Source organism: Callorhinchus milii, unplaced genomic scaffold (assembly GCF_018977255.1).
Source record: "Callorhinchus milii isolate IMCB2004 unplaced genomic scaffold, IMCB_Cmil_1.0 Scaffold1, whole genome shotgun sequence".
Classification (NCBI taxonomy): domain Eukaryota; kingdom Metazoa; phylum Chordata; class Chondrichthyes; order Chimaeriformes; family Callorhinchidae; genus Callorhinchus; species Callorhinchus milii.
The window spans coordinates 18,820,558-19,033,885 of record NW_024704742.1 but is presented as its reverse complement, the minus strand read 5'-3'; the positions used below and the strand labels follow the sequence as shown (position 1 = coordinate 19,033,885).

Genomic DNA, 213,328 nt, shown 5'->3' with positions numbered 1-213,328 from the left:
GGTGATATCAAATGAACCAAAGGGGCTTCTTAATCTGAATTTCTCTTGAGTTGTTTCCAATTTGAGAGGGAGTGCAAAGGTAAAATTCATGCAATCTTCCTCATGGCTGACTTGCCCACAGATATTAGAGTAGAGTAGATATTAATCGACATCAATTGCACATGCATTAGTGTGGGTGCATCATTAAAACTTTACATTAGCTGAAGATTTACTTTTTATATACAGCATTTTACCTTTTACCAAAGTTTTTCCATGTTTTTGAAAACTCGGTGTGATATTTTGTTGCATCCTCAGAGTGGCACACTGCACACCCTCTGAGGGTAAATCTATGTGCTGTCCACAATTAGGATTACAGAGCAAATTGCATCATCAGCCTGCCACGGTATTGAAAGCATTTTGAGACATCTTCCCAAGGTGAAACACACTTGATAAATATAAATTATTTTTATGTTCGATTCACAACATCATTTATGCCAGCAAAGTTAAGAACAGAGACAAAGCTTGTGCACCAAAGGATCAAGACTTCTCATGGCCTTAGCCTTAAGACCATTGTTCTGTATTAATGTATAAGATTGTCCAGAATTTTGGAAATGTCATAACTTAGAAACTGTTATCTAGAACATTTCAAATTAAGACTGAATTTAAGATTTTTACAAAATTGTAAATTTTAAGAGAAGTCTCTTAAGGCTAAGATGAAGACCACAAGGAATGTTAGATCTCTGATGTTTTATGCAGGGTGATTTTCACTGGAGAAATTCAAATTGCAGCAGTCGTACCCAGATGCTAAGATATTAGTGTAGCATGAGGCAGAAATAGGTCCAGCAGTGCATTGACGTAAGGCAGATATACTTCACAATTGCAAGCTACACAGACTCGCCAACTTAAATCAATAAAAACACACTAATTCTGTTTCAGAATCTTTCTTGATATGTAATACATCTTACAAGTGATTCATGTGGTTTAATTTGTTGGGTTGATACTGCACACCAAGTCAATGCTTCCTTTCCTCTGAAATTTCTCGAATCTCTTGCAGTTTGCTGCTTCTGGTGTGGATCTGCATGCTTTAGCTCTCCCGCCTGGCCTTTCTCCTATGCTGCTGAATTTGTACCTTGCCCATTTCAACTCCTCTTTCGCAGTACCTGCAACATGCACATGTTGTGCCATCCTACACTAATGAGAACTGGAGTCTACCCAGAATGTTCAAGGAACAGACAACTTCTACCTCTCACCCTCCTATCCACCAGGTATGATTTATCTTGTTTTATCTTACATTCTTCATTAAAGAGTCTCTGTTGAGAATTGGAACTGCCACAGAAGTTTAAGAATCTAAGAGCTATCACATGTCCCAGGCTTCCATTAACTAACCATCAGGAATCCAGTATATGTGTGTGTGTGTGTATGAGAAAGGAGGGAGGAGGGATGAGACTTGAAAAAATCCAGAACACTTGATCCATGAGGATAAAAGAAATGTGTAGATCCAGCATACATATATATACTAGATATAAATCATTTGAACAATTAAGGGACGTGAATCGTTTGTCAAGGTTTACCTAGGATCGTGTCCTTATTTGACACAACTGCTGCTTAAACTCTGCATCACCAACTCTGCAATGGCGGACCCATCGCTCAATGGAAAGGGATGTATGCCTGAGCTGTGGACAGGAAAATGGTGGCAATGGTCTCAAGCATTTCATGTTGAGCTGTGTTGCCCACTAGGAAGGTCGTAGGGAATTCCTGGTACCTACTATCCACATGGTGAGGGCTCAAACCCACACTTGTTGGATGTTGAATGGCCAACTAGTGACTATCCTCCTTGGGGAGGATGGGGCTTGGCAATGGAATGTCGGAATCGAGCGAGCCCTCTGTGGAGGGCTTAATAGACCGGTTCCTGAGCCACCCGGATTTGCAGTGCACCAAGGCACCGCTGATAACAGCACAGCCACCCTAGCTCATCGGCAGGACCTGGAAGGGCAAACTAGTCTCTGAGGGCAGGGAATCCTTACACTCAGTTCCGATTAACCCTGCAAGCCAAAGCCTTGATGGTGCTCCTAGCTGAACAAGCAGCAGGAAAACTTGCCAGACAGTGATATCAATGGCAATCTATGCGGTTTTAGCTGGTTAGATCCAGCAGTACCCCAACACACACTCTGGAATCCCCAAGCCTTGGGTCTTGCCAACCTACTCCTAATACCGGAATTAGATAATCAGGATGTGTCGCTCCAGAGAGAGAGTGTGCATTCCATTCCAACAATCTCTCTCTGGGATTTCCATGTGTAGGTGGGATGCATGGAAATTTCAGCTTGGTTTGAACAAGCATGGTGATGGGTGTCCCCATTTGTCAGACCAAAAACAAATTGCCACTTGTTACAGTTCATTCCACTTGAGCTATGCCCCTTTATGATAGAATTCTGTTGCCTTTCAAGCTGTCTTTGTTGTCTCTTCTATTTTTAATAGAGACATATTGGTACCTTGTTTTCATTATAAGGTAATAATCTAAGTGAGAGGCTAACTGGGTGAATCACAAGATTGAAGATCAATCTTTGGTCCTTCACTGTTCTGTAAACCTCAGAATGGAATTCTGCATTAAACAGCATTAAGTCATTCAGTGGATTTATTTATGCTATTACAATACTGCCATAATAATAATAATCTTTGCATTTGATACAGTGCTTTTCACGTTTTCTAGACATCTCAAAGCGCTTCACAGAATATACTGTAAAGTGAATTGACTGTATATTTGTGGGCGAAACCTGGCAGCCAATTGTGCTTGGCAGTGTCCCACAGATGTGTATTGAGTGACCACATTTTTTTGAGGGATTATTATCCCTGGAAAAGCGATCTGCCACTCGACTAACAACCAGGTTCCTATTTACTGCTAGGTAAACAGAGGTGTGTGGAGTAAGGAATCTTGCCTAACATTTCATTTTGCCCTGCCGGGAATAGAACCCACGTCTGTCACTTGCGAATCAAGTACTCTAACCACTGAGCTACAGGACTCCACGATTGTCTTGGAGAGTTGCTTTTTCAGATTTTATTTTACCAGCAGCAGGTCCAGTCTAGATGCTGATGACCAAAGGATCCAAAATATTATTGATGCATGACTACTTATGCACTGAAAATGTAACAATTACAAAGTAATCACTGTAAGTTTATTCATTAGATAGAGAGGAGCTGTTGATCCTATCACTTTGGGTTAGATTTAGTCCTGATTCTAAATAGGCTACACAACAATGGGCAAGAAATTCCACATGTCATTAAACAATAAGCGCAGAGCTGGTACAACATTACGGGAGCAGAATCTGTTCAAACAAACAGGAATTCAAGTTGATATTTAGCTAAAAATATCTTTTTTCACAGTATATTTAGAAATTTGGATTTATGATTGCAGGATTTTGAAATCACCCTGGAATTAAATGAACATTCACTAGGTGGCAACACATCTCTGCTGTGAAGGAATTCTCCCTTTACAAAACCAGTTCTTGCCATCTTGGATTTCATTTTGAAGCAAGGTGATCATTATCGTAAATTGTAGTTCCCTGGACTGACTACTAAATTATTTTTTGTCTTTGTTATTTGCTTTCTTGGGTTGATATTGCTAAGAAGACTTGATTAGAGTGTGTGTGTGTGTGATTGGGAGCATGAAATCCACACTCTTTCCAGCGAAATTAATTAATAACTGGCTGGATGAAGTCTGAGGTGTACAGGCCAAGTGATAAAATATTTATTGTTAACTAGGGAGAGAAGTTATAGCCCTCTCTGGGGACTCACCTCAAAATGAAATCAAAGGAGGGGGCTGGATCTCAAAAGGAGAAACCAGTGTGTGTTGCCACCTAGTGGACATTATACATTACATAAATGCTGGACAGTACAGTACAGAAATAGGCCATTCATCCCAACCAGTCTGTGGCAGGGTTTACACCTCATATCAGCTTTCACCCCTCTTAATCCACTCTCTCATATCCCTCTAATCCATTGAACTTCATCATGCCAGAGATCATTTCAAAATGACTGAAACATTACCCCAAACTTTATTCAAGACCTACATTTTTCACCGCTCATTTGGTTGTCTTTCCCCTCCCCACCCTCTCGGCTCCCACCCACAGCTCAGTGCCCAGCAGGTACTGTTAAACACTTTGGGATGTCCTCCAGAAGTGAAAGGTGCTATATAAATGTCAATTTGTATTATATTGTATTTCTTGTGTGTTTTTTTAAATAAAGTATGATCACTTAGAACAGCCACGTGTAAAGACATTGGTGTTATTCTATGTCCTTCCTGGAGATGTTCAGTCAAGCAGACTTATTGGTAGTAGTAAAGTTGTTGCAGAAAGCACATAAATGTATTAAGGAATATGTTGAGGAAAGACCATCTGTCAATTATAAACATCAACCATTATAAATTGGCTCATGATTATGGAATACAATTTAAAAAAGGACCAAAGTTATTGGAATCAAATGGGAAAAAAATGAGCAAATTTACATAGATCACAACCATGTGCATAAGGTACACAGTTTATTGATTTCCAATGTAGTATTTTGATTGAAAAGCCCAGCTGTCTTTGCTCTTGGTGCTCTGGTGATGGGACAGTCTCTCCATAATCCCAACAAGGCATTAAACAAACCAAATTGCGAGTGTTTTAGATGATTGCAGCACATGGTCATTTAAATTATTTTGTACATAAAATGCTAAAGCAGATGTTAGATAAAAGAGAGAAAGGAACGTTCCAATGAACTGATTGAAAGAGATACATGCAAGTAATTGTCATTTTCCGGTGTAATTTCAATATCAATAATAATGTGAATATTAATGAATCGACACAGGTTGCTGAATCAGTTTTAATTAAACACAATTACCACTAAAATAGAAACCCAGTAAATACAATTCAGTTACAATTTGGCAATCCTCACTCATTGGGTGCTGCAATTTTTCTGATTTGCTCTGCTTTCAACTTTCATTTATAAAGTGCCTTTCACATTGGGAGGACGCCTTAAAAAGTTTCACAGAATTGACTGGGAGCCTGATCTGGGGAACAGGGGTGGGGGTAGTGGGGTCAAAAAGATACGTTTTAAGGCAGAAGGGAGGGGACAAGACAGAGGGGCTTCAGTTTCCCAGACAGCAGGGACAAAATGCCTGAAATCATCCACTGATTTCACAAAGTGATACCGTAACATCTTTCTATTACTTCCCAAACTTACAATTAGTGAGTAAGCAATTGAAGTCATTTGCACAATTGAATAACCATTTTGAAGCAGATAATTTCCACAGGCAATTCAATGCCTTTGGATCCTTTTTATATAAATGTACAGATAATTTGTCGAACTAAGGGGGAAAAAATGACGGCGCGATAAATGACAAGTGTGCACATTTTGTACTAGGTTTTTAACATGCCATGTTTGTAGAGAACATATTTTTGGACAGGGCATCAGAATTAGCAGTGGTTGGAAAGTGAGTGTGTGCAGGTTGAATGAGCACACATTCTGATCAGCTTGTCTGGTGAGTAAAATTGGTGCTTCATCATGCAGTACATGTTCAGGAAGCAATCCAGGTGCTTTGGGAATTCTAGCTCCCTCGTACAGGCAGACAGATATTATCGAGTGTTGACAGGTCATATCTATGAAACAACAACAACAACTGAATTACATTTGTAGAGCACCTTTCACGTCGGAGGACGTGAATCATAAACATAGCAATCCCCCTTAGTTCGACAAATTATCTGTACATTTATATAAAAAGGACCCAAAGGCATTGGATGAAACCTATTGAAGGATAGAACCTATAGAAAACAATCTGTATCTTATGTAGCAAAGTAGCATGTCAATATAGGTCCCTGTTTATGGTTAAGAGCAAATTCCCGAAGAAAACCGTGGAAGGAATACTTTAGAGGAAGAGAGGTTAGTATTCTGGCTTGTATAGGTTAGCCCCTCATGACACCCTCACCTCCCCTGCCAGCAGCTAATCTTTCTCACCAGTGGCTAAGTGCCCTGTGTTTCATCTTTGACATTAGTAACTCCCAAGGTAGATGGACCTCTCAAAACCTCCCAAGATGCCACACCATCCAGTGACCAAGGATTTGTAAACAGTAAATCCTGTGAAGTTGGGTACTGCCTTGCCCTCACACGATTGGAGATTTCTCATTAAAATATGTATTTAATTCACTCGTGCACAAGGAATTTGTAAAGACACATTCTCATTCCTTATAGTACAAATTATACAACTGAGTAGTACAGAACTTACCAATGATACTTCCCTCTTCTTCAATGTCCTCCACACCAATGACTTCAAATTCTCCATTCCACCAAATGCACCACTGTGTATTCATCCGTGGCATCAACTGTTGTTTGAGGTTTGGAGATCCACCATCTATTCCGCCTTGATACATCCTCCTGACATGAAAGATGCTATTTTAATATCAATTTTTATTGTATTGTTTCCCCCCTTGCACTCCTTTGGTTTTGTGTACATTTGATTTTGAACATAGAAGCAGAGGTATTGAGACATAGCAATTGACCTTGTGGAAATTACTTCTTGTAGTACATTCAATCTCTTGAGCCATTCCCCGAACACGCAATGAGGATCCATGCAGTGGCAGGTTCAGAAGCACTGGCGGCTGCTTTAATGGTTCCAGTGACCAAGGATTTGTAAATAGTAAATCCTGTGTAAGTCGGAGTTGATCTGGTTGATCCTTTGGAACACTACCTTTACAGAAGTTGGATCTGAGGTCGGTGTTTGAGAGGAGTTCCAGATGGCTGAATGTGATACATCGGGACTTGCTTTTTACAGACTTGCAAATTTGCAATTTCACTTATCTCTGTTATTTCCTGTGCGCTACCAATATTCCTGCTTGTTATTTTTATACAGGTTTTGAGATGTTGGATAAAATTTGTCCGATCATGACATAGGATTTTGCGAGAGTCCAGAAGAGGGTGATGGTGCATCTTTGAATAGATATGGCCTGCCTATTGTCATACGTAGGGATGAACTTTCTCAATAATTTTCTCTTCTACCAGTTTTTTGAGCCAGTTCACCATTTATTTACCTCAGGGTTTACTTCAAGTATGATTATCAAACCTGTAGCTGATGGCAACTTGTACCATTTCCATAGGAGAGGTGTGAACAAAGTGCTCAAACCGTCACGTCAGTTACCAAATAACACACTGAAGGCTGGCCCAACGTATAATTCTATCAACGCCAGCCTGAAGCAATGCAGTCATGTTTGTCTTCGACACAAAGGAGGGGCCACTGATATTACTGTTGATGAGGACCAGCATGATGAAGAGTGTTTTCTATAAGAAATTTCAAAAGTAGCTTTCAAAAGTAACAAATCTCCTATGTTATGAAACTCACATAACATAGACAAAGGCCAATATATTTTATTGTTTAAAATAAAAGCACTCTTAGGACAAAGTCTTTGCTTTGGGGAAGAATGATGTTTCACAGCTATTGATGTTGTATAGGTTTGCTTTGAAAATGGATTTGGTGGATTTCTATGTAACTGGAAAATGACAATTTATTCATTTTATGTATTATTGAGCTCAACGTTTTTTGGAGTCTATTGTGACATTTGAACTATTCAATAATACATCACTTTTGTTCATTATTTGGGGAATTTTAAACTTTATTATTTCACAAGTTTACATTGACAGAAATAGTTGAATCTGTTTTCTGTCGTTTGAAAAATGTCAGCTGTATGAATTACAGGTTACATTTGATTAATAAAATATTGAGGAACTCAGTTTTGAGACACACATTTTAAGTTAAAACAAAACTATCAAAGTGCCTAACCTTTACTATTTGGAAGATATAGATTTGTCTTCTTACTAACACACATATATATGCATATTTAACTGTTTTCCAGTGACACTAAACGTGCATCTATAAGTTTCAGTATCAGAAAGATTGTAGCACATTTTATATTACCCATCACAACCCTATAAATATAGTATTCTTAACTGTCACAGCAACTTAGTTTTATCCTTCAAGAACCCCAAAGCAGCTTGAATGCTGTACAGCTATACATTGCTGTTTGGCTATAGTATACACATTGCAATTTCATGCTGTCATTTAAATTTTACATGAATGCATCTGGTTACCAATCAAGTTGTAGTCGCAGAGCATTTACAGTGCAACATTATGCGTAACACATGTGGGAGTGGGGGAGGAGAGTCTTTTCTTATACAATGCAATCCAGTGGTAGAATTATCATAGGTAAGCAGACCAATATATCACATTAAAGAAGAAGAAACAAAAAGGGAACAAAGCTCTTGCATAGAGGTCAATCCTCTTGGCTGCAGCTGGGATGACAGGTTTAGCAGGAGGGGGCTTCTTATTATTTTTTGACTGGAGTTTCCCAAGGCCATTGTTAACTTCTATAGGTTTTCCATAGCAGTCGTAGTTGGACAGCTCAAAGTCCCGTGGCAAACTTCCAACGATGCTGAAGTCATTCGATCTCAGGTCAGATTTCGAAGTGCAAACTTTTTTGCACCTGTTTTCTCCAACCTAGCAAAACACAACGCACCATTGATCAATCTCACTGTCAAATACTACAGAGCGGCAAGACAATTTACAATACAAAACTGAGTGTATTCTGTTTAGGCTGTATGAAAGCAAAATAAGAAGGCAGGACATGCTGCAGCAAATTTGATGTAACATGAATAAACAATTTTAGCTAAGGTGTCAGAAGGAGATGTTGGGAGGAAGGAGAATAATAATCCTTGCATTTGATATTGCGTCTTTTCATGTTGTTGAGGTGTCTCAAAGCGCTTCACAGAATATATTGTAAAAAGGATTGACTGTGCATTTTGTGGGCGAAATGCGGCAGCCAATTGTGCACAGCAGTGTCCCACAAACAGTAGTGGATTGAGTGACCAATTTTTTTTATGAGGGATTATTCCCCCTGGAAAGAGATCCGCCAATCGACTAATAACCAGGAAATATCAAAGGGAATGCAGTCTTATATACGTATATATACATATATTGCATCATGGCAATGGACTGCAAGCAAGTCAGCTTGTCTGATTGGGGGATAGTTCCATAGAGTAAGCAGACCTAAAATAATGGGGATTGAAAGAAATACAAGTGTTGTTGTGGGAAGGGCTGTCGGTTTTGAATTACATTAAAAAAACTTCAAAAACACAAATAAACAAATTAATGGTGTCAGTCTGGGACAAATTGGTATCACTCTTGCCTCTGTCAGAAGCTTTTGGGTTCAGGCCCCAAGCCAGGGTTTGAACTAATATTCCAGACTGACACTCCACTGCAATGCTTTGGATGAGATTTTAAACCGTGGTCTGCTGGTTTCCTGTCCGCCTTTTCAAATGGATCCTAAAGCCCCATGTTGAAAAGAGAAGGGAATTCACTTGATGGCTGTGTGTGGAACCTTGTTGTGCACAACGTGTTTGTCTATAAATTACACAGTCACTACACCAGCAAAGCAGGATTTCAAAACAGCCTCCCAAAGTGTAAGGTACTGTATGCAACGATTAGTATTATATGCAACAATTACTGACAGTGTTTCTTAGTAAGGAAACTCCTTTCCAAACGTAGATGATGTTAGAGCGGAGTTACTCCATGATGTATGTTCGTTTTCCTTATTAAGCAAATCGCTTGCAGGATTGTATATGAGGAAATGTACTGCATTTTGGGGGGTTGGCATGAACATGGTTGTGACCCAGAATCAGAAATTTTCTGCACAGAAGGGGGCGGCATTTGACCTATTCTGAATGTAATCACCGTTTTTATTAAATCAATTCCACGCTTCAGTTCTCTACCATATTCTTCAATGGCTTTACTGTTCAGGTGCTTATCCTGCTCCCTTTTAAATGATTCTATTAATCAGACCTTGATAGCCACTTGTGGTAATGAATTCCATATCTTAACAACCCACTGAGTGAGGAAATTCCTTTTAGCCTCTCCCCTACCTTTTCTGCTAACAATTCTTCTGAGACTGTGGCCACCCCACCCAGCACTAATTTCTAAACTAAAGGAAATAGTTTGTTGCTACCTATCCCGTAGTAAAGTTCAGTAGCTACGTCTCTTCTTTTGTGCTGGTCCCAGTCTCTTGTAGAGTGTGGGTATTATTTATCAGACTACCACATGGTACACAAAACGATGACTCAGTTGAAGCATCGAAAAGATTTCTGATTGAACAGTAAATATGATATGGAAGATTTTGGAATAGTGCAGGTTCTGAAGGAGGGGCTAAATGTCAAGTCTAGGTAGATGGCCTTTTTTTTTACTCCTCAAGCCTTGTGCCTTTGTGTTCATATGTAATCACTTACCATCCATAGTTTTCCCTTTCATTTTCAGCATTTTCATACTTGCATCCTATTACCTCTGTTATTTCTTTTTTCCTTTCCCACAGCAAAGAGTGCAATAGCTTGTGCTTTCTTGAAATAACAGTGAGAAGGAAAGTGAACACTGCACCAACCAAAGACTTTCATTAAGAAACCTGGGAACTAATCTCAAAGTCTGAGTTGGAATCTATTCATCTGCCGGGGCTGATAGCATCTTCAGTTAGAATATAATAATACTTGCATTTGATATTGCGCCTTATCACGTCTTCAAGATGTCTCAAAGTGCTTCACAGAATATACTGTGACTGTATATTTTGTGGTAAAAAAGCAGCAACCAATTGCGCATAGCAGTGTCCCACAAACAGTCATGGACTGAGTCACCCACATATTTTTATGAGATTATTACCCCTGGAAAAGCGATCCGGGTTCCTACTTATTGCTAGGTAAACAGAAGCATGTGGAGTCAGGAAACCTGCCCAACATTTTGGTCTGCTCAGGAATTAAACCCAGGACCCCTCTCTTGTGAGGCGAGAGCTCTAACCACTAAACTATAGGATTCCACATCGGTTCTGATAATAATAATCCTTGCATTTGATAGAGCACCTTATCAAGTCTTCGAGATGTCTCAAGCAGCTTCACAGAATATACTGTGAGTGATCAGCAGCCAAGAGGTGTGGCTGCTTTTGGGATACCAGCAAATGAATACATTCAGTATTAGTGAGATGGCTGTCATGGTTACCTGCAAAGAAACCATTTTCTTAAGATGAATCTAATTTGGAACGTTGCAAAAGAAAGCATTGAAAAATCACTGGAGACACTTTGTGCATACAGCAGCCGGATCTGAGATGATGTGAGTGGGCTTTCTTCAATATTACTAGGGCAGAAAGTAAACTCTTATTTAGGAGCCACTCTTCGCTTGTTGTAAATTTACTGACCTTGGTGATCTTATGATGAATCCCATTATATCCCTCTAAGGTTGGTGTAAATGTATCGATAAGTGTACAACAACTCCGGAGATATGGTACTAATTGATGATTATACAAAGCGCAGAGCACAGTGTAAAATGTCCCTGTGGGAGTAATGTTCTCAATAGGAAGAGTATCATGAAATGATTCAAAGAATTGAATTGCAATCCAGGTTGGTCTTCTCCACAGTGACCATTTCCTGACAATGATAATGTTCACTCAGTGGTACTCAGATGGTTCAAAATGCTAGAAAACAAATGTTACTGTTTGAATAATATCTACATGAAATCTTTATTGTCCGCACTTTTGACTCCAGTCCAAGTATTCATCTGCCAACATTCAATGTTATCATTTTTGTCTATTGTTGTGATATCTGCCTTATAATGCTGATTTACAACAAAACTCTGCCAATCACATCTGTGAAAAATTAAAGCTTACTGTCATTTTTTGAGTCATTTGTAATTTAAATGAAGATGTGCATAGATAGTATGTAGATGTTTAGATACCTTTTACAATAATTTCAACTGATTTCTTTAATAACAGGGAACATTAATCATGAAAATAATGAAGCTAAAAATGGAATCTAACTAAGGCGAGCATGTTCAGTAAATTGTGGGGCACAATATATTCCACCCTTAATATGCTGAAGAGATGTCTCTCAGATTCTGTAGATTGTGAGTACATTTGTTCATCAGAGACAAAATAAGGAAGATCTCCTTTGTCTCCTCTGTCACTGCTCCTCTAACACAAGTGTAAGCTGCTGTGAGTTTAACCTAGTTATTTGTTGACAGTTGATCCCAACTCAACATCACACAATGCATTATGTGCAGTTGTTTTCACATTTTCAAGAGTTTCTTATTAACATGGAATGAAGGACTGTCTAGCTTCATTCATATGCAGGAGTGAGGTTAAAATATATTCAAAGGCAAGCTTCTATCCACAACTACAGGCTTACATTTAAGATATTCAGTGTCAAATTGACAGCAAAAATAAGTGATCAGATAGTTCAGATTTACTTATTTTACATGCAGAGCAACATGCTGACTACATGTGGTCAGCCACATGCAGAAACCCATCACTATGCTTAAGAGTATTCAAACCAAGTTGAGATTTCCATGCATCCCACGTACACATAGAAATCACCGAGATAGATTGTTGGAATAGAATGCACATTCCCTCCCTGCTTACCTATTTCCAGAGAGTATAAGGTGTAGGTTGGCAAGAGCCAAGGCTTGGGGAGCCCAGAATATGCATTGGGGGTACTACTGAAGTCTAACCAACTAAAACCACATAGTTTACCATTGATATTGCTGTTCGGTAACCTGGAAAACCCAATGAGGCAGTGGAGGTAGTTTGTGTCAGCAAACTCAAGAGGGAATTAAATAGCTGTTTGTTGATAAATTGATTGAGTAAATAGGAGGGATAGAGTAGTGTAGAATTCCTTTATTTACATTGGGACTGGATGAATGGACCGCAATAGTCTTTCCTGGTCCCGTGGTTTCCTATGTGCCTATGTTAGAGAACAGTGTGTCGAAACAAAAGCAACAGAATACAATGGAAAACCAAGAAAGAGAAGTAAAAATTGAAACAAAAATGAATCACATCATGAAAATAGCTTGAAATAAAATAAGAAAGCAAAACTGAGCTGATAAAAAATAGAAAAGTACAGGAAATTGGGAAAGGTAACCAACAGCAACTTGCACTTATGCAATGTCTAACATAGGAGAACGTCTTTATAAAGTCAGAGTGGAAGCCCACATTTGATTGGTGATTTGGGGGTTGGAGGGAAGTGGTTGAAGGTGCAATCAAAGAGATAGATTTTTAGCTGAAAGCTGAGAAAAAGGGAGTGAGATGGGAGAATTTAGGGAAAGATTTACAGAAAGTGGGCAAAGTGGCTGAGAGTTCACCCAATGATGGTTTGATGACTGACAGGCAGTTTATCAGACCAGCAATGGTCTAGATCGATGTGGGACTGGAATAATGAAACTAGAGCAGGAGCCAAGGTTAATTGCTTAAATTTTGTTGATATTTTGTTTGAAGACCTGAAGGCTTGGGGTCTGATAAGCAGTCTATCAGAACAGCAGTGGTCTTAAGAGTCAAGGGTGAAAGCAGAAAGATAGAGTTTGTTGTCATCCACACACATATGGAAGTGGATATCTGTATATGGAAATGGGTGATATGACCAAGGGCAGCATGTAGATCAGGCAAAGATGGCGACAAAGGATGGAGCTCTAAGGAACACCGCAAATGACTGTATGTGGCCAGAAGGTAAAGGCATTAGAGAAGATGCAGATAAGATCCTGGGACAGATAGAAGTAGAGCCAGGAAAGTGCAGAGCTGCCGAGATGATGGTGGAGAGGTGATGGAGTAAGATGGGATAGGCAATAGCTGTGAAAAAGTCCAGGAGAAAATGGAGGCACAAGGTATAAAACAATCAAGAATAGAATCTTATATTCTAAAGAAAATTATTCTAGAAAAAAGAGTAGTTTTTTTTAAATCGGTTGCCAAAAACAGGTTCTTATTGTTAGGGGAATTGAAAGGCTGACATCTATGCAAAAAATACAGAATCTTTTCCAAGGAGTGAATTTTATAGCAATCGCTCCTATCAATTTTACATTCCAATTGATAATGCCACAACTCATTTAAATTAGAATACCTGTATACTGTTTCTCTGAATTGAATTCAATGTGTAGAATACAACTCATCTGAATTAAAACACATCACTAGGTATACAACAACTTCTCTCAGTTAGAATACACTATAGTGTACACTGCAGCCTCTCTGATTTAAAATACACCATGTACGCTAAAATTTCTCTGAAGCATAGTTATTCTGAATAACAATGCCCTGAATAAATGACAGTTTATCTGAGTTAAAATGCATCAGGAAAATTGTTGAACAACAGTATATTCTCCATCTGTTCTGCACCAGGCAGGAGATTGGATTTTGGCACAAATATGGGATTTGACAAACACTCTTCTGATCCAATTGTCCATCACATGGCAAAACAAACAGCAGATATTTTTGGTAGTGACTGAAAACTGATCATTTGGCCAATCTGAATAGGAATTTCTACAAACTATCTGCCACAATAAGTGCTGTTGGCCATTGGCATGCAGAATTCAAAGCTACTCATGAGTATTTGAGGAACTGCACATCGAGCAAAACTGAACAGAAACAGACCTTTGCCTCATAATACAATGCATTGTGCAACATTTTTTATTGCAAATAAATATTGTGGTATAATAAGGAACTTGATATATGTCGCAGAACCTAAAGTTTATCGGCAATATTGGTTTGAGTCATTGCATAACAATAAAAGAACATAAAAAAGCATCTAACTAAAACAAGCTTGTAAAGATTCATGGTGAATTGGGCAGATCAATGGTAGATGAAATTCAACGTAGAGAAATGGAAAGTGCTTCACATGGGGACGAAGAATCCAGGATGGGACTATTATTTAAATGGAAAGAAAATAATCTGTATGGAAAATTCAAAGGACCTAAGGGTCCTGATTGACAATAAATTAAAAATATCACAACAGTGCTCGGTAGCAGTGAATAAGGCAAACCAGATGCTGGGTTCTATTAAATGGGTAATATTGAGCCAAAATAGTGGAATAATCCTGCCACTTTATAAATCACTGGTGAGACTGCACTTGGATTACTGTGTGGAGTTCTGGTCACTGCAATATGAAAAGAATACTGCAGCGATTGAGAGGATACAGAGGAGGGCAACCAAAATGATTGAGGGTTTGAAGGGATGGACTATGAGGAGCAATTAGGTAAACTGGGCATGTTCACACTGGAGAAGAGAAGCTTGAGGAGCGATATGATTACAGTTTTTTAAAATTCCAAAGGGATGATATAATGTTGACTAGACCATGATAAGCTGTTTTATCTTATACTTAACAGTAGAACCAGAAGACACGGCCTGCAATTGAAGAGGGTAAATTCTGAACATATCTGCGGAACCACTACTTCAATGAGCAAGTAGTGAACTTATGGATCAGGCTACGGAGACTATGGAAACAGAAAGAGATGATTCTATCAAGAACAAATTAGATAGATTTCTGTTATGAAATAATATCTCAAAATAATATATATAGTTTGGGACACAACATGTCATGTGCGACTGCCAGGATGCTGGAAGGTAAACTGGATGGACCTTGGTTTTCTTTCTGGCCATTCAGTGCACGTGGTTGAGATTATTTTGGAACGTTTTGATAGCTTTATGAACGCAGCCACCTTTGATTACAATGTACGACTATATTGACGACTATCAGCTCTTTTCGTTTGGGGTTTTCTGTCAAGAAATAAATCTTTACATTTTGTAACCAGCGCCACAAATATTTTCATTGTTGCACTTGAAGATATATATTTCTGCCTGATGTTCCACTCGTTCCCACCGGTGTAATTGTAAGTTGATAGCAGAGTTCAACTCGCTCACACACTTGGGAGTTGAGATGCTGACTGTCACTATTAGCAAGTGAACTCTGAATATCCTACTATTCCACTGACAGATTTTTTTATTATTGTCAGGCTAGATAGAAATTTAAAGCATGAAATAAGGTGATGACCACATTATGCTGCTCAATGCAGAAGCAGTGAATACAGTTTTTACCACACATGTACACGCTGGTTTCGGTAGAAGCGGTGAAGACATGTTGAGATAAACGGAGAAGAAATAAGAGCACAGAAACACAAAAACACAAATGCTGAGCAAAATGGATGAGTGAACAACCTAGCAAACAAATTGGTGAAAAGGTAACTGGGCCAAAAGATTCAAGCTGACAGTTCCACTCAGTTAGAATAAATGAAACAACTCATGGCTGCATTATTCAAGAATGATGGAAGTTCAAAAGCAATTCATGGAGGTTTCTAAATGTAACCAAAGCATTTCACCAGGACTAATATGAGGGTTTTTTTAAATGAAAAAGTATATTTAATTGCGTAACTAATTTTGCATGTGACATTTTGACATATTGATGGAAGTATTTAGTAGGATGATGCAGAGGCCCTCCGTAACAGCAGAATGTGCTGCAAACATTTCTAGTCAGCCTTATAGATGTGCGGATTATTATTTGCTTCACCTCTGCAGCTTGGTGGGACAGGGGGGGGGGGGGGGGGGGAGTCCATATTCTACACAACATTTCATTTCACCCACAAATACAAAATGGCAACTTGTCAATGAAACAATATTTTGTCCTAGGCCCGCTGTTAGTTTGATAATTCTCACACTGATTTCCCTTCTTGCAAATGTCAGTTGGGTGTTCTCCCACAGATGATGAGAGAACATCAACCCAGGAAGCTGGATTGCTCTCTGAACCACCTGCCAGCAAGCTTTAAAATGCATTCATGATGATCTAGTTCAGGAAAGGGTATTGTGAGAGAATTAGAAAACACCAACAACTACCAAACTGGATAAGATAATGGGTAAAGTCTGAGGCAATTCATAACATGCTCCTTGTGTGGACTAACCATCAACTGTGAACTATTAATTTATTGTTACTTAATGGTAAGAATTTTGTGATATTTCCTATTAGATTCTTTGAGGTAACATAAGGAAACCATTACAAAACATGGAAAACTTTACCCCAGTGAAATCAAACAGAAGTTGACTTTGGATTGCGTGTACCTTCTATTTAGCTGGCTCAGTTGTTAGCACTCTTGTCTCTGAATCAGAAGGTTTATGGATCCAAGCCCATTTCAAGACTTCAAATTCATAGTCTAAACTGACCCTCCAAGCAGTGCTGGAGGAGCGCTATATTGCTGGAGGTGCCATCCTTCGCATGAGACGTTAACCTGAGGGCCTGTCTGCCTGATCAGGTAGACATTAAATATCTCACGCACAATTCAAAAAGAGAAGGGAGTTCTTCTGTTCTGGTCAACGATCCCTCAAACAAAAATGGTCATTCACCTTATTATCGCTGTTATATTGTGAGATATTGCTGTGCACAAAATTGTCTGCCGCATTCATCTACAAATACACAGTCACTGCACTTCACAATAAATATGCAGTGCACTCAGCACCTTGGGAAGGCCTCCTGACGTGAAAGACACTATACAAATTTAACTTGTGTTTATTGTTGCTGTAAAACCCTGTGAAGCACTTTGAGATGTCTCAATGATAGGGCACTACAACAAATGCAAGGATTATTATTATTTTGTCAGATCCCATTCACAAATGCAGTCATCTTTTCAAGCTCCTCTAACGTATCTGTGTTTTAAACAAACCTGGTGTTACTTGATCATACTGTCAGGGGAATACTTTAAAAGAAAGTAGTTTAAGTGATTCACTACTGAACACTATATCATTCTATTGGGGCACATGGTAAGTAATAGACACGCCTGAAAACCTGTGCAGCAAGGACGCTTTGGGAGCATCAATTCATTTTCTATAGATTCTGCAGAATTTGTTTCAAGGAGAATATTTTTTTCTCAGTGTTGTTGAAGTTGGACATTCTGTTAAGCGAAGCAGAGTGTGGTGATTCTCCCATTACCAGGAAATTTACCAACATTGGTGTGATGTGACCTCAGAAAAAGAACATACGGTATATTTTAAACTCACACGATAAACGTCAGTAAATTTACCAATCAGGGGATAATAAAGTGTGTTTGTCTGTCAAGTTCAGGAATGACCCTTCTGCTATGCATTGGTAGATTTCTCTTTTTAGAAATTGATATCTGTGAAAAAACGTTTTTACAGATCTGTTTCCAATCCACTGAATGCAATAAAGTAACGTAAAGGAAAGAAACGATCATAAAGTTGTCACATTGAAATGTCTCAAAGCACGTTACAGTACTAACTGTCACATGTCACGGTTGTTTGTTTGCGCCTAGATTGCCTGTTGCCTTCACGCACAAAATACACACAGTCACAACACTTTACAGTATGTCCTGTGAAGCGCCTTAAGACACCTCAGCAATGTGATTGGGCGCCATATCAATTGCAAGGATTATTATGCAGTATTATTTATGGGAGCTTGTGAGGGTAAATACTCCACCCATTGCACATAGGAAAGTTTCAGTCACAAATGCCCAGTCATTATACTTCACAGAACTTGTTGAAGCTCTTTGAGATGATCTCAACATTATAAGTGCTATACCAAATGCAACGATTACTATAGGCTCCCCCCTCTTTTTGACTAGTGTTATGGTATTGTTAAAAAAACCTAAAGAAACAGCCCAATGGAATGTCAACCTCTGAACTCCTGTAGCTTAGTCCTGTAGCTCAGTGGTTAGAGCACTTGCCTCCCAAGCGAGAGACCTGGGTTCGATTCCCAGCAGGGCAAAACCTTGGGCAAGTTTCCTTACTCCACACACCTGATAATAATCCCTCAAGAAAAAAATACAATGATAAAATTGGTCACTTCAATCCACGACTGTTTGTGGGACACTACTGGGCGCAATGGGCTGCTGCGTTTCGCCTACAAAATATACAATTAATTTCCTTCACAGTATATTCGGTGAAGCGCTTTAAGACGTCTAGAAGACGTGAAAAGCGCTATATCAAATGCAAGGATTATTATAACTCAGGTCAAGTCTTGACCACGGGTCGGAACCCGTAAGTTTCTAACTCAGAGGAGAGAGTGACACCAACTGAACCACCTGACACCTGATGCAAAATGCTCATGCATTTTGCTATTACAAAGCGATATTAAAATAGAAAATAACATGCATTATCCCACATACATTTCCAGATGACACATTAATTTGCTAAATAGGAGGGGCAATCTCATCAGATGCCCCTTCTAATAATGATGGAAATCAGCAACAAAAATTAAAAACAAAACCTTATCTATTTCAAGAAATTGTTAATGGTGATGGGAGACAAACTGCAGCATGTGGAGTAATAATTATCACATCACCACCCACTCCTCCTTCTATGAGTGAAGAAGTGAATTAGGGGTCAAATGGATATGTTTGGGCAATTGAAGGAAGACATGTGGTTGATTTTGCTGAAGTAAATGCTAGCCTCACACTTGAAAGCTAAGCAGTTCCATGCATCATATTATTGCAGATTTCCATGGGAAAGTTTAACAATGTATATATATACCATATGCATCTGTGTGCCTGTAAGTACTCAAAGCACATGATAAAGCAAAGCAAGACAAGTGTTTCATACTATGTTTGTTTAGTTGTCAAAATCACTTATGCTGCAGATTGTTATATTGTTGTGGTCCTGCTTTGTACTTCTACACCATGAATTATAGCAAAAATCTAGCAACATGTTGTAAAACTGTACTCCATTCCTCTGTAAAAGAAACCCTGGGAACTGTCTGGAATTTACCTTCACGGGCTGCAGTGACTGAAATAAAATTTCAAATGACTATATATAATGAAATAGCATGATTTTCCACAGCACTTATTTTCTGATCATGTCACAAAGTCATACTGCATTTAAATTAAACAATGTTGAGAAAATATAGGAATGTGAAAATGATGCCAGATTAAAACACAAAACTCCATGTGAAGTCAACTATAGTCAGGAACTGTAATAAATTAGCCACAATCAGCACTTTTCCTGGAGAAAGTTTCTGTGGTGAAAAAGCACTTTCAACCCTTCAGGTATTTTGCAAAGTGAGTAATATTTAGATCACTCACATCGGTCTAATTAGGCAAATACTTAAATGCATGTGTCCAATTTCTGTCGTATTTATTATGCTTTTAGTTATACATATAATAAACAGAAGTGAGAGAGAGAGTGTGGTGCCAGGTTGCAAAGTACTGAAAAATAGTTTGTCATAAACTATGAGGCCAATTCCTGAGCAGGTCTGAGCTGCTTTAACTTGTAAATGAGTGTCAACCTGTCACAATGAAGCAATTTTATTTTATCCATTGTGTATTCTGTGTTGTATTTACATTTTTACAATGTGCTTAGCTGTTTGTTTTGGTCAGCTGGCTGTCTGACATATACAGAAATCTATCACCATTGCTTGAGTATCCAACGCAGATTGAGAGTTCCACATCTATACACCAACTACACATTGAAATTTCCCACTGGTTGGAATGAATGTGCATTCTCTCCCTGGAGGAATGCATCCTTAATTCTGGAGAATACTCTGTGCAGGTTGGCAAGAGATATGACTTGGGGATTGTGCACTGTGGTACTGCAGGAGGTTAAACACATAGCTTGCTATTGAGAGAACAAGTCTTCTACTACTTTTCCAGCTAGAACAGCCCTATCCATTGAAACTTTGACTTGCAGGGTTAACAGGAGCTGGGTGTGAAGATTCCCTGCTCTCAGTGACTGGTCCAAGTCCTTCTGATGAGCCAGGCTAGCTGATCTGTCAGCAGTGTCATGGTGTATTGCAGACCTGCATTGACTCAAAACATTTCATTGCCATTCACATCACCTTGAAACCAGTGCACCTTCAAGGAAACCTCACCTCTCCCTCACCCGAGGAGCAGAGTCTACCTGGCTATGGCTTGTACACAAACTCCCTGCTTGTCGGCCTCCCCAACTCCTCCCTCCGTAGACTGCAGATCATCCAGAACTTTGCAGCCTGTGTCCTCTCCCACACCAGGCTCCGTTACCCTATCAGCCCCATCCTCACCCGACTCCATTGGCTTCCCATCACACAGGGGATACAATTCAAGATCCTGGTCCTGACCTTGAAAGCCCTCCATGGCCTTGCTGCCCCCTACCTCTGCGACCTTCTAAAACCCTACCAACCTGCTGCTCCATCCGCTCAGGGGCCTCCGGCCTGCTTCACGTCCCCCACTTCGCCCGCCCCACCATTAGCGGGTGGGCCTTCTGCCACTCTGTCCCAACCCTCTGTAAATCCATCCCACAGTCCCTCAGCCTTGCCTCCTTTAAGACCTATCTCAAGAACCTCCTCTTTGATCGTGCCTTCAGTCATCTTCCTTCCACCTTGCCCTTCACCCTCCCCAATCTCGACCCCCACCTTGGGTCTGAAACACTAATTGTCCAGCGCCTTGGAGTGTCCTCCCAACATGAAAGGCGCTATACAAATGTAATTTTGTTGTTGTTCTTGTAATAATAATAATCCTTACATTCGGTATAGCATCTTTCATGTTGGGAGAATGTCCCAAACCTCTTTACAGGATATACTGTAAAGTGCAGTCACTGTATTTTTTTTGTAGCCAAATGCAGCCCATTTGTGCATTGCAATGTCCCACAAACAACCATGAAGTGAATGACCAATTTTATTGTTAACCAGGACACTAGAAAGTGCCATCGGATCTTTAAATCCACCTGAACAGGCAAAACAGACAGGGCTCATCCGAAGGATGTCACTTCCAACAATACAGCATACTGCCCGCACTGCACTGGAGTGTCAGCCTAAACTATATGATTTCTATTTCTTCCATTATCTTATGGGCATAAGAGCATTAATAAAGCCACCATTACTTGGCCGCTGATTAAGTTTTGTAGTTGGTGTGGGACTGCAGAGTGATATTCCATACTGTCATGGCAAAGCTACTCTTCATAATAAGAATAAAATTCTGCCAGTGTCTAGATTTACCCCATTTATATAGTATTTTTGGGAATCCAAAACTTGGCAAATCGTTGAATTCAGGTTTAACTGTGAAGTCGTTTTTTCTGTGATTCTCAAAAGAATTTACATAAAACTTGAAAATTTGGCTGTATTTAAGAATTTACCAAATTTTGGACACTGAAATGCTACATAGAATAAATATAGAGCTGCAGTACAATATTACAGTACAATATTGTAGATTGATTCTTTGTTGGCACTGCACAAGCTGCCCATACAGTATAACATTCCATTTGGGTCAGTGTTTAAAATTAGTTATGTGAATGCAGCACACAGAATGACACAGGTGAAGAAGGACTTGGTATTTATCTAGTCCTGACATCCTTACTTTTGCCAAACATTAGTTTAAAATATATGAATTGGGGACAAAACATGTCTGGAGGAACTAGGTGATATGCCAACAAAAATAGTCACTACACCATTCACCAGTCACGCGATTGATGATGTAGCGATGCAGAATGCTGAGTGGCAATCACGCCCCATGAGAAAACTGGTTGGGATTTTATGGACCCCAACTATTACTTTGTAACAGAGACTGGAGCAACTGGGTCTTTTTCCACTGGAACAGAAAAGGTTGAGCGGTGACCTCACAGAGATCTTTAAAATTATGAGTGGCTTTGATTGAGTCAATAAGGGGAAATTATTTATCATTCAGACAAAATGCACAAAGCTACATACTGTTTTAAAATATACAGTAACTAGACTGTGATTCAGCACATGGGGATGTCAGGGAGTTCTGAATGAAAAACTCCACTAACCTTCAGATGTTTTTGTCTGAATAAAATGTAGTTGGAGATGAATTACCAGTCTCTTATTACTGAATAAGTGGACCATCATGTTTAATAGAGACCATGTATGATCACATATTATTTTAATATCAAATCTATATTTTAATTAAGTGTGGTACAGTATTATGGTAGATGGCACCACAGTCGCCTTAAAGTACCATTTGTAACATAGTTACATCAAAGTAACACAATAACATTATAAAGCTGTTGGCTAAAAACTAGTTTTGCTTTGTCCTTCAGCGTTCCAACTAATTGTAGCCTTGAGTTCCATTATTCCAGGTGGCCAATTCAGTGACTGATGTGTGTAATTATCTACATGGTGGAGGTTTTTCCCTTGTGCTCTATTTTACTCGATTCACATGCCACCAATGTTTGATGGGTTCATGTGATACTTCTGCAATTGTGACTAAGTCTTTATCCCAGCCTGATGTAGTCAGCCTGATGAGTTGCGTTTAGCAAAGGGGTATAAATTGTGATGTATCTCAATGCATTTGATATGCTAATTTGTGCTCTCTTGTTGCTAACATTCCAGCACAGCGTTTTTAGTGATCCTTCAAACCAGTGTCCTTGAAACGCCACTGAAATGTTGTGCTCTGCGGTCGGCAATAATTCCAGCTGACTGTAACAACAGAAACGGCAATGCAAAAATATTTTAATCCCAAATATTGCATGGAAGTTGGGGAGGAGGGGGGACTGTGACCAGTTTTAGTGATAAGAAATATTATCGATATCATAATTAGATATATACTAGTAATATTCAAATAATAATCCTTGCATTTGACATAGCTCCTTTCACATTCGGAGGACTCTGTATTTTGTAGGTGAATATTGATTTGCAATGAATAGCACTCCACTGAAGCTTTGAAGCTTCTTTTGTCAATATTTCCGCTCTTATTGATATAGTTTTACTGTGGTGATGAATTCAATGATTTGGGAAAATTTTGCACAGGAAGTGAAACTTTATGCATTTGCTTCTAATCCCAGATGTGAACAGAAGGTATTCCTATTGGATGAAATGAACACTCATTTTAAAGGGTTTTGATCCTAGAATCTTTTCCTGAATAATCTGTGATAAGTTGCTGAGATCTCATCCAATGGATTAACTTTGTAAAAATGAACTGAATTTTTACACTCTGCTTTCAGTTTAGCATCTCTCCTCTCCCTGGCCAGCAATTCTCTGCTCCCGGCTGACTTCACACACCTTCTATTCCAGATTCTCTAAGTACTCTGCTCTTAGAACTGTTTAATCACACATTCAGAATAGTAAAGGAAGACTTTTGTAATTTAATTTACAGCTAAATATTAAAAATAGCACAGTTCACAAGCATTAATAATCAGACTTGTGTCAGGTTAATAGCTTCCAGCAAATATAAGACAATATAGAGACTTGTTTAAAAGTGTATCAGCACTAAAAAACACCAACCAGTCTCTCACAAAGCCACAATAAGTAGAAGGTCAAAGGTTTGATTATTAATCCGTCCCGTGTTAAATCATCTAGGTTGAACTTCCATAGTACATGAGGGGAGTTTTCCAGGTTTTGTCACTATCTTGGAGAGAGTTTAACAAGCAAGAGGAACAGCATATGGAGCTACAAGCACTGCCAGCATAGAATGTGCTGTGGTGGCTCTTGGGCTCATTAAACCAAGTTTAATATAGCAATATATGCTCATGCTTTTCACTACTACTGTGCTGGATTGCTACAAAATTATGGAATTGTAAGACATACTATAAAATTTTCCGCCTTTTAGGAATGTTAGTAACCTGTAGGTCCAGAAAGGTTATCCAAGTAATGTTGCATCCTGTCCTATACTAGATCAGCCTTGTGACTGATTCTTTCCTTAAGGATTTGAAATATTCAATCACATGGATGACTATTGCTTTATTTCACTCTACGTTCAAATGAAAGGGAAAACATTTTAGAGAGAAATTTCATATGTTACCAGTATACCTTAGGCAGCTAAGTGTAAAGGTCTCTTTCACTAATTTAACCTTAAAATATTATTGCCCATCTCCAGCTTTCCACTGAATCACTAACAAAAACGCAATCAATTTTAAATTCCATGTCAGCAAAGTAAAACCAGGAGGATATGGTGATTCTAAGATCTTTGCTTTAGAGTCTGAAACTTTCCAGGAAAAATTCCACCTGCTCCAGAGATTCTCTATTTATGCAGCATTTTGTGCTCTTTCCTTCCTCTGTATTTTGCTAACCCCACATCAACTTGTGCTCCGCTCAGCAGGCTGCGGCCTGATCCACATTCCCTGCCCGGCCCTCCCCACCATTGGCGGTTGGTCCTTCAGCTTCTCTGCCTCCAGCCTTTGGAGCTCCATCCCACAGTCCCTTTGCTTTGCTCCCTCCCTCGCCTCCTCCAAAGCACGTCTCAAGACCCTCCTCTTCGACTGGGCCTTCGTCCACCCTCCTACCACTACCTCCCTGCTCCATCTCTCCTGATCCCAAGCCCCTGCTCGGGTCCAAATTCCTGACTGTCCAGCACCTTGGGTCGTCTTCCCACCATGAAAGGCGCTATACAAATGTAATTTGTTGTTATTTCAGAGCATCCAAAATCAGACAAATTGTTGAGTTCAGTCTTAACCTTGAAGTTGGTTTCCTGTAGTTCTCAAAAATAAAATTATAGAAAACTGGTTTTAAAGCAATGACTGCAGTTTAATAATTTACCAAATTCTGAAGTTCAGAAATGCTGCATAAATGAAATAAACACAGACTCAGGTAGAATTTCTGTTCAATAATTGTTTGTCTATATTATTTGAAATAATGAAGTATGATTGCTTTGGCACTGCAAATTAGCCAAATACAGAATAGAGAACATAGTTCTCGGAATGTGTTTATGACCTTAAAGAGTGAGTAATATGCATGGTCTGATTCACAATGTGGTTGATATTATTGAATATTCAATAAACTGCTAATAACTAATTATGTTATTCTAATTATAAATATGTCAGACAAGCTCAGTTGGCAGCACTCCCACCTCTGAGTCAGAAGGATATGGGTTCAAGCCCCACTTCAGGATTTTGAGCTTTTAGTCTAGCCTGACACTCTAGACTGGGGAGACCTGAAATGTTGGAGGTTCCGTCATTCAGATGGATATTAAAGATTCATTGGAACTAAGCAAAAAAAATTGTTTCTCCAGGTGTCCTGGTCAAAAATCCTCCAGATAAAATTAGCCATTTACTTCATGGCTGTTAAGTGGGAGAATTGTGTACAAATTTGCTGCTGCATTCACCCACAAATATATACAAGTACACAATAATATTTTATAGATTCACTACTGGTGAAAAATTAGCTGTCGTGGTTGCCTTAATAATAACACTTTCTTCTTAATTATATCATCCTGCAAAGCATTTGAGACATTCTTTAACATGAAAGGTGGTATAAAAATCTAAGATGTGGCTCATTCCATCATTGAAAAAAAACACTTTGGAAGAAAAATATATCCGGGAAATAGAAGCCTTTTGTTATTGCATTAATCTCACCCTTCCACAATATTCTGGATCCTATCTTCCCATCACTGCATCAAGCCATTTTCAAATAAGACCAGTGTCCTGGCCTCAACCACCCTTCCCAAATACATAATGCTTGTTTGCAAAGTTGGGTCAGAGGTCAGACAATAGCTTGCCATACACTCGAGGAAGCCTGAGTAATCGCCATGAAAACCAATGAAGTGCATTATGGTCTGGTGAGGAACTATGGAGAGAATGTGCAACCGCAGTGGGCAACTCACGCCAGAGGAAATAAACAAATACCAATGGAGAGACGCAACACTGGAAATAAAACAGTCCTCCTGAAGCCCAATGATCCAGAGTCCAGCAACTGTTACATCTCAATACAATTAAAGGTGGAATTGTATAAGACTCACATGGAAGGATTTACTTTGAAACAATCCCATTGCACACTTAGCTGAAGATGTTACCGAGTACTGAGGATCCAGATCAGATAAGAACCCGTTTGTTCAATGTAGTTACCAGAAGCTATCTTCATCAAAATGCACTTTAATTGCCGTCTGCTGAAGACTGACTTTAAAAGGTCTTACTGTACAGTCACTTTATGATATCATCAAAACATCAAAGCAAAAAGCTTCTATTGGTTACAGATGCTTGAATGTTAATGATAACAGATGGCTATATAAAACCTCTTTCCAAAAGAACTGCAGGGTGCTACAGGCTCTCTTTCCAATACGGCGGTTGCCACTTTGTATCAGATTCAAACCACTTTTAACAGGATCACAAGTCAGACTGCACTGCCAAACAGAGACAGAATAAAAAAACGTGCCAAGTATGCAACCTACAGGTAACATAAAAAAAGACTGAATATAGCAGAGCAGCGTGTGTAACTTCTGCTTGAGAAAGCAAATGAAAGAAGTAAAACAGTCTCATTTCAGTGCGAATGGGCATGAATCCAACAGTGGAGGTAAGGGCCTTGAGCAAACAATGAGCTCATACTTACCATACCGTATTGTTATGCGATTTCTCACCACGATGTTAATGGAGATTACTGTGATACTTTATAACACATAGGATAGAATGGCAAGGAAGGAAAACAAATGGCAAAACCCCCCCATAATCCCAAAGGTATTCTATTGAACCATTTAACTGTTACGATAATATCTTCCCTGAAAGTGAGCCAGTCGCTGACACCCATTAACGCAAGCAACAAAATTGTTATGTCAAAGAAAGGGGCCTTACACAAACGCAGGGGAGAGTTTTACATCAAACTCCCTGCACTGTATTGCACTCTCGTCTTGCTTTCCTCTGTCGCTGACTTGAACATGGGTGCTGAAGTAAACTCTTTTATTATGTTGACATATATTGACAGGATCAGCCTCTGAGGTGAGGTTCTCTACAGTCAAATAGCACGCGGCTATGCGTGGTCATCAAGGCTGGCAACTGGCAAGGTGTTGGAAGGTAGATAGCATGCATGGAACTGTACCCCAGTAAAAAGTGAGGCGAGTGAGCTAAGAAGAAGCAAAGCAAAAATTACATTGAGTGGGCTGGAGAGATCTCTACCACAAATCTCAATGGTGAACACTGAGAAGCCACATCCTTGACGGCACTCCTAGCTCCTGGATGTAGTTAGTGAGAAGCCATAATTTTGAGCTTTCATCACTAAATGTCAGCGTTCAGCAAATGAGCAGTTGAAGACTATGACCTGCATGAAAAATCCTAGCTTCGCAGAGAACAGAGTTGTTGGGAGGGGGAAGGAAACTGTCTGCAAATCATTCAGTGAGATAAATATCAAACATGGACCATAAATTTGACCCCAGGCAGTGATGTTATTCAAATTTGACCTCAGGCATTTTATCTTAAGAGATAAAAACAGAATATCCTAATTTTAGTCAAATGAGATTGTAAAATTATGACAAGACACTTTGTTAACTTTGTAGAAATGATTGCACTTTGAGCCACTATTCTTCGTCAATGTTAGATAAAATTCAAGTAAAAACAACATTTGTTTATGATAAATGTTCAGTGGTTTGGTTACAATGGATGTAGTATATCTGAGGCTGGTCTGCATTAGATTTACTAATAGTTCCAAGATGTATTGACTTCAATGAATATGAAAACCTCATTTCAGAGCTGGTGGCACAATGGACAATATAGTTACGTCTGTTGTTAAGTAAACAGTCCATTCGTTTCTAAAGGGAAATGTAGGGGTGAAAATCACAATGTTATTTAATAGATTTGGAGCAAAAAATATCACCTGGGTCTAGATTTACTTTATGTAGTGTTTCAGAGTATCCAAATTTGGTAATTAAAAACTTTTTTTAATTATTAAAATTAATTTTGAATTTGAAAATTTTAATTTTGAAGTCGGTTTTCGGCAAATGTCCTTTAAGAATTACAGAAAGACAACTTCAAAGTTAAGACTGAGTTCAACAATTTATGAAATTCTGGATGCTCTAAAATGTTATACAAATATGAAGAATCTAGACCCAGGTGGAATTTCTTCCTTCATGTGTTAATTAACAAACTGGAAGCCCAAACTTCTGCCCAGCAATAGCCTGTAAGGCTATTTGATCTTAAAATGTTAAATTCACACAGAATTGTCGAACAGACAATCTCATTTGGAAACCATTTTGCCACAGTTCTTAAAAAGAACCAGCTTCCAAATTAAGACAGCCTTAAAGAATTTTTTACAATTCCGCACAATTTTAAATATTAAAACAAATGATCTCGCAGACTAAAACAATGTGGAATTTCGGGCTTCAAATCTGTTGTACAGCTTCACAAAAGTCACCTCTGTTGTGTTGGCAAGACTTGGCAGAGCAGAGAAACATGTTTGCCTCAACGATATATTGTTGATGGAGAGGCACTCACTCTCAGCACTGAGTAGAAAATAAAAATTCAGTCCTCTAAAATTAATGGGTATTATGCAACAGTGATGAAGAGCAAGAGTTTCGTGCCACATACAGTTGTACGTGTTGATTCCAACACAAGTGTGCACCCAAAACTGGTCCGACATCAAACTTCACCAAACAAAACCAGTGGAATAACATTTTTGACTTGGAATATATATTGGAAAGTCTCACCATTACTGACACAATGGGTCAGATTGTCTCCTAAGGTTTCTATGCATTGAGTCTTGTGCGTCTCATAAAAAAAGGTTTATAAGGAAATCTGAGAGCAATGATCATTCAACTGTTGCATATTGTGTAAAGTTTTGTCTTCAGTGGATTTAACATTAACATGCTGTCATTGAAATACATGTTGGAGAACAGAATCTTCCCTTGCTAAAAAGTAGACAAATACTTTGGTAAAACTTATATTTTATGGCTAACAATTCGTTCCTCGATGGTAAATTTGCAAAATTTGCAGGTGTTATGGTTTAAAATCTTATAGTTGGTAAATGTAATGACCTCAGTGATGTGAGTTTATTGTGACATTCTCTCATTTTAAACTCACTCAGGCATGTTTTAATATCTATAGATTTACAGCACTAAGGTCAATACAATGGAGAACAAGAATCAGTTCTAAATCTGAACATGGTTGAAATTAGTAAAAGGTTTCGGGGGCGGGGATGGAGGGCGGGGAGGTAAGTGGAGACAGATCATTATTTTATAAATGTTAAAAGTGATTTCTTACCTGTAGAGTGCTGATATGAACCGGTGTCCCTGTTCCATTAACAGTATTCTTGGAAGAAGGTTTGACCCAGTTCCCAGATGCTTTGGCCTCTGCTGCAATAGCTTGCTCCTTAGCCTTCTGGCGGTTTTGAATTCGGATTCTTTCAGCTTCGATTCTCTTTGGGCTGTTGAGCATAACCTGCACAACAGCATATTCTACAAGGGACGCAAACCCAAAGAGGAGGCAAGCAATGAGCCAGACATCTAAGGCTTTCACATAGGAAACTTTGGGCAGCTCTGCAGCAAGAGATGTGCATTCGGATGACAAGCTGAGCACTGAGAAGATACCTGGGTGAAACAAATGGGCAAATTAACACCCAAGTAATTTGATGACGGGTTTTACTTTGGTAAATTTGAAATGAGAAACAAATATCTTAAGCATTTCATTCCAGTTAACTTACTACAGTGAAGTTTATTCGTGATCAACACAGAACATTTTTTCAACCCTACATCTTTCATTTTATTTTGGTCAACCAAGAGTCTTGACACATGTGGAAACCCATAAACATGGTTACAAGTAGCCATACCAAGCGGCTGAGTGTTCCACATGTGCGTGGAAACATCTGGTTGTCGGGAATGGAGTGTGCAACTTCTGATAGTGTTCTGGGAAATTCCATTATATTTGGACTTTCTGACAATAGAGGCACGGTTATAACAATTAAGATACAAATCCCAAATGTAATTCGGCAATGCCTCTCTTGATGTGGTAACCACTTTCAAAGCAATAATCATAGAGCCTCAAATGTGGCATTACCAGTGCTGCCATTTTTGAGTAAAACAGCAAGTTCCTGTAATATCAGCAAATCTGCTGTTGTGCTGACAGCATGCTCAGACACATTTAACTCAGCTTGATTTCCACTGAGGGAAAGAGACTCCTAACATGCCAATGACAATGTTTTGCTCACTAACTGGAAGTTCACAACACAAACTGCGGTTTACAAATTTCTATCCTTCAAAATGAAGTGAATATGGTCTTTCTCCATCCCAGCCAGCATACATCATTTGCACTTTACAATTTTATATTTTATTTTAGCAGAATTGGAAAAGAATGCTTCTTTGAGGACTGGCAAGGCCAGGTAAATAAACAGGTTGTTGCAATTCTGGGCACTGTCTACCCTGTCCAGGCAATAGTGAATGAGATTTGGAAAATTCTACCAGAAAATGTGTCATGGTGTGAACTCTAACTGAGCCAGACTGACACAGATAGTGAGGTGGAGGAAGGAATTAATGACTATTAGATCAAACTACAAATAGATATGCATGGATTTTAGATGAGGATAGCTTGCGTTCATTGGCTCATCATAGTCAAATTGTTGTGGAATGTATATTCCCACTCAAGAGACCTCAGCTCAGAAGTTTGGAGACAAGTTTTCAGAGAAGGAATGATGTATAGAAACATAGATCATGTTGCAGGTACTTTTTCTGGTGCTTATGGTGTTTGGCTTCTGTTTAACCCCAATGTTTAGTTCAAACTTTACATTAGATAGGTGCTCTGCAAAACCCCATCAATATTGGAGCTTCGTAGAGCTGACTTGCCAAAAGATGGTTATTTTCTGAGTTAGTAGATGAGAAGGTCTTATTCCCACTGGTCCAACAAATCACATAACTCGGTGACGCAGATTATAATTTACCAGCAGCAGTGAAGAAGCTGGTCTGATCTGTAATTTTACCAATCTTCAGACAACTGTTCCTAGTGTGTAAGTATCCTCAATAGCACCAGACTACCTTCAATTGCTTAAATGGAGAGAACAGGGACAATAAGATCACTGTGCTATTGAGGGCTGTGGTTGAGCAACAGGTTAAATAAAAGCCAGGCACCAGCATACGAGCCAAACTAGTTGTGATACGCATTAGTCTCTCTCTTTTACACTATTGTTTCTTGACTGTCCTAAACATAATTTATTGAACCATAAGAATCAATGCCCATCAGAGACGCACAATTTCAGAACGCGCTGCGATTGCATTCTGTAACAGCGCTTGACGTTTCAACCATCAATGCTATTTCCCATTACCTAGAGGTACTCTTGCAGCACTTGCATCAGGGTTAATCCAAAAGGACAGCCACGAAAGAACAACTATCAGCAGCGTTGGAGCATAAACGCCCATCAAGTAAAATCCAACTAGTCTTCTCAGGGTAAATATCACTTCCACGCAGGTGTAATATCCTTTTCAAGAAAAAAAATGAAAATATAATTTCCTACACAAACGAATGGGAGTGCAATGCATTTTCTAAAAGATGAATAGACCGAGTAAGTCAGAAATATTGACCAACAAGAAAAAAAGCTTGGCATTCACCTGTGCGCGAAATGCACCAGTTTATTCTCCCACTAAAACTTATTTATGGAATAAGAGGTCTAAATTAAACTCAAACTATTAAATACCTAATCTGGAAGAGGCTGTGCACAGATCTGGTCTTGTAACTGCATTAGATGTGAACCATGTGTCTGAATGAGGGCTAATCCTTGCATTTTACATAGTCCTTTTCATATCAAGGGAACATCTCAAGGAGCTTCACGTGATATGTTGTAAAATGCAGAGACTGTGTATTCTACATGTTTCCTGACTCCTCCCCAGCTGAACCAAACCCAGGAGGAATTTTTGATCAGGTATCAACTTGGAGGATGGTGAGGCACTACAATTGGCCTCTACTCTTTGAGAATGGAAGGGATGGGGGGAATCAGCTATTGTTCCTAGAACTATTCACAATCAAGTGCCCTGCTGGAAAGTCCATATGTGGGTACAATAGGTGAGCATAGGATAAGATTTGGCTATAATTCCCTCCATGATTAAGCAGTCTAACCAATATTCACTGTCTGGTTTACACAGTGGAGAATGATCAAATGGGTGAGGCCTGTGTACATGTATGGAAGTGCACACCAGCTTCAGTCACCGTCTTCATTAGAGGAGTGGAGAAAAACAAAGGAAAAGGTACATCAGTGAAGGGAATGGTAGGACATACATTATTCCACTTTGTTTGCTAATGTTAGTGAACAGCTAGATTGGAATAAATGGATGCACAAAATACAGCATCTCCTGGAACAAATTAGTTATGGGAACAACCCATTCCGCTAAGCCTTTAAAACAGGTGTAAAAGAGGTTTATGAACTTATTTTAAAAATAGACACTTGAGCTTGCTTGAGGCCCCAATAAAAGTGATTGAATAATCTTTGGACTTCTGCTCATGTGGGAAGAATTTTGAATGGTGGGTTAGTGCTTACAGATTTAACTTGCAATTGCTCACTAATGATATAGATACTCTACTGTTGCCTCACACACATTGTGCTTGATAGCTATGTAGTATTGTTCATCTATAATAGCCATCTCTGAGAGTTCAATTTTGCCACAAATATTGTGCATATTCCTGGGAGATTAAAAAAATGCAGACACTATAAAACTGAACATGCATGCAATTTGCTTGATATTGTTATTCTTTTAAAATATTCTTTAATTGCAGTAGGTTATTGTTTAATTTGGGGAAATATCCATGTTTTACCTGGTGAACGAACATGGATCCTCAAAACTAGACTCATTTTGCCCATTCCTGCACTGTTGTCTACGACCCAAATCTTTGCCAACAAAACAACATGTAAGCCTTTTAGAATACATTAGAATACATTAGAATATACAGAACAGAAGCAGACTATTTTGGCCCAACTGGTCTATGCCGGTGTTTATGCTCCACATGAGCCTCCTCCTGCCCTTCCTCAACTAAGCCTTCAAGCATAACCTTCTATTCCTTTCTCCCTCATGTACCTATCTAGCTTTCCCTTAAATACATCCATGCTCTTAAAAGCATAGATGTATTTAGTGCTTTTACATAGGAAAATACAATACAATCTATATTTATATTAATGTTGGGAGGATATCTCAAAGCCTTTATTTCTTGGAACATTTTAGAGACTTTGAAGTATTTTACAGAGACAGTGCTAACAGGGCAGAGAGAGTGAGGGAGGGGTGAAGGGAGCTGACCGTATGCACAGTCGAAGAGGTATGTTTTTAGGAGGTTTTTAAAAACAGATGTGTGGGGTGAGGCAAAGATCTTTAGAGAGGGGGATCCAGAGGTTAGGGGTATAATAGTTGAGGGCTTAGCCTATAAAAAGTTGTGACAAAGGAAATACCATTAATTTTAAAACTTCTTACCTGTGCCTTTATAATATTTTGTACAATTCCCATACTCGATATCCTCCTGTTTGATATCAAACTGTGGTAACGCAATCTCCTCCATTTGAACAGGGTCTTTAGCCTGCCAGATGAACCGAAGATCATCTGTGGTATAACCAACTACAACAGGAAAAGGATGGTAGCACACAAGATAAGTAATGCATCTATGAAGCTGCCCATTCATTGAACAATAGTCAGCGATCTAAGGCAGAAAGTCATAATGATCTTAGCATTAAGACCATGATTTCAAAGTCATATAGATTCTTGGAAAATTGTTGAATTCAGTCTTAATTTGGAAGCCAGTTTTCCCTCAGTCCTTTTGGGGAACTTAACAAAACTGACATCCAAATTAAGTGTGAATTTAAGAATTTTCCCAAATTCTGCATAACTTTAATTTTTACACAAGTCTTCAGGCTAAGACTGTGAAATGTTTCAGCCTCAGGTCTCTGCAGTACTTTTTGATAATCATTCACAATGTTGTACACATATACGTCGACATACTGTACCTTATTTATATTTTCTATCAATAAAATATTATTACCTATATTTAAAATTAACTCTACCAGATATATTTATACTCAGTTCAGAACTGCTAAATGTGCCTGACCATCTTCATGCTGTATTTGGTCCCAGTATGATAGTGTCTAACATCAAAAGCCACATCATACACAAACCATTGTAGGCTGTTTAATATGTTAATTGGGCAGACATCCCTTACTCAGTTTTTTTTAGTACAGCCCAGGAAAATTATATTATTTATAACTCAAAAAATGAATATGTTTATTTTATGCCAGCTGCAGCTGCAGTTGTTTGTAAATCAACTCTTGCATCTATCTCGGACAACCTAAATTTGGCTATTTGTCTGCTTATCAGTCTATCAGTGTATGTCCTTAGGAAACGTACAGCTTTCCAATTGCATCTTGCAGCGCTGTGTGTCCATGGGAAATAGAGTCAAATCGAGTGGGCACGAAAGAGTTACAGACAGCCTGAAATGTGAAACAGAAGGAAAAATCAAACAATTTTTTTTTAACATTTATAAACGTTGAAGAGCTTTGAGCAAATACTTTCGTTGTCTTAAAAAAGAGGCATTCCCCTTTTTGTGGTCCAGAGTTTATCTCACCTCATGCTGACCAGCACGTCACCAGAACGGAAGATGAAAAGCAAGATGTTCTCTTGTGTGACATCGTGAAAGTTGGCATTCTTTTCATTTGCAAAAAACAAATCTGGTTTCCACAAGCATTTGAACATTTTTGGATCCACAGTCAGTGTGTCTGATCCTTTGAAGTCAGTCGGCAGCTTGAGTCTGGGGTCATTCCACTTCTGTCTGAGGAAGATATTAATCCTGTAATCCTATCAACACAACAGTTGAAGACAGGTAAATATTTCATGATTAAAGCACAGGGAATTTAACACAATTCCATTTCCATGATTAATTATTTCTGTTCCTTGATGAGAATTTATAATTTATCATAAAGAATCCTTACAATTGATATAGCATCTCCAAACTTTTCAAGGGAATTACTGTAAAGTGAATTCTTTTAGTAGGCACATTTGACAGCTAACAGACAGAAAGTGAATAACCATTTTTTTCGGGGGGTGAGGAGAGGCTAGTTGGTTGGCCAGGATACCAGGAGAAACTCCCTTCTCTTTTTAAATAATGCCGTGCGATCTTTAATATCTACCTGGCCAGGTTGATGAATCTCAATTTGATGTTTCATCCGAAGCACAGCATCTCCAACAATGCAGCATCCCCACAGCACCGCATTGGAGTGTCAGCTACATTTAGTATATTTGTAAGCAAAAAAAGAATTCCAGGAACTAATAATATTTTGTATTTTTGACTCTTTTGGACCCCATTCCTTTCTCATAGTAATCGTGGATTTTATTATTATTGCATTTGATATATGAAAGTTGATATAGTGAAAGTGACTTGCTCTGTCAAAGAGCCGGCACAGACTCGATGGGCTGAATGGCCTCCTTCTGTGCCGTAACATTCTATGAATCTATGAATCTATGAATATATGGCTGGAAAGCCTTAAAATGCCTCACAGGGGATTTATTTTCAAGAGCAGTAATTGAGTATTTGTAGGTAAAGGTGGCAGTCAATTTGAGCAAACCAGGGTCCCACAATGCGCCATGAAGTCAAATGGAAGATGGTTGGCCAAAACACCAGGAGAAACACCTTTTTTGAATAGTTTCATGAGATGATACTAATATTGACCTGAAAAGTCATAAAGGAACTTGGTTTAGTATCTCAACCGAAGGAAGGTACTCCCGAAAATGTGGCATGTACTTGGCACTGAACTGGCGATTTATTTAGGGTTAACTAGGTGTTTGGAATACAAATGTAGACTAGGGCTTGAACTCACCACCTTCTGACTAATAGAAGAGATTGCTTACAGCTGAGACAACTTGCTACTTTTGCATGAGACACTGGTTTAACCAGTGTCTGCATGTTTCACCCACAAAAAATATACAGTCAATTCACTTTACAGTATATTCTGTGAAGCGCTTTGAGATGTCTCGAAGAGATGCTAAGGTGCTAATTTCAAATGCAAGGATTATTATATTATTATATTTACAGCCTGTAAAGCAGCACTGAAGGCTGGCTTCGGGGTCAGGGAAAAAAAATTAGAGCCATAATATGGGAAAATAAAATGGTGAGGCCAATTTTGAAAATGGACCTTGGTCTCAACCATTGTGCAGAGTGACAAGGGCATGCTCACACATACGTGCAAAAATGCAATGTTTAATAATTGATCCCATAACTAAATTTTCCAATCATTAAATCTCTTACAAAGCATCACAGTGAAAAATTGCATTCAGTGCTACATTTTGACGATGGAGAATGTAATGGAAGATACCATTACGCACTGACATTGACAAAGAGGAGACATGTAAAACTGAACCAGAATATTACATCCAGGTTTTTCGTCCCAAGATTTCTGAACTTTTTGTTATTTTGTCACAAACCTTCATTTTTGAAAAATGACGTGTTAATCTGAGTAAGATGTTTGGTTCCTTACTGAATCCAAACATACTTAATCCATCAGCACTAGCTTTCCATATGACTACCCATGCAACGTTCCTGGCTACTCCATTCATAAGTGGTCATAATTTGTAAAACTACAGCATCCAATCACGTCTTTGATCTTTTACAACAAAGACCACTCTGTATGAGATGGTTTCTCAAGAATTTCTGACTCGTCACACCACGTTATATGTGAAGCAAAAATCTGACGGCAGAGATATGGATAGCATTAATAAAAGTTAACATTTTAAACAGCTGTCACTGAGACGTGAGCTGTGTTAGATCTCCCCTTCCCCCCAGCCCACAACATCAAAGAATATTGTTTATAAAAGCAAAACCTACAAAACATTTAAGCATGCTCAAAAACAAGTAAAATACTACTACAATGATGAACTTGTAATTTTCGTGAAATAATTGAAGGAAGGCACTTTAACCAAGCTCACAGCCTGGGTTCAGTCTACCTGACTGTCCTTAATTATGATCCATCGTACACTCTCAAGTGATCAGGGCCTAATAGCAGAATGAGATGACTGAAAACTTCTCTTATTAATTTTGACTTCATGATTTAAATGTTTATTAAATGACCGTTTGCTACCAAATAGGCCGAAAATTCAAGTAAATATCTTGCAGAGTTACTTTATCATCACAGTGATTCATCTGATATTGGGGAGGGGGATGGGGGTGGGGTCTGATTTTTCAATCGCACCGTGAATAATGTCACGAGAAGTTCTATTCTGACAATGAAATACTGGCATAGGGACATAGGAAAACAGGGGAAAATGGGGCCAATTCTGCCCAAATTATTAGAGTTGAACTGATTTTTTTAATTCAACATCGAGCCCTATTGTCACACCCCTTAATATCTCTACTGTCGACGTATCTGCCTACCTCTTGTTTAGACATGTCTAGTGATTAAAAATGGGGTTAAACTCCTTTTTTTTCTTATAATGAATTTTTATTTTCTGTTGCAGATGAATCAAGTGTAACAATGTCTGATGCGAGTAACTTCCTCCTCACTTCATCCGTGTTACAGAAGTTGTCACAACCAACATGACAACGGTTCATTACCTGCCATGAAAATGATGCCGCTCACACCTATCTTCTGAATATCTAAATACAGTTAAACACTTGTACTGATTACAATTAAGTACTTCTAAATACAATTATTATCATTCTTCCACGTTTCAGTTGTTGGTAAGTGCATTGTGGAAAAAAAAAGATGGGGGTAACGGGACTTTGTGAATACTCTGTACAGCTTTCTGGGAGAGAGCTCCCACATCAGCACAACCCTCTGTGTGAATAAGTGCTTTGTGACCTCAGTTCTAAATGTCGATTTGCAACCAGCAAAATCGTGCACAGAACTGTCAAAAGTGACCCACTGGAGCTCTGCTCTGTTGCTGCATCTCCTGCCTCGGCAGTGGAACATTCCTTTGTCTGTAACTGTATGGGTGAATGATAAGACCCTGTCCCCATTGACAACAGAAAAATTCTCCATGATTCACGATGACAATAAAATTATTATTATTATTAATTTTGAATGTGGGAACTGAGATCAATGTCTGAACCGACTTCCATTAGGTTGTCCTTTTGATTATCCAGGTACCTACAGGATTCGCTTGTCACAAATAAATGTATTACTTACAGAAATTGGACCTTCTGAAAGTATGCTCTGTTTGCTGGTAATATTACTGTTCTTGGTGTGTGTTTATTACTTTCCACTTATCAGTAAATTTACTTACTTTAGCCATCAGCACTGCAATTCAAAAATCGCATTAGAATCTCATAGCTCCTCAGGCTGGTGAATGAATAGCGAGTAATAAGATTTACTGCCAAGATTGATAACTTTACTAACAAGAGAGAAATCAACCCAGTATGATTAACACTATTTAGCAGTGCACTAATAAAGACTTACAATTTGATTTGCAGAGACTCAGAAAATCTGGGAATTGGGAAAATCCAGGATTGGGAAAATCTTGATTTGAGGCGCAGAAAACACATAATTTGCGCAATTTCACCAAATTGTAGATAAACATAATTTTAAAAGTAACAAAATATTCACTTGTAGCAACACAGAAAGCAAAATTCTCTTCCTATATTAAAATCAAACACAGCTTAAATCAGTTGTACAAAGACCTGGAGGGAGAAGTCACTTTACAGGCATTAGGGAGGAATGTTAAATCCTAAACATGTTGCTTAAGGGACATATTTTTTAGGACTTTTCTGAACTTGTGACATCACCAGTATCATATCATACGTTGTTTTCCGGCCCCCACACCCCCACCACCCCTCCTCCCCGAGCATTTTATTTTCACTGCGGTGTTCCCTCATCACGTTGGACTTACCATTGTGGTTTCTTGTATTGAGCCGAAACTGGCAATGAAAATATTTACATGGACGTCAACTGGAATACCTACAAAATAAGCAGAAGATTTCCTGATATTCAAGGAATATACAATATTATATTTACAGTCAATGACCACATAGGTCAGGGCTCTCCTCTCCTCCATAGATTCCTTTTAAGATAGGTTTTAAATCAAGGCATGGCTTAGTTCCACGCAACAGAAATCAAGGACAAGTATTCACTGCTTGAATCATTGTTGAGTCCTTTCTCCTGACTCAAAGCATCCTGAAATATTCATGATCACCATTTTGATCAATGCATGTAGAATCTATGGTAGCAATACAAGAACTCTCTCTGTGTACTTTTGAGCTGTTGAACTTGTTTTAAGAACACAAGCTTCATTGTTGATTAATTCATAAGGCCATCGGATTTCTTTATTATAATAATCGTTTATGGCACGAGATTTAAGAGGACCTGCAGTTTTTACAATAAGTGTTGAGTTTACTGAACTCAGATCTCACTCATCATTATATCCTAAAAATAAATGGTTACCCTTTGTTCTAATACTCCCTGATATAGTAAGCCTTTGATACATCGTGCTTGGCTTGATGGTCCTGATTAATAAAGACATTTACGTACTTCCAGATCATCCTCACTGACCTGTTAATAGTAATTTCAAATCATGTTTCATAAAATATTAATAATCCTTGGCTTTTGATACAGTGCCTGTAACATTGCAACATCGCAAAGCGTTGCACAGATAAATGCTGTACAGAGTAGCAACTTCTAACTCAGGGTTAAACCCCACCACCTTGGCACATGTTATTACATGATATAATAATAATAATCCTTGCATTTGATATAGCGCTTTTCATGTCGGAAGGACGTCCCAAAGCGCTTCACAGAACACACTGTAAAGTGAATTGACTTTGACTTGTGGGTGAACGCGGCAGCCAATTGCGCACAGCAATGTCCCACAAACAGTCATGGATTGAAAATGACCAATTTATTATTGTTTTTGGTTTTGGAGGGATTATTATTAGGCTCTGTGTGGAGTAAGGAACCTTGCCCAAGGTTTCGCCCTGACCTGCCTGGAATTCAACCCAAGTGTCTCGCTTGCAAGGCAAGTGCTCTAACCACTGAGCTACAGGACTCCACAATAAAGCTAAGTTGTGGAGGTTGTTGTTGTTTTAACTATATTTATTAGCAAATGATGCAGCCAATTTACATGAAGCAATGTCCCACAAACAGCTACAGTTTTTTAAATTGTATTTTGCATACATCTTTTTATTACTTGTCCATGTCTGTCTGCATGCATTGTATATGTGTGTATTGTTTCTCCCCATATTTCATTGCCCAGTCAGATTAACTCCGACCCCTCACACTAAGCCAGTGGTACCCATTAACCAGCAGCTTGGGATGTCCTCCCGATGTGAAAGGGGCTATACAAATGTCATTTGATGTTGTTTTGAACAGTGACTGTCATAAATTATAATTTATCATTTCATCGGCACCAGTCATATTGATGCAGTCAGGGAAACTGATTGTTACAGTCCATTGAAAATAAAAATGAGGATTATCATTAATTTACCATTACATACTAGTTTGTACTGCACAGTGTGTTTAAAGAGTTAAAATTAAAACTGAGCCTACAGAATAAATCACACCCCTCTCGCATCCGAGTACATAATGAGAGTTCTGCCTTTCATGAGAAGAGAATTACCTCAAATCCAATTACCTCATATTTTTATAAAAAATGTCTTACTTTTAATATTACCATATTTGTGCATAGTTTCTGAAAGACCATTCCCTGAAATCATTCTACTGTAGTTTCCTTATTTGGAAAGGTAGAACAATGGCAAGATCTCTACAAATCCTGTGGGAATCACTCCTTATTAACCGGTTGGGAAATGCTCACTGAGCTGTCCAGGAAGGAATCCCTTCCAGATATTCCTCTCTCGTACTAGCTTCCTCAGGGAAACCTGATGTCCAGCTGCCAGCTGAGTTTACAGTTCATATATAGGTCTTCATCTGAAGAGTCGAAAACCTCTGCAGTGTAGCTGATGGGCTGCCTGGGAACAACAGCCCAAGCTCACTGTGGTATCAGTGCATTCTTAGAACCAACATCCTACAATGCATGTTAAAAAAGAGAATAAAATAGATGTGTGATATTCCAAGTTATTTTGCCAGGAGCATTTTGTTACATGTCAAACATGCACCACATTTTATATCTAACGTGCATTTTCAAAGACAGGACTGAAACAATTGCAAAGGATTGTGATTTTTTTTCTCATAAGCCTGTAGAGACAAGTAATAATAATTACATTTGAATCACTGCTTTATAGTGTCCAAAAGTGTCAAAGACTTTCTTCACACAACGAATTGTTGTCAAATGCTGTGACCGTTGTCATACAATGACTAACCTGCAGTAGAAATGTCCCACAAACAGCAATGAGGTGAATGAACTCATTTTAAAACTATTTGTGTTTTGGTGAAATCAGGCATGAGAAGAATATTGGCCAGGACACCTGAAAAATGGTCTGCTCTTCTGCTAAATGATGACATGGGACCTAAAACTGTACATGAGTTAACAGAACAGATGTGACCTTGGTTTTATGTTTCATCTGAAGGGCAAGCTCCAATCACCGCTGTTTTCTTCTGAAAAGCCATTTTTGGATCAAAACACTTTGCAACAAATCTCTTACTTCACCTGCAAATACAGAGTCACCTCACTTAACACAACTGAAGTGCTTTGAGATGTTCTGGAATGATAAGACTCTATATCAAATGCAATGATACAGCAATAAATGCAATGCTTTGAAGGATTTTGGAAAAGTATTATTTTGGATTGTATCCTTGTCTGATCAATTGACTTAAATAATTCAGTCTAACTCTGAAGTAGTCCCAAAATTCGGAAAATAAATTAATCTTTCACACAAAGCATTGAAGTCAAACAATTTACTTTACTTTCCCAGTCTAACAAGTAGCATCTAGAATTTGTAAACCTATTGAATTGAATTTATCCCCAGGATTTCTTTTTGTTAAAAAAAGACAAAAGGCAGGTAACAAGTGTTAGAAACAGAACAATAAATGATTGAGCACAAGGAATGTATTTTTTAAAAAAAAAATGTTTTAAGCCCGTCAGAAATGCCTTATGACATTGGCTTCTGTGAGTTCCATATGGAAGGTGTTACTCATGTAAATAAAGATTGACAACATGGAATTCCAGTCAGGATCCATGTCTTATGTGCATGTGAGCCATTTACTGATTCTAAGATCCACCTCCCATATTCTAGAATGATTTATGAACCATACTAACAGACCAAGAAGAAATTTGTATTGTGGATCATGCAGTACATATTCACTAGATTTGCTCCATGAATGTAGCATTTCAGAACATGTAGAATTTGGCAAATTGTTGAATTCAGTATTCATTTTGAAATCGGTTTCTCTGCATTTGTTAAAAAAANCTTAAGAAAAACGTCTTCAACTAGTCGTATTTAAGAATTAGCCAAATTCTGTAAGGTCTAAAAGGCTACATAAATAAGAGTACATCCAGACCAAGGTAACATTTTTCTTTTCTCTGTCCTTGGTGCCCTCCTCTTCAACATCTATATGTTCCCACTTGGTGACATCATCCACAGACATGGGTTCAACTTCCACATGTATGCAGATGTCACCCAACTCTACCTCTCTGCCTTCACCCTTGACTCCAGGACCACTGCTCTACTGACAGAATGTCTGACAGACATCAAGTCCTGGATAAGGGCTAACGTTCTTCAGTTGAATGTCAACAAGACCGAGGCTCTCCTGCTCATCTGTTCTTCCATGGTTGCACACTCCATCTTGCTAAGCCAGTCCCAGCCTTGGGGTCATGTTTGACCTTCAACTATCCTTTCTACCCCACATCTGCACCATGACCCTCTCTGCCTTCCCCCAGCTCCGCAACGTCACCCAGCTCCGACACTGTCTCACACCCAGGCCGCCGAAACCCTCATACACGCCTTCATGACATCGAGGCTCGACTATCCAAACTCACTGCTTGTTGGCCTCCCCAACTCCTCCCTCAATAGGCTGCAGATCATCCAGAACTCTGCAGCCCATGTCCTCTCCTGCACTAGGCTCCATGACTCTATCACCCCCATCCTTGCCCAACTCCACTGGCTTCCCATCACACAGAGGATACAGTTCAAGATCCTGGGCCTCACCTTCAAAACCCTCCACTGTCTTGCTTCCCCCCGACCTCTCCGACCTCCTAAGCCCCTACCACCCTGCTCGCTCCCTCCGCTCAGCGGGCTCCGGCCTGTTTTATGCCCCCCGCCTTGCTCACCCCACTATCGGTGGGCGGGCCTTCTGCCACTCTGCACCCACCCTCTGAAACACCATCCCGCAGACCCTCCGTCTCGCCCCCTTCCTCGCCACCTTCAAGACCCATCTCAAGACCCACCTCTTTGACGGTGTCTTCGGTCTCCCTGTTTCCCACCCTGCCCTTCCCTCTCCCCCACTCCAACCCTCAGCTTGGGTCCGTAACTCTTGTCTGTCCAGTGCCTTGGGGCGTCCTCCCAACGTGAAAGGCACTATACAAATGTAATTTTGTTGTTGTTGTTTTCTTTTCCTCCCAAACGCACTTACAACCATAGAGTACTGTCTCCAGATTTCTTCTCAAGCAAATACTGTCAGAAATACCAGGACCCTTCTATGCCATTACCTACTCACAAATAAAGAAGCCATGTAAAACATCCTCTCATAAACATGCTTCTCTCAAGACAGTTTGCCTGAGGTGGCTTAGGATGTCTATTATTGTTGCTCTTGTAACACAAACCTTTGAAATTTGGCCGTATTCTTGGGTCATACGAGATGAGTAACCTGTTGATGAGGTTGCTGGTGGAATTCGCTGGTATGAGTGCACGATCTTCAGCTGACTGTTGTCTGCAAAGAAAAACAGATACGAAAAATCTTTTTTAAACCGTTGATAACAATAATCCTTGCATTTGCTTTAACGCCTTATTACATTGCTTTGATGTTTCGAAGCGCTTCACTTTGATTTACTGTGAAATATAGTGAATGTATTTTATAGATCAACATGGCAATCAGTTCACACTCAGCAAAGTCCCAACAAATAGCTATGAAAAGAATGGCCATTTTTTATCTAGGGGATTGTCTGCTGGAAAATCCCTTCTCTTTTCGAATACTGTAGCTCAGTCCTGTAGCTCAGTGGTTAGAGCACTCGCTTTGCAAGCGAGAGACCTGGGTTCGATTCCCGGCAGGGCGAAACCTTGGGCAAGTTTCCTTACTCCACACGCCTAATAATAATCCCTCCCCCAAAAAAAACAATAATAAATTAGTCATTTTTAATCCACGACTGTTTAAACGTGGGACATTGCTGTGCGCAATTGGCTGCTGCGTTCGCCCACAAATATACAGTCAATTCACATTACAGTGTGTTCTGTGAAGCGCTTTGGGATGTCCTCCCGACGTGAAAAGCGCTATATCAAATGCAAGGATTATTATTATTATTATTATTACTGGCATGGGTTCATTACTGCCACCTGAACAGACAGATAGGCCCTCAGTTTAATGTTTGCAGGGTCGTGGGGAGAGAGCAGAGGAGTGGAATTGATTTGGATAGCTCTTTTTAAAGAGCCGGTACCGACACAATAGGCCGAATGGCCTCCTTCCGTGGTGTATAATTCTATGATTCTATGAACGTTGCATCTGAAGAACAGCATCTACAGTGCAGTGCTCTCCCCATCACTGCATTGGAGTGTTAAGCTTGACTATGAGTTCAAAGTCCCAACATGGGATTTGAACCCATTACCTTATTATTATTATCTAAGAGTGCTACCAACTGAGTCAAGCTGACATCTAATGACCCGGACCATGAATTTATCTGTTACAGGAGGAGACTGCCCTTGGAAATATTTGAACATTTTGTTGTCAAATTTGTAAATCGTTATGCTATAATATGCATTTCAAATTCCAAATAGTTTTGTTTCCCAAAGGATCACTGCCTGATATCTGACCAGTCAGATTTAATTTGTTACAAACTTGGATTTCTTCAATTGGTTCAGCTTTCCAAAGACAAAGTACAGGCCATCCAACGTCTAAAATATGCTGACTTCGAAAATTCTCAAATCCAATATTAAAAATAAAAACAGAGGCCTAAAATGTCTCATGCTGTTAGACTTCAGTCCAATGTGCTAAAATATAACATGTTCTTTAATTCAGTCTTAATTTTGGAGTTGGTTCCAAATTAATACAGATTATAAGAATATTCTACATTTTTGTTTAATCCTATATTTTAAAAGAATGGTTTTAAGGCTAAAATAATTAGAAATTTTGGGCATCAGGGTGTATTAGCCTCATATAGGTTCAAGAAAACTAGAGGAAGTACATTTAGTTAGGTCAGGCTCAATTGTGTGAAAGCCAGTGGGAGGCCTTGTTCGCTGGGCTGGTGGTAAAGGCACAGCCTAAGTCAGGGTGGTCCAACCTTTTGCCTGCCGTGGGCCAGATTCCCTATTTAAGTTCCTGGACTTAAACAGCTAAATCACATAGCTTGCCATTGATATCACTGTCTGCCAAGCTTTCCTGCTGCTTGTTGAGCGAGGGCCACCCTACCCATTAGGGCTTTGGCTTGCAGGGTTAACAGGAGCTAAGTGGGATGATTCCCTGCCCCAGTGTTTGGTCTGCCCTTCCAAGTCCTGCCAGTGAGCCAGGTTGGCTGTACTGTCATCAGCAGTGCCCTGGAATACTGCGGACCCAAGGCCTCAGAATCCAGATTACCTAGACTGCCACAGAGGGCTGGCACAAAATTTGTCTGAAAAATTAAGGCTGCACACAAAATTGTTAAATTCTATCTTGATTTGGAGGCTGGTTCTTTATTTTACAGCCATTCAAATTAAAAAATTTCCACATTTTTGCATAATCTTACATTTTAAGACAAAATGATCTTTCGTGTTAAGGCTAAATAGAATTTCAGTACCGAATCACTTCTGTGGAGGTAGTTGACAGGATTGAATGGTGGAGGGAAAAAACAAAGATGAATTCAGGGAAGTTAATCCCATTCCCAAAAACAGAAGAGTGAGAGGGGAAATGTGATTCATTGTTTTTAAATAACGAAGGCTATTGCAAAGTCAGCTAGTGGAAAAGATTACAAACTGAATAGACACAAGTGAAACTTTATCTAAGGAATAACTTTTCCACACTTGGAGCTGTCAAGTAGAATAGATTGCCTTGGCTGGAACAGTCACAATGAAATCTGATTAAATCCAGATTCAGCAAGGTGTATGGAGATACGACTGAGGCAGGAACAAGATTGGAAAAGTCACACTGGGTTCTGACTCAGGATCCACATGACAAAGTGAATTGAATTGAATGAATGACCGTTTTCATATTCGATATTCTTACCTTGAAATAAAGTAGAGTAAGGAGAACTGAAGGAAAAATGTTAAATGATACAAAGTGAAAAGCAGTGCAGATGTACTGATGATCAAAACTACAGAGCTCTTCTAACATAAATTTTGGGTCAATTCTTTCCCCCACATTCAGCCTTACAATACAGTTTCAAGCCTCACACGAAGACATGAGCTCATTGCCCATGCTGACACTGAAGTATTGGGAAATGCTGTATTGTCAGAGGTGCTATTTTTTTGAAAAAAGCTATTAATCTGAAATCCTGTCCATTTGTTTTCAGGTGAAGATTAAATCCCTCGCCACCTTTAGCAAATGACTGCTAACAGGGTTCCACTGTATTTGACGGTGAAAGTTCTGGAGGTGGAATATATAATCACTTGGAGGAGGAGGATGTGATTCTTGTCATGTACACACAAAGTTAAGGTTTGCCACTACTGCCTTGCTAGTCAGTCTTGGAAGATCCTCTCTGTATGCAAAGGATGACACAACAATGGGATTGGCAACTCACTGATGTCGTAACACTACCATTTATTTATGTCAATGTACTCTGTATGTGGAGTCCCATAGCTCAATAGTTAGAGCATTTGCCTCGCAAACGTGAGGACCTGGGTTCGATTCCAGGGAAGATAAAGCATTGGGTAAGTTTCCTTACTCATCTACAACAACTTGGATTTACATAGCACCCTTTACGCGAGAGTGTGTATTCCATACGCCTCTGTTTACCTAGCAGGAAGTAGGAACCCTGTTGATAGTTGAGTGGCGGATCGCTTTTCCAGAGGTAATAATCCCTTTAAAATAATCTCAGTGCCTTGGGACGTCCTCCCGACGTAAAAGGCACTGTGTAAATGTAATCTTGTTGTTGCTAAAACAACAATAAAAATAAAATATTAAATTTGGTCACTCAATTCACGACTGTTTGTAGGACACTGCTGTGTGTAATTCACTGTGGTGTTTCACCCACAAAATATACAGTCAATTCATTTTACAGTATATTCTGTGAAGTGCTTTCAGACGTCTCGAAGACGTGATAAGGTGCTATATCAAATGCAAGGAATATTGTTATTATTATTTAAACTAAGGGAGGCATGGGAAACCTGAATTCCAGAGGTTTGTAATGCAATGCAGGGGTGTCACCACCTGATGAAGCACTATGATTCCAAAGAGGTCAATATGACAGTGATTCGGACTAGGTGTCAGCCGGGCTCAATTGGCAGCACTGTCAACTCTCAATCAGAAGGTTGTGGGTGATTGGTTCACGGAGCCTGGTGCGGGAGAGGACACGAGCTACAGAGTTCTGAATAATCTGCAGCTTGTGGAGGGAAGAGTTAGGAAGTCCAGCGAGTTGGGGAGTTGGTATAGTCAAGCTGGGATGTGATGAAAGTGTGGATAAGGGCCTCGGTGACCTGCGGTGAGAGGCAGTGGTGGAGGCGGGCAATGTTGCGGAGGTGGGAAAAGGTGGAAAGGGTCACGGCATGAATGTGGAGTTTGAAGGGTAGCTGAGAGTCAAACAGGACACCCAGGTTCCATATTGGCTTAGTGAGGTGTAGAGTGCTACTGTGAATAGCGATACTGTCAGTGAGGAGGCGCTGATAGGAGCCAAGCTGGAGGAAGTTGGCTCTCGTCCTGGACTTGACGTCTGACAGACAACTAGCCAGGGATCCTGGAGTTGAGTGTGGAGGCGGCGAGATAGAGTTGGGTTTCATCCGCATACATGTGGAAATTGGCCCCATACCTGCAAATGACATCACCGAGCAGGAGTGTGTATATATTGAAGAGGAGGGGACCAAGGCCAGAGCTCTGAGGGACGCCACACGTGACAGTGTGAGGGCTAGAGGAGAAATCATTAGTGCACAGCTATGACCACCCTACCTATTAGGGCTTTGGCTTGCAAGAACTGAGTGGGAAGAATCCCTGCCTACAGATGAGTCAGAAGGATCTGGGTAGAGTTCCTGAGCGCAGGGCTAAGATTGCTTGGAGCTGAATGCTTGTCTTCTGTTTCGCCCACAAGATATACAATCAATTCACTTTACAGTATATTCTGTGAAGCACTTTGAGATGTCTCGAAGATGTGACAAGGCGCTATATCAAATCCAAAGATTATATAATATTATTATTATTACTGTTGGTGGAATGAATGGAACAACAGATGAGGAGCAGACCTGAACTGGCAGGATAGAGAGGCAATAAATAGAATAGAGTACAAACATACTTTAGGAGATTTAAGATTGAAATATCATAGCCTCCAGGACAGTGTGTCCACCATTGTAAATACAAATTACATGAGTTGCTGATAGTATACAAAATGAGCGACCACAGAATATGAATGGAAACAGTTAAAGCTCTGAGGCTTTAACATAATTGTATGTTTTCGCTTCTAAATGTCAATGCTTCCTATTTTTATTTTCGCTGCAAACATAGTTAGTCCTTCTAAACCAGTGCAGAACAAGGGTCTAAAATATGCAGCATTTAAACAACAAAAATCATCTCACAAATACATGTGGAATATTGTGCAGTAGAGGAACAACAATAAGACTAGTAATACTTCTATTTGATATAGCACATTTTACAATAGGAGAGTGTCTCACGGCACGCTACAGGATTTCCTGTAAAATGCAATGACTTTGTAGGAAAACAAGGCACCATTTGCATCAGGAAGGCAGAGAAGGTTTATGAGTATCTAAGAAGCTCAGCCATAATTATGCTTCAGGCATCTGTATATCACCGGCCTGAGAATACAACCCAAGAAGATCAAGCAAACAGGATAAACTCTGTCTCACCCAGGATAATTAGATAAGGGAAGCCTATGAGATCTAAATGAAAAACTTGTCCAAGCAGAGTTGGGTTCAGGATAAATGGCACATTAATTATGATAGTAATCTCTACGAATGATGGGAAATTATCAAATCTGCTTCAAACACTTGCAGACTGATACCAATAACAGATTTACAGAAATTCAGCAAGAGAAAACTGAAATAATATCAGCAAGTAGAAAATCTAATTATGTGGCTTGAATGCGTGAAGAATATATTTAAAAGCGGAGCAAGTGAAACAGGATTCAAAAATATTAGATACGGAACAAGGCAAAAAGAAGTCAGTAATCAAAACTGAACTCAATCCTATTGTTGTCCAAAGTCCACACAAGAGCACTGTCTAGTGGGGATTACTGGATAGCAATCAGGAGTGGGAAACCTTGGCTGGTTTTTCCCATTGGATTTTTCCCATTCAGGAGCTCTGAAGCTATTAAAGATATTTTATTGCCATGTCTGATATAAGAAAGCATGGAATGAAAAAAGGCTAGTCAACTCATCAAACTCCATTCCACAGACCACGGAAAACCCACTCAATCATAGACTTTACCAATCAGACTTGCAGATGAAAGTCCGAAACAGATACTCCTTTATTCACAAGCCAGTCAAATATAAATTTGAAAATATTAATCTATCCCCATAGAGTTATCTCTTGTCAGGCAGTGACAAGTGAAGAATTGTCCTTAGGGAAAAGTGTGAAGTCTCATTTTTTCATCCTGCATATAAATACTCTGGTACAAAAACAGAGGGGACTATTTCTATCTTTGCAGGTGACAGTAACATAGAAGGTATAAATTGTGAAAAGGACAGGTGAGAAATGCCAAAGAATAGACAGATTAAGCAAGTGGAGTATTACTATGACAGTTTGAGGTAGTACAACAACAAATGACATTTGTATAGTGCCTTTCGCGTCAGGAGGATGTCTCAAGGCGCTGGACAGTCAGGGATCAGCGCCACACTCCGAACAGAGAAATATACGTTGGAGGTATGTTCTAGGTAGGAAGCACTAAGTCTGGCAGATAAATAGAGAGATCTAGAGATCATTAAAATCATTAAAATCTAGTTCACAGGTGCAGAAAGCAATACATAAAACAAATGGAATGCTGCTGTGTATTACTAGAAGTTTAGAATATAAAAAGTAAGGAGGTACTTCTCCAGTTACCTAGAGTGCTGGTCCAACCTCATGTGGAGTATTGTATTCATTTACTGACATCCAATCTAGGAAGGATGCAAGGAAGACTTGGAGGGTGTCCATTGATTGTTCACTGAATTAATCCCTGAATGGGTTTTAGTTATGATGAAAGACTGGGTGTATTGAGATTATATTCCTTAGAGCAGAGGAGGCTAAGGGGTGATTGATGGAAGTATTTATAATAATGAAAGGAATTTACAGGACAGTAGACAAGTATTCCCTGTGGTAAAGGGATCCATTACAAAGGGGCATATCTTTAAAATCAGAGCTATAACAGTGAGAACTGAGATCAGGAACCATTTCTTCATACAGAGTAATGAAGTTGTGGAATGCTCTGACCCAGAAAACTGCAACGGTGAAATCAATAGAGTTGTTTAAGAGAGAGATAAAGAAATATTTGTGCAGCAAAGGTATTAAGGAGTGAATATGGTGAAAAGGTGGGGTATTGTGATTAAGAGATCTGTCAAAATCTAATAAACAGGTAGAACAACCTCAGTGGCCTGAATGGCCTCCTCCTGTCCCAGTTTCCCTATGCTCCTATTTTTAGGCAAATCTGACTTGTTTCCTTCCACAGAAAACATTCTTCTCTCCTCTCAGTTGCACATTAATGTATAACTGGTATATTAGTGGATGTAGCAACATCTACCAACATACTGTACTTTTTAATTGGATGTTTTCATTACTCTCAAAGTGATTACAGGTAACACAATGCAAGCAAATCCATAATTGGTGCTGGGCCATATATCCCAAGGATATTCATTTTTAAAATCAACACACCAGAACAATGAGAATATAAGAAACCTTAACCCAAGACAAGGTGAATTGGTCCACTGAGTCCATTCTTTCCATAGACTATACACAGTTGTCTCTATTCACTACATGTCGGGGGAAAACTACTGACCTTGATGGGCAACTACTAACCTTGATTCTCCATAAGTCAGTAAAGGCACCAGCCTTTGCAATGTGAACACCACCACAACTTGCCTGTCAAGGTCATTTATCACAGATTGGAAAATTGCTTTCAATTATGAGGAGTTGCGCTTCCCAAACCACCCCACTCCATCCTCCAATGCAAACCAGGAAAAATTCCAGAATAAATGAAGCATTGTATATTACTCATCTATAACCAATTGTGGTGTTTGGACTGACTTCTATTTTCCAAGGGTAAGAGAGAGGTTTACAGCCAGAAGGTACATTGGCTCATTTGATCTCATCCTCCTTTCCATTGCAGAATCATGCTGCTTATGCATTTCACCCACAAAATACACAGTCACTCCACTTTACAATATATTCTGTGAAGCGCTTTAAAAACTCTCAATGACATGATCAGGTGCTATATCAAATGCAAGGATTATTATAACAAATTAGTTTGTCCAGCTAGCCACCACCACCCTTCCTGGTTACCCATTCTAGCTGTTACTCTTCCGATCTATAAAGCTTCAGAAACATCATGCATCATGTTCCATGGAGTATTTGATGATTTCTGTCTGTTTATCCTTATTACCTCCAGGCCTATTCCTAAATAGATATTTATCCAGTTCTCTTTTTCAAGGATTGAATTGAGAGTATCAACTGCTTTAGCTGGGAGTTTATTCCACATGTTAGTTGATGTTTGTGGGGAAAAAACAATTGTCGGTATCTTGTGCCACCACTTACAATTTAAGTCTGTATGGGTACTTTCATGGGGTTTTATTCTGTAAATCTTGCCAAGTGAGCATTTTAAATATTCCAGACATTTTTCTCCATTGTCTAAAACAGCAAAGATCCTACTGTGCATTCAACTGTACCTTGCCAAATATTCTGTGTCTGAGTAGTGTTAATTCATAGTCAAATTATATTTTTATTATTTAAATATTTAATGTAAATTCATGTATTATATACTGAAATCATACTTTTTTTGTTAAGTTATTTCCAATTTCTTGTTGTTTTGTGTGGTTCCAAGTGAGAGGTGTTGGTGCTAGTAAATGGAACATAACATCCAGTTAGTTTCAAGCACTCCAAGATTAGGTGTAATACAGATCAGGTCCACTTGCTGCACAAATACTGGGATCTAAATTACAGAAATTTCTGGCAAATTCCAGATGTGTTGTGGCTAAACCACTGGAACTCTGCTAGGATATCGATCTCAGTTCCGACTGATGTTCCAAACAGTTGGCTGCGGCACATCTGGAATTTGCTGGTTACAAATCGTTTTGTGGCATTTCGAGCTCAGACCCCACTGTATCACTTTGATCATCTCAGCCTGGCTGTGGTAGGACGCAAAGGGCATTAATTTGAAGGAAACAAGATCAGCTAGGGTTCTCACGCCTAATTGTTGGCAGTTATACAAATACTGTATCTAGTGATAATTATCCTTGCGTTTGATATAGTATAGATAACTTAAAAATGACAAAGTGCTTCACAAGTAATTGCTATCACAAGTCAGGATTGTTCACGTGTAGGCAAATACTGCTGGCAATTTATCACAAACAGCTTTGTAATGAATAACAAACTCGTCAGGAGTCTTGCTGGTCAGGACACTGGGAGAAACTCTCTTCTGTTTTCAAAATACATCACAAGATGCTTAATGTTCACCTGAACAAAAAGAGGGGACCTCAGATTAACAACTCATCCAATGAGTCAACGGCACTTCCAACTTTGCAGAACTACTCTGGTACTGCACTGAGAAGTTAGCCTTGACTATGAAATCAGATCCTAGGTGGGCTTGGGAGTCATAACGTTCTGATCCAGAGGCGAGAGAGAGCTACTAATTATGTCAATCTGATACTATGCTTCGGTGAATCTAGAATCAGACTTGGCTGTGATAGTCTGCATTTCTTGCTGCATTTTTAGCTGGTGTCTGATCCAAGCAGAAACACAGTAACAACAACAATAAAATTACATTTGTAAAGAGCCTTTCATGTCGGGAGGGCATCCCAAGGCTCTGAACAGTCAGGGATCAGGACAAGCAACATCCATGGTTGGAGAGCCTGTCGACACTCCTCTGAGCTCATACCTGATGAGACACCCAGCTGGTTTCTGATACCTGTGGAAATGTATCCCAGCTGGTATCAATGCCTTAGACCCATAGAAATTCACAGGACAGAAGGAGGCCACGAGGCCCATCAAGTCTGCACCAGCTCTCAGAGCAAGGTGTTCATTCCTGTAATACTGTCCTGCCTTATCCCCATACTCCTTCTATGGGGATAAGGCAGGGCAGTATACCCCTTATTCTAAAGCATAGCATAACAACAACAACAACTTGGATTTATATAGCGCCCTCCACGCTGGACGGCGTCTCAGAACGCTTCAGAGTAGCGGATCCTGGGGCCGAGCCAGGAGGAGGGGGAAGAAGGTGACCAAACGCACGGTCAAAAAGAAAGGTCTTCAGCCAAGACCTGAAAATAGGAAGAGAAGGGACGAGGAGAAGGGAGTGAGGAAGGGAGATCCAGAGCCTGGGGCCTTTGGCCTTTGGTCACCTTCTTCCCCCTCCCCCTGGCTCGGCCCCAGGATCCGTTACTCTGAAGCTCTCTGAGACCCTGTCTGGCATGGAGGGCACTATATGAATCCAAGTTGTTATTGTTGTTATGCTATGCTTCAGAATAAGGGTTATACTGCCCTGCCTTATCCCCATAGAAGGGGTATGGGGATAAGGCAGGACATACCCCTTATTCTGAGAATTGAACACATTACTAGGGATAAAAATACACTTAGGGATTTCCAAGGGATAAAAATAGACTTAGATTTATCATTGCATTTAGCTCATGGTAATGGACTGGAATCATGGACAAATTTGCCAATGTTTTATTTCTAGCATTTGATATATAGCCTTATCATGTCAAAACAACTCAAAACACTTCAGAGTTTTCTGGAAACTGTAGTGAGTGTCTAGGGTAGCACAGCTGTCAATTTGTGCACAGCAACATCCCACGAACGGCCATGAAGTAAATGACCATTTTTTAAAGAAATTTTAAGATGGAGCACAATCAGTTTCAATAATGGGGGATTGGTGGGTTCTACTTGCAGCAGGAAGGGATGGTGGTGGAGCAGAAGGTAGCACCACTAGTTCCCACCTTAGAGGAAGAGAAGGAGATGGAGTTTTTTGGAGTGATATACGATCAGGTACTCTGTTTCTGATGGTCGTTTAGCTTTACCTTGTGGAATACATGCTATGGGTTATCTGTGGAATGATGTTCAATAGAGAATATCTGCTTTGTTAAAGAACCTTGCAGATGTGCTTCTCACTTGTTTTTTTCAGGCTCCTGGTGGGATCGCTGCTGGTGGGATCGCTGCCTATCCTTTACCTCAGCATTCAGCTCGAGGAAGGACAAGAACAAGGCAAAGATGAGAAGACAGAGGAAGAATGACAGTCCGAACTCCCAACTCTGTGTAACACTCTAACATTGAATCAAGCTGCAACATGCAGGTGAAGACACCTCAGAGTGTTCCAATAGATGAGAATTTCCATGTGTAGGTGGGATGCATGGAATTCTCAGTTTGGTTGGAATACTCTTAAGCATGGTGATGGGTTTCCACATGTGTCAGACTAATACATTTTTAAAAGGCAAAACTTATCCTAAATGATTCTGTCTTCCTTCTTCCATTATATGGAATTCTAATAATAATGATATTAATCCTTGCATTTGATATAGCGCTTTTCACGTCTTCTCGACGTCTCAAAGCGCTTCACAGAATAGGCTGTAAAGTGAATTGACCGTATATTTGTGGGTGAAATTGGCACTGCATTTGGGAAAAGGCAAAACAATCTGAGACTTCGGAGTTTATCTAAAGTTAAATACACATTTTAACAATAAATATAATGAAAGGAAAACCTACGATGGGCATAGGTATTGCTTCTTTTTCGCCTTGGCTTTCTTTGAATCTTTGGATGAGCCTTCTTCAATCCAAAAGCAGAAGATGACAAAGAGGAAAGACGCTTTGATCAATTTCATCCTGAAATTGATTAATCCACCGCAAAATTAATCTGGAACCAAAAACAAAAACACATTGGTTAGCTGCAAAGGATAAATCCTTATGTAAGGTTCATTCAGCAAATGACAAAACAAAGAAACACTAAACCGATCCCATCATCTGTGGGAGTCAGTGCAAGTCAGGGTGTTAATGTGGGGATACCGAGCATGGGTATGAGAATGGAATTCCCAAAGCACAAGGTTTGTTTGCTGCCCCCTCCTCCTAATCCAACAAACATCATCACCGAGGTACAATGCTGCTCACCGGACATACAGGCTGATCCACTTTACAATATGTTCTGTCGAGCGCTTTGAGATGTCTCAACGATGTGCTAAGGCGCTATATCAAATGCAAGGATTATTACTAAAAGGTGCACAGGATTTTCCTGTGGCACATCCACCTTTAAATCACTCCTCATTGTAATAATGTGATTGAGATTGCGATTGAGTTAATTATTGCATCAATCGAGTCCTCTCAATTGCAATCTCTGCTGCAGGATTTACAGTTTTCCGACCCCAATTGTTAAGAAATTAAGATTCACAAAACACTTTGGATTAAATATCTCGTGTATTTATTCTTTTTAAAAAAAACACAAAATCAGTAACAAGTCGAAAAGATGCACGTTTAAACATTGAGGATTTATGTTGGGGGGGGGGGGGGAAGGCACGCACAGTGAGTGTCACAATAAAAGGAAGATCAAAAGAGATCAGGGGGTGCAATGCAGTTGAAACCGATTGCAGCATTATTTTTCTTCGCAGAGGTACGAACATTTTGCAGGTTTGGTTCGGATAAACAGCCGCATCCTCCGAGGATGCTGCAGGAATTGATGCTCTGGCCTCAGCACCACAACCCAGCAAAAAAGGCTCAGAGAGAGTGGGGGGGGGGGGGGGGTAGCGCCTTGGCCATAACTCTCTCTCTGGTTCCAAATCCCATACAGCATCACTTAGCATCCAGGGCGTTATTTTTATATATGTGCATATATATAAATATGCATATATGTAAAAATAAATATATGCACATATATGGTTCCTACTCACCGCGGTCCTCAATGCGAAAGGTTCTGAAGGCGATCCGGTTTGAACGGTTCCAGCGTGTGCTGCGCCGTGTGTTTGACACCCATCACCCAGTCGGTGCAGTTCAGTGTCGGTGCAGTCAGTGCTTCACACCATCAGCAGCTCACCCTCACTGCAGCGGCTGCGAGATGCGGCTTCAGTCAGTGATGGTCTGATTGCATTGCTGACCCGCTGTCACCAGGCACAGATAGGATCCTTTTTTTTTTAGCATAGATCCACAGATACATACAATATATATATATATATCTGTGTGTGTGTGTGGGGGGGGGGGGGGGGGGTCAATAACACTGTTTCTCAAGATGGAGGGATGCTCTGTGCAATGCACTCTCTACATGCGCAGTTGCACAGACCCACTTCTGGGAAAGGAATGAATAAATCACTGGAGAAGTCAAAGTTGCTGATCGCCTCCACCTCTCTGATGGCCAGCCATTCCTGCCAGCCTGGCAATGTATGCATATATATATATATATATTGAAATAAATCAATGCATTTTTTTAAAAAAAAGACCAAAGAGCGTCAACACCTCCTGATGAAAAGGGTTGCACTGTTTTGCTTGTTACACCGTTGCCCACCGGCTGCTCCCCAATTCAACAGCAAAGCGCTGTCTGTATCTTTCACACCAGTTACAGGCCGGTATTCCCGACCCAACGTGCACACGTTAAGGAGATCCCATTGCACAAGTTGTTCTGGTGGCTGTGCATTGGACTCCTGAGCATCAACAGTCACTTCTTGAATATGGGGCTGCACTCAGTCAGCGACTGCACCTGCAACTTGCAGGGTCTGCAGGTCTGAAGTCTGGAGAGAGTCCCTATCGTTGCTTTGTACCCACAATCACATCACTTTACACGCAATTACACCACTGTACACACAATCACACCACTGTACACACAATTACACCACTTTATTCACATCCACACCACTGTACACACAATCACACCATTGTACACACAGTCACACCATTTTAAACACAAATAAGTCATTTTATACATATTCACATCACTGTACACACAATCACAGCACTGTAAATACAATCACACCATTGTACACACAATCACACCACTATACACATTCACACCACTGTACACACAATCACAGCACTGTAAATACAATCACACCACTGTACACACAATCACACCACTGTACACACAATCACACCACTGTACACACAATCACACCACTGCACACACAATCACAGCACTGCACACACAATCACACCACTGCACACACAATCACACCACTGTACACACAATCACACCACTGCACACACAATCACACCACTGTACACACAATCACACCACTGTACACACAATCACACCACTGTACACACAATCACACCACTGTACACACAATCACAGCACTGCACACACAATCACACCACTGTACACATAATCACACCAATCACTATAAATAATCACACCATTGCATACACAATCACACCACTTCATACACAATCTCACCACTTTATACAGTCACAGCACTCTACAGAGTCACAGCACTCTAAATCAATATTTTCCAAGGCAGAAGGAATGGCTCTCATAGTCACAAAGTCACACCACTTTATACACAATCCTACCACTTTACGCATAGTCATACCACTTTACACAATCAAACCCCTTTACACATAGTCACGACACTTTACACAGTCACACTGCTCAACAGCATATCCTATGAAACTCTGAGACATCTCAATTTTGTGATAAGGCACTATTTCATAATGCAAAGCTTATTATTATTACAACAACAAACAACTAGAAGGCAGAGAGAGCTCTGGTCACATTCAGAGAGGACGCCATTTGTGACATTGATGAGCGCTGTGATGGAGGGTCTGGGTTTGGGATTTAAGGGAGCGGAAATGGCTCTTATTTAAGGGCGCTGAAGTGGATTTGGAGATGGTCCTGGATTTCAGGGGGGCAAGATAATTGAAAGACGATCATTTAGCAGTTTGGTGGTTGTCTCAGTATTGTTGAAGGTGGAAGACCAGAGGAAGAGAAGATCCAAGGATGATAGGGCATTTGTGAGGGACTCTTGGGGGGCTTGGAGGAGGGGAGAGGGAATCGAGAGGATCTGTCATGGACAGACTACCGATATCAAGGTCTGCATAATCAATATTATTTCCATGCACATAGCCAATGATAAATTGTTCGCCATCAGATGTAAGAGGGAATAAGCATTTAAAACATTGTTTTAAATTTGGAATAACACCCTGCAGCAACATATGAAAACTGGAAGACTTTAGCTGACGACAGAAAAAAGCTTACAAAGAAATGTGTCCCCCCTCCCCTTCCCTCCGCCAGTGAGACTGGTTATATCGTACATAATCCAGTGCAGACAGTGATGACCTCCATAGAGAGAATAAGCAACAATGGGCTTAGTTTTCTCCTCAGTGCAGCTGTTTACAACAGAACAAAGCTCTTTTTCACCTTTCAATATCAGACACACTTGTGACAAGATTAAAACTCAAACAGTAAAGTAGAAAATCAAGCCTAATGTTATGACAATGGGTCTTCTTATTTAGTCAAATAAAAAAGCAACATTTTGCATGTTTATCTTTTCAGAATACCGTAAGATAAACTTGAGGTTATCTTAGAAAATTGCAACACCAGTTTTATTTTGAATAACGCAAATATTTTTGCCTTTATTACATTCACTAGTAGACCATTTCAACTATTTATTTCTTTTTGAACAGATGTTTTTCTTTGTTATCAGTTTCAAATGTACTTCTCATAGACATATATTTGTGTCTTCTGATTTTACTTCCTTGGCTTACTTTAAAGTAACACAACCTTTTCTGTAACAAAAACAGAAGTCGCTTGGAACAGGCAGCAGGTCAGGTGGCATTTATGGGAAAAGGAAAGTGAGTCAATGATTCGGGTCCACAATTCTTCATCAGAACTGGAACTTTGAGTTCTGACAAAGGGTTATGGACTTGAAACGTTGAGTCACTTTCCTTTCTCCATAGATGCCGCCTGATCTGCTGATTGTTCCCAGCGACTTCCGTTTAGTTTCAGATTTCCAGCATCTTGCAGTATTTTGTGTTTTGTTTACAGCCTTATCTGTGCTATTCCAAATTTTATACACTGAATGTACGCATGAGTGTTCACAAACTCAGATACCAAGTAATGCTTTCCAGCAGTTGTCACCTCAAGGTTCAGAGTTTCCTCATCAGAAGGTTGTGGAATCAAGTCCCACATCGGGATTTTAAACTCAATTTCTTGGCTGACACTCCAATACAGTATTGGGGGAGCACTGTATTGTCTGTCGCTTAATAATAAATATAATAATGCTTGCATTTGATATAGCACCTTATCTGGAATTCAAGATGTCTCAAAAGCACTTCACAGAATATATTGTAAAGTGAATTGATTGTATACTTTGTATGGGCGAAACGTGGCACCTAATTGCGCACAACAGTGTCCCATGAATAGTCGTGGATTAAGTGACCAAATTATTATTATTATTATGTTTTGAAGGAATTATTCTCCCAGAAAAGCGATCTGCCAATTGACTAACAATCGGGTTCCCACTGACTGCTAGGTAAACAGATGCGTGTGGAGGTAAGGAAACTTGCCCAATGTTTCGCCCTGCCCAGGAATTCACGCCAGGTCTCTCGCTTGCGAGGTGATCTAACCACTGAGCTACAAGACTCTACAGGACTCAAATAAGATTTTAAACCAAGGTTTAATGCTGTGGGGAAGCATTTAAACTGATTTTGAGGGGCGATGGGGATCAGAATGTAGCATCAGGGAGGGGAAACGAGTTATATATTGGACGAGGAGAGACAAATAGAAATGAAACAAGTAATAGTCCAGCGAAAAGTGGAAAGAGACACAGGAAAAATATAGAGGTGTTTAGGTGTTTACCATAGACCTCCAAATAGTGGGAAGGAAATAGGTGAGCAAATTTATAAGCAGATTTCAGAGAGATGCAAAACCAATATAGTGATAATGGGGGATTTCAATTATCCTAACATATTCTGGGAAACAAACAGTGTAAAGGGCAAGGAAGGGGAGGAGTTCCTGAAATGTGTGCAGGAGAACTTTCTGGATCAGCATGTTTCCAGCCCAATGAGGAAGGAAGCAGTGCTGGATTTAGTTCTGGGAAATGAAGTGGGGCAAGTGGAGCAGGTTTCAGTAGGAGAGCATCTGGTTAACAGTAATCACAATATTACTAGGTTTAGAATAGTTATGGAAAAGGACAACAATCAATCAAAGGTAAAGACCCTCAACTGGAAGCAGGCTAATTTCAGTGAGCTAAAAAGGGACCTGGCCAAGATAGATTGGAAAGAAAGGTTGGCAGGTAAAACAGCAAACGAACAATGGAAGAGATAGTTCGGGGACAGAGCAAACACAGACCCACAAAAGAGAAAGGTAGGACAGTCAAATCTACAGGGATGACTAAGGAAATTGGGATTAAAATAAAACAGGAAAAGGAGGCTTCTGACAAATGTCAGATCCAAAACACACAGGATAATCAAATAGAATATAGGAAGTACAGAGGAGAAGTGAAAGGGGAAATAAGAGGGGTGAAGAGATTGTACGAGAAACGATTAGCAGGAAACATAAAAGGAAACCCTAAGGTATTTTATAAGCATATCAAGAGTAAAAGGTTAGACAAAGGTAGAGTGGGTCCAATTAGGGACCCAAGTGGAAATCTTCTTGTTGAGGTAGAGGGCATGGCTGATGTACTAAATAAGCACTTCGCAACTGTCTTCACAAAAGAAGACGATGCAACCAATGCCACAATATTGCAGACGTGTGAACAGAAATTGGATATAATAAAAATCAACGGAGAGGAGGTACCAAAAAGGCTGTCGGTGCTCAACATAGATAAGTCACCTGGTCCGGACAGGTTACTGAGGGAAGCGAGGGTGGAAATAGCCAAGGCTCTGACCACAATCTTTCAATCCTCTTTGGACACTGGAGTGGTGCCAAAGGACTGGAAGGTTGCAAATGTTACTCCCCTGTACAAAAAGAGGCAGAAGGATAAACCTGAGAACTAAAGGCTAATCAGCCTAACATCAGTAGCAGGAAAACTTCTGGAGACTATAATCCGGGACAATATAAATTCCTCACTTAGAAAAATACGGTTTAATAAAGGACAGTCGACACGGATTTGTTAAAGGCAGATTGTGTCTGACAAATCTAATAGAATTTTTTGATGAAGTGACTGAGAGGGTGGATGAAGGTAATCCAACTGATGTAGTTTATCTAGATTTTCAAAAGGCATTTGACAAAGTGCCACATAAGAGATTTATAAACAAAATAGAAGCCCACGCTATTAAAGGCAACATGGATCCAGAACTGGCTAGGAGACAGAAAGCAGAGAGTGGTAGTAAACGGTTGCTTTTCTGACTGGAGGGAGGTGTGTAGTGGTATCCCTCAGGGGTTGGTATTGGGACCACTGCTCTTTCTGATCTATATTAAGGATCTGGACCTGGACATAGGGAGCACAATTTCCAATTTGCAGACGATACTAAGCGAGGAAAAGTAGTTAATGGTGAGGAGGATAGCACCAGACTCCAAGAGGACTTAGACAGATTGGTAAAATGGGCAGAAACATTGCAGATGAGGTTTAATGTGGAGAAATGCGAAGTGTTGCATTTTGGTAGAAAGAATGAGGAGAGGCAGTATAAGATAGATGGTACAATTTTTAAAGGGGGCAAATGAACAGAGAGACCTGGGGATCCACATAAGCAAATCTCTGAAGGTGGCAGGACAGGTAGATAAAGGTGTTTGAAAAGCATACGGGATACTAGGCTTTATAAATAGGGGCATAGAATTCAAAAGTCAGGAGGCTATGTTGAATATTTATAAAATGCTGATTAGGCCTCAGTTGGAGTACCGCATTCAGTTCTGGGCACCGCACTTTAGGAAAGATGTTAGGCCATTGGAGAGGGTGCGAAGGAGGTTTACCAGGATGGTACCAGGAATAAAGGACCTTAGTTATGAGGAGAGTTTAGCGAAACTAGGATTATCCTCCCTAGAGCAGAGAAGATTAAGAGGGAATTTAATAGAGGCTTTCAAGATCATGAGATGATTTAATAGGTTGACCCGGGAAAAACTGTTACCATTGGCATGTGGGTCAATAACCCGAGGACACTGATTTAAGTTAGTTGTTAAAAGAAACAAGGGGACGTTAGGAAAAAAAATTTCACCCAGCAAGTTGTTCGGATCTGGAATGCATTACCTGAAAGGGTAGTGAAAGCCGAGTCAATAACAACTTTTAAGAGAGAAGTATATGGGCATTTGGGGAGGAAAAGATTGCAGGGCTATGGAGAAAAAGCGGGCCAATGGGATTGAGTTGGATTGCTCTTTTCGGAGCCGGCGCAGACACGATGGGCCGAGTGGCCTCTTTCTGTGCTCTATGATTCTATGATTCTAATGTCCAATTGATCTGTTTCGTTGGATGTTAATGATTCTCTGATACTATTCAGAAGGAGAAGGGAATTTCTGCTGATGTCTTGAGAGAAGACAACTCAGAGGAGACTCACAGAGGTGTGCAAGTAATAATAATAATAATAATAATAATAATCCTTGCATTTGATATAGCGCTTTTCACGTCGGGAGGACGTCCCAAAGCGCTTCACAGAACACACTGTAAAGTGAATTGACTGTATATTTGTGGGCGAACGCAGCAGCCAATTGCGCACAGCAATGTCCCACAAACAGTCATATGGATTGAAAATGACCAATTTATTATTGTTTTTTTTTGGAGGGATTATTATTAGGCGTGTGGAGTAAGGAAACTTGCCCAAGGTTTCGCCCTCTGCCTGGAATTGAACTCAGGTCTCTCACTTGCAAAGTGAGTGCTCTAACCACTGAGCCACAGGACTCCAAGTAAACCCAAATCAATGCGTTATGATGTTTCATAACAGTGGTACAAGACGACATAGAATTAGAGTTGTAAAGGGCAATTTCAGGACAAATACCAGGAAGTTTTTCTTTAAGCAGAAGGTAATGAATGACTGGAACAGGTTGCCAGGAAAGGTAGAAGACTCCAGGACACTCATTTAAAAAGCAGCTTGATGTTGTGGTGGGGTGAAAGATGTGGGTATTTTGGAGGAATAAGAATGGATCGGCCAAAGGTCCTTCATACTAAACCAATCTTGTGGTCTTGTATAATAGTGGCCCTCAGGTAATCAACAAGACAGTCACTGTGGATCTTCACATGATTAATATGGGTTTCAAATGTTTTTATGGTCTGCTGTTTAGTTTATAATGCAAAAGTTTGAGACCTGAAATTTCTCATTATCTTTATCTTAAGCTTTAAAATTGGATTAAAATTTAAGATCTTTCAGAATTATTGGAAATCTATTAAATTCGGTCATCATTTGGAAGCAGGTCCTTCGCACTTGTAAAAAACTTGCTTTCAAATTAAGACTGAATTTAAAACGTTTCCAGAATTCTGCACAATTTTAATCTTTAAAACAAAGGATTTAAGACGAAGACCATGAGAAATGTCAAGCCTTTGGTTTCTCTAACCCTGAGGATAAAATGCCAGACTGAATGCATTCACCAATGAACTCCAGGAAATCGGGTCCATTTCTGCAGTTCATTCCTGGAATCAGAGCTCTCTATCACTATAATTGTCAAAGAAGGAAAAAAAACTCTTAAACTGCACTGACTACCACATTCATCTCTGATATTTTGATTTGCTGAACCACATAAAGCAGTTCTTTTTTCTCTTACTTTATAGTGATCTTATGTCTGTTTGTGTAGTCATTCGTACATCTCTACAAACCTTAAAACCTGTCTCAATAGGAGGCACTGCTGTTTCATCAACATGCTTTTTGTATGTAGCTACCTTCAGGATTACTGTACCCTTTGAAAAAGTTCCTACCTCATAGAGACATCTCATAGGGACTACACTACAAGGGTTAAAAGTTCTGAGAATTTCTGAGAGGGTGTCACTAATTCCAATGACTTGTGCAAACCACAAAGGATTAGTACTGGCATGCTTCTGAGCTAAAAATCAGCACCTGCCTGATCAGCATTGCTGACATGTTGAAGAACACTTTAGTGTCCTTGAAATTGGCCTTTAGTTTGGTTTTTAAGCCACAATAGTCTCAAGTATCTGAACAGCACATTGGGATTACTGCAAATGTTGTTTCTTAGAGGGGTCAAGAAACAATTCCTTGCTTGTGATGGTGCTAAACTGTGAGCTTGGCTTGATGTTGGCTGAACTCCCATCTTGCAGTTTAAATTTCCGTTTTGCCAGTTACTACGTTGGATGAAAACAGAAGTTGCTGGGAACACTCAAAAGGCAGCAGCTACGGGAAAGAAAAGCGAGTCAACATTTTGGGTCTCTATTCCTGAGAGTAAAATACCAGACTGAATGCATTCACCAATGGCCTCCAGGAAATCTGGTCCATTTCTGCAGTTTGTTCCTGGAATCAGAGGTTTGACTTCTGTTTTTGTTTCAGATTTCCAGCATCTGCAGTATTTTGTATTTTGCACTATGTTGAATTGCTTGTTAAGAATCCCAAAGAATGAACTCCGGAAAAATAACCCGCTACTTTCTTCTCCTGGCAGCAGACATTGCAGATAATTGACTTTGTTAAAAAGACCCAAGTAGCACTCTTCGAAAAAAGAATAGAGTTTTGCTTAGTCTCCCGGTCAACAATCCTGCATTGAAATTGATTATTCACTTCATGGCTGTTTTTGAGACATTGTGCATGCAAAACTGGCTTCCACATTAGCCCGCAAAACACAGTCACTCCATTGTACATTAAAAAACTACTACTAATAATAATAATCCTTGCATTTGATATAACACCTGATCGTGACATCAAGATGGCTCAGAGCACTTCACAGGTTATACTGTAAAGTGATGTAAAATTATTTTGTGGGTAAACATGGCAGCCAATTTGCACACAGCAATGTCCCACAGACAGCAATGGAATGTGTGACCAAATTTATTTAGGGGATTGTGGGCCAGGGCACTGGAAGAAACGCCCTTCTGTTTTCGAATAGTCCCACAAATCTTTAACTTCCACTTAGACAGGCAGACAGGACCTCAGTTTAATGTCTCATCTGAAGGTTGACATCTCCGTCAATGCAGCAGCCCACCAGTATTGCATTCGAGTGTCAGCATAGAATATATGGGTTCCAAATCCCAACATGAGGCTCGAACTCGCAACCTTATGACTCAGAGTGCTGGCAACTGAGCCAGACTCACACACAACCCAGTGAAGCATTTTGAGACATTCTCTTGACATGACAGGCTCTGTACCAAATGTAATAATAATATTCCTTGCATATAGCGCCTTATCATGCCTTTGAGATGTCTCAAAGTGCTTTGCAGAATATACTGTAAAGTGTAGTGATTGTATATTTTGTGGACGAAACGCGGCAGCCAATTGCGCACAGAGTTGTCTCACAAACAGTCATGGATTGAGTGACCGATTTATTATTTTTTTTTTAAAGGAATTATTACGCCTGGAAAAACAATCCGCCAATTGACTAACAACTGGGTTCCTACTTACTGCTAGGTAAACAGAGGCCTATGGAGTAAGGAAACTTGCCCAACGTTTCGGCCTGCCAGGAATCAAACCACCCAGGTCTTTCGCGGGCGAGGCGAGTGCTCTAACCATTGAGCTACAGAACTCTAACTGTAAGTATTAATAATATAATAATAATAATGTTAGGATTATGACTATTTTAATTGTCATGTAAATGTCAGACGTACTTGTACAATTGCTCTGCACATGAATGAGTTATTACTCTTGGCCACTCTGCAGATCTTAGAATCCTAGCGAGTTTACAGCACAGAAGGAGTCCACTCTGCTATTGTGTGGGAGATGCAGCTAATACATGAACTTTGAAGAATATTGAAATAGAAAATCAATTTGGCCATTGTCAGATATTCATTTTAATTTTTAAATGTGGTTTAGCCCATAAGGGCTTTTAGACGATTTAAGACAAGTCTGGCATTGATTTGAATTTAGAGAATTGCGGTTATGGGGGATTACTTGAGAGAAAAAAAACAAGTTGAGACATCACCATAGAAGCTGGTATCAGATTCAGGAGGATTGATAAATCACCTATTGGGAGAAGATGAAGTAAGGTAACAACCACATTACTATTTGGCTGCTGAAACCCACCAAGTCACAGTATCCCACTCAGTTGTGCCAGGCACCTCAGGTTTGAAAGGATGTATCTGTGGAGATTAGGCTTCCATAGAAAGTCATATTTCTGTTTATTTTAGCAAAGTGTATCGGTGTTAAACCAAAAATACAACTGTCATTTGAGCACAATCTACACAGCAAGGTGAATTTGAGTAAGGGTACTTAAGCAGGTGCTTCTTCACGTTTCCAAACATCCCAGTTAGTGAAACACTCCCAGATGGACTAGCCGATTTGAAGCCTGAAATCCAGCATTTCCTATCATGCTGCATGATCTTAAATAATAAATAATAATCCTTGCATTTGACATAGCGCCTTATCATGTTGTTCAGATGTCTCAAAGCGCTTCACAGAATATATTGTAAAGTGAATTGACTGTGCCCAGGCTACAATATTATTATAATAGTAGTGTTTTATGACCATGTGTCCCAGTCAGCATTCCTTTTCCTTAAGCATCAACCACTTCTTCTCATGGTTTTCAGGTAAATAGAAATAACACAAGAGTGTGGGCAATCTTGTGCCTCTATATGAATGAAAAGGGGAGGAAATGAAACAGCTTGTAAAATCTGCAGCATAACACTCTCATGAGATCTGAAACTTATATTTTGTGGGTCGGCTATCCAATAGAAGTGTTGCCATTCTGTGGGCAAAGTAATCTGCAACACAAAAAAACACTAAGACTGGATAATGCACCAACATGTGAATGAGAAGAAAGAACTGTATACTGAGAAAGATCTTACCTTGTACCTTGCCCAAGTGGCATTGAAACCCTGTTCACTTGAGCAATGTTCCCCCCGGTGCTGTTGTTATGTCTTTAATCTGTGATAATCCTCTCAGTTTCCGGATATTTTAGCATACATTTTGTAACTCTTTTTGGACAATAACGGCCAAAATTTTGAACAAACGATCTCCAAAAGGCTCAGCGGTCATCATATTGTTTCTGTCAGAATGATAGAACATATGCCCCAGGTGTTGAGTAACCAATACAATTGCATCTCACAAAAGAGCAAGGAAGTAGTGTCCTAGGTATCACTTAGCATGCGGTTCTTGTGGCACATCCAGTTTTCAGCACATGAGGGTGATGCTTGGAATGCGAGTTGATAATTTAGCCCCACAAAACGAATCAGAGCTAAGACTGTATTCTGCAAACCAGCAGTGAAATGTTGTGTGATTGGCTTTTGGGCATTATCAATGTGAAGGGTTTTTTTTGGTCAGCCGGGTGTCTGACACGTGCAGGAACCCATCACCATGCTTAAAGGTATCCAAACTAAGAGTTCCATGCATCCCACCTATCCATGGAAATCCCAGAGATAGATTGTTGGAATGAATGCCCACTCCCTCCCTGGAGTGATGCATCCTGCTTACCTGATTCTGGAGAATATTAGTTGCAGGTTGGCAAGAGCCAAGTATTGGGAACTCCAAAGTATGTATTGGGATACTCCTGGAGTCTGACCAGCTAAAAATGCACATCTTACATTGATATCACTGTCTAGCAAGCTTTCCCACTGCTTGTCCAGCTAGGACCCACTACCAATTATGTCTTTGGCTCATACGGTTAACAGGAGCTGAGTGTGATGATTCCCTGCCCCCAGTGACTGGTCTGCCCTTCCAGGTGCTACCATCAGCTGTACCCTGTAATATTTCGGACCCGCCTGGCTCAGGAACCAGACTACTGAGATCACCATAGCGCTAGCTCAATTTCAACATTCTGTTGCCAAGCCTGTCAACTTGAAGCCAGTTCAGCTCCAATGAGACTCCATCAGTTCCTCTGTACCCACTCCTCCATCTTCTCCCTTGTACACACCTCTTCATCCCCACACCCTGCCATCCTCTCCTTCAATTCTGTTGTCTACACCACTAACAGAAACATAGTTTATGGCCTACCAAGGGCCATATATATATATTGTGCTTTTGTTGAGCTCAAAATGACACCATTTCCTGCATTAAGAAAATTATCCCAGAACAGGTGAAAATGTGAGACTCTTTCTGTTGATAGGGTGGCATAGCGTATCTCCCCAAAACACGTGCAAACAGCCCTCAGCAACTTTGCATTTGAACATACCCATCCTCAACTTAATACCCTCCCCAAGTAATGTGACATTCAAAAAACACTATGGTGATGCATGGAATTGCTATCCATTTATTTGTGCCAAAGGTGCGAAAAGTTATAGTTTGGGACATGACATGCGCATTTGACTGCACATTGCACCAAAGGCACTACATGTTATACAAGTTATGTAAGGACAGTATTGCTCTCAGTTATGATGCATCACTGTTGCCAATCAACAATCATTGTTTTGGAACTCACATGAAGAAAAATTAGTTGCATGAGGTTCTGGAGGGTTGACATTGAGCCATATCCCAAGTGTGAGTCAGCACCTTGGAGGGAAAGATGAAAGAGGAAAACACTGGCAATAAAACAAAATATTCAGATGTAATTATCCTGTGTCAAAAAATTTAATTGATAAGTGTCTCTGTCTTCAGGTATCCCGGAAGAAGTAAAATCTGGGATCCCAGAATTTGAAGCAATACAATCCTAAAATCCCGGTATTCTGAAAGAGCACTGGGATTGCAACCCCCAACCACATCTCATTGCTGCAAGCATTTTTGAATTCTGGATTAATCTCATTGCCAATCAAGGTGTTACAATGAATTAAGGTTACCATCAACAATAGTAACTTACCTTTATACAGTGCCTTTCATGTAAGATACCTCAGAATGCTTCACAAGAACATTGTTAGATGCCAAGCATGAGCGCATTCAAACAGGTAGACTTTTATGTGAGATTTAAAGGCAGATAGAGAAGGAGCAAGAGAGTGAATATGATGTGGAGGGAGAGGAACATACAGCATCTCCTAGCCGAGCATATGGGGTAAACAGAAGAGTGAAGTAGAAGTAGATCATAGAGATGGGGAGGTGCTGGGAAGTGATGGGATTTATAGGTAGGATGAGGACCCTAAAGTTGATCCATTGGGAAACAGGGTACCAGTGAAAAATAGTGAGGACTGGGTTCGTGGGCATGGGTGAGGATGCGGACGTCAGATTTTGTATCACTGGAGATAAATCGATGCTGGAAGTAGGGAAGAAATGGTCAGGGACTGAATGTGAAGAAGAGAGATGAACTGAGGATTGAACTGAACACGATGTTGCACACTGGTTCAGTGAGCTTGAGCAAGAGTCATGTAGCTCAGTGGTTAGGGCACTCGCTTTGCAAGCGAGAGACCTGGGTTTGATTCCCGGCAGGGTGAAACCTTGGGCAAGTTTCCTTACTCCACACGCCTGATAATAATCCCTAAAAAAAAAGCAATAATAAATTGGTCATTTCAATCCACGACTGTTTGTGGAACACTGCTGTGTGCCATTGGCTGCTGCATTTTGCCCACAAATATACAGTCAATTCACTTTGCAGTCTATGCTGTGAAGTGCTTTGAGATGTCTAGAAGACGTGAAATGCGCTATATGAAATGCAAGGATTATTATTATTATTAAGAGAGAGGACCAGGGAGGCTGAGAAGGTTAAAGCCCGAAGTGAAAAGACACTGGCAGAGCCAAGGAATGGCTTCTCTCTTTTCTATGTTGAGGTGGAAGAAATTAAGTCTCACCCAGGCCTTAATGTTTGTCCCAGATTAAGGTATGTACAAAATTTGCATGAGCAGACTGCTACTCTTGTGAACTAGAATTGCACACTTTTTGACTAACTCAAGTCTTTTTAATATCAACAACTTTCATTTGTATAGCGCCATTCATGCAGGGGAGTGTCTCAGAGCGCTTAACAGGAAGCATGCTTTTTAAGTGGCATGCTTTTACTTAAATCTACACAGCACATGAAAATTCATATGTTATTACATAGTCTTCAGCTACACTCAAATTACTATTCAGAAGTCAGAATCCCTAATTTGGCACTTGATTTAGCCAAATTAAACCAAAAATCAGTTGTATAATAATGAGAAATTAATCAAATTTTAGAAGATAGAAGATTGCACAAAATCAGAAATAATATGAATAAGATAAATAATATGAAATTGAAAAAAGTCTTAGAGTAAAACTTTCAGAGGTAAAACAGCTGGAAGAGGAATGAGGACTTTATAGAATGCATTTTTTTGGGGTGGGAGGTAAACAGGGTTTCTTGGGACTGAGATGGCTCCAAGATAAAGTACTTGGAATTCAGAAGAAGAAGAAAAATGTGTGACAGCTGGAGATCTGAAACACAAACAGATAATGCTGGAAATGACAGAAAGTCACTTAGCATCAGAAAGTGACACAGATAATTGTTCTGTGAAACTGTCTGATTGGATATATAATCACAAGAAAACAAGGGAGGTTCAGATGAAGAAGGTAGAATACCCACCTAACCATCCTCCCATTACAGCATCAAACTAGTGGAACCTGGCAGGGCTGGAGATATTGAATGTACAGAGTTTGTATGGAGAGAATGCTTGATGCATAATATTGGATGAACTGGAGCAGATGGAGGTGGAAACTAGGGAGGCCAGTGAGAAAAACATTGGATACTTTGCATGGCTTCACTGGAATTCTTTTAAACAGTAACTACATTAATGGATAGTGCCTGTCAAGTAAATATTGTTTACTTTGTTTGGCTCCTCTCAATATTTCAGTGAGTTTAACCGATGAGTGGCTGAATTACAGAAATACAGGGTAGAGACTGCCCTCTGCACCTGAATCTTGATTGACTGAATTTGCTCCACATTTCAAAGCATCCATAATTTGCCAATTTTTTAAATACAATTTAAAATTTTGAAATGATTTGCTGTAAGTTGTTTTAAGAATGACAGAACGGCTGTCAACATGTTGGGCCATTGAAGAAATAAGATAATGATGAATGAGCAGCTCCGTGTAGAGTCCCAGTGATGGTGTCATTCCTCAGCAGAATATGAGTGTCTACATAAGAATGGTAAGGGAATGTGGTAGCAATCTAAGATGAGTGACAGATAGAATTGGATCCTCTTCATTGTAATTCAGTATTATGCACATTTGAACAAGAAAAGCATAATTTCTATTGACGATGGATGTTCAATGTCAAAGATGGAATAGGTTTCGAGTGCGATTGTTGACATTCATTGAAATAAGCTTTGAATGTTTCATGGACCAAAGACATCCAATCACTTATATTACTCATTTTTTCACCATTTGAGCCTTTACTGCCAGTGCAATCAATGGGATCGATCATATGCACTTTATCAAGGATCATTGGAATTCATAGGGACATTGTAAGCATTAATAATGGTCAAAGTTAAAGCATTTCAGCAAGGTGGAGATGGCCCAAAACATTTGCACATAATATTTAGAAGTGTGCATAACATTTAAGAACATAAGAACATAAGAATTAGGAGCAGGAGTAGGCCATTCAGCCCCTCGAGCCTGCCCAGCCATTCGATAAGATCATGGCTGATCTTCTGACCTAACTCTAATTACCTGCCCATATCCCCTAATCCCTCTATTTTTTAAAAGTCTATCAGTCTCAGCCTTGAAAATGTTCAAGGACTGAGCATCTACAGCCTTCTGAGGTAGTGAATTCCATAAATTCACTACCCTCTGAGTGAAGAAATGTTTCCTCAACTCTGTTCTTTTAGAAGAGTGCATATTACTATGTTATTGTGCTGTAGATGACAAACATCTTGGGCATTGCCAATGGGAATGATCTACATGTCTTCATTGGTAGGGTCATCAGAAATGTTGCCCATTATCTCCTGTGCTTCCCATATGTCCTCCTGTTATTCTGAGGGTAAGTTATAAGATCACCAGATTAGTTCCAATGAAGAAGGCCCTGTTGGCCCATCTGATCTCATCCCTCCAGAACACCCACCCTTCCATTCTTCTCATTTCAGCATTAAGCTGATCTTAAAATAAGTCCAGTGTCCTTGCACAATCATTTTCCTTGGCAACCTGCTCCAGTTGTTAATCACCCTCTGGGTAAAGAAAAAACTTTGTGGTATCTGTAGTGAAATTGCCCTTTGCAAATATAAACCTATGTCCTCTTGCTCTTTTGTCTTGGTGCATCCTAAAGTATTGTTCTCGGTTTACTTTTTCAATCCGATTTAAAATTTTAGACACCTCTATAGGGTCCCCTCTGAGTCATCTTCTCTCAAGATTAAAATGCTCTAGCTTATCTACTCATTGCTCAGAGCTCATTCCTCTAATTCTGGGGAATCATCCTCTTTGCTCTTTGTGACAGTCTGCAGATAAAAAATAGGAACTATCCTCTTGTATTACCATGCTTTGGAAGAGGAGAAGGTTGATGTAATAGAACCTCCTAGCTGCCTGGGTACCCTGCAGAAAGTGTTTGATGCAGCATGGTTTCATACTCCACAGGCACGTGGCGCTATTACGGGTGGACCTTAGGCACTATTCTTCAGTGACTGTCTGACATTTGAGTTTCAATGTAATGTGGAATCTGAATTCCACTGCATGGAATAATCAGATTCCTGTACCAGAATCGTGCACTAATCAAAGTCTCTAAATGTTGGCTCAAGCTTTGAAGCCACCTGTTATAGCATTTGCAATCCCGATCTCCACCACAGCAGCTGCTGCTACATTTGTACTTTGGAAAGTACCCACCACCACACATAGCTCTCTGCTTATTGCCAACTGGCATACTGATTCCACTGAGGATGTCTGCTGCTCAGTGACTTCAATAGCTGATGGTGTCTCAGACACTAAAAGTCAGAAAAGACACCCTTCATCTGATCTGTGAACCTGATCGCACTGCCAGATCGGGTTCGATTCCCAGGCGGGGCAAAACTTTAAGCAAGTTTCCTTACTCCACTGTTTACCTAGCATTAAGTAGGAACCCAGTTGTTCGTTGATTGGCAGATCGCTTTCTGGGGGTAATAATCCCTTCCAAAAAAAACATCGGTCACTCAGTCACGACTGCTTGTGGGATATTGCTGTGTGCAATTGGCTGCCATGTTTTGCCCACAAAATACACAGTCACTTCACTTTACAATATATCATGTGAAGTGCTTTGAGATGTTTCAAAGAAGTAATAAGGTCTTACATCAAACACAACAAATTATTATTGTGAATAAATCCTGAGGCAATGCAAATTGCTGGAGCCTGCTTCTGATGTCATCTGGAGCCAGAGGTTTCATGAACGTTTGTGTAGTATATCCATGGCAGTGACAAATTGCCTGGGCTCACTCTCCTGCATTCTGCCCAAAGCTCTCAGGCCATTCAAGGACTGTTGAAATCGAATGTTTTTTTTCACGAAACTGTGCAATGTGCAACTGTATAAAATTGGGCTTCCTGTTCCACACCACTATATTGCCAAGTGACAAACATTTTCGCTCTCAGCAATACTAACACGACAGTAGTTTACCAATGGTGATATTCTTGATAATATGAAAGTGGAATATATTAATAACATTCCTTACTGCCAAATGCATAATCTAGCCTGGGTCGTGCTGTTTATGGCAACGTGCAGAAACATGCTGATAATTGAAAGTTGCTCTTTTACTTTGACAAGACTCTTTATGAATCCACTGAATTTCTGGGCCCTCCAGCAAGCAACTTGTTTGACATCTGGAAGGTAAGCTTTGTTGGAACAAAATCTATCCTGAAAAGAAAATGTTCTTGGCATCAATGGTTAAGACAGACAGAACAACATTACGTTGCTGCAAGCAGTTTAGAATTATGACTTAAGCTCAATGTCAATAAAGCTGTTACAATGAGTAAAGGCTTTTGATAGGTTTTCGCAAGATCACAAGAGAGATTTGGACGAAGGCCTTTCGACTTATTTGATCTCAACCTTCCAAAATATACACTTTACCATCTTCCTATCAGAGCATCAGCTGCTTTTGAAATCAATCCAGTGTTTTGACCTCATGCAACCTTCTTGGCAACCTGTTCCAACTATTATTTGCTCTCTGAGTTAAAAATTATTGTTATTATAATATAAAACAAACTTCCTGATGTCTGCCTTGAAATTATCTTTGCAACCCTAAATCCATGACCTCTTGCCCTATTGTCTCATTGTATGAGAAAGTATTGTTCTGGGTTTACTTTGTCAACTCATTTAAAATGTTATATACTTTTATAAGGTCCCCTCTGAGATGTTCTTGTTAAGACTGAAGAGCATAGCTTGACTAATTCTTGCTTGTAACTCATTCCTCTGACAATGGGGATCATCCTCGTTGCTCTACTCTGCACTTTCTCTAGAGCTTGGGCTACCCGCTTCGTGCCAAGATGATCAGAACTGTATGCAGTACTCGAGGTGTGCCTGACCAGAGCATGATACAGCTTGAGTTTGACTTCTGGGAAACTGAACTGCTTAGCAATATAGTCTAGCAACCTCTTTGCCTTGTTTATTGCCATCCCACACTGTTTGACTTGATGGGTGATGGTCAACTGACTAGCCTAGATCTCTTTCAGCTTTCCCCTTCTCATGTAAAAGCACATATACAATTTGCATAAGCAGGCTACCTCTTTTGTGAACTAGAACTGCTGTCTTTTTAACTAACCAATTTTTTTAAGTGGAGTGATTTTAACTGAATATAACAATATTACCTATGATAATTCATTGTTATCACACAATCTCCAGCTACACTTGAATCACCATTCAGAAATCAGAAGTTTCCAATCTGACAATTGCTTTAGCCAAATTAAATCATATTAAGTCTATTAATGAAAGACTGGTTAAATAACACAGCAATAGAACACAACTGCACATAAGCACAAATAATATGAAATAGATGATTTTAAAAAAGAGTCTTAGAGTAAATCTTTCAGATGCTAAACAACTTGTAGAGTAATGAAGACTTGTACAACATATATAATCACTTTAAGAAATATTATAACTTTAATATTACTTATTGTAACCAAGCTTTTGCATTTGACCTGGAAGCTGCTGCCATTTGTAATTAAAAGTCACAAGTCAACTAAAGCTTAAGGGAAATATAATTCCTAATATCGACAAAGTGCCCCTTAATCTCAAAATAGGTATTGTATTCATTAGTATTTGATCCACAATCCAGCTGTAATACCACATTTTATTACGAGTTGTCTACTGAGAAAAGACAGCCTCCAGAGGCAGCTCATTTCAAAATAACCATCATTTACAGCATTTAATATTGGTAACACTCACCTTGGAGTCAGACCACCAGGTGCCTCTGCAGTTTAGAGATCCAGCTCCATAAGAAAAAGTGTCAGTGCCAGAGTGATTGGTCAAGCGATGTTTCACATGTGTGCAAAAGCCTGATATAATTGCATACACAAATCATTGTAAATTTATTTCCATGATTTCTTCAATCCAAATAATAGTAGAGAAAACATAAAATTTCCCAAGAGCAAAGTCACCTGATATTCGGGTCCATTTCCTGGCGTCCACTACTGACAATCATGTTAATACATTTTTAATAACATTTTTGCAAGTGAGAATATCCATTGTTATCATACAGAGATGGAACAGTATTTTCCCACGAGCACCTCTTGACATCAGGAGGTAACAGCGTCTCCAGTTTGGTACTGCATTTCCATCCTCAACAAAGGTAATAATCCCTCCAAAAAATCAAGTCAGTTTGGGACATATGTGAATGCGAATGCCAGGATGGTGGAAGGCAAACTAGATGGACTTTGGTCTATTTTTCACCTAGCCTTTCTTATGTACTTATGTTCTTAATCCACGACTATTTGTGGGACACTGCTGTGGCAATTGGCAGGCGCATTTCGCCCACAAAATACAGTCAATCGAATTTACAATATTCTGTGAAGTGCTTTAAAGTGATAAGCACTATATCAAATTAAAGTATTATTATTATTATTATAACCACAGTGTAAAGAAAATTTCTCTGTGAGAAAAATGTACATTCAATGCAAAACGAATGTGGAAGTGAACATGGAGATGATCCCCAGGGTTAGAGGGATGAGTAATAAGCAACAATTAGACAAGGTAGCAAAAAGAGATATCTCACAAAGGACCTTTTATAGAGCCATATATGATTTTTAACAGAATTGAGAAAGTTAAACTCTGAATAATACTTAACCCTTTCCTCCTCCCAATATTTGAACTGTGACAAAAGCATTCGGTGCAAGGAGTTATAAAATACTATCAGATGAAAGTCAGAATATTAGCCCAGAATTTAGAAACTATATAAATACAAGCAAAAACTAGCAACAGCAAGAATAAGAAATGATTTACAAATTGCAAACTTGGGCGTGGAATTGTATCTTCAGTTGTCGCGTTCATAAAATACTTTACTCGCTTATTTAACCTTCTAAGCAATAGATTAGTGATATAGGCTTTACAAGTAAATTAAAAACAAATGTTTTCCCAGACAGTACACTTACTGTATCCAAGCAGTTTGTAACTAATCTTTCAAGTGTAGTGACTGTGTGTATTGTGGGGAAAACGCTGCAGCCAATTGCGCATAGCAGTGTCCCACAAACAGTCATGGATTGAGTGACCAAGTTATGAAGTAATTAATAAATAATCACTTACTTATAAATATTTACAATATAGATTCTGCAGTGTTTATACATAGGTTGAAATTACATTAAATTGCAGTATACTGTAGTTTTTAATATTTCAGTTCAATTCCACGTTTTGCATGGTTTCCAAATGGAATTGACACAATGAGAACACTTATAGAAATTGACTGCGCTACCATAATATAAATTGCATTTGTACAGCAGTTTACTTTTTTTTAAAAATGTAAAAAGAATTAAGTTTATAAGTTCTTAAACGATCCACAGAATTCTTAATTGTTTCAATTGTAGTGAATAGAAGATTAGTTCTCTATACAAATGTAATCTTGTTGTTCTTGTTGTTTATTGCCCTTAAAACAAACCACCCAATGTTCACATGTGCACAGTTTTCCTCAGCCTCCACCCAGGGTACATAACCTATAAAACATCTTTGCGACTTCAAATCATTCTGCCACTGCAAGTGATGACAAGCTAGCCCAACAATATAAAGGATGCATTAACAATACAGGATAGCTATTTCCTCCATCTTGGTGAGCACCAAAGCAAGTTTTTTTTTGTGTTCTGTGAGGTCACTTGACAATTTCACTTCTGTTATCTGCGAATCTCCCTAATGGAGTTTGGCTCGGCTGAATTAGAAAGCAATTTAGGACTGTGCCACTGCAATGAAGGACTCCTATTGTTCAATTTTATTGAAGTATGTTAGTTATCAGCTGATACAAATTAAATTTGCTTCAGAACTTTCCATGAAGATTTCTTGCTTGCAATTGTCCAAGTGCAACTAAACTTTTGAGTCTAGTTACAATATAGCCTCTACTGTTAGGTCCACCGACAAAATACAGTCACTCCACCTTATAGTAATAAAAAACATCCTTGCAGTTGATATTACACCTTATCACGTTGTTGAGACATCTCAAAGAGCTTCACAGAATATACTGTAAAGTAAATTGACTGTATATTTGTGGGTGAAACTCGGCAGCCAATTGCGCACAGTACATGCTATAAATCACTTTGAGACATCTTCCTGACATGAAAGGCGCTTTATTATTTACATTATTATTGCCTTTATCTTTTGCCACAACACTCTAAAATAGGTGAAAATTGTGACCTGTGAAATTGTAAAATTGTGAACCAATTGTGTGTTAATGATCTCATTGTTGATAAATGTGGTCATTCAAGAACAAAAGACTGGCTGAAGTGCAATGGTTGGACCCAAGGCCAGTCATGTTGTGGCCTGTGGTTTTGAAATGCCAGCTTTAATTACCATTTAAACTTATCTGCAAGCTGTCAGTCTTATTCTACAAACCATGGGCCAGAAATGCAATGCCACATTGGGTAAGCTTTGGGCCCAAGGAATAGAGTGGAGAGAAGGCATTCACACTGGTTTATGTTTCTGGCAACTACTGAGTCTTGATGTGTATGTAGCCTCTGCTTATTTGATGTCTATTCAGAATTGGAAGGGAAGTATTAGAGAATGGTACAGCACAGAAAAACAGTCCATTTGGGCAATCATTTCAGCCATGCTTCCTCTATCTAAATCCCTTCTTTCCTGATTGCTCCTCATACTCTTTTGACAATAATAAACCTATAATAAACCAGTGCCTTGGGACGTCCTCCCGACACGAAAGGTGCTATACAAATGTAATTTGTTGTTGTTTTGATCCAATTTCCTTCAATTGCTTTCTAACAGAACCCACAGACTCTACCTCAACTGCACTTTGTGACCCATTCTCCCCACCTTCTGCTTAAAGAATTGTTTCCCATCTTCTCCTTAAACTTTTTCTTGATTTTCTTAAATTTGTGTCTCCTAGTTACTGTCTCATCCACTAGGGGAAACAATCAATTACTATTTATCCTATAATAATCCTTCACAATCTCAAAGACCTCTGTCAGCTCTCCCCCTTAACCTTCTCAGCTGCAGTGAAAACTAAGTTTTTAAGTCCCCCTCTTCATAACCGAATCCCATCTGAACTGAATTCCCCCCATCCCGAGCAACATCCTAGCAAATCTACTTTAATTTTTTTTGCATTTCCTGTATTACCACTAACAGGGCAACATGTTTTGGACATTAGGTGTAAATTCAATCCCAAAGCATAGCATTTAACCTTTCATGCTTAAAAACATGGTGAGAGACGTGAGCTTTACCTGCTGATGATGTGTCGTTGCAATAGTAATCTCACCTGCAAAATAGTCACTATACCTTACAGTATATGCTGTGAAGCGCTTCCAGATGTCCTAACGGTTCGAAAGGTGCTACATCAGTTGCAAGGATTGTCACTTTTTACCATTTTACTGTTAACTTTTACGATAAATAATGCTCAGTACATGCACTTTATGCTCATCCAGACAGAAACCACTCTCTCGTGGGTGGAAGTCCCTGCAATAAAATGGCCATCCTTTAACATTGGTAAAGTACATTCACTCCGGGCTGGTGTGGTGTGGGCAGGAAGATGTTACACTGCTCCAGTAGGGGATGCTCTTCTTTGGCTCGGGTTAAAACGCATTGTTGGAGCAGAGAAGAGGGAGCTTTAACCCCACATTAAACCCAGTCTGGGGAGCATTGCTCAATTGCTCATTGCTCCTGACACTGAACGCTTGTAACAGAGAGGGTTCAACACGTTTCGTTTTCCTCGGGAGGTTTTGCCCGACCAATTTAATAAGAGGGATCTGATTTTGGAAGGTTAAGAACTGATGGTGGCAAACTGTTCTCAGATTGATGTGACATTGTGGAGTTGCATGTCGAGGCACCAGCACACACTAACACACACACACACACACACACACCACCTGGCAGGATCAGTGGTTTCTTTCTCCAGAACTTCTTCAATGTGGAAATCACTGCATGACATATGCAGACACACTGTGCAAGTCGCAACCGTCTGCAACGCCAAGATTTTGCCAGCTCAAAGGGAACTCAGATCTTTCTTTTGATCTCCGAAATCATAATTATGAAAGAATAATTACAGGGTGACGCTCAGACAGCCTCAATGGATGATTTGCAAACGCCACCTCTTAGCAGAATCCCACTTTAACAGGCGTTTTTGTCTTTACTATTTACAGTAAGTAAGAAGACAAGTGCACATTGTTTACACACACGTTAAATAATAGGCTGCTGTGGTTGTCGAGGCACCGATTGTCCAGTGAGCTTTGTTAACTTATTTAAAAATACACCATTTCATTGCAAGTGGTTTTGACTCATACTGTTTTGCAGCATAATTGAGGGGAGGACTCTTCGCCTTTGTCTTAGACTTTGCCACATAACTTACTCATTTGAGTCGCTTTTCTGTCCTTTCTGATACCTGCTTTCGGGTGATTTCAGGTCTATTTTCTGCTCGAAAATTGCATGACATTTTTTTTAATGGCAATTATTACCCTCTCCCGGGGCGGGGGTGGGGACAGGCAGTAAAAGCCTTATCCTCATACTTTCTGGGAAGTCGGTGCAGAGTCTCTGCAAGAGCCAAAGGAATAAAATGCCATCGATTTATGGATTCGGTGGATGAAGTAAGTGCAGGTACATTGCAGTACATAAACCTGCACTGAATAAACCCGAGCAAAGTTCACTGATCTTCACACTGATCTGAAACTCAGCGCAGATCCTTCACACTCGCGCTCCTCTCGCCCTGTATTGTACTCCGGTGTAGTGTCAGACTGACTGAAGTCCAAGTTTATGAGCGATTGGTACCATTTTACTGGACAGATCTGGAGATTTTTTTTAAAAAAAAGTTTCCTAGATGCCCTGCACAGCTTAGCAAACACTCCGAAGGGTGGGGGGTGGTGTGTGTGTGTGTGTGGGGGGGGGGGGGGGGAGGCTTTGACCTGCAAACCAACCGAACGTGAGGATTAAGCTTTCTCTGTGGAGATTGATGTCTGAAGTTTTTTTTTGCCTCCGGAGGGGTTTGCAACCAGCAATATTATACCACCTGTTGTGTCGCCAGTTGGCAGTCTGTGTTCACCCTGAACTCAGAGCACAACCCACACAGCAGTGTCTGAGCAGATCAGGGACTGACTGGGTAGGGGGGGGGGGTTTGGGGGGTTTGGGGTGGAGGGGGGTGGGGGGGAGAGACCCTGCAGTGAGCCAGAACCCTGTAACAGGCAGTCAGCACTTTAAACCATCTCTCTTTTTGGGTTGGAGTTTGAAAGTCGACCGAGAGAGAAAGAGATAGAGAGTGAGAGAGAGGGAGAAAGAGAGAGAGAGAGAGAGAGAGAGAGGGGCAGAACAGAAAAAAAACACTCAAATCAACTTCTTTTTACTTCTTTTTTTTTCGAAACATGTAACAAAAAGTAACTTGAAAGTGTTATGGGAGGAATAATGCAATCCAGCTGTTCTCTCCCGAGCCACCTCCTTCTCAAAGGAAACTTTTTCACTACTTTTTAACTGAACATAAAAGTTTATTTAGAAGGAGAGAGAAAAAGACACACAAGTGTGTGTGTGTGTGCGTGGAGAGAGAGAGAGAGAGAGAGGGACAACTTTGCCATCTGATGTTTTAAAGGGAAGGAGCAAAAAGCAACAAAACGATCGTCGATTTAAGGAGAAGATTTGGGAGGAGGTGGTGGAGGTGGTGGTGGTGGTGGTGGGGGTTGTTTTTTTTTGCGGGGGGGGGGTGGGGGTGGGGGGGATAGAGAAAAAAAAAGTTATCCAGAAGTTTATAAAAGTTGACAGGTGTGGGGAGAGAGCGCTGGGGCTGCGCCTGTTTTCTTTTTGCAGCAGAGACTTGGCGTCCGGCACTTACACAGCGCGAAAGTCGGGGTCACTTCAACTCACCCTCGTAGCAAAGCCGTCGAGAGAGAGAGAGAGAGAGAGAGAGAAGGAGAGAGAGGGAGAGAGAGAGAGAGAGGTGCGGGGGAGGTCGGCACCGTCGCTGGATTCGGTTTAACGTTGACAAGAGAAGGAGGGAGTGGGGGAGAGAGAGAGAGAGGGAGGGAGGGAGAGAGAGAGAGAGAGAGAGAGGAGAGAGAGAGAGGGAGAGAGAGGAAAAAAAGAAAGGAAAGGAAAGGAAGAAAGGAAGGAAGGAGTTGCTTTGGATCGGAATGTGGAAGCCACTATGTGATAATCTGCTGGAAATGCTGGTACCCCGGGCCCCCCGCACCCGCCAGGCTGCCCGGTAGAGAGCGGCCGGTGTGAGAAAGCCACTGACTGATCGGAAGAAGCGCTCCCCTCCCTCACCTCACCCTCTCCCCCCCTCCCTCCCTCCCTCCCTCTCTCCCCCTCACTCACTCACCCACTCAGTGTGTGTGTGTGTGTGTGTCTCTCCCTCTCTCTCTCCCTCTCTCGCCCCCACAGCGCACGCCTTGTTTTTTTTTCTCTCTCTCTCTCCCCCCCCCCACCCCCCCACAAATGTCCCTATCATTAATATTGCTGCTAATATCCTCTCTGAACTTCCGCCATCATGGGTCGGAAGCCCAAATCAACAAGTTCCAGCCTTCCAACAGCCAGGAGCAAAACGGTAAGAACTTTTTTTTTTTTTTTTTTGGGGGGGGTGGGGGGGGGGGGGGTGGGGAGGGAAGGGGGGGTTGTAAATTTTCTGTACCGCAAGTCCGGCGGGAGGGGCGCTTTCGGTTTGAATTTGGTGAGAAAGTGGCTGTTTTGTGACTTGGTTGTGTTGTTGTTGTTGTTGTGGTGGGGGGGGGGGGGGGGGGGGTCGGGTCGGCAGCTCAGTCATTGCAATGGGGATAGTACAGTGCAGCACAGTGTCTCTCCTGATCCCTTACAGGTATGGATTGCAAGGCAACCCCCCCCCCCCTCCTGATCCCTTACAGGTATGGATTGCAAGGCAACCCCCCCCCCTCCCCCCTCCTGATCCCTTACAGGTATGGATTGCAAGGCAACCCCCCCCTCCCCTCTCCTCCTCCAGAGCACTGCAACACCACTTGGTGGGGTGGGGGGGGGGGGACCTGGAGTCCCATGGGGATGGGGAGGTTAAGTTTGTGTAACTTTTTCGAGCAGATGCATGTGTATAGCATTTCTGCTCAAGGTCCAAGCGCTTTGCTTTCACTTCCCAAGACAGCTGCTGTGTGGTTGGTGTGACCTCCTCCTATGGCGATGGGAACATCTACGTGTATCTGTTTAGGTTGTGTATTTCCGATCGGGTGGCTGTTCCAAGTCGGTTTGTTGTATTTTACGCACAGCACACACTCACAGCACACACTCACAGCACACTGCACACACTCACAGCACACTGCACACACACTCACAGCACACTGCACACACACTCACAGCACACACTCACTGCACACTGCACACACTCACAGCACACTGCACACACTCACAGCACACTGCACACACTCACAGCACACTGCACACACTCACAGCACACTGCACACACTCACAGCACACTGCACACACACACTCACTGCACACACACACTCACTGCACACACACACTCACTGCACACACACACTCACTGCACACACTGCACAGACTCATTCACAACACACACTCATTCACAACACACACTCACAGCACACTGCACACACTCACAACACACGCAGCACACACCCTGCACACTCATTCACAAACACACACTCATTCACAAACACACACTCATTCACAAACACACACTCATTCACAGCACACACACTCATTCACAGCACACACTCATTCACAGCACACACTCATTCACAGCACACACTCATTCACAGCACACACTCATTCACAGCACACACTCATTCACAGCACACACTCATTCACAGCACACACTCATTCACAGCACACACTCATTCACAGCACACACTCATTCACAGCACACACTCATTCACAGCACACACACACCGCTGTAGCTGCTTGTAAACGCGATGACATCTGGCACCTGCAAAAAAAAAAGCAGCGATCAAAGCGGAGCAGCAACAAAGCTGCCTTCACAGTCACAGCAGCTTGGACGAGCCGAAGGGGGGGGGAAGCGATCAAAAGAGCCGGAAAAACAAGCTGTAACTGTGCCTCCAAAGTCACTACCAACTCACCACATCTCAAAGCTCCCTCTCCCCCCCCACACACACACACACAACCACAGAGATATTACACTACTGCGCTGCACTTTGATTTGCTCGGTGTTAAGGTCACTTTTCTCCACTGCAAAACTCCTGTCTGTTTCACAAACCGGGACTCTACCCCCACCCTCTACTTTTCTTGGTTAAAACAAGACTCCCATCTGTTATAAAGTTTAAGGTCGGCTGCATTTTATTTAGGGCGAGCAATGCCTAACATAAACGAGACTCGCGAATTTCTCGCTCAGATTCGGTTTTGATGTCATCGAAACTCACACACACGCTGGAAAGCAACGTCTGAACGTTATGCTTCGAATGTCGCTGCACTTTTGTGCATTCGCTGTGTTACACGAATGCCATTTATGCAAGGAAAGGTCGCAATTGGCCGAGACGCACAACACGCCAAAAAAACACCACGATTAAAGCAGATTGGGTTTAGCCCCAGAATTGATTTGTTTTTAAAAAAAAGCAAAAAAAAGCAAAAAAAAGACAGTCCGGGCTGCAAAGGTGTGTCTTCGCCAAAGACCGCCTTCAAGTCCAAACAGACGTACGATAAACACACGCTTCCTATTCATTACTGCCTAATTATATATCCCAGGGACTTAACAGGTTTAGATTGCAACCCAGACTGTCTAATAAAACAGGAGAACATTCCTGCATGTGAAAAAAAAAGGCAGTTTCCCCCACCCCTCCCTCCTCGCCTCTCAACCCTCGGAACACTTAGAAGAATGCAGTGCGGGTCAGGCACACAATAAACCCTAAATTAGCTTAATAGGTGCATAAATGTGTCCTGGCAGAGCCAGATTTATAAACTTCACAAAATCTCTTGAGATCCGTATAACAATTTGCAGCTGAGATCATAGGATTACATCAAGAAGATTTCATGCTTTTGTTTGACAAGTGAAACCGTGGATGTTGTTTTCCCCCCTTTCCCCCCCAACCCCCCCCCCCCCCCCCCACACACACACACACTCATTAATTGTATGGAGAGTTTGGACGAGCCGAAAAGAAGATATTTCTTTTCTCTGTCTCTTCACTCGGGATAATCCTCAGAGCTCCTGAAAGGTCAGGTGTGGTTCAGCTGTGTATTGCTGGTCAATATACAGTGATGGTCCAAACAGACAGACTTGTTTCTAGAGGGTGAACTGTGCTGAACCAGAGAACAGCAGTGAAGTCCTGTACTATTGTAAACTGGAAAAGATGACTTCTTAAAGACTTGCTGAATAAATCGTTTGCAAAATAATATGTTGCCACAAATACCTTCAATCTTAAACTATTGCGAGATTAATATGCTGTGTGCTATTGATAGGTGATATTTTGCTGTGTTTTTTTTGGGGGGGGGTGAATAAATGTATTGAACCAGAACTAATCTGTACTTGATGAACTGAACCAGGTGATAGTTAGAGAAACCTTTCCGCCGCATAGGAAAGTTAAACTATGATTGGATGTGTGTTTCCCATTGTCTTCTCTTTATTTGCACTCCTTGGCTTCCCGTCAACATCTTTTCATCCGTGGCTCCATTAACCTCAACATCCCCAGCCTTTCAGTTAGACTTACTGAAGCTGTGTGTAACCCAGGAGTCAGGTTTGATCCCCAGTTGTCATTCCTTCCCCACATCCAGTCCCTGACCAGGACCGCTTTCCTCCAGCTCTGTCACATTGCCCACCTCTGAACATACCTCACGTCCAATGCAGTCAAAACCCTTCTCCACACATTTGTCACCTCCTGCCTCAATTATTTCCAATGCCTTCCTCACTGGTCTCCCCAGCTCCACCATCCACAAATTCCAACTAATTCAAAACTCTGTTGCCCATATCCTCACCAACAACAAATTCCGTTCTCCCATCACCCAGTCCTTGCCAGACTCCACTCATTTCCTATCACAGAACAGATTGGTTTCAAGATCCTTACACTTGTTTACAAATCACTTCATGTCCTGGCACCACCCTACCTCTCCGACTTGCTAACACCCCACTCCATCACCCACCCCTCCCCTAACCCTCCTGAACATCCCACATCCTCTCCACTCCACCATCCGTGATCGTGCCTACAGCCACAACACCCTGAATCTATGGAACTCTCTTCCTCAATCCTTCCGACTTGCCTCTTCCTTCAGATCACATCTGAAGGCTTTCTTCTTCGAATGTGCCTAAGGTCACCTCCCCCTGGCTTGGCATCAGGCTCTGCCACTGTTAAGCGCTCCAAGAAGCTATCCTGCTTCACAGTAGTGTTATGTACAAGGTCTGCTCTAAAGACCAGTGGCAGTATTTGAGACCTCAATGAGTTTACTGCTGCCTGTAAAGGCTATTGTTTTTTACTGCATCTAGTTTGTAACTAGACTGTACTGTAATACACCCATAATATTAACAGACTAGTTGTTAGGATTTCTAACCACTTACCTGTGAAATATAGTGAGCTAAGGTTTGGCTGTGAAGGATCTATGACATGCTTACACTTTGAAGCAAATGAGACTTACATGCCATAGTCTGTCATGTCATTTTTGTCTTCTGGATGAACTTGAGAGCCTCTTTTCAGAAAGGGTATGGGGCTGCTACACAGATTCTTAACAGTTCCTTAACAGAGACTTTTTGGAGTGGTAAGCACACTAAGACTGCTGATCTACTGCAGAAAAATAGAGTGCACTTGAAAGCACCTTAGGGGAACTGGTTCTCATAGACAAGCTCACAAGCTAACAGGCATCAAGGTCGATATAAACTGTTGAGGATTTTAGGTATTTTTCTGCACCAACCTATTTTTTATTCTGAAAATGTTGCGTGTTTATATGAATAGCCATTATTCTGCACATTTCTCAAATGTGGTTTTTATTTGTAAGATACACTTTAACGTCTTCATTGAGAAAATCTTTCCAAGACCAAGAGGGCAAGATTGTAACTTGCAGGTGTCATATTGTGACCAATTGCAAGTTGGTGAGTAACCAAGGCTGACTATACCGCAGATGCTGCGTCTCTCCTTCCCTCTCTCTGGGCAAGTCTTGGGCCTCCACTCAATGCTTCGTCACAATATCAGAGCTGAGATTAAGAAACATACTGTATTACCCACATGAGGTATCACAGTTTCAGACCTATATCATAGTACTTGACAGAGTAGCATGTTGGGTATGTAATGTATTGTGTCACCTACTTGGACTTTGAACTGTCACGAAATCCATGGTTTGAGATTTACCCCTTCTCCAGAAATTTTTGCTCATGCTATGGTACATGATAGAAAACATGTGCATATGAAAGCTAGCGAAGGGCATTCTCCATTCAAAAGGGAGAACTGGTTTGGTTCAGAATCTACTAAAATGTGTTTTGCTACACATTCTCCACACTGCTGTCCATGTTACATCAGTTTGAATTAGTTTCCTTGTGCAGACTGGAACTAATCTTCCTGTAATTGGTTCTGCTGTGTACATGGGCGTCTAATTTGAAACTGATCGTTTTAAACCACCTCAAGGAAAATGTACGGACACAAAATGAAAAACAAGTGAAACTCATGCAGAAAAAACCCCTCCAAATTACAGAGTCTAGTAGAAAGAGCAGAAAATAAAATATTCTCAAATCCTCTATTGCCTTTTGTACAGATGTACTCATTTGTGGAAGGAAGCATTTAGGAATCAAATACACATTTAAACTCATCGTAATTCAGTGCAATTGCCTAATAAAGAGAGGTTACAGATGAAAATAAACGTTCACTAATATACACAGCTTTAAGAAATGTAGTGCTTTAAATGAGTTAAAGCCAGCCAGTGATGGTCCAACAAATGTGAATTTTCATGGTGATCGAATGGGGATACAGATCAATTTCCCTGCTGTGATGATGGAGTATCCATCTAAGTATCTTTCTTTGGCGATCTAGTAGATCCAAACCAGATGGACGACAATGTTTTTTTCCGGTCATGTACATTCCTGTACTTCGAAGAGTCAGAGGCCCTGCTTCCCTGATTGTCTAGAGGGGAGGTATCTGTCTTATGTACCTATTGAGGAGGTCCAGAGAAATTTGTGGCGTCCATCACTTCCATTGTGATTTTTCTTTTTTCCTTTTCATTGAACTAATGCAATCTGATCTCAAGGTAGTGAGTCATGCAAGCAGCGGCCCTCCAGCACCTTGCCGCAAGTGACTACTCTTCTTGTTTTGCCTAGTCAGGGAGTATTAGAGTATCTGACCTCAGATCGATCACATTCTTATCTGACTTCTACAAGCATACACCGCCAATGAGGGTTACTGGATAGGTGACCAAAGTGGGAACTATTCTCTCATCCAGAAATGCTGAAGACAACTATGCTCCCTCACCATTATCAATACGAGAGTGAATAATTAATGAATAAAAGCTTGTACTTGACATAGCATTTTGTGATTACAATGTCTCAAAGAACAACACAATGATTTGTACTGACTATTGTCATAGGCAACTATAACAATAGGTGTCAGTTTGGCTCAGTCGGTAATACTTTCACCTCTGGGTCAGAAAGTTGTAGGTTTTAGTTCCATTTCAGAACTTTTAACTCATGTTCTAGGCTGACATTCCAGTTCATGAAGAAATACATTCATACTGGAGAAGCTCTGTGTTGTCAGTGTGCCTTGTTTTAGATGAGACATCAAACGGTGGTCTGGTTTGCTTGTTCCTGTGGACATCAAAGATCCCTTTTGGATACTATTTGGAAAGAGAAGGAAACCGGTTACTTCAGGCCTCAAATTAATTTCTTGGCCGCTTGTAGACAATTGCTGAACACAAATTGGCTGCCACATTTTTTCCACAAATGCACTACTCTTTATAGCAACTGTGTATGAAGTGCTTTCAGATATTTTACATTATAGGTGCTATATCAAATGCAAGAATTATTTATAAACAGGGTAGCTAATCAATACTAGCAACATCCCACAATCAATAACATGTTGATTGAGCAATTAATCCTTGCATTGGGGTGAATTTGGAAAAGCAGAAATATTGGCTGGGACTTCAGAACTCCCTGTTCTTCAAATTAATGCCAGGGCATCTTTAACATCCACTTGAATCACCACAACAGGGATGTGGAACCTCGGCAAAAAATGTCTCATTAAAAGGACCTCTAATAATGCAGTGCTGAACTGGATTGTCAGCTTAGATCATTTACTTAAGCCCTTAAACCACGGTGTGTGTCTTGAACCCATAACTTTCTGACACCTTCACACAACTAAGCCAAACTGGGGAATTTGACCAGAGAGAAACATTTGGGGGGGAATAAAAACTAGAGAACCATAGACTTAAATCCAAGTTCGAAGCTTGAAGACACAGTTCACTTGAACCCTACTGTGTTGTGGTTCTTTTTGTTTAAGTTTCCATTTGGAGTGGAACACCACAGGTCCACACGCCACATATGTGGTACAAATTGAACATTGGCAGTCTCAAAGCCAGCACTCATGATCATATTTGCAAATTAAACTTGCATCGATTCGCCAAATAAGTCCTGGCAAGTAGCAATTTATCCAGTGATTATAAGTAACTGTTTACAAATGTCTATTAACTTTAAGAGTCCTACATAACAGGATCTATTGCAGGTTTTAAGGTGCCTTTGATCCCAGCTGCTGCCTTATGACCGGAGGTTGCAACCCAGGATTTCAGGAGCACCATTACCATATTGAATCCTGGAATCCCAGGATCCTTGCAATCCCTTTTTGTGATAAAATCAGTAACACCAGTGAGTCCATGAAGTGGACGTTAGGGTAGAGTCCTGACATAAACAGTCAGACTGACATACAATTTCACTCCTGAAACAATGCACCCAGATTAGTCAGACAATCTAAATCAACGAATAACACCAAATCATCAACCTCACTGCTTGGAGCTTTTCTAAATCACAGGCCAAACCTAGGTGAATCTAGTTCACAGGCTAAACCATTTGTGGATCCAGAACACAAATTGGGACACTCATTAATGATGAAGATATTTCAAGAGCTGAGTAGAATCCGTCTATTCTATAATAAGGAAAGCACGGGTGAGAAGTTGGAAGACCTCCTTGTCTCATCTTTCAGTGTCCTGCTGAAAAATTATTGAAACAACAACAACAAAATTACATTTGTATAGCGCCTTTCACATCGGGAGGACATCCCAAGGGGCTGGACAGACAGAGTTATGGATCCGAGCTTAGGTTCAGGGTGAGGGAGGGTGGAGGGCTTGGGGGGAAGCAAGTAGATCGAAAGCACAGTCAAAGAGGAGGGTCTTGAGGTGGGTCTTGAAATTGGCGAGGGAGGGGTCGAGATGGAAGGACTGCGGGATGGAGTTCCAGAGGATGGGTGTAGAGTGGCGGAAGGACCGCCCGCCGATAACATGGTGGGCGATGTGAAGCAGGCTGGAGCGAACTGAGTGGTAGGGGGTTAGGAAGTCGGAGAGGTAGCAGGGGCAAGACCGTGGCGGGCTTTGAAGGTGAGGACCAGGATCTTGAACTGTATTCTCTGTGTGATGGGAAGCCAGTGGAGTTGGGCAAGGATGGGGGTGCGGAGCCTAGTGCGGGAGAGGACACGAGCTGCAGAGTTCTGGATGATCTGCAGCCTGTGGAGGGAGGAGTTGGGGAGGCCGACAAGCAGTGAGTTTGCATAGTCGAGCCTTGATGTAATTGACGTTGGGAAAAAGAACATCAAATGCCTTTTAAGATCTAAGTTAAAAGAAGCAGCTCATCAGAAAGCTCTTGGAACCTGTTGAAATAATGATGAAATAACAACTTCACATATTATGAAAATTCTCACTCACATCAGTCACCACTCAGAGGGCAGTGACAAGATAGAGGCTCTGGGTTTAAATTGCATATGGTTGTTTAATCTGGGGGGGGTGACCAGGAGAAAAGTGTAAGTCATTCAGTTATTGAAAAAAAAAGGTCCATTGTGTAACGTATTGGTGTTGGAATTCTCTCCAAATTTCTCTCTTTGTGCAGTGAAACAAGAGGTCAACCCATCTGTGTAATAAGGCCATCTCCTTATGATGACACTGCGGTGATCAGTCATCGATATTAACTCAATGTTGAACATGTATATTAAAATGCCTATTCCTGTATTATTGTCTATCGTTTTCAAATTCTTTCGTGCCCTTCCAACTCCTTACCTTTCCGACTTGCTCACCCCTGACTCCACCACCAGCTGCCTCTGCTCGGCCGGGTCTGGCCTCCTGTTTGTCCCTCGTCCCCTCAGCTCCTTCATCGGCGACCGTGTTTTCAGTCACTATACCCCGAAGATCTAAAACTCTCTCCCCCAATCCCTCCCCACTTTCAAATCCCGCCTAAATACCTTCCTTTTCAATTGTGCTTACGGTCAACTTCTTGCTCTCTCTCCCCCTGGCTCGGAGTCAGACTCCACCACTGTTAAGCGCCCCGGGACGCTACCTGGTGTGAAGAGCACTATATAAATGCAAGTTGTTGTTGCTGTAGTATTACCTTTCAGTCTCATCATCAGATAAGATAGATGGGATGAGAACACCCTGACAGATTCAAAGGGTCAGGATAACTCCAGTAAAAATAAAACTGTTCTAATGCGGGCTATATTCCATGTTCATCAGTCATAGATCAAGTAGTCTGCAAATAGTGGTACATGTAACAAATAGATTTGAAACAAACACCACATCAAAGAATGTATTCCTGATCAAAGCAAATGCAAAAATAGAGTTGGAAGAGTTCAAACAACTGCAGACAAATCTCTTACAATCTACAGAACACACAAGAGTTATCAGTATTACCCTCATATTACCAATGATGATAAGATCAAGGTTTAAAAACACCTTTCGTGGTGGATAACTCAAATTATTTCACGGTGGAAGACATGCTCCCACCAGCCTAGCCACATGGAAGGTGAAAGAAGGAAATGGATATTTCCTCAGCAGCACCTTCTTAAAGGAGTCATTTGATAACATAAAAGCTGCTTTTTCTATAAAGCGGGAGGGAATCATTCGTCCCTTTGTGGTTGCACCTTCCACACACTTGCCCTATTGTGAAAAATGCCCCCAAGCCCTATATATTGAGACGTCCTCCTGATGCAAAAGGCACTATACCAAATGTAAGGATTATTATTGCAATTCTTATATTTCCTGTGAGAATATTATTCATATTAAGAACAGCAGGAAGCATAAGGTAAAAGAACACATGTCATAAACATTCTGAAACTAGAACTGTTGGGAAAAATCCTGAATTCTTGGTTCTCACAGAAGCCTCCAGGTAGTATAGCTGTCAGTAACAATTCAGAATATGAAGAATGGGAAGACTGATTTCATAGGCGCTAGACAGCAACTAATATATTATTTAAGTGTCTATTCTTGAAAAATGCATCATCAGCCTATAACGGAGTATGTTTACGTGCATGCTGGACATTGTTTCATTTCTTATTAGTTGCTTTGTTGGAGTTGAGGGCACACAAGTAACTTTCTCTCATGTTAAATGTGTAATTGAGATTGGAGCAAGAAAGACTTTGCATTTTTATGGCAGCTGTTCATGTGCAATTACACAGTAATTACTCTCAAATGCTGTGACTTTTTTCTTAATAGGCAAACAACTTCCTATTCTTTGCAATTCCAAAAAGAGTTTTTTTTTGATCAACTGGATGTCTGACACATGCAGAAACCTATCACCATCCTTAAGAGTATCCAACTCACACTGAGAGTTCCATGCATCCCACCTACACATGTAAATTCCTTTCCATTGGAATGAAATGTGCGCCCTCTCTCCCTGGCAAAAGCCAAGACTTGGGGATCCCAGAATGTACTGCTGCAATTTAACCAGATAAAACCACAGTGCTTGCCATTGAGAGCACTATCTGGCAAGACCATCTTACTCATTACGGCTTTCGCATGGTTAACAGGAGCAGAGTGGGATGAGTCCCTACATCCAGTGACTGGTCTGTTTTTCCAAGTCCTGCGTGCCAATGGACCATTGGGCTGGGCTGTCATCATCGGTATCCTTGAGTGCACTGGTGGACCTGCCTGAAACAGAAACCAGTCTACTGAGACCACCACAGAGACTCTGCTTGATGACATCTTGATGACATGTCCCCTTGGTGATATCATCTGCAGATATGGGGTCAACTTCCACATGTATGTGGATGACACCCAACTCTATCTTTCTGCCTCCACCCTCAACTCCAGGACCACTGCTGTCCTGACCGACTGTCTGTCAGACATCAAGTCCTGGATGAGGGCAAATTTCCTACAGTTAAATGTGAACAAGACTGAGGCCCTCCTGATTGGCTCGCACCAGCGCCTCTGCACCTCAGGCTCTGGCAGCTTCAACCTCCGTAGTTGCACACTTCAACTCACCAAGGAACCTACTGTCTTGTTTGACCCTCAATTGTTTTTTCTTCCCCACATCCAAGCCATGACCCGCTCTGCCTTCCTTCACTTCCATAACATCGCCCGACTCCGCCACTAACTTACCCCTCAGGCCGCTGAAATTCTTGTTCATGCCTTCATCACCTCCAGGCTCGACTATGCAAACGTTCTGCTTGTCGGCCTTCCCAACTCCTCCCTCCACAGACTGCAGATAATCCAGAACACTGCAGCCCGTGTCCTCTCCTGCACAAAACTCCGTGACTCCATCTCCCCCATTCTCGCCTGAGCTCCATTGGCTCCCTGTCCTTCAGAGGATCCAGTTCAAGATCCTGGTCCTCACCAACAAAGCTCTCCATGGCCTCATCCCACCCTACCTCTGCGACTTCCTAATACCTTACCAATCCGCTCGCTCCTTCCACTCAGCCGGCTTTGGCCTGCTTCAGGTCCCTCGACCCACGCGCCCCACCATTGGCGGGAGAGCCGTCAGCCACTCGGCCCCCAACCTCTGGAATTCCATTCCCCCCAATCACTCCGCCTCGCCCCCTCCTTAGCCTCCTTCATGTTGATTCTGACCATTCTGTTGCCAAAACATTCTGACATTCAAGAGCCAGTTCAGCTCCAAGGAGACCCTATTTACCTGCCAAGGAGGATAGTCAGAGATGAGTAGAAACAACCCCAGTGACCAAGTTCGACCAATGAACCTGGCCAGATGGCGTATCATCAGTTGTGTCACCCGCACAAAACTCTGCTCCCCGATCACCCCAGTCCTTGCCAGACTGCACTGGCTGCTTATCCCAGAGAGGATCGACTTCAAGATCTTCACCTTCGTATTCAAATCCCTGCACTCCTCTGCACCCCCTACCTCTCTGATCTCCTCTCTACTCAAACCAGCACCCGTTGCCTTCGTCCCTCCGGATCTGGCCTCCTCCTTGTCCCCCGAGTCCTCCGCTCCACCCTCGGTGGCCATGCCTTCGGCCACTATGCCCTGAGGCTCTGGAACTGCCTTCCTCACTCCCTTCATCTCGCTCCCTCACTTTCCATTTTCAGGTCTCTGCTGAAGACCTTTCTTTTTGACCGCGCCTTTGGTCACCTTCCTCCCCCTCCCCCTGGCTCGGTCCCAGGTTCCGAAACTGTAAAGCGCTCTGAGACGCCGTCCGCTGTGGAGGGCGCTATATAAATCCAAGTTGTTGTTGTTCTTGTTGTAATGTCCTGGAATCTGAGGACCTGCCTGGCTCAGAAAACGAAGGTTGTACCAGTTGGAGATGCGGAGCTTGAGCAACAGCTGCTTACCTCTTACCTTGTATAGCTCCTTGGGATGTCCTCCCGACGTGAAAGCGCTATACAAATATAATTTTTGTTTGTTTGCATACCAGACAAGGTGTATTCCAAACCCTGGCTATATGAATGCGTGATTTCAAACTCAGATATAGTATATAATAAATATATAGCACTTTTCACGTCTTCTTGACATCTCAAAGCGCTTCACAGAATAGACTGTAAAGTGAATTGACCGTATATTTGTGGGCGAAACGCGGCAGCCAATTGTGCACAGCAGTGTCCCACAAACAGTCGTGGATTGAAAATGACCAATTTATTATTGTTTTTTATTTTGGAGGGATTAGATCCAGGTATCACCTTCCAGCAGTTATCATCCGAAGCCTCAGACTTTCATCTTCAGCATCTATCTGATGCAAATCTGCCTTCAGTGTGGTAGGAGTACTTTTACAGGCTAGCTTTTGATGTGCCAGCCACCTTGATGATGTTGTACAATGCCGCTTACCAGGCAGCAGCTGCTTAAATGGTGATATTTGCAGCGTATCATAACGAGTTCTAATTATTACAAGACGAAAGCATAAGGAAATGGCACAATCTCCACCGCTTAGTTCTTGAAGCAGTAATCTTACAGCATAGAGTTACTGCTCACTTAATTGTTGCAATGGATTAAATTAATTAGACATAGATTTAAGATAATTGGCAAAAGAACTAGAGGAGAGATGAGGAGAATTTTCTTTACGTAGAAAGTTGTTACAGTCTGGAATGCACTGCATGAAAGGATAGTGGAAACAGATTCAATAACAACTTTCAAAAGAGAATTGGAGAGGGACTTATGAAGGAAACATTTGCAAGGATATGGGGAAAGTGTGCAAGAGTGTGACTGATTGGGTAGCTCTTCCAGAGAGCTGGCACAGGAAAGATGGGCCAAATGGCCTCCTTCTGTGCTGTAATATTCTATGATTCTATGAATGCGATGGTGTTGGCTGACATCCAAGTGACAAAAAAAAACTTTTTCCCGGAAGATGGAAAGAAGTCCTATCAGCTGACAATATCCAGGTTAACTTTAATTTCCACAGCCAATAATGGGGTGGGAGAAACTATTTCTCTTCAGTCTAGAAGTGGAGAAATTACTGTAAAAATTGTGGCAAATCTGATTCGCAGATTCAGATCGTGGTCTCCTGAGTTTCCTGTTCTCAGCAGCAGCAGCAGTTTAGGGCTAAAATTGGTCTCAGAACTTTAGGGATAGCCAGGGTTCCTGCTTCTGACCACTATGCAGAGACATTACTGGAACTGTGTGCGTGTGTGTGAACATTTGTTGATACAGTGTTACAAAATACAGTGTTTTTGCGGTGTCCCGCGGTCCTCCACGCATATTGAATGAGCTGCTTTGTGTGAAGGCTCATGTGAAGAATGACCACTTTGGTGAGATATCAGAGGCACCTGTCGCCTGTGAAACCGTACACCAGTAAAATTAAGCAATTAAAAGATTTGGAATAATAACATCAACTTGCACATATACAGCGCCCTTCATATGGGATAGCATCTTGGAGTGCATAACAATGGCATTGTTCTCAGCGACTTCTGTTTTAGTTAAATAATAATAATAATCCTTGCATTTGATGTAGCGTTTTTCACATCTTCTAGACTTCTAGATGTCTCAAAGGACTTCAGAATATACTGTAAAGTGAATTGACTGTATATTTGTGGGTGAAATGCAGTTTGAGATTTCAAATTTCCAGCATCTGCAGTATTTTGAGTTTTGTTTTAAAGCACAATAACATATTATCAAGCACTTCTAGGTGTGTATTGTTAGAGGATGACAATAATTAACTTCCTGAAAAACACTGCTGGTAGAAAAGCGCCCAGAAAGCGGGAAAGACAGCATACAAAAACTGTACAGTAATAATCATAACCCTTGCATTGATATAGTGCCTTATCACTTTGTAGATAAGTATCAAAAGTCTTCAGAATTACTGTGAAGTATAGTGGCTGTATTTGTAGGCTAGTGTCGCAGATAAATTACCCACAGGAATGTTCCACAAACAGCTCTTAAGTGAAATGACCATTATTTTAATCTGAGGGGATTGTTAGCCAGGACATGGAGAAACTCCCTTCTCTTTTTGAATAGTTCCATCTGAAATTTATGTCCACATGAACAGGCAGATGGACCCTCGATTGAACGTCTCAATCGAAGGCCAGAAATAAGGAAGCAAGTACCATTAGGCAAGTCATTTTGCAATTGCAACCCAAAAGTTGGATAAAATCTTTGTGAGACAATGCCAGAGATCTGGAAAAAAAAGTCATTTCTAGCCGGTTTAATCAGACCTTGGATATATGTGTTCCATGTCATTGAAGTACTACGAACTGATGAACTGTACTCCATACTATAGACCAAAAACAAAGTCTCAGCCATGCTCATGTGTTGACGGTCATGCAGTTTGGCAACTTGAAGGACTGTCTTTTCTCTTTAAAATTCTGGAAAACTCGAATTAATTGTGCAAAAAAACCAAAAAGCTTTTCATTAATAAAAGGAATGACTGTGAGAATATTTACTAAATCATTAAAGCACTTAGACATGAGCATTGTGTGGTGCACCTGTTGAAATCGATCTGGCAGTCACCATAAAACCAGAGTGGAAGAGATCTGTTTACACAGAGAGTGAAGAGGGTGAAGCAATGCTACTGTACAGAGCAGAGAGTACTGTATATGTCTTGGTGCAACCATAGGGATAGATTAAACACTGTACCTGAAACACTGCTTTTGTTCTCTCTCAGAGAGGGCATTAGGGGCCACTGGACCGTTTCAGCAATTTGAAAGCATTAATCAAACATGACACACAAAACGCTGCCACCACCCCCAGCCCACCCACTGCAAGCAAAGGAGTGCTACTGCTGTTGGGGACTGGGTAAAACAGCTTCAGCTTCAATGTTAATGTTTCCTTTTATTTCTGGCCGGTTGAAAAAAAAATTTCAGATCACACATATTTATTAGTATTTTGTGAAGCTGGTTGAATGGAATGAAGGGATTCTGTCGCCGAGATCCTTTCTATAGCAAACACAAACCCTAAATGTCTTTGTTTAAAACATTGTCTGTGAGGCTCAAGAGTCAAGACTGCACATTGCACCGTCGCGTATAGATTTTAAGACAAGAAGCAGATTTTTTTTCCAGTGGTAACATGATCACTCCATACTGTTGCTTTAGGGCGCTCAAAACAATCTTCTCATTGTTGGCGGCTGACACTTATCTTTCTTTCCCTTAAAGCAATGGATTTAAATCAGATGTTTCCAGTGTGTGTGTTGGGGGGGAGAGCAGGCGTTGTGATGTGAAAGTGAGTTATGAAAATCTGAGTGCAGGGGGGAGAGATGTTCAGTGTATCAGTGGAAAGTGTACATTCACTTGTGACAATTCAAATGGACTTTCCATTTCTTCTGCAATGCTCCTGCTTTGTGTGACCAACTATCTTTGTTTCTATTTTTATTTACATTTCCTGGACATTTTTGTTTGTTTGTATTTTGATATTGGTGGGTGCAATTTGCTGGCACTTGGCAGAACTGTATATGTATTGGGTCAGTGGAGATACCAGCAACGGTTAGTGGACTAACTGTTTCTGGTGTCCACAGAAACCAGTAACAAAAGTTACTGGAGGTAAACAAAGGTTTGAAGCAGCTCTTTCTGCCGGTACAGTGCAGTCTTACACAAGCCTTAGCTCTGGGATTGTAAGGTGGTTTACTTGTCCAACTAACAGAATGGAATGGGAGAGACAACCAGTAGCTGGGACAGAAGAAGACTTAACTCACACACATGAAGACTAAACTCACACACAGCCTTTGGCACCCCACCATCCACTCCGCCCCACATCACTGTCAGCGAGTCAGAACTAATCATTCTGTACAACCTGTAATCCACGTGGACCCAAGAAAATGTTGCAGTTTATGTAACTACACGTTACCTTGTGTTTCAAGTCCATATCTCTGCAAGACATGAGGTTCAATGGGTTGGCGCTGTTCACTATGTGGACGCATGGGTGAGCAGTGGGCGGAAAAGAAAGGAGGAAGGTTCTTGGAAAAAAATGCATTTGTTGCTTTAATTACAACTTAGCGCTCCTCTCAGTGAGGCTTAAGGTCAATTCCTTCCTACAGAAGCCCTGTGCAATCTACAGGGTAAAGCTCCACCCACACAATTTATACCATCCCGATCACTTGGCAGTCATTCACTACCCCAACCCCCTACCTCTACCCCAACCCCCCACCTCTACCCCACCGATCTGGCACTAATCCATTTTTGTATCAGTTTTAAGTTTGGTCTTACCTTATGCACCTAAACATCAGTACATTTACTAAGGTGACTGAACCTCATGTGAACAGCAGGGTTAGGGTATTTGAAAGGGAGTTCCTTTGAAATTTGAATTAACCTGTCTGTCTTTTTCGCTTGTTTGACTCTCTGGACACAATGGCCCATGGAAAGATTATATCCCGGCAATCTGCCCCCGTCAGCACACAAGGTCTAAAATGCAGCATTCGTAATCTTCTGGGCTAAGTGTGTCCTCAGGTTTGTGATTGTGACTGACGTTTGGGCCATTTCTTGTTCAAGAAGCAGCTCACAAAGTACGATCCGAAGGTGGGAAACTAAATCACTGGCTGCAAAATGCTTATTGCTGGTTTACAACTTTAGTTTGCAAATTTGTCAAGTGAATTTGTTAGCAATTCGTGCAATTTCAGATGTGAACCAGAAATCACAATTAAGGCAGTAACTGGGAGTTTGTGGATGTGACACTTTAGACCCCATTGATGGGGACATTGAGGCGCTTCTCGCCCTTTCATGGACAGTCAGTAGTAGTCTTCATTGTGCGTAAAAGCAGCCCTTTTCCCTGATTTTTCCCTCTTTCTTGTGGATAAATGAGATGAAGAATGTGGGTGATTCTCAAGTCACAAGCCTGAGTCTCTTTCTATAATGCAGCTCTGGAATGCAAGGTCTGGTATGTTTTGCTATTATACCATTGCTTTGTAAGCTTTAAGGACAGGTATATCCCTGGAAATATATCCAAAGGATGAATGTGAATGATCCACCTTGTCAAGGACTGGCAATTTGGTGGATTTACTTAATGCAGCCCTAAAATCTTATGTGCCTCTGTTGCACCTTATCTCCATGTAAAACCATACTCTGTGGGCCCTAATCGTGGTTTGCAGGCACAAGTGATGCATTACTATGGAAAGGTACTGACGTTGTGATCCATTGGCAATATGTATCATATATGACTACAAAGTCAGAATTGTGGCATGCAATACTACACATTGGGCAAAATAAAATATGGTCAAAAGCAGTCAATAGTTATCACTGGCCTCAGGCGACATGTCATTTTGGGCCTTTATATGGTGAAATATGTGACATTTCACAACCGGATGATTATCACATTAATTCTTTTGGAAATGTCACATTTTTAACCCAAATGTGAGGTGTAGGCTTATTAAATATGGTGAGTAGACAGTGAAGTGAGATTAGAGAAGGAGCAGTAATAATGAGGAGTGTCAATGGAATAGGCTGGGGAGCAGTGAGCTCAATGGACTGAATTACATTCTCTTGTTTCTGAATTCCTTTGTATTCATTTGTTAACAGCCAGGACTTTCCCAGCAGTTCAAGAAGGTACAATTCCTCCTTGTTCCTCACAGACACAGGTATAAGACCACTTACTGCTATTGTTACAGTTCAAAGAGTACTTTCACGTTCCATTTAATTTGCTCTGATATGAAATGTTGAAGTGGGAGGCCACTCTCTGAGCTTGCATAAACACTGAAGGCTTTATTCAGGAGCAAAATTGATATTTGTCGGCAGTGTGTTTATACATAATGGGGCATGCAGTGAATTCTGTAAGTAAAGCGTAGTCAGTGGTAGCACACAGAGTGAGAATTAATTGTTTTGAGTGTTTCCCTTTCGTAGCTAACAAATGGCTAGTGAAGTTCACCTCACAGAACTCTGCCACTCTGTTGTGGAGCGAAGATGCGAAGGGGGCATGGATGGTGTCATATTTTATAATAATAATCCTTATATTTGATACAGTTATGTCGGGAGGAAGTCTCAAAGCAAACCCTGTCCAATTCCTCCACTCAGCGGACTCTGGTTTGCTCCATGTCCCCTGCCCTGCTCGCCCAATCATCGACAGTCAAGCCTTCAGCCTCTCGGCCCCCACCCTTTGAAACTCCATCCCACAGTCGCTTTCGGTCACTCTCATACCCCTAATCTCCCCGCCCTCCACCCCTCCTGATCCCAACCTCCAGCTCAGGTACAAATCCCTGACTGTCCAATGCCTTGGGACGTCCTCCTAACGTGAAAGGCACTATATAAATGTAATTTATTGTTGTTGTTTTAAAGCATATACTGTAACGTGCAGTGACTGTGCATTTGGTAAGCAACCACGGCAACTAATTTTCACACAGCAATGTCCTACAAACAGCCATTAAGTGAATTAGCAATTTTATTTGGGGGATTGTAGGCCACGTTACCCGGAGAAACTCCCTTCTCTTTTCAAATAGTGCCATGTGATCTTTATCATCCACTTGAACAGGCAGACAGGACCTTGGTTTAATGTCTCCTCCAAAGGAAGGTACCTCTTAACCACTCAGCACTGCATTGTGCACCATAGCAATGCCAGTCGAGACTCTATGACTATTTATAAATTTTAAGGTAAGATATCATGAATGCTTCTGCATATTGCCTGCCATCTAGTCACAGAACGCTTCCCCGCCTTACTAGCTGGTGACTGATGAACATTGCGGAAGAATACCAATTAATTAGAAATAAAATTAATCTTGTGGCTGAGTGTGGATGTTATGCAATACATTACGCAATGTTTTCCTTTCTGAAACAGGTCACTTGTCTTGTGAAAGTATAAAGAATTTCCATGATATGCGAATACTGATCTTGATAGCTCTGTTAAGGAATTTGGGACGGGCAGACTGTGGAGTTTTTCACGCAGCACAGAAAGGGTACAATTTGACAGCATGGACCTCCCACTCCATTCCCTCCCTCAAATCCAAGAAACACATAGAACATGTTGAACTGAGAAAACCAGGCAAATAAAAAAGAGAGCAAAGTTCTGAAATTCAACCTAAACTTATGAGATCATTTTGCCTTCGGATTTAAGATCTCACAGAATTGTGAAAAATGCAATCTTAATTTGGAAGTCGGTTCCTTTCAAGAACTTTGAAAAATCATGATTCCCGAATATGACTAAATCTAAGGAGTTTCAATAATTCATACAAATTAGGATTTTAGGACAGAATGGTCTTTCAGGTTAAGACTAGGTGGCATTTTTCAGCATTTCTCTGTAGACATATCTCACTTTACATCCTGTAGTTTTTTTCCTCTTTTAGCCACAATAACAAAAACACATCATCAAAGTGATGGAAGCAAGGAAATTGTTGTGATATTTTACTCATTAGTAAAGAAATTGGATAGCTGCTCCAGGCTGTCTGGTGGAGCTTATCCCATGGGTGTCACTTCTACAATCAAATCCCTTCTTTGAAAAGCTGGTGATGAAGTCTAGTCGGATCCCTGGGGACCTTGCACAGCTTGTGTCTCGCATGTTTCAGAAACCCTGTAACATACCAGCTGCTAAATTCACATCAGACTCATTGCATATCTATCTTTCACTGCAGCTCACTAGCCTTTGCTACTTTCTTTTCTGAAGCAAGTTACTTGTCCTGTAAAAGTACAAATAATTTCCATGATGTGGGAACGCTGATCTCGATAGCACTGTTTAGGAGTTAGGTACGGGACAGACTGTTGAGCTGTGAAATTGGGAAGTCCAGAGGTTAAGGATTAGGTGTGGTGAAGGAGCAAGGTCAAGACCTCATCTTGGGTGGGAATGAAGTAAGTTCAGAGGTCAGGATTAGGTAATGATGAAGTCAAGGGCATGAGGCAGTTGCAAGTAATGGCTAGGATTTGATGCTTTGTGCAATAGTGGTGAAATAGTTGCTCGGAGAATATATCATTCTGCAAATCTCACTGAATACTAAATAAAAAAATTATATCATATCTGGGTATGATAGTAGTGTTATATAAGTACAGTCATGAAATAATGTTATACAAAATAATTACAAACGATCAGTTCTTAAGATCAACTCTGCCGTAATTAGAAAGGCAGGATATCAGCGGTCTCAAAGAGTTTGGGAGTTAGGTCAGGTGCAGGGAGAAGAGATTGGGAGTTTTTTCAGTAAAGCTACAATAGTGTCAGAATTAACTTGTTAAATCTTCAATCACCGCCAAAGGGAATTTGACTATTTTTCTAGTCTTGCCTAAAGAAGAAAAGGGATATTAATAGAAGGTCATGAATTGAACAGACTGTGATTCGAGGGGTTGATAAGTTATCAGTTGGCTTTCTCGCTTGTGTATTACTTTCATTAAGCAGTGACAGCAGGAAACCTCATAAAATTCAAGGTAGCATAAGGTACAGTCATGCAAGACTGAAGCTGGGATATGAGGCTCTCATTTCAAGGAGAGAGTGTGCTGCTGGGAATTTGCAAAACAGAATGGCACATCAATATGACTGACAACCCAGAGTGACCTAAAAGTGAAGCACTCAAAGATATTTGAGTATAATAGGTCAGCAAATCCAGCCACAGACAATATTGAGCCACAGACTCCTGAGTGGATCCAGGAGTCAGATATAAATTATTACAGCATAGGTTCGGAAAATATCAAGGAGTTGGAAGTTTCTCAAAGTAAACATGAAACAGTCCCATTTGCAATTTAAATCAGTTTCTAAACAAGGAATAACGTGATTAAGTCTATTGACCCTGATCTTACCCACAATATATATTGTTACATGCCTTTAGAAATGACCAGAGCAGTTTGGTATTTTGGAGCTAATGCCTAGTGCTGCTCCGTGGAATTTCAGTTAACATATTTATCTCACTCATTTGGAGCCAAAACAGGTATTATTGTCAAAGTGTATTTCAGTAGCTAATAGGCATCACTCCTGATTGATTTCATTCTTATAAATTGCAGCTCTGGTTTTCATTCAGATAATAAGATGACAGATTAGAATGAATGGGCCTTATATGTGAAAACTTTTTGTGATCAACACAAGACAGTCTAAGTAAGTTATATAAATGAGGTGGGAATGATGCATTTGGAGAGCCTGGTACACTGTAACTATGGGGTACTTCTGATGTATTTGGAGAAGAGAGTATTTTTTTTCTCAGGGAGTCTGAGAAGATAAAGTAAAATCAAGGCTTAATGTAGTCCTTGAAAGCCATATTCAAATGTAAGTGATCATCATGCTATAAATCAGAAAATAATGATCCTTGCATTTGTTACAGCACCTTTCACTTTGGGAGGACACCTCAAAGCTGTCTTTTGGAACTGAGGCCCCTTTTGCCTATTTAGATGACATTAAAGTTCCCACAGCACTATTCAAAAAGAGAAGAGTTTTTCTACCAGTGTCATGGCCAACAATTCCACAAATAAAATTGGTCACTCATTCTATGGTTGTTTGTGGAACATCGCTGTGTTCAATTTGGCTGTCATATTGGCCAACAAAGGGCACATTCCCTACACTTTACAATATACCATGTGAAGCATTTTGAGACACCCTCCTGCCGTGAAAGGCACTATTCCAAATGTAAGGATTATTATAATTAAAGTGCTTCACGATTTTATTGTAAAGTGTAATGACTAGGTATTTTATAGGCTACAACCAGCAAAGGTTGTTTTATGGTATTTAATATTAGTGAAGAATCAATAAACAATCCTTCTTTCTCCCCCCATTTAGTGAGAACCTATAAACAATCCTTCATTCTGCCTTCACTCCCCTGTGATAGAGGTTGTGGTGCATTAAACAGCTTCATACACTGGATATTTCCTCATCGTTGCTTTTTCATTTTCATGAGATTGCTGATAGCAAGTATTCTTTAAGTCTGCATTGCTTTGATAATGCTTCTGTGGGTTCGCTGTGGTGTACCTCCAGTTACCACGAGGAGTCCCCGTTAAGAAATCGAGTTAGAATGCTGCATTTTAGACCCTAAATAAGTAGGAAACATATGTGTCAAATGAAGGGGGTTCCTTAAGCACTACTGAAGTCATTTTTATATACAAAATAAAAAATTAGATATTTTGAATGAAAAAATATGCTTTTAAATTAAGGGGACAAATTTAATGAAAAAGTATGGACAACTTCAGTGAAAATTTGAAGTTTATTTTGAAATTTATTTTGGAAAATCAAACAGCATCAACATTTTCAGTCCATTTTAAAGATAGTCAGAGAACAAAATTATGAGAAGTTTTGACAGGGTGAATAAGGAGAATTTATTTCCACTGGTAAGGGAGTCAGTGACTGAAGGACATAGGTATAAAATAATCACAGGAAGAATGAAAGGGAGCTAGGAGACTTTGTTTCATACAGAGTTGTTGGGATGTGGAATGCTCTGCCAAAGTAAGGTGGTGGAGGTAGAGTCCATTGTGAGTTTGAAGAGGAAAGTAGATGGAGATATGAAGGTTACAGTTTTGACGCAGAATAGAGATAGGACAAGGCAGTAGGATTGAAAGAACAGTTTGCACTGAGAGCTGGTGCAGACTCAATGGACTGAATGGGTTTCTTCTGCAATGTTAATTCTATGATTCTAACAGCACAACATGTCTCACAAACATGTCATGGAGTGAATGACCCATTTTATCTGGAGGATAAAACTGTTGGCCAGAATACTGGTGGCATTTATGGCTAAAATTGGAAAATTGGAAAAAAATCTATTATCACACAAGAGTGAAACCTTAAATGCCCACACTGACATTACTGCATGATGTTTGTCTGGCACACTAACAAAATCCTTGAAGTTCTTAAGCCTCTTATTCTAATTTCAACAATTATCAGTATATTTGTAGGCACTGATATCAGCTAAAACTATCCTGTGCATTCCAAAGTTACTTTAGTTACTCAAAGTAGAAATAGTGTGGTCCAAATTGTGCCTATTTGACTCCTAAAACAAAAATAATAATTCTTGCATTTAATATAGTGCCTTATTATGTTGTTGAAACTTCTCCAAGTGCTTCACAAGATTCATTGTAAAGGATAGCGATTGCGTATTTGTAGGCAAACATACTATAATGTTCAAAGCACCATATATTGAAGGTAATTTAGTTAATTAAGGGATTTGACCTTTGATGCGCTGTTAGAAAGCATTCCCATGATTAGAAGGATCTCAAGACAGTTTATAGGATTTACTCTGACCTGTAATGACTGTGTATCTGTAAGTGAATGCAGCAGCCAATCTGCGCACAGCTATGTCTTACAAACAGCAACAACAGCAATAACTTGCACTTATGTAGCACCCTCCACGCAGGATAGCGTCTCAGAGGGCATAACAGTGGTGGAGCCTGACTCTGAGCCAGGGGGTGGGGAGGTGACCATAAGCATGGTCGAAAAGGAAGGTTTTGAGGTGAGACTTGAAAAGAGAGAGAGAGGTGGCAAGGCGGAGGGATTGAGGGAGAGTGTTCCAGAGTTTCGGGAAGCAGTGGCTGAATGCGCGACCTCCAATGGTGCAGCGGAGAGCGCGAGGAACAAATAGGAGGTGGGTGCCGGTTGAGTGGAGATGCCGGGTGGTAGATTGGGGAGTGAGGAGGTCATAGAGGTAGGGAAGTGCTAAGGAGTGAAGGGATTTGAACACAACAGTGAGGATCTCGAAGTCGATCCGTTGGATCCATGAGGTGAAAAGAGCATTATGCACTACCATTGTTATGCTCTGATGTGTGGTTCTGCATCACCTACTCTTCAAGGGAGCTATGTCTACATTGCTTATCAAATGCAGCAGTCCAGGGAAAAATATCTTTGAAGCAGATTAGTTGCAGATGCTCAACTGAAAAAGTTTTTATAACTTTTTCTTTTTGATAACCAATCTGGTATTTTCTAACTTGCTTTGACAAGATATGAGTGAGCTGGCAGACTGGCGGCCATAAATCAGCTGCAAAATTACCCTCATCAGACCTTTTTTCCTGAAATGTGACAGAATAGTGAAAGGAAGGACAATGATCATCTTGAATGGTGTGAGCTATGATTAAAAAAAACTTGTCATCTTTTCACACTAGCTGCCAATAGGTGACACATAAGTCTGGAAAGATGGTGGAAGGAGCTGTTGTTGGAGCCTACCGCTGTGAGGAAAATTACTTTGCAATTTCTGAAAATCTGCAGTGTGTCTGTCAGCTATTGGAGAGCAGCCAGACCGAGAGTGCACTCATTTTGCATCAACTTTTCAATGGACTTTGCTTAGCTTTCTCAACAGCATGTATCACAGTATCAGGGCATATTGCAATAAAGGAGTTCAGAAGTTCACGGTTATGAAAATGCAGTATTCTAGGGAGAGAAAGTGCTTGCATTTGGAAGCAATGAGCATGATGTGACTTAGTTTGGGGTCTGATTTACAGTCCATTTCAGACTGATGGATAGAGCACTTTAGTTTCCTAGAATTGTGTCTTTAGCAGACTCCCTTTGATGGTAATAGCTTCAGCAAGAATGAGGTGTACCCACACATGCTTCACTGGGCAATGTTGAACTGTTTGGATTGAATAAGCCCAATTTGCTCTTGACGTCTTATTGCCTTAGCTATCTTCTGTGCCAGACATGATAAATTTATTTTAAAAATAAGGAGAATGCCAGCAGACGGTTTTAATGTTAATTTAAAAATGACGCTCTATGCTTTTAACATTTCAAATAAAGAAGGTTTGATCCCCTCCACCTCCACTGCACAGCCCCCGCCCCACGTGGATTATATTTCGGGTCACGTGCTTTGTTTATGGTTAGACTTTGTTAATACAGCATATGTCTACTCATTCAATATAAGATCAAAGTGGAGTTAGTTTAGTTCAGGAAAAACAATACCAAGATGCTTATCTCATCTGATTCATCAATTTAATATGGATAATTTGAGTAACTACAGTACAGTATATACTGGGCATAACATTTGAAAAGTATGGAATTAGATACAACCTTGACAAAGTAATCTAAATATGATATTCATCTGTAATGAGAAGCTCTTTTGTTATATTTGAATAAACATTCTAAAAATAGATAGATTTCACCATCATTACAGGAATCTTGGCATTTTGACGGAAAAAATGAAAAAATATTTTCTGTATAAAGTAGCTCTGTAGCTCTTATAATGCAAAGATTATTATTTTAATATTATGATGTTTTCAACTAAGTCAGGAATGGAGACGTATTGCACCAAAAGACCGATAGTCTTGGGAGATGTGGGTCACACTGTCTTTTCATGTCAGGGGACGAAGTTTGAATCCAGGCAGATTGATGATGAATGATGAAATCAAAGTCTTTGCCTGCTGGCTGGAAATATCCTATGTGAAATGAGTTTGGATTGTCTCAACCCAATTTTGAGTTGGTGTGGAAATAAAATTGTCAATCACATTCAGAATGACTAGAAGATGTGTGAAATTGAAATATCACATTGATGCAGTAACCTAATGAGGCAATGATGGAGTAAAGTGGAGAGAGCTTTATTTTGAGGTTTGCTACTGGGAGTGTTATCACTGAGCCAGGCTGAAACAAAGCCTGACACACATCCTGGCTCAGTGGTAACACTCTTGCTTCCGAGTCAGAAGATTGTGAGTTCAAACCCCACATCGAGACTTGAATCATACTGTCTAATCTGAAATTCCAATGCAGTGCTGGGATGTGTTGCATTTTCGGAGGTGCATTCCTTCAGATGAGAAGTTAAACTGAGATCCTGTCTGCCTGTTCAGGTGGACGTTTAAGATCCCATAACACTGTTTGAAAAGAGAAGGGGGTTTTCCCTATGTCCTGGCCAACAATTCCCAAATAAAAATTGGTCATTCACTTCCTAAATGAAGGTTGTTGTGGGTAAGTTGCTGCAGCTGTTGAGAACCGTTCCTGAGAAAAAAGGGACTGCGAGTAATTGAGTTATAAGAGGTATTACAGGACACTGATCATCAAACCCAGGTGCCTTCACCCATCCAGGTCTGCTGAAGACAGTGAGTCTTGTCTGCCCGTGAGAGACGTTGAGGCTACCCTTTGTGTTAAGAAACACTTGATTCATAAGCCAAGTCTGTCTACTTGTGTGTTCAGGTTTTGCCTGGCTTAGGCAGTCCATAGTCACATGTGTTACATAGTCCATAGTACTGCTCTGTCATACAAATAGCTCATAGAAGTAATGTACTGTATATGCTGTAAGTAATTGGACCCACAAAATACAATCAATCCACTTTACAGTATATTCTGTGAAGCACTTTGAGACATCTCAATGACGAGATATGGCACTATATCAAATGCAAGGATTATTATTATTAAATATTATTAAATACTGTATGGGTAATGTACTAAATCTGCAGCTGGTACACATGTTGGAAGGGTTTGAGGTTTAATTGCTGAAATAGCACTTGGAGTATGGAGGGAGGCTTAGTTCTTAATGCTCGCTGCTGACTATTAAAAGGTTGGAAGCATCGTGGTGACCAGCAATGTTATGCATTGCTTGCACTGACATTGATAGATAGACACAACTTCCCCGCCTTTGAATGCCCAGCAGCAGCAGTTTAAAACCAAGCTTTCTGTGATCCAAATCCTGCCTGTTAGCGAGTGCGAGGGTGGGGGGAGCGAGGGAGAGGAGGGATAAAATCTCCTGTACAACAAATTGAACTTCTTTTCATTCATAATCATTGGAAATCACAGCAAGAACCAGTAAACAATTTTCTTTTAATGGCTTTGTAGGTTAAAATATCACCCGACCAACGCAAACGGTTAAGAAATTAAGGAATTTTATAAGGTTACGATGTAGTAAAACGCTGAGCGTGTGGTAGCAGGAAGGCAATATGATTGCAGAATGATGGATTGTTTCAGTAAACCTCCGCTTATTTCTTGTTTTAACCAGGTAACTTCCTATTCTAAATGAATTAAGGCTGCCACTCTTACTTAGGTCACTGTAACACCACTGCATTGCGGCTGGTGGCATCAGTGGGAGTAACTCAACATGCCCAGTTTTCGAACCAATCAGGTCATACACAATTCAACATATGATACTCTTTGGCACACGATCCAACTTTTGTTTCTGCTGAACTGAAGGAACGACCAGGATACTGAGGTGCCTCAGCTCCCCTCTCGACTCTCTACCCCCTCCTCGCTCCCTCCCTTCCCTCCCCCTGACCATTTGCCCCTTTCCCGGGTCCTGACCCAACTGTACAGCGCCTTGGGACGTCCTCCCGACGTGAAAGACGCTCAATAAATGGAATCTTGTTGTTGTTGCCTCGCCCAACCTCGCCCAAAGCCCAACCACCTGAGACTGAATATATTGATTTGCCATTGGTTTGAGGAACATTCTGTTGGACAAGCATTTGTGCCTTTATCAGATAAAATATAGACTGCTTGATGAGCAGCCATGTTTCACAAGTGCAGAAAGTCGATGCTCATCTTTTTTGCGAGAATGTGGGTACTGAAGCTCTCACTGATGCCATCCAAATTGGAGTGTCATTGTATTTAAAAGGAATCACAGGACATGTTGTACATTCAATGGCAGTCAACCACATCTAACCACAGAGAACTGCTTTTGATTTTGGTTGCGTTGGATAACACGTCATCGCTAATACAAATATCATTAACAGCCGTAGAGTAACACGTTACAGATGCTGGGTAGTGCAACCAATGTAAGTTAATGCTCAACTGAATTTCTTTAAAATAAATATTTCATGCTCGCAGTGCAGTTTAGCATTTCGGCATTGCAAAAGCCAGCGGCTGTTATATAAGTGCCGTTGCTATGCTTTTCCTCTAAGCTGAGCTTGGAGTCTGTTTGTGATGGCTTCTCTGATCTCACCTGATGTCTGAATGGGAAGACTGCCAAAGCAATCAATGCAATGATTTGCAGTGATTAGGCAGACAAGACTCTAAATTACTGAGTGGAATTACGAAGACGTAAAACCTTAAATGCTTGTTCGGTGATATCATGCTTACATTGCAGTCCATCGGCTTTTGTACAGGGCAAACAAGGTAAATTTCAGTTTAGTCGAGGGCTTAAAGGTTTACTGGAAATTAAACCCTTTGCTTTCTGTCTATGAGATACTCACTGGAGTCACGCAAGAAAGACACAGCAGTAATACAATACAATACACTTTACATTTATATAGCTCCTTTCACATCATGAAGATTTCCCAAAGTGCTTAAAAATATGAACTTAACACCCAAGCTGGGGGTGGGAGCCAAGGGAAATGAGTAGTGGAAAGATGACTAAAAGTGTGGTCAAAGAGATAGGTTTCGAAGGACCTTGAATGAGGTGAGGGAATGAGTGAGTAGGAGGGCCTCTGGGATTGAGTTCAGTGAGAGAGCAATTAAATCATGGAATATTATGTGAAATATGTTGTTATTTATATAGTTTAATCACAAACACAAATCTCAGGTTTGCTTTACAGAGGGAGGTTCACCTGCCTCACCAGTTTCCCTTCTTATAAGTCAAATTGAAGTTATTGCAGTGATTTATTATTATTGCTTTTTAGGTAATTTTTTTCTCTGAATTTTTTTGACAGTGACATAATCATGGTACTAGCTGCATTCAGGACATTACTAAGCCTAAGACTGAGCTTTGAGTTAATGTTCCCTGTTATCAATGAGAACAAAATGGCAATTGAAATGAACAACAAAAATTCAAAACACGTTGAAGTCAGTCTTAATAGTTAAAGCGAAACATCACTCATGTGATTCATTGTGTTCCTCTCCAATTGTCTCCCCTTCGTTTCTTCAAGGCAGTGACTCATGCTGATTTAGGATCCCATGCATACCTCACCCAAATGGACATCTTTCATGTGTGAGCCTGATGGCCAGTGACAACGCAATGCTCGACGTGGGAGGCATCAGAGCCAAGATTGATTCTGTTCTCAGGCAACAATCATAAACATGCACTTTTCAGGACAAGTCATTGGAGAGCCCTGGCTGGCTTATCATTGTTCTCTTCTTAGCTTATGGTCAATGAGACTAATGCCAGCTCAGTGAGGGCTTGGAATCAAACTTGAACCTTTCAGCTCCACGTGGATCATGTCTACACTGCAGATACCAATGCAGCCATTGATGAAGCGGGAAGCAGTTTCCATCAGATGGATTTTCTCCTTAGAAAGATGCAGGAAGGAAAGATCTGATATGAGAGGAAACATTTAATAATAGTGAATATTAATTCTTGCAATTTTTATAGCGCCTTTTATATCAGAAGGCTGTGACCAGACAGGAACACCCTTGGAAGACCTGTAGGGAAAGATCCAGTTTGGTGAGGAACTGGAGTCTACTTGTGTTGGCAAGATAGGATTGAGGGGAATCAGTACCAGGTATTCTGAAGTTGTTGTAGACTTATCTCAGAGAATCATCCCCTTTCCAAAGGAAAGGTCACACGATCTCAATAAAAGATCCAATTAAGATCATAGTAAAAGCTTGCACGAGAGAAGACTGTCCAGCCCATCAGGTCCACTCCTTCCACGGAAGAAATATAGGGAACAGAATGTGTTTAGGCATAGAGATGACTAAACTAAACAAAAAGACAGTTTGAAGTAAAACCACATATAAAAATTGCATAGTACCTGTGTCTCTCTGTTGTACTATTACAATTTTTCCTTTTCTCCCCAGTTTTTATTTATTTCAACCTTTACCCCTCCATTTTTTACCTATTCCACCTTATTCCGTTTTCCTCACTCTCCAACCTCTCAGACCTCTACCTTTAAATCCTATCACTTACTTTCTCTTCTTTCTTCCAGCTCCCGCCTGACAGGCCAGTTTTGCCGCCAATCAAAAGGTAAAAGACTGAAGATTGACAGGTTCACATCAGAGATGTGCCCCTATCAATCCCGAGCCAGTTTTAATGTGCAGTCAGGAATGGAGGCTGTGAACACAAATACATCTGAGTGGTAGCCAGGGAATGATTGCGGCTGGGCAAAAATTTACTTTGGCAGGCGATATAAAGTCTACGTTTTGGATACTCCCAATTCAAAATCTGAATACCACTAGATCCTCATCAGGAGGCCTGAAATTCCAGCTAGTCTTAGCTTGTAAAAGCATGTTGTTGTGCGTCTGCACAAAATTGTGGAAAATTCTTCAATTCAGTCTTACTTTGAAAGCCGGTTCTTTTTATGAGCTGAGAAAAACACATCCAAATGAAGACAGAATTGAAGAATTTCTCACAATTTGGCACAATCTTAGATTTTCAGACAAAACGGTCTTGCAGGCTAAGACTATGTGGGATTTCGGGCTTAGAGTCCTTAATAACAACATGTTTCCAGATTTTCTTAGCATGTTATTGATGAAAATAATTCCACGATTGGCCATCATGAGCTGTGACTGAAGTAGAGTAAGCTGGATGTCTCCTTCATCTCTGTGGTCAGTTATTTTTGGTCAGCTGGGCCACATGGAAATGCATCTCCATGCTTAAGAATATCCAAACCAAACTGCTTAGAGTTCCACATACACATGCAACAATCACTCTCTCTCTGGAGAGATGCATCCTGCTAACCTAATTTTGGAGAGTATTAGGTGCAGGTTGGCAAGAGCCAAGACTTGGGGAACCCAAGATGTGCATTGGGATTCTGCTAGAATTTAACCGGGTGAGACCAGCTGGTCTTTGCAAATACTACATGATGAGCTTTCTGCTGCCTGTCTAGTTGGGACCACTCTACCCATTAGGGCTTTGGCTTTCAAGTTCAACAGTAGTCAAGTAGGAAGAATCCCTGCCCTCGTGACTGGTCTGCTCTTTTCCCAACAAATCCAGCACATGAGACCGGCTGGTTGATCTATCATCAATAGTACCTCGGATTTTTATGGACCTGACAACTAAGTCTGCCACATTCACTTCTGATATTCTATTGTGAGGTTTCATTTAAAGCACCTGAGTTCCAGGCAATTCTGTGCAGAGGATCAGGCAGAATCTGATGACAACAACCCTGTCTGGGCCACATGAACTGGAGTGACTGGCAATCTGCAATCGCAGCTTCTGATCGTCAAGTGTTGGCTTGGACGTCCTCATGCTCTATATTTAGCAATTCCGCAGTATCTGAGTAATACTTTGCTCAATAGCAATGCCTTAGCTGTCTGTGAGCAGTTCTGGTCAGGTTCATCAGTGGTGTCACAGTGGACCATAGCTGGCAGCTAAGTGCCATAATCTTGCACAATCTTTACTCTTCCACCCCACTCTGTGAATCAGGAGAACATGTTGTTTATTGTTACTACAACACCTCTTCCCAGACAAGAGCCAATAGTACCAACCATTAGCTTGCTGGAGCTGGTTGTAAATATTTGGAAGGATTATCTTATGTGTAAATACAAGTGCAATTTAACATTCAAAATATTGAATACTTTGAACTTTATGTTAAAGGTTCACTGCCAGGGAGACCATTCAGAGGATTAGTGTAGGACTCCTGTACCAGGTGTTGCTGTAAAGAATTTGCTGAGGTGCAGTGTACGTTTTATTGATAAACAACATATTAAACACTGCTATTATGTTACTGATAAGTTACTTGAAATTCCAACCTTTATTAGACAGATGCATTAGAGTGCAATCAGCACTATGTTTAATCATCTAGTGGTGCTATCAAAATTGTTCACAAACAATAAAATTAGTATCTTGCTGCAATAAAATTTTATAGCTGCTTTATTAATAAAGAAGAAAGGCTTTTTTTGCATGGTAAAGTTATAAAAGGTGTCAGCCTAGCTTTAGGTGTCATCTTGGTTCAGTGAGCGATACTCTTGCTTCTGGGTCAGAAACCTATGGGTTCAAACCTCACATTGGAACTTTGAGCTCACAGTCGTAAGTTGACGCTCTCTTATAATAATAATAATCCTTGCATTTGATATAGTGCTTTTCACGACTTCTCAACGTCTCAAAGCGCTTCACAGAATAGACTGTAAAGTGAATTGACTGTGTATTTGTGGGCGAAATTGTCTCTTGCAGTTTATGGATAGCTCTGCATTGCAGGAAGAGGTGAAACCTTAGGCAAGTTTTCTTACAACCCTCTGTTTACCTAGTGGTAAGTAAGAACTTGGTCATCAGTTGATAGGCAGATCACTCTCCGTCAGTAATAATGCCTAAAAAAGATGTGGTCACTCAATCCAAGAATGTTTGTCGACAATACTGTGTGCTATTGGCTGCCATGTTTCCCTCACAAGGTGCACTTTACAATATATTCAGTGAGCGCTTTGAGATGTCTCAACAATGTGATCAGGTGTTATATTATATGCAAGGATTATTATTATTATTTAAGCCTCATCCTTTGGATGAGATAAACCAAGTTTTTGTTTGCCTGGTCAGGAAACTAAAGATCCCAAAGCACTATTGGAAGAAAGAGGATATCTCTCCCAATATCCTAGCCAATACTCCTTCAGATATATTCATCAATCTGTTTACTGTATTGGTCACTTGACTGTTTGTGGATCCTTACTCTGTGCAAATTGGTTGCCACAGTTGCCTTATGGAACCATGTTGCGTGCATGGTACAATTTGCAGTAATTACCTGTGAATTATGCTTTGACATTATAGGTGTTATATCAGATGCAGAGGTTCTTATTGTATTGTATATCACTTCCATGAAAGAAACAGGACTCTGTAAGATGTTCTTTCAGGCCATACTGATATTGTTGTTAATTCTACGCTGCGGGTTTCAAAAATAATCTTTTCCCAAGAATTTAGACTCACTCTGACAATCAAAGTCAACACAATAATGTTATTTATAGAGAGATATTGTATTTGTTGTGGAAAGCATCTCCAGAGTGAAGTACTAACTTATTTTCATAGCCACAGAATTTTGCAATAGACAACCTGGCCATTCTGACCATTAGGTCTGCACTGGTCATTTTGTCCACAGGATTCATCTATTGTAATCTCTCTCACTCCTCACTTTTGTATCCATCCCATTTAACATGCTTATTCAAGCTTTAGTTTTAACTCTGTCTCAGTAAGTGTGTGAGTGAGTCCTTGTGGTGATGGTGCTCCCATAATGGTCCTGGATAGAGAGATACAGGAACAATGATATGCATCCAAGTCAGGAGTGAGTGACTTGGAAGGAAAGGTGGAGATGGAGGGCAGCCAAATGCGCACTGCAATGACCCCCAAAGAGTCGTGGATTGAGTGACCAAATTATTATTGTGTATTTTTTTCTTGAGGGATTATTATCAGGCGTGTGGAGTAAGGAAACTTGCCCAAGGTTTCGCCCTGCCAGGAATCGAACTCAGGTCTCTCGCTTGTGAAGCGAGCGCTCTAACCACTCAACACAAATGCTCTAGGTGCTCCAAAAAGCAATGTTAATACAGTACATCTAGACCCAGGTGAAGTGTCTCCCCGTATTTAGTTCATGTATATATATATATATATATATACTTAGTAGGAGAATTGCTGAATGAGACATCAAGCTTTGTGCCTGTCCTTTGAGGTCATTTAGAGCCTGCGGGACATATTCAGCAGACAGCAGCATGCACCTGCACTGACACAACAAAGATTGGCATTCCTTTTCATTCTCAGGTCCTGCTCTGGACCTTGCCTAGCTCAGTTCCTACTGAATGGAAACTTTGGAGCCAGGAATGAAAACAATCTGTGTTCTGTCAGTGCATGTGCTCACTGACTGAGCTGTATTTGACGCCAGCGGCGAAAAGCTCAGGATCTGTACCCCGTTTCAAACACGGGGCCTCTCTCTGGGTGCAGTGAGGGATCAAATTCAGGACTCCACCAAGAAGGAGATTTGATTATATAGAAGGCATAAAAAGAATTAACAATCAGTTGAGAATACTTTGTTGAACCATGCTCTTCCCGTTGAATTTCTCATACTTTGTTGAAGCTGCAGAGCCATTAGAAAAGCACACTTTCTATGCAGATGACACCCAAATCTACTTTTCCTCTGCAAGTCACGATCCCAGCTCCATTGATGTTCTGTCCACCTGCCTGTCAGACATCAAGGTTTGGGTGAGCACCAACTTTCTGCAGTTTAACATGCCCTCATGCAGTACTGCTTGCCACGCTGGCTGACCTGCATGTGGCTGCTATGGAGTCTGTACCTAAAAAAGAGAGAATAGAATAATTCGGAGAAACCTAAACTTAAACATTCTCTACATTCACGAGCATACAAATGTGCACAACAACTACGTACACTTATATGCCTTTCACAAAGGGTAACATCTTGAAGCACTGTGCTGAGACGCAGTGAAAACAGCATTCGTAATCTTAGCATTTGTTCCTTCATCTTTCTATAGTTCATGGCTAGTGAGCAATAGTCATGGGAGAGGATTGTATTCTTATTATATTCTAACGGTTGTGTGACCATGGTGGAAAAATAGCAGCTAATATGGCATTGAACTGGCATTTTTAAAGATGCAACAAAAATAATAATTCTTTTATTTGAATTTGATTGCACGTGTGATGCAAGTATGTGTGTTTCTCCAAGACTGGGAATAAGAATATAGGGAGTTTTATCTTGTGACATATCTGTGTTGTCACTGATCTGGGAGTGCTTGCTGCTGACCGTGCCTGCATTGGGAAGTTGATCCATTCTTTAACACAACGTCCTACAAAATACGCAGTCACTACACTTTACAGTAAATACTGTGTAGTGCTTTGAGATGTCTTCCTGTCATGAAATATGCCATATCAAATGTGAGGATTATTATTATTAATAATATCCCTCATTGCAAGTAATTCATCTTAAATAAGTTTTAAAAAAATAAATACAGTATCCCTGAAAAGAAGCAGAACTGAGCAAAGCATTTCAAATAAATATTTATACAGTGAGATTAATTTGTAGTGGATGGATTACCTTGAAACATTGTCCTGTTGCTGCTCAGGGTTAAACTCAACTTGGGAGCTCAGCACTCTGTTCAGGCTTATGTAGCGGTGTTCCCTGAATGGAGTTCATATTAAAAAGGATATTTATAATGTTTGTTTGATTAATGGCTGTCTGTTGGTTTCTGTAACAAGTCACAGAACAGTAATCCTCTCTAATGCACTTCAGAAGTCAAATCATCCAAGAGAATTCTGTTCAGGTCTAAATAATTATTCTGTGCAGACTCTGTTTTCTTTTAAAATACTTCATTCTGTGTATTGTTTAGCAAAATAGATATAATGTAACTAATCCTAAATAGGATATTTTGTGCGCAGCACTGTCACCTCTGAGTAACACAATTGTGGGTTCATGCCCCATGTTGTGACTCTGAACTCATGTAGTTTTTTAGGCTAACACTCCAACGCATTGCTATGGATGTGCTGCATTTTTGGAGGTGCTGTCCTTCGGATGAGACATTACCTGAGGTCCCCTCTGCCCATTCAGGTGAACATTAAAGATCCTATGGAACTATTTGAAAAGAAGGAAGTTTCTCCCAGTGTCCTGGCTAACACTCCCAGTGTTCTGGCTAACACTCCCAGTGTTCTGGGCAAATACATTCTGATAAAATTGATCATGCATTTAATGGTTGCTTGTAAGTGCATAAATTAGCTGCCATGTTTGCCTACAAAATAACCAGTCACTATATATTACAATATATCCAGTGAAGCACTTTATCCTCCCAACATGAAGACACCATATCAAATGTAAGGATTGTTATTTATTATTTTTAGGTTTTGATATCAGATTTAGCTGCTTACCACTAGCACTTTACACACATCTTGTTAACATGAGAACGTAAGAAATAGGAGCAGAAATAGGCCTTTCGGTCCCTCAAGCCTGTCCTGGCATTTAATAAGATTATGGCTGATCTTTTAACCTAATTCTATTTACTTGCCCTATCCCCATATCCCTTAATCCCTCTGCGTGAAGAAATGTTTTCTCAACTGAGTTCTAAAGGGCTGACCTTTAATCCTGAGACTATGATCCCTAGTTTTAGATTCTCCAACCAAGGAAACAGTCTCACTGGATCTACCCTGTCAAGACCCTTAAGAATCTTGTAGGTTTCTATAAGATCACCTCTAATTCTTCTATATTCTAGAGAATATAGGCCTAGTTTACTCAACCTCTCCTCGTAGGTCAACCCCCTCATCCCAGTAACCAACTTAGTGAACCTATATTGCACTCCCTCTAAGGCAAGTTTGTCCTTTCTTAGATAAGGAGACCAAAACTACACACAATATTCAAGGTGCGGTCCCACCAAGGCCCTATACAATTGCAGTAAGAGTTCCCTACTCTTGCCTACGTGGAGTCCTGTAGCTCAGTGGTTAGAGCACTCGCTTTGCAAGCGAGAGACCTGAGTGAGTTCAATTCCAGGCAGGTCAGGGCGAAACCTTGGGCAAGTTTCCTTACTCCACACGCCTAATAATAATCCCTCCAAAACCAAAAAAAAAANCAATAATAAATTGGTCATTTTCAATCTACGACTGTTTGTGGGACTTTGCTGTGCGCAATTGGCTGCCGCGTTCGCCCACAAATATACAGTCAATTCACTTTACAGTGTATTTATTCTGTGAAGCGCTTTGGGACGTCCTCCCGACGTGAAAAGCGCTATATCAAATGCAAGGATTATTTATTATTTTGTACTCTACCCCCTTTGCAATAAACGCAAACATGCTATTAGCCTTCCTTTGGTTGCTGTACCTGCATAGTAACTTTCTGTGATTGGTGTACAAGTACACCTAAATCCCTCTGAATACTAACACTATCTAGTCTCTCCCCTTCTAGAAAATAATCTGCTTTTCTATATTTTCTACCTAGGTGAATAACTTCACACTTCCCCATATTATACTCCATCTGCCTCCTTCTTGCCCACTCACTTAACCTGTCTATATCCCTTTGCATCCTCCTTGTGTCCTCCTCACAGCTTACTTTCCCACCTAGCTTTGTATCGTCCGCGAATTTAGATATGTTAAGTTCTATTTCCTTATCTAAATCATTCATGTAGACTGTAAACAGTTGAAGCTCAAGCACTGATCCTTGCGACACTCCATTGGTCACAACCTGCCAATCTGAGAAGGACCCATTTATCCCTACTCTCTGTTTTCTTTCTGTCAACCATTCTTCGATCCATGCTAATATATTACTCTTAATTCCATGAGCCCTAACCATATGTAACAATCTTTAATGCGGCGCCTTGTCGAATGCCTTCTGAAAATCTAAGTACACTAAATCCACTGGTTCCCCCATATTTAACCTGCTAGTTACATCTTCAAAAAACTCTAAAAGATGATTTCCCTTTCATAAAACCGTGTTGACTTTGCCTAATCATATTATGACTTTCTAAGTGCCCCACAACGACATTCCAAATTATTGGCTCTAGAATTTTCCTTAACACCGATGTCAGGCTAATTGGTCTATAGCTCCCCATTTTTGGTCTCCTGCCCTTCTTAAATAGTGGTGTTACATTTGCGATCTTCCTATCAATGGGAACCGTTCCACAATCCAGGGAATTCTGGAAGATCAAAAACAAGGCATCCACTATCTCTGCAGCCACCTCTTTTAAAACCCTAGGATGCAGGCCATCAGGTCCAGGGAATTTATCAGTTTTTAGTCCCATCAATTTCTCTAGTGCTATTACTTTACTGATATTAATTTCTTTAAGTTCCTCACTAACATTACTCTCTTGGTTCCCACTATTTCTGATACGTTTTTAGTCTCTTCCAACATGAAGACAGAAGCAAAGTATTTGTTTAGTGACTCTGTCATTTCTTTATTCCCCATTATAATTTCTCCTGTCTCTGCCCGTAAGGGACCCACATTTACATCTGTTAATCTCGTCCTCTTTATATACTTGTAAAAGCTCTCACAATCTGTATTTATATCTCTAGCTAATTTACTCTTGTATTCCATTTTCTCCTTCTTAATCAGTTTCTTGGTTATCCTTTGCTGATCTCTAAAGCCCTTCCAATCCTTTAATTTACAGCTCTTTTAGGCAATATTATAGACCACTTCTTTTAATTTAAAGTTAAAAATTAAAAGTTAATAATTAAATTAAAAATGTAATTCTTCTTTTAAGTTAAAGATCACACAAAATCACAAGATTGGTTTGTATGAAGAAGGCCCTTTAGCCATCTGATCCAATCCCTCTCAAACATCAACCCCTCCTGATCCCCCTCACCCCCCACTCCACCTCCCCACCACTACATCAAGCTACTTTTAATACCAGTTTAGTGTACTGGTCTCAACCACCTTTCCTGGAAACCTGTTCCAGTCATTTATTGTCCTCTAAATAAAGAAAAACTTCCCGGTGTCTGTCCTGAAATTGCCTTTTACAACAACAACAACAACTTGCATTTATATAGCACCCTTCAGGCAGGATGACATGTCGGGGTGTTTTTACAACTCTATACTCACGTTCTCTTGTTCTACTGTCTTGGTGCATCCTAAAGTATTGATCAGAGTTTACTTTTCAATCCCATTTAAAATTGTGTACAGCTCTATGAGATCCCCTGTGGCTGAGGCTTCTGCTTATTTTCATTGTTTCAGTCATTTTAATAATTCTGTCTCATATGATGCAACAATGCACACCATTAAATATGACCAGTAGTGTACCGAGATGGTTGTTTGAATGTAAATACAGTACAATCATATCTTATCTCCTATGTCCTTGTGTGAACTCAAATGCTATTATATTATTGCACCAACCCCTACTTATGTCAGTAATTGACATCTATTCTGTGTGGATTTCCCAACTCGCAGGTTGGTTAGACTTCAAAATCCTACTTTGCTCAAAAGCATTTTATGCAATCTTCTCTGACCCGTTTCTGACTAATCTTTATTGAAATCGTATTGCAAAGGCATCTTTGAAGCTCAAATGTGCTTTCACTTCCGAGAACCACAAATCCATTTTACAGGAGAGTGACAGACTGATCCGCTTCAGACACTGGCATCCCTGGCATCCTGAGTGTTAATAATATGAGGCTTTGTGAAGCGGCACACAAATATGTGCGCAAAGCCATTGAATCATTCAGGCACATAGGTGGATCATCTACCTGCCATAGCTTTGAACAGGGAAAGGTGTCTTATAATGGATTTATGCTGCGAGAGAAACATCTCTTTCTCCCCCTCCACTGTCCCTGTACAGAGAGGGAAATGTGGCGTGATAACAAGCTCAAAACATGTCTTCAAAGTTACTATGAGAGTCACAATGAGAAGCGTTCCTAAGTATTCATATTTCAACAAATACTCAACCATCTCCCCAATTCTTTGCCTTATACTTAATATGTAATGTTTGTCTGTATGAAGCTCTCAATAATAAGATAACTTGCATTCGACTATCTAGCTCAGACGATTATGGAAACACAGACATCAATTTCCACTATTTTAAGTGAAAAAAAGTACCTTGTGAATTTTTTTGTTACCTTTTTGAAAAATATCCACCTAAATTTATTTAATAGTCACAACTGTTGTAAAGAGGTCCACTGGTAATGTGCTGGGAGGCAAGAGAGGAACAGAGTGTTAGTGCTATTATAATAAATATAATATAGTATAATAAATATTCCAGGATAGCTTTGCGGCCAGGATTTTAACACTGGACTTAAGATTGACAGCCTAGCTCAGTTGGTAGTAATATTGCCTCTGAGTTGGGACGGTGTTGGCTCAAGCCTCATATTAGGATTTTGACTGAAACTCCAATGCAGTGCTGGACAGCAATGTATTGCCAGAGATGCCACCTTCAGATAAGATATCAAATCGAGATCCTGTTCAAGTGTATGTTAAAGATTCCATGGCACTATTCGAAAAGATAAAGGAATTTCTCCCAGTGTCTTGGCCAACACTCCCCCAGCTAAAATTGGCCATTCACTTCATGGCTGCTTGTGGGACATTGCTGTGGGGAAATTGGCTGCAGTGTTCATCTGCAAGAAGCACAGAAGCTACATTTTACAGTAAATCCTGTAAAGTGCTTTGAGACATTTCCATGATGTGATAAGATGCTGTATCCAATGCAAGGATTATTATAATTATTAATAATAACGAAGAATAGGGTCTAATCTGTGACATCCATAAAACAGATTCATTATGTTAACTGCAGGTTCTGGTATATAAAATTCATTGTTGGCAAGTCAGAATTGTCTAGTGAGCCCGAGTGTGTCCACTTCAAACTGGATTTCTGTCACAACTGTTGAATTTATTTTTGAAGATCCTCACCATCACATATAAATCCCTTCGTACCCCATTTCTCTGCCCTCCCTCCCCCTTTTCTCACCCTCTCCCCTGCTACTTCTCCGTCACAATTGGTGGGCAAGCCTTCAGTAAGGATGCTCCCAACCTGCCACTATCCACTGCCACTTGGGACGTCCTCCCGACATGAAAGGCACTCTATAAATGGAATCTTGTTGTTGTTGTTGTTGTATCCCTCCGACTCGTCCCCTCTCTATCTATCTTTAAAACCTACCTTAAAACCTACCTCTTCGTCCGTGCCTATGGTCACCTCCCCCTCTCTCTTCTCCCTTAGTCGGTGTCTAACACTCGCTAAGACATTATCCTATGTGAAAGGCACAATATAAATCCAAATTATTGTTGTTGTTGAAAGTTGTGTGTAACAATCTAACATCTTGTCCGCAGTACACAACGAATGGGTTTATCTTCTGTGGGATGAGGGTATTTGAAACAGTGACCCTCACAGCATACCTGCCTCAAGCAGCAGATTTTCCATCACATCAGGAGCTCGTGTTCCTATTTTTGGTAAAAACAAATTGAGTGTTGGTGGTAAAAGTCCACAGTCTGTATTTATCGCATGTATTAACTAAATCAGGTGACACATTCCAGAATGAACAACACCCTAACCCAGCAATAACCCCACTTGTGTTCTAGACAAATGATCAATATAAAACCAGAAGTCGCTGGAAACACTCAGCAGGTCAGGCAGCATTTACAGAGAAAGGAAAGTGAGTCAACGTTTCAGGTCCATGGCCCTTCATCAGAACTGGGCCATGTTGGGAGGGAGAGGCTTTTAAAGGCAAACAGAGAGGTGGGAGGCAGGGAAAGGAAGACAAAGGAGAAAATGGGGTAGAGGACAGGGGATGATTGGTTAAATAGGTGTTAATGATGCAAAACAAAGTGGGAGGTTGCAACAAAATAGCGGAATAAGAACATAAGAATTAGGAGCAGGAGTAGGCCATTCGGCCCCTTGAGCCTGTCCCGCCTTTCAATAAGATCATCGCTGATCTATTCTAACCCACCTACCCGCCTTATCCCCATATAAAGGTGTTAATAATGCAAAAACAAGGGGGTGTGGGTGGGAAATTATAACAAAATAGGCAGACCAGAGAGAGAACATGTGTGTATGGAACCCAGATGATGTGGTCATGGTCACAGAAGTGGGGGAGGGTGAAGGTGAGCTGCTTTGGTCTGAAATTGTTGAAATCAATATTGAGGCCAGAGGGCTGTAAGGTCCCTAGGAGATAGATGAGGTTCTGCTCCTCGAGCTTGCACTGTGGCTCATTGGATCAGCGTAGGAGACCATGGATGGAGAGGTCAGAGTGCGAGTGGGAGGGAGAGTTGAAGTGGCAAGAAACCAGAAGCTCAGGGTTGTGCTTGCGGACAGAATGGAGGTGTTCGGCATATCTGTCACCCAATCTGCATTTCGTCTCCCAATGTAGAGGAGACCACATCGTGAGCAGCACATGCATTAAGTAAATCAGGTGACACATTCCAGAATGAACAACACCCTAAGCCTATTTTGTTGCAATTCTCCCCCCCTTTGTTTTGCATTATTAACACCTCTATTCCCCTGTTTTGTTGCAACCCCCCTGTTAGTTTTGTATCATTAACACCTCTTTGACCCATCTTCCCCTCTCCTCTACCCCATTTTCTCCTTTGTCTTCTTTGCCCTGCCTCCCCCCTCTCTGTTAGCCCTTAAAAGTCTCTCTCTCCCAACATACCCCAGTTCTGACGAAGGGTTGTGGACCCGAAATGTTGGCTCACTTTCCTCTCTCCATAGATGCTGCCTGACCTGCTGAGTGTTCCCAGCGACTTCTGTTTTTGTTTCAGATTTCCAGCATCTGTAGTATTTTGTGTTTTGTTTAATTGATCAATATGTTCCTGTTAGTTCAACAGAGTTGGTGTGGCCCTGGCGTGCAAACTGACAGTCCGAGTGAATTGCCTTCAGGGTGTCACTTGTGGTTGAGGTTTTGAAGTGAATCTTCTCTGTGCAGAGGGAGTAACTGTGTTTCAGTGCCAGACAAAACAAATCAATAAGCAGGCATGCACAGCCTCAGGCTCCAAATAAACTGTTACCTGAAAGTGTGAGAGAGGCTGCTTTATTTTTTCCTTTTGAAAGAGGTGAGGATACAGGCAGCACCGGAGATGTCTTGTTGTACAATAAGGGGCCACAGTCTCAGGCTCAGGGGAGGGAATGTGAACATGCAGCTCAACTACTTAACACAGCAAGTTGTGAATACATGGAATTGGTGACCCTGGGAGGCAGAATGTGTCATCAAATTGCCTTCAAATATTTACCTACAAAAGCAGTCACTGCTCCTTACAGTGAATCATGTGAACTAAACAATTTGAGATATTCTCCTGAGGTGAAGGGTTCTGCATGAAAAATGCAATGATTATTATCATTATTGTTGAACTCAAGAGGGAATGGGTTAATTATTTAATGAAGAAATCGATTGAGTGATGTAAGAGGTAGAGCAGAATATGATTTTTATTTAGTTTGGAAAATAGCCTGCAATACTCTTTTCCAGGCCTGCACATTCCTATCTTCCTAGGTGTGTTTGTGATGGTGGGGGGTGGGGGGAAATATAAAGTCAGCACCAAGAAACATTGAGGTAAAATTTGTGGTTTTGCATAAATCAATTTCAGTGTTAATTATCGCTGCAACAAACAGTGGTTAGTGTGACTCAACATTCCTAGGCATGGGATAGTTGGGCCAAATACCCTGCTTCCATTCCATACCACTAAGTTCCACACTAAACCTGCCAATAATACACTGAATGGCCATTAGGTGGCAACGCTTTCCCCACCCCCACCTGCCCGTTCTTCCCTATTCATCCTCTATTGCCCCCATAATGGTTTTCCAAGTGCGTGTTATTTTAAGATGGTTTTAGCACACAGTAAACCAATGTCTTTGGCTCTTCTCAACCTGAGTCTAAACCTTTCAGAGAGAGGGAGAGAAAGTGTGCATTCTGTACAAGGCAAATGGAAACCATACACAGGAAGCCCTCAGCAGTTTGGTTTCTATACTCTTAAGAATGGTGATGAGTTTCTGCAACTGCTATAACACCCGCTGACTAAAAAAACCCCAAGAAAAACGATCTTATATTTCCATCTGGCATTTATGCAGCCTCACCAACCTGTCTGGCACATTGCTGGGGGGAGCAAGGTTTATAAAATAGACCTCCCCCCTCGTTCTATTTCTTCCAGATGCTGTTCTTAATACAACATAAGCAACATTGCCCGAGTAGGTCCTGGGTGGAGGCTGCGGAGTCTTCTTACCAGAAGAAAGGAAAATTGGGATAAGGCAGTTTTGCTTAGATGCCTCCTTCTTTTTGGGGGGATCAGCTGGATGTCTGACACATGTGGAAACCCATCACCATGCTTAAGAATATACAAACATATCCAAATATCCAAAGTATCCAAAGCAAACTGAAAATTCCATGCATCCCACCTCTACATGGAAATTCCAAAGATAGAATGTTGGAATCTTCCTGGAGGGATGCATCCTGCTTACCTAATTCTGGAAAGTATTCAGCGCAGGTTGGCAAGAGCCAAGGCAAGGTGCATGGTTTGCCATTGATAGCACTGTCTGGCAAATTTCCCACTGTTTGTCCAGCTAAGACTATGCTACCTGTTAAGGGTTTCAGACTTGCAGTGTTAACAGGAGCTGAGTCAGAGGATTCCCTGCCCCCAGTAACAAGTCTGCCCTTCCAAGTCCTGCCATTGATCCAGGCAGGCTGTGCTGTCATTAGCAGTGCGGGATTATCGTAGACCTACCTGGCTCAAAAAACAGACTTCTGAGACCTTCACAGAGGGCTGGCTCGATTCTGATATTCCGTTGCCAAACCTATCACATTGTCTGTTGGTAGCCACCAGCCACAGATTGTGTGTGGGGGCAGGTCATGGGAAAATACCTCCCTACTGTTGTCAGCAAAGTAATAAATGCTAACTAAAGTATAAATTTTTTAAAAGAGGTTTCCTCTTTCTAAAGCAGTAAAGCATGTTTGTTTACTTTGATGGCTTTCGATCATCTTTCCCCCTCCCACACCTTTAGCCCCCACTTCCACCAGCTTGGGTGGCCAGCCAGCAGTGTAAAGAGCTTTGAGACGTCTTCCCGATGTGAAAGACCATATAAATGTAACTTGTATTGTATAATTATTTTGTACTAGCTGTACCCGTTATAGCTTCGCTTGCAGTCATAGAATCCAATTTGGAATGTAGATTGACACACAGACAGACCCACAGACAGACATTTTATCTTTATCTACACTCACCTGGGAGGACTCCTTTTGGGAGGACTCAGCGCTTTAAAAATGTAATTTTGTTGTTGTTGGCGCGGTTTAGCTTTGTCTGTGTTCTTTATTTTGTTCCCGCCCCTTGGCTATGTGCAAGATACCACAGCCAGCCGGAGCAGCCACCATGTGTAACTGCAGTTTGTGTGTACATATGTAGGTGCTCTATGATGAACAGTGCCACAGCGCTATTTTGACTTGGTGGCCACCTGGTGTAACTGCAGCGAAAAACTGAAAAGAACTCATGAACAATAAGAGATACCCGAAAACAAATATGCCCATGTCACTCCTAGTGCAAGATCTTTCCGTTGAGGAACAAATCATGTCTCTACTTCAATTGATTATTGAGATCCTTCTTGAAGTGCAGACGGACATTGTTGTTTTATTAGTATAGATTTATTGGCAATTAATGATGCTGATGCAGAAGGTAAGGGCTTAAACTGACATGAGATCAATACTCAGTGTTTATGTGGAAGTAGAGGCCTAATTAACAGCATTTAACCCTCAAGCCATAGTCATCCTATAGTTGTCAAAACTGGTCAATAAATTTATGGCAGAGAAAGAGGAGAGTGAATATAGTTTGCAGTTGATTCAGTGGAATTCTTGAAGAAATGAGGAGGTGAAAAATATGAAGTTTCGCAACAGTCTCGCATCATATCTGTACAGAAACATAGTGATTTCAATAGACAAATTAAAGCTAAATTGTAGGTGTGAAACTCCCACCCTCCCTCTGACTCTGGCAGAGTGGTTGGGCCTGAGGATGTCAGCACAGTCAGTCCTTTTACCCATTTCCTATTGTGAAGCATTTTGCTCCTCACGGAACAGCGGCAAAACTCAAGATTGATTCAGCTCCGTGAAGTAAAACTCATTCTCTCTGATGGGAAACAACAATATCGGCCCGTGTGTGAACCTAGCCACCTTTAGACCCAACCAATGTCAAAGGAGCAGGTGGTGGCGTTCTCACCTCTAATCTCAATTGAAGTGCAGCCCATTATAATGTACTTAGTTTAAGCACAGATTTGGTTATTGGTTGTACTGTGGATCCCATGCACTGTACATGAACGCACATGCCTGCTGGCTTCATGCAGCTCTCATTGCTGAAATGGCTAACTTCGTGGTCATTATGCTGCTACCAATGGCACCACCATTCTGACATCTGCTACCAATGGCACTACCACTCTGACATCACTTCTTGAGTGTTATGCCTCTGTTATTCTTGAGGCATAACACTCAAGAAGTGACGTCAGAGTGATCTGATGCCCTGTAAGATAAATATTTTAGCGTTCTGTATTAAAAAAACTGCCATAATCAAGGTCATCAGGTTGCTAACAATATTATTTCTTTCTTTGCCTCAACACAAAAGTTGGCCTCATAACCCAGAAATAAGCCTGTTTTAGTGCTGGGATCAGCTGGGGTCCAAGCAACTTACTTGCCAGCTGCACACCTGCTTAATAAAATTACCTCTCACACCTCTCTGAGAATCTTTGGAACCCAACCAACATGCTACAACAAAGCTTCATTGTATATAATAACAAATTCAATGTGCTAATGATGGCATTCAATCTGTCATATTGATAATAATTATTGGATTGGTTTTGCACATTTCATGTAGGGCGGACAACTCAAAGCTCTTCACAAATTGACTGTGTATTTTGCAGGTTACCATTTTGAAATATTGCCATTATTCACCAAGAATTCAAGGAACAAAGAATGATGATAGAAATGAAGCCTGACAAACATGTTTCTGTGTGATCGCCCGATGATTCCTTGCAGTTATTTCGAGAAAGTCCAATGATTGTCCAGCCCAACTCCAAGCCCACTTACTGACCCGAACCCTCAGCTCGGGTCCAAAAAACCTTGATGGTCCAGCGCCCTGGGACGTCTTTCTGATGTCAAGAGTGCTATACAAGTGTAATTTGTTGTTGTTGTAGATTCACATGGAATGCACATATTGGAAGATCTGAGAAGTCAACTGATGAAAAGCAATCCACTGTACTGATTGTCATGTAAAAATTGTTGGAGGTGTCATCTTTCGGATGAAATGTTCAACTAAGTTCCATTCTATCTGTTTAAGTGCCTGTTAAAAATCCTATGACAGTATTCAAAAAGAAAAGGGAGTTCCCCTCTGTGTCCTGACCAACAATTATCCGGATAATATTGGTCAATTCATTTCATGTCTGTTTGTGGGATATTTCTGTGTGCAAATTGCTTGTTGGGTTCATCTTGAAATACAGTCACTTTACAGAAACTCTTTGAAGCGCTTTGAGATATTCTCAGTATTTTGGGTGGAGCATTCCACATCTTCACAACCTTCTGTTAAGCAATGTTTCCTGACCTCAGTTCTCACCGAGAGGCATTCACTTTGCATTACAATACAGATCAACTTTAGCTCAAGCATCCTTTGTGACCTTCTGCCTGTAAACCTTGTCAGATCCCATCAGAGACGTGCACATTATAAACGAATGCTCTTTAAAGTTCATAACAAGTATATACTTGTACATTTATGCCACAAAAAAACCCTGCACGTAATTTAAGGAATAAAATGCCACAAATTGACTGTTTACGGTTGTTCCTTTTAAAATAGCATTTAAATTACAGGTCAGCAATTTTAATATGAGAGTTTTATGGTTCCTTTGAAGTCACTGTTCATGCTTTGAATGTCCCTCAGCATAAGACCTCTGTCTTCCTAGCTTTGGAGCATACCATGCTGTGAAACAATCATGATAGCGAAGCATTACACCTGCATGAGAGGCAACTTTTACATAGATTTACATAGATTGTACAACATGGAAACAGGCCATTCGTCCCAACCAGTCCATGCCAGTGTTTACGTATGGCTCTCCACCCATTCCTTACTCCCCCCCCCCCCCCCCACCCATAACCTTCTATTCGCCTCTCCCTCATTGGTATTTCCAGCTTTCTCTTAATTGCATTTATACTATCTGATTCAACTACAGCTTCAGACAGGCAGTGTATTTCACATTATCACTTTCCTCTGCATGACATTTAAATGATATTTCATTGATGATCGAGTCCTTCATATTAATTGGTGGAATGAAGGGATTCTGTAAACATGGTGATATCACCAGTGATAATTCTCACATTACCCACCATATTTCTCTTGTCCACTTCTCCAATTGTCTGTGCATTACATATGAACAAAGTTCATTTATTATTATTAAAAATATTTTAAATAACAACAATCCTTACTTTTGGTGTAGCACCTTTCACATCAGGAGGATGGTTCACAGAATTCTGTGAAGTATAGTGACTGTGTATTTTGGAGGCGATTGTGGCAGCCAACTTGCCCATAGTAATATTCCACAAACAGACACAGAGTGAATGACCAATGTTATTTGGGGGATTGTTGGCCAGGAGACTGGGAGAAATTCCCTTCTCTTTTCGATCCAAATGATGGCACTTCCAACAATGTAGCACGTGTACAGCACTGCATTGGAGTGTCAACTTGGACTATATGAATTCCAAGTCCCAATGTGGGACTTGAACCGACAACCTTCTGACAACAACAACAACAACAAAATTACATTTATAGAGCGCCTTTCACGTTGGGAGGATGACCCAAAGTGCTGAACAGTCAGGTATCAGGGCCCGAGCATGGGGGAGGGGTGGTGTAGGGGTGAGGGCAGACAGAGAGGTGGAAGGGAGACCAAAGGCACAATCGAAGAGAAGTGTCTTGAGACCAACCTTGAAGGAGGCAAGGGAGGAAGTGAGGGGAAGGGACCGTGGGATGGAGTTCCAGAGTGTGGGGGCAGAGAGGCTGAAAGCCCGGCCACTGATGGTAGGGTGGGTCGGGTGGGAGACATGGTGACGTGAGTTATTGGATTGGTACGAGCACCAGTGTTGTGGCCCTCAGCATTATAGGGACAAGCAATATTTTGAATACGTTTCTTAAAAATAATAATAGGGTAAAAAATGATTAAATGCCTTGCTACAGCAGATTGTATAGCATTGATGTGCGCATGTTCGTTGCCTCATTTGCTTATAAAATAATACAGTACAATTGTGTGAAGAGCTGTGAAACATCTCCTGATAAGAAAGATGCTATGTTAAATGCAAGGATTATTACTATTGTTATTGTCGGGCACCTCAATAGTGTAAATGGTAATTGGTGCAATAGTTATTGCTGGCTTTTGTCATTGCTTTAAAAGTTAATCGTTTGCGAAGCAATGGTTCACTGAACTGGCAGCTGACAATAGGGCAACAAAGGTGAATCCTTGCTGCTGTGTGAATGGAAGGAGCCCAGGAGACAGAACATTGCGTTCAGTGTGACAATAATTTTATAACCCACTGAAGTCTTCAACTGAAACCGGGATGCTTGTAAGCTCAAAAGAAAGTGTGCCACAAGCTGTTCATCAGCACTATGGTCTTCTCATTGTATCTGTACAGCAACAAATCCCATCATTATGCAGTGTGGAAGGATTGCTAGTTTTAGAATCAGGTTTTGGTCCAATCCATCTCGTCTCAACCTGTTGGATCATTAGCCTTAAAAAGTAAGATTATGCAGAAGTGTGGAAAATTCTTAAATTCAGCCTTAATTTGGAAGCCGGTTTTACACAGTTCTTAAAAAGTAACTGGCTTCTATAGATAAGCTTGAAGAGGTAGGTTATTAGACTGGAAATAGAGACCGATAGAGAGGGCCCAAAACAGAGGGCTACTCTGTAGGTGACTGTGCGGAGGTGGGAGGAGAAGCTGTTGAAGGAGACAAACTGGAGGTGGTAGTAGATTAGAGCCAGGAGAGGTGGATGAGGAGGAGAAGCGATTGAGGAGGATGGAGTGGTCAACAGTGTCAAAAGCAGCTGATAGGTTGGGGAGAACAAAAAGACAGAGGGAGTCCTAGTTGCACAGAGAGAATGCACTTTTGGTGACTTTGACGAGGGTTGTGTCAGTGCTGTGGGCAGGGTGAAACCTAGACTGGAGGAGCTACAGCAACAACCACAACAAGATTACATTTGTATAGCGCCTTTCACGTCGGGAGGACGTCCCAAGGCGCTGAGAGAGCAGAGCAGAGAGTGGAGGGAAAGGTGAATTCCCAAAACCGGGACACACAACATCTGAGATCGCATGTGTATCTGCTAGGAAATTTCGCCCCTCCTCTAAAACAATGGATGTGTTTAGCAGTCAGGTGTGAATAGGTCAGGCGCGATTGTGATAACTTTTATAGTTGAGTGGCTGCCGACACTCACTGCCAAGGCTCAGGCCTGAACAACGACCACTCTGGGGTAACAGAGGCCGACCAGCATCCGTGGAAAACTGTACTCAGGCATGAAGAGGCCAAGATTGTTCCACAATTTTGTGAATTTTTAAATGTTAAGACAAATTGATTATATCGGCCAAGGCAGTACTGGGTGAAATTGCTTGCAACATTTACAGGAGCGCTCATGCCCTTTAAAAGAAAGTCCATTGATTTAGAGGAGGGGTAGAAATTTCCTTGCAGAAGCACATATGATCACAGATGTTGTGAGTCTCAATTTTTGGCTTGGACTTTAGCTATCTAAATAAGGATCTCAGATCAAGGATTTTAAACATTGTTAAATACAGTGTCTGCATTCCTTCCCTCAGTCTCGCAAACAGAAGGAGGGAATAAGGGATCCCAGACGAAAGAGCATTTTGCTTTTAATCACGCACATTTCTCTGGTGTCAATCAGCCTTCAAAACAGCAACTAGGGAAACAAGTGGCTTTGCTGGTTGCTGCTGTTTAAAAAAACTTCTGTAACATCTGAGTGATGGGGCAGAGTGCAGACGCTGCAAATCCCAGCACTTGGCTGCAGCATGTGTTATTTATCTGTCGATGTTTTTTTTTGCAACCTGCAGCCAAGTGCGTGATGAAAGAGCAGGCCCCGTGCCAATCACCTTAAAGGAAATTTCAGCAGATACCTGGCAAAAATGATATGGTAGACAGAATTGTGAAACACATTCCAGATTACACTGTCTAATTACGAGTCTGGTTCGTTAGCCTTTATTGGGAGGTGCCTGTGGGATTTAACTTTTGTTCATTGCATGAGTCTAGTTCTGCAGTTTTTTTTATATACAAGTGCAGTATTTCAAAATGAAATACGGAACTAAAATTGGTCAGGGCTCGGTAGGGACTGACGTAATTACAATTAATTCTCCGTGTTTTAAATAGACAATTATATTCACTCTTTTCTTTTCATTTCCCCCCTGCCCCCATCCCTTCAACGTTGTAGGAGTCCATGATCACCAGCATGAGAATATGATCACAGTATCGGAGGATGGATTTGTTCAGAGTCCACGGTTTCCTCAGAATTATCCTCGGGATGTGGTGCTGGTGTGGAGATTAATAGCAGCCAATGAGAACATGCAAATACAAATGACCTTTGATGAGAGATTTGGACTTGAGGAGCCAGAGAATGGACTGTGCAAGTGAGTACCTCCCATTCTGAATGATAAGCGTGAAGCAATCGTGTCACAAAGAAAAGATTATTTTTAAGATAGGAAGTGAACCTTATTTAACATTTGCCCACAAATATACAGTCAATTCACTTTACAGTACATTCTGTGAAGCGCTTTGAGATATCTAGAAGACATGATAAGCACTATATCAAATGCAAGGATTATTATTATTATTATTATTATACAATTGAATGCCTATACAGGGAAACCCTGTTATAGCACCCTTCACTATAGTGCTGCCGTGCTTATAATCCAGGCTTATTGTGGACCCGCATGAGACAGAAGCGCAGTCACCTAGCTTCCATCACTGACTGGCCAGCTTTCTGCTCAACATCATAGGATGGACAATTTCTGGGTTGTCAGGTGGTGGCCAACGTCACTTTCTTCACGCCAGGAAGCACCTTCACAAAGGAAGTGATATCAGCGGTGCTTACTAGGTGATGCACAGGAAGTGGCATTAGCAGTGACTGGGTGACCTAGAAGTTAACCAATTATCCATTTTTTGTGCCTCAATTAGAATGTGACTACTGTGACACTGGAACCTTCCAACTGTGCATTAACAAGGTTTTACTGTAGATGTAATCATACAGCAAATTCCAGACAATGTGCTTATTTTAAGGATGTTGAATGCAACTGGAACTGATTCTATGCATCAGGGCATTGCCAGCAATGCCAGTTGTATTCAACATAGTTAGCTGCAACAGCTGAAATAGCCCTGATGTGAGAAACACTTCAAACTTTCTGAAACCTATGGCACGTAATGTCCCTGTTATATCTAATTGTGATCTACAAAAAGAGCACATTTTATTAAAGTCTATTTAAAAATCAGTCTTCACAGGATACAATGCAATCTCACACTCCACCTGTGCAGAAAATCTTAGAGATTTTCTTCAGTTTTTGTTTTGGTCAACCAGGTATCTGACCCATGCAGAAACCCATCAAGGTGCTTAAGAATAGCTAAATCAGACTGAGAGTTCCACATAGATATGGCATCTACTCATGGAGATATTCCTGTTTGGAATAGAGTATGCTCTCTCTCCAGTTTTACGCACCCTTCTAACCCATTTCCAGAAAGTTTTAAATATTAAGTATTTAATTCTTATTAAAGTATCTTTAAATGTGTTTCATTTCTGTGCTTGTACGAAAAAGGAGGGTACAGATCAATAAAGTAATTTTATGGCTTGTTTCTCCACCTCCCAATCCCTTTCTAGAATGAGTCTGGCCTCCCAAGTGAACTAAACTTTAACACTATCAGGCTTTTGGGTGTGTTGACTTCTGATAAAGTACTTACTTATTTTGAGGCTTAGCGAAAACTTTTCAAAAACCTCAGTCTGATATTTACTTTCCATTTCACAGCTAAGACACCACAGTCTGCCCCAGCTGAGCTCTGCAGCCTTTGAATGGTTCCAAGCTGAGCTTGCTTATTTGTCACAGTGGGTTTTGTAGTTGCAGGATCATCTGTGTTTGTTTTTACTTTATTTTCCAAATGTTCTCACCTCCTCTCCTGAAGGCACAAACCTGTGCTGGGATGTGGGTTTATAGCGCTGAAACCCTCTGGGATGCACTGCAGCGGCATTTCTTCAATGTGCATGTCTGCACTGTCTTGGCAGGCGGTTCATTAATAGAGAGCATCACAACTGCACCCTAGGCCTTTCATCGACTGACATAGCCACACATGCACTTTCCAACAGGGGCCACTGAATAGCCCTGAAGTGAGGAAAGGCTGGCTGACTTTTCTCACCGTATTCCTAGAAATTGTGCATTCACCCTCTTAGACATCAGGGAACCCAAAGGGAATCTTTATTGTATTAAGAAAAACTAAAGTAAGTCTTGTGACTTTGTTGAATTACAATAATAATCCTTGCATTTCATATAGCACCTTATCACATCGTTGAGATGTCTCAAACTGCTTCACAGAATAATATGTAAAGCGATTGACTGTGTGTATTTTGTAGGCGTACATTTTAATGAAACATTCCATTTTTAAAATCTGGAAATTGCTCTCAGCAGTATATTTGGGTCAGCCAGGTACCTGACAAAGATGGAAACCCAACTCCATCCTTAAAAGACTCTAAATAGGGATCTCTTGGCACTACTCAAAAAGAGAACGGAGTTTCCCTGTGTCCTGGCCAATAATCCCCCAGAAAAAAATGATTATTCACTTCATGGCTGCTTGTGGGATATATGCAGAAATAACTTGGACTTGGGTAAAGAGAGCAACATTTTAAAGTTTGCAGATGACACAAAACTTTGGAATGTAGTAAACAGTAAGGAAGATGTCTGCAGACTGTAGGAGGACATAGATAGACTGGTGAAATGGGCAAACACATGGAAATTAAATTTAATGCAGAGAAGTGTGAGGTGATGCACTTTAGGAGGAGAGGCAATATACACTAAATGTTGCAGGTTTAAAGGGGGTTCAGGAGCAGAGAGCCCTGGGAGTTCACATACACAGGTCTTTGAAGGTGGCAGGACAGGTTAATAGAGATATTAAAAAGCATATGGGATCCTTGGCTTTATAAATAGAGCCATAGAATACAAAAGTAAGGAAGTTCTGCTATCCCTTTATAAGTCACTACTTAGGCCTCATTTGGAGTATTGTGTCCAATTCTGGGCTCTACACATTAGGAAGGATATCTCGGGTCCTAATCCCTGACTGTTTAGTACCTTGGGACATCCTCCCGACATGAAAAGCGTTTTATAAATGTAATTTTGTACTTTGTACTATATCGAGGCCTTGGAGAGAGTGCTATAGCAAATGCAAGGATTATTATTATTTTATTGGGGTGCTGCTGGAGTTTAACCAGCTAAAACTGCAGCTTGCCATTGCGAACACTCGCAAGCTTCCCATTGTTTTTCTAGCAAGGGCTACTCTGTCCATCAGAGCTTTGACTTGCAGGATAAACAGGAGACTGTTGTCACAGGAACCAGATAACCAAGGCCGGCATGGGGATTGACAGGATTCTGACATTCCTTGGCCAGTGTGTCACCTGCTCTGTTGTTTTTACAACACTAAATTGTGTGAAATGCTCCATGAAGTCATTAAAGATAATTCACATTGAATCTGTTACGAAGCTTTAACTTTACACTCTAATAGACTCCAACACTACTCCCTCTTCAAAGTGGCAGCAAAGTTACAGTTTCAGACAAATCAACGGTAGAGAATAATTTGTCTGTAAAAATATTCTAAATTAAAACCTGTCTTGGAGGAATTGGTTTTATAGTTACAACTTGTTTTGATGTGAATTCCAAGCTGAAGGTAATCAGACTTTACTTTGTACACAAGAGGAACATTCATTGAAGTGGAGAGAGGGGAGATAGCAACTAATTTAGTCGGGCAGACCTGCTTGGCTCGGAAACTGGATGACTTGAAAACACCACAAGGGCTTCACTCGATTCTGATTTTCCATTGCCAGGTCTGTTACCGTTGAACAAGCTCAGCACCAAGGAGACCTTGCTTGCTCCAGTCCCACCCCCCAAATTAGATAGTTCATTGCTCTCCAGTGACACTTGATGGAAAGTGGACTAAACTTTGGATCTCTGAGGTAGCTAGTTTGTGCAGAGCAAGGTATCCCAAACAGCCATGATTTAGTGATGTACCTTTATTGACAAGCAAAGGATATCAGCAATGTGCAATGCATAAAAGTGGGTTTGACTAACAACCCATAAGTTAATAGCCCACGTGTGAATGTTATTCAAGTGCATCCAGGTATCGTTAATGAGTCACCAGGTAATGAAACAGATTACAGAAATTCCTGTAATCCTTTTCATGAGTGCTTAATTATAGAAGTAAAGACACCTGTATGTTTTGGACTGTGATTAGCCCATGGCTATTAGCCCAACCCTGCATATTAGGCTCATTGTTACCTTGATTACAACTAATCTCCCTGGTTCCATCCTGAATCCGTTCATTCCCAATGGCATTATTCAGGCAGGAAGACTGAGTTGAAGGGTGGCTAATGGGGAGATATCCCCATTGCAATAAAAATTATCTCCAAACATCTGTGAAACACAAGCCCAAATTGAAGCTTATCAAATTATAATTATGTACGCAAATCGTCAGCTCAGTTGCTGAGGCACCTTTGGACTGATGTCTTAATTGCTCTGTAAATGCCTTATTCTACAACCCCATAAAAGTGTGGGAAATATCTACAGTTTATTGTGTGTTGTATAACCTTACCCTAACAACAAGACTGCAACTGTGCTTTAATAAGGAACAAAATTCTGCCAGAAAAGTGGAAGAACAGCAACTTCAAAGCCTGTGCCAGAGGTTGGCAATTGGCAATGGCTAAGGAGATGGGCAATCAACTAATGGAAAAAAACTTTCAAAATAATTTATTCAGTAAAGCTTACAAGATTCCCTGCACATGGCTGTGCTTTGCTTATAATGATAGTTAACAGCTGGAGCATGGAATAATTTATATATTTTCTTCAGTTTTGTGAAATGCCTGTAGGATATTCAAGTCACGTAAACATGTGTACACAAAACAAATAATTCTGTTGGGCTCATTTCATTTGCTAAAGAGGGCTTGCTTAGGTCTGAGAAATCTTCAAAATAACTGAAGCTGAGGAATGAGGCATCTCAGTGGATAGTGGGGTTTGTCGGGCATGGATATAGCCCTGCCTCATGTTTGTGTTTAAAGGAAAGGGTAGTTTCGAACCAGGTGCAGGGCTTACTTTGAGGGCTTTAAGTATGGTGCTTGATCGAGCAATGGCCGAAAGAGAAGTTTGGCTGGCGTGCTCCCCATTGTCCTGCCTGAGAGATGCCAAGGCTTATTCCCTCTTGGTTTGTGTAAATTCAAGCTCAAGGCAGCCATCCAGTTGGCTGAACCCAGTCTGCACCACATCTTTAATCTTTAACACACCTTCTCTGATAAACGTCAGTAATTCCTGAAAAAACGTCCCTCAAAACTGAGCCTCTGTTTGTTGTACGGGCCACAGCGAATTGTACTGTCGTCAATGTGATGTTTGAATTATCCTCCGTAGTGACCTGAATTACTTTCATTCTGCGATCCAACAGCTCATTCAGATTAAACAGAGGGCCTTTTGGATTCTAGTTCAAAGGAAAATAACAGAGATGATTCCAAGATTTATTGCTTGAAGTTATGAGGAAAGATTGGTTCATTTAACTGGAAAAGAGGGATATGATGCTGAGGCCCAAAATTCTTAAAGGCTTGGACTTGGTACCGTTGTCTTAATTAAAAAAAATTACTCCCATGCTCGCTAATTCTGCTTTCAAAGCTAAGACAAATAGCAAGCTGTTCTCTCACCTCTGATTCAGAAGATTTTGCATTCAAACTTCATGTCAGAACTTTAAGCATGTAGGCTACAATGCAATTCTATCTAGGGATACCATTCTTTGGGGAAGACATTAAACTGAGATCCCATCTGCCTGTTCAGACAGACATTAAGATTCCATGGCATTATTTGAAAAGAGAAGGGAGTTTCTCCTGATCTCTTAATCAACAATCCTTCAGGTAAATATTGATCATTCACCTCATGGTTGTTTGTGGGACATTGCCATGAGAAAACGGCCTGCTGCATTCTGTTGAAAAATACAAAACAACATTTGCATTTATATGGTGTCCTTCACATGAACAACGTACACAGTCACTACTGTTATAGTAAATCCAGTGAAACACCTTGAGATGTTTCAACTCTATGATAAGGCACTATATCAAATACAAAGACCATTAACAACATTTCTCAACATTTCAGACATGAGAGGCATATTATTTCTCATGGTCCTCGTCTTACGACTATTGCTTTGAAATTTAAGATTACACAGAATTTTGGATCATCCCTAAATTCCCTCGTGATTTGTAAGCTGTTTTTCAGTAGTTTTTAAAAAGAAATACACACAAAAGTCCCAGGCTTTTGTGTGCGTGTCTTTTAGATGTATTTGTATCTAATAATTAATTTTCTTGTTGAAAATAATGTAATTTTTTTAATGTTATTGAGGTCAGCTATTCAACGACCTCTGCCTCCACCTTCCTCCTCCTCTCATCCTACTCCACTCCCAACAATGATACTCAAATGCAACAACAACAGCTTGCACTTATCTAGCGTCCTCCATGCAGGGTAGCATTTCAGAGTGCTTAACAGTGGTGGAGTTTGATTCCATGACGGGGCGGTGGTGGTGGGGGGGAGTTTGTGGGGTGGTGGCACAGGTGACGGTAAGCACGGTCGAAAAGGAAGATTTTCAGACTGGACTTGAAAAAGGGGAGAGATGGTTCAAGGCGAAGGGATTGAAGGAGAGAGTTCCAGAGTTTCAGAGCGCAGTGACTGAATGCTCGACCTCCAAATGCACAAATGCAGTGACTGTTGCTGTGTGAACTTGCCATTGCAGTGAACATGGCAATGTGGCAGTGGGAGTATCAGTGTCTACACTGCTTCTACACTGCTGCTCAACACGTGCTTGGCAAGGTTTTCACACTGGAATTCCCAGTTCCTGATTAGACTTTACCGAAAAATTCCTGCGTACCTTTAAGCGTTGCCAGGAAACAAAATGGTCTATAAAAGTATTGAAGCTTTGCGATTGCGGTTGTGATTTAATGAACAATAAATGAAGCCCTCACGATCCATGACCTCATCCTAGATGAGAACATCAACATTCTTGGGCTCACTGAAACCTGGCCGTCCCCGGTGATCCTGTCCCCCTGATTGAAGCCTCCCCCACCACCCCACCCAGCTACAACTTTCACCACACCCCCAGCTCCAACCGACACGGCAACGGGGTTACCCTCATCTCCCAGCCTTCCCTCGCTCTATCTCCGTATTTGTCTAGCTCCTTCATCTGTTTTAAATGCTTAACCTGGTACCATCCCTCCCTCTCGTTCAAAATCCTCATTTAGCGTCCTCCCAAACCCCCTGATTCCTTCATTCCTGACATCTGCTCCCTCCTCTCATTTTTCTGTCTCTGCACTGAACACCTGATGATACTGGGTGATTTCAACCTCCACCTAAACTCTTCTTGACCCATCTCCTCTAATTTCACTGTTCTCCTCTCCACACTAAATCTCACCCTCTACATAAACTCTCCGACACACAACCGTGGCCACTCCCTTGACCTCCTTATAACTCACGGCCTTGTCATCTCCAATCTGTCCATCATAAACAAGGCCATCTCAGATAATTTCCTCATCTCCCTCTCCTCCCGTATGCCCCTCCCCTCTTCCAAGCCCTCCACCATCTTTCCCGATCTTGGAAAAAGCTTCCAACTGAGTCCCTCACAAATTCTTCCAGAGATCACTTCACCCTCTGGACTTCCACCTTTAGTGATCCTGACGAATTCCAGAGAAGCAGAGCAGAATGTCTGAAATGGTTGATAAACTCAATTTTCTGAAGAATAAAAGTTATGTTTCTGTTTACCTGTGGAGTCCTGTAGCTCAGTGGTTAGAGCACTCGCTTTGCAAGTGAGAGACCTGAGTTCAATTCCAGACAGGGCGAAACCTTGGGCAAGTTTCCTTACTCCACACGCCTAATAATAATCCCTCCAAAACCAAAAACAATAATAAAATTGGTCATTCTTAATCTACGACTGTTTGTGGGACATTGCTGTGCGCAATTGGCTGCCGGGTTCGCCCACAAAAATACAGTCAATTCACTTTACAGTGTGTTCTGTGAAGCGCTTTGGGACGTCCTCCCGATGTGAAAGCGCTATATCAAATGCAAGGATTATTATTATTATTATTATTATTACCTCTTGATGGCCTGCTGCATTGATTTGAACAATATAGTAGTCCTCTTATATCCATATTGTATAATTGTGTTCTGTAAGTAAGGTCAGATGAAATAAGAACTGTCATCAAATACACAAGGGCTCTATTAGTGATTGCTCCTCTTTGCCCTACATGTGCACATGAAGACAAACTATAAGGGTATATAAATTAGGCTGGGTTCTGTGCTTCAGGCACAGTGTGATTACAACACCAAACAGTGAGTCAGCTGTCTTTTCAATAGATTGAATAATCCAAATTTCAAGCTGACTATGTGGGGAGGGGGAGGAGGAGGAGGAGGAGACGAGGGTGGTTGAATAGCTTACCTCAGTAAATCATCTTTTGTGACAGCTCTCGATACAAGCAACTGCATCTAGAAAATTTCATGTCACTTCGCAGGACACAAGAGCATCAACAAAAGCCTCCTGACATGCTAGCCTACAGCAAGTAAGCAAGCATCAGCCTGCTTCAGAGTTTGGAATGGAAAACAAGCAAGGGTTCACATTATTGGGAGTAATTGTGAAGTGTATGAATAGTTTTAATGTTTTTGGGGGTCAGCTGGGTGTCTGACACATGCAGAAATTCATCCCTTTTAATGTTTTCTTGTTTCTTTTCTATTTATCTAATTGTAACACAGCTTACATTTGCATGTTTCCTTACTCCTTCCACTGCATTCACCAATGGAGAATGTTATTTTGCATGCATATCAGGCTGTGTCATCATATTGTCTTGAAGGTGGATTGCTCAGCATTCAGCAGTGCACCAATGGTATTATGGGAAATATTTATTGATATATAATATTCATAGGGCACCACAGTCTAAGTCATGTGGAATGCTCACAAGGGCATGTGTCTGTGTGAATTGAGACATTCCAGCATTTGCCCTGCAGCTTTGTTCCCTTTCCATTTATTTAGCAAGTAAGCATTTTTTGCATACTTGCTTCAAGATGTAGCAATCGGGGAATTGGTTGACATAAGAGCAGCTTATGACATTTTCTGAATCCTTGATGTGTTACTGCCTATTACTGGATTCTTAGCAATCTAACACCCTAAAGGAACTGAACTTAAATTGTCATAAAGACGTAAATTAATTCTACGTTAGAAATTCTTAGTGAAAAATATTTCATGCTTATTTAAAGAAGCTCCCTTTCTTGTTTTCATCATGTCATCTGCAGACATGGAGTGACTTCCACATGTATGAGGATGACACCCAACTCTATTTCTCTGCCTCCATCCTCGATTCCAGGACCACTGTTGCCTTGACAGAATGTCTGTCAGACATCAAATCCTTTTCAGTTGAATATCAACAATTTGTTGACATTCTAACCTCCTACCAGCCAGCCCGAGGCATCCCCCACTTCACCCATCCCACCATTGGCGCAGTCCCTCTGACTCATCCCCTCCCTTGCCTCCTTCAAGACCTGTCTCAAGATCCTCCTCTTCGACCATACCTTTCGTCACCTTCCTTCCCCCCCTGCCCTCCACCCTCCACGATCCCGACCCCCAACTCGGGTCCAAAACACTGATTGTCCAGAGCCTTGGGACGTCTTTCCGACGTGAAAGGCACTATACAAATGTAATTTTGTTGTTGCTGTTTATACCTAGCAGCAAGTAGGAACCCAGTTGTTAGTCGATTGGCGACCTTAAAGTGGTGCGACTATGTATTTGTAGGCACACACGGCAGACAAATAGCTATGAAATGATGATCAATTTTATCTGAAGGATTGTTGGCCAGGACACTCTCCTTTCTCTTTCACATAGTACCACAGGATCTCTCATGTCTACCTAAACAGGAAAGTGGGGCCTTGGTTTAACATCTCAACCAAAAGACAGCACCTCGAACAATGAAGCACAGCCGAGCTCTACATCAGAGTGTCAGCCGGGACAGTGAGTTCAAAGTCCTGATGTGAGGCTTGAACCCACAACCTTCTGATTCAGAGGCAAAAGTGCTACCAACCAAGCCAAGCTGACCAACATGTTGTGATGCAACCTGGATTGAATGTGGCATTTCTGGCCTCCAGACACCATTTTTTATGTGGAAGCCTGGATGCAGAGAGTCATTGAACCATGGGAACGTTACTACCTAGACCATTCCTGCCCATAATTGAAGTCCATGTATTTGTACTTTCTGGCAGGGATCAGTTCTGGCTGATTTCTTGCTTCATCTTCACCCTCACATGTTGAGGCTAATTGTCACAGCCCCAAGTCACAAGGCAGAATCCCATATTTGAACTAGATTAAAGATGAAAAGCTCTCAAATGAGAAAATATCAATGTAAATGGCAAGAGCGATGGATACAATGCCTCAGGACCTAAACTATATCTCAGTGTACATGCAAGTGCATCACTGTGACTCGTGAGAATTCTGCTATGACTGGAGATCACCTGGAAAGAGAATTCTCATGGGTCAGCGTGATATGCATGGGATTCCCTGCATAAGACACACTTTATGCTTTTCACTCACAAAATATACAGTCAATTTACTTTCCAGTATATACTGTGAAGTGCTTTGGGACATCTCGAAGACCTGTTAAGGCGCTATATCAAATGCAAGGATTATTATTATTTATGACTCAAGGCATTTTTTCTAGCATTTAGAAAAATGCAGTTTTCATAGTTGAACCCTTTTCAACTAGATTGAAATATATAATGAGCTATTTAACAGTGCTACTAAACTTTCAGTTCCAGTTTGATATTTTCCTTATTGAGTATGAAACACAAAGTTTATTAGTGTTTTGAACAGTTTACTATTCACATTACTGTTAAGGCAGCATAGAGGGGCTAGTACCATTTCTTAGAAGTAGGTGTGTGTGTATGTTGCGTGTGTGCACGGGAGCATTGGGGAGGGAGTTACTTCAAAACATATATTAATATTGTGCCTTAAATAAGAAACAACATGTTCAGGAAGACTACAATATTGACCTCCAAAATTAGAAATGACTTGAAGCAGTCAGAGAGTTGAAGGGAAGCATTGAACTTTTAAAGGCTGACAGTTGATGACTAACAAACCCTTGTACAACCCAAGGCCTGAGTATCCAATATTTTTTCGTATGGAACAGCTGTAGGCAATAGATCCAAAATACAGATGTATGTTTCATTCATGCACAGAAGTCTTGATTTATGACACAAATGTGATGCTTCTACATTTATGCGTGAACATTTGATGACCAGTAATCTGGGTTAAGCAAACTACAGGAAAATTCAATGGAAGTCATTAAACCTTCACCTTGATTCCAAATGCAGGGCATTACTGTTTGTAATAAAGATTTCTATGATAGAGTTTGTGCTTATTCCAGGATTCCCATACCTGATTTAGACAAGTCATATGAAACCACTTTGGAAAGAGAATCTCACACAATTTGAGGTCTCATCTTTAGTGGTACCTCAAGCTTGTCTGTAGCTGTTTTAAAGGAAACTTTTTTGAAATGTAAAAATGTCACGTGTTAGAGCTTCCTGAAGTGCTTGTTGGATGACCCTCAAGGTTTGAAACATTAGTAATGAACTGATAGGACAACTTCACCAACACTAAAATGAAACAGGCTTTCATCATGTGCAGAGCTCTGCTTTACCTTGATTCAGCCTTGGAGGGAGAGACAAAGCCACCAGTAGAACTCCAGGCTGCTGGCTCATATCAAACTGGTACCTGTAATATAACTGGATCAAAAATGCCAACAACTATGCATCAGAACTCAGCAAGTTATAACAGAGGAAGAGAAAAAGGCAAACTAAATGTACAATCTGATGTTTCCAGGTATAAGTTGACACTTTTATTAACACATATTTTGTTCAGATGGGCGTAAACTTAAAAGATGGAAACTGAAAGAGATCTAGGGATGTTAGTTGACTCATTGGTCACTTTGTCAAAACTGTATTAGGTGTCAATAAACAAAATGCTGCGGTATATTGCCAAATCAGTTGTGTTTAGATCTCCCAGAATCATAATTAAGCTATATAGTGTAGTGCTCTGGTCAGGCCATACTGCATACAATTCTGGTCCCTGCAATATAAGGCCTGAGCGGGAGTGCAACAAAGATGTTATAGGAATGAGCAATAAACAATAATTAGATGATCTAGAGCTCTCAGCCTCGAAAGAAGGCGTCCTTATAGAGGTGTATTAATTTTAAATGGGATTGGGAAAACAAACACAGATGCCCTGAGACTGTAGAACATGAGGACATAGGTTTATAGTTGCATTGGGTAACTTTAGAACAGAGATTTCTTACTCAGAGGGTAACTAATGAATAAAACAGGTTGCCAGAAAATGTTGTTGATCCCAGGACACTGGGTTCATTTAAAAATCAGGAAAATGGTAGGAGATTCTGAAGGATGAAGAACAAATAATAATAATAATAATCCTTGCATTTGATATAGCGCTTTTCACGTCGGGAGAACGTCCCAAAGCGCTTCACAGAACACACTGTAAAGTGAATTGACTGTATATTTGTGGGCGAACGCGGCAGCCAATTGCGCACAGCAATGTCCCACAAACAGTCGTAGATTGAAAATGACCAATTTATTATTGTTTTTTTTTTTTTTTGGTGAGGAAACACGTTGAAGGGACACTGAGATGGAATTCCAGAGAGAGGGGGCAGAGTACCTGTAATACTGTCCAGTGATGGTGGAGTGGGTGGGGAATATAATAAGACCATTGATTGCTGAGGCAGAGTGGTCATCACAATATGGTCGCAGGAGAACAGAGGTAGCGTGGGAAAGGAAAGGAATAGGAGTGGTACAGAGGTGAACGTGGATTTCAACATTCGTTACTTTTGAATAAAATAGTTTTAACATTTATTTTAGTAGTTATGGTTAGTGTTACCATAATAAAGCTATTCCAGATGTTTGACTGCCTCTATTACTGTAATGTTCAGGTTCATTCAGCCTCAAATTCTGTGAGCTGAAAACAGGGGGAGGAGGTTATGTCACACAGGATAAAGTCTCAGAGCACTGAACACTGGCAGTGACCCCGAGCCGGGGAGAAAGAGGAGGTGACCGTAGGCACACAGTCAAAAAGGAAAGACTTCAGGTGCGATCTGACGATGGATAAAAAGGGGGCGAAGGACAAAATAACATTGATTTGCAATTTCTCTTATGCTGTGATCTAAATATTTCAATATTAAAAAAAATCTTTTCACTGCTGAAGGAGGAAACATGATATTTTCTAGGTTAAGCACAGCTCTCATCGCCTTCCCTTCCCTCTCTCCCTCACCAATCCCCATGGCCAATCCCTGCTCCGTTCTCCACCAGGCTCCCCATCTGGCTGCTCCTTTCAATGAACAGAGAGGCAGCTGGGAGACAAGAAACAGGAATGTAGGGGATCACAAAAAACACTATTATCCTTCTGTCTGGTCTGAAAAAGACTACATTCTGAAAGTTTTTTCTCCCCCCCCCAGAAGTACCTGAGAAACTGATAAAAATGACATGCAGCTAAAGAATAATGAACATTGGGGAGAAATTAGGCACAATATTTCTGACCATTATGAATACTGCATCGTTTGAGAACAATTAATTCAGCAAAGGTTTGAATTTGCAACCTTCTAATGTATATGGTTGTGGGTGGGAAGTGGTTTTATCCACCAGGCCATCAAGGGATGTAAATATCTTTTCAAGGTCCAAATAATGTCCTGGCCAGCAATCCCCCAAATAAAATTGATCACTCACTTCGTAGCTGTTTGTGGCACGTTGCAGTGCGCATTGGCTGCCAAGATCATCCACAAAATACATACAGTCACACACTACTTTATAGTATATACTGTGAAGCACATTCAGATGTGATAATAATAATAATTATTATTATGTGATGTGATTATTATGTGATAATAATAATAATAATCCTTGCATTTGATATAGCGCTTTTCACATCGGGAGGACGTCCCAAAGCGCTTCACAGAATATACTGTAAAATGAATTGACTGTATATTTGTGGGCGAACGCGGCAGCCAATTGCACACAGCAATGTCCCACAAACAGTCGTAAATTGAAAATGACCAATTTTTTATTATTGTTTTGTTTTTTTGGAGGGATTATTATTAGGCTCTGTGTGGAGTAAGGAAACTTGCCCAAGGTTTCGCCCTCTGCCTGGAATTGAACTCAGGTCTCTCACTTGCAAAGCGAGTGCTCTAACCACTGAGCTACAGGACTCCACAGTGATAAGGCACTATATCAAATATCAGGATTATTATTATTAACAATGCTATTTAACACTGAGCTCTAAATATGGTTGCTAGTTATTCCCATACGTAGATTACAACGGTTGGTAACGTAAACCATCCCGTGGTAAATCAGATAAAATGATGTTGCAACACCACTTTAACAACTGGAAATGAACCACTTGATCTTTGTTAATCAGTCTGAGCCTGGTTTAGTTGTAATCTCAAGCACAACCACAGCCAGCGTTCCAGTTCCCCTGAGCCTGACCCTATGTCGATACCTATCAAAGATTCACTTGCATTTAGTCTCATTAAAACTATTATCACTGCTAGGAACATGGGAAAGGAGGAGGCTATTCAGCCATTAAGTCTGTTCTGCCAGTTTATTAGATTATAACAGATCTTTTAACCCATTTTCTTCGTTCCACTTAATACTTTGATTTTCCAAGTATTTATCTACTTCTCTTTGATAACTATTAGGCGTCAGTCTGGCTTAATTGGTGGCACCATCGCCTCTGAGTTAGAAGGTTGTGGGTTCAAGCCCCACATCAGGACTTTGAGTTCACAGTCCTAGGCTGATACTCAAATGCAGTGCTGGGGATGGGTGTTGCATTGTTTATAGTGTCATCCTTCAGATGGGATGTTAAACCACTTGTTCAGATAGATGCTAAAAATGCCATGGCATTTTTTTGCAAAGAGAAAGGAACTTATCTTCTTACATTCTCCCAGTAATCTGGCCAGCAATCCCCCAAATAAAATTGATCATTCACTCCATGGTTATTTGTTGTGTGCAAATTGGCTGTCATGTTCACCTTTTTGTGTAGTCACTACACTTCACAGTAAAAAATCCTGCGAATTGCTTCGAGACGATTTTGCCCGACTCCGCCACTACCTCACCCCTCAGGCCGCTGAAACTCTTGTTCATGCCTTCATCACCTCCAGGCTTGACTATGCAAATGCCCTGCTTGTCAGCCTTCCCAACTCTTCCCTCCACAGGCTGCAGATAATGCAGAACTCTGCAGCCCGTGTCCTCTCTCGCACCAAACTCCATGACCCCATCTCCCCCATTCTCGCCTGACTCCATTGACTCCCTATCCTTCAGAGGATCCAGTTCAAAATCTTGGTCCGCACCTACAAAGTACTTAATGGCTTCGCCCCACCCTATCCAACCCGCCCGCTCCCTCCGCTCAGCCGGCTCTGGCCTGCTCCACGTCCCCCGAACCACCCGTCCCACCATTAATGGGAGAGCCTTCAGCCACTCTGCTCCCAACCTCTGGAACTCCATCCCACAATCACACCACCTCGCCCCCTCCTTAGCCTTCTTCAAGTCCCGCCTCAAAACTCTCCTCTTCGACCATGCCATCGGCCACGCGCCTTCCCCTCCCTTCTCCCCCCTGACCCCAGCTCGGGTCTGAAATGCTGTACACTGTCCAGCACCTTGGGACGTCCTCCCGACATGAAAGGCGCTATACAACTGTAATCTTGTTGTTGGACTACAATAGTACAGTGCATGAGATTGGCTGAATATCGGCAAGTATGTATGAGAGAAAATTGTTTACAGTGCTAACCTGTAATTAATATTAACAAACAGCTTTGTAGGGTGACTGATAGCAGCAGAATGGAAACTTGAATTTACTAATGTCACAAAGTGCAGACTAAATTAGAATTATGAAACAGGTTTTCTGTTTTCAAATTATGTTCCCTGCACTTTTCAGGCAATAATTACTTGGGTGTAGTTTTCCTTATAAAACACAGTTGCACTTACTGTATTGCCATTTTAATCACCTTCTGAAATAAATGCCTATTTTCCCCTCTGCCAGTTTCTTGCTGATGGCCTATTCACAAGATCATAGATTGGTTTGGATGAAGGGAGACTTTCAGCCCATCCAATGTCATCCTTCTAGGAACCCACCCAGTTAGCACCCGTCACAACATCAAGTTGTTTTTCAAACAAGTCCAGTGTTCTGACCTTAACCATATTTCCTGGTAACCTATTCCAGTCATTAATTACACTCTGAGTAAAGAAAAACTTCCTGGTATCTGTCTTGAAATTGCCTTTTATAGCTCTAAACCTGTGGCCTCTTGTTATGCTGGTGCATCCTAACGTAAAATTAAATATATATGTTTCTACCTCTTTGTCTATTACCAAGGTACTATCTGCTTGTTGAGGTGCAAATTGAAGATCCAATGACACTGTTTGAAAAGAGAGGGGAGCTTTTCCCCTATGTTCTGGTCAACAATTTGTTATATAAAATTGGTTATTCACATCATAGCTGTTCAATGTAGTGTATGAGCGAGATAGACTAGAGGGACCTTAATAGACAGAAGAAACAGTAATAGAGAGAGGCAGGAGTATATAGATAATTAGGAATAGGGAGTATAATGAACAAAGATGGAAATAGACAGCAGAACAAGAAGACACAGGTTTAGGAGTGCAAAGGGCAATTTCAGTACAGACACCAGAAAGAATTTCTTTACCCAGGGGGTAATTAACAACTAGAACAGGTTACCAGGAAGGGTAGTTGAGGCCAGATTAATAACGGGGATTGTAAAGATTGTAATTCAAAACAAATCTGGAAACATTATTTCAGTGAGCAAGTAGTAAATGCGCGGAACAGGTTCCCTAAGGAGACAGTAGAAGTAGAAAGTGTAAATTATTTCTAAAGCAAATTAGATAGAGTACTTTTAGGAAATAATATCTTGGGATACAATATATATCTGACTGCCAGGATATTGGAAAGTGAACTGGATGGACCTTGGACTTCTTTTGTCTAGCAATTCTTATGTAGGGTCTGATATAATACAGTGTACAATGTATTGCACATTGCCTGGAGACAAACAATGTTTTGTTTATTTCTGTTCATGTGTTTAAAGCTGCTGTTTCGTCCTTACTGTTTGATTCCACCGCATTCTCTAGAGCATTGATGCTGAAGTGATTCCTGTATAATTTTTATGCAGGAATGAACTATGAAAATAATTCCTTCAAAAGAAATAAAAATAATTTGGTCACTCAAACCACGATTGTTTGTGGGACACTGCTGTATGCAATTGGTTGCTGCGTTTCACCCACAAAATATACAGTCAATTCACTTTACGCTATATTCTGCAAAGCGTTTTGAGACGTCTCGAAGATGTGATAAGGCGCTATATCAAATATAAGGATTATTGCATTATTATTATTGTATATTGTGGAGTCAGTCAATCTGAAGGGGAAACTTTAGTGGAGGAGAAGTGAATAGCAAGGAGTAAGAGAAAATCTTAAAATATGTATGTTTCTCACAAGGGACTCTGATTTAAAATAGCACAACAATAAGCCGAACACACTCACTGTTTGGCAAAACATAAAAAAGCATTTTTGGCTCTGACTGCATGTTACAGAAGCAAGAATATAGCTGATGTCTGTTTTAATTAATTCTCTAATGAAGGAAGGATTGACAAATAGGCAGCACGCTTAGATTTTAACTTTAGGCATGGAGTTGTAAAGGTCATCCATAAGAGGTTGCTTTTACTGTGTATACATGAGAGCCCACAATGGCATAGCTCAAATATTACTTCCTTGAGAGGAATTATTCACCAGGCAATGTATTAAAAAAATTGTATTAGTGAGCCCAGATTTAAGGGGGAGAAGGATCTCTGATTGTCTTCATGGATGGAGAAAGGGATGCAAGCCTATGGGTGAAACTGGATGTTTTGTTAACTTAGCATAGATCATAACATTTCCCTGGAAGTTTAATGTTTAATAAGCCTGAATACCTGCTGTGTAGAGATGATAATTATATTCATTAAGGCTCAACAATACAAATAGATTTATTTGCTTCTGTTTCCAATGTAGCGAGAAGGTTTGATTTATGTTATTGTGCATATGCTTGATATTCAATAAAAGTCCTGAATAATAGCACTCTATAAATCCCTCGGTGCTAATCACAGAGCTGCAGTTGTAGTTCTGTTTTTTTACTGCATCAGGTTGCCATGTGGGTGATGTTTCACTGGCCCCTTTAACAGGTTCACTAAATTCTCTGCGGGCTGATCCGCTGCACTGTCTGCAGTGTAATACAATACTTAGACTGTAAGTGGTTTATAATCATTGTGAGCCTTGAGCAATAGGTGCCTGGGGAAAAACAATGTTTTGTTTATTTCTGTGCATGTGTTTAAAGCTGCTGTTTCATCCTTGCTGTCTGTCTGATTCCACCACATTCTCTAGAGTGTTGATGCTGAAGCGATTCCTGCACAATTTTTATACCGGAATGAATTATGATTTTTATTTTTATAACTTTTGAACACCTTTAGGTGTTAGCTTGGCTCCTTTGATAGCACTCTCGCCCCTGAGTCAGAAGTTTACTCCCACTTTGAACACAGAGCACAAGCTGACACTCTAATGCCTGGGTAGTGAACATTAGAAATCTCATGGCGCTATACAAAAGGAGAAGAGAATTTCCCCTGATGTCCAACAATCATCCAGATAAAATTGATCATTCACTTCATTGCTGTTTGAGGGACATTACTGTGTGCAAATTGACTGCCACAATTTCCTAACAATGCACAGTCACTATACTTCACAGTACAACCTTGTGAAGCACTTTGAGACTTCTTGTGAAGCGCTATGTTCCACATTGGATAACAACAATGGCATTGCTGAAATCTTCAATCATTGTGATGAAGGCAAGGGAAGGGGGTCCAAAGTCAGTCTTACCATTTGAGCATCACAACTGTTATGAACGAATGGGGGATGCTGTGTTTCAGTGTCACCTCATGGGATCACGTTTAACTCAGATTATTTTGAACTGGTATCCTGTGATGAAGTGACACTGAATTGTCTGCAACAATACAAGCCGCCAGCGGAACTATACGTGAGCACTGAAGTCTTCAAAACTGCCTTCCGGCTCAACCTTACAAAAGAGCAGAAGGATTTCAATGCAACACAGAATACGGCTTTTCGTGTTTAATTTAATGCTAATTTAGTGTTGAGCTCTTTAATATTCTGTAATTTATACTAAAACTGTCATTCTTCATAAATCGGAATTAATTTTTTTTACTTGAATCATTCAGTGCAGACTGGCATTCCAAAGGCACTTGCTGCAGGCTGCAGTTGCACTACGCAAACTTGGCAGAGTTGCTGCTTGCCAGCTTCACATCATAATGCCAAAATTTGGGAAGTGGTGACATTTTGAAGTTTACTGTGTGCTGGGTAACTGAGGGAGCAACCAAAAGGTTTGTGGTTTCTGTCGGCAGAATTAAAATTACGGAAGATAACCTGTGACTGCATCAACAACTATTGAAAAAAAGTAATGACTAGAATTAAGACTAGCTTCAATGGTGTGAACAAGAATATGATATAATGCAGTGTTTACTTTGAAAGTCATGAGAAACCAGGCAAGAAATTGGCTCCCTGAACAAAGCAATCAACAACAACAATAATAATTTACATTTATACAGCACTTTCCATGCTGGGAGGACGTCTTAACGTTTTCCAGGTTGGGGTCTAATTTGTAAGAAGGTCCATTTTTAAAAAATAATGATGATCATCCTTATATTTGATATAGTGCCTTTCACATCGAGAAGACATTTCATAGTGCTTCACAGGATATGCTGTAAAGTGTAGTGACTGTGTATTTTATAGACAAACTGATTATTTTTAGGACTTAGTCTTTGTAGCCAAGATTTTCAGAAATATTATTCAAGTCACATTTCAAGTTAGCTAAGTCACCTTGTTAGTATTTGCTGCTAATTTAGCTAAGTGGAGTGTAATATGTCACTAAGGTTGGTAAATGTATTGACAAGTCGACAGTATTTCCCACTCCCCTGTCTCTCCCCACAGTTCTGTTTTAAATGCACTACTCATAAGATCATGAGAGGTTCAGAATGAAACGAAACCCTTTGGGCCATTTGATTTCATCCTTTCAGACTACCCACACTGTGTCTTCCCATCGCAGCATCAAGCTGCTTTTTAAATGGAAAGTTGTTTTGTTTTTTCTTTTAAATGATACAAAACCTTTTGTATCTGGAGTTTGGCTCCAGCATGAATTCAATGGAAATGGCACCAAATGCATATAATATGTTCAATGCATACAATAGATCTACATGTTGCGGAAGTAGATGTTTGTGTCAGATGTTTCCCACTGAGTTGCCATCATCCAGTCTACATGGCACTTCCACATTTTTCTCCCCTTTCTAGCTCACTCCTGACATTTGATTCTGTGAGCGACTGAACCAAACTGCACGCAGCTGATGCAGCTCTGCTAAACCAATTGTGAACTTGAGTTATATAAGGCATGAATTATTCATCTCCCAGCCTGGAATCATGAGTGCAAATTTACTTATGCAACGCCGCAAGATTTGTTTTACTGACCTTTTGCTGAAGTTTACTTATTCTCTTCATAAAAAAAGCTCTATACTTGATGGTGAAAAGGAATGTTTTTAATGTTAGAAGACTGGCGTGATTAATTGATGCCACTGAGCAGGATGCTTTTTTCAGAAATAATTCTTCAATAAGCTTTCTCTGGCAGGAAAGACCTATTCATTAAAGCTAAACTGGAATGGGTTTCAGAGAAGATGGGAAATTAATGGGTGGTGATGTGACTTTGCAGTTCACAGATCCATCTAATTCACGGTTGAGCCAACGTTGATAAAGCCTTATCAAAACTACTTCTCTCATGCAGGTTTGACTTTGTGGAGATCGAAGACCTTAGCGATGGCACCATTATTGGACGGTGGTGTGGTACCAAGGCAGTGCCGGGAATGCAGATATCAAAGGCAAACCAGGTCAGGATACGATTCCGATCTGATGAATATCTGGCTTCAAAACCCGGCTTCTGCCTTTACTACTCCCTCCTGGAACCTGTAAGTAAATGATATATTTACCTTCTCTGAGTACTTTGTGTGTTTTTTATTAATGTAGGACATAAGCTTTTAACATTGCATGAACTGAATAGAAATAGTGCCACATGCTTCAAAAAGGAATTTCAGCACTTTGAGCAGATTATAAATGTGAATTGAGAATAAATAACAAAGGGCCTGTTATGTGGAGGTTTGCACTTAAAACCAAAAAACTTACCTCCTTTTTTAGACAAAATAATTTTGTCACATGAGTGAAATTGCAAATGTTCCAATGATACAGTGTGTCATCACAGATTACTAACTGAACTATATCAAAAACAGACATTCCTTTCTGAAATTCATAACTGATATAAAGGCAATCTAAAGAGCTTGGTTTAACTAGTGGCTATTAACATTGGGAAGTGAAGTCCCAATTGACGAAGATCAGTCTCAGATGGGAAAGAGTGTCCATTCTTGATGTTGTATAGTATATAGGAGTACATTGACGAAGTTATGCCATTTCATCTCTATTTTGAGTTGCTAATCACAGCTTTTAACAAACCTGCCTTGAACATTGTGGGAACTTAAATACCAGATGTTGTACCGGAGACACTTTCAAAGCATTGGCTTGAGTTGCATTGTTATTAGAATGGGCAGATGATTGCTTTTGGTGGAATAGGACATTCAGATTAATTGGGACCTGAATTACAATTGAGTTTCAGAGGGTTCAGAGGTTGCCAAGCCTGAAATATGAAGTCTAAATTCCAATATTTCTGCAGATAAATTATTTGACAACCAAATAGCAAGTGGAAACAGTCCAAATATTGCAAGGCATTGTAAGAATACGATCCCTTCTACCCAATTTAGGAAGATTTTCTTCATGCAATCAAACAAAGACGTTGTTGGCTACTGGATTTTTGAATCTATTTTGCATAAATATAGTAAAATAAATCATATTTGCATTTAACATTGAAACTTCTCAAAATATGTTGCAGGATTTTTATTGTGAAATCTAGTGACTGTGTATTTGTAGCAAAATACTTATTGAAAGGTTTGACCATGATTTAACTCTATGTATCTATTTCTGATTTTTTATGACATATCATGCCCCAGCAGTGAGTATGAGAACACATATATGTGTATTCATATGCGGAAAGGGTTAAGGCCTTATCAAGGTTTTAGGTTACATGTTACTGATTACAGTTTGAAGTAAAAAGCAGTGTCTTTCAAGTTAAGTAGATTAAACAGCACAATTATTAAAGACTAAACCGAGGAACAGATCAAAGTGTCCGAGTGGGTCCAGTTACTGAGAATAATGCTTCTGAAGCATTTTAAAAGAAAAAAAATGCAGGCAATTAGGAGTTGAATTCTTTCTCAATTCCACGTTGCTGATAAGGCACCAACCTCTGTTAATGAACAACATTTTGCATTAAAGCCAAGTTTATTAGGAGGTCAGAGATCTTGCGGTTCAGGACTAATGTGTTTTTTTAGAACAGAAAATTACATTTTGAGGTATTTTTATTATTTACTGCTCTTTGCTCTCCTTGAGCCATGCACCAATGCTGGCTACCAGACTAAGCTGATTGTCTGATTATGGACCTCTGTCTCTCGATATTGCTTTCACTGCTTTATACCTGGCTTCAAGGACATGTGCAAGAATGGCTTGGGTGTCCCTCCTTCTGAGTTTCTCTTGCTTTACTAGAGACGCTCATTTGGCACCTTTGCTTGATGGTCAGCTGATAACTCATTGTGTGGAGTTTTAAGATTGACTTTTCTTTAGAGATTGGAGAAAAATATAAGTTTTACATTATTTTTTGCCCCAAACAAATTGAAGGGTCAACTGGTATATGTCTGATGAGGGTATAAAAGGGTATGAGGAAAAGGCAAGGCTAGAGTAGATAGCTTCAGTGGAAATCTTCAAACAGTGTGGTCTCAATGGCATGAAAGGCCTCATTTTGTAGGTTCATAGTCTAAGCTGACACTTCAGTGCAGTGCTGGGGCAATACTACTTTGTTGGAGGTGCCACTTTTCAGATGAAATGTGAAACCATGGTCCAGTCTACCTGTCGTGCTGAAAGCTAAATATCCCATGACACTATTCAAAAAGAGAGGTGGGTTTCTATTTGGCCCTGGCCAAATATATTTTAGATAAAATTGGTCGTTCACTTCATGACTGTTGGTGGTACATTGCTGCGTGCAAATTGGCTGTGTTGATCTACAAAATATGATTGTAATATACAGACAACCTGTAAGACACATTGAAACTTTTGACATTACAGAAACTATATTAAATACAAGGAATAATGTTGTATAATTTCATTTAAGGAACGTTTACTGTGTTTTGTAATGTTTTCCTTGGGTTATTTAACACAAGGGACAACTTATCAAACCCATCCTAATAATAATAATCCTTGTATTTGATATAGCGCTTTTCACAGCGGGAGGACGTCCCAAAGCGCTTCACAGAACACACTGTAAAATGAATTGACTGTATATTTGTGGGCGAATGCGGCAGCCAATTGCGCACAGCAATGTCCCACAAACAGTCGTAGATTGAAAATTTTTATTATTGTTTTTGGTTTTTTGGAGGGATTATTATTAGGGATGTGGAGTAAGGAAACTTGCCCAATGTTTCGCCCTCTGCCTGGAATTGAACTCAGGTCTCTCACTTGCAAAGCGAGTGCTCTAACCATTGACTTCAGGACTCCTTTATGTTTATGCCAGTGATGTCTGGCTTGTCAATCACTTGCAGCTTGCCATGCTGCAAAAAAATGTGCCTATAATGTACTTCCATGTGTTAGGTTTCAGCAGCTCTGTTTTCTGTGCTGGCAGAGTTTAGCAATGCTGTATTGATCCAGAATTTAATTGGCATCAAGCTTTCAGCACAGGAATGATGTCTTGCAAGTTGGGGAAATCATTTCTATTTAGTGTAAAAATATCCAACAACACACATAAGCTGACGATACTTCACAGCATTTATATAAGTTCAACATATACTGAAGGTCCTGAGTTGCAGACAAGTTCTTATTCACCTACAGACATCAGTGTCCTTTACTTCTCTTCCAAATTTCTCTCCTCCTGACCATGTAATGCAAAATACCATGGCAACCAGAACAAGAATACAAAACACCCACTGATGTGCTGGTGATGTCTGCTGAGGGAGTTACTAACTGTCCAGCTTTGTTGCTGATCCGCCTACACAGCAAGTCCATCAATGTAACCACAACGATATACCATTAAACGGGCTCTGCTTCTGCTGCTGTCTCTTCCAGCCACAAAGTCAGATGTGTGGGCAGGGCACTTAACGTGAGCATAACGTAGACCAGGATTTTCTCAAGCACCAGTACTAATGCTTTACTGTCAATGTGGTAAACAATCTGATGTTTCATTACTCATTCTTGGGTTGAAATTCTGGTTGGCATTACGCCTAGCACCATCAGAAATGTGTCGTTATAACGGGGGAAATCACACTAGTGACTGACATGGTCACTGACAAGACACTAACTTGAAACGCTGACCAGACTGTCACTGCCTCTACCTGAAAAATCACATTTAATCTGTTATACATTGCATTTTCACCCCAATCTCTGATAAACTGAGACATTTTCAGTTCCAAAGAAGGGCAGAGACTCTGCGGAGTCCCGTAACATAGTGGTTAGAACACTCACCTCATGATTGAGAAGACCCGGGTTTGATTCCCAGATGGGACTAAACCTTAGACAAGTTTCCTTACACCACACGCCTCTGTTTACCTAGCAGTAAGTAGGTATCCAGTTGTTAGTCAATTGGCAGATCGCTTTCTGGGGGTAATAATCCTTCCCTCCCAAAAAATGTTACCATGACTATTTGTGGGACACTGCTGTTCGCAATTGCTGCCGCGTTTCGCCCACAAAATACACATTCAATCCACTTTATACTATATTCTGTGTAGCGCTTTGAGACACCTCGAAGACTTGATAAGGGGCTATATCAAATGCAAGGATTATTATTATAACTCTTGTACTGATACGTGGTCACAATTACTAGTTAAATGGAAGGAGGAATCCTTTATATTTTAAAAAGAAAGCACACTCGTACACTACAAACTTTGGAAAATAAATACATGTTAGTCCCTGTTTTAATGTATATTAGTGTTTGGAATTTTTCTTTTTGCCTCGGAGGGTTATTCTGAGTCACAGCCAGTTCAGTGGCAGTTCATCTTTGTGACTGCTGTAGGTCACTATCTCCCAGGGAGATCGATAGCCAAGAGCATGTGATAAAGTAATTCAGGTGGTGACCTTTGACACATTCATATCAAACTTTGAGTTCCTAATTAATTTGTTACACACATATATACATTCAAGGACACCTACCAGCCTTCAATTAAGCTTTTATACTGCACAAAGACTGAGTGCTTTAAACGTTACACAATCATTTGAATGTCAAGTAGCTCTTTAATGTCAGAACCGCTGGTGCTGTGCAGTTTGATGCATTTATAGAGAGGATGGACTGTAATAGTTAAGCAATTGTACATTTACCGGTTTGTATGTGGGCAGATGCTTGTACATCACAAATGGTGACTTTGAGCACACTCATAGATGTGGAGAAATCTCTTTAAGAGACAACACCACTCAATTAAGAACTAAGGTGGACTGGTTAGAACAGTATAAAAGGATACTGTGAAAGGGGCACAGGGGATGGTTATTCAAGTGCATTGGGTTGTGTTCAAGACTCATAGAAACATAGAAACAGGAGTAGGTCATTCAGCCCCTCGATCCTGTTTCGCCATTTTAGAAGACTATCGCTGATTTGAATCTCAAGTTGAATTACCCGCCCTTACCCTGTATCCCTTAAATAATAATAATATAATAATAATAATCCTTGCATTTGATATAGCGCTTTTCACGTCGGGAGGACGTCCCAAAGCGCTTCACAGAACACACTGTAAAGTGAATTGACTGTATATTTGTGGGCGAACGCGGCAGCCAATTGCGCACAGCAATGTCCCACAAACAGTTGTAGATCGAAAATGACTAATTTATTATTGTTTTTTTGGTTTTGGAGGGATTATTATTAGGCGTGTGGAGTAAGGAAACTTGCCCAAGGTTTCGCCCTGCCTGGAATTGAACGCAGGTCTCTCGCTTGCAAAGCGAGTGCTCTAACCACTGAGCTACAGGACTCCGTGACCTGACATATATCTATCCACCTCAGTCTTGAAAATGTGAATGGATCCAGCATCCACAGCTTTTTGGGAGAGAGAGTTCCAGATTAATTCCAGATTCCAGACTCAAATAAACTCAGGACACCAGTACTCAGTGATTGTTTATTATACTACAGTCGACATGGAATGAGAAAAGGGCACTTGTCCCGTTCCTTCCATAGATCATACAAACTCTACATTATCATGGAATCTACTCCACCCACTCACTACAACCCCTTAAGGGCATGATCTGCAGACCTATTAACTTCTCCCCAAAGGCTAGTAAGAGAAACCTCTGGAATATTCATCCTTTATTCCTTACATCATCACCATTCAACATTGCATAGAGCCTGACCCAGCATCAATCTATGCCCTTCTACCAGATTGTCAGACTAAATTGTAAAGGTGTGTACAGAAAGGTATTAAAGTTGTGTTAGTTTAATAAAGTTTTATAAAACCTGTAGGAAAATATTGCGTTTTGAAGTATCTTCTCTACTCCTGATCCTGCAATGCAAAATACCATAGCAACCAGTACAAGAATACAAAATGTCCACTGATGATCTGCTGGACAGGTCTGCTCCACACATTCCTTGATCAGATGGATGGAAAACAATTAAGACACAATCCAAACTTACTAGATATTTCCCATTTTAACTCTTCGGTTTTGAGAGTAAAAATGTGCAGATTGGATTCCCACAGTTTTCATTACAAATGTGGGAGAGACAAGCCAACAATGCAGTATTGGGGAAAGCAAGCTATAACTATCATGATAGGGTGGTAGATTCTCAATTGGGAGCCCACATTTCAATCTTAGACAGAGCTACATTTTTATGTGGGTGGCCGTGAGGGGTATCTCTGCTTGATTATCAGATCGGGGGAGAGATTCCCCTCTGCCACCTGCCACCTGTTTGGTGACAAAACTCCTGAGAAACAGTATCTAAGCATCTGCAGAAAAATGCAGTGAGGCCAGCCCGATTAAGCTGTCCTCCTCATCAGAGAAGAAAGAGAGTGTGGGCACGGTAAGGAGACGAGGGAAAGGGAGAAAATGTGCAAAGCCACATTTTGGAAAGCGAGAAATCCTGTCTCCTTCACGGTGCTCTGTGATGTTGTGCAGTGTGCACCATAGGAATGCAAGTCAAAGGAGAGCCAGATAGAAAGACAGCCTTGGCTTTGCTCACACATTCCTCATCTGCAGGGACTCCAACCACACAGCTGCCTTTTCTTTCTCACTCGAGTGAACCAGACATGTGCAGAAGAGTCTCGCGGAATAATAATGATACCCGAACCATACAGAAGAAGTGTTTTCCTCCAAGCTGTTGCCATAATGGGAAAAAAATACCAGAAGTGCTTCATGTACAACATATTGGAAACTCTTCACGTGTCAAAGGTTATCTAAGCATTTATTCAATGTGAGTAAGAATTTCATGTCCATCACATGTGAATTAGAAGAAACCTTCCGTGCAGTATAGTAAGAACACAGCAAAGAACAAAAGGACTGAAGAGGATTCCAAACCAAGCAATTCTGATTTTATCGCTTCAGCAATTGTCTTTTGAAATGTATAACTGTGGTCTCCTTTGATGACTCGATCGCAATAAACGCGCATCGGCATAAATATGGTTGAGATTACAAAATTATTCAATTTTTTTTTAATGAAATAGTTTTGGGCATTTGTTTTCTATTGGGATCTAAAATAGGGGATTCATACCCTGAATTCAGCAATATTAAATTCTGCTAACTGGGTGTGATTCAAGGTCAATACATTTCCTGATCCTCTCACCAACCCCCCACTCCACCATTCCAGGTTGTCAATAATTAATAATCCTTGCATTCGATAAATTGCTTATTTTGCCAAAATGCTTAAAGGACTTTGCAGTGAATTGCTATCAATTGTAGTGACAGCGTATTTGTAAGGAATTTGTTCTCTGGATTTCCTTATCTTTGTTGATTGCGAGAAAAGAATACCTGAATCTCCAATAACATGAGAATGACGAGGCAAAGATGTCCTATTCACCACCTGTCTGTCTATCCATCCTTGGTTTCACCTCAATTAACATTGGTTTTATATGATTGTTTTTTCACAAATCTCAGGAAAGCTAATTCCATTTATTGAGGTCAAGAAACCTTTTGGAACTGAGTTCCTTGGGTCCTGGCCTTGCATCCATACTAATATCTCAATTTCGTAAGAGCAGTGCTGTCAATGTTAATCAGACTTGACAAGTATTTCCTTCTGTTCATAATATTTTTAGGCACTTTCAAGATCAAGTCTGCTCGGAGGGTTATCTGTATGTATCTGCTTCATATGTATGTATCCGCCTCATCTAAAACATGTATATTAGATGACTGTCACTCTCTGCGCCCAAAGAGTTCAAGGCAGCAATAAACAAGTGAAAAAGAGTGCCAGGCTATATTGTCATCACAATTGAGTTCAAATCTCCTGAAGCCATGAAACTGTATACTTGGCAGGCCCTAGTGTTTTGGTTATCATAATATTGGGGGGGCTCTACAACTAGTGCAGAAGAGAACAATGAGGTTGATCTTCAGTAAGAGAACCAGTTTCAGGAATCAGTAGATAAGGTTAGGTTGTACGTACAGTCTTGATAATATATGGCTCAGATAAGACATTTTCGGGGTCTATTAGATACATTATGGGACATTATGTGTTAATCCAGCTAGGACCACCCTACCCATTGGGACTTGGGCTTGCAATGTTAACAGGATGAACCAGACCGAATGGGCTGTCATCCACAGGACCCTGGATTACTGCAGACCCACCTGGCTCAGGAGCCAAGACCGCCACAGAGGGTTAACTCATTTCCATTGTCAAGCATATTATCATGGAGCCAGTTCAGCTCCAAGGAGACTCTTACCTCTCGCTATGATGACAATCAATAATGATAGTTATCACATCACATACCGAATTTTGCATCCCTTAGATTTTAGGTAACTAAGGCTATTAAGGGAAATGGAAATAAAACGTGGGTAAATAGGATTAGAAGATTTGCCATGATCTAGTAAACTGGTGGAACAGATCGGCCAGGCTAAACACCTTACTCCTGCTTCTATGTTCCTCCGGAAAATATTTAGCAGTAAAGTGCCTCCTGATGGTAGATAATTTTTGAGGTTTACAAGCTTTTTTTTTTGGACTGATGAGTTTTTCCATTGATTTACTGTTGGGTAGAAATAGCACCTTAGTGCTGAGATTTTACACCATGGTGAATTCCTAACAGATTTAACCCAGTGACAAATATTTATCGCTGGTAGAATCAAGCCACCAATGAACAAATTATTGCTCAAAACAAAATCAATCTGTAGGTGAGATCAGCATAATCAAAGTATCAAAGTTAATTTCTTTGTGCATGTCTGGCAGGTGCATTCTGCTTCATTCACCCACTAGGTTTGTTGCTTGGTAAGATGATATCATTGCAGATCCCAGTGTGTTCCTGTTGTGAGTTGCCACAGCTGTTGCTGAGACAGATGGGGCCCAATTTACCCTTTGTGCACAGTGTGGATAAATATCATTGCAAGTTCAACACGTGTTTGGTCTACAAATCATTATTTTTACCATTCCATTGCAGACAGTCTGGCAGAATCTGTGCTCCGGTTGGTAATGGGGGTGGGGGAGTGAAGGAAGGGAAGGAATGGGGAGGGGGGCATAGGCAAAAGGTGAAAATATTCTGCGGGGTGGGGGGCTGAGTGAAACTCAGTTAAAGGATCATTCCCTTGAGTAAACCTCAGTTAAAGGGTTATTCTGACTGACAGGTCATCAGCCATTCAGAGGTGAGGATACACTGATGAGCAGCCTTCTGGTCTACAAGTGGGTGAGTGCTGCCAATGAGTTGAGAGAGGGGTTATAGGGGGCTGGGTGGTGCTGTGGTTGGTGTTGCTTGGAGAACTAGCTGTAGTCCTCCTTGGGGCTCAGGGCTTTCCCCTACCAGCAGCCCCTTAAAGAGATGAGCTGTAGATAGATTGGAGAGCAGCACCAACCCATGGCACCTACTGGACCCCTCTAGCCCCTCTTGCAACTCATTGGCAGTGCTCGCCCAAATCTAGTCCACAGGTCTTCTCAACAGTGTATCCTCACCTTAGAATGGCTGATGTGTTAGCCTGTCTCATTCGGTAACATTCTAGCCAGAAAGTCGTGGGTTTGAGCCCTGTGTCAGGATTTGAACTCATATTGTCTAAACTGACTCTCCAATGTGGTGTACTGCATTGTTGCCTTTCTTCAGATGAGATATTAAACAGAGGTCCCGTCTGCCTGTTGAACTGCATGTTAAAAATCACATGGCACTACTTGAAAAGAGAAGGGAGTTTCTCCTAACTGTGATGTAGCATCTCGGAGTGCTGATCAATGGCATAGTTTGACATTGAGCTGGGGATCAAGAGGTAACAAGAGAATTTAAGAATCCTGCAATTTTCACCCCTTCATGTGTCACTGTGTGGCTCACGACACTGCTCAGGTGAAGTTTCTGGCCTCAGTTATCCGGCTATGAGAGCTGAAATCCGCACTTGACAGCTGACTGATGACTAGCCTGTGACTATCTAACTCAGTGCCAGAGAGACCCGCTTGGGGGAAGTAAGTGTGTCTCTCTGGAATCAAGTTGGCTCCATGGAGACATATTTAGTGAAGGCAGAGTGGAACTGAGTAAAATCTCTGGTAAGCCAGGCACGTCTGCAGTACTCCAGCACACTGTTTATGATTGACCAGCCAGCCTGGCACATCAAAGGGACTTAAAGGGGAAGACATATTTGTGAGGAATGGGATTCTTCCCACTCAGCTGTTGATAACTCTGAAAGCCAAATCCCTAACAAGGAGGGTGGTCCAAACTGGATAAACAGCAGGAAACTAATCAGCGTGTCCTACTGTTTGGGTTGCACAGTTTTAACTGATTCCATTCCTACTGTACATCAATACAAACCTTGGGGTCCCTTTGCTTTTGACAACCTGTATTCATTTGAAAGGGCTAAATAGCAAACAGAAGTGAGAATAATGTAAAATGTCAGTCTCCGGGTAAATTAGGTTTGTCATGGTCCTCCTCCCTTTCCCCCATCCCACACATTCAGAACCTGCCAAACACAGATTCTGTGAGTTGTCAGTAAGTGGAACTGGAGATACAGCCCAGGTTTAAGTGTCAGACCCCCACCCCCAGCTGATAAAATTGCATGAAGTGTATTCCTGTTAAAAATACACTCTTAGTTTAAAAAATTCTTGTGCTTAGAAAACCAAGGTAATTCAGGGACTTGGTTTGGAAAGAATACAGTCAGATCTTGTTATAACACGTATAATCAAACCCTACATTATAATGGGTTGTACTATACAATGGCCACTGGTCATCACTTCTGGCTCAGCAAATTGCCGATAACACAGCACGCAAAAAGCCAACAAATGTTCTCGCGAGCGGTTAAAGGGCACTGGGAAAGCCACTGTCCTCATGTATTTTGCCCCAGAAATCATATACCTCACTTGCATCATAAGTCCAGACTACAACCACTCTGTAAATGGACCCACACTGTAACAAAAGTATATAACACCACACCAGGATCTATATGTATTTAAGGATGAGACAGTTTTGTGGTTTTGACCTGGAATATTTCTCCAGTGAGACTTAAATGACTGGTGACAAAAATGACAGGCCCATAAATTCCCCACACACTCCAATCCCCCACCTCCCCTAGAACAGTGTGTCAGCTAACGATTCTCACCGTACTGATAGGTTGCAGTGTGTGTTATCCCAATTTGGAAAGGGGGGAAGGAAAAGAGTTACAGATATTAACCTTAGGGCAAATGGGTATAAAAATTCTTCAACAAGTTCTTCAACAATTTTGACCACGCCCCGTTTTTTGAAAATTATGAATTATATTTGCCTGCAGGTTGGGTGGGTGGATGACTAGTTCACTTTTCTATTCATTATTGTTGGACTGGGAGGGGACCCAAAATGGATTGGAAAGGGCTGAGATTAATAATAATCCTTGCATTTGATATATCACTTTATCACGTCTTCAAAGCGCTTCACAGAATATACTGGAAAGTGAATTGACTGTATAATTTGTGGGCGAAACTCAGCAGTCGTGGATTGAGTGACCAAATTATTTTTATTTATTTTCAAGGAATTATTACTTCTGGATAAACAATCTGCCAATCGACTAACAATCGGGTTCCTACTTACTGCTAGGTACTGCGTGTGGAGTAAGGTAACTTGCCCAAAGCTTTGCCCTACCGGGAATTGAACCCAGGTACTTTTGTTTGAGAGGCAAGTGCTCTCACCCAGCCTAGTGCATCTGTAGACGCTACACCACGTAAAATGCACTATATAAGTGCAAGTTGTTGTTATCGTTGTTGCATATAAAAAGGCAACAATAGTCTCAATCATTTCATCCATTTGCTACAAACATTGCGATCAAATTCTCGATATTTGTTAAAAGAAATGGGAAACATTTATTCCAATTATAGAAAAAAATGGCAAAAAAATTCTCACCCACCTCAGTCCATTTTGCTCTCTTGTGTTCTTACTGGCAGCTTTGGACAATCGTCAGCCCCAATCCTTTTGCTCAGGATGTGTTCAAGGATGAGACGGATGTGTGGGAAGCTCAAGCTAATTCTTCTCACCCTGTTACAAATATCGTAAGTTACAGCTCAGTGTCACTAGCATGTTCAGGAACTCATACAGATCAATATTTACAATCGTATCCTTTGAGTATATTGAGTGAGGTACCATTGATTAACTTTATTTGTTTACCCAGGCGCTCAATGGATTACCTCATCCAGTCTGTTTGCAGAATTGACTGAAAAACAGAGATATTGTCATCTGTCAATAAATCAAGTCGACGTCAATCACTTGTCTTTTGTTTGGCCGAGGAACATTTTACTATAAAAGGAATACTTTTGAAAGAATACTCTAAACTCTAAATGAGTCAAAATAATTAACAAAATGGACAAAACAGACAAGAAGCTATAGAAACTAAAAGCTTAAATGGTGATCCGACGGGAATAGAAGTAATAATTTTAGTAGATTTTCATCAGAATTAAAAAAAATAGTTTTATTAAAACTACTTGTAACGTTTTGTATTATTTTTGGTTCAATACAATGATTCTTGTGCTTCATTGTGTGAATGTCCAAATAGACCACAAACAGTGCTGTTTTTTTACATGAAAGCAGCCCCTTCCTTTCTTACATGTCAGAGCCAGCCAAGTCTATACAAAGGCCAAAGGCCTCCCACCCTTTTATCCAACAGTCTAAGATCTTGCACCACATTCTTTGCAAAATAATGTTCACAAGCTCATAAGCTTTAACTCTACAGAACAAGTCCAAAGCACATTTAACACAAAACAAATGCTGTCCTGTCTCACTTCTTAGCAGAACCAAGATCTTTGACTCCCTGGGAGCCACTGTCCTTTCTGAGTCAACCCTCTGTTTTGATAAAGACCTCCTGACTATTCTTCTTGAGAGGATATAAGCGTGGTCTCCTTGGAGCTGAACTGGCTCCAAGATGACATACTTGGCAATGGAACATTGGAATTGATTCAGCCCTCTTTGGCAGCCTTGCAGCCTTCGTAATCCAATGTCTGAGCCAGGCAGGACTGCAGTACTTCAGGCCACTGCTCATGATAGACCCACCTGGGAGATAAGTGGATAAGTTAATGGGAGAAGGGATTCCTGCCAGACAGGGCTTTCAATGACAAGCTGGTTGAACTCCAGTGGTACTCCACTGTACACTTTTGTGTCTCCAAATTTTGGCTCCTGCTAATCTGAGCAGAATCCTCTCCTGAATGAGGTAAACTGGATGAATATCTGTGGGGAGAGAGTGCACATTCCATTCCAGACATGCACATGACATCCATTCCAGAAGTGCACGTGGCATGCATGGAACTCTCAGTCTGGTTTAGATACTCTTAAGCACGGAGATGGGCTTCCACATGTATTAAGCGTCCAACTGAGTAGAAAAATTAGACCTGTTCCAAACCATCCTTTGGTTTATTACTAAGTTAATGACTCCATTATCAGTTCAAATGAGGTATTAATATTCCACCTGAGGCCATTTTATTCTCTTGTACTTCCCTTCGCTGAGCTGAGGCTTCTTAAAGGGATCTGTGACAAGCTGTATCCTTGTAGTCTTTGCTCCTTGAGCATGGCCTATGAGGTTATCCCAAGACCAACCCAAACTTTTTCCATTTGTCACCAGTATGGGTAGAAATGATCCATCACAGTTAGCTAAAAGGAGCTGTTTGTCTAAACTGTTCATCCCCAAGTGATTACTCTTGCCTGTTTTGACTACATTTTTGGTTGATGTAATAAATGTTAGTAGCGATAAGATCACATGCAGGATTCCTGTTTGCCACTTCCACCCCCCATTCTTTATTTCGAAAAAGACTAACCCAGGGATATGGAATTCTCTACAGATAATCCTGAAAAGAATTAAAGGGCATGTTAGCAAAAAAAAACTTTACATAGAGTTGTGGCTAGAATGTGGAATTCTCTGCCGCAACCGTTTCTGAAGCAGAGTCTATAAATTATTTTAAAAGGAAATTAGATGTTTGAGAAAGGAGAAGCATTAAAGGTCGTGGAGAGCAAATAGAAAGAGTGGGATTGGATTTTTTTTTCCAGTTGGCTCATGTACAGAAAAATGCCATCATAGGTCTGAAATGCTGTACTCTATCCAGCGCTTTGGGACGTCCTCCCAACGTGAAAGGAGCTATACAAATGTAATCTTGTTGTTGTTGTTGTTGATGGACTAAATAGTTAATTTCTGTGTTATAATAGTTTGAAATTCAAAGTAAGGGCTAAATGGCAAACTGAATATAAAATGTCTGTCGCTATCAATTTTTGATCCATTGTATTTACAACAATAGTAGTGCCTTCATACAGCATAGCATCTTGGAGTAACTAAAAATGGAATAGTTTGACACTGAGCCAGGGAGAAAGTAGCAGATGGTATGGTAGGTTTTAGGACAGTAGGATAGATGTTCTGGTGGGATGGAATTGGATGGGCCGAAGAGCCTTCTTCATCTTGATTCATCTTGTGAGATGTGATCTGAATATAGGGAAAGAGGGGACAAGGCAGAGGGATTGAGGTAGGGAGTTCCAGAGGGTCGGCACATAGTGGATGAAAGCATAGCGACTGATGGTGGAGCATAGGGGTCGAGGGATGTGCAAAAGGCTCAAACCAGCTGAGAAGTGGGTTTGGAGGGTAGAGGAGTGCGTGTGAGATTTAATACCTAAGTAATTTTAAATTCTCTGATCCCTGTTAGGAGAAAGATTATTCATTATACAGTATATAAAAATTAATATTAATGTTATACATTGATCTGCAAATAGGAAACCTTAAAATTATGCCACCAATAGATCTATTCATGGGCAGATCACAGTACACCTTTCTTGCTTTAAGAACCAGTCAGGCTTAATAATATAAATAGCTTATAAAACACAAGTCCAATAATATCAGCAGGTGTTTTTTTAGCAAATAATTCCATTTTAATGGCGAATGTTTCCCAATGATTCCACTGCAGAGCCATTATTTTATACTGCAGCAGTAGGACATTGCAAGCTATGCCACTGAAAAAAATGATTATGTTTGCATAACTGAGCAAAGAAGGTTAAAGCTCAAGATATTACTGGTAAATCAGCAAACTGGGTTAAACACTAACATAACAGCAGCAGCGAAAACAAATTATATTTGGGCAGCGCTTTTCACGTCAGCAGGATGTCCCAAGGCCTGAATAGTCAGAGATCTGCACCCAAGCTGGTTTTTGGGATCAGGAGGGATGGAGTGCAGGGAGGGTAAGGATAGGAGGGTGATGAAGACACAGGTCTTAGCAATAAGATATCATAGCAATAAGAAAGCAAGTGGAGTCCTGTAGCTCAGTGGTTAGAACACTTGCCTTGCAAGCGAGACACCTAGGTTCAATTCCTGGCAGGGCGAAACATTGGGCAAGTTTCCTTACTCCACACACCTAATAATAATCCCTCCAAAACAAAAAACAATAATAAATTGGTCACTTGAATCCACAACTGTTTGTGGGACACTGCTGCGCGCAATTGGCTGCTGCGTTTCGCCCACAAATATGCGGTCAATTCACTTTACAGTCTATTCTGTGAAGCACTTTGAGACATCGAGAAGACGTGAAAAGCGCTATATCAAATGCAAGGATAATTATTATTATATTATAAGTTATGACAAATAGGGGGAAAAAATTTTTTCTCTATGAGTAACAGTGGCTAGCAGAGTTCTAAAAGGGTCTGTTAGGAGTCCCAATTGTTCAGACTGTTCACAAGATCACAAGAGAGATTTGGATGAAAAAGGACTTTTGGCCCCTTTAATAATAATCCATGCATTTGATATTGTGTCTTTCGTGTTGGAAGGATGTCTCAAGGTGCTTCACATGATTTACAGTAATGCAGAGGCTGTGTATTTTATAGTCGAACATGGCAGCCAATTTGTACACAGCAATGTCCCACAAAAAGTCATGAAATTATTGACCAATTTTATCTGGGGCATTGTTGTCTAGGAAACCAGAAGGAAGTCATTTCTCTTTTCGAGTAGCACCACAGAATCTTTAACATCCACACCGAATAGGCAGATGAAACCTCGATTTCATGTTTTATACAAGGATGCCACCTCTAACAATGCAGTGCTCCTCCCAGGAATGTGTGGAGTGTCAGTTTAGACTGTGAGTTTAAAGTACTGACATGGGGCATGAACCCACTACCAATTGAACAAGGCTGACACCATTTGATCTCTTCCTTGCAGAAAACCTACCCTACTATCTTAATATGGTGAGCGATGAATTAATTAATAGCTAGGTTTCTTTCAGTGTCCGTCTGGGCAAATTCTAACCCATCCTTGGTATCTAATTTAACTTCCTGTATGCAGGGCCATGCATTTATTTGCATTGAACGTCATTTGCCAGTTATCACACATTTGCCTACCCTGTCAAGCTTTTTTTGTAGGAGCTTTGCTGCCTCCTCTGATCCACAGTTCTTCCTAAATTGGCGTAATCTGCAAATTTAGACCCCCGAGGCACCTTATTTAATATTGGCACCATCTTGACTGAGCTCCCCAAACAATGCTTCCTAATTTGAGCTAATTTGAATCCACCTTATCCTTGATACCCAGTAACATCGGTTGTGAAGGAGTCTCTCATGTGGTACTTGGTCAATTGTCTTTTGCAAGTCTAAATACACTACGTCATATAGCTGTCAAAGTTCATTTGAGATGTCACTTCGCAAAGTGGGCAAGGTGAACAACGAATAAACATTATACCAGATAATCAGCATCAATTAAGCAGATAGGACAAGGAATGCATTCAATATAGATCAGTGAATAGTAATGTATCTTGGAAGAGGAAATAATACTACTAATAATAATCCTTGCATGTTATATAACTCTTTTCACATCTTCTAGACATCTCAAAATATTTTACAGAATATACTGTAAAATGAATTGACTGTATATTTGTGGGCGAAACATGGCAGCCAATTGAGCACAGCAGTGTCCCACCAACAGTCGTGACCAAATTATTATTATTTTTTCTAAGGAATATTATCCCTGGAAAAGCTATCCCCAATCGACTAACAACCGGGTTCCTACTTACTGCTAGGTAAACAGAGGCGTGTGGATTAAGGAGATTTGCCCAACAGTTTGCCCTGCTGGAAATAGAACCCAGGTCTCTCGCTTGCGAGGCGAGTGTTCTAATCACTGAGCTACAGGACTCCACAAATGGACTCCATGGTAAACATATGACATTTGCACACAATTAAAGGTTTCCAGGCCATATGAAGTTGCTTCAATAAAACTAAACGATTACAAGTTGGCATATTTTACTACAGGTTGCACTACCAGTAATGCAAGTATTACTGGTTAGGATACATTTGGAATATTAGAGTGTGTAGTTTTAGGCCAAGGTGGTCCAACTGGTGGCCCGGGGCGGATTCATCTGGCCCTTTTCTCCCTCCCTCCATTTCATCTAGCCCACCTGCTCTTTCACAACCCATATATGTTATATTTCTGGAAGGGAAACACAAAAATATTGCTTATTCCGCCCATGGGAGTTTTTCAAATAGGGCATCCAGCCCTCAGCCACCAAAACGTTTGAACCCTTTATTTTACACAATTGAACTTAAAGGATATTGAAGCATTGGGAAAGAAGCAGAGAGGAGCAACAAGGATAATTGTAAGTTTTAGATGTTGAGGTTATCAGATGAAGCTCACAGTGATAAACTTGTTCTCAAAGGGGACAAGAAGACTCGGGGAACTTGAACCGGTGATGACAAATCTAGATGATGTATAGTTAGCGGGCACAGATTTCAAATGAAAAAGCCTCAAACTGGATTAGAAATAAGAATGTTCTCCATGCACAGCAGAGGATAAGTGCAATTGATTCCCAGCAAAAATACTTGATGGTGCCTGGATGAACTCCTTCAAAACGTAAGTGGATAAATATCGCTTTGAGAACAATTTGGGAGGAGATAGGTATAGACAGAGATGACATTTTACACTGAAAACAATAATATCAATGTTGCCAGGCTGAAGGGGAGGAATATATTGCTTGTTGAGGGAGGCCAGATTTGTGGAATTCTGGGGAATAGATGCATATTTCTGGGCTGCATCGTGTGGCTGTGTGAAGAAAGATTGGGATTGCAGGATCAAATAGCATTTTCTCATTACATGTTTTCCATGTTCTCTTATGTATTTAAGAGCTTAAGTTTTACATTTGCATAGCCCAGAAAGCCATCATAAAAATAACTGGCCACTGCCCACCAACCTTCCCCCCGCCCCATTTCAAGTACAACCATCCATTTCAGTGCTACTGTACAACATTTGCACCAATGGAAGGAATTTGCTGCTTGGAAAATAAAAATAAAATTCACCTGTAAAACAGTGTACCACTTTAACTATTGGAATAAGTTATTTTGTGATGCAAATGAATGTGCTTTTTCTCAGCACAGCCTGTAAAGAATGTAAATAACATTGTCAGCAAAAACGCAGTAGGAAACTCATTTTTCATTCAGGCACTCAATGTAGTTATTACATGGTTTACAAAATTAAGTGAGAGATTTATTTCTGAATATAAGCTAACAAAGAGCTTGGTGCGTTGTAGCTAAATAAGGGAACAACGTTTCTAAGCTTTCAATTGAAAACCACAGAAAGTAAATCAACAGCGAACATTGAATAGCTGGGAAAATATTGAAATCAATGGAAAAAAAGGCTTTACTATCCAGGACCACAGAGGCCTGAAATTCCAAATGATCTTAGTCTTGAGATTTCTTACCTGCCATGGGGAGAGTGGCCTTGACCACGGAAGACACCATCACATTTACAGTTTGTTCAGAGTCGCATTGGAGAACTTCACTCTCTGATGACACTCTCTATGGTAAGGTCTAGATAAATTAGATGTGGTCTGTGGCTTTGGTTTCCCAAAGAGTCAACCACCTTAGAGCCTTTACCTCTCCTTCTTGTCCCCGCCCAATCCACCCGCCATCAGTGTCTTGAGCTTTAAGTCATTCTACCCCTCCTCTATGGAGCTCCATCCCAGAGTCCTTCTGACTTTCCCTTTCCTTTCTACTTTTATAGCCCACCTTAGGAATTACTTCTTGGATGCACATTTGGTAATTTTCTTCCTCCTCCACCCTCATTAGTCTCTCCCAGTTCGATCAGCCAGCAGTGCAAAGTTCTTTGAAATATCCTACTGATGTGAAAGACTTTATACAAATTTAACTTGTATTGTATGCCACTGCTTGTATTGTAGAGCCTCCGCTCAACTGGTCCGGTCTCCTTCGCATACCCCGAATTCTCCGCTCCACCATTGGTGGCTGTGTCTTCAGCCACTATGCCCCGAAATTTTGTAACTTCCTCCCTCAACCCCTTCGCCTTGACTCCTCCTTCCCCTTTTTCAGGTCGCACCTGAAGACCTTCCTCTTCGACCACGCCTACGGTCACTTTCACCCTCCCCCTGGCTTGGCCTTGGGTTCCACCATTGTGAAGTGTATGAACAATTTTATTTGGCTATTTGTCAGCCAAGACACTGGCAGAAACTCTCTTTTCTTTTTGACTAGGACCACGAGGTCTTTAACTTCTCATCCGAAGAACGGCACCTCCAACAATGCAGCACATCACTAGCAATGTATTGGAGTATCGGCCTAGATTATATAAGTATCTGAATCATGTTTACATAAACCCACACATCTGTAAAGCATTGTGACAGGGAATGTTGGCAGTTTGCTACCACAGTAAGAATTACCTGAATTGCCATTTTCAGCAGTGTGCATGGTAATTACGAGCCAACTTCTCCAGGCCAGTATTCGCAACCTCCAAATTTAACGTCCATATTCTTTAAAACCCGACTTTCTGCCTGTTGGTAAACCATGCAGTAATTTTCCAGGCAAGTAGAAACTTCTTCTCCTCTCACTTTTATTCCTAGGGAAATTTCCCCACTTGAGTGTTATTTATTTAGACATGCCAAAAAAGAAAATCGACAGACAGCTTCCATTTTTTGGCAGAATCCCGGCTGTAGCGAGCAGCCTGATTCCAGAGCTCCCAGCCAATTTGACATCTGTAATTCAGGAGCTGAATAACATAGATCGGGGTTAAGAGCAACTTGTGGGAATCTCTTGGTCTCCAACAACAACATGCATTGCCAAGGAGCTCAAGAATGTACATTGCTCTTCTTATTTGAGCATTTAAAATGGTTTAGGTAGATCTAGTTACTTATAATCAAAGTCATCAAATGTGATAAGAAGAATCATGGCCATTTGCACTTTTTTTTCTGAATGCTAATATTACAGCACTTTACCCAGCATCCTTTAATCTGTGGAACTGGTGAGGTTGGTTTGTGATGTGGTCGGTCTGTACTGAGTTAACTGATACCAGCCAGAGCATCAGTAGGAACTCTATATGCGTTTGGGACTTTGTGAGTTAGGAAGGGAAAGCAAATCAGCCAGGGTTTCTGCTCCCAAACACTATAAAGTGACTTCTGTTGGAACATGCACATGTGCAGACAACAGGTCAGGACAGGATCAGACATGACTATGATGCCCTTCAATGTCTGGTATGCTACCCTGCATGAGGGGTGTTATATAACTGCAAGTTATTGTAGTTGTTATTGTTGAATAGTGGACCAATACGCAGTGGGGTGAAAGCAGTGATTTCAAATGGGATTGCTTAATGAAGAACATCACACTGACCCAAGGGGATGCCTCCAATGCAACTTGTTTTTAGATTCCCCCGTTCATCAGAGAAATGTAGTTTCAGTTCCCAAAAGGATTCCCCACTTTGATTCCTCAATTGAGGAATCCTGTTTGAATTAGCTACATGTTAGACCCCATTCTTTTTTACACATGAAGAATTACCACTTGTGGATCTGCCAGAAGATAACTCATATAACCATTCCCCCAGCAAAGAGCAAGTGCCTTCCAGTGGCAACAAAGTGTGCAAGAAGCAAATGATGTTGGAACTTATTGGAGTTTCCAATTTCTTTGTTTATTCTATTCACAGGATTGCCAGAATGGGTGGGCTAGAGGAAGGCGAAAGACGAGTTAGGGAGGGGGTAATGGGGAGAGGGGTCAATGTAGAGGGTAAGAGAAGAAACGAATGCGAGAGAAGGAGTGGATGGAGGGGAAAAGGAGAATAAACTAGGTTTTAAAAATCAATTGGTGTAAGTTTGTAAAAAGATAAGATTCATGATATTTATCTGTTTCTGTTTTCACAGCCTAACCTGAATGGGAACACACTACCAGTGGTAACCACATTCAAAACGGTAATATATTCTTCTGAAGTCCCTTTGTTTCACACTCAGGTCCACACAGCGGGTATTGTCAGTTGTTCCTGGCAGACTCCAAGTCTGCATGCCCTGTCTGCAATTTAAGCCATTTTCCATATAAAAGATTGACACAATCTATCATAAATTTGGAAGAATTTTGGTCAGTGCATAGTAAAACAATAACAACTGTTATTCCTTGGCTATGTTCCCTTCTCTTTTTCACGTTAAGGACAAATCTGCTGTGCATTCCTACCTCTTTTCCCCGGCTAGATCAAGTATTCCAGGGGTGAAAAGTCCAAATGAGGTTTTCAAGCATACTGTACGAATTTGGCGTTGAACAGATTGGCATAAATCTTCTGGAGCTTATAGTTAAAATATGTTTCAGCTGTTTATAGATTACAGGAGATACGTTATATGTATTCTCAAAGTATCCCAAAAGAACACAAGACGTAAGCCTGAAATTATAGTTACAGCAAAGATAAAACAAAAATTGAATCCATTAAGAGATATGTATCATCTTGATACGTTTTATTAGGTGAGTGACTAATCAGTATTAAAAAAAACTGAATGTTTTTGCCAAAAAGGCCGCTTGTGAAACTATAGCAGATAATTAGAAGACACATTCCTGAACAAGCTTTAAAGCACTTAAAGGGAAAACAAAAAACACTCTCCAAATATAGTTTTAAGATATTCATTTATGTTCCTAATATCTTCTGCCCTTACAGATTGTGCTACTTTGGAGATCTAGAGCAAGTTCAGCTGCTTGGATTTTCAAAATAATAGGCACAGTCTTTTTTCCCCCCTCTCAAAATCCAACCTGAAGCTTGAATTTACACATTTGTCTTTGCGAAACTACAAGCCTGTAACAATTAGAATGTGTTATGGGGACGGGGGGATGGGGGGGAGGTGGTCAGGTTTTACGAAGATCGTAAAACCATATGTTCATCTTTTGAGAAATGTAAGAGAATTTTGGCCACAAAACTAATATAAAAACATTCTGGATGAGGATTGATCCAAAAAGACAATTCAATCGTTCCAAATATAATCATTATAAATTTGGAGACATTACTGGATAAAGAAGATTTTCACTTTGTGCAGAAGATAAATTCTTATACAGTGCATGCTGTGGCTCAACTATTCATAATTCATGTGAGCCAGGTACTTTCCCCTCGGTTTCGGTAAGTTTTGCATTTCTAAATAATTCAAATCTTCAAAGTGTAAATAACACTACAAATGATACTCGACTTTCAAATTCATTAGACTAATTTATATGCCATACCATGGGAAATAAGCACTGAAATGTTTCTGAATTACAATGCTTATGATTCATGGAATATCAGTTGTATTGATTGTATAATTTTAATAATAATCCTTGCATTTGATATAGCGCCTTATCACAAGATGGCTTAAAGCACTTCACAGGATATACTGTAATGTGACTGTATATTTTGGGGGTGAAACGCGGCAGCCAGTTGCACACAGCAGTGTCCCACAAACAGCCATTGAGTGAGTGATCAATTTTATTTGGGGGATTTGTTGGCCAGGACACCGGGAAAAACTCCTTCTTTTTCAATAGAACCATGATAGAATCCTTAACGCCTTGGGACGTCCTCCTGATGTGAAAGGCGCTATACAAATAGGTAGATGGGACCTCGGTTTAACATCTCAACCAAAGAACGACACCTATTACCATGCAACACTCTCCCAGCACTACAATGGGGTGTCAGCTTAGAGTATGTGATTCCAAGTCCCGATGTGGGGCAACAGTGCTACCACTGAGCGAGGCTGACACACACCATATTTGTGGCTCTTTTAAGTCACCAGAACCTGCCTGTATCATTGTATATCAGGAAGCTTTGTTTGTGATCGACGTAAAATATCACCAAGCTCACTGGCCGTGATGGTTAAATGGAATGGCAATACTTATTGTTAAACACATGAATAATCAATGTTCAGTTTCATGAAGTGAAGGAGGGAGCTTGGTGCTTTGTCAGACTCCGTCACTGTGAAGCTCTCCGAGACTCTATCCCAGGTGAAGGGCCCTATGTAAATGCATGTTGTTGTTATTGTATGTGAGAGTAGACCAGCATGAATCAGTAACTTTCGGGAGAAGGAAAAAACAAAGAGGCGAAAAACAGAATCAAAGTGAAAAGAACAGAGTTGTGGTTTAAAAACAAATCCTGTGCTAAAGCACTTTGTTGCCATGCCAGCCTTCAATAACATTTTGCCTTCAAATTAAAGGGTAAAATCTGGATGGGAGTGAGGAGAAAAGACATTCTTCAAACTGCTTTAATTTTGTTTGTCTCTCCCACCTTGGCACAGAATTCCAGTGGTAATGTCAAAGAGCCACTGAAAGCCATATTATAATTCATTGGACAGCATAAAAAATGTATAACTATCAAGTCTGAGAATCAATGCATTACAGAGTGACATACTATTGACACATGGGGTCAGGGCTGGTGGAAAGCAAGAAGAGTTTTTCAATTTGATGTGGTGGGGACACACAGGAAATGATAAAGACTGAGGGCTGAAGGGTTCATTAACAGTCTAAAAGCTCCAGCGATTTAGAGACGCTGAGACGCAATTTACATTCAGCCAATTTGCTTTATTGGGAACACTAAAAGATTGCATCTCAAAACTCCACAGCTTATTTCCTCTTATTTGATTTTTGTCTCTTAAATTAAAAAAAATGTGGTCACTCAATCCACGACTGTTTGTGGAACCCTGGTCTGCGCAATTGGCTGCCGCATTGCCCCCACAAAATACACAGTCGATTCACTTTACAGTGTATTCTGTGAAGTGCTTTGAGATGTCTCAGTGATGTGATAATGCGCTACATCAAACGCAAGGATTATAATTATTATTTCCTTTCTCGTTTTGCTACTTCTTTTGACTGGCAAACCTTGAGTCCTTTCTTATTTGTTCTCTTTGAGGAACATTGTGAATCACAGGCACTGGTAGGCTTATAGCTGCAGTGAATCCATGCAGCTTCTTAAAAAAAATATAGACAAATGCTGCTAGCAGTTTGACTCTGTCTCCCACTTTATGACGACTGGTCTTCATTTCATAGGAAATATCAAAAATGCACTGATCCCAGCCCATTATATTAAAAAATGAAACAGAGTCTAAACTTTCATCCTTTTTTTTCAAAGTAAAATAAATGTGGGTTATGTAATTTGTAACTATGATTCAACCAGCTGCTGGTTAAGTGAACAGCCTGTTCTCCTCATTATTGCACTTGCACATCGGTCTACGCAATGGAAATTTTGAATGAAAAACTGTACGTGTTTTTTTCTGTAAGGCATTTTCTGTTTAGGTTAAAGTTTCTAGGGATCATTAGCATAAGTGCCCCTTCAGCATGTTGGTTCAGTCAGATTTTGGCTAAAATTGTTCTTAAAGGATTTGTTCTGGCCTCCTATCAAAGGCTTGTATTATTTTATATGTCTCACAAGATGATGTTGATGAAATAATGGTATTAAAATAAATTCAGACTTGGGAGTACGAATGGTTTCAGTCGGACTGGAGCATCTGTGAATGGAAGAGAAGCCAACGATTGGGAGTTAGAAGCCCCAAAATATCACCTAGTCTTCATCTGTAGGACCATTTATTCTTAAAATTTAAGATTGCACGTAATTGTGGAACATTCTTTTATCCACTCTTAATTTGGAATCTAGTTTTGTGAAAAAAACAGCTTCCAAATTAATACTGGTTTTAAAAATTAGCTTAATTTAGTTCAGCCCCATCTTAAATTTAACGGCAAGATGGTCTGCAGACTAAGACTAGGTGAAATTTCAGTCCCAGAATATCTATTAGTAAAGGTGAATGTTGTTTAGGATCTTTTGGGCGAAACAGGTTTCAGCAGTGATCAGAGATCTGCTTTACCAGTGATCACTGATGGTTTTTAATATATTTGCATTTCTCTTGGTGAACATGGGATATTAAGATTGGGCTGTCAACTACAATTCCTATTGTAGCCTTTAATGTTGAAGTACTTTGGGACATCCTTCCAATATGAAAGGCGCTATTTAAATGCAATTTGTTGTTGTTGAAGTTATTTTTTCTTCAAGTTTCTTTTAAGAACTATAGAAAACAAGCTTCAAAGTTGAAAGGTGAATTCAACAATTTGCCAAATTCTGCACACGCTGAAATGCAATATTACTAGAGTAAATTGAGAACTGGATGGAATTTCTACCCATGGGTATTCAAGAGGCTGACATGTGAGGTACATTGATAGAAACCTGGAATGTTTGTTCAGGAGTCTGGATTATCTGTCATCCAAACTTTTTTCCTGGTGTTATAAATTGAGGGGACTGACGTAGGTTGACATCTTCGAGAGAACCATGAATAATACAGATCAAGTACTCATGTCTTCGATTTTTGGGATGAAGGTGGAATTTAGTGGGGAATAATTACTCGGGCTGGCAGTCTAGGTTTAGCTGGTGTGATATGTTCCACTAAAATTAGTTCTGGGTTTGTAGTGCTTTGGGTTTAAGATAGCAGCAGCAGAAGTAGGTCTGGAATGTTGCCAAAAAGCTCCAAATGAGATTTGGTTCAGTAAGTTTTGGACAATTTGACTGTATTGAACAAAACCTTGAAACACAAATATTTGTCCATAAGTATTATCGTGTCTTTGTTATTGTACAAAAAAAATTATACAATGGTATACGTTTATTGTTTTATGTCAGTAAATATTTTATTATTCGTATTGCTTCGGTAATGCATTTAAAAAACAAATTGTAATGGCACGAGCCATGTACAATAATTCTAACAATACTGTTTAATTTGATTGTTATACAGGACCACTTTGAAAGCTCAACTGTATTGCCACCATCCTCGCTGTCTTTAGATACTTTGAATGATGCCGTCTCTGGGTTTGACACATTAGAAGAGCTGATTAAGTACCTGGATCCAGAGCGATGGCAGTTGGATTTGGAGGACTTGTACAAACCAACCTGGCAGATGCTTGGAAAGGCTTTTATGTATGGTAGAAAATCCAAAGGTAAGTGTTCCCTTCCATTTTCTAACTTGCCATTCACTAGCTTACTGCTTTTTGTACATGTAAAGATGCTGCTTGAAAAATAAATTATTCCTAACTTTGATCTAAATAGAAAATTGGTAAGGTGTGTTATTGGACTTTTAAGATTCAGTGCATGTTTTGAATTGCAATAAGCCTATTCTATTAGATTCTGCAGTGACTCATGCTGCTTCAAAAGTCCTTGGAAGCGGAATTGATCGGATTTTAAATGAGGCTCATGATTGCAAATATATCTACTTGGGATTTGCTCAACAGGCTGCTTGGTGTTTGCAAATAAAACACTAACCTTGTAAAAACATAGGCACAATAGATAAAAGGGATTTACCAGGAATATGTGAACAAGTAAACTCATATCTCCAAATAGCTCCTGAGGAATCACTATTTCAAGTTTGACTATCAGAGGCATTATTAAAGGGCATGAGAAGTGAGAAGGAAAATGGGATTAGATTACATGTCTCAAGTGACAAAAAACTCCAGTACACTTGTTGGGCAGAGTAGTTTGTTTGTGGCTGTAACATTCTAGGATTCTAAGTGAAATCCTGAAAAATTAGAAAGTGCTTTCAAGATGACACAGATCCTCAAAATGCATAATGGAAAACTTTCTTCCTTTGCTATCTTTCTTGAAGAAAGATGCCACATCCTCCCGACATGAAAGGCGCTTTACAAATCTAATTTTGTTGTTGTTGAACACTTGCGATACAAATATTAAGGAAGCAGTCTACTTCATTGAAAAGTGGCATTAAAATATTGCATGATTTAATATGCAGGATTTGTAAGAAGAACCACCAAAAGCGAATTCTGCCATGACCCAGGTGTGTTTGAGGCTGGAATAACTCTTTGATGCTAATCTCAGGGTCAATTTAAATGAAATTGAATTGTGGTGAAAGGTTGCTTCTGATATCAGGCAGGAGATCGGCATGCAAGTAAAAAGTAATTTGGGAAAGTCAGCCTAACATATATCCAGGTACCTGTGGATTCACTATTTACAAATCAATTTGTGAATATTGAAAAAAATCCACCTCCCCCTCTTCATCTCCACAAAAAATTAAGAAAGAATGAAAACAGAAAGGACTCGTTCTTCAGACTATACAAAACATTTAATGTTCTGTAGTTGACTTCATTCATTCTCTTTAAGAGAGTCAAAGATTATCTGTGCAGAACTGACCTCCTCCAGGAGATAATCAATAAAGACACCAGCACTACAAATTCACTACACTTTTCAGTGAATCTGGTGAAGCACTTTAATATGTCCCCTTGACATGAAAGAAGCTATATCAAATGCAATGGATATTATTACTACTATTATCATAATTGTTTATTTAACCCGAACTTTGATCACTCCCCAGGCTACAGGCCCTCAATCTTCTGGTCCAGGAGCACGGAATCAACTTGATATTCCTTGGTTCAACTTTCATTGCAATTCTGCACCAATATTTATATCCTCAGAATACTGTTCCAGTTCTTTTCAAAAAAGAGTTAATCAACTTAGAACTGGGTGCTTTTGTACCTGGAAATTTAGAGGAAATGTTTCTGATGAAAAAACAACTTATCTGAACCCATTAGGAAAGTTATGGAGTTAACACAATAAATTTCATATACAGACAATAGAAATGTGCAACATTCTGTTCTAAACTGGTAACACATTTAGGGATTGAGGTAACATCATAAACTGCCCAAACTTCAAAGGATTAGCCAAGGCAGAAATGAGGCAAAAAGCAACATAGAGAATGTTTTATGTACAAGATTGTTTCAAGTCCTTCTCACCATCAATCAACCCAAGTATTTATAATGATACTGTACATTTGGTACAGTGCCTTGCGTACCAAGAGGACGTCTCAAAGGATATGTTGTAAAGTGTAGTGACTGTATTTTTGCTGGCACGCATGGCAATCGATTTGCACACAGAAATGTCTCACAAACAGCCTGAAGTGAATGACCAATTTTATTGAGGACGCTGGGAGAAACTTACTTCTCTTTTTGAAGAGTGTTATAGAATCCTCAATGTCCACTTGAAAAGGCAGACAGGACCTTGTTTTAACAAGGTCACCTGAAGCACGGCACCTCCAACAATGCAGCACGCCCACAGTTCTGCATTGAGTCTATGCTTTTTAAGTCCTGACATGGGACTTGACCCACAATTTTCTGACTCAGAGGTGAGAGTGCTGCCAACTGGGGCAGGCTCATCCATATCCTATTGAGCTCTAATTGTGATAAGTCTAAGAACTTTGGGATAAACTGGGTTGGTTGAACTTAATTGTTTAACGCTTTAACGTCCTTGGCCTACTCTGAGACTCCCCGGACCTGTGTACAACTAAATATCAGGTTCACTCCCCAGTTGTCCCATCTTACCCCAGATCAGGTCCCTGATCAAGACAGCATTCCTCCACTTCCGCCACATAGCCCGCCTCCAACTGTATCTCAAACTCAACACTACTGAAACCTCATCCACGTTTTCAGCACCTCCCATCTACTTCTTCAATCCCCTCCTCACCAGTCTCCCCAGTCCACCATTCAATATGCCCAACTGATTCAAAACTTCACCACCTGTATCCTCACCTGTACCAAACTCCACACCCCCAGTCCTTGCCAAGCTCAGCTAGCTCTCTGTCACACAAACAGAGCAATTCCAAGATCTTCGTATTCACCTACAAATCACGTCATGCATTGGCACTTCCTTACATGACCTGCTTATATCGCATTCCTATACCCGACCCCCTTACTCAGCTGGTTCTGGTCTTCTGCAAGTACCTCGTCCCCTGTGCTCCACCAGCAGCTGTGCTTTCAGCCACTATGCCTCAACTACCTGGAACTCCCTGCCTCATTTCTTCCACCTTAGCCCTCTTTGCTTGTACTCAATTGTTTAATCATACCTGAAGACGCTTTTCTTTGAGTATGCCTTTGGTCACCTCCCCTTTCTCATCAGTTCAGCTACTGTTAAGTCCTCCAAGATGCTGCCCATGTAAAGGGCACTATATACATGCAAGTTGTTGTTGTAGTTGGAATACAGTTATTGAAGCTAAGTGGTCTAATTGAGTAATCATTGAGCATTAATAGGGCTAGCATAATGACAATAATCCTTGCATTTGATATAGAGACCTTATCACGTTGTTGAGATGTGTCAAAGCTCTTCACAGAATATATTGTGAAGTGAATTGACTGTGTATTTTGTAGACGAAACCTGGTAGCCAATTGTGCACAGTAGTGCCCACAAACAGTTGTGGATTGAGTGACCACATTTTTTTGGAGGGAGTATAACCACTAGAAAGCAGTCCATCAATCGACTAACAACTGAGTTCCTCCTTATTGTTAGGTAAACAGAGATGTGTGGAGTAAGGAAACTTACCTAAAGTTTTGCCCCACCTGGGAATTGAACCCTGGTCTTCTCGCTTCCAAGTGAAGCACTACATTATAGGACTTCAGCATGTAGAGCAAAGATTTTAATCTGGAATAGAGAATAGAGAATTAATAGATAGTCAAATGCTTTAATTAGATTGAAATCCCCTATTACCATAATAGAGCTTGTATACGCTATAATGTAGCCACGGTGATGGTGTGTGGTCCATTTAAGGCCTTGCACAGCTTTACTTTTGAGGCTTAAATTATGTATTTAGAATGCAACACTCTATTGGTAATTATTGCTCACTTACCAACTATTTAGATCATGTTATTTTGATAAACTGTCTGTTAATTCCCACGACAGTCTCACATTCTTCGACTGAAATTCAAATATCATTTGAAAGAGTACCAGACACATTTTCAAAAGGATCCCATGGTATAGAAGTCTGATCTATTATTGGCAATAGTGTTTGAGTGTGTAAAGTCAATGCTTAAATTAGGGTCCTCGGGCTGACCAAAGTTTGAGGTTATCACTTTGTGTAATAACCAAGGCCCTTCCTTATTCTGGCTGTAGAATGTGAATGTATTGTAAAAAGAGACAGAAACATATGACAGCTGAGTTTCTTTTTTTATTTCTACAATTCCCATATTCTAGAAAGGGATTTAGATATTCAATCCATTATTAGGTACTGCACTGTAGTTTGGAACTTGGTCCCTTTAAGAACATATACATAACCACTGTTAAAATCTAAGATCAATTTTACAAGTACAAAGCTCTGAATGAAAACAATTGACTTGTGTCAGGTTACCAGTATATCTGCTGATTCATCACAGATTATCTGAGAGAGAGGGAGAAAGATGGGTTTGCAGAGTGGAGGAGATGCAATCTAAGATGGAGTGTCACTCCTTCCATACAGGCTACATGCAGTCATGCAGTCAGAGTTTGGCAATAGGCAAATCTCTGGCATTTAAAACTGAAGTTTAAATAATTCAAAAGGCCTCTTGTGGACTGTCTCCAGTATAGAATTGTTTTTTTCAGCACATAAGATACTGTGCTTGACAGTTACCATTTGGTTTAGTTTGTGGAAAACTTGTTCTTATAGCTGAAAACATGAGTTGGGGCGCTACCATTCTTCAAACGTGGGTGGGGAAGAGTATTTTGAAACACATTTTGACAGCATTCCTTGAATGACTCATGTAAGTGTACAACACTGTATTGGGGTACAGAAATTGCATTTTGCTGTAAGGACGTGCAGTACAGATTATCCTTGCTGTTACTACCAATTTGATAAGTGTGAACACTTGCCAGAGCCTGGAAATTTTGCTGTCAAACAGTCTGGGGCTCGACCACTTAAACAAAGAGTGCTACATCATCCAGGCCTGCTGCTGCTTCATCCAATCAAATATAAACTCCTGGCTCCAATCCCATTTGCAAATGTAAATTTTATCAAAGGGGCATTTAATATGGCACAATAAACTTTTCTTCTTCGGATGTAATTGTCAGACATTTTTCAGAGCTGACTCCTGCCCACGACTGAGCTTTGATTCCACATTGACTTCTCGAAGCACTGGATCGCACCTCTGTTTTCCATCCCACCACAGAACCCAGACATTGGGGCAGCCGTTTGCTCTGTTCATTTAAACCTTTGTGACAATCTACTTTGCTAATCTGAAAAAGTGGTGGATCTTTTGCTTTGTGATAGAAATTTGTGACAGCTTAGGAGCAATGTTTGGGCCCTTAGAACTCTGTGTGTCTGCTATTCGGCAATGCTGCCTTTGATCATCCCTCTGACTCGTTCCCTACCTCCCCTTGTTCAAGGCATAGCTCAAAACATACCTTGTTGATCGTGCTTTCGGTCATCTTTCCTCTCTCCAATCCCCTTGGCTCCCACACCCAGCTCATTCAGCATTTCAAACACTTTGTGACATGCTCCCAATGAGAAAGATGCAATATAAATAGATGTTTATCGAGAATAAGAGAAACAGGTTAATTCAATACAATACAATTTACATTTGTCTAGCCCCTTTCACCTTGGGAAGACATCCCAAGGAGCTTACATTCAACCAATGTCTTGGAAAGCAACATTCAGACATTGCCTCTGGGTTTGTAAAAAAGTATATTATTTTTCTCTGGCTTTAAGTTGGCATATATCAAAGATGGCAGCTGAACAATTTTCAATGGCTTCTGCCGTGCATAGATTCTGTTCAGACCTGATATGAAATGATGGATCTTCCCATTGAAAAGCAATGAGCCAATTTGTGTCAGAAGAGCCCGTAGTTAGCCAAAAGAGTATGATTTGGGTGTTGAGATGCTGAAAGCGAGTGGACATTCTGATTGATAACCCACCATTTCATAACAGATAATTACATCCTATCCGGAATGAAATGTCACACAAAAATTCTCCCCTCCCCCCTATGATTTGTTGCAGAAATTGGCAAAGGCTCACAACAAGCTGATACTACATCTAGTATTAAATTAATACTCCACAGACTTTTGCTCGGAATACAAAGTTAGTCAAACTTGAGTTTTTAGAAACCAAAAATCAAAATCACGCTTTTGGATACATTTGGAGCTCATCTTACAAAAGCTGTCCCGTCATTTTAAAAAAAATGGCACTTCAACCACAACAACAAGATTTCATTTATAAAGCGCCTTTCACGTTGGGAGGACGTCCCAAGGCGCTGGATAGTTGGGTCGGGACCCGAGCAGGGGGAAATGGTCAGGATGAGGGGAGGGTAGGGAGGGAGCGAGGATGGCGTAGAGAGTCGAGAGGGGAGCTCAAGGCACGGTTGAAGAGAAAGGTTTTGAGACCGGCCTTGAAGGAGGAAAGGGAGGAAGCAAGGCGAAGGCACTGGGGGATGGAGTTCCAGAGCATACGGGCTGAGAGGCTGAAGGCCCGGCCACCGATGGTAGGGCGGTTAGGGCGGGGGATGTGGAGCAGAGCGGAGCCGGAGGAACGGAGGGTATGGGCAGGTAAGTAGGGGGATAGTAGGTCGGAGAGGTAGGAGGAGGGAGTGAGGCCATGAATGGCCTTGTAGGTGAGGATGAGGATCTTGAATTTGATCCTCTGGGGGATGGGGAGCCAGTGGAGGCGAGCGAGGGTAGGAGTGATGTGGTCCCGAAGCCTGGTGCGGGACAGTACATGAGCTGCAGAGTTCTGAATGACCTACAGCTTGTGGAGGGAGGTGCCGGGAAGGCCGGCGAGGAGAGAGTTCCCATAGTCCAGCCTTGAGGTGATAAAGGCGTGGACCAGTGATTCAGCAGCGTGAGGGGTGAGGTAGTGCCATAGTCTGGCGATGTTCCGGAGGTGATGGAAGGCGGTGCCAGTTGTGGCGCGGATGTGGGGAAGAAAGGACAGCTCAGGGTCGAACAGAACCCCGAGGTACCTGACTGGCTTTGAGAGGTGGAGAGTGCAGCCTTGGATGCTGATGGTGTCGGCGCCTGAGGTGTGGAGGCGCTGACGTGAGCCAATCAGGAGGGCCTCAGTTTTGCGCACGTTGAGCTAAAGAAAGTTGTCTCTCGTCCAGGACTCGATGGCAGACAGGCAGCTGTCAGGACATCGGTGGTCGTGGAGTTGACTGCATATACATATACTTCATATACACAGAGGAGGAATGTGTCCTCTGATCTCCCAGTATATGCATGCTCTCGTTTTGGAAGTCAGGACAAATGTTTTCCTTCATTAATTTGACAGTTCTCAACAGCTGGAAAAGAGTCATTGTGAGGTAATTTGGAAATTATTGCATTTAAATCTGTTTAAATTTCTTTTCCACTTGTGGTATGAACTTGTACTGGGGTCCAGTAGAACAGAGAGTCTGTCCATGTCCCCTGTTAGATGTACAGAGGTCAGTGGCCCGATTCCCTATCTGTTCAGCATGGTTGCCCATTCTCTCTACTCTCAAACTTTGACTTGAACACTTCAATGTGGACATCTGCTGAACTGCACCTTGCTCACTGAATATACACTTATCGTACATGAACGAAACAACAACAACTTGCATTTATATAGCGCCCTCCACACAGGGTAGCGTCCCTGAGCACTTAAAGAGCTGGAGAACTCTGCACTGCATTATGACCATTTACATATATTTGAGGATGACCTGTTATACATCTTAATGCAGTGCACACTAATTCACCAGGTCTCATTGACCTGTACAATGATAGGGACCCGTGAAGCAAGGAATTTTACATACATGTCTCGTGCAATCTAATGTCTGACAACTAGGATCTGGCTGCAGACTCTTAAACAAAGCAATTAACGCTGTGGAGGTTAGCTCCTTCAGAAGATAGGTATCTAGTTGATAATAATTTTGGAGGCTCCAGGCACTGATGCAGACTGAGAAATTTTTCAGCTTTTCAGGTTGGGGAAGAATCTTGTCTGTGGGAACAGCAGGCCATAATTGAAGTGGGTCAATGTTTTCAAGTTTTATCTTTGGCAAGACGAGTCTGTGTGCAACACTTTCCTCCAGAAGATAGATTGAATGGCAGTATCCACGATAAAATGGGATTTGCTTAGTGTGTACAAAGGACAAGCTTTAGTCCAGCACCTTGGGTTGTCATCCTGACATGAAATACCCTATATAAATGCAATTTGTTGTTGTTCTTTTAGTGGGTCAAACAATATGTTCTTGTGGGTTTAGATGTGGGAACTAATATCAGAGAATATTCAATATTAATAATCCATTCTTTTGATATAGTGCTTGATCATGTCAAAATATCTCAAGGTGTTTCACAGAGATTTCTGTAAAGGATAGTGACTGTGCTTTTTGGTGACAAAAGTGGCAGTGAATTTGCACATAGTAATGTCCCACAAACAGCCACAAGGTGAAAGACAAATTTGTTGGAACAGTGAATGAATAAACTAGTTAGTAGCAATTTTGCCAGCACAGATGAGAGAGATGTTGCATTTACCCATGTAGCAATAGTCACTGTACTTCAATTGAACTTATTGAGGTTGATCATACACTGATCAATCTTTTCCTTACACCTATATAATGGAGTTTCCTGTCGTAAAGGTATAATAATAGGATCTCTACATTTAGTAATCAGTTTATGATATATTCCATGATGTGAAATCCTTCAGGACATTTTAATGGACTCCACTCCCAAAGTGGTGTTTCGGTATCATTATTTATTATTAATCTCAGACTGGAGCAATAAATAATGGGAGAGGAAAATCAATATTTGATGAATATTAGACATTGGGTGTAATTGTTATTCTCGCTTCCATTCCTTATATAATTTCTCTATTTTGATCGCTATGACTACAGTTACGCCTTTCCAAATGTTCTCATTTGTCTCAAGCTTGAAATACATTGTGTGGTGTGCGATCTCTCTGTAATCATCATAGTGTTGAAATCAGGCTCTTCATACTACCTCCTGCTCTTTCTTTCACAGAACCTCAAATAACAGATCTCTTTAGCTCCCTCAGTCTTCTTTTCTTCCTGCAACTGTTCAAAAGCCATGCTACCTATTTTTCTTGACTTACCTTTTCTCTCTGTGACTATTTTTCAACCGTGACAGTACACTTAAGGCCTTGGCCCTTCACCTTGATTCTCAATAAAGCAATAAAACCTTTACTACCTGTGGGAACAACAGGCCAGTTGTTTTACTTGATGAATATTGCAATTGGAAGGAAAATAACTGGCATTGGAGCTGGTGTAAACTCCTCAGAATCACCCAGTACAAATGCTTGGAGAGAGGCCTGACTTTTATGTAACTGTACCTTTTATGTACCTTATGTAACATGTTTAGGCTGTTCCAACATGTCACGAACAGTTTGTCAAGATTACACTTTACAGCCGTCAATGGAAAGCTATATGAAGTTAACAGTTAGTGTCTAAATGTGATTTTCTTTACAAATGAAATCGTTTTGTTCGCTCCACCTTTGTTTGCCAAGCGATGGGGTTGTTCAAAACTCAAGCACGTTAAGAATTCAAATGATCATTTTCTCTCCTAGCAGTGATTGAGGGAAGTAGTTGTCACAGACACACCACTCTGTCCACCACCCAACTAAGAGATGCTTCCTATGTGCAGATAAATGGAAATCAGGTGCATCGGGCAGACACAACATAGCACTTAAAATGACCTAGGAACTTAAGTCTAGAACATGCTGATCACCGATACATTTTCCATTAAAAAATGATGACTAATGTTTGAACCCTAGCTCTGCCTCAAGCCCTAGACCTGACACCAAGACAATATCACTTGGTTATGCCATTTTCTCCCCAAAACCTTCTACCATTATGTCCTCGTTCTCTGGTGCCCTCTTCCAAAATGCCATTGACTGTCATCTCTCTCTACCTTCAAAATATTTTTATAATCTTTCTTTGGCTACTTTTGGGCAACATTCGTCAAGTCCTCTACTTTCCATCTCTGCTCAGTGCTCCTCACCATCTATACAAGTTCAAGTTGTTGTTTTAGTTGCACATTAGAGACCCCTATGGTATTTTTTTATTTAAATGTGCTTAAGTTAATGATATGAACTGTGAATCTGGCTCAGTTGGTAGCACTATCAGCGCGGAGTCAGCAGCCCCCCACCGCACTCCCAGAGTCTGACCCCGAGCCAGGGGAAGAGGGAGGGGGGAAGTGACTATAAACACGATCAAAAAGGAAGGTCTTTAGATGGGATTTGAAAATGGGGAGGGAGGGGGCAAGGCAGCGGAATTGAGGGAGAGAGTTCCAGAGTTATTATATTATGAGAGTACTCAAATGAGGTTTGCAAACTGTTAATTCTACATTGTGAATTGCATGAAATGAACATTAATAAGTACATTGGATTTCAAAATGAAAAACACCTGAAATATTGAAATTTATCTAAGATTGACATAACTTTTTTATTTTCTTCAAGTAGTTAAATGGGAAATGCAGTAGAATCACGGTAGATTGGCTGTGGTGTGAGGGAATTTTTTTCCGATCATTCAGATTATCTCTTTCATTGAATTCACTAGTTACCACATTCTCCTTGAGTCAGAATAATAGGTGGATGATGCAGTTCATTACAAATAATGGAGTAAAGTGCTTAGGGTATTAAAGAGGCATTTTCATTAGTACAACTAGATACAAAAATTCTGTGTGGCAATGATCATTTTTACCTATTGTATTTTTAACTAAATTTATTTTTCTGGAATCACCAAGTGTAATTTAAATGCATTATATTCCTATGCTGCTTTTGACAAAGTTCCACATGGCAGGCTGATAGACACGGCAGAGTGAAATGAGGATTTGTAGTGGAAGGGGAGGAATAATGAACTGAAAGGAAAATTGTCTTGATATGGTTCGTAAATATTTTTGCAGCACAGCACAGTAGAAGACCATTTGACCCAATGAGCCCAAGTTAGTGCTAGCTCCTCCACAGGACCTTAACATCTCACTCGAAGGATGGAATTACCGAGGGTAATTTAAATGGCCATTATATGAGTTGAAAAGATATCAGTTTGGGTATGTCTCTAGTGCTTGGAACCTCGCTTTTCAATGTGTATATAAACTTAGATAAAAAATATCCAAAGCAGAACTATTATGTTCCTCGACTTTTTAGAAATGTGAAGTTGTTAAATATATTACAAAGGTGGGTATTCAAAGAGGCCCAAAGAGGTTAAGTCAATTTGTTAATGATTTATTTTTCAATTTTACACATGATTATTCTAGGTGATGCTCTATGTGGGAGTTACTTTATGTAACGGGAAGAGTCCACATAATACAATTGCTTCTTCTATACAAAACAATGCAAATACAATGCAATCTACATTTATATAGCACCTTTAATTTTGGGAGGATGTCTCAATGCACTTGACAATGCTGCATGGGCCTCTGAGCTGGAGGTGGGAGCCAAAGACGGGGAGGGGGGAAGATGACTGGAAGCGCGGTCAAAGAGGTATGTTTTGAGACATGCCTTGAACGTTGCCACAATGTTCTATGCACACATCAAAGCCTGTCAAACCTGTTGGCATATAGGCTTCTTGGACTGAATGCCTTGTTTACTTGTTACTTTTTTATATTCTTACATAAAGAAGGGATACATTTATAGGCACAATCCCAAATCACATTAGCTTGCTTGTTTTTACTGAAAATTACAGTACTAGACAAGTTAGTTTTTTTGTCATTTGAGTCAAGGTTCTGCAGTCAGATGTGTTGAATAATAATAATATTCCTTGCATTTGATACAGGACTTTATCCGTCATTGAGACGTCTCAAAACCCTTCAAGAGTATATTGTAAAGTGAATTGACTGTGGGTGAAACAGCAGCATTGCGTGTAGAAACTGCTGAGTCTTTCAAGTGCAAGTCTAAATTGAACCTGCATGGGCAGGCAAAATTGGCTCCGTCTTCCCCTGGGTTAGGGTAGGGAAACCATCTGGGGTTTTCTCTACAGCACCCTCTACTGGTTATACTTTTGGGTGGAGAGGGGTCGGGCTCGGTTGTGATGCTCCCAACATCATATGACCTGCCAACACTCACTGTCAAGGCTCAAGCATGAACAATGTCTACTTGGGCAGGGGACTGCCAAAAAGCATCTGTGGAACTGCACCTCAGCAAGAGGAGTTAGCCAGACCAGAAGCAGGAAAGCATTTGCCAATGTGCAGAAAGTTAGAAAAATATTTGCCCAGAATAAATTTATATAAAAATGTCAGGCTTGAATTTATGCTGCTTGAACCTTGGGTGAAAGTGTGAGGTGTGCCGAGCTTTTGACAAGCGGGAAGTTGGAGAGCAGCATATGTGGACCATTGACAAAAGCAATCCAGCAGATAAAACAAACTGAAGGAAATGAATCAAACTTGCTGTTCAAGGAAACAATGGAGGCCATGGAGAAGGGTTGAAAAAGTCTTGATTGTTGTAAATGACAGAAATGTATCAAAAATATAAACTGCATTTTATTTAAGGAGAATACGTCACTCTGACTTGCAAAACCTTCACAGAGCTGAAATGCCCTTAGAGCGCAGGTTTCATGTGTTGGAGAGATGTATAACATATAGATATAATATATGTGTTACACTTATATATGTTATATATATTTCTCTGCAGCAAATGAAGTTTGCACCATTGGCGCTTTTCCCAGCTGTTATGCCATTCAAGTACTTTCCAACACAAGTATCAGAAAATGTATAAAGGAACTGGATAGATTTTTTGGCTGCAGATTGATTTAAGTAACGGATTAAGACGTAGAGTATCATATATTCTTCGAAATTCTTGTGTGTTCTTACTACTGTTGCATTCACTGTTGAAACTGTTGAGAAAGAAGAATGTTTACGGTGGCCTGTTTCTGGTTTTGTGACGCAGTGGATCTGAACTTGCTGAAAGAGGAGGTGAAGCTGTACAGCTGCACGCCACGCAATCTGTCGGTGTCCCTGAGAGAGGAGCTCAAACGGACTGACACCCTCTACTGGCCTGGTTGCCTTCTGGTGAAGCGCTGCGGAGGAAACTGTGCTTGCTGCTCCCTCAGCTGCCTGGACTGTCAGTGCGTCCCCGTCAAAGTCTCAAAAAAATACTACGAGGTACTTAAGAACTCAGCAAATCCTTTATTTTAATAAAACTGGATTACAATAGCCTTCAACTAATGCAGCACAATAAAGCTAACTTGCTCTCCACCGGGAAGAGTAAAGATAATGTCATCCTTCTTTAGATTTTACTGCCTGTAAAAATGAAGAAGTAATGGGCCATTTTCTCTTAACTTAGATATTGTGCATGACAGAATTAAGCTTGTGGATGTCAGCATCAAACTGATGATTAACTATTGGAAGTTTAGAAAAGATCAGATGTCACATGCTGTCGCAACTTTAAGCTGGATCATATCAATTTGAAATTGTGCCTGTATTCGAGGAGGGTACCAGACAAAAGTTTGGTGTTTCTGAACATGATTGATGATCACCAAGTGGTATGAATTGTCAGAAGACTGCAGAATAACAATAACCATGTTTCTCAAATTCACAAGAGTGTAGTTTAAGTCTCCACCTCAAAGGGAACTTCAACATACAAAATAACTCTTCTAATAACAGGGAAACCTTGCTATAGCTCCGTCCTTGCTATGGCTTGCTCATAGTGCAAGTCTACTGTTAACCCTGCTAACTGGAAGTAGGTTATGCCCGGCTTCTGGCACTGATATGCCGGCTTCCTGTGCTAATAAATGGCTTTCTGAGTTACCAGGTTGTTGTGTGAAGTCAGTTCTTGCGCAGGAAGCCCCGCTGACATCACTTCACGCGCATAGGACATGTGCACAGTGTGCAGGAAATGACATTAGAGACACTTCTTGCACATACATGTAGTGGAGAGGAAGTGACAATCAGCAGTGGCTTGATGACCCAGACATCAGCCATTTCTCACCCCTCACTTCTCACGCAGGGCCTCAGATGTTGAACACAGCCGACTGTGCTGTAATGCAACCGTGCTACAACTGAATTTACTTGTAATCGTAACTAAAGTTGAATGTGTTTCACGTCAGGTTCATAAAAATAGTGTACAGAGTGGTCAGCAAGTCCTAAGAACTCAGGAAGGTGTGCTAAACTCCCCACATCAAGATGAATTCCTATCACAACAGGTGAATTCTCTCAGCTGTCAAGCAGTCAATCGAGTGGGGAAATAATAAGGCTGAATGGATTTCTCAAAGATGTGTTGCCCCATTTCAGTTGGTTTCATTCATTAAAGTTGAAAATAAAAATGAAGTCTTAACTGTTATTCCTGACCGGCACAATTCAGGTTTATCCCTGACTGGAACAATTCTACTTCGCATTCTCATTTCAATTTGTTTCCAACTCCCATCTTTTTGCATCAACAAAGGCTGCGATTTAAAGCCCTTTGAAGTAATTAAGAAACTAAGAACATAATAATTGCTAGGTGAAAGAAGACCAAGGTCCATCCTGTTTGCCTGATTTCAGATAATCTTATATCAATATATGAGTATATGATTTTTAAATATCTAATTTAATTTCACAACATTCATGTCATTTTATTTATAATATGTTTTTATTATTCACTGCGATAAATTCACTAAATGTACTAGTTTTTAACTCATGTCAACATGTTCTCTACATGAATCACATCAGTATAATGACCTCGAGAAAAGCCGCTGTATCCCTGGGTGAAACAATTTAATTTCCCCACTGTTGCTCTGACAAAATAAAATACAAGCGCTGAAACAGCAAGAGTGTCATGTTCAATTAAGATCACCAGTTATGAAAAGTGTATCACAAGTGTATCTCCTTTTATTACATTTGTATCAGTCGATCATATTACATATAATAATGATAGTGCTGAGGAATGTGTTCATGTTCATCCCACTGAACAGATTGTTAACAGAAGAGAGGTTCTCCTGGTGTCCTGGCCAACAAACCCCACATAAAATTGGGCAAACATGGCTGTTTCGGGACATATTTGTTAAAACACAGTCACTACACAATACACTATGAAACACTGAGACATTTTGTTTGATGCGATAATGCACTATTATCAAATGCAAGGCTTATTAACATATATAGAATTATCTTTGTGGAGCACAGTGACTCTAAACCACAAGACACTGTTAGCACAGTGACTCTAAACCACAAGACTCTGTTAGCACAGTGACTCTAAACCACAAGACACTGTTAGCACAGTGACTCTAAACCACAAGACACTGTTAGCACAGTGACTCTAAACCACAAGACACTGTTAGCACAGTGACCTTCACTTTGTGAATATCCCATCTTCACTTCAGTGGAGCACCTACCATGGCTGTTTTCAGTGTCAAGTGAGACACTGTATACTGATACAGATGGTATCATGTTGATTTCAGGGCCGCTTTTATCTTTTCTAAGAAAAAATAAATCAATGGCAAGAAAAAACAAATCAATGGTGACAAAAGATTCCATGCTGGTTATCAGTGCAATCCAGGCATATCATACTTCTTTTATTTAGATGTCTGTTAGCAATGGAAGATTTAAAGTGCATGAAGAAAATCTGATTATGACTGAATTAGGGCCTCATCCACTTCTATTGTATTTTTGTTTAACGCTCTGTCTTTATTTGTCTTTTTTTTGCAGGTTCTTCAGCTGCGATACAGAAGCCCTGGGAGACGACTGCACAAATCTCTGGCAGACGTAGCACTGGAGCACCATGAGGAATGTAACTGTGTGTGCAAAGGGAAAACAGGAGGCTAAAAGAGCTCAGCCAATCTGTCCTTTGAAAGCAGAGAGATGAACCAATGAATAATGGGGCCCTGAGTGCATTATCTTAACCAGAAATCACAGTCAGCTCAGTTTTGAACGCATCACTTTCTAACCTTTTGGTGGATTTGGGGGCACAGATGCATCAGCAATCTGGCCCATGGGTTGAACTGCAACATATAACAAAAGCTCCACAGCAATAAAATATAGTTTGGATGTTTTTTAGACAATACAGAGAAACAATGACCCTCACAAAGGAACACACTTCAGGTTCCTTTTCTCACCTTCATCTTTGGAGGGATTAAAACAATGTTCCAATGTTCCAGTTCTGAACTTGTTGAAGTTTCGGGAAAAAGAAACACAGTATGTGTGCTGCCACTTGCTGTTTGTTTTGTTTGTTTCACACACCGTATGGGTTGCAGTATTTCTTCCCATATGCTGAAAACTTTCAAGAAAATGTGTTCCTTTTGCGCTTCTTTCTCTTTGTGTGACATTACTTCCTGTGTGAATTAGTCATCAGTCCCTTCCATGTACAGTTACTTTGACAGTTTTCTTTGTTCTTCTGCAACTTCAGCTGCAATGCTCCAGCAATGTGTCTCCCGTTGAACAGCTTATTGTTTAAGAACAGAGTTGGAGCAATGAGAAGACTTGGCTCAACAGATGTTTCTACCGGCATTGCCTAATCATGTGTATATTTTTGAAATCTTCTCATCTTGGCTAATTATGACTGAAGCTTTTTTTTTACATCACATTAAATGTATCTATTTTGTACCAAACTTATTTAAGATATTAGCTTTTTTTCCTTGTCTGGGATGACGTAAAATTTTACAACATTTACAAAAAAAAAGGGAAATGGGTTGATGTGATGAAGGGCACAGCTATATTGGACTGTCGGTGCTGGTGCTTTGTGCAATCTTTGTATCTTTTTGTATAGTTGTTCAAATGCTCTGACTAGACATAGTTTCTAACCATGTGCCTACACTGCTCATAAAGCACTTGTATCTCTATCTATATTTGACCTGATTCTCATTATTTTTATTTTAGCAAAGTTATTGTTGTTGAATAGTTAGAGAATGTGCAGTTATACAGTAGAATGCAGGCCAGGTGTCTTGTCCATCCCACAGTCTATTTGCCTCACTCCCTGCCTTGTCACCTTCAAGACCATCTCAAGATCCTCCTCTTCGACCGCACCTTCGGTCACCCTCCTACCCCTACTCTCCTTGCCCTCAACCCCTCCTGATCCCAACCTCCACCTCAGGTCCCAATCCTTGACTGTCCAACGTCTTGGGACGTCCTCCCGACGTTAAAGGCACTATATAAATGTAATTTGTTGTTGTTGAATTTGTTGTGTAAGCTGAGAAAAATCCTATCCAAGTGCTATGTACCAAATTTCTTCATGAAATGACTGTGCTTGTTGATGCATTGTCTTTTAATCCGAATAGTGACCACATTATTAAACAGTTCATTAAAACATTCTAGATCAGCTTCTCAACACACTAAAAGGAAGTATTTCATTTATAATAATAATAATAATAATAATCCTTGCATTTGATATAGCGCTTTTCACGTCGGGAGGACGTCCCAAAGCGCTTCACAGAACACACTGTAAAGTGAATTGACTGTATATTTGTGGGCGAACGCAGCAGCCAATTGCACACAGCAATGTCCCACAAACAGTCGTAGATTGAAAATGACCAATTTAATTATTGTTTTTGGTTTTTTGGAGGGATTATTATTAGGCGTGTGGAGTAAGGAAACTTGCCCAAGGTTTCGCCCTGCCTGGAATTGAACTCAGGTCTCTCACTTGCAAAGCGAGTGCTCTAACCACTGACCTACAGGACTCCATATTTATATATTCAGATATTTAAAAAATGTGAAAAAAGCATTGCATACTTATATCACACACTGCTGTTTGATCTAATTTTAAAGTAAATGTAAATTCACCTAAAAAAAAAATTTCTTCATCTGTTTGCAACAGGTAAAGTAAGTAGTTCTGTAACAAGGGATCTGAAAGCTTAAGAAATTCCCATTAATTAGCTTCAATCAGTTAGTAATTCACAAACTGCATACGTACTGTTTGTACAGTGTACTTTACACTACTGTGTGTACATGCTTTGTGTACAGTGCACTTTCCTGTGACCTTTATCATCATTAATCTGAAACACTTGTCTCAATGTGTTATATACTGTAATTGGAAAACAACATTCAAAAACAGACTTTGCTTTGGGCAAAGGAAGAGAGAAGTGTATCTTGTGGCTGTGCGCCAAATACGAAGTGTCCTATTTACAGAACATTAGGGAAACTTATTAACCCAATAACATGCTTGTTTCACAATAAATCGTAAAACTGTTCTTGAAAAGATTATACTCTTAATCCAGGGAGAGGTCACAGAGATTGATCAATCCTGACATTTGTCACTTCCAAAGGTTGAAATTTCCTTTTATGCACATCTACATTTTATAAATCATATTTTTAAATCACAGAGTAATAATTCCAAGTATTGAGATGGTTTTGGTCATTAATGTTGTAGTGTCCTACTCAAAAGTAAAGTGACAGCAGGGGAGCTTTAAATATTACAGATTTATTCTAAAAATAGCATAATCTTTAACTGCCAACTAATGAGATAACAGCATACATATTCCCAATATCACAACAGAAGTGACCTTGCTCTTTGTTTAATCAGGAATACTTGACCCAATGTGCAATTTAGTGGAATCGCTGAGTTCACACTCTTCAAAGTCAAGCAAAATGCTGACTGGATTCCATTTTCATTCCGGACTTGGCTCCCAATGGAGCTGGCAGCACAGGCTTTGCACCAGGCACTCCATGTAAACTCCGTGCACATTTTCAAAGTACTGCAAATTGGCACCCAGTGTGGGAAGAACAGGCAGCACTTCCCAGAGGCTACGGAAACAGAATTGATTTGGGCTGTTAGAAAGGGAAATAGGTGGATAGATAAATAGTTTTATAGGAATATGGAGAAAAAGAACAGAAACAGCATTGAATGATATAATAAAATGGTGGAACAGGCTAAGCGTTCCAAGATGCTGTCTGGTGTGAAAAGTGCTATATAAGTGCAAGTTGTTGTTGTTGTTGTTGCCAGGCTGTATTGGCAACTTCCTGTCCCCATGATGTCTATTTGTGCATTTAAAATTAATGCTATAAGATGTATACATTTGACATGATGAACTAGCAAATAGCAAAGTAAGTCTTGCAAATTTTAGCTGTCAGCCTTGGGTCATTGGTAAAACACTTGTCTCTGAGTCAGAATGTCATTGGTACAAGCCTCACGGCAGTAATTTGAACTCACATAGGCTGTCACTACAATGAAGTGCTGGGAGCATGCTGCAATGTTGGAAGTGCTGTCTTTCATATAAGAACATTAAAATGAATTGTGAACGCCCATTCAGGTGGATGTTAAAAAACCCTTGATATCATTCTAAAAGAGAAGGAAGTTTCTCTCCATCTACTAGCCATTAATCTTCCAAATAAAATTGGTCAATTTGCTTCATGGTTGTTTTTTGGGATATTGCTCTGTGCAAATTGGCTGCTGCGTTTGCCTACAAAATATGCATTCAATTATAATCCTCTGAAGCTTTTTGAGACATCCTCCCGATTTGAAACTTGCTACATCAAATGCAATGATTATTACCATTAAAGACATTTGTGGGCATTCTCTGCAGTATTCGTTTAAATGTCTTTAATGTTTCTATAAAGAGAATGAGGCCAGTATGTTTTGAGCTTTGACCTGTGTGTAGTCAGCTGGATCTTGTTTCCTGTAGCTGGTTACTCTGTGACTTTTTTCCCTTGAAATCACAAGTTAGGACATCTACTGAGAACCAATGTTACATGAAGCTTGAAAACTACCAGCTTGTCAATAGATACTTTTACTGTATTTCCTTTAGCTTTACTGAAGAGCAGTTGTATGGATGCTTTCAGAGAGATTTCCAAACTCTGTAAAAGATACAGAGAAGAGCATTTTAGTTTCCAAAGCAAAGGACCAGGGATTTACCACTTGGATAAAGTTGGATTTCCAAGTTGGATTTTGTTTCACAAGTTCCAAAATTTGGATTTTAGAAATCCTAAAATAATAATAATAATCCTTGCATTTGATATAGCGCCTTATCACATTGTTGAGAAGTTTCAAAATGCTTCACAGAATATACTGTAAAGCTTAGGGAGTACGTATTTTTGTGGGTGGAACACGGCAGCCAATTGCGAACAGCAGTGTCCCACAAACAGGCGTGGATTGATTGACCAAATTATTATTATTATTTTTTTTGAAGGGATTATTTCCCCCTGAAAGCATTAGTTAGGTTAAAATAGAATGGCTGGCAAGTGGGGAAGCAGAATGTTTGTAGAAAGACTTAGAAGACATTCCATAGATATCTCAGAGCAATTTTCACTTTCTCCACATTTTGATTGACATAATTGAAGTGCTGGGCATACTTGGTCTTGTTTCATCAGTCTTAGAGATTAACACAAGAAAACAAAAATAATTTCTTAAGTAAAAGGTAATGTAACGATGTACAAATGCCCTACAACATTGAGTTGTAAGATTACAAGATTGGTTTGGATGAAGAAGGCCCTTTGGCCTATTGATCCTATCATTCTAAATAACTACCCTCTGACTTCCCATCACAGCATCAAACTGTTGTTTAGATGCAATTCTGATATTGACCAGGCAAGAGGGGAAGTAAGCGGAAGGAGAGGCTACTCACCTTTTATTTTATTTTACCAGTTGTAATTCAACATTTGTTAAGAGCAGGGCAACTTCCCGTCCTCTTAGCTCCACAACTGTCCAGAAAGCAAAACTAATATGGGCTGAAATTCCAATTGGTATCATGTATGGTGCCTTTGGTGATGTTGGCCATTAATCAGCAAATGCTCCGCACATGTAACGTTGCCCAGAACTTCAACCCAACAGTGGGCAAACAAAACTGGCTGTATATCATTTATTGCAGTAGAAAAGTTTGCTCATTGTTGATCAGATACATTTTATATTTGGGAGGGTAAGGAAGGGCCCAATTGATAAAAATGTGATTGTGCAAAAACATCTTTTAGCAATAATCTGCAATGTAAGAGGAGGATTGGATCTGTGAATTTTTAACATGACTACAAGCTGGGCAGATTATTTGCTTTCTACACATCTGTAGCTACCACCTCACTAGTAGCAATGTGAGGGCTAAGAATATTGCATTATCTGATGGTAGAGGGAGGAGGGGAAAGCAATATTAAAGGGCAAAAAGTATGGTGAAAAGTCATGCCCTTAAAACCTGCTCTGCAAGATACTTCCTTGAAGATAAGGACTGATGTTGATCTTAAATTTGCAAAATCTGTGGGTGAAATTATTCCCTACAAGTCTGGGAAAACTATTGTGAAGGATCACATCACACACTGCATATCCTCTTTCCCTGTATTTTCTTTCCTTTGGTTCCCAAACCCTTAAAACCTAGCAATGTCAGAATAAGTTGTTTATTCAGTAATTTTATGAATTAATTGCAATTACACCAGTTAGTAAACAAATAATACAATGACATGAAATCTACAATGTCCTACCAAAACCAGCAAACACTGCTTTCCCCCCCAAAAAAGGCATTGGAAGAAAAGACAACACCTCCTGCCCTTGGTATTGGCGATCGATCTGAATGGGTGGCTGACTGATCTGTATGTGGAATTTTTCACATTGGCTTAGAGTCCGTCGTTCCTCTGGGAAACAAGGCTTTGATCCTACAGACGCAGGAGTACTAAGTTCCTCTTCAATGATGTAAGCGTTTATGCTACTGCAACACTAAACATTGTACAAGTTTAGGCCTGTCCATGGACTGGAGAAATGATTTGGCATCTGCTGTGTATTTATCACTTACGGCCAGGGAGGGAGCACGATGGTGAAGGCCATTTGGGAACGTGTAATTGTGGTCATGCCACAGGCCAGTCACATATAGATATAGTTTGGTTCCACGTCGTTTTGACATTGAAAGCACAGCAAATGAACTAAAGTGGATGAATGTGGTGGATCTAAAATACATGCACCATGGAAACCGTGTAATCCTGTGGATTGTTATTTTATTATATATTATTGTTTGTTATTTTATTTGAGTTGATGTTACAACTGGCTGATTTAAAATTAATGGTATGCAGCATTAAAAAGTACAGTCATTTCAAATAGGGAAGCAAATTTGAGATTAAAAATGCTTCAACCAAAGATTTTTAGTAGTTGTAATTTTCACTATTGCTGTTTGTGAGCCCTGTCGCAGAAATAAATCCAAGTGGATTCAATAAACTGGTTAGCTATCATTAACCAATTGGAAGTGATAGGACTTAATTTTTAAAATATTTCAGTGCCCTATTTATATTGAGCTGTTCACATAATTTTGATAGTCAAAGTAGCACTAAATTGAACTGAAAATACAGCGTAAATCATGCTTGAGGAACACCGAGGCAAAGCAAGCCACCACTTGTGTATGTCTGCTGAAATTAAAGTGATTTTAACCATGACACTGTCAATGCAGATGGTGAAGATCACTTCAGTCTAAGAAATAGCACACTGACAGTTCTTGGGCTTAACCCATTTTTATTTTATTAAAGAGTCAAAGTGGTTCTTAACCACTTTAAAAATCTTTTTGATATTTGGCACAAGTTAGCGGAGCACTTAGTTCAACAAACATCCAGTACTGTAAATGGAATAACTCTTATATATTTGCTAACTGGTGATAACTGATAAGGAATCTTCAGCTCTGAAACATTAGATTAAATCCTTACTGGAGATGTTGATGAGCTGTCATTTCCCTGAGGCTCCTCAAGCCTATCACCCTCATCCTTGCTCAGCTATACTGGCTCCCTATCCTCCAGAGGATTGAAATTTAAGATCTTTGTCCTCACTTTCAAATCCCTCCTTGGTCTTATCCCAGTTTTTCTCTATGATCTTCTAAAACCCTACCAACCCGCCCCTTCCCTCCGCTCGGCAAGCGCTGACCTACTTTGTGTCCCTCGCACTGTCTACCTTACCATTGGAGGCCGGACTTTCAGCCTAATTGCCTCCACTCTCTGAAACTCCATCCCGGAGGGCCTTTGTCTTGCCCCTTTCCCTCTCATTCAAGGTCCATCTCAAGGTCTTTCTTTCTCAGCCATGATCTAAAAGAATGGGGGAACAGGCTATCCTGCATGAAGGGCACTATATAATGCAAGTCATCATTCTTGTTATAAATCCTCTGGAGGAAATGTACCATTTAGTTTGACTTATTAACTTTTAGTGAGTCAGTTGTAAGACCAATTGACAACCTAATGGACTGAGCAGCTCCTGGCTCATGCTAAGTTATCGCTTGTCTAGATTGAGTGGATGAAAAACAACAATTGCCTTTCGCATTTCTGGACAAAGGAGTAGAAAAGTCAAATGTGGTTTCTATGCAAATTGAACCTCTTTTCTTCATGTCTATGCCCAGGCCAAGGTAATGATTCACTTTCACAAAGTAAGGAAAGAATGAAATACTATAATTTGACTATTGTCTATTGAACTGTTTTGTGAATGTGCTTGTTATTGTTGAACTGAGTTCAATGCATAATAAATGATAAAAGCAACAGTAATCCTTGCATTTTATATTGTGCCTTTCACTTTGGGAGGACATCTCAAAGTGCTTCAAGGATTTACTGTAAAGTGCAGTGACTGTGTATTTTGTAGGCAAATATTGTAATAATTCAATATATTAGGATATAAAACAACTTCAGAAAAATGCCTCTTGCTTTCTGACTTTATCTCCTCACATAGTTCTGGAACAACAATTGGGAAACAGTGGGTTGTTCACAAAACAAACAGCAACATAAGATTGAAAGCAAGATTCAGTCAGATCATACATTGACTAAAGTCTTCTATCATATGAGGATCACACATCCAGTTTAAATCAAGTTTAGAACCTAAACACAGTACAGGAGAAACACTCAGTGCTAAATTGTTACAATTAAAAGTGTGTCAGTGATCCTATATTACTGCTTATCTTGCACGGCATGGAAAGACAGTCTTTATGCAATGTGCTTTGAAAGATTTATAGTTCAGACATATAATAAATGTGTTTTTTTATTTTTTGGGTACAGAAACATTTGCTACATTAATATAGGATACGTTTTCGTATGTTTTTTTGGTCCCCAATAGAAGTAGACAATCTGTGATGGTAAGCTCCAGAAGCACCAAAGAGAAGCTGTGATGGGCAAGAGAACCAAGCAACGCACAAGGAACCATCAATAAAAAGATATATTTTAAGTAATCCTTAAATTTGGTATGCCACCTTTCATGTTGGCAGAATGTCCCAAAGCACTTCACAGGATATAGTGCAAAGTGTTTAGTGGGCAAGCATGGCAGCAAATTTGTTTTGTGGTCAAACAACGCAGCAATCTTCATCAAACAGCCATTCATGAATAACCAAATTTATATACAGTGCCATGGGATCTTTAATGTCCACCAGAACAGGCAGACAGAATCTTGGTTTAATGTCTCACCTGAAGGAAGGCACCACCAAAAACTCAGCACAGCCCCAGCATTGCATTTGAGTGTCAACTCAGGCTATACGAAATCTATGCCCGTTGTGGAGCTTGAACCCATCACCTTCTGATTCAGAGGGGAGAGTTCATCACTTCTTTTTGATTTTCTTTTCAGTCAGAGATCGTATATGGCATAAGAAAACCCCAACTAGAGCAAAGGAAGAAAATACCTCAAAACAGTTACTTTTTTCAAAAAATCTTTTTTTTTTACAAGTAATATCTTTGTAATATCATACTGTATAGGGAACCAAGTTTTGATTAGAATTATTCCTGTGTGCTCAAGGAGAAGCTACTGCTGTGTGAGACGAGGCAGGAATAATTGACAGTAGCTGTGAATCAGGGCACACTGATGTTGCTGGGTAGGTATTCCTAGAATAGCTACTGTGAGTGTAGATGTTGTTAAAAAAAAGCTGTTGCTAAGATAGCTGTTGCTAGGTTAGCTCTCATCAGGTTTCTAGGATACTATTCGTAGAGTAATCTTTACGAGGATAGGATCTGTAGTTAGGATAACTATTGCTGGAGTAGATAATAATGTTAATAACAACAATAACAATGATAATAATAATAATTCTTTCATGTCAGGAAGACATCCCAGATGCTTCACAAGATTTAACATGGCGTGTATTTGTGGGTGAAAATGTTAGCTGTTGCTAGGCTGACTGTTGCTAGGATAGGTCTCTTAGGGTATGATTAGTAGGGTAGCTGTTAGGAGACAAAGCTCTATGCAGAGACAATTGTGAGACAAGGTTTCTGTGGAGGATATGTTTTCATACTTTTTTGGTCAGCTGGATGTCTGACAAAAGCGGAAACTCATCACCATGTTTAAGAGTATCCAAACCAGACTAAGAGTTCCATGCATCCCACCTACACATGGAAATTCCCCTGTGTCTGGAATGGAATCCACACTTTCTCCCTGGAGGGACGCAAAGTGATCACCTAATTTTGGAGAGAATTAGGCGCAGATTGGGAAGGACCTATTCTTGGGGACCCCTGAGTCTGCATTGGGGTATGCTTGGAGTTTAACCACTAAAAACATATAGCTTACCATTGAAAGCACTGTCTAGCAAGGTTTCCCACAATTTGTCCAGCTAGGACCATCTTACCCATTTGAGCTTGCAAAGTTAACAGGAGAATCATAGGAGAAGGTATGCCCTACTAGAGAAGTGGTTACGACAGAATCTATATTACCTTTCGAAAGGGGACTAGATAAATATACAAGAAGGATTAAGTTACAGGGCTATGGGGAAAGGGCAGGTAAATAAGACTGAAAGGATCGCTCTTAAAAGAGCTAGCACATACCAACAGGCTAAATGGTCATCTTCTGTGCTGTAAATTATATGGTACTCTGGTTACGTGGAAAGAATCCCAAGTCTCAGTGACTGGTCTGCCCCTCCAAGTCCTGCAGATGAACCAAGCTGGGTGCTGTATTTGGAGTATTGCGTATCCACTTGTCATAGGAACCAGATTCCTGAGACCACCACAGAGGGTTGGCTCGATCCTGACATTCTGTTCCCAAGCATGCAGCGAGCTCTCTCTTTCAATGCTCAACTTATGCCTCTTGTTAGTGACTCGACACTGATCAGTGGAAATATTTACCTCATGTTACAAATGAAAAGCTAAATGTTAAGGCATTTATGTGTACATAAGTTTCATTTGCTTAAGAGCAGCACAAAAAATAGCAAAATATAACTACAGGATGTGGAAGAAACCTAAGTCAACATTGCAATTTTCTTGCTCATTCTTCTTTATAATTGAATATTTGCACAGCCATAATATAATTTTAAGTTAAATATTATAACATATACTTAATATATTATGCATAATAAAGACTTAATGGAAGAGATCATTATCTATAGTGATCAGCATAGGTCAGACATTTGGGAGCTAACCATATCCAAGCAGAAGCTACTGAATCTTAAAGGATGCATTTCTGAAGACAAACTGGCAATATGTTGCTTATAGGAAGTTTTTAAAGGTAACCCTTTACAAATTTACTGCAGTTGTCCGTAGCTGACTGTTAAATGGGAGACAGACCTATAACATGAAACATTCTTAGACCAGAAAAAAAATTCACACAGCTGTGATGGGGTCAGAAATCCCAGGACTACAGTTGCTTTATCACGCAAAGCCCCTTCTAGCTAAAAGCACCAGTGTGATTAGAAAAATATTGGATCATTGCTATTAACGTATACAAAGGTATTTCTCTTGCACCTGGGTGGTAGATCAACCTTAGAGAGCAATCAGATAGATTTGCAGTGCATTATTTCAGCTTTGACATACTTTAACCTGTGCGTCTGTTTCAAGAAAAAAACATGCAGCTGGCAAGCGTATAGTGCTAACAGTTTTATTACTACTGGAAATACCAAATTGAAATAAGGCCAGGCAGTTTGGTTTCTTTGTTTAATGGCTGTATTTGCCTTGTGTTCTCATATTCAAAGAAACTGAAATGATATTCTGATACTGAAACTTGTAAAATAGAATGAGATCTGTAGCATGTGGTCATCTGCCATCCTGACCAGAACTGTCAGCTCGAAACAGATAAGACCATATAAAGATTTGGCCTGACTCCAATCAAAAACCATTGGGTCTGAAACTGGGGGAAAAAAATCAGACCCTTAAAGCAACAATACCTGTTGCAGGTGAAATTAACCCTTTGTGGAACATAGCATCCTTTCACATTCAAAAAGTGCAAGGTGATAGCTAATTTAGTTGCTCAAATTCACAGCGTGCTGTGAAGCAGAAAATGCTGAGCTGCATCACAGGCTCACAAAAAAGGCCATTATACTTGAACGTGACCTTTTCAGGCAATCATTATTAGATGAAAAGACACATGTGGCACAATCTCCAGTGTCAAAATATCCAGTATTTCGGAGCTCAAGAAATTTATACAAATGTTCTTTTTGTGCCATAGTCCATTTCCGTTTTCCATTAGTTGTTCATTTATCTATCACTGTAAGGCAGCACTCTGTGAATGATGAAGAGAATTTAGTTGTGAACAAAATACGACTAATAATAATAATATTTGCACTTGACATAGTGCCTTATCACGTCTTTGAGACATCTCAAAGCGCTTCACAGAATATATTGTAAAGTGAATTGACTGTATATTTTGTGAGCCGAAATGGAAGCAATACAAAAAATTACATAATTAGACTCAATCTATCAGAGTTCCTGGTATCTTTACTAATGCAGTGATTGCTATTTGTTCAAAATTATTCTTCGTTCAAGTTATTCTGGAGTTGGCTTTTAAAAGGCGTTTCAAGGTGGAAACCTATTATGTAAATTACTGCTGTCATTCTATATCTGGATTAACACAGAAGGATGATCAAAAATGTCATTTTACTTTTGTGTTTTATAATAATTTGTTTGCATTTGCAGTAATGATAATATTTGCAAATTTATGTAGCACCTATGATGTCTCAAAGCACTTCTCAAAGTTTCTATAAAGTGCAGTGTCTGCATTTATAGGTGAATGTCCCGCACAGTCACGAAGGGCGTGAACAATTTTATTTGGGGAATTATTGGCCAGGACACCAGGAAAAACTCACTTCTCTTTTTGAATAGTGCCATGGGAACTTTAATGGCCATCTGAACAGGCAGATGATAACTTGATTTGACATCTCATCCAATGGACGGCAACTCCAACATTGCTCCCTCAGGACTGCATTGGAGTGTCAGCTAGACTGTGAGTTCAAAGTCCCTACACAGGATTAAACCCATAACCTTCTAACTCAATGGAGAGAGTGCTGTAAGATGAGCTAAGCCTGACCTAGAAAGTGCCCTGAACCTCACCTGCAAAATATCAACTTCTTTGGTTTACTTTCTGCTCTCTTCCAAATTTGTTTGACTCCGTTTCCTTTTTGCAGGGTATCAGTTCTAAAGTTCCTAGTCACCTACCAGTACCTTGACAAGTGGTTTGAATTCACATATAAACTTTGGCGGTGAGCATTAGCAGGCTAGTCAAAGGTGGGAGCATCATCCTATCCTCACCTAAAGGATAGTGGGAAAACTGACTCTTGTTCTCTTATTCTCCTCCCTAACATCAAGGATAGGAGGCACCAATTATAGAGCTGTAACTGATGCTCTCAGGATCAAAACCTACAGCCTTCTGCTCTATAAGTCTAATGTTTTTACCCAAAAGGCCATCAGGGCGAGGGGGGTGGGGGAGGAGGGAGTCTGCTTCTGCAATTTAAAGTTCATCTAAATTTTAGATTCTAAAATTCTAGCTCTTTCATGTTCCATTAACAGATGTGCATAGTAGGACACGCTCTGTATAAAATGGGTCAGGAGCTTTAATGTATAATGAAGATGGTGCAAGCTTGTGTCTGGCTTAAAAGTCCATTAGTTAGCAGTGACATCTACAGAAAAAATGACAAAATGCTGCTCAATGACCTGGCAGCGAATGTCAAAAAAACAATTTTGTGTCAGCCATTTTACATAGCGATAGTGTTATCTCAACGAAATAGCTCTGTTATACGATAATGGGACGACACAGCTGAGGACAGATGGTGCTCTGAATAAAAAGCTTCACAGTCCTATCATCAGATCAGCCCATATTAATGGTAATTACTTACCTAACCTGTAGAATGAGCAGAATGCACTGATGCGGAACTCTAGGCTACCATCTATATCCTACAGATAGCAATGATCATAATTCATTCACGACTTTTCGTTGGTGAATTTGGAGATTCTATTCCAGAGGTCCTCACCATGTGTCCTCTATTTATCATACACTCTGTGGCCTGTCTGTGCAGAATACTCACACTGGGTTGATTCAAATTAATACCCAGACACTACAGAATGATATGATCTTGTGGGGGCCATCACCCCACTGTCGGCTGAACAAAAGAGAAAAAAAAATTGTTTTCCCTCATTGAATGTGCGTTTCTTTAATAACGAACGATGCATTCATAACCACTTCATTCACTACTGAGAGAAAAGAGCAAAGAAAACACACGGCTGAATAAGAGGCACTCTGTTTGATCATTACATGACCTTGCTTTAATGCATCCACCGCAATGATTGCAATCCTTGGCAAAATAATATCTTTGATAGCGCAGCGGTGAAAAAATAACACTTTATTGAATAATACACTATTAAGACATTCAAATAGGCCTCTGTAGGCCAGTGAAATAGATATTCGCTGAAACCTTAGATCCACAGGCAGAATGAAGCCAATATGTAGTTTAAAGAGGCACAGTCTTTACTGCTGGGGATGGAGAACAGCCGTGGTTCGTTTTTGCCGCAACGACATCGGGTGCAAGTGACGCGCAACACTTTTCTGAGGCCGCCACACCACGTGCGGAGCAGTGGATTGACTGAGCACTGCCGAGCAATCTGTCATCAAGGTTTGCCATTTCATCACTCTGCAGTGCTGAACGGCCAACTGGCTCTGAGGAAGTCCATGAGATTTCCTTACCCCGACTCTCTGGTATTTTATAAAAAATATAACCTTTCAAATTAACGGACTGAGCTTTGATGGCCCTCTGTGATGGTAACTGAACCATCTACTAGTTAAAATTGTCTTGGTTTTATTTATCAGGCAGGTCACAAGATTTCCGTATCGTAGTGGTTAGCTCGTTCGCCTCGCAAGCGAAAGGACCCAGGTTCGATTCCCAGGCGTGTTGAAACCTTACTCCCCACGCTCTGTTTACCTAGTGGTAAGTAGGAACCTTGTTGTTAGTCAATCAGCGGATTGTTTTCCAGTGGTAATAATCCTTCCAAAAAACAAAAACATTTTGGTGACTTACTCCATGACTGTTTGTGGGATATTGTTGTGTGCAATTGGCCCCCACGTTTTGCCCATAAAATACACAGTGACAATATATTCTGTAAAATGCTTTGAGACATCTCGATGATGTGATAAGGCGCTATATAAAATGCAAGGATTATTATTATTTGCCAACGAATAAATACAGTCATTACACTTCATAGTGTATCATGTGAGACACCTCCTGACATGAAAGGCACTGTATCAAATGTAAGGATCATTATTGTTACGTTGCACACAAAGAAACATTTGTTTGCCACCTCTAAGTGTTTCTGCAAAAACAAAATAAAACCGTCAGCGTCGACTTCAGTTCTTGGTGTAAGATTGAGTTGACCCACAACAGTGCCGTTATCCCTGACTGTGGCAGGCTACTGAGCTCCCTTACTCACAGCGTGTGTAAAGCAAGCCCCTTAAATCTGACACCAACATGTAATCTGAAACAGACTATAGACAGATAGAAATTTCACGCCCCCACTCGTGTAATTACTAAAGATTTAAACAGTCCTATTTTTTGCGGTTGTTAAGTCATCACATATTCAGAATATGACTTCATCTCCTACCCACATTTAATTTTTTTTCTCATCCGTCTTCTTGTTTTATTTTAAGGTCGCGACTGTGCTTAGTCATGTTGCCAAATTACAGATTACATTCTTCAGATACTCGGAGTGCTTGTGTATCTTTAGGGCAATGCAGTTTAGTGCTGTGTAGCTTTGGTGATTGGCACATCTCAGTTCACACCACATATGTTGTATCACAGAAGAAAGTATTGGGCCTTGAAATGAACCCCGTCACCCCTATAACGTACTGAAAAGTCTGTACAATACAATTCCAATTTAATTTCTTGGACAGTAAGATTCATTATATGGAAATAATAATTATAATAATCTATGCATTTGATATAGCGCCTTATCACGTCTTCAAGATGTCTCAAAACGCTTCACAGAATATACGGTAAAACAAATTGACTGTATATTTTGTGGCCGAAATGCTATGCAGAGTGACGGGCTGATTTTACCATACAAGTTATAGCAAAATTCATAACAGACTTTAAAAAGGTTTTTAATAAATACTTGAAAAGGAAAGTTGAAAATCATGCTTTTGATCATCTTTGTGCTGCTATCCCTCAGCTCCCACCCCCAGCTCGGAAACCCAGTCAGCACTGTCAAGTGTCCCGAGATGTCTTTTTGACGTGAAAGGAACTATATAAATGCAAATTATATTGTATGATAATGGAATGGTGGAAAAGAAGAGGAATGGGACTCACAAATAATTCAAGAGACACAGCACAGGCACAAAGGACTGAATGGTCTTTTTGCTCAGTATTAAAACATAATTGTGATTTTATGATTCTACAGATAACAAAACAGCAAACTATACTTATTTCAATAACAAACATTGCGTTTTTTTGTGAAAACATATAATCCTTTGTGTGTATCATTGTTACCAAAATATCCATAGTAGATTGGCTGGCAATTTCGTTCACTGATTTTTTCAAAAAGATCTTAAGGGTTTCTAACAATCTAATGTTGCGAACACAAGGCCAAGGCCAGAGCAATCTTTACTTGCACATTGATAATGTTTCCAAATCTTACATAAATCACTAATGGAATAACATCTTGCGGGTTCCATTTGTCTGCATTTCACAATTTTCAGTCATTTTTCTACAAACAAAATCTCCCATAAATTTTCTGAAGGATTTACAAAACTATATGTGTGTGGGGGGTAGGAGGGAAGCGGGAGAGTTGGTGAGTTGCCAACAGTCAGTATATCGATGAACCTGGGTGGGCGAGCAGAGGTTTAGGGGCTCAATAATGTAATGGAGGGAACGGCATCTCTGAATGAAATCACTGACCAACAATAGACAAGCAAGATGTAGTTAGACAGCCAAGGTGTAGGAGATTTAGTGATAAATGGAGTATTGGTCACTACCCGTTGGCCAGATACACTGCATTATCAATTTATATCACTAACAATGAAATCCTCCTTCAAAACCTTACTATTTTCTCATGTTCTTTCCTTGGTATATCTCCATTGCTGACATCAGGCCTCCACTGTGACTTCACAGGAGCTCTATATGCATGAATTTAATATTGCATTTATCATCCAGTCATACTTTTAAGATAATCTGCTGTGCTTACACACAAAAGTTGCTTATAATTGTACAGCAGAAAATGATTGCAGAGCTTACTGAACAGAGCATGGTAACTTGCTTCAATACATGTGCTCCCTCTAGCACATGAACAAAGAAAATTCAGAAATATATTGTTTAAAGCATGAAAAAAAGTCAAATATGAGGAAAGATCATTTTACTCACTGAAGCTTCATCCCAAAGCATAATTTTCATGAAAAAATTGGGATTAGTTTTAAATGCTTTGGCGTTTTTCTTATTATTGCAGTTTCATCGTTATCTATCCTCATAAATAACCTTATTTTCACTCTGCGGAAAAAATACCTAGGGTCAATATTGGTCATGGGGAGAAAGGCCACTGGATCGTGAATGCAATGATCTTGAATAAAACATGGATAGAGATATGTGGTACAGCCCACCCTCATACTCTCTACTGAAAATAGGCTGCAAAATATACAGTCACTGCACTTTACAGTAAATCGTGCAAATGGCTTTGAGATGTTCTCCTGACTTAAAATTACATAGATTACTTATTTATTATTTAATAGCTCTCCTGAAAAACAATAAATATTTGGGTTTATGGAGCTAATAGCAGTAGATACAATAACAACAGCAACAACAACAACAACTTGGATTTATATAGCACCCACCATGACGGACCGTGTCTCAGAGCGCTTTACAGTAACGGATCCCGGGACTGAGCCAGGGGGAGGGGGGGGAAGGTGACCAAAGGCGCGGTCGAAAAGATAGGTCTTCAGCAGAGACCTGAAAATGGGAAGGGAGGAAGCGAGACAAAGGGAGTGAGGAAAGCAGTTCCAGAGCCTCAGGGCATAGTGGCTGAAGCACGGCCGCCGAGGGTGGAGCAGAGGACTCGGAGGACAAGGAGGAGGCCAGACCCGGAGGAATGAAGGCAACGGGTACTGTTGCCCAGATTCACTGCATTGTCAATTTATATCGCTGACAATGAAATCCTCCTTCAAAACCTTACTATTTTCTCATGTTCTTTCCTTGGTATATCTTCATTACTAACATCAGGCCTCCACTGTGGCTTCACAGGATCGCAAGATTGGTTTGGATGAAGAAGTCCTTTCAGCCCATCTGATCTCAGTCCCTCCAGAAAAATCCACCCTAACATCCTGCCAACACAGCATCAAGCTGTGCCTTAAATTAATCCAGTGTCTTTCATGCACCGCCTGATCAGTTTCAAGATCAGACCCAGTTTCTTGCCTAGTTGT

At 40.5% G+C, this 213,328-nt stretch overlaps 2 protein-coding genes and 2 non-coding genes across 8 annotated transcripts; 3 read left to right on the top strand and 1 right to left on the bottom strand.

Moving 5' to 3' along the window:
* Window positions 1-7,595: 7,595 nt before the first annotated feature.
* Window positions 7,596-67,578, bottom strand: glrbb (glycine receptor, beta b). 4 transcript variants are annotated; one of them, XM_007899211.2, is made up of 10 exons: window positions 67,530-67,578; window positions 55,459-55,606; window positions 44,054-44,160; window positions 39,233-39,300; window positions 34,980-35,209; window positions 34,763-34,845; window positions 33,839-33,979; window positions 31,711-31,863; window positions 29,661-29,986; window positions 7,596-8,494 (listed from the first exon to the last, which is right to left on the bottom strand). In XM_007899211.2, exons 2-10 carry the CDS (start codon window positions 55,572-55,574, stop codon window positions 8,198-8,200), a joined length of 1,521 nt encoding a protein of 506 aa, XP_007897402.1. In that variant the 5' UTR covers window positions 55,575-55,606; window positions 67,530-67,578; the 3' UTR covers window positions 7,596-8,197. The 4 variants fall into 4 exon arrangements, with proteins under 4 accessions (XP_007897402.1, XP_007897401.1, XP_042192767.1 ...); XM_007899210.2 differs by lacking the exon at window positions 67,530-67,578 and adding an exon at window positions 56,631-56,879; XM_042336833.1 differs by lacking the exon at window positions 67,530-67,578 and adding an exon at window positions 56,631-56,879 and having other exon boundaries at window positions 29,661-29,854.
* trnag-ccc lies at window positions 18,478-18,549 on the top strand. Its single transcript has one exon. It is a non-coding gene; the product is annotated as a tRNA-Gly (tRNA).
* Window positions 44,432-44,503, top strand: trnaa-ugc. The gene has a single exon. It is a non-coding gene; the product is annotated as a tRNA-Ala (tRNA).
* Window positions 67,579-82,556: 14,978 nt separating the features above from the next.
* On the top strand, window positions 82,557-196,674 carry pdgfc (platelet derived growth factor c). 2 transcript variants are annotated; one of them, XM_042342286.1, is made up of 7 exons: window positions 82,557-82,670; window positions 133,329-133,524; window positions 154,073-154,253; window positions 175,109-175,156; window positions 179,957-180,158; window positions 192,806-193,020; window positions 195,541-196,674. In XM_042342286.1, exons 1-7 carry the CDS (start codon window positions 82,562-82,564, stop codon window positions 195,655-195,657), a joined length of 1,068 nt encoding a protein of 355 aa, XP_042198220.1. In that variant the 5' UTR covers window positions 82,557-82,561; the 3' UTR covers window positions 195,658-196,674. The 2 variants fall into 2 exon arrangements, with proteins under 2 accessions (XP_042198220.1, XP_042198228.1); XM_042342294.1 differs by lacking the exon at window positions 175,109-175,156.
* Window positions 196,675-213,328: the final 16,654 nt, after the last annotated feature.

Bases quoted from the DNA above. Each gene is read 5' to 3' on its own strand.
- glrbb (XM_007899211.2), bottom strand. From the start codon at position 55,574: ATGAAATTGATCAAAGCGTCTTTCCTCTTTGTCATCTTCTGCTTTTGG. The intron at 44,161-55,458 runs GTAGGTTTTCCT...TTTTCTTTGCAG, and splicing joins AAGCAATACCTATGCCCATC to ACAACAGTCAGCTGAAGATC. The intron at 35,210-39,232 runs GTAAGTCCAACG...TTGTGTTGATAG, and splicing joins CAATACAAGAAACCACAATG to GATTACAGGATTAATATCTT.
- pdgfc (XM_042342286.1), top strand. From the start codon at position 82,562: ATGTCCCTATCATTAATATTGCTGCTAATATCCTCTCTGAACTTCCGC. The intron at 154,254-175,108 runs GTAAGTAAATGA...CTGTTTTCACAG, and splicing joins ACTACTCCCTCCTGGAACCT to CCTAACCTGAATGGGAACAC. The intron at 180,159-192,805 runs GTAAGTGTTCCC...TTTGTGACGCAG, and splicing joins GTATGGTAGAAAATCCAAAG to TGGATCTGAACTTGCTGAAA.